The 268,590-nt window shown below is 42.3% G+C and overlaps 1 protein-coding gene across 6 annotated transcripts; it reads right to left on the reverse strand.

The window, feature by feature from the left end:
- Positions 1-65,125: 65,125 nt before the first annotated feature.
- PRKCQ (protein kinase C theta) lies at positions 65,126-224,446 on the reverse strand. Of its 6 annotated transcripts, none has more exons than XM_082649703.1 (18): positions 224,373-224,446; positions 175,279-175,405; positions 172,080-172,279; positions 168,510-168,570; positions 158,467-158,629; positions 156,720-156,751; positions 156,538-156,623; positions 153,435-153,564; positions 149,418-149,527; positions 148,525-148,642; positions 146,801-146,961; positions 143,027-143,200; positions 99,569-99,660; positions 97,636-97,698; positions 90,155-90,293; positions 84,452-84,640; positions 68,595-68,723; positions 65,126-66,399 (listed from the first exon to the last, which is right to left on the reverse strand). In XM_082649703.1, exons 2-18 carry the CDS (start codon positions 175,394-175,396, stop codon positions 66,244-66,246), a joined length of 2,121 nt encoding a protein of 706 aa, XP_082505829.1. In that variant the 5' UTR covers positions 175,397-175,405; positions 224,373-224,446; the 3' UTR covers positions 65,126-66,243. The 6 variants fall into 6 exon arrangements, with proteins under 6 accessions (XP_082505829.1, XP_082505831.1, XP_082505832.1 ...); XM_082649705.1 differs by lacking the exon at positions 224,373-224,446 and adding an exon at positions 223,387-223,457; XM_082649706.1 differs by lacking the exon at positions 224,373-224,446 and adding an exon at positions 208,385-208,481 and having other exon boundaries at positions 175,279-175,401.
- Positions 224,447-268,590: the final 44,144 nt, after the last annotated feature.

Consider the following 268,590-nt stretch of genomic DNA (forward strand, 5'->3'; position numbering starts at 1 on the left):
TTTGAAGAGCTATAGAGAACAGTGAGAAAGCTTTCCATGCTCACCTGTGAGAAAATCTAAGCTCTACCCAGGTTGTCTCTTTCCTTCAAGTCTGGCTGAGCCATTTATAGCTGGTACTATATTTAATACTTGCAAGACGGGACCTACCTTACATGGAAGTGAATGACATTTTAGTGACCAACCCTCCAAGTCCACATTTCCCAAACGGGATGGGCTTACATCTCCCAGATTTAGCATTCTGATCCTTGCTAACGACTCCTGAATCTCAGGGAGGTGAACTCCATTTCCTTGCTCTTTGCATCCCGTGTATCACATCCTGTCCTGTCCCTCCCACACGGCTCACATGCCTACTTTTGTGCCTCTGGTCCACGCAGCCCAGGCTTCTCGTTCTTGTTTTATCTGATCTTTGATTCTTCCTTTTTGGTTGTGATGTTTTTCTTATGGTGAGCTGATGGGCTGAACTAGCAGAATTCCAGATATTTTAAGATGAACACTTCATGGATACACATTTGAGGGGTAGCCCTCCCCGCCCCCAAGCCCCAGAGTCCCCCTGGGAGGTTTCAAAAGGCACCATTCCGCCTGTTTTTAGACAGACAACCTGATGCCCAGAAGGCAAGAGGATTCCTGTGTCTCTGTGGGAGAAGCCAGTCCAAGTAACCAGGCTTTGAGACTCTAATCGCACGGCTATAGGAGTCGTTAGAATCAAAGGAGACTCCATATTATGACTGCCAAGCCCCCTGGGCCCTGGTGAGAATGTTTTTTACTCTGTCGGAAAGAACAGAAGTGGTGGGCTCTATGCCTCTCAGTTTTGAACCCAAGGAGTCCTAGATTGTTGAAAGTCGGAGTCATAGCCCTTGAAAGTAAAGCGCTTTCTTTATCTCAGTCGTGGTAAAATACCCTCACAGGAGGCTGGCGCTGTGGGGTCTGTTCCTACTCCCTCCTCTATGCAGGAGGATGCTCACAGGTACCTGCCACATCACACAGACTGTTAGTGCCCAAGCGGGACTGGAAACCAATCACCCTAACTTCTTGTGGAAATTTCCCCACCACGCCACTCAGCACATCCTCATGCAACTTGATGCAACGAAGTGTACTGCGTGTTTTTTTTTTTGCGGTACGCGGGCCTCTCACTGTTGTGGCCTCTCCCGTTGCGGAGCACAGGCTCCGGATGCGCAGGCTCAGCGGCCATGGCTCACGGGCCCAGCCGCTCCGCGGCATGTGGGATCTTCCCGGACCGGGGCACGAACCCGTGTCCCCTGCATCGGCAGGCGGACTCCCAACCACTGCGCCACCAGGGAAGCCCTGTATTGCGTTTTATGTATCATTGCCCAAGCTGCGTACTTTGAAGTATTAAAAAAGTAAGCGCATACTATAGGCCGTGTAAACATCCCTCAACAACGATGTAAAGGTTCTGGGCTTGGGGAAATCCCTGCCTTTGGCAAACCATAGTACTATGGTGCCAGCCACCATATTTTCCAAATAAAATTATCGGGGCACATAGTCTCACCGTGAGTGCTCTGCCTCTGGATGGAATATTCGGTCTTTGGCTGTGGAAATGTTGGATTCAGGGAAGTGTTGGTGCTATAATAAGACGATTTGAACCCGGAAGGTGTGACGCTGTAATAGATTTCTACTTGAGCTGCTTTGGGAGGTGATTGTAGCTGGTGCCGAGGAGAGGAGGCGTGGGGAGGCTGATGCTAACACAGTGTAAATTTTGCCTTAGGCTTTTTTTAACCGTAAGAAAGGAAAACTCATGACTCCAAAGAGGATGCATTGGGCTGAATGCAGGCACTCACCTTCCCAGTTTCACCTGGTCCCACCTGCCTTCCCCGGGGCCCTCAGCTGCTTGATCAGTCGGGGGGCGCTGCAGCCGTTCTGGCCCCTAACCCCCTGTCCCAGCCCTGTGGTCTCGCGGTGGCCCTGGCTGCTCCCAACACATCCAGACCCAGATGGAGGGGCCAGACTGTGGGGTGTGAGATCTGGGTTCCCAGGGGCAACTGGACCGACTCAACTAGACGCGTAGGTGAGTTCACGCTCCACAGGGTGAAAACAGCCTGAAGGTGTCGGGGCGGGGGCGGGGGAGTGGGGTGGGAGGGGGTTGCTTAACGCCCCGTGTAATGAGCTCTGACCATTAGACAGGGGATGCGAAGCAGCTGGCACGTAAACTCCTCTCCCCTCCTCCTGCCTCGTGCACAAGATGTCCAGGGGCAGTGATGCTTGTTGACCTTCCCCGAAACGTCCCACGTGACTGAACCACCAGCTGCGTTTTCTTTTTTTTTTCTTTTTTTTTTTTTTTTTGCGGAGCACAGGCTCCGGACGCGCAGGCTTAGCGGCCATGGCTCATGGGCCCAGCCACTCCGCGGCATGTGGGATCTTTCCGGACTGGGGCACGAACCCGTGTCCCCTGCATCGGCGTGCGGACTCTCAACCACTGTGCCACCAGGGAAGCCCAGCTGCGTTTTGTTTTGAAGCCCTGACCACTGGGTAGCACACCCCTTGGGTGCATTTGCTTTTCCCACCTTCTCACTTCCCTTTTCACTCACTCTTGCTGCCCTGGGATTGCACCCACCTCTCCATAAAGCATTACAGGTAAGATTTGCCTCAGGTTGTGTTTTTGAGGGAGCACAGCTCATGTAGGTGTTTATTGTAAAGTTTCTCAAGGTTTGTAAGTGTAACCAGGAAGCTGACCATGCCACACTGAATTTCTCTTTCCAACTCAGTTTGCTTATGAATATCCAAAGCGGCCTAGAGAGGGAATACTCTGATTTTCTTTAATGTGATGTATCTGCTTCTCTATATGTGTTGGCTCTGGGCTCCTCTTCCTCCTGATTAGCCAATTATTCCCATATTATTCATTCTGATCTCATAAGGAGCCAGGCTAATTGGTTTAGCCAATGACTGTCATACTTACTGGACAAATATTTTGTACTGAGTCAAGTCAGTTCACGGGTTGCTGGGCAGCTGACAGCTAGGCGATCTTTGGGTTTGTGGCTCTCTCGACCACAAAGAACAGCTGGTCCTGCTTCCTGAAATCAGACTCAGATACAGAAAAAAACTAATGGTTACCAGTGGGGAGAGGGGAGGGGGAAGGGGCATTATAGGGGCAGGGGAGTAAGAAGTACAAACTATTAGGTATAAAATAAACTATAAGGATATACTGGACAACACAGGGAATATAGTCAACATTTTATAATAACTATAAATGGAGTATAACCTTTAAAATTGTGAATCACTATATTGTACACCTGTAACATATTGTACAGCAACTATACTTCAATTAAAAAATGCGTTTGACGGGGCTTCCCTGGTGGCGCGGTGGTTGAGAGTCCGCCTGCCGATGCGGGGGACACTGGTTCGTGCCCCGGTCCAGGAAGATCCCACATGCCGCGGAGCGGCTGGGCCCGTGAGCCGTGGCCGCTGAGCCTGTGCATCCGGAGCCTGTGCTCCGCAACGGGAGAGGCCACAACAGTGAGAGGCCCGCCTACTGCAAAGAAAAAAAAAATGCGTTTGACAATAAATGCTGGAGAGGGTGTGGAGAAAAGGGAACCCTCTTGCACTGTTGGTGGGAATGTAAATTGATACAGCCACTATGGAGAACAGTATGGAGGTTCCTTAAAAAACTAAAAATAGAGCTACCATAGGACGCAGCAATCCCACTACTGGGCATATACCCTGAGAAAACCATAATTCAAAAAGAGTCATGTACCAAAATGTTCATTGCAGCTGTATCTACAATAGCCATAACATGGAAGCCACCTAAGTGTCCATCGACAGATGAATGGATAAAGAAGATGTGGCACATATATACAATGGAATATTACTCAGCCATAAAAAGAAATGAAATTGAGTTATTTGTAGTGAGGTGGATGGACCTAGAGTCTGTCATACAGAGTGAAGTAAGTCAGAAAGAGAAAAACAAATACCGTATGCTAACGCATATATATGGAATCTAAAAAAAAAAAAAGGTTCTGAAGAACCTAGGGGCAGGATGGGAATAAAGATGCAGATGTAGAGAATGGACTTGAGGACACAGGGAGGAGGAAGGATAAGCTGGGACGAAGTGAGACATGGACATATATACACTACCTACCAAACGTAAAATAGATAGCTAGTGGGAAGCAGCCGCATAGCACAGGGAGATCAGCTCGGTGGTTTGTGACCACCTAGAGGGGTGGGATAGGGAGGGTGGGAGGGAGACGCAAGGGGGGGGATATATGTATACGTATAGTTGATTCATTCTGTTATACAGCAGAAACTAACACACCATTGTAAAGCAATTATACTCCAATAAAGATGTTAAAAAAATGTGTTTGAAAACAAGCTAGAGTCTATTGGAAGAACAGAGTCAGAGGAAAGGAGATGTTGGGTGCAGCTTGTTCAGTAGAAATTCCGGTGAAACAAAGGCGTGGTTTGTTACCATGGACGCGCTTTCTGGGTGCCTCTCACAGGCTGGTGATGTGTGTCCTTAGCTACCTGCCCTCTCACTTAGCTCCCTGTGGCTATTGTCCTGTGTGTGGTCTAGCCCCCCATCCCCAGGGACCATTTAGGCTCTTGCCCTGTGATGGGTGATGCACTTCAGTGATGTCTAAGGTGTGCTTTGTGTAGAGGAGAATAAGGACGCGGGTGGGAGAATGTCATCTGTCTTCTTCAAGAATTTGATAGCAAATCAAGGGAGAACTTACACTCTCTGGACGCTGAGCCATGATGTCTTTAGGCAGGTGGTGACATGGAGGTAGTTTGGGGGGTTACCTGGCTGGTGAAGGAGAAGTCTCAGAGCTAAGGAGCAAAGTGGAAAAGACAAAGGGGAAAAGATCACATGTTGGCAGGTCGAGCAATGAAGGAGGATGAAGAAAAGAGGAAGCGAATGCTGAGCAAACTGTTTAGGCGAGAGGCCCCGTGGCTGCGTTGCCCTGAAGTTCTAATTTGCAGCAGCGGGAAGGGGAGAGGTGATGCGGGGCCTTGGAGGACGCAGAGGAAGAAGCCAGGATGCTCACAGAGTGCCTGTTCTATGTCAGACCTTGCCCTAAGGGCTTCTTTTGGATCCTTTTTTTTAAAAAAGTGTAGTTAACTTACAATGTTGTGTTTCAGGTGTACAGCAAAATGATTCAGTTATACATACATATATATGGTTTTTTCAGATTCTTTTCCATTATAGTTTATTACAGGATATAATTTCCTGTGCTATTCAGTAGAACCTTGTTGTTTATCTGTTTTCTATATAGCCTTGTGTATCTGTGAATCCCAAACCCCTAACGTTTCGCCCTTCCCCACCCCCTTTCCCCTTTGGTAACTGAAAGTTTGTTTTCTATGTCTGTGAGTCTGTTTCTGTTTTGTAAGTAAGTTCATCTGTATCATATTTTAGGTTCCACATATAGGTGATATCAGCAACCTAATGAGGTTTTACAGATGAGGAAGCTGAGATGTAAAAAGATGAAGTCATTTACCTAAGGTCTCACAGCTGGAGGGAGACAGGGTTAGGGTTCAGACTTTCTGAAGTGTACCCCTGCCCTCCCCTCCCAAACCTCCAAAGATGGGAGAATTCGACGGGTATTGAAAAGAACCCAGGTCACGCTAGAACATGTTTTTGGCGAACACTTTTATTGTTTCCACCGTGCTGAAGCCTGTTACTTTTGTGTCTAGAAACACAATGATGACACAGTGATGACAACGACATTGCCCACTTACCAGATCTTGGTGAATCTGTTGGTCCATGCAGCCCATTTCACAGGTAGGACCTGAGGTTTAATGTTTTGTATCAGCTATGCATTTGGAATCCCATTCATTCGTTCATCCATCCAATCATCCAGTACATACTTATTAAGCTCCTTCTGTATACCAGGTTCTATAATGACCTTGTGCTGGGCCCTGAGGTTACAATGGTAAACAAGCCAGACAAGATTCCTGCCCTTTAGGGGCCCTTAGAGATGTGCTCTGGGGGCCACTGGCCACTTCTGGCTTTTGAGTGCTTGTTATGTGGTGAGTTCCTCTTGAGATGGACTGGAGGATAAAATATACACCGATTTCAAAGACTTAGTACTAACATAAAAGGTAAGATATCTCATCAATAATTTTTACATTGATTACATGTTGGACCAATAGTAGAGTGGACATAATTGGTTACATAGAATGTATTATGGAAATTAATATTACTTGTTCTTTTTACTTTTTTAAACATGGCTACTAGAAAATTTATGATTATAAATGTGCCTTGCATGATATTTCTATTGAACAACGCTGGTCTGGAGACAAAGCAAGGTCCCAGGCAAACAATCAGACCCCTGCCCCCTCGGGAGGAGCAAATCGTGTTTCTGGGGCAGGGGACACTGGCATGGAATCATCTACTCTAGGCAGTCAAGGAAGGACGTGTGGAAAGACATTTGACACTTGTGTCTCCGATAAATGCTGGGTTTTGTTATTTTCAGTGTCATGTCTAAGAGCAGCGATCTTAATCGTGCAGCTCATGTAAGGTATAAAGCGTTCATTTGTTTAACTGCTAGACTCGGTCATGGGTAGTGATTAGATTAGCCCAGCCCTTGTGTTAATCAGGGCCTGACTGCGTTTCGAGGGTAAGCTATGAATGGTGTTAACTCTGTGTGTGTGTGTGTGTGTGTGTGTGTGTGTGTGTGTGTGTGTGTGCGCGCGCACATGTGTGAAAGGGACAGCACCATTTTCAATAATGATATTAACATTTAGGGAGAAATTACTTTGTGCCTGAGATACTCATCTAAGTGCTATTTCTGTATTAGATCACCTCCTCCCAGGAATGACTCTCTGCACGGGTATCATGATTATCTTCTTCCGGCTGAGGAGTAAGAGTTGGGGAGGGTGAGTGGCTGATTTAGTTATATTACCAGTACGTGGTGGAATCCAGGATTCAAACCCAGAGGATCTGTCGGGAGTGTCACGTCTCTTCCCGTTTTGAATTCCAGTCCTGCCACCTACTGACTGAGATTTGGGTCAAACACTCAACTCCACTGAGCCTCAGTTCCATCCTTTATAAAACGAGGCGGATACCTTTCTTGCAGCGAGATTTAGAGATAACCCGTGTATGATACACACACCTAGCGCAGTACCTGGCATTTAGTATGTCCTCAGTAAATTGTGCTTCTTATTCCGTGAAGAGGCTCCTATTAGAGTGAATTGTTGCATTAAAATCTCCTATTTTTGTAAACCCCAGACTGGTTAGTTGGGTAACCACACAGAGCGTGACACACAGGGTCACGTCACAGTGTTGAAAGGAGGGGATGCGTCTACCTCCTATTCAGTCCCAAATGTGTACCAGGTGGACTGTCTCACAGGGTGATCAGCCGTTTGTTTACCAGCTTTTTTCTCTCCTGAGATCTCTCTCGGGGTCTGGCATCAAAAGAACTGGACCAGTTTTCTTTGGGGTGGGCAGCTCAGGCTGGTGAAAAACATAATTGGTTTAATAACAAATGGAGTACAGTTTCAGCCAACAGAGAGAAAACACGGAGGGATCTCCCCTGGGCTGGGGGGCACGACCGGGCCACCACCCAGGACACACCGAGGTTTCAGTGGGAGGTGGTCCAGGGTGGAGGGTGTCACACTTCCAGCCTGAGCCATCTCTCAACGTCGGATCCATGGGGGAGGAGTCAAGGAACGCCGGAGCAAGGGAAATGAGTGAGGTCTTACTCTCTTCCTGCCCCAAATTAAGAAGACAGTCTTCTCCAAAACTCAAAACATCCAGCCAGGATTCCTACCAACGAACACAGATCGGCTTTTTTTTTTTTTTTCAGGAAATTATTTTTTATTTTTTACTGGTATATAGTTGATTAACAATGTTGTGTTAGTTTCAGGTGTACAGCAAAGTGATTCAGTTATACATATACATGTATCTATGCTTTTTCAAATTCTTTTCCCATTTAGGTTGTTACAGAATATTGAGCAGAGTTCCCTGTGCTTTCAACAGGGACTTACTGTATAGCACGGGTCAGTGCTGTGTTTGACTAATTTCTCTGGATTCCGCAGAGAAACAGAACCAGTACATACACACACGTACATATATTTATATATACACAGACTGTTGGGGAGAGAGAGAGAGTTATTATGAGGAATTGGCTCACACAGTCGGGGAGGCTGAGAATTCCCACGATGGATGGATCTGTCAGTGGAGACCTGGGGAAGCCAGAGGTGTGATTCAGTCCAAGTCTGAAGGTCTGATGCCCAGGGGGCCTGATGGTGTAACGCCCAGTCTGAGGACCAGAGAGGATGAGATGAGAGGTCCCAGCTCAGCGAGGCAGGAAAATAAGGGTGAATTCCTCCTTCCTTCCCTTTTGTTCTATTCAGGCCCTCAATGGATTGGATGACGCTCCCCACATTGGGTCCACTGATTCAAATGCTAATTTCATCGAGAAAGAGCCTCCCAGACACATGCAGAAATAATGTTTGATCTGGGTGCGCTGTGGCCTGGCCAAGTGGACACATAAAATTAACCATCACACGGGCTTCCCTGGTGGCGCAGTGGTTGAGAGTCTGCCTGCCGATGCAGGGGACATGGGTTCGTGCCCCGGTCTGGGAAGATCCCACATGCCGCGGAGCGGCTGGGCCCGTGAGCCATGGCCGCTGAGCCTGCGCATCCGGAGCCTGTGCTCCGCAGTGGGAGAGGCCACAACAGTGAGAGGCCCGCGTACCGCAAGAAAAAAAAAAAAAAAAGATTAACCATCACAAGCTCTCAGGGATGCCATTCACTCATTCATTCATCCAATATCTACTGCTTATTATGTTCCAGACACCGAGTGTGATATTCAGGATTCGATGGGGGGCAAAAGCAGACCGGCCTCTGCACCCCTGGGGCTGGTGGCTCAGAGGGACCAGCAGACATTAATCAGATAATCTGGTTTCTAAAAGTAAATAGTTCTCTTCAGGCTCTGAACGTTGTAACTCATAAAGATGAGTCACCAGTTCTTGGTAGCCCAAGGGCCTGAGTCAACAGGAATCTGCCGAGCTTGCTGGGGGACTTTCCTTGGCCTGGCTTTGGTCAACAGCACCACCCCAAGCAGAAGTCAGGTCCCGTCGTGTGGGAGGCTCCTTCCTCCACACCATGGCTGCCCTCCCTCATCTTGATTAGCTCTGTGTTTGTTTTGGGGAGTGGGTTCCATCTTTAGTGACGAGCACTGCTCCCCTGTGACGCTGTGGAGCTGGTTACTGGCCTGTGTAGAACACGGCATCCCTTTGGGGGCAGCCTGGCTTCTCTTCTGCTCTTTCTGGTCATCAGCTTGCTGTAACCTTGCTGCTGCCTGGTGCTGCCACTGAGCCACGCTCTCGCGACCACAGCCCCGCACAGGGTGTGAGTGGGTTTCTGAGCCAAGGGCCTTCCCTCACCCCTTCTCTTTCAGCTCCACCAGTTCTTGCATTTTCCAGGCCTTTTTGGTGGATTTAATGCTCAATTTCGAGGCTCATTTATTTACATAACATGTACCGGGTGCCTTCTGTGTGCCAGGCACTGGCTAGATGCTGAGACTTTCTATTTCATTATGTAGAAGGGAAAAGTGGAAAGGACCCCTCACCCCTGACGTACTCATATACACACATACATATACATACACACATGTACACACACACACACATATACACATAGACATAATAGACATACATACACACATATACACACAGATGCATATATACACACATAACACATAACACATAATACACATAATACACGTGCGTGCGCACATATATACACACACACATAGACATAATATACATATACACACATATACAACATACGCACATACACACGTAACACATATACACACATATACACATAGTACAATATACACATGCATACACACAGATATACATATACATGCATACACACATAGACACAATACACACATAACACATTTACATGCACACATATAAATACACATACATACACACACATACACACATACACACATCATAAACACACAGACAAAGAAAAGAAAAAACAGCGAAAGGATTAGGGATTTAGGGAAATAGGGGCTTTGATACTGAGTGAAAATATTTGAGGTTGTAAAAACTAGAAAAGACTGAATGAAGGCTCATGGGTCAAAACGTAGTATTAAGGACTACTTATTAGAGGAGAGCTGCCCGAGGCTTTTCACTCTGTGAAGGACAGAAGGAGTTTAGATGAGACAAAAAGGAAAAAAAAAAGAATCGCATCTGAATCGTGTGATGAGGAAATCGTTAAGCTTAAATTTTTATCAAAGTTAGGCGTGCACCAAGTTTAGAAAGTCGAATAGTTATATAAGATTCACGATAAAACCAGCATTCCCCCATCCCACCCTTCCCTCCTTCGCAGAGGCAATCACTTTTATTGCTTTTACTACTTATTTCTGCTGCTCTGTGTTTTAGGCGTCAACGCCATTTTTTACTTCCTTCCTTAAAGCTGCGGCTTCAGCTGTCCTTCCCACCCATTCCCATCAGGCATTCACCACCTCTTTGTCCTGTATCCTCTCAAGTTCTGGATGGATTAACTTTTAGTGTTTACTAGGCTCGATACAGGTGACCCCGAATAACACAAGTTTGAATGGTACCAACTTGTACTCGGATCTCTTTCGCTAAATGCACAAAACAGTACTACACGATCCCTGATTGGTTGAATCCTTGGATAAGGAACCATAGATGCGGAGGGCGGACTGTAAAGTTATACTTGGTTTTTCCACTGTGAGGAGGGTGGGCATCACTAACCCCCAAGTTGTTTCCAGGGCAACTGTACATGCAGAGCCACGTAGTGTATCGATACTGTATCAGTTATCGATTTCCATGTAACCAGTCTCGCCTAAATTTAGCAGCTGAAGACAATAAACGTTTATCGTCTCACCATTTCAGTGGTCAGGAGGCCAGGGGTGGTTTAGCTGGGATCTTTGGCTCAGGGTCTCTCAAGGCCGTTGGCTGGAGCTGTGGTCATCTTGAGGATCAACTCAAGGTGAGAGGATCCCTTTCCAAACCCACTCATGTGGCTGTTGGCTGGAGACATCAACTCCCTGCCACCCGGGCCTTTCCATAGGGCAGCTCACAGCACGTAGCTGCTTTTCCTCAGAGAGCAAGGAGAGAGCGAGACCATTTTAGAGACCGTCTGTTAAATGCACCATGATTACTTTTTCTTCTAAATTGGTTTTAGATATATAAAGGAGTTGCAAAAATAGTACAGAACTCACATATACTCTTCCCCTAATGTTAAAACTTGGGTATTTCTCCTTTTGACGCAACTTTTTGTTTTCTTTGAAGTTAAATCAAGCTTGTTATTTGCTTGGCTTTCTATGCACCTGTCACTAATAAAACTCCAAGTTCTTTCCTCGAAATCTCCTCTTAGGACATTGAAAGACTTCAGGTGTTCTATCTATTTCATCTTCCTAAAGAGCTCTCTCCTGGGGCCTCTGATGACCTGCTCCACCCCCTTGACCAGCTGAACCCTATGCCTGGGGGACAGCAATCATCTTGGGATTTCTCTTCAACACTTCGGGGATTCTCTTACTCCCTTTAATGTAGGATCATCTGTTTCTTATTTTTCCTGATTTCCTCTCTTTCTCAGCTTTTCCTCTCAGTTTGGTGGAGTGTCTTCTGATACTTTCTTGAGAACGGTGCCTGGGAGGTACGTTTCTTTTTTCTTTTTGTAACCTTGCATGTCCAAAAGTGAATGTATTCTATCCTAATAATTTGAATGATGTTTTATGTGGATATACTGGTCTAGTTGGGAATCCTTTCCCGTCAGGAGTTTGAAGACATTGCTCTGTTGCTTTCTAGCTTCCAGGGATGTCATTGAGAGATGTGACGCCATTCTGATTCCTGAGCCTTTGAAAATAACCTGTTCCCCACCCCGCTTCAAAGGCTGTAGGATCTTCTCTTGTTCCTGGTGTTTCGCAATGATGGGATATTTCTTCGGCTGAGACTGTGTTCTTTCATCTTTCTGGATATTCAGTGATACCTTTTAATCTTCAAATTCATGTCCTTCAGTTCTGATAAATGTCCTGGAATTAATTACTAGACTGATGATTACCTCTGCTCTGTTTTTTCTGAGGTTGCTTTCTGTATTCCTGTTATTCAGGTGTGGGACACCCTGGACTGATCTTCTAATTGTTTTCTCTCTTCTTTCCTATTATCCATCTCTTTATTTTATTTGCTCTACTTTGTAGAATGTTTCCTCAATGTTATGTTCTAATTCTTCTCTTGTTTCTTTGTTTCTTTCTTTTTTTTTTTTTTTTGCGGTACACGGGCCTCTCACTGTTATGGCCTCTCCCGTTGCAGAGCACAGGCTTTGGACGCGCAGGCCCAGCGTCCATGGCTCACGGGGCCAGCCGATCTGCGGCATGTGGGATCTTCCCGGACCGGGGTACGAACCCGTGTCCCCTGCATCAGCAGGCGGACTCTCAACCACTGCGCCACCAGGGAAGCCCCTATTGTTTTTTAATTTCTGTACTCATGTTTTTAATTTTCAAGGATTCTTTTTTTTTTTTTTTGGTCATTCTTTAAGTGTATTTTTCACAGTACGTTTTCTTGTTTCTTCTTTTAGCTCTCCAAATCTACTAGGGATAGCTTCTCTTCTGGAAGTTTATTTCCCCTTCCTGTATAGGCTCTGTTTTCTCAGATTGCTTTCTTTCCCCATTTATTTGATATGGCCTCTTTCTCATCAGAGATTTTCTTCAGTTGTCTGGTAATCTGTGGTTGTTTCCTCATATTTTAGAGTGGGCATCCGTAATGCTGGAGGAGGTGAGTGCACGTGGATGCAGTGTGCTAAGTGAGCTTTTTAATTTATTTATTTTATTTATTTATTTTTGGCTGCGTTGGGTCTTCGTTGCTGTGCGCGGGCTTTCTCTAGTTGCAGCAAGCGGGGGCTACTCATTGCGGTGGCTTCTCTTGTTGTGGAGCACGGGCTCTAGGCCCGCAGGCTTCAGTAGTTGTGGCTCGTGGGCTTCAGTAGCTGAGGCTCGCAGGCTCTAGAGCGCAGGCTCAGTAGTTGTGGCGCACGGGCTTAGTTGCTCCACGGCATGTGGGGTCTTCCCGGACCAGGGATCGAACATGTGTCCCCTGCATTGGCAGGCAGATTCTTAACCACTGCGCCACCAGGGAAGCCTGGTGAGCTGTTGCTGTTGGCTGAGCTGTTGAGTTTGGGAAGCCCCCTTGGCCGTCCTGCTCTCGTGCCTCCTTGGCTGGAGCAGAGCCGGGAAAACTCAACCGATCTCTTGCCTATGCGGGGGACGGGTGGTTAAGGCCTGACTGTGAGTTCTGAGAGCCAAATAGGGAATGAGGGCTGGGATAGGGGCGGCAACGTGGCGCATGGGTATATATCCACTGAATCTCCTTCACCCACGCCTTTGGGTCCTCTACATACTAAGATGCAAGGAGAAGTGATTCCTTAGAATACAGGAGAAAGGAAGCTATTACCATGTATGTGGGACTGTTAAGTCTAATTAGTTCATCTGTGAAGTCTCCTTTCCCTCTGGTCCTTATCTTTGGTAGTAGGTGGGGTTTAGCACAGACCTGAGTGGTTTTGACTTTGACACTAGTCCTTCCCCCATCTGCCTCCTTGTCTTACGTTTGGAGACCTGATCTCCAGATAAGATGCACGGTGTCTCCACGCTCCAATTGCTGATTCACAAGGCAAACAGCATACCTTGGATGGCCTGGGGACTTCAACTAGACCAGTCATTTTTCTAACTTGCCATCTGTCTCCTGGAGTAGAGGGGGGAAGAATTATGACACACGTATGTAAAAATGCAGGAGGGACCTACCACGCCATCTGCATTCCGGTTGTCAGCTCCAATGAGCCGTACCGTTCCTCTTTCTGACTATGGACACAGCTTGGCGATGCTGATGGTTTGTACCAGGAAACTGCTTCCTCACACACGTTATAAATATACGCACCAGGTTGTTGCATCTGGAAAACACACTGGAGAGCGTTGAATTTGTTGAATTAAATGACTTTAGCTCAACAGCTGATTCAGAAAAGAGGAAATTACAACTGAAAATGCAACAGGAGAAGGAGAAGCCATGTTGCTTCCAAGAACATGGGCAATTTTATCATCTGTTTTCTCAAAAACAGGTGATGAGTATGTCAGGATAAGGCTGGTTGAATACTTGAGAATTTTTTTTCTCCAGAATATCTCCTGAAGGTCTTCCATGGGCCAGGTCAGTGCTGCTGTCAGTATTGTCAACGTCTCTGAGATCCTGGCTATCAGTACACTATGCTGAGTGTATTTTTCAGAAGTTGGCCTTTCGTTTCCCCTGCTCCTACTTTTTTTTAGCTATCGTGACAGGTCTGAATAAACCACTGTGATGTTTCTGTCATTTTCTCTATCAGTAAGATACATGCAGAGTTAATGGAATCCCCAAGGAGTAAGACCTTCCAGATCAAGGGACAAAAAATTTAGCAGATATTAAAACTGCCCAATATCGCATAGCCGTTGATAGTGATATCGTTTTTGCTCTGGGAACGTAAATGCTAATGTCACACTTCAATGGATAGTACATCTTAAAAATCACCTCTAAGCACTAGAGCTCCCAAATCAATCCCCCTTGTCATTTACTAGACTTTAACACCTTAGCTAAAAACAAGTCTATTGTCCGTAAAAGTTATTTTTAAACAACCTTTATTGAGCTATAATTCATATACCACACAGTGTACCATTTTAAAGTATAAAATTCAATTTTGGGGGTATATTCACAGAGTGGTGCAACCACAGCGATAATCTAATTTTAGGACATTTTCATCACCCTCAAAAGAATCTCTGAATCCACTTGCTGTCACTCCCCATTCCCCCAATCCCTAGCCCTAGGCAACTGTTAATCTACTACCTGTTGCTATAGAGTTGCTTAGGCTGGACATTTCCTAAGAATGGAATCATATAATAAGTGATCTTTTGTGACTGGCTTCTTCCACTTAGCTTAGTGTTTTTGAGTTTCATCCATATTGTAGCATGTATTAGCACGTCATTCCTTTTTATTGCTGAATGTTACTCTGTTGTACGGATAGACCACGTGGTATATCCATTCATCTGTGGATGAACATTTGGATTGTTTGCACTTTTTGGCTATTATGAACAATACTGTGTACAAATCTATGTGTGGACATATGTTTTCATTTCTTTTGGGTAGATACCTATGAGAGGGATTGAGTCATTTGGAAATTGTATGTTTAACATTTAACTGCCGATCTGTTTTACAAAGTCATTGCACCATCTTAAATTCATATCAACAGGGTATGGTGATTCTAATTTCTCCACATTCTTGTCAACATTTGTGATTGTCTATCTTTTTAATTTCAGCCATTCAAGTGAGTGTGAAGCAGCATCTCATTGTGGATGATTGAGCATCTTTTCATGTGCTTATTAACTATTTGTTTATATTTTTTTAGAGAACTGTCTATTCAAATCCTTCACCCATTTTATTTTTTAATTATTTATTTATTTTAATACATGTGTTTTTGGTTTTTTTTTTTTAAACATCTTTATTGGGGTATAATTGCTTTACAATGGTGTGTTCGTTTCTGCTTTATAACCAAGTGAATCAGTTATACATATACATATGTTCCAATATCTCTTCCCTCTTGCATATCCCTCCCTCCCACCCTCCCTATCCCACCCCTTCAGGCGGTCACAAAGCACCGAGCTGATATCCTTGTGCCATGTGGCTGCTTCCCACTAGCTATCTACCTTAAGTTTGTTAGTGTATATATGTCCATGACTCTCTCTCGCCCTGTCACAGCTCACCCTTCCCCCTTCCCATATCCTCAAGTCCGTTCTCCAGTAGGTCTGTGTCTTTATTCCTGTCTTACCCCTAGGTTCTTCATGACATTTTTTTCCCTTAAATTCCATATATATGTGTTAGCATACGGTATTTGTCTTTTTCTTTCTGACTTACTTCACTCTGAATGACAGACTCTAGGTCTGTCCTCCTCATTACAATTAGCTCAATTTTGGTTCTTTTTATGGCTGAGTAGTATTCCACTGTATATATGTGCCACATCTTCTTTATCCATTCATTCGATGATGGGCAATTAGGTTGTTTACATCTCCGGGCTATTGTAAATAGAGCTGCAATGAACATTTTGGTACATGACTCTTTTTGAGTTTTGTTTTTCTCAGGGTATATGCCCAGTAGTGGGAGGGCTGGGTCATATGGTAGTTCTATTTGTAGTTTTTTAAGGAACCTCCATACTGTTCTCCATAGTGGCTGTACCAATTCACATTCCCACCAGCAGTGAAAGAGTGTTCCCTTTTCTCCACACCCTCTCCAGCATTTATTGTTTCTAGATTTTTTGATGATGGCCATTCTGACTGTTGTGAGATGATATCTCATTGTAGTTTTGATTTGCATTTCTCTAATGATTAATGATGTTGAGCATTCTTTCATGTGTTTGTTGGCAGTCTGTATATCTTCTTTGGAGAAATGTCTATTTAGGTCTTCTGCCCGTTTTTGGATTGGGTTGTTTGTTTTTTTGTTATTGAGCTGCATGAGCTGATTGTAAATTTTGGAGATTAATCCTTTGTCAGTTGCTTCATTTGCAAATATTTTCTCCCATTCTGAGGGTTGTCTTTTGGTCTTCTTTATGGTTTCCTTTGCTGTGCAAAAGGTTTTAAGTTTCATTAGGTCCCATTTGTTTATTTTTGTTTTTATTTCCATTTCTCTAGGAGGTGGGTCAGAAAGGATCTTGCTGTGATTTGTGTCATAGAGTGTTCTGCCTATGTTTTCCTCTAAGAGTTTGATAGTTTCTGGCCTTACATTTAGGTCTTTAATCCATTTTGAGCTTATTTTTGTGTATGGTGTTAGGGAGTGATCTAATCTCATACTTTTACATGTATCTGTCCAGTTTTCCCAGCACCACTTATTGAAGAGGCTGTCCTTTTTCCACTGTACGTTCCTGCCACCTTTATCAAAGATAAGGTGTCCATATGTGTGTGGGTTTATCTCTGGGCTTTCTATCCTGTTCCATTGATCTATCTTTCTGGTGTTGGGTGTTCATTGCTGCCCACAGGCTTTCTCTAGTTGCTGAGAGCAGTGGCTGCTCTTCTTTGTGGTGCACGGGCTTCTCATTGTGGTGGCTTCTCGTTGCAGAGCACGGGCTCTAGGTGCACGGGCTTCAGTAGTTGTGGCACATGGGCTCAGTAGTTGTGGCGCATGGGCTTAGTTGCTCTGCGGCATGTAGGATCTTCCTGGACCAGGGCTTGAACCCGTGTTCCCTGCTTTGACAGGCGGATTCTTAACCACTGTGCCACCAGGGAAGTCCCCATCCATTTTAAAATTAGGTTATTTGTCTTTTTCTTGTTGAGTCATAACAGTTATTTATATATTCTGGATACTAGGCTCTTATTGGATATATGACTTGAAAATATTTTCTCCAAGTCTGCTTCTTGGTTTTTTTTTTTTTCACTTTCTTGATGATGTGGTTTGAAGTGCAAACATTTTTAATTTTGATGAAGTCCAGCTTATCAGTTTTTTTCTTTCATCATCTGTGTTTTGGTGTCATGTCTAAGAAATCATTCCTTAACTCAAGGTCATGAAGATTTACTCCCATGTTTCTTTCTGAGTTTTATAGTTTAATTTCTTTCATTTAGGTCTGTGATCATTTTGAGTTAATTTTTGTGTACAGTGTGAGGTGGGCGGGTTCAGATTCATTCTTTTGCATGTTGGTATCCAGTTGTTTCCAACACCAGTTATTGAAAAGACTGTTCTTTCTGCATTGAATTACCTTGACATCTTTGTTGAAAATCAGTGACCACTAATGAAAGGCTTATGTCTGAATTCTCTATTCTGTTCCTTTGATCTGTATGTCTGTCTGGATGCTAGTACCACACAGTTTGATGATTGTAGCCATGTAGTTAAGTTTTGAGATCGGGGAGTGTAAGTCCTCTAACTTAATAATTCTTCAAAACAATGATGCCTCTTTTTAAATAAAGGGTTGTTTGCCCTACAGTTGATTTTGAAGAGTTTGGAGAAATCAGTTGATATTCTTTAGTGGAAGTCAAGAGCTTTATGTGCCCAGCTGTCCAACAGTAAGGACCCTGTTGTATGACGTGTTTTCTCATACATCTGCGATCGCACATAAGTTAGCCTTTGGCTAGTCATGGAGACCTTCTTGAAGAGCCTTATTTCAGAAGTTTGATTTGTTCCACAGACATTTGCCCAGCATCTCCCACACGTCGTGGCCTGTGCTAGAAGCTGGGGAGAGAAAAGTAAACGGGGCTCAGTCCCTGCATTCAGAATGCTCGCAGTCTGGCAAAGAACTGGCCAGAATTTTCTTGTTGCCTTTCTGGAGACTGACAACTTAAACCCCTTCACTGTATAGGTATGAAAAGGAAGCCTAGAAAAGAGATTTGCATGAAAGCTACAGTGTCCACAAAAGTAAATAACTGTGAACACAGTAGGCTCTCAAAAAATATTTGCCATGATTTGCTTATTTGGTGTGAAGGCTGGTGGCTGGGACAGCTCACCATGGAGGGACAGACTCAGAAGGCTGAGAAAGTGCTCAAGCTCCTTCTGGGGTGCGGGGAACTTCACAGTTAAAGACTCCTTTGTGCTCACTGCCCGGCCTTGGGCTACTGACAGTACTCTTGGCAGCCAGCTTTGCCCTGGAGCCTGCACTTATCCTTTCTTTCTTTTTTGGCCCAGGGCATCTGGAGACAGGTTGAATAACCACCCTGGAGTTCTGCCAGAGTCACAAGATGAGGAAGGGCAAGAAGCACAGCAGGAGACAGAGAGCAGGGTGGCGAGGTGGGGGTGGGGATGCAGAGGAAGTTCAGCATCATGTGGCTTCAATGGCTCAACTCTGCTCAGGGGCCAGAATTAGTTCAAGCAATTGAGACTTTTGGAAAGCCTGACCCTTCCCCTCAGGGTTATTTGTTTCCTCCTGTCTGGTGGGTTTGTCTGGCTGTTTCCCCAAACCTACAAACACAGAGTTCTCTAGGCACAGCCTTCATTCAGGTAGGCAATTTCAGGGGCCCCATGTGCAATGTAAACTCAGCTGTGACCCAAACCAAGTCATCAGTCGTGGCCAATGTCTGGTTTGGATGGGGGCTACCTAGCTGAGTTCCAGAGAAGGAGGGCCAGGTTTTGTGCGCTCCTCTCCGCCACTTATGGAGGAAATAAATGTGAATGCAGAGCAAGGCTAGGGGCACATTAGAACTGAAAGAGAGAACAGCGCTGGGGTTGAAAGCAAGAACTGGAGATAGATTGCTTTCGGTGGAATTGTGGCTACTTGTGTGGTATTTCTGTACCCAAATGTTCTCATTTAAAACTCCCCAAATCTCTTTCTTTTATCCACACACTGTTACCTTCTAGTATGCATGTCATGTATTTATTTATTACATTTATTGTTTGCTGTCTTTCTCATCGCCCACCCATAAAGGACAGAAATCACTGCTTTTGTTGTGGTTGTCTTTTGATGTATCCTCAGAATCTAGAAGACTTGGGACATGTAGAAGGTACTCATTAAATATTTGTTGAATATGGTTAGTAATGGTACCAACCTCAATTGGATTGCTATGAAGTTAGATGAGAACATACTATAGTATGTTCAGGGCAGTGTCCACCTCATAGTAAGTGTCACATAAGTAGAGTGACTGTGTGTCCCATGTCCAGTTGGCCCAGGGCAGACCTGCTTTTGACCTGTTTCCTGGAGAAATTACTAACAGTGCTCCCTTTCATAAGAAGAAGAAAAAAGACTTGTTTTAGATGTTAAATTATATGGTTTTCCTACATGTAAGTGTTTTTACTCATTCATGCTAAGAGCAGTAGCCATAGTTCCTTTCTGTCTATTATAGAACTAACGGTCTGTGGACTCTCACGGGGGAACTTTAAGAACAGGATTAGGTAGACAACCTCATGGCTTGAACACACGGGTCATAATAATAATTGGATCTACAAGCCATGTAATTCTTTGCTGGTTTATGAAGAAGTTTTTCATTTATCAGTTTTTACAGCAACCCAACAAGGCAGAAATTATGACTCTTACCCTTTCACTGATGAAAATTTGGGGCTCTGAGAAGACATAACTTGGTGAAGTTTGCATAACTAGAGAGCGCTGGTCCCAGGCTCTGGTTCCTACACATTTTCCTGCTGCCTCGCATCAGGGGCTGAGAGGGTCGACAAGATGACCTGACAGCCCTTTTATGACATGGACTCAGTAATTCTGCATTGCTCTATGATATGTAGCTCTTTTCTTACTAATTCTTTAAAATTATATAGATTACACTGATTAAAGGTGGGATACACAGTTTCAAGGCAGAAGAACCTATTCTTCTGACTTCTAATCTTGCCTGGTCCATGAAGTACAGCCATTCTCTTACCACGTCTAAGACAGCCCTGTGTGTGGGGGCTCACTGCAGCTTTTCTCATGTTCCTCTGCCTCCCTCTAGAGACTCAAGTCCAGAATTACAATCATATATTTTATATATTATTATATATATATAAATAGTAATATGTAATAAAGTAATATATATTATATACATATATATAAAACAGTAATGTAAATATATATAATATATATATGTATATATTTTTTGCAGTAGGGAGTTATTGTAAGAACACAGAAGCTACAGAAAAAGCCAAGTCTTATCTACTCCTTCCTTCCTTGTCTCCCTCATGCCTAATGCATGGGAAACTCTAGTAACTACCAAGGACGTGAAGATAAAAGCCTGGCTCAGGTTTTTACCTTTGTGTTCTTTTTTTCCCATTTAGGACACTTTGGCAACCCCTCTTTGTACAAAAAAAAAAAAAAAAAATCAACCTCCCCCAAAAAAAACAACAAAAAAAGAGGATTTAAAACTTCAAAGGAAGAGTGGAAGTAAATTTCAAAGGAACGGGAATTCCCTGGTGGTTCAGTGGCTAGGACTCCGTACTTTTCAGTGCAGGGAGCATGGGTTTGATCCCTGGTCGGGGAACTAACATCCTGCAAGCTGTGCGGTGTGGCAAAAAAAAAAAAAAAAAATCAAAGGAAGTGTGGAAGTAACCACTCTTTCCATTTCCAATCTTTCTCATACGAGATTAAGCACAGTGTGGTTTTGCACTTGAGACTCCATTAAGGGGCTGGGACCACTTTTTGCTGTGTATCTGTACATTATATCCTGACCACTTTCACCCTTCTTTTCTTCCCTCCTTCCAGCTCCTTCCCTTCTCTCTCCTCCTCCACTCCTCTCTAATCCTTCACTATTGCTTTTGTATTTTATCTGCTCTGCTAACCAATATTCTAGGCAAGGAAGCCAGGGACACCATCAGTACGGCTCAACCCTGAGGGTTGCTCTCTCCTACGGAGATCACTCACCTCTTTGCTAGAACATTTTGTTTCTAGCAACTTGCAGACAGTAAACACTCAGAGGCAGGGTGGGGCGGGAGACAGGCTTCTCAGTGATACTCTCACCAAACAAACACTAAGGAATTTGCTACCAGCCAAAATAAGGCAAGACTCAGTCTAGGTGATGCCTTCCACTTGGAAACCAGGAAAGGTGGGAAGGGGTTCTAGCATGTTCTCTTTACAGCAGGATCCAAGTAGCTTGATTCTACCATCTACTACCCGGAGTCTAACTTAGCATCCAGGTCTCCATCACTGGCGTGTTTTCCCCCGGAGCTGCCCAGTGTCACTGCACTAAGAGTTCCTAGATCTTTCCCAGCTTACAGCTGACATTGGTGGGTCTCAGATGAGACGTTTGATAGCCACAGAAACAATACTTCTCCCCATGCTAGGGGCTTGAGGGAACTTGGGAAAGGTATTATATAGATGCTTCATATAGAATACGGGGTGATTTTTATCTGCGTACCTCTTGTGATTGTACCCAAGGACGCTGTACTGCAATTCAGTGTTTCTGACTATAGCTACAGGGCTTGAATTATGTGAATTTATTTTTTGTGCCCCCAGTGCCTGGGGCATGGTTAATGCTCAATAATTGCTTATTTCAAGAGTGAATGAATGTACTATAAAACTTTTACAGGAAAACACGGGCAGCACACTGACATAAATTGCAGCAATATTTCTTTGGATCTGTCTCGTCTCCTAGGGTAATGGAAAATAAAGCAAAAATAAACAAATGGGACCTAATTAAACTTGAGAGCTTTTGCACAGCAAAGGAAATCATAAATAAAATGAAAGGACAACCTGAGGACTGGAAGAAAATGTTTGCAAATGATGCAACCGATAAAGGCTTAATTTCCAAAATATACAGACAGCTCATATAGCTAAGTATCAAAGACAAACAAACTGATCAAAACATGGGCAGATCTAAATAGACATTTATCCAAAGAAGACATACAGATGGCCAAAAAGCACATGAAAAGATGTTCAACATCGCTAATTATCAGAGAAATGCAAATCCAAACTACAATGAGGTGTCACCTCACACTGGTCAGAATGGCCATCATCAAAAAATCTACAACAGTGCTGGAGAGGGTATGGAGAAAAGGGAACCCTCCTACGCTGTTGGTGGGAATATAAATTGGTGCAGCCACTATGGAAAACACTATGGAGGGTCCTTAAAAATGAAATATGGAACTACCAAATGATCCAGCAATCCCACTCCTGGGCATGTACCTGGAGAAAACTCTAATTTGAAAAGACACATGCACCCCAGTATTCACAGCAGCACTATTTACAATAACTAAGACATGGAAGCAACCTAAATGTCCATGGACAGATGAATGGATAAAGAAGATGTGGTACATATATACAATGGAATATTACTCAGCCATTAGAAAAGAATGAAATAATGCCATTTACAGCAACATGGATGGACATATAAGTTAGAAAAAGACAAATATCATATGATATCATTTATATGTGGAATCTAAAAATGAACTTATTTACAATATAGAAATAGACTCACAGATATAGAAAATGAACTTATGGTTACCAAAGGGGAGGGGGAAGGGGTAAATTAGGAATGAGATTAACAGATACACACTCCTATATATAAAATAGATAAACAACAAGGACTTATTGTATAGAACAGGAAACTATATTCAGTATCTTATAATAACCCATAATGGAAAAGAATCTGAAAAAGAAGAAAAAAATGTATAACTGAATCACTTTGCTGTATACCTGAAACATTGTAAATCAACTGTATACTTCAATAAAAATTTTAAAAAAGAATGAATGAATAATGATTAGCCTGAGCATTTCTTTGTTCTTAAAATCAGACACAAATATTTATTTTTTTCCTGAGTAGAATTCCTAGGCCAACAGCTATGTGTAATATGAAGGCTTTTGAGAAAGATCTTCATGATTTTATCATGCTCATGGTGAGAAATAAGACATTAAGGTACATACGAAGAAAAGGCAGAAGATACTAGGCTACAGGCAGGAAAAAAGAAAAAAACCCAAAAGTCAAACTTTCTAATAAAAAATACCCATGGATCTGATAGCCGAGAGACAGTTTTCAGCCGTTATGGTCACAGTTTTAGTAGTAAGAATAAAAAATAGAGAATTCGACTCTTTCTTTGCCAAGGTTAGTTAAAGGCAAAATCTTTACTATTATTAGGGAGAGAGAGCATGATATTTTAGGGAAACTGAGGCAGGAAATAGCTAGAGGACTTATACAAATTCCCACATAGTAGATTAAAAGTTCCCTTTAGTGCCAGACTCTTTGACAACGAATTCCATTTGCCATATTTATACCTGAGTAATGAGCAGATCTGCTTGTTCTGGGCAGTAGTTTTCCTTCTGGCAGCTCTGTGCGGTAGGCAATCCTGTGTTTGGCATTTTCTCAATTGGGCTTTCACGAGCTGTTCTTCTTGTTTGTGTACAGCTCACCCCACATCCCCTGGAGCCTGACCCAGGACTTTGCCTGTTCTCTTTTTGGCAGGTCTTCCAGTTACACGTGATTGGCATTTCAACCATGGGACTCCTGGGTGCTCAAATTCTTTCCAATCTAGGATGTTAACTAAACTCACTGTGGTGATCATTTTGCAGTATACACACATATCAAGTTGTTATGCTGTACAACTAACATGGATACGATGTTATATGTCCATTATATCTCAGTAGGAAAAACAAACAAAAAAGATTTTTAATAGTAAAATGTTAACCTGGGGTGGAAAGGCAGAAATTTTGGAGGAGGGAATTTGCCTGGTGTCTTCCAAACGGCTCCTCGTAGGTGACTCAGTTTCTCGTCCTGCTTTTTCCAAAAGGACATTTGCATGATTCTGGATAAGGGGTTGGGGGCGAGGCAGACCACTACTCCTGGGAGTACCAGGCTCTGAACTGAGTACCAGCTACTTCCCCAAACTGCGCATGTTCCCCATTGAGCCCACGGGCACGGTGACAGTCCCAACACCTAAGACATCTGTTGCCAAGGAGACCATCTGGCTGGAATGATGATTTAAGCTTGGTGGAGTTCTAGGTCAGGCATGTTGGCTGGCTGGAGCTCGCACAGCCAGGGTCCATCTCTGAGGGCAGCTTGGCCATTTGTTTTGGGCCTGTGTCGTAACCAACACTGTTCATATTTTATCAAAGTGGAGAAAAAGCGTAAAGGGAACCGTGCCCTTTGAAACTGAGACTGGTTTGTAAAAGAGCAAAGTCTAAAGCATGGTGTGGATTTAAAATGTGCAGCATTTCAGAAAATCCTTGGTTTAGAATTAATTTATGTTAGAACTGGAAAGACCTTAGAAGATACTTATATCAAGCATCGCCCTAAGATTATTCTTTTAAGACTCAGAATTGTGTTCTAGTTCAGTCTCCGCCACCCACTAAGCAGGTTATTATTATTACTATTTTGGCATCTCTAAAAGGAAAAGTTTGGGAGACAGTGCTTTGGGAAACATCCTTGTTCTCCTTACTTGCTGCAAGTAATAAATGCTTCCTTCTCCCAAGGGGGGAGAAAAAAGGGAAAAGTTTGCACAGTGGGGCCCCATGTTCTTTTCAGCACAAACCTGTGATTCCAGAATTTGGTTGTAAAATTAATGTTAATGTAAGTTGCCCCCTAGTGGCTAAAGTTAGAATTGCAGATTATATCAACGTGGAATTTCTGGAAGCAATAAGAAACCTAAATTCTACAGTAACACAGTGATTACCCTTTTAAATGAAATAATGCAGGTACAACAATTGGCACCCAAACTCTCAGTAAACGGTGGGGATTATTTCCATGTACAGCTCACGCTCACCGTGCTTCAGAGGAACTTTCACACGAGTGTAAAAAGAAACCTTGACCATTGTTGACTGCCATATCGTAATAGTAAAAATTAGAAACAGCCTAAATGCCTATCAGTAGGATGGTAGCATGCTTGCCCCATGAAATACTATACAAAGTGAAAATTAGTTATCAAGAGTTACATCTGACCACCTAAGTCACAGCATAAGTACACCTTTAATGCAAATTACCCTCCTCAATAATTTTACCCATTTATACTCTTTGGAACAGTGTATGAGGGTTCTCATTTCCTCATATACTCACCAATACTTGTATTTGTCTGATTTAATTCTTTGGACCAGTCTGATGTGAAATGATATTTTATTTTTTAAAATAAGTGTCCTCGTCCTTAGTAGAGAGGTTAAGCATGTTTTCATACTTCTGTCATCTGATTTTCCTCTCTGTGAATAGCTAGTTCAAATCATTGTTCTAGGTTTCTACTGATTTGAGAGTCTTTTTATTATTTATTTGTATGAGTTCTTTACAATAGATAAGAACTTTTCATTGGCTGTACACTTCCCTCCAGTGTATGGCTTGTCTTTTCACTTTTAATATACCCTTTTTTTCATATACAAGTTTTACATTTTAATGTAGTCAAATATGTATTACATATGTGTGTGTCTATATATATATATTCCCTTTATGGCTTGTTTTATCTTGTGGTGGTGTGTTTAAGCAATCCTTTTTCACTCTTAAGATAAATATTCTACTATATGTTCTTGAAAGTTAAAAAGTTTTTCAACTAAGTCTTTAATTTAACCTACAATTGATTTTTGTGTATAGTGTGAGGTAGGGAACTAATTACATTTTTATATGGATAATCAATTTTCCTAGCTCCATTTATTGAATAACAAATTCTTCCCTGTCTAAGGCAATGGACTGTGGGATCAGAGTGCCTGGGTTCAAATGACAGCTTCACTTTTGATTAGTGGTATGATCTTGAGACAGTTACTCAGTCTCTCTGGGTTTCGATTTCTTCATCTGTAAAATGGAAATAATAATACTAGCAGCTGTTATAGGATTATTGGAGGTATTAAGCAAATTAAGTCTAACAAAATTATTTTTTTATATTTGGTTGCATTGGGTCTTTGTTGCTGCGTGTGGGCTTTCTCTAGTTGCAATGAGTGGGGGCTACTCTTCAGTTTGGTACACGGGCTTCTCATTGTGGTGGCTTGTCTTTTTGTGGAGCACGGGCTCTAGGTGCGCAGGCTTCAGTAGTTGTGGCACACAGGCTCAGTAGTTGTGGTGCATGGGCTTAGTTGCTCCACGAAGTGTGGGATCTTCCCGCACTAGGGCTCAAACCTGTGTCCCCTGCTTTGGCAGGTGAATTCTTAACCACTGTGCCAAAAGAGAAGTCCCAAGTGAGTTAAATTTAAAATACTTAGGGCCTGTCACAAAGTTAAGACTCAATAAATGTGAGTTATTATTATTTTTATTGCAGCTATATTATGCTGCCTCTGTCATAGACCCTCTACACAGTTGAAAATCCACGTGTAACTTACCTCCATATACGTGAGTCCTCCATATTCGAGGTTCCTCCATATCTGTGGTTTGTCATCCATGTATTCCACCAACTGGGGTCATGTAGTACTCTAGTATTTACTATTGAAAAAAATCTGCTTATATGTGGTCTCGCGAAATTCAAACCTGTGTTGTTTGAGGGTCAACTGTACACGGGAGGCTTTCCTGCTCTTTTGCAGATTGTGCAACTTCTCAGCTTCTATAATCTCATGAGCCAATCTCTCATAATAAATCTCTTTCTGTATATCTGCACATATCCTATTGGTCCTGTTTCTCTGGAGAACCCTGGCTAGTACAAGTGCAATGACACTAATAGATAGCTCTGTGCAAGTCTAATAATAATATATTCACCCTGAAGACCAACCACCCCAGGCATCATTATTAGAAAGGCTATTCATTCATCACTGCCAAAGCGATGAGAAACTAGAGGGTTTTTTTTTAATAGCACTTTTTTAGTACGATATGCAAATCGTTGGTTGACTTAGTATAAGATTAATGAGGATGTCTCATGTGAGTGGGGAGATATTCATTTTAGGTTTGATGATTTAATCACAGTTAATTACTTAATTAACATGTAAAACCCTGATGCAACTAAAAGGTGGAATGAACAAGAAACTGGAATAATTGTTTTGCTGAGATGACAGTCATACAGTTGAAAGGGACTAATGCACATTGAACATGCAAAATGGTGTGACTTTTATTTTCTTGGAGGTAAAATAAAAGCCCTTTGAAAAGATAAATGAGCAAAGTTTAAAAACCACAGAAACCATTTCTTTGTTTCACAAGTCCAAAAAGAGTTATAATTTCTAGTAGATCGTTCTAAAGGATTTAAAATTCACCCATCCAACTGTTCATTCCACACATATTCACCGAGCACTCCATTGTATCAGGCATTCTGTTGATCCCCAGATGCATATGCATATTCAGGCCAAGAATGGCAAGACAAAATTAAAATGAGAAAAAAGGACAAGGTGGGGCAAGGGATGATATTTGTGAAGCTAGATATCAGGACACGTTTATAAAAGTGTGTGTGTTTGTGTGTGTGTGAAAGAGAGAGAGAGAGAGAGAGAAACAAGGAACAAAGAAGAGAACTAGGACGGATCTGTGTATGTATGGGAACTTGGTAAATGATAGAATGGCATTATAAAGCAGTAGGGAGAGGACCATCCATTCAATGAATTGTCCTGATTCAATTGGTTATCCAAATAGTAAAAAGAAGTAAAATTATATCACTGTATCACACAAAGTAAATTCCAGTTGGATAAGAATTTTGAAGTCAAAATAAAATGTAGAAGCATATCATCATATTCTCAGCCATAAAAGAAAAGACTGGTAAATTTGGCTACACTAATATTAAAAATTTTCCTAAACAAAAGAGATCAGACACATTTAAAAGCCAAGCTATAGGATAGTAGATAATGTTTGTAACATACATACTTGACATGGGTATTGCATCAGAAGTACTGATCAAGGAGGAAAATCAATTGCATGGGAATAAGAAAAGGCACCACATACAAACACTAGAGATTGGGGTGAGATATAAAGCAATGATAGAAAATAGGCAGAAGGATGGAAGAGCTTATTTACGTCAAGCCACAGAAATGAAAGGACACAAGAACACATAAGAATCTGATCAAAGGCATCTGCCCAAGTTGTCCTTGCCCACTCTGTTGCCCACTGTTCACGCAGTGAGTCTTTCATGGTAATAGTATTAAAATGAGGAGACCACACGCAAATGAGGCAAACAGTAGTTGAAGAAATATTGACCAACAATTTTCCCCAAATGGCAAAAAATATCAAATTACAGATTGAAGAAACTCAACAAACATCAAGTAGAATAAATTCAAAGAAAATCATAGGCACAGGTAAAATTGCTGAAAGCCAAAGGTAAAGTCTTAAATGTGGCCGGGAACCCCCCCCCCCCACAAAACACCCCAAAACAGAATACGTATAGGGGAAAAACAATGATAACAGATGATTTTTCATCTGAAACAATGCAAGCTAGGAGACCATGGAAGGACATCTTTAAAATGTTCAAAGAAAACACAATCCTTGCACTTAGCCTCTTCCCTCCAACACCTTCTCTATAGGTTATATTATCCTTCCTGATGACTTTAGACAGTTTCCATATGCTCAGACTCCCAATTTTAAAATTTTCACCCCAAATCTTTAATCTCCAGGATCATATGCTAACTATCTATTAACATCACCACCTGGACATCTTGCTTTTCACCCCAGACCTCTTTTTTTCCCTATTTAAGTAATGATCCCTAATAGCTGCTCATGCCAGAAACTTGGGACTTGTTCATGGTACCTCTCTGCCTTCGCATGTAATGTATCACCAAATTCTATTCTACATTGAAGACTTTATCCTTTGTCTTTGGCTTTCAGCAATTTTACCTGTTCCTTGGTAACAAATTTGTTTCTTTCTATTTTTAAAGTTACCTCCCCTCTTGTCTGGAAATTTGTAGCAGCTTCCTGTCTGATTTCCTAGTTTCACTCCTCTCCACTCCAGGCTATTCTCCCCATATCACATGGAGTGACCTTTTATATATAGATATAAATCTGATCACATTATTCCCATGTTTAAAACTTTCAGTAGCTTCCCATTGCAGTGAGAAACAATGTTAGCTTAATACCACCTACAAGCCTCTACGTGGTATGCCCTATCCATATCTCTTAACTCAAGCTCCAGCCACACTGACCCTCCTCCAGATTCGTCAATGTGCCAACCTTCTTCCTACTTCAGTAGCTTTACATTTATTCTTTCTTCTGCTGGACAAACTGTTATTCTCTTTTTTAAAAAAATCTGATAAATGCCTACTTATTCATCAAGTCTCAGTTTAAATATCACTGACTTGGAGAAAATTTACTTGACCTCCTATCTAAAAATTTGTTTCTCTTGTTATTGCTTCTCATAAATCCCTCTTTCTTCTCCTCTTTTTCCTCCTTCTTTACAAAGCCCTTAACATGATCACTCACTATACATTTGTCTGTTTACTTTATCAGACTGTAAGCTCCATACAGACAGAAACCGATGTCTGTTTTGTTTAAGGTGTGTCCCTAGCATAATGCCTCATTGTGGACCCTTGTATTAGTTAGTGCTAGCTGTTGTAAGAGAAGAACTCTTAGTGCCAACATAATAGGACTTCATTTTTTGCTCATGTTAAGTTCAAAATGTATGTTCTTTGTTTAAAATGGAAGTATAGTTGATTTACAATGTTGTGTTAATTTCTTCTGTACAGTAAAGTGATCCAGTTATACGTATATACGCATTCTTTTTTATATTCTTTTCCATTATGGTTTATCACAAAATATTGCAAATAGTTCCCTGTGCTATATAGTAGGACCTTTTGGTTTATCTATTCTACGTATAATAGTTTGCATCTGCTAACCCCAAACTCCCACTCCATCCCTCCCCCATCCCCCTCCTCTTTGGCAACCACAAGTCTGTTCTCTATGTCTGTGAATCTGTTTCTGTTTCATGGATAAGTTCATTTGTGTCATATTTTAGATTCCACATATAAGTGATGTCATATGGTATTTGTCTTTCTCTTCCTGACTTACTTCACTTAGTATGATAATCTCTCATTGCATCCATGTTGCTGCAAATGGCATTATTTCATTCTTATTTATTTTTAAAATTTTAGGCTTCATTGGGTGTTTGTTGCTGCTCGTGGGCTTTCTCTAGTTGCGTTGAGTGGGGACTACTCTTTGTTGTGGTGCATGGGCTTCTCATTGAGGTGGCTTCTCTTGTTGTGGAGCACGGGCTCTATGTGTGTGGGCTTCAGTAGTTGTGGCACGCGGGCTCAGTAGTTGTGGCACACAGGCTTAGTTGCTGAACAGCATGTGGGATCTTCCCAGACCAGGGATCGAACCTGTGTCCCCTGCATTGGCAGGTGGATTCTTTTTTTTTTTTTTTTTTTTTTTTTTGCAGTACGCGGGCCTCTCACTGTTGTGGCCTCTCCCGTTGCGGAGCGCAGGTTCCGGACGCACAGGCTCAGCGGCCATGGCTCACAGTCCCAGCCACTCCGCGGCATGTGGGATCTTCCTGGACCAGGGCATGAACCCGCGTCCCCTGCATTGGCAGGCGGACTCTCAACCACTGCGCCACCAGGGAAGTCCTTTCATTCTTTTTTTTATGGCTGAGTAGCCATAAAAACATTGTGTTTTTTATGTTTTAAAAGCCAAAAACACTGTGTGTTTGTGTGTGTGTGTGTGTGTGTGTGTGTACACCACATCTTCTTTATCCATTCATCTGTCAATGGACATTTAGGTTTTTTCCATGTCTTGGCTATTGTGAATAGTACTGCTATGAACATTAGGCTGCATGTATCTTTTTGAATTATAGTTCTGTCTATAAACTATGCCCAGGAGTGGGATTGCTGGATAATATGGTAACTATACAAAATGTATGTTCTTGATGGGTAGTTGAGTGGCTGGAGAATTCTGCTGCATGCAGCATCCAAAGAACCAGGCCAATAGAGGCACTGCCATGTTCAATATGTGACTTCCATAGTATCCCTAGATGTAAATATCCTGTTAGACAGAAAAAGGAGAGTGGAGAGTCTTATGGGTGGTTTTATGAGCCAGGCCTGGAAGAAACTTGCATTATCTTCTCCCACATTTTATTGGCGAGGACTTAGGCACATGGCCTCATCTAACTGCAAGGAGCGCTGTGAAATCCAGCCTAGTTGTGTGCTCAGGAGAAAGGATATTGAAGAATGGATAGCCAGCTCTGCCATGACACTCACTACATTTTGTTGAATAAATTAGTAATCAAAACTTCACACACAAACAGGGGATTTCTTTTCTTCTTTCGTTTTTTTAAATGAATTTGAGAACTACCATGGGAGGCAGTAGTCTTTCAGTCAGTAATCCTCAGTGTAGACATGACTTATAATTCCCTTGGAAGTATCTTCATTCTGATGCGTACCCTGAGTTGGTAAGACAAACTGAACCTTAATTTAGGGAACTTCACAGTACAACTTACAGATATTTCTGTCAAAAACAATTATAATGTTTCTGGTACTTGTATAATTAACTCTCAGGAATCAGTAGGGCTCTGTTTACTGGTGCGAATTATTCCCTGAAGGTTCTGAATAGGCTATGAATTGTAAACCATAAAGAAAAAACAACCCAAACCTAAGGATGCTAATCTTTAGGCAGTCTTATTTAAATTTGGCAAGCTATACACCTAGTTCTCAGTAAACATATGATGTTATAAGGCTACTAGGGTTGGTGGTAGAATATTTTCTTTACAAATTTTTTAAAAATAAGATATATACAACGAGGAGCATATAAACTGCAAATGTACAGTTCAGAGAAAAGTAACAAAATAAATATCCATATATCCACAAAAAAGACCAATAAGTGAGGTATAACTGTAACTAAGGAACCCTCCGTGTCCCTCCCTACTCTCCCAGAGGTGACCACTATCTGAGTTCTGTTTTCATTTCTTTCCTTTCCTTTTATTTTTTAAATGAACTTTTCATTTCTTTTCACTTTTGTTTATGAACTTTACATTTATGGAATCAAAGTGTATATATTCACCCACCCGTAACTTAGTTCTTTAACTCTTCTTTATGTCTTTGTGATTCAAACATGCTGTCATTTTAGGTGCTATATTTATATTTCATTGAATGAATATGCTATACATAATTGTCTGTTTCAAGCAACCTTTTATTACATGGAGAATTCCAACCATACACACATGCAGAATAGTAAAATGAATCTCCATGTACCCATCATCTAGATTCAATAATTACCATTTCATGGCCAATCCTGTTTCATCTATGTCCCCCCCAATCCATTCTCACCAGTATTATTTTGAAGCAAATCCCATATATCATATCATTGCACTGTATCTCTAAATACATAAAATATGGTATATGTATTTCTAAATTTCTGTAAAGAATTTAAAAAAATGATACCATGATCATGCCAAGATTAACAATAATTCTTAGTACCATCAGATCTTCAGTGTTCAAATTTCCAATGACTCAGGTCACTTTTGATTGTTTTTTATGGTTTAAAAAAAGTCAGGATCCAGATAAGATCCACACACTGTGATTAGTTGATGTCTTTTACATCTTCTTAAATCTACAGTTTTATCTCCACTCCGCCCCTTACAATTTATTTATTGAAGAGAAGCTTTGTCTTATAGAATTGCCCACTTTGGATCTTGCTGATGGTATCCATGGGGGTATACTTTGACACATTATTCTGTGTTCTGTATTTCCTATGAATTAGTACTTGGAGTTTCAACTAGACTCGGAATTTATTTATTTATTTTTGGCAAGGCTACTTTAGAGACACTGTTATGTTTTTCATGACACAAATAAAATCTGGTGGTCTTTCCTTTGTAGATGTTAGAAGCTATTGCTGCTCGACACTTAGGTGTATTCATTCATTAGTTATTACTATATGTTCATTCAAATGTTGATGTGTATCTAGGTTGTTTCTAGGTTTTTGCTATTATGAATAATTTTGCTATACTTACACTTTTTATAATATATATTACATATAATATATTGTTATATATTATATATATTCTTATAATATGAGATATATTCTTATTCTTTCTGGTTGATAACTTGAGCAAGAATTTCTCAAGAAATGGAATGGCTGAGTTGTAGGACATATTCAAGTTTAACTTTATAGCCCATGCTAAACTCTTTTCCAGAGCAATTGTTCTAATTTACACTCCCATCAAGAGTGAGTGAGAATTCTTGCACCTTCATTGCCTTGTCCAACTTAAGTTTTGTCCATCTGGTGGATATGTAACAGAATTTCATTGTGGTTTTCATTTTCACGGTAATGGAGGGGGGTGAAAGGAAATTTGGTGTAAGGGTTTTATGTGACCAAGGACATTTCTCATCACCCAGTCTGAGTTGGCTTGAAGAGGACTTATGGAAGAAAGATTAAATCCAGATGTTTGTTCCTTCTTAGAACCTCATAAAACAGGACTTAATACTGGTGTTCTCCACCCCTCCCCAGAAGCTAGAATATTTATTTCTTGTTCATTTTACATATGTTTTTGGTATTTCTAGTTGGAATTCCACTTTAGCTATTCCTGAAAGAACTTTCCAACACCACAGTTTTGATAGCTGTAATATATTCTCCTCCATTTAGGTTAAAGTGGGTAAACCTACAGAAGACTATTTCCAAGTTTGTAGCATGGAGGATATTATAGCAAGAATGTTGATCTACTGAAAAGCTATAATTTTCAAGGAAGGAGTGAAATAGCTAGGATTAAGGTAGCAGAACAAGATGGAAGTTTCTTTGTTCATGCAGTTCCTCCAATGGAAAAATTACTAGTCTTGTGATGTAGAAAGGTTAGTTCATCATGCCTTTGGTGAAATGTGTTAAAAAGACTGGGTGATGCCATGACAAACACAAAATTTGAGAGACCTCATTTAACTTTGGACTACTGTCCATTAGAAGAAGTCTGGCAGTAGCTCATTAACTATGGGAAAAGGTCGTGGGGACAGAGCACAGGCTGTCCCCTCAACACTTTTTGGGTACTCACTCCTCAATAAACGTCTTCATGTATGAGTTGGTTGATTTTAAGATGATTTGCAGTTTGTTCTTATGAAGGGATATTTATGGGTTTATTCCATAAATTGTTACCACTTTGGCAGGATATGCGCTTTTAAAGTGATGTAAACCCCTAAGTAAATGAACAAAGCTCCTAAATTGGAATTTCAAGTGCCAGAGACCACAGCCGGTTCTCTGTTTGGGACTCCTCAGCGTACTGGCTGAGTGAGGCCGACAAGAAAATACCTTTTTCTTCAATGCCTGTCGCCTTCTTGCGATGAAATCTAGGGCAGATGGTGGGGCTTTATTTCTAGGTCCACAGCTGCCAAGGTTGACCCCAAACAGCTTCACAACCAGGGCTTTAACTAGCAGTGGTATTTGGAAATGCATAAGGGCATTTCTGGTTTTTGAAAATGGCCCTAGGAATGGTGGTCTTGGGCATTATTGACACTTAGTGCTTGGGGGCCAGGGGGCAAAATGTCTTACAGTAAGTTGAGCTGTTCTACCCAGCAAATAATGGTCCTTCCGCAAAGGCCAATAACTCCTTTTGAGAAACATGACAGGCTTATTAGAGAGAGTAAGTGCTTTGGTCTTCGCGTTTTATGGGAAAATCCAAAGGTTTTTAGGCAATCAGTACTGTTTTTTGTCTCTAGCATAATGAGAGAGGAGTCTGGAGCTCATAGCCCAATTCTCTAACAGTGATGGCACCTTGACCTAGTTACTTAGCCTTTCTGTACTTCAATTTCTCATCAGTTAATTGAGGATAATCTTAGTACCTATCTTTTGTAGTTGTTGTGAAGATTAAATGAATTAACGCATTTAAAGCATGTAGAAGGTTCCCTAGCCCATAAGAAGCATTCAAAGATGTTAGCTGTGGTCATTCTTTCTCTCATTCCTCTTGGGAAAACTTGACATTGCCCAGAAGTTATTGCAGAAACATCTCTCTGACATGGGAAATCTCTAAGAGCAATATTTTCCTGAGGGTGAAACAAATTCCTGTGATGCAAAGTCGCTGCAAAAAAAAAAAGACAGGGCTTCCCTGGTGGCGCAGTGGTTGAGAGTCCGCCTGCCGATGCAGGGGACACAGGTTCATGCCCGGGTCCGGGAAGACCCCACATGCCACGGAGCGGCTGGGCCCGTGGGCCATGGCCACTGAGCCTGCGCATCCGGAGCCTGTGCTCCACAATGGGAGAGGCCCATGTACCGCAAAAAAAAAAAAAAAAAAAAAAAAAAGACAAAAGGGATCACTGTAAGACAATAGAGGGACATCATAAACAGACATGACTGACTTCCTGATTTTGTCTGGGGATTGGCAAATCTTTAGAGAAATTCTTTAGAGAAATTCTGTTTTGTAAATGAAGTTATAGCGGAACTCCTATTTGTCTTCATATTGGATGTGAGCGCTTTCCTACAGCGGAGTTGAGTAGCTGCCACAGAGACTCTATGGCCTGCAAAGACTAAGATATTTGCTATCTAGTCCTTTACAGAAAATGTTTCCTGACCTCCCTGGTCTAGCGCATCATTCATTTACCTTATGATATGGCTACTTTTCAGTGTCACCCAGTGGCCATTTCTTAACGTAGTGCAGAAAGATACAAGCAAAGGATTTATATAGTGATAATAATACCGATGATAATAGCTAACATGTATTTGCTTACTATGGCCACACATGCTTCTAAGTACTTTACAGGTATTAACACTTTTAACTAAGCACCTATAATAATGCCTGGCATCTCAGTACTTTCTTCAAGTGTATTCAGTTAGTCACTGGCAAAATTGGCCTATGAACCCAGGCAATAGCTGGATGTTGAGGAGAGGCTTTTAAATGAGGTAAATTTATGGTAAGAAGAATTTAAGAAGCCATGTTAGGTAAAGGAGAGGTTAGTCATCTTGGAATTTGCTTGACGATGTGAAAGAAATTCCTTATCCTCAAATCGGTTTATTTCAGTGCAATCCCCAAAAAAGTGGCAGTTTGAAAAGGGCAGTTGAAGCTAATTTTCAAGTTAATTTGTAGTGGAAAACGTGTGAGAATGGACAAGAAGTTTTTGAAAAAGAGTGATTGCCTTGCAAGATATCAGCATATTGTAAAGTGACAATAATCGAAACAATTGGTTTCTGGCAGAAGAATAAATAGCTCACTATACTACAACAGACAATATTCCAAGGTACGTGTGGCAAGATAATAGATGACATACATAGACTTTTAAGGCGGTGGGGAAAGGGCAAATTATCCATTAAGTAAACAGTATTGGGTCTCTTGGTTACCCATTTGAAAATCTTGTACTGGGATTGGTGGGGTCACAGTATGGGTGGAGCTACGCTGTTGACAATTGTCTAAGGTTTTTCTCTTTTGAAAAAGGATTGGACCAGTTTCTAGTCTATTTTATACTTTCATACTTTTTAGACAGTTTATAGTCTCCTGGCAAATATACCTTCTGGAGGAGTCAAATATTCACCATGATAAAGCAAGTTGGACTCTTGATATGGTTGACCAGACATATCATGAATGAAAAATATGAAAGATTCTTATTTTTATTCCACTCTGGAGTTCAGCCATTTTAGGATCAAATCCAGCTAGTAGAGTTAACTTTCCCCTTGATAAAATCACCACCACGAATGCCAACAGTGTAATTTATTTTTGGAAGAATTACAATCTGGGGACACCAGAGGCCTGCACCTTACCGTACAACAAATGACATCTCAGAGGAAAACCTTAAAAATCACAATTCCTGTGGCAACATTGAGTGGGTATCTTGTCCCTGGGGGGGCTTGGTGGGATGGGCAGTCTGTGTGACCCATGAGGGCAGTTCATAATGAGCAGTTTCTAGTTTCTCTTGGGTGGATATCATCTGTTGATGTTTTGAAATACTGACTGAAATCTGAGTAGGCTTTGCTGGACTTCGATTTTCCACTTGTTTTTCAGATTTATATCTTTGATTGGGCACGCAAAGTTTCTTAAAGGCTTCAGCACTGGAAAAAAACGTGTGGTCATTACTACGAATACTGGCAGAGAAATTCTCTCCCCCTTTGGATTTTGTGGGGTTTTTTTTGTTTTTTTTTTTTTGCGGTACGCGGGCCTCTCACTGCTGTGGCCTCTCCCGTTGTGGAGCACAGGCTCCGGACGCGCAGGCTCAGCGGCCACGGCTCACGGGCCCAGCCGCTCCACGGCACGTGGGATCCTCCCAGACCGGAGCACGAACCCGTGTCCCCTGCATCAGCAGGCGGACTCTCAACCACTGCGCCACCAGGGAAGCCTACCCCTTTGGATTTTAAACAGACTTTTTCCAAATAACAACATCCCTGTTTTGAAATTAATTACATGCTGCTGTTTGCCTTGTAAAGGACCACATGTGAATTCAGAGAAACTTTGGGTTTATTAAAAAGAAAGGAAAAGATGCAGCCCTAAAATCTGTGAGGCATAATCAGACTTCAAGTATGAAAAATTTTTAGATTGGTAAAATGTCTTGATATTTGTTTGTTGCTAGAGGATGCTGCGACCTAAAAGCTGACAGAGATGCTTAGAATACTGTCTGGTGTAGAGCCCCATGTACTCCCTCCTCTCAGAGATCAGTTGGGGTTTTGCTGACTCCCTCAAGGAGACAGGAAGAGAGCTACGCATGCTTCCTTCTTTGTTGCCACTGTCTCCTCCTCTTCTTTCCCCAGCCCCTGGGCTGCTACAGTCAGGGGGAAGGGAACCTGTCTGCTCCTCCTTACGGAACGCTCCCCACGGCTCACCCACGCTTGGCACTCAATCCAGGGACTGTCAATGGCCCTCTGCATCCAAACTCCGGTGACTCTTTGTAGAATCTTAGAGGTTAGAGGGAGACGTGGTGACTGATTCCATTATAACTAGAATCTAATGTTTGAAAACCCTCTCAGTGCCTCTGACAAAGTGGTTATATAATCTGTGCTTGATTAGTTCCAACTCCAGGGAACTTTCCTACCTATCAAGGAGCGTTCTTCCTCCCTTTCTCCCTTCCCTTCCCTTCCCTTCCCATCTTTTCTTCTTCCTTCTTTCTTTCATCTATCTGTGATCTATCTGTCTATCCATCCATTATCTATCTATCCATATCCATCATATCTATCTATCTATCTATCTGGCATCTTTATCTCTCCCCCTCCATCTGTGTGTGTGTATATGTGTGTTCAGTGTAATAAGTGCACATAATTTAAAAACTCTTCGGCTGTTTCTCCTTAATATATCTCAACTAGATTTGTATGTTGATCCCTCTTAATTTAAAGTTTTGAGATTGTTTTTTGGCTTCCCACTGATAAAGGTGAGAATTTATTTCACCTACTCCCACATTCACAGACCCTCCGCTGCTGTCCCCCGTTCTTCCAATTAGGTGATAACTCTCAGTTTGATTCATTTTAAATTTACATAATTATTGCCAAGTGACTATTAGTCACAGTGGATCTCTTTAATGTGTTATGATTACCTTTGCATTTTTGAACACATTTTTATTTTATCTAGAATCGGTAATTACCTCGTTTCTTGATAAGTTTCGTTTTCTCTGTATCCCTAATTCACCCTCAGATCGCGGACAGAACTGAATCTCTCTTTTTTTTGGACACACTGCATGGCATGTGGGATCTCAGTTCCCTGACCAGGGATCAGAACCCGCACCCCATGCAGTGGAAACATGGAGTCTTAACCACTGGACCACCAGGGAAGTCCCAGAACTGAATCTCTTTTTAATGCACTTCAACACACCAGGTATTCCACGTGTGTCCTTTGTTTTTTCCCTTCAGGATGAACCTTCCTGTAGCCCTCGTCGTCCTGCTGTGGTCAGAGCTGGCTGCTCTCTGGGCCTGCACTATAGCATAGCTATGTCTCACGATTCTTTCCAGAATTACTCTGGGATTTCCCTTTCCTTCACGCTCTCTTCGGCTGGGCCCTCTGTTCCAAGTTCCTCTGTCTTTGTCTTCCTTGCTCAAGTTCCCTCTCCTGGCATAAACCCCTCCCTACCCCCAATCCCCCACATACCTTTTTTGGGTGAGATAGGTCCTCTAGATAAAGGGTGCATGGGAGAGGAATTTTTTGAGAACTAAATTGTTGGGAAATTTTTTATTGTATCCTAACACCTGAATGATAGTTTGGTGAGTTATGGAATTTTATGTTCAAATTTGTTAATCTCCCACTTTTTGTTATAATGACTTATGTCTTAGGGTTTTGAAGACATTGTTCCATTGTCTTGTAGCTTTCAGTGTTACGATGGACAATTGGCTATTGTAGGTGGCCTCTTTCTTCTCTACGGAAGGTTTTTGGATCAGCTTCTCTCTCTCAGTCACCAGTTTTCTGAAATTTCTTTATTGTGTGCTTTGATGAGGATCTCTTTTTTCATTCATTTTGCTGGGTGTCAAAATAGTCTGTTCGAACTGAAAACAGTATTTCAGTTCTGAGTCGTTTTCTTGCACTGTTTCTTTCAGAACTTCCTCCCATTTGATCTCTTTATTTCTCCTGTATTTGTACATTGAACCTCAGGACGGAAACTTTTTTCTAACATTTTCTAAATTCTCCTTTTGACCTATTTTTCTAGGAGATTTAGCCTTATTTTTCAACCTGTTGAGCTTTTTTACTTTTTTTAAATCAATTTTAAATTTCCCAATTAGTTTTTTCTTCTCTGAATGCTCTCTGCATTTTTATAGCATCCATGTCTTGTTCATGGATATAATATTGATGCAATGCTTCCTTGTGTGTTTCTGAAGATAATAATTATTTTTATTATGATTTAGTTTTCTTCTGTTCCTCGTATTTTCTCTGTTGTTTTTGTTTCCTCTCAGGTTTTTTTCCCCCCACTGTGTTATTTTGGTTTCTGTGTTTTAGGTTAGAGCTTTTCTTCAAGTGCTTAGTGATTCTTGTTTATCTGTTTATATGTTGGTGAGACAGTAAGATGATGATTGGGAAGTCTGAGTTCTTGGAATGGGCTTATGTTGATACATTATTGGGACTCACTTAAGGCTAGAGAGATGGGAACCCAACCATTTCCATGGAGGCCCCTAAGTAACTGGGTCTCTTGGCCTTTTCTCTTGGGCTGACCAGCTTCCTTGGAAAGGAATCCTATAATCTCCAGCCATGGGAGAAATAATTATTCTGGAAGTGAAGGGAGGGAAGGAGACTGGGGTGGGGGAAGGTCTCCCCACTAAATACGGGGACTTTAACTTTATCTCCCACTTTTTGTTATAATGACTTATCTGCACCCTCCACGGGGGGCTCCTGAGTCCAGATCTTCTCAACCAAGGTTACCCTTTCTAGAGAGCAAATCTTCAGTTCTTTGCTGGCTATCAGGGTGGTATCTTGGCTGCATGGAGCAGCTCTCCAGAAAGTCTTACCTACCTCTAGAGAGTTTCAACCTGTCCCCCGCAGCTTCAGCTCAGCCCCACACCATTGCCTTCTAGGGTCTCTCATGCAGTTCACATTTCTGTTCCTTTCTGAGATTCTAGGAAATAAGTAGGTCTCAGGCTTAGGATTGCTCTTTCCACTGTGCCAAGTCTTCTTCAACTGCTTTCCAGCTTCCAGATTTGTAAACATCTCTCACCTCTGTTGTCTCGTTCCTAGTTCACTTTGTTCTTTTAAATAATATATTTTTCTCAAAAAAATTAAGTGAGGTTGGGAAGGCAGTGGATGAAAGGCTGTGTTCAATGCGCTGTTTCTTTATTCACTGAGACAACATGGTCGTTAGAAGAGTCTTTCTTTTTCATTTTGATTTAGATACAATTCACAGGCTCTGCACGTCCAGAGCCTGCGCGTCCAGAGCCTGCGCGTCCAGAGCCTGTGCTCCGCAACAGCAGAGGCCACGGCAGTGAGAGGCCCGTGTACTGAAAAACATAAATAAATTAAAAAAAATAAAGGGAAACTCAAACCTGTGTCCCCTGCATTGGCAGGTGGATTCTTAACCACTGCACCACCAGGGAAGCCTGAATGCCTGTATTTGAAAAGACAGGATGTGGAGGGAAGCATCCCTGAGCAGGGTCTCCTGACACGGCCACAAAGGCCTCACGCAGGAGGTTGGAGGTTCAGCTGGGCCTTGGGGGGGATTGGTTGGTTGGTTCTGGGGTTGTTTACAAGATATGGGAGGGCCTTTCAGGCTGGTAGGAGAACATGAGTCAAAGCTCTGGGACAGGGGCTTCCCTGGTGGCGCAGTGGTTGAGAGCCCACCTGCCGACGCAGGGGACACAGGTTCGTGCCCTGGTCCGGGAAGATCCCACATGCCGCGGGGCGTCTGGGCCCGTGAACCATGGCCGCTGAGCCTGCACGTCCGGAGGCTGTGCTCTGCAACGGGAGAGGCCACAACAGTGAGAGGCCTGTGAACCCCCTCCCCCCAAAAAATAGTTCTGGGACAGGAATACACATCAGGTATGCAGGGAACAATGAGTCGACCAGTCTGATGCCAATAGCTGTGTGGTATATTTTGTAATGATTTCGTTAATTTCTCTCTCTCTCTCTCTCTCTCTCTCTCTCTCTCTCTCTCTCTCACACACACACACACACACACACACACACACACACACACACACTCTCAAGACTCTTTGGGCTCAGGGCTTTGGGGGATCCACGGAGAAGCAAGGCAGCCAGGATTCTGCCTCATTGCCAACCTTCATGGAGATTAGACAGCATCATTGCAGGAAAGGCTGCATCCCGGAGACTTAAGTTCCTGGGCCCTCCTTCTGATCGGGGGGCTCCCACCTCTGTCAGGGTGGCTCCCTGACTGAATTGGCATGAGTTCTGTGAGTTAGACGACCGACACAGGGCTGACTTCAGGGTTGCCTACAAAACTCCCAGTAGCCTGTGGACCCCTCAGAAACTCCAGGATGTTAGAGCAACTCTAGGTACCCCCAGGACTGCTTAGCTCTTGGTCACTACTCTAGCGGTTCCTGGTTATAGTGACAGACTACGTACCCCATCACTGATTCATCAGCTCTCCTCTGCCTCCTGGCTTCCACTATTCATCCCTTTTGCTGCCTCATGGCCTCTGGTTTGATGCTGTCTCTCTTGGTCAACTTGTTTTTGCCTCTTCCTGAAACGCCCCAAGACAGAGAATCTGATACCATATTTTCGTCAATTGCTGTTGGACAAAATACTTCCCACGAGGCCTTCTTATCAATCAGCCCCACGCACTGACGGATGATCATAGTTGGGTTTCTTACCCACAGTCCAATGCGTGCATTCATTCAACAAATATCTATCAAGCACCTGCCAGGGTGGCAGGGTCAGTGATAGAAGGCAGGTGACGGATGCATCCGAAACCTCTCATGACTGCTGTGACACCAAGTGCAACGTAATCTTGGCTCCAATACATGTTTGTGTGTGAACAAGCGGAACTCTTAGGGAACAACAAAACCAAACGAAAATGGTTATTATTTTTTTACCTACTGTCCATTCAGACCTGCTCTGTGGGGCTAATTCTCCCAGCCTCTGAAATCTCATAGGTGCCGTGACTTTTCCGTTTATTTTTAGGTGATTGAAAATGTCCTCCTGTCACTCCCAGTCTTCCCCTCAAGTCTCATTTCAGCAACTTAAATGTGCGGTGCATTGGAATAATCCAAAATCCACGCAGAGCAAGTCTTCTCCCCGCTCTGGTTCAGATGGGCTGCGTGCTGGCTGCTTGGGTGAAAAGCAGAGAAACAGTCAGCCTTCCTCTGCAGGTTTCCTCACTTCCGCAGGCTCGAGTCTTCTTTTCCGGCTTGGTAACCGTGGTTTCTGCCCACTGCCCTCTCTCCCAAGTCAGGAGAGGAGAGGTGAAGAGGAAGGACAGGCAGGAGAAGTCTTCCTTGTCTTGGACTGTTTGAATGGATTCTGGCGTTTTCTGGGCCTGGTAGGTGATGAGAGCTGATGCTTCTCATGAGGGTCTTTGGTGAGTCAGCCGAAGACAGATGCTCTGAATGCTGCGATCTGTGTCTGTACTTTTTGGACACGTGCAAAGGCACCTGTCCTCTCGCTGGCTGTGTCTGGCTGCTTCCTCCACACCTTAACATCAGTGGGCAAAGCCCCAGCAGAGCAGCTGCGTCAGGTGGTCTTGCTAACAAGCGAGTTCAGAAACTGGCGCATCCCCAGCCCTGGACCAAGATTCTTAAAGCACTTAACAAAAAATACCAAAGCTCCACAACTTCTAAAACGAAGGACCGAACCTTAAACAGTAGCTTCTTTAAGAACCGTTTCTCTTGGTGTACCACAGGTGTAAAGCTTTTTAAACTGAATGTTAATAAAACTTTCCACACTTAAAAAAAACAACCCTTAATGGCCCACATCTTGTGCATAGGAAGTACTCATGCCTTCTCATTTGTCTGCACATACGGTGAAGGGTCTACTAGAACAGCCAAACTCTGAGTTCACATCTTCCTAAACGAAACCCCGATCTCTCTTTTCCCAGTACCTTCGACTGGGGCTTGAGGAAAGGCTCTCATTTCTTTTTTTTCGGTACGCGGGCCTCTCACTGTTGTGGCCTCTCCCGTTGTGGAGCACAGGCTCCGGATGCGCAGGCTCAGCGGCCATGGCTCACGGGCCCAGCCGCTCCGCGGCATGTGGGATCTTCCCAGACCGGGGCACAAACCCGTGTCCCCTGCATCGGCAGGCGGACTCTCAACCACTGCGCCACCAGGGAAGCCCGGCTCTCATTTCTGTTGGCAAGATTGAGTCCAGGCAGAAGTACAGTGTGGGAGAGAATTGGGGGTGGTGGTGAGAGGGCCAGGCTTCCATGAGACCGTCTCCCTGTGCTGATTTCCCTAGAGATGGGACAGGTAAGGCCAGGTGTGAACTTGAACGGGTGAGTCAGTGTAAAAGTCTTTCTAGCTCTGTTGGGTAGATGCACCAGGAATGCTGTAGATAGTCTGGAATGAAGCAGGATCTGATGCTGAGAGATCTGGGTTCAGGTCTCCACTTGGTGACTTTCTGTGTCCCTGAGTTTCAGCTTCCTCACCTATTAAATAGGTACATTTATAATCAAATTTCAGAAGGCCCCTGTAAGAATAGAGTTTGACGCGTAAGTACTTGGTACACTCTAAAATAGGAAGCTAACATTAATATTGTTAATCATCCAACAGATTCACATAGGCACCATTTATTAAAAGCCGATTACGAATTAAACATGATTTGGGGCACTGCGGAGGGGAAGGCGGATTTGGATGTCACTATTTCTAAGAGCCAGCTCTGAGGAGTATCTCCTGCTGGGGGTCCTGGTGGGGTCTCGGGGCAGCATGAGAACACTGAGTGTCTGGGTGGGGGGTGTGTAGGGGCCCAGGATGAGGAAGAGGGGAAAGAGGGGGCCCGCGGGTGCCCTCGGGTCTGCGAAGTATGGAATCGGCGAGTGCCTGTGTGTGTGGACAGTATTGCTCACCAAACTTTACAGCTGCTCAGGACTTTGATTCCGATTAGAACCGGAAAATGTTCAGGCTAAAAGGCCCTGAGATACCATCTTTGCCGACCCCTCCTTATTTTGTGGCCCCCAGAGGCTAAATGACTTGATCAGAGTTTCACAGTGAACCAGAGGCAGAGCCATTTCAGAACAAATGACCCGAACACTTCCGATCCTCTGTCTACAGCCCTTGCCTTCCCTCAGCTGTTCCCTGCAGGCCTCATCCACCCTCTTCCTCCTTCAAGTGAGTGCGTTTGGTAAACGTCTGTGAGCTTTTCATCAGGAGTCAGGGAAGGAGCAGTGCTGCCTTTCCATAATCTAGAGATCTGTAGTCAATATTATTTTCAGAACAAAGGACCCCAATGTCTGAATCAGTGCATCTGAGGATAGGCACCTATTTTTACCTTGGTAGATGAGGTTCTCAGTGTTCCTTACAGCAGTGTCTATTTTTAAAAAAATACCACAGTAGCCTCAATGTGGTCATGATAATTTCACAGCACACCTGTCAGACTGGCAACCTGCTTTTATTATTGCCTTAAGGTAACATGCATCCCTAGCCCCTTGGACCACTACAATATTCTATTTTCCTCATCAGACTTTTCATATCTGCCACAGTTCAGTTTCATGTGCATTTGTAGATTACCCTTTATGTAGGTCATTGTGGTACCAAAAATGAAAAAAATAAAGAAGCAAGCAAACCAACAGAGAAGCTCTACTGTAAGTTAATTTGAAGCTTGAGACACTGACTTTACCTGGTTTTTCTTTCATGCTAAACACTTTTTTAGGTTTTGACCTCCACTGCAAAATTAACATGGCTTTCTCTACTTATTTTTTCCCCGCCCAAGCTCAGACAGATTTCACACAGTTTCCCGCCTCACTCCACCTTCCTGGCCGAGGAGGGGTTAGAAGCATCCAAGTCAGGGATAAACAAATGTTTTCAATGTCCTCTTTACTATTCTGAAATGAAACCGTGAGTAAATAATTGATCCCCTGGAGACTTCCTCATTTCTTCCAATTTGATGGTCTGCCACTGTCTTGGCAAGTTGTTTCACTTTTAATTCAGTTTATTTCCTTCTTTGTTTCATCATATTCAAGACTGGTCTGATTTAGAAATGTAAGATGCTGGACTTTATTTATTTTATTTTATTTTTTTAATGTTTTTTGGGGGGGGATATAGTCGCTTTACAATGTTGTGTTAGTTTCTGCTGTACAGCGAAGTGAATCAGCTATACTTATACATATATCCCCTCTTTTTTGGATTTCCTTCCCATTTAGGTCACCACAGAGCATTGAGTAGAGTTCCCTGTGCTATACAGCAGGTTCTCATTAGTCATCTATTTTATACATAGTAGTGTACATGTGTCAATCCCAATCTCCCAATTCATCCCCCCTCCCCCTCCCCCTTTGGTGTCCATACGTTTGTTCTCTACATCTGTGTCTCTATTTCTGCTTTGCAGATAGGTTCATCTGTACCATTTTTCTAGATTCCACATATCCGCGTTAATATATGATATTTGTTTTTCTGACTTACTTCACTCCGTATGACAGTCTCTAGGTCTATCCTGGACCTTGTTTTAAATAGAGTGTCAGCAGAATTTACAGTTGCATGATGAGTTAGGGTAGCAACTAAGAATCATGGGAAACACATCCTGTATCACAAAATCCTACTGTGTATCTAGATGTACTTCACATTCTAAGACAACGTAATTGGCAGGAAATAGAGACTTGATTGGTGAAAGAGATAGTGGTATAATAATATCTAGACTCCAATAAAGATGTGAAAAAATGAAATAAAGATAATTTAAAAGTGAAAAAAATAATATCTAGAGAAATTGGGTGGTGGACTTCTGGTGGGAAAAATCTGAGTGGAAACCATGTATAGACTCCCCACCCCACACTTGTAATGGATAATTCGGTGGCATCGGTTTTTATTGTTGTGCTGCACAAATTTTTATAACAAGACATGGGGCATAATCATATGAAATATTTTTATAACAGCCGAGATAATGACATTGACGTCCTCCTCTACTGGTATATGTGTAAGCAGGTTCTTGTTTCCATGTGCCGCCCTTTTGATGTGGCCTGTGTTTGGCAGGGCAGTGCTGTACCCTCTGAGTGGCATAGCACAGTGGTTTTGGAGGAGAATGGTAGAGTAGATTCAAAACAGGATTAGTAAGTACAGGACTGCTGGTTCTATGCTCGTTTTTAAAAACAGCTATGTAATCTACTTTTACATGATTTGTTAGATGCTGAATTTTAATGGTGGGAGAAAGGGAACGTACAGGTCTTTATTGCCAAGTAGGTATCATATTTACCCACATTTGGGATTGAGGTTCAAAATATCTAAACACCCTGATAGCGTGGGCACTAGCCAACCAGAACGGATGCCAGTTTGCAAACAGCCCTTGTGGACTTATGGGTAATTATCGACTGAGAACCAACCCCACACTAGGTAATGCGCTCCCCTCTGTAATGGATAAGCTTGGGTGCAAAAACCCCAAAAGACATAAAAAGGGGGACTGTCTTATTAGGCTCAGTTGCTGCCCAGAGCCATCTGTGGGTATGCGATCGGATAAAAGTGAAAAACAGCAAAACTAGCTTTCAAAGAACGTTTAACAGTGTTATTGATCAGTCCTGCCCCTGGAGAGTTAGCTCTGACGGTGTATTGATGATTGTATTGTTGAATTTTTTGTTTTAGTGGGAGTAGCTGGTACTTCTCTCCTGCCTGGAGCACGTTTGGAGACCAGGACAAGCACCCCCATATTTCATAGGGTAGCAGATGGTTCCCCTGGAGCTGGGAGACACCTGGGCAGCATCTCTTCCCACTGCTCAGAGTTCAATTTGTGCATTTACAAGGAAGGCCAGGAGACTAAACCCATTTACAAAGCACAGATGGAGGTGTTAACACAGCCCAGCCACATGTGCCACTCAACCCAGGCCATTTGGCTTTTCAAAAGAGAGTATTTTAAGTCATCCGTCTGCACTCTTTCCTACAAGACCCTCCGCCAACACAGTCCCCCGACAATTGTTTTAGGTATCTGGGACTTCTTTTTCTTTTTTTAAAAAAAATTATTCTTTTTAAAATTGAAGTATAGTTGATTTACAATGCGTTAATTACCTCTGTACAGCAAAGTGACTCACTTATACATATATATACATTCTTTTTCACAGGATATTGAATATAGTTCCCTGTGCTATACAGGAGGACCTTGATGTTTATCCATCCTGTATATACCAGTTTGCAACTGCTAATCCCAAACTCCCGATCCATCACTCTCCCACCCCCTCTCCCTTGGCAACCACCAGTCTCTTCTCTGTGTGGGACTTCTTTTTCTTTTTTTTCTGGCCGCACCGTGCGGCATGATGCATCTTAGTTCCCCAATCAGGGATTGAACCTGTGCCCCCTGCAGTGGAAACTCAGAGTCTTAACCACTGGACTGCCGGGGAAGTCCCGGGACTTCTTTTTCTTAATTCCAGTTGTTGCAGGAGCCAAAGGACCGTGGCGGCTACCTTGTTGAACCTTTGGAGCAAGTGTCAATCACAAGTGTTTTTTTGTGTCCCCTTTGACTCTGAAAACTTTTAAAGGGATTAGCCAATATATAGCTCAAGGAGTTGAATTCTGATAAAGGTATAAAAGCTTTAAAATAAATAAGCTTCTGATCTCATGCTGGACCTGAGCTCAAAAGAAATACAGTGACTCTGAAACAGATGTCTTTTTCTTTTTAAGCCAGAAGGGAACAGCTAAGCCAGGCTCTGACTGCTTGCTGAACAGGGCACATGTGTCTAGGTTTTTTTTTTGCTGAATAAGTGCCGAGTGTCAAGAGATCTGGGTAAGTCCCCGAGGGCAGTAAGGATGGATCTCCCGTGTGCTGTGAAGGTATGATGGGCTGAGAAGGTGGGACGTAGGTTCAGGAAAGGAATGTTGATGGTGTAGCACAGAGGCAGAGGGGAAATGCCTCCATGTGGAAAGAATATGTATACGACTCAGCCAGAAAAAAGAGCAAAATAATGCCATTTGCAGCAACATGGATGCAACTAGAGATTATCCTATCAAGTGAAGTAAGCCAGAAAGAGAAAGACAAATACCATATGATATCACTTATATATGGAATCCAAAATATGACACAAACGAACTTATCTACGAAACAGAAACAGCCTCACAGACATAGAGAACAGAGTGGTGGTTGCCGAGGAGGAGTGGGGGAGGGATGGAGTGGGAGTTTGGGATGAGCAGATGTAAACTATTGTATATAGGATGGATAAACAACACGGTATTGCTGTATAGAACAGGGAACTATATTCAGTATCCTGTGATAAACCATAATGGAAAAGAATGTGAAAAAAGAATGTATATATATGTATAACTGAATTACTTTGCTGTACAGCAGTAATTAACACAACATTGTAAATCAACTAAACGTCAATTAAAGATATTAAAACAAAAAAGAAGGACTATGTACAGTTCAGCTTCAAAAGAGAGAGAATTGGGAAAAGCATATTGTCGGTAAAAGTTGGAGCTTTGGAATCAGAAAGACCTGGGTTCACGTTCTACCTTGCTGATTGCTAGCGGTGTGACTTTGAGCTGTAAATTGGGGCAGTGAGATGGAAGCATAACACCCAGCTGATGGGGTTGTTGAGTGTACCTACCTCCTTCTGGCACAAAAGGAGTTTGATAGGGGTTGGTTCTTTATTCAGCTTCCCATTTCTAGGGCAAAGCTCTGATATGGAACATTTGGAATCCTTAACTCACTCTTAGTTGTCAAGGAAGCAATGAATTGAGTCATGAAGACCCATTAGGAGGAGCTCAGGAACTGGTTTCCCCCTCAGTCACTCTCCAACTGTGACTTCAGACGAGCCACTTCTCAGAAGCTTCTATTTCCTCAAATGCAAACTGAGGGGTTTGGAAGTTAAGCATCTTCCAGGATAGAAACTTACAGGAGCATTACCTTTATTATTTCAGGAGACCAGGGCCACTTGCCTTCATGTCTTTCTTTTGGGGAAGGTGATGGAAGACCCAGAGAAGAAGTGAAGCGTAGGGGTTAAAGCTGGAAATTAGAATCTGTATAAAATTAGTAAAATACTTTCATCTCATTAAAAAATGAGATCATCATACACTGCTATAGACTATATACGTATATATGAATTTTTAAGTTAACTTTTATTGGAGTATAGTTGATTTACGATGTGTTAGTTTCTGCTGTACAGCCAAGTGAATCAGTTATACATATACATATATCCACTTTTTTAGATTCTTTTCCCATATGACAATATCTAGGTCCATCCATGTCACTGAAAATAGCATTATTTTGTTCTTTCTATGGCTGAGTAATATTCCATTGTATGTATGTGTGTGTGTGTGTATATATATATATATGTATATATATATATACACACACACACACATACACACCACATCTTCTTTATCCATTCCGCCATCGATGGACATTTAGTTTGCTTCCGTGTCTTGGCTATTGTAAATAGTGCTGCTGTGAACATAGGGGTGCACGTATCTTTTCGAATTATGATATTGTCTGGGTATAAGCCCAGGTGTCACTCCATCTTCTTGGTCTTAGCATCTTCCATCAGTAAAAGATGACTCGACCTTTCTAGCACTGCTGCCTCAGGGACCTGCTGGTGCAAAGAGTTCAGGAGATGGATGTGCTCCTTCATTCATTAAATAAAACTCGCTCACACAAAATAAGCAACCGTATGAAACATGTATAAGGCTAGCTTAATATATAGAGGTTATTTACCTTATTGTAATTATATTTTGAGTTCTTTTTTTCAGATAATAAAATTTCCCCCAGCTTTATTGAGGTATAATTGACAAATATTATATATCTCTTGTGTGTACAACTTGATGTTTTGATACACGTATACCTTGTGAAATTATCACCAGTTGAGCTAATTAACTTATCTGTTTCCTCCTTCTTTTTTTGTGGCAAGAACACTTAAGATCCACTGTCTTGGCAAGTTTCAAGTGTACAATATGGTATTGTTAACTATAGTCTCATTGCTGTACATTACATTTCCAGAGTGTATTCATCTTGCATGCCTGCAACTCTGTACCCCTTGACCTGTATCTCCCCATTCCCCGCCCCCCACCCCAGCCCCTGGCAACCATGCTACTCTCTGCTTCTATGAGTTTTGACTATTTTAGATTCCACAGCTCAGTGAGACCATGGAGTATTTGTCTTTGTCCGGCTTATTTCACTTATCATAATGTCCTCCAGCTTCATCCATGTTGTCTCAAATGGCAGGATTTCATGTTTTAAGGTTGACTAATATTCCCTTATATATTTACACCGTACTTTCTTCATCCACTATGGGCATTTAGGTTGTTTCCATATCTAGGCCATCATCAACAATGCTGCAATGAACACAGGAGTTCAAATACCTCTTCAAGATTCTGATTTCATTTCCTTTGGGTATATACCCAGAAGTGGAATTGCTGGATCACAGGGTAGTTCTATTTTTAATTTTTTGAGGAACCCCCATACTGTTTTCCGCAGTGGCTGCACCAGTTTACATTCCCACCACCAGTGCACAAGGGCTTCCTTTTCTCCACGTCCTTGCCAACATTTATTTGTTGTCTTTTTGATAATAGCCCTTCTCACAGGTGTGAGGTGGTATCTCATTGTGGTTTTGATTGGCATTTCCCTGATGACGAGTGATGTTGAGCATCTTTTCATGTACCTGTTGGCCATCTGCATGTCTTCTTTGGGGGAATGTCTACTTAGATACATTGCCCATTTAAAAATTGCTTTTGTTTGTCTTTTGGCTATTGACTTGTATGAGTTCCTTACATACGTTGGATATTAACTCCTTATCCACCCCTGCAGTGGTGGAGTGGGCTGCTAGGGCCCTCCTGCTCTCCTTTTCCCCCACAGGTAGAATTTGTAGCCAAGGTGATTCCTCTTGGTGCTGAACTGTACCAGTCTGAAGGATGGGAGACACAGTTAAACACTTTGTATAGCTTTCTATGAGGCCTTCTTTGTTTTTTCCCCTCTACTGGGTTGTTACAGCTTCTTAACTGTACCCTGAGACTCTCCCAGAGCTATTTTTCTCCATGACTAGTTGTTAAATTATTGTTTTGTGGGGTACAAAGGCTGAGACCTCTTAGTTCTCCATCTTACTAATGCTCTCCAACTCAGTCATATGATCTTTTTTAAAATATTTTTTATTATATTTATTTTTTAACGTTTTTATTGGAGTATAATTGCTTTACAATGGTGTGTTACTTTCTGCTTTATAACAAAGTGAATCAGTTATACATATACATATATCCCCATATCTCTTTCCTCTTGCGTCTCCCTCCCTCCCACCCTCCCTATCCCACCCTTCTAGCTGGTCACAGAGCACCGAGCTGATCTCCCTGTGCTATGCGACTGCTTCCCACTAGCTATCTATTTTACATTTGGTAGTGTATATATGTCCATATATACACTACCACTCTCACTGTGTCCCAGCTTACCCTTCCCCCTCCCCCATCCTCAAGTCCCTTCTCTAGTAGATCTGCATCTTTATTCCCATCTTGCCCCTAGGTTCTTCATGTCCTTTTTTTTTTTTTTTTTTTTTTTAGATTCCATATATGTGTTCGCTTACGGTATTAGTTTTTCTCTTTCTGACTTACTTCACTCTGCATGACAGACTCTAGGTCCATCCAACTCACTACAAATATCTCAGTTTCGTTTCTTTTTATGGCTGAGTAATATTCCATTGTATATATGTGCCACATCTTCTTTATCCATTCATCTGTCGATGGACACTTAGGTTGCTTCCATGTCCTGGCTATTGTAGATAGAGCTGCAATGAACATTGTGGTACGTGACTCTTTTTGAATTATGGTTTTCTCAGGGTATATGCCCAGTAGTGGTATTGCTGGGTCGTATGGTATTTCTACTTTTAGTTTTTAAAGGAACCTCCATACTGTTCTCCATAGTGCCTGTATCAATTTACATTCCCACCAACAGTGTATCAGGGTTCCCTTTTCTCCACACCCTCTCCGGCATTTATTGTTTGTAGATTTTTGATGATGGCCATTCTGACTGGTGTGAGATGATATCGCATTGTAGTTGTTTTTTTTTTTTGCGGTACGCAGGCCTCTCGCTGTTGTGGTCTCTCCCGTTGCGGAGCATAGGCTCCGGACGCGCAGGCTTGGCGGCCATGGCTCACGGGCCCAGCCGCTCTGCGGCATGTGGGATCTTCCCGGACCGGGGCACGAACCCGTGTCCCCTGCATCGGCAGGTGGACTCTCAACCACTGCGCCACCAGGGAAGCCCCGCATTGTAGTTTTGATTTGCATTTCTTTAATGATCAATGATGTTGAGCATCCTTTCATGTGTTTGTTGGCAGTCTGTATATCTTCTTTGGAGAAATGTCTATTTAGGTCTTCTGCCCATTTTTGGATTGGGTTTTTTGTTTTTTTCATATTGAGCTGCATGAGCTGCTTGTAAATTTTGGAGATTAATCCTTTGTCAGTTGCTTCATTTGAAAATAATTTCTCCCATTCTGAGGGTTGTCTTTTCGTCTTGTTTATGGTTTCCTTTGCTGTGCAAAAGGTTTTAAGTTTCATTAGGTCCCATTTGTTTATTTTTCTTTTTATTTCTGTTTCTCTAGGAGGTGGTCAAAAAGGATCTTGCTGTGATTTATGTCATAGAGTGTTCTGCCTTTGTTTTCCTCTAAGAGTTTGATAGTGTCTGGCCTTACATTTAGGTTTTTAATCCATTTTGAGTTTATTTTTGTGTATGGTGTTAGGGAGTGTTCTAATTTCATTCTTTTATATGTATCTGTCCAGTTTTCCCAGCACCACTTATTGAAGAGGCTGTCTTTTCTCCATTGTATATTCATGCCTCCTTTGTCAAAGATAAGGTGACCATATGTGCGTGGGTTTATCTCTGGGCTTTCTATCCTGTTCCATTGATCTATATTTCTGTTTTTGTGCCAGTACCATACTGTCTTGATTACAGTAGCTTTGTAGTATAGTCTGAAGTCAGGAAGCCTGATTCCTCCAGCTGTGTATTTCTTTCGCAAGATTGCTTTGGCTATTCGGGGTCTTTTGTGTTTCAATACAAATTGTGAAATTTTTTGTTCTAGTTCTGTGAAAAATGCCAGTGGTAGTTTGATAGGGATTGCATTGAATCTGTAGATTGCTTTGGGTAGTAGAGTCATTTTCACAATGTTGATTCTTCCAATCCAAGAACATGGTATAGCTCTCCATTTGTTTGTATCATCTTTAATTTCTTTCATCAGTGTCATAATTTTCTGCATACAGGTCTTTTGTCTCCTTAGGTAGGTTTATTCCTAGATATTTTATTCTTTTTGTTGCAATGGTAAATGTGAGTGTTTTCTTAATTTCACTTTCAGATTTTTCATCATTAGTGTAGAGGAATGCAAGAGATTTCTGTGCATTAATTTTGTATCCTGCTACTTTACCAGATTCATTGATTAACTCTAGTAGTTTTCTGGTAGCGTCTTTAGGATTCTCTATGTATAGTATCATGTCATCTGTAAACAGTGACAGCTTTACTTCTTCTTTTCTGATTTGGATTCCCTTTATTTCTTTTTCTTCTCTGATTGCTGTGGCTAAAACTTCCAAAGCTATGTTGAATAATACTGGTGAGAGTGGCAGCCTTGTCTTGTTCCTGATCTTAGTGGAAATGGTTTCAGTTTTTCACCACTGAGGACGATGTTGGCTGTGGGTTTGTCATATATGGCCTTTAACATGTTGAGGAAAATTCCCTCTATGCCTACTTTCTGGAGGGTTTTTATCATAAATGGGTGTTGAATTTTGTCGAAAGCTTTCTCTGCATCTATTGAGATGATCATATGGTTTTTCTCCTGCGATTTGTTAATATGGTGTATCACATTGATTGTTTTGCATATATTGAAGAATCCTTGCATTCCTGGGATAAATCCCACTTGATCATGGTGTATGATCCTTTTAATGTGCTGTTGGATTCTGTTTGCTAGTATTTTGTTGAGGATTTTTGCATCTATGTTCATCAGTGATATTGGTCTGTAGTTTTCTTTTTTTGTGACATCTTTGTCTGGTTTTGGTATCAGGGTGATGGTGGCCTCATAGAATAAGTTTGGGAGTGTTCCGCCCTCTGCTGTATTTTGGAAGAGTTTGAGAAGAATAGGTGTTAGCTCTTCTCTATATGTTTGAAAGAATTCGCCTGTGAAGCCATCTGGTTCTGGGCTTTTGTTTGTTGGAAGACTTTTAATCACAGTTTCAATTTCAGTGCTTGTGATTGGTCTGTTCATATTTTCTATTTCTTCCTGGTTCAGTCTCAGAACGTTGTGCATATCTAAGAATTTGTCCATTTCTTCCAGGTTGTCCATTTTATTGGCATAGAGTTGCTTGTAGTAATCTCTCATGATCCTTTGTATTTCTGCAGTGTCAGTTGTTACTTTCCCTTTTTCATTTCTAATTGTATTGATTTGAGTCTTCTCCCTTTTTTTTCTTAATGAGTCTGGCTAATGGTTTATCAATTTTGTTTATCTTCTCAAAGAACCGGCTTTTAGTTTTATTGATCTTTGCTATCATTTCCTTCATTTCTTTTTCATTTATTTCTGACCTGCTCTTTATGATTTCTTTCCGTCTGCTAACTTTGGGGTTGTTCTTCTTTCTCTGATTGCTTTAGGTGTAAGGTTAGGTTGTTTATTTGGGATGTTTCTTGTTTCTTAAGGTAGGATTGTATTGCTATAAACTTTCCTCTTACAACTGCTTTTGCTGCACCCCATAGGTTTTGGCTGGTCGTGTTTTCATTGTCATTTGTTTCTAGGTATTTTTTGATTTCCTCTTTGATTTCTTCAGTGATCTATGTGTTTGTATTTCTTATAGATTTTTTCCTGTTATTGATGTCTAGTCTCATAGTGTTGTGGTCGGAAAAGATACTTGATACTATTTCAATTTTCTTACATTTACCAAGGCTTGATTTGTGACCCAAGATATGATCTATCCTGGAGAATGTTCCATGAGCACTTGAGAAGAATGTGCATTCTGTTGTTTTTGGATGGAATGTCCTATAAATATCAATTAAGTCCATCTTGTTTAATGTATCATTTAAAGCTTGTGTTTCCTTATTTATTTTCATTTTGGATGATCTGTCCATTGGTGAAAGTGGGGTGTTAAAGTCCCCTACTATGTTGGTGTTACTGTCGATTTCCCCTTTTATGGCTGTTAGTATTTGCCTTATGTATTGAGGTGCTCCTATGTTGGGTGCATAAATATTTACAATTATTATATCTTCTTCTTGGATTGATCCTTTGATCATTATGTAGTGTCATTCTTTGTCTCTTGTAATAGTCTTTGTTTTAAAGTCTATTTTGTGTGATATAAGAATTGCTACTCCAGCTTTCTTTTGGTTTCCAAAAGATGGAACATCTTTTTCCATCCCCTCACTTTCAGTCTGTATGTGTCTCTAGGTCTGAAGTGGGTCTCTTGTAGACAGCATATATACGGGTCTTATTTTTGTATCCATTCAGCCAGTGAATGTCTTTTGGTTGGAGCACTTAATCCATTTACATTTAAGGTGATTATCGATATGTATGTTCCTATTCTCATTTTCTTAATTGTTTTGGGTTTGTTACTGTAGGTCTTTTCCTTCTCTTGTGTTTCCTGCCTAGAGAAGTTCCTTTAGCCTTTGTTGTAAAGCTGGTTTGGTGGTGCTGAATTCTCTTAGCTTTTGCTTGTCTGTAAAGGTTTTAATTTCTCTGTCAAATCTGAATGAGATCCTTGTGGATAGAGTAATCTTGGTTGCAGGTTTTTCCCTTTCATCACTTTAAATATGTCCTGCCACTCCCTTCTGGCTTGCAGAGTTTCTGCTGAAAGGTCAGCTGTTAACCTTATGGGGATTCCATTATATGTTGTTGTTTTTCCCTTGTTGCTTTTAATATTTTTCCTTTGTATTTAATTTTTGATAGTTTGATTAATATGTGTCTTGGCGTGTTTCTCCTTGGATTTATCCTGTATGGGACTCTCTGTGCTTCCTGGACTTGATTGACTATTTCCTTACCCATATTAGGGATGTTTTCAACTATAATCTGTTCAAATATGTTCTCAGTCCCTTTCTTTTTCTCTTCTTCTTCTGGGGCCCCTATAATTCAAATGTTGGTGAGTTTAATATTGTCCCAGAGGTCTCTGAGACTGTCCTCAATTCTTTTCATTCTTTTTTCTTTGTTCTGCTCTGCAGTAGTTATTTCCACTATTTTATCTTCCAGGTCACTTATCCGTTCTTCTGCCTCAGTTATTCTGCTATTGATCCCTTCTAGAGAATTTTTATTTTCATTTATTGTGTTGTTCATGATTGTTTGTTTGCTCTTTAGTTCTTCTAGGTCCTTGTTAAACGTTTCTTGTATTTTCTCCATTCTATTTCCAAGATTTTGGATCATCTTTACTATCGTTATTCTGAATTCTTTTTCAGGTAGACTGCCTATTTCCTTTTCATTTGTTAGGTCTGGTGGGTTTTTATGTTGCTCCTTCATCTGCTGTGTGTTTCCTTGTCTTCTCACTTTGCTTAACTTACTGTGTTTGGGGTCTCCTTTTCGCAGGCTGCAGGTTTGTAGTTACCGTTGTTTTCAGTGTCTGCCCCCAGTGGCTAAGGTTGGTTCAGTGGGTTGTGTAGGCTTCCTGGTGGAGGGGACTAGTGCCTGTGTTCTGGTGGATGAGGCTGGATCTTGTCTTTCTGGTGGGCAGGTCCACTTCTGGTGGTGTGTTTTGGGGTGTCTGGGACCTTATTATGATTTTAGGCAGCCTCTCTGCTAATGGGTGGGGTTGTGTTCCTGTCTTGCTAGTTGTTTAGCATAGAGTGTCCAGCACTGTAGCTTGCTGGTCGTTGAGTGAAGCTGGGTGCTGGTGTTGAGATGGAGATCTCTGGGAAATTTTCGTCATTTGATATTATATGGAGCTGGGAGGTCTCTTGTGGACCAGTGTCCTGAACTTGGCTCCCCCACCTCAGTGCACAGCCCTGACGCCTGGCCAGAGCACCAAGAGCCTGTCATCCACATGGCTCAGAATAAAGGGAGAAAGAAAGAAAGAAAGAAGAAGATAAAATAAATAAAATAAAAAATATTATTTAAAAAATTGCAAAAAGTTATAAAAAAAGAAAGAAGCGAACAACCAAACCAAAAAACCATTCCACCAATGATACCAACTGCTGAAAACTATACAAAACAAAAACAAAAACAAAAACAAAAACGGACAGACAGAACCCTAGGACAAATGGTAAATGCAAAGCTATACAGACAAAGTGACACACAGAAGCATACACATGCACACTCACAAAAAGAGAAAAAGGGAAATAAAAATATATATCGTTGCTTCCAAAGTCCACCTCCTCAATTTGGGATGATTCGTTGTCTATTCAGGTATTCCACACAGGCAGGGTACATCAAGTTCATTGTGGAGATTTAATCCTCTGCTCCTGAGGCTGCTGGGAGAGATTTCCCTTTCTCTTCTTTGTTCGCACAGCTCCCGGGGCTCTGCTTTGGATTTGGCCCCGCCTCTGCGTGTAGGTCGCCTGAGGGTGTCTGTTCTTCGCTCAGATAGGACGGGGTTAAAGGAGCCGCTGACTCGGGGGCTCTGGCTCACTCAGGCCGGGGGGAGGGAGGGGCAAGGAGTGCGGGGCGAGCCTGCAGCTGTAGAGGCAGCGTGACGTTGCACCAGCCTGAGGCGCACCGTGCGTTCTCCGGGTTAAGTTGTCCCTGGATCCCGGAACCCTGGCAGTAGCGGGCTGCACAGGCTCACCAGAAGGGGGGTGTGGATAGTGACCTGTGCTCGCACACAGGCTTGTTGGTTGCGGCAGCAGCAGCCTTAGCGTCTCATGCCCGTCTCTGGGGTCCGCGCTGTTAGCCGCGGCTCGCGCCCGTCTCTGGAGCTCCTTTAAGCGGCGCTCTGAATTCCCTCTCCTCGCACACCACGAAACAAAGAGGCAAGAAAAAGTCTCTTGCCTCTTCGGCAGGTCCAGACTTTTTCCCGGACTCCCTGCCGGCTAGCCGTGGTGCACTAACCCCCTGCAGGCTGTGTTCATGCCGCCAACCCCAGTCCTCTCCCTGTGCTCAGACCGAAGCCCGAGCCTCAGCTCCACGAGCAGACAAGCCTCTCGGGCTGGTGAGCACTGGTCATCACCGATCCTCTGTGCGGGAATCTCTCTGCTTTGCCCTCTGCACCGCTGTTGCTGCGCTCTCCTCCGTGGCTCCGAAGCTTCCCCGCTCCGCCACCTGCAGTCTCCGCCCGCGAAGGGGCTTCCTAGTGTGTGGAAACCTTTCCTCCTTCACGGCTCCCTCCCACTGGTGCAGGTCCCTTCCCTATTCTTGTCTCTGTTTTTTCTTTTGCCCTACCCAGGTACGTGGGGAGTTTCTTGCCTTTTGGGAGGTCTGAGGTCTTCTGCCAGCGTTCAGTAGGTGTCCTGGAGGAGTTGTTCTACATGTAGATGTATTTCTGATGTATCTGTGGGGAGGAAGGTGATCTCTGTGTCTTACTCTTCCGCCATCTTGAAGCTCCTCTGGTCATATGATCTTATATGTAGAAAACTCTGAGTGGGTCTTTGTTCCAGAAAATGCACTTCCCAGTTGGCATGAAACTCTTTTATTTCTTTTAATTAAAAAATTTGAAATGTATGCTTCTGGTGGTTAGGCTTTGAAGATTTTGTAGTACTTCACTGGCAGAGTTTGTGTCTTCACCTTGCCTATGGAATGACTTTCAAACTCTTTATCCAAATGTTTGCAGCACTGGACATTTGGCTCTAATGTATTTTCCTGTCTGGAAACTTCTGTTCTCTGTGTACTTCAGCTAGTCCATTGATTTGCTTACTTTCCCCAGAAGGCCCAGCCCCAGGTGTGCAGTCTTTGCAGGAGTGTGGGATCTTGTCTCCAGGAAAAGGACAGCTGATTCTGAGTACAAACTAATCCACCACCTTTCCTTGAAGTGTCTTAGTTAGAACTCAGAGCCAAGGGTGCTCTCTGGAAGGAAACAGCAAGACTAGCCCTAAAGACAGATTCAGGGAGATGCTCAAGGAATGCTGTCCCCATTTAAGAGAAAAGGTTTTAGTCTGTAGGAGAGAAATTTATGGGTGAAAAGAAATCAGTCACGTCTCATAACTGCAGTTACTAAATTTTGGCTGGTGTTTTGAGTAGCACACATCTTAGGTGAAATAGGGAGCAGAGAGGAAAATTCACAAAGTTCTTTGGGAGAATCCCAAAAGACAAGCCAGGTACTTCTAGGCACGTAGTAGGTGCACAATAAACACTGTTGAATGATTTTCTGATTGAGGAGCAAAAAAAGAAAAAAAATGTCGAATGAATAATACACTGAATGGTTTTCCAAGCTCTCATTACAGTGTTTTAGAAGGAAGCACAAAAGTGTGCCTTAAATAGAGTATTAGAGTTGTTTTATGCCCGGCTATCTTTAGGAGAAATTGGGCTGACCAAGGCAGGGGTCAAAATAATTCTTGTATTTTCCCAAATCCCTTCCTTCTGTTGAGAGCTAGGAGAAGCTGGTGTTGGAGAAACATAATTAAAAAAACCCAAATCTTCCCTCAATCCAGAAAACCTCTCCACAAAGGTAGCAGAGAAAGAAAACCATTGTATTACTGCGGGAGCACGGGGGCATTAAACCAGACTGTGATGTGCGTCACAGTCAACCCACTGGGAGTTTGCAAAGAGAGAAAGGAATTTCACCCCCTTAGATGGCCAAGCAGACACAACCTGTGATAGACCCGTTCTCAAGAGAAACAATCACTGGTCCTCAAGCGAGGCAACTTTACAGTGTCTTTTCCCACTCATAGTCTATCCTCACTTTCTCATGGTAATTGGGGCACCACCTGCACTGGCTTTATTTCCAAGGAGAAACAAAACTCTCATATATTTAGGACAGGAGGTAGTTTTGCAAATCGAAGCCAGGTGCCCATGAGGTCAAGCTCTTATGCTCCCAAGGGAACCGGGAGAGAGGCGCTCTATCTCCCTTGATGTGTGCACTTCAAAAAGGTGGCTCCCAGGTCCCTGAGAAAACATTCCTGAGTGGTGAGACCTCCAAAAAAAAAAAAAGGTATGTAAAGTTTAACATACATTTGAGAAAGACAGAGAAAGAAATTCTGGAAGAAAAGGGAGAGGAGAGGGAGAAGTTTCTTCTCTCATTTTCAACAGGGAGAATTAGCTCCTGTTTTCAGTTGGTGTTTGTCCTTACCCTGGCCAGGGCTGGAATCGTTCTGGACCAGACATAGTCTGTTTCCAAAAATCTTCTCTTGTCAGGTAGCAGGATGGGAAACAAAATAAATGGACTCTACCTAGAAGACATTCTGAACTTGAAGACCATATGTGAACTAGGAGATGTGCATTTAAAAAAGAATTCCCTGCCACTAATGGTGTTCAGTCTTCTTTTGTCCACACTGTAAAGGCCCAGGTGGCTGGACACAACACTCTCAGTTAATGTCAGAGAGGCTGTTTCTGAGCTGCTTCTCAGAGACAATCAAGAATTATTCCTCTTGTTGCTGATTTGACTTATAAGACACTCTAGACTACCTGTCTATCCACCCATCCATCTACCTACCTACCCATCCATCATTATCTATCTATCTATCATCTATCGATATATTGATATAGTTATATCAATAGCTAGAGATATAGATGATGGATGGGTGGATAGATAGATAGATAATCTTCCCTCAGGCTCATGATCAAATTGAAAATATTAAGCGACTCTCATTAGGAAGCATCCACTAATTCCCCGCACTGTGCAGGGGCATCTTTTATTCTCATAATGGACCATAAGCTCCATTTTATAGGTGGGAAAATCTCATCCAGGAAGGTAAGTGATGCTGCAAAGCTTATCATGGCTGAGCTGGGACTGGACCTCAGGTCTGTCTGGTTTCCAAACCCACAGTCTCTCCGCAGCTCCCCATGTCCCCAGCACATCTCGGCTTACACATGGGATCATAGGAAGTGATTTTTTTCAACCAGTGTGTTCACAGTAGGGGGGCCAACAAGCTCTCAAGATTGTGTGGAAGTAGTTCTGGCACCAAGAGGAAAGCTTCACTAGCTGTGACCCCAAAGCCCTCGCGATGCTGCAGCTGGGGTCTTTGTTCTAAATACCGTCAAAGATTCTCCCCTTGACCAAACTCCACTCAGCCTTCCTGAACTCTTTTTCAACTAAGGGTTTCTCTGTTTGTCTCTGCATTGTCCAAGTTTAGCAAGAATCTCGCTAAGTCAGTTTAACCAGAACCCTCACTCGGGGCACCTGATCGGTTTCCTCATCCCCCAGGTGAGGTCTGATCACCTGGCTTGCCTCAGCAAGATCCCGATAGGTCGGTTCAGCCAGAATCCACCTTCCCGCTGCTGTTTCCTCTTAGTAATCTTCCCTCCACTGCCCTGCCCCTCACCGCCACCCCGCACCCCGCCCCTTCTCTATAAACGCCCGCTTTCCCATGCAGTCTCGCCGCTACTGCAGTACCCATCGCTGCAGCCGCCTTGAATAGTCATCCTTCCTGCACTTTCACAAGTGTCACTGGGTATTTTCTTTAACCACATTGACACGTTTATAAACCGCGGTGTGGATGTCCCACCGGCAGGATGCCAACTCACGAAGCGCCGGAGAGAGGCTTTCTTCCTGTGTGTCCGGAAAAGCTGAGCTCTGCAGTCAAAGAGGATATTGAAGGCCGGTGAGGGAAAAAGCAGGCGAGGGAAGTGAGGTGACAGGACAAAAATGGAGAGAAGAGTAAGAACCGCGATGGGGAATTCACGTGGACAAGAAGCTGGGCGATGGTGGGAGGTTGTGCCGTGGGAGGAGGGAGGTGAAGACCTGGCAGGGATGGCATGGCCCGCCTGCACGTGTGGTGGCCGGATGGGCAGGATGGCACAAAGCTCACTGCCGCCTTCTCCTAACGCACTGCTGGCTTCATAGAATAGTGTGTATCAATTTCCCAAGGCTGCTGTCATAAATTACCATAAGCTGGGTGACTTGAAAACAACAGAAACGTATTTTCTCTCACTTTTGGAGGCCGGAAGTTCAAAGTCAAGGTGTTGGCAGGACCACGCTCTCTCTGCAGGCTCTAGGGGAGGACCCGTCCTGGCCTCTCCCAGCGTCTTGTGGCCCCAGGTGTTCCTGGGCTTGGGGCTGCTTCACTCCAATCTCTGTCTCCATCTTCACCTGGCCTTCTCTTCGCCCTGTTGTCTCTTGTAAGGACACTCGATGTTGGATTTAGGGTCCAGCCATAAAATCTAGGATGCTCTCACCTCTAGATCTTTAACTTAATGACACCTGCTGAGACCCATTTACCAAGTAAGGTCATATTCGCAGGTGCCAGGTGGACGTACCTTTGGAGGGGCCACCATTCAGACACCACACAGTGCATTCATTTACTTCCTCACCTGCCCAACAACTCATTTTGAGCCCGAATATACCAAGGAGGTGTGGCAAGGACAGAGACAAACCAGACAGAGATTCTGCCCTCAGGGGTGTACAGTCCAGAAAGAGGGGCAAAGCAGATGCTTGTAGAGCTTGATGAAAAAATGGTGAGTGCCTGGGAAATGGACAGAGAAATACAATAGGATGGGACCTTAACAAGGTGAGAGACACATCAGCTCAAGTCGGGAGTGTTTCATGGCAGTCTTGATACTTGAAGTGGATCTTGGGAGATAGGAAGACATGAACTTGTGGGAATGCGGCATTCGAGGCAGAAAAACTAGCTTCCCGAAGGCCTGGAGGCAGGAGACGATGGGGATTCACGGTCAGTGCTAAGAAATCCGGCTCAGTGGGTGCACAGGGGAGTGAAAGGCAGAGATGAAAGGTGATGGTAGAGAGGCTGTCTGGGGACAAGGTGGGGCGCCCTGGATGGGGTTCAGCCAGGGAAGATTACACAGCGTTTTGAACGTGAGGGTGTGGGATAATAACCTTGATTTCTGAAGATAATATTTTTATATTTCATAAATAGTAAAAATTATTTTAAGCTAGAGATATTTGAGATTCAGTAGATGCAGAGAGAGGCCTTCCTGGAGCTTTCTTTATCTAACTAAAAGCAGACACTTAAGAGAAATAAGGACCACCGTGAATTCCTTCTTTGGGGTGGGTCTGACCCCAGGAGTGAGGCTGAGTAAACCTACTTCCATGAATCTCCATCTGGGGGCAGTTTTTGGCCCTGAAGAGAATAAGACAGGAAGACCACTCATACCTATGCGGACAAACGTTATCACAAACGTTCTTGTCTCCTGAAACCCCTATTTGCTCTTTGCGTTGGAGGCTTTTCTTCTTCCTCTCTTTCCTCTGGTAAGCTAGCTATTTAAGCCCCAAATTCTGACCACTCCTTTGAGTGCCTCACCACGTGTACGCATGTTGCATGTGTAGATAAAAGCATGCTTCTCTTGCTCATCGGTATTTTGTTCATTTAATTCACAGGCCCTCAGGTACTGAACCTAAGAGGTAGAGGAAAAGTTATTCCCACTCTACAGTTTATATGTTGTCTATGTGAATTAAAATGGAGAAGGAGACTTAAGATGGGGACACTGGTTCATCTGCTATTAAATAATCCAGGCACGATTAGCAGGAGAGAAAGTAGAGATAAGTATATAGTTTGGAAAAGTTGCAGAGGCAGAATCATAAGAATTTGGTAAGAGAGAGAGGGAGGTTAGAAAGGGGGAGCGGATAGTCAACAAGGACTCTGTGGTTCTGAGCCTGGATGACCAGGTCCATGATGGTGCTGTTAATAGAATGAGGGACTACAAGAGATATAAAGGTCATAAGTGAACAGGATGAGTTAGTGGAACCTGTGTGAAGCCTGGCAGAGGCTGGAACTGGGGATGAGGATTGAGATTGTCTGCGCTGCACGTTCGTGAAGGCATGGCGTGGGAGGAGAAAACCAAGGAAAAGTGAAAGCAAGGAGGGAAGAGGGACTTGGAGGTGATTTGGGGAAGGAGGGAAAGGGGCCAGCCGAGGGTAGCAGGGGGTGGGTAATCAAAGGTGGAGGGAATGAAAGAGCAAAGGGCTGTGTCAGAACATCCGAGGGGCCAAGATCAAAGAGAGGGTCTTTCCTTGTATAAAAAGCTGCAGAGGGGTAGATGAGGAGCTAGAACATTTCACATGAACTGGCAAGAGGGCGTCCTTGGGGGAAGCAGTGTCAGGAGAGAAGTTGGAGGGCAGAGCTGAGTTCTGGGGTTGGAGATCACTCCTTCAAGAAGCTTGTGGGGGGAAGAGCATCCCAAGTACTGGGAGCAGGAAGTGCAAAGGCCCTGAGGCAGAACTGTGTCAGGGTGGTGGGGAAACCACTAGGACTGAAGCCAGTTGAGCAAAGTTGAGAGCAGGAGGCTAAAGACCTCATCCTGCAGGTCCTTTGAAGGCTGTGTAGGGAATCTGGAATAAAGTATGTTGGAAAGTGAGTGGAAAAAAAAAAAAAAGAAATCTTGTGGGGAAGGAAAGGAGGAATATAATACTAATAACTTAAAGGTTATCTGAGTTTCTCTCCTGTTGGGGATTTTTAATGATTCTCAAAATTTAAAACATTAATTCTAGCTGCATTTTGATGATAACTAAAACAGAATCAAGTTTGGAGCAGGGGGAGGGGCAAGTAGGGAATTAAACTATGAAGAGGCATCTTTCTTTCTTTTTTTTATTCCATTTTTACATATGCACCTCTTTGTCATTAAGTCACAACATTTTATCAAAATATACACACAGCACAGATATTTTAAACATGGATAGCTAGAATTCTTATTAAATAAGATCACGGCAGATAGCATGCATGGGTCTTTGTCTTGAAGGATGTCTCTCTCAAGAGACGTAGGAGTCATCAAATCATCAGTAATGGTATAATAAAGGGATGGGTTACCTTTTCTCTAGAAGAATTACGCACTTCATTTTTTTTTTTTCCTGTTCTATTGTGAGGATGGTGATGAGAAACTGCCACTGATACTGAAATCAACTGAAAATGGATGGATGGAAAGGTTTTATTGGCAGGAGTAAAATGACTCTATCTTTATTGGACTCTGAATTTAATTCTACGTTGACAAGATAACCAGAGTAGGGGTCTGGCACGTGGATGACACGAACTCTCCCCACTTTCCTCTTGCCTGTGAATTTCATGGCTAAATCAGAATGAATGAATGTGTAAATCTCAAGTTACAAGCATGTTTATTATGAAGAATTCCCATAAGAACCTATTCAGGGCTTCCCCTACTCCCTACCCTTGACACTCGCCCAGGTGTGAACAGAATAAAATGGGTTAGTGGTTACTTGTCTGCGGCCGAGTGGATGCCCGTGCTACGCCAGGCAATGTGCACTTTCAGTCTTGAGAAGTCTGGACTCTGCTCCTTGAGTCAACACGTATGTCACTGATCAGGAGTTGGTGCCCAGGTGAAGAGCCGTAACTTAGAGTGGAATTAAGTTTTCAAATCTTTCACAGTGCGGAGAACCATCTTCAAGTAAATAACTACAGTAAGGAAGGACCTAACTTCAAGAGTGGCTGTGAGAGATGACAGGGGAGAATCCAAAGGGCATCGTCATTAGTGAAGCAGAGCTGGTTTCTGCTACAGATGCAAAGTCGGTGAGGAGGTCAAAGGGCTCAGCCTTTATTGTTGGCTGCAGATGCAAAGTCCGTGAGGAGGTCAAAGAGCTCGGCCTTTATTGTTGAGTGTTTCTTTTCTTTTCCAAGTTGAAAAGGAACCCAAGAAGTGTCACTTGAACCGGTTCACAGAGAGAAAGCAAATCCCTTCGTGTGTCTGGAGAGGCGAGTTCAGGATATCAGCTTCTCCATCCCTGGATTCATGAAGGAAAAGTTCCGGAACATGTTCTGGTCCATGCTGTTGATCAGCGCTCTGTCTGCAAATGACAGCCGGGGCTTTTCATTCAAGAATTCTTTGTCGAAATTGCTGCAGTCGTACGGTGATTTCTTGACCAGCGTTTAAGGGGTGGGGAGAAAAAGAGAGGAAAATCAGCCACTGAATTCATGATTCATTCAAGACATGGCTTTTGTCATCTAGGCTCTAATCTGCATAAGAAAACGTTGGCACCTGCAAATCAACGAAAGTAATACTGATAGATGATTGTATAGGGCCTTTATTGAACATCTCTAAGATCCTGACTCATCAGCGTATCAGTAGTGTAATTAAATTCGTACACGGGAATTCCATGATGTGTACATTCAAATAACTTTACATGAAGCAGGACTGACAACCTTTGAAAAAGTGGTAAGCCCCAATTTGATCTCTGTCTTTTTAGTCTACAGGGGACAGTGGATGGGGGGAGTGGTAGGTTGGGGTGGGAGCAGAGGGGGCGCAGGATCGCAGGAGTTTTGCAGATTATATATCCCGGTGATCGATATCCTTCACTACCATTGGTTCCCCTACTCAAATTAATTTTATTCTTTTATTTTTAAAATTTTTACTGGAGTATAATTGATTTACAACGTTGCGTTAGTTTCAGGTGTACAGCAAAGTGAATCAGTCATACACATACATGCATCCACTCCGTTTTAGATTCCTAATAAGGACCTACTGTGTGGCACACAGAACTCTACTCATACTCTGTAATGGCCTATATGGGAAAAGAATCCCACATTAATTTTATTATTAAACATCTTGGACTGTCTTCCAGAGACAACACAGATTGGGGTGAGCTCCCTTCTGGTCACCTGGTCCACTGGTGCCCATGACAGAGAAAGAGACCTATTTATAAATACTGTTCAGGATGGTGTATACGTCAGCTTTCTAAGATTAAAAGCAACCGTAATCAAATGTCACCCTTACGTGAGTGTGACTAAGATCCAGGCCCATCCCACCCTCAAGGGGCCCCTGAGCTGCTGAGGCCAGTGGTCTGTGGTCTCTGCCTACAAACAGCCACTCAGACCACGGGTCAGGGAAATCCCTTCCTACGGGAGGAACTGGGAATTGTCGCATAGGGAAAGCAGAGCTGAAATGTCTGATTTTTATGTGGAAAATCTTGAGTCCATTGCAGTCTACCATGGAAGCTGAGACATGAATGACGTTGTCCTGATGAGCTGGAAAAAGGCAAAAATTCATCATATCATAAACAAATTATTAACCCATGTAGTAGCAATGGTGCTGTTACGAATAGTAAGAGTGCTAGAGGCCAGCCGGTAGGACCCTTGGAACATCTCCAGAGCTTAGGACAAATGTTGAGCACAAGTAACTCTTCCTGCCCTGGGGGCACAGGGCTGCTTCTGGCACGACTAATAACAGAAGATACTTTCTGGAGTGAACGCTCTGCTTTGAAATCCATGAGCCTGTGCCACCGCCATGCGAAGATGGTTCATGTCTACCCAGGTCGTTTGCTACCTTATTCCCAGAATCACCAGGAATGGGTAAAGATGGCAAATCCACCACTTTGCTGTCCTCCTTAAAAAATTATTATTTACTCTTTAAGTTGTGGTAAAATGTACATAACCTAAAAATGACCATTCTAACCATTTTAATGTACAGTTTAGGGGCGTGAAGCACATTCACGTTGGGCCATCCATCTCCGGAACTTTTTCATCTCATCTTTGCTTCATTTTATGGTGACCCAGGAAGTTCTGCCTTTTCTCGGGGAGGTTGGTGGCTCTTGCTGGTGGGTATATACATGGGAATTTAGAGACCAGTCTTTTTCTAAGTATCAGTTTACTTCTTAAATGAAGAAACACCTACCAGTTACCATTGGGGTCTGTAGTTATATGAACAGATGACAAATGTCCGAGAAACTTTCATAAATATCACAGAAAACATGGATCCAAAGCTCCCGTCAAAGGATGCAGGGTTTATACTGAGGTTTGGGTCATGCGGACTGTGACCCTGAAGCCTGGACACACCTGTGCAAAGCTCCACATGGCATCTGAGGGTCATCCCCACATATACATGTTCAGTCTAAGGCATGTACACGTGGTGATCCGTTCTTCACACAAATACATTTGATCACACAGGTTAAATTCTGCCAGTGAGTAACACCCCCTCCCACCCAGACCAACAGCCTGATTAAAGAAGACTTTCTTCCAAGAACTGCAGAGGGTGGGTGGGAAGTCGAGGCCCCGGCAGCCTGGGTGTGATGTGAGGACTGTGCTGGCAGGACCACAGGGCCCCAGAGGCTCCTTACCACCTTAGGCCTGAACGGAGGGTCAATCTCCTTCCTTTCCAGCTCTTCCCAATTGATCTCCCGAAACAAGGGGTGCTGGCGGATGTCTCCCCTCACCCCCAGGCGCTTTTCAGGTTCTCTTACGAAGAGCTGAAAGGGAGCAGAAGGGAAGCAGTTACTTCTCAAGGGATGAACCAGGCCCCTGGGAGGCAGGACAGCACGCACTTGACTCCACTAAGAGAAGGGCCCGGCTTTTGCCACCTGATTTCCGAACCTTGTTTTTCTACCAACCACCATAAACTATCGACTCAAGTCAAACCAGCGGCAACAAGTCTACTGAATATTCCAGAGTCTGGACTTTGCTCTAGAAGTGCAATGTTTTGAGTTATCTAGACCTGGGTTGAAATCAGCTTTGCCCTGTGTTGTTATTCATGGGACCTGGCAAGTTATAGAGTCAGTTCCCTCATCAGTAAGGTGAGGGAAGTATCCTCCTCACAGGGCTGTTTTGTGGGTTAAAACAACAACAACAATACACACACACACGCCCGCACGCACACACAGAGGTGTGTGCTAATTCCTGGTCTGTAGAAGCCAACAGCAGAAAGGAAGTGACCAGTGTGTGTGTTGTTTGGTTTACTGTCCATCGATCAAGTTTGATTTCTTTAAAAACTGCTTTCTTAGGATTACAGTCTTGCTCTAAAGAAAAGCTCACTTCAGGCGTGACATAAACTAGCCCCTGACAATCAGCTTTGTATTTTGTAAGGCATCTGAGTATCCGGAATCACTCTTCCTTCCTGCAAACCTGCTGGACACTAATACTTTATTCAAATCATCTTTAATCATCTCTGACCCATCACACATGTATTTCCTCTTTGTGCGCTCCCCTCTCCTATTACTTTCCCCCATGAGGTCAAAATGAACGTTGGCCAGCACAGGAAAGAAACCGGGAAACTCTTCAGACTTAAATAAAACATGTCACGGGCTTTAAGGAAGTAGAAGAGTCCTAGAATAGTCTTGGGTCCTGGGGGTCTGGAGTAGTTACCTCTTCTCTTACGTCAGCTAGATGTTTATGTATCAAATAACTGCTTATTACAGGGTATCATGGAGACTCTGAGTCTTGAAAACAGAATCCAAGTCAAGTGCAGTGATTTTTCATGAAGTTCTGGCGGGACTGGACCTCCATGTGCACCTACATTGCATGAACCTCTTGCTTATACCTCTCATAAGAAGAGTCAGTCTTATGTGTAGTCGGAATCTTCAAAAGCTCTAGTCTATAATCACTAACTAATTAACTACCATGCTGTAGCAAAGTGGAGATTTTTTTTCTTTCTTTTTTTTAATTAGGAGACTCCTCTAAAAGCCCAAGTGAGACCTCATGTGACCTCCTAGTATATCCAAGTGGTAAGTTGTTGGAATGGCCCCAGCTTCCTCTCCCCTTTTTCATATGGAGGCCACTGAGGCCTCTCTATGGAAACTTAGGGTTCCAGAGCACCCCATTAGAAAATCACTGCATAGTGGATATAACATGAGACTGTCATTCAGTCTCTTGGCCTGGGGCAAGTTTTCTGAGTCTCAGTTCCCTCACCTGTAAAATGAAGGGTCAGACAAGGTGGTCCTTATGTCCCGTGAGTCCTAACATCCCCTGAACCCCTAGGCCCGTCTTCCAGGCTCTCTGCAATGCTGACACTCGTCCTCTGATTTCACTGTGACCTTCTCTTCCATCCAGACACGTCTACTCATTGCATACGCATCTGCCTTTCCTACCTCTGCCCTTCACCAATGACATTTCCATCTTGCCAGGGTTGCCCTCTCCCCACATCCACTCCACATTTCTTCCTCTTCTTCTTTAAATCCTGACTCACCTGTCAGGATTCAGCTTATACCCCCTCTTCTCTGTGAAGCTTTCTTTGATTACCTCCACCCATGGTGAGCTCTCTCTCCTCAAGTCATATTCACATGGTTGGTTACATCACTCATCCCACCCAATGTCCCTTGAGAGTCAGGTCTTGTGCTAGAGGCCTCAACGAGACCATCTTGACTTTAAAGGCAGATTCTAAAAGCAGAAAGCTTTTAGAAACCGAGGCTCAGAGTAGCTAAGTAACTTGCTTAAGACCACGGGTCTAGCCAGCAGTAGAGCCTAAATGATGAGCAACCCCTTCCTACTTCTGGTTTTGGATGGTCTCTCCTCTGTGGTCCATAGAACACCTCCCTTCCACTAAAGGAAATTAGCACACTGTGTGTGTGTGTGTGTGTGTGTGTGTGTGTGTGTGTGTATTTAAACCCCCTTCCACGGGGGTTTAAAACCTCCCTAGAGCCTGCTGTAGTGTAAGCTCTGGCAGGCAGATATCATTTATGTTTATGTTTCTTACAGAATCCAGCCCAGTGCCATGTACAAAGCAGACACTCAATAAATGTTTGTTGAATGCATGAGTAAGCTGTCTTTCTACTTTTTTTCTAGATTACGTGTCTTAAAGTCTCTGTCTTCTGTTAGTCTCTTGGTTTCAGCATATAGAACAGCCTAGAGAAAAGTTCACAGTACAGCACACTTTCCTATAGACTCAGACACCAGCAAGAGTCAAGAGAGGGAAAAGCAGATTGATGCTTTCAGGAGAAGAGGGAATAAGTGACTTGCCCCCCATCCCTTGCCTTGAAATGATCCTGATAAATGTTCGACTTCCACTTCTTAAGGATATTTTGATGAAGCAAGGTTAGAGAGAAGGTGCGAGTGCCCCATGAACAAGCCGAAACCCAGCCTCGTGTTGTTATAATTAAATGCTTCAGGGAATCAGGTTAGAGGTGTGCACATGCTAGGTTTCCTGTTAGTTTTCCCCAGTAACATGCAGCATTTGTTCCAAGAGGATCGTGACAGAGAGCCTCCTGGGCCTGGTATATGTACCTGTGAAATTAAAAAAAGTTTTTTTTAAGATAAAATGTATAATGAGTAGATCGTATGATCTCCAGCCTCAAGACTCAAAATCCTTTCCCGTTTTGCACAGATGAGTGAATTATCTTCTCTGCCCTGCAGCCAATCACCCCCCACACCCTGGTCCTGAAGATGCCTGTTGACCTTATGGGAGGTCATCGTCTCTGCCACCGGGAGGCTGCACCGAAGGAATAAATGTTCATGAAAGAAAGACTTGATTTTTGTCCATAAAAGCTGTCAGAAGTGTGGTTTACACTTACAGGAAAAAGCCCATCTCTGACATAAATGGTCAGGATGCAGCTGGAGTTTGTTAAATTTATTCGGTTATCTGGGCAAGAAAGCAGTGCTGGGCTGCTGGGGATGGACCCCCGCTTCGCCCGGCTCAGCGCCTGCCACTGGAATCTCCCTCCCTCTTTAGTCCCTCTTCAGATGGCTCTTTCTACAAAAGGGAGAGGTATTTCTGTTTACGATCGTTCGTTTTCCATCATTTTCCAAACAAATGGACAGGACATCCTGGATGAATAAATGAGGAAGAAAGGGGCGTGTCTTTGACAATAGTCAACTGGACAGCAGTGTCCCAGCTGTAATTCTGTTTTTTTTTTCCTTTTTGCAGTATGTGGGCCTCTCACTGTTGTGGCCTCTCCCGTTGCGGAGCACAGGCTCCGGACACGCAGGCTCAACGGCCACGGCTCACAGGTCCAGCCGCTCCGCGGCATGTGGGATCTTCCCGGACCGGGGCACAAACCCATGTCCCCTGCTTTGGCAGGCGGACTCTCAACCACTGTACCACCAGGGAAGCCCCCAGCTGTAATTCTTTAAAAAAATTAAAAAAAAATTTTATACAATTTTTAAAGGTTACTTTCCATTTACAGTTATTACAAAATATTGGCCATATTCCCCGTGCTGTACAATACATCCTTGAGTCTATCTTACACCGATAGTTTGTGTCTCCCACTCCCTCACCCCCTCCCCACTGGTAATCAGTAGTTTGTTCTTTATATCTGTGACTCTGCTTCTTTTTTGTTATATTCAATAGTTTTTTGTAATTTTAAGATTCCAAATATAAATGATATCATACAGTATTTGTCTTTCTCTGTCTGACTTACTTCACTTAGCATAATGCCCTGCAAGTCCATCCATGTTGTTGCAAACGGCAAAATTTCATTCTTTTGCATGGCTGAGTAGTATTCCATTGTGCATGTGTGTGTGTGTGTATATATATATAAAATATATATATAATCTTGTTTATCATTCATCTATTGATGGACACTTAGGTTGCTTCCATGTCTTAGCTATTGTAAATAGTGCTGCTATGAACACTGGGGTGCATGTATCTTCTTGAATTCGTGTTTTTGGTTTTTTTCGGATATATACCCAGGAGTGGAACTGCTGGCTCATGTGGTAGTTCTATTTTTCGTTTTTTGAGAAACCTCCATACTGTTTTCCACAGTAGCTGCACCCATTTACGTTCCCACCAACAGTCTACTAGAGCTTCTTTTTCTCCATGTTCGCCAACATGTGTTATTTGTGTTCTTTTTGATGATGGCCATTCTGACAGGAGTGAGGCGATATCTCATTGTGGTTTTGATCTGCAGTTCCTTGATTAGTTTGATTTGTACTTCCTTGATTAGCACATTCTTTGAATGTGCTTGTTGGCCATCCTCATTTCCTCTTTGGAAAATGTCTTCTGCCCGTTTTTTTAACCGGGTTGGTTCTTTTTATTTGGTTTTATTTTGTTGTTTTTGATGTTAAGTTGTATGAGCTGTTTATACATGCTGGATATTAATCTCTCATGGGTCAAACAATTTGCAAATATCTTCCCCCATCTGGTAGGCCGTCGTTTCGTTTTGTCGACTGTTTCCTTTCCAGCTGTAATTCTGGACGGAGCACAGCCTCTCGTGATGTGCATGTGTTCAGCGCGCTACGTGCATCCATGCCCTTTGAGGGCTAAAGAGGTTGAAGTCTGGTACTGACAACACTGCTGTTACAGAGGCCGCTGAATACTCTTTGCTTAGCATTTCCAGAGGACCCGTTACTTCTGGCTTTCAGAACATTATGTAAAATTCCCTAGAGGAGGTTTCTCTAGAAATGATAGATCACCTTTGATTTTTGCAGAAAAGGGAGCTCAGGGCTGTGGGGGCTGTTGGATTAAAATCAGAGCACAAGAGGCACAGGGGCAACTAGAAGCCAGTCTCACAACCAGCACATTGCCGGGTGGCCACGAATTTTTATCAGCCCAGCTCCTGGAAAACAGACAGCTGTCTTCTTCATGGACAAGAACAGAGAATTTTTATTAACTCACAGGAGAAAGAATAGCCCAGACTCTTCCACGGGGGTTTAAAACCTCTTTCACCAGCGAGTCCTTTTTCTTCACCGTCTTTATCCTTAACTGTCTCGGTCTCTGCTCCAGTCACCAAACTCACTTTCTACTCTCACAGCAAATCTTCTTCCTGCCACTGAAACTGCAGCTGACTCTCTCTTTTTTTGTTGTTTTTTTCGTATTTGCTGGAATTTAGCCTTAGATGTAGTTTTGGTTTTCAACTTTTTATTTTGAAATAATTACAGTGTCTCAGTCTGCTTGGGCTGAGACTGGGAGGCTTACAGAGCACACATTTATTTCTCATGGCTCTGGGGGTGAGAAGTCCGGGATCTAGGTGCTGACGTGGTCGGTTTCTGGTGAGGCGTCTCTCCCCGGCTTGTAGATGGCCGTCTTCTTGCTCAGTGCTCACATGGCCTTTTCTTTTTTATTTATTTATTCTTATGTTTATTTATTTACTGATTTGTTTTCTTATTAGTCATACTTTTTTTTTTTTTTTTTTCAGTACGCGGGCCTCTCACTGTTGTGGCCTCTCCCGTTGCGGAGCACAGGCTCTGGACGCGCAGGCTCAGCGGCCATGGCTCACGGGCCCAGCCGCTCCGTGGCATGTGGGATCTTCCTGGACCAGGGCACAAACCCGTGTCCCCTGCATCGGCAGGCGGACTCTCAACCACTGCGCCACCAGGGAAGCCCTAGTCATACATTTTATACACTTCAGTGTATACATGTCAATCCCAATCTCCCAATTCATCACACCTCCCCACTGTGGCTTTCCCCCCTTGGTGTCCATGCGTTTGTTCTCTACATCTGTGTCTCTATTTCTGTTCTGCAAACCAGTTCATCTGTACCATTTTCTAGGTTCCACATATATGTGTTAAAATATGATATTTGTTTTTCTCTTTCTGACTTACTGCACTCTGTATGACAGTCTCTAGATCCATCCACGTCTCTACAAATGACCCAATTTCGTTCCTTTTGATGGCTGAGTAATATTCCATTGTATATATGTACCACATCTTCTTTATCCATTCATCTGTTGATGGGCATTTAAGTTGCTTCCATGTACTGGCTATTGTAAATAGTGCTGCAATGAACATTGGGGTGAATGTGTCTTTCTGAATTATGGTTTTCTCAGGGTTTATGCCCAGTAGTGGGATTGCTGGGTCGTATGGTAGTTCTAGTTTTAGTTCTTTAAGGAACCTCCATACGGCTCTCCATAGTGGCTGTACCAATTTACATCCCCACCAACAGTGCGAGAGGATTCCCTTTTCTCCACACCCTCTCCAGCATTTGTTGTATGTAGATTTTCTGATACCCATTCTAACTGGTGTGAGGTGATACCTCACTGTAGTTTTGATTTGCATTTCTCTAATAATTAGTGATGTTGAGCAGCTTTTCATGTGCTTCGTGGCCATCTGTATGTCTTCTTTGGAGAGATGTCTATTTAGGTCTTCTGCCCATTTTTGGATTGGGTTGTTTGTTTCTTCAATATTGAGCTGCATGAGCTGTTTATATATTTTGGAGATTAATCCTTTGTCCGATGATTCGTTTGCAAATATTTTCTCCCATTCTGAGGGTTGTCTTTTCGTCTTGTTTGTAGTTTCCTTTGCTGTGCAAAAGCTTTTAAGTTTCATTAGGTCCCACTTGTTTATTTTTGTTCTTATTTCCATTACTCTTAAGAGGTGGATCAAAAAACATCTTGCTGTGATTTATGTCAAAGAGTGTTCTTCCTATGTTTTCCTCTAAGAGCTTTATAGTGCCTGGTCTTACATTTAGGTCTCTAATCCATTTTGAGTTTATTTTTGTGTATGGTGTTAGGGAGTGTTCTAATTTCTTTCTTTTACATGTAGCTGTCCAGTTTTCCCAGCACCACTTATTGAAGAGGCTGTCTTTTCTCCATTGTATATCCTTGCCTCCTTTGTCATAGGTTAGTTGACCATAGGTGTGTGGGTTGATCTCTGGGCTTTCTATCCTGTTCCATTGATCTATGTTTGTGTTTTTGTGCCAGTACTATGTTGTCTTGATTACTGTAGCTTTGTAGTATAGTCTGAAGTCAGGGAGTCTAATTCCTCCAGCTCCGTTTTTTTTTCCCTCAAGACTGCTTTGGCTCTTCGGGGTCTTTTGTGTCTCCATACAAATTTTAAGACTTTTTGTTCTAGTTCTGTAAAAAACGCCATTGGTAATTTGATAGGGATGACATTGAATCTGTAGATTGCTTTGGGTAGTATAGTCATTTTCACAATATTGATTCTTCCAGTCCAAGAACATGGTATATCTCTCCATATGTTGGTATCATCTTTAATTTCTTTCATCAGTGTCTTATAGTTTGTGCATACAGGTCTTTGTCTCCCTAGGTAAGTTTATTCCTAGGTATTTTATTCTTTTTGTTGCAATGGTAAATGGGAGTGTTTCCTTAATTTCTCTTTCTGATTTTTCATCATCAGTGTATAGGAATGCCAGAGATTTCTGTGCATTAATTTTGTATCCTGCTACTTTACCAAATTCATTGATTAGCTCTAGTAGTTTTCTGGTAGCATCTTTAGGATTCTCTATGTATAGTATCATGTCATCTGCAAACAGTGACAGTTTTACTTCTTCTTTCCCAATCTGTATGCCTTTTATTTCTTTTTCTTCTCTGATTTCTGTGGCTAGGACTTCCAAAACTATGCTGAATAATAGTGGGAAGAGTGGACATCCTTGTCTTGTTCCTGATCTTAGAGGAAATGCTTTCAGTTTTTCACCACTGAGAATGACGTTTGCTGTGCGTTTGTCGTGTATGGCCTTTATTATGTTGAGGTAGGTTCCCTCTATGCCCACTTTCTGGAGAGTTTTTATCATACATGGGTGTTGAATTTTGTCAAAAGCTTTTTCTGCATCTATTGAGATGATCATATGGTTTTTATTCTTCAATTTTTTAATAGGGTGTATCACATTGATGGATTTGCATATATTGAAGAATCCTTGCATCTCTGGGATAAATCCCACTTGATCATGGTGTATGATCCTTTTAATGTGTTGTTGGATTCTGTTTGCTAGTATTTTGTTGAGGATTTTTGCATCTATATTCATCAGTGATACTGGTCTGTAATTTTCTTTTGTTGTAGTATCTTTGTCTGGTTTTGGTATCAGGGTGATGGTGGCCTCATAGAATGAGTTTGGGAGTGTTCCTTCCTCTGCAATTTTTTGGAAGAGTTTGAGAAGGATGGGTGTTAGCTCTTCTCTAAATGTTTGATAAAATTCACCTGTGAAGCCACCTGGTCCTGGACTTTTGTTTGGTGGAAGAATTTTTTTTTTTTTTCTTTTTTTTTGCCGTACACGGGCCTCTCACTGTTGTGGCTTCTCCTGTTGCGGAGCCCAGGCATCGGATGCACAGGCTCAGTGGCCATGGCTCACGGACCCAGCCGCTCCACGGCATGTGGGATCTCCCCAGTCCGGGGCATGAACCGACGTCCCCTGCATTGGCAGGCGGACTCTCAACCACTGCGCCACCAGGGAAGCCCTGTTGGAAGATTTTTAATCACAGTTTCAATTTCATTACTTGTGATTGGTCTGTTCCTATTTTCTATTTCTTCCTGGTTCACTCTTGGAAGTTTATACCTTTTCAAGAATTTGTCCATTTCTTTCAGGTTGTCCATTTTATTGGCATAGAGTTGCTTGTAGTAGTCTCTTTGGATGCTTTGTATTTCTACAGTGTCCGTTGTAAATTCTCCTTTTTCATTTCTAGTTTTATTGATTTGAGTCCTCTCCCTCTTTTTCTTGATGAGTCTGGCTAATGGTTTATCAATTTTGTTTATTGTCTCAAAGAACCAGCTTTTAGTTTTATTGATGTTTGCTATTGTTTTCTTTGTTTCTGTTTCATGTATTTCTGCTCTGATCTTTATGATTTCTTTCCTTCTGCTAACTTCGGGTTTTGTTTGCTCTTCTTTCTCTAGTTCCTTTGGGTGTAACGTTAGATTGTTCGTTTGAGATTTTTCTTGTTTCTTGCGGTAGGCTTGTATAGCTATAAACTTCCCTCTTATAACTGCTTTTGCTGCATCCCATAGGTTTTGGATCATCGTGTTTTCATTGTCATTTGTCTCTAGCTATTTTTTTATTTCCACTTTGATTTCTTCAGTGATCTCTTGGTTATTTAGTAACGTATTGTTTAGCCTCCTTGTGTTTGTGTTGTTTCCAGGTCTTTTCCCTGTAATTGATTTCTAATCTCATAGTGCTATGGTCAGAAAAGATGGTTGATATGATTTCAATTTTCTTAAATTTACTGAGGCTTGATTTGTGACCCAAGATGTGATCTATCCTGGAAAATGTTCTGTGTGCACTTGAGAAGAAAGTGTAATCTGCTGTTTTTGGATGGAATGTCCTATAAATATCAATTAAATCTATCTGTGATTGTGTCATTTAAAGCTTGTGTTTCCTTATTTATTTTCTGTTTGGATGATCTCTCCATTGGTGTAAGTGGGGTGTTAAAGTCCCCCACTATTATTGTGTTACTGTCGATTTCCTCTTTTAGAGCTGTTAGCAGTTGCCTTATGTATTGAGGTGTTCCTATGTTGGGTGCATATATATTTATAATTGTTATATCTTCCTCTTGGATTGATCCCTTGATAACTATGTAGTGTCCTTCCTTGTGTCTTGTAACATTCTTTATTTTAAAGTCTAGTTTATCTGATATGAGTATTGCTACTCCAGCTTTCTTTTGATTTCCATTTGCATGGAATATCTTTTTCCATCCCCTCACTTTCAGTCTGTATGTGTCCCTAGGTCTGAAGTGGGTCTCTTGTAGACAGCATATATATGGGTCTTGTTTTTGTATCCATTCAGTGAGCCTGTGTCTTTTGGTTGGAGCATTTAATCCATGCACGTTTAAGGTAATTATCGATATGTATGTTCCTATTATCATTTTCTTATTTACTACAGGTTTGTTTTTGTAGGTCCTTTTCTTCTCTTGTGTTTCCCACTTAGAGAAGTTCCTTTAGCACTTGTTGTAGAGCTGGTTTGGTGGTACTGGATTCTCTTAGCTTTTGCTTGTCTGTAAAGCTTTTGATTTCTCCATCGAATCTGAATGAGATCCTTGCCTGGTAGAGTAATCTTGGTTGTAGGTTCTTCCCTTTCATCACTTTAAGTATATCATGCCACTCCCTTCTGGCTTGTAGAGTTTCTGCTGTGAAATCCACTGTTAGCCTTATGGGAGTTCCCTTGTATGTTATTTGTCATTTTTCCCTTGCTGCTTTCAATAATTTTTCTGTCTTTAATTTTTGCCAATTTGATTACTATGTGTCTCGGTGTGTTTCTCCTTGGGTTTATCCTGTATGGGATTCTCTGCACTTCCTGGACTTGGGTGGCTATTTCCTTTCCCATGTTAGGGAAATTTTCGACTATAATCTCTTCAAATGTTTTCTCAGGTCCTTTCTCTCTCTCTTCTCCTTCTGGGATCGCTATAATGCAAATGCTGTTGCATTTAATGTTGTCCCAGAGGTCTCTTAGGCTGTCTTCATTTCTTTCCATTCTCTTTTCTTTATTCTGTTCTGCAGCAGTGAATTCCACCATTCTATCTTCCAGGTCACATATCCGTTCTTCTGCTTCAGTTATTCTGCTATTGATTCCTTCTAGTGTGTCTTTCAGTTATTGTATTGTTCATCTCTGTTTGTTTGTTCTGCAATTCTTCTAGATCTTTGTTAACCATTTCTTGCATCTTCTTGATCTTTGCCTCCATTCTTTTTCTGAGGTCCTGGATCATCTTCACTATAATTATTCTGAATTCTTTTTCTGGAAGATTGCCTATCTCCATTTCATTTAGTTGTTTTTCTGGGGTTTTATCTTGTTCCTTCATCTGGTACATAGCCCTCTGCCTTTTCATCTTGTCTATCTTTCTGTGAATGTAGTTTTTGTTCCACAGGCTGCAGGATTGTAGTTCTTCTTGCTTCTGTTGTCTGCCTTCTGGTGGATGAGGCTATCTAAGAGGCTTGTGGAAGTTTCCTGATTGGAGGGACTGGTGGTGGGTAGAGCTGGCTTTTGCTCTGGTGGGCAGAGGTTAGTAAAAACCTTTTCTTGGTGCATGTGTTTGGAGGGAGAGATCTCTCTCTCTCCCTCTTTTTATAAGGGCATTAATCCCATCATGGGGGCCCCACCCTCTTAACCTCATCTACACCTAATTACCACCAAAAGGCCTCACCTCCTATAACCATCACATTGGGGGTTAGAAGACTTCAACATATGATTTTCTGGGGGCGACACAAACATTCAGACCATACATATAGATTCACAGGAAGTTGAAAAGATAGTACAGAGATGCCCTGTGTACCTTTTACCTAGTTTCCCCTAATGCTTCCATCATATATGGTGATAGCACAATATCAAAACCAGTACACTGTGTGTGTCTTGTTCTGTGTCATTTTATCCCATGTGTAGGCCTGGATAATCACCAGGACAAAAAGAATACAGAAGAGTCTTAACACCACAAAGGTCTCCCTTGGGGTCCCCGTTACAGTCATTCCCCCGCCTCCATGACCCCTGACCCCTGACCCCCGGCAACCACTGATCTGCTTTCCATCTCCACAGTGTTGTCCTTTCAAGAGTGTTAATACATACGTGGACTCATACAGTATGTGACCTTTTGAGATTGGCTTTTTTTTTTTCCACTCTGCTTAATGCCCTTGTGATCCAAGTTGCTGTATGAGTCCATAGTTCCATCCTTTTAATGACTGCATAATATTCCACACACACCACTGTGCAACTTTTCTCCTCCAACTGGAAGAAATCCTTTCCTCCTCCCCAGTCTCCCTCTCCTTTGGAAACCACCACTCCCAGCGTCTTTCCCTGAACTTATTTCCATTACCTTCACCTGGACCCAGTTAAGCCTCCACCACATCCTTGCCAGGTGTTCTCCCTTTGCTGAGCTGGGAGGAGCCGGGTTTGGGAGGCACAGCTGTTCAGCATTACGGTAAAGGTCGGTTGCAATGGCGGCTGCAGGGCCTCCAGGCTCCCCAAGCTTTCTCCTCGTTTCCTTTTACCAGTGAGTTTTGATGGCCCAGGCCTTCTGAGTGCAGCCTTCATGCCACGGATTGAGCAGACGCCAGAGCTTTCACACCAGAAAGCAGCCGTATGCAAGCCAGGAGGACTCTCACCAGAAACCCACCCTGCTGGGCCTGGATCTTGGACTTCCAGCCTCCAGAACTGTGAGTAAACAAATTTCTGTTGTCCAAGCCGCCCAGTCTATGATATTTTGTGTTATGGCAGCTAGAGCCAACTAACATACCTCAATTAAATCCTTCCAAGAGCCAGTTAAAAGAAACATAGCAACTGTAACAATGCCTGAAGTTGCCCTTATGGAAAGCAAAATTGTTTTAAGTTCCCATCCTGCTAACTTATTTTTACTCTTGTCCTCTCTTTTTTAAAACTGGTTAATTATTAAATTAGCTTTCATTTTATAGATGTTTTGTCCAGTCACTAAAAGTGAATTTAATTGGCTGTTTGTGGAGTTTTCTAAGTTTATTGCTTGTTCGGATCAATTGGAAAGTGAAAGCTGAGGGGTACTGGCTCAGATTTTTAAATACCATCAGCCTTGGGCTGGGTCTCCTCCTGGGGCTTTGTCAGCACTTCAGATTCAAGATCTTGATTCTTTAGGGAGAAGTCCACAGTTGCTGCAACATTTCAGATAACCCTAGACAAGCTGATAGCTGTATGAGAGAGGGAGAAGTGTATTATGCCCTTTAAATTGAATTTTGAGTTCTTCATGAGAAAAAAGATGGGCTGGGTAATCTTATAAGTTTGGATTTAAAATTCATTGATAGCGTCTGATGTTGAAAGATCTTATCCTAGCCCCCTTTTCACTGTGAGAAGAGCAGGGCTAAAAATTATTTCCCTAAATGACTTTTTTTAGCCAGCTGATATGAGTTGCCACAAATCAAAACCCTGTTTTGTTCAAAACGCCTGCATTCTCGGTCCACTTTAGATTTTCTGGGCCTTGGTAACATTTGTAGGTCTTTTTGATCCACATAGTTGCTGGGACAGCTCAATAAATGTAGGTGCTTACTATGATATGTAATTAGCATGAGTTTTTTGGGGTTTTTTTTTTTTTTTACAACTTGTTACAATCACACTGTAGATGGCATTTTGCATCTTCAAAAAAGGTAAACTGGGACTTAAAGTGTAAATCGTTAATGATGGCTTTCAGGTGCTTCCTCTGAAATCTTTAATGATGGCTTTCAGGTGCTTCCTCTGTGTTAGTTCGCCCGGGGAGCTCCTGGTTTATGGCTAGTGATTCTTGGAGTCTGGTTTACATCTGTAGCTCTGGGTGCCAGTTCTTAATCGATCCTGGGTTATCATGGGCGGTGTGTGACTCCGGCTTTGCTGGTAAATTCTGGAGATTCCTGCTAAGATGGTAACAGTCAAGGATTCAGGATGAAAAATACATCAGTGTTTCCCATGGACGCAGGTAGGGAACACGGCAGGAGAGCTGGTCTGCGTCCATCTGAAGGACTGCCTGTGAGATTGCCCACTCAGCAGGCAGTGAGTCTCGGGGTGGAGTGCTGGTGGCTTAGAGTTTGGTACAGAAGCTGGGCTGTGGAATGGATTGAGCAGCCTCTACGTCAAAAGCTTCAGCTAAAAATGTTCCCAGTTATAGGTATTTCCAGAACACCTGCTAGAATCCCATACAAAGCCTTGGCTTTATTTTATTATTATTTTTTTGGCCATGCTGAGCAGCTTTCAGGATCTCAGTTCCCTGACCGGGGATTGAACCTGGGCCACGACAGTGAAAAGTGCTGAGTCATAACCACTGGACCACCAGGGAGGTCCCAAAGCCTTGGCTTTAAAACCCACCAGGTTCAAAGAGCAGGGAGCCCCTCAGCCATATAAGAGCAGTCCTTTCTCCTTATAATCCCTCCAGCCTCTCTGTGTGTTTGGTCTGAAACAGAAACCCAAGAGCTGGAGAGGAAGAGAACATACATGCGGTAGACACACTATGACCGTACTCCCTTCTCCAAGGCGAGTGGCTGCCAGCCATGAACTTGGCCAGAGGAAAGGGAGTGGGAGTCTTTTGAGTTAAGACTGATATGACGACTTATATCTTGGACTGAACAGCTTCAATTTCTCAGCTGAGACAGTGTTTCATGACTTAGGAGTGACAAGAAGTTTGTCTTTTCCCCAAGAGTGAGCAGAAAGTTACGCATCCTATCCAAGTCTTCATCCAGGGGCAGAGGAAGATTTTTAATGATAAGTTTCAGGTGTGCAGTGCTATAATCACTACAGCTAATCACCACTGAAGTCTGGTTACCATCCATCACCACAGCGTTGACCCCCTTCACCCATTCTTTGCCCAATCTTCCCCAACCCCTAGTCGTCTGGGAACCACTAATCTGTTCTCTGGATCTATGAGCTTGTTTTTATTTTACTGGGTTTGTTCCCTGTTTTTAGATTCCACATGAGTGAAATCACATGGTATTTGTCTCTGTCTGACTTATTTCATGAACTTTAACACCCTCTAGGCCATCCATGGTGTTGTAAATGGCAAGATTTCATTTTTATGGCTGAGTAATATTCCATTGTGTATATATACCACATTTTCGTCTATCCATCCATTGATAAACACTTAGGTGGTTTCCATATCTTGGCTATTGTAAATAATGCTGCAATGAACATAGGGGTCCATAGATCTTTTCCAACTAGTGTTTTCATGTTCTTCGAATAAATACCCAGAAGTGGAATACCATATGAGTGTGTGGCAGTTCTATTCTTAACTTTCTGAGCAATCTCCATACTGTTTTCCATAGTGGCTCTACTGATTTACATTCCCACCAACAGTGCAGGAGGGTTCCCTCTTCTCCACCTTCTCCTCAGCACTTATTATCTCTTCTTGATAAGAGCCCTTCTCACAGGTGTGAGGTGATAGCTCATTGTGGGTTTGATTTGCATTTCCCTGATGAGTGACGTTGAGCACATTTTCATGTGCCTATTAGCCATCTGTATGTCTCTGAGAATTGTTTATTCAGATCCTCTTTTGTCCATTTTAAAATTGGGTTGTTTTTATTGTTGAGTTGTATGAGCTCTTTATACATTTTGGATATTAATCCCTTATCAGATATATGATTTGCAAGTATCTTGTCCCGTACAGAGTTTTCATTCTGATGATTTCGCTTGCTGTGCAGAAGCTTTTTAGTTTGATGCAGTCCCATGTGTTTATCTTTGCTTTTGTTTCCCTTGCTTGTGGAGTCAGATCCCCGAAGACACTGCTAAGATGGATGCGGATGAAGTTACGGTCTATGTTTTCTTCTAGGAATTTTACAGTTTCAGGTGGACTGAATAGGTTGAATAGGGACTATGGGAAACAAATTTTAAGCCCAAAGTTGTTTGTTCAACAGACCAATTACATCTCAAAGCAAGGCCATTCAAGAGTCATGGAACTGGTTTCTGGGCATTTCTTTTGTAAATTTTGCATGTGAGGGTCTATCTTATGCTCGTTTTGATTTCTAAGGTTCATCCTATTGGTGCCTCAGTTAAAACAGATGGTGAGCAGCCTCTTTAAATCTTGTTTGACACAATTACTGTTTACAATGTATAAATCAGAATTTAGAAATGAATGGGAACACTGATCAGAAAACCTAATACTAATCATATGAAGGTCTCCTTGACTTCACGTCTTACCTGCACTAAAAGGTCCTTAGCCTCCTTCTCGAGCCATCGTGGGTAAAAGGGGCTGTCCATGCGGATGGAGTGGAAGAGCTCCTCTTCATCTTGCCCATGGAAAGGTGACTGACCTATTAGCATCTCATAGAGAAGGACGCCAAAGGACCACCAGTCCACAGAATGGTTGTACTTCTGACCCAGCAGGATCTGTGGGACCAAAAGGCAGAGACATAATTAATCGAAACGAGGTTGACTTGAAAACCCTGCATGGACTTTTCAGGGCCACTCAGGACATAACTGATGAAGAACAGTGCATGGTTTTAGCAAAGATTACACTGAAAACTGTAGCTTTTGTGAAGTTAATGATTGGATAGAAATAAGTGGGCAGTACCAAAGCTAAGCAACATTTTTGCATTTCAACATCTTTCTTCCCCCCTCTGGCCTTAAGCAAAACTAAATTGTACCATCAGCTCTTCATTTTCCTGTCTGTGATGGGAGCCCATGGGTGGTAGCTTCAGACCTAAGAGAGCTGATGTGTATCTAAGCCCTTCAGTGCCTCTGAGGTGAATATCTAAATCAAACCCATGTGTTTTATGGACTTCTGTGGTCTTGAGTCTTTGCATAAAGTTCTGTAGCTAATCAGGCAGCCAAAGGGGTCATCTGACCAAGTCCACCCCTTAAACCTAACTAGTCACGGTTACGAAGAGTCGAATTTTGTGACTATGCCAAGAGAGACTAGGATAACAAGCTGATAGATGTTTGTGAAAATAAAGATCAAGTTGCAAACAGAATTTTGCAGTCTGCTGCGGACTTCCAGTATAAAAATGCTATCTACCGGCCTTAACTCAATATTTGAACACTGAGGTTAATTCTAAAGTAAAAAAAAAATAAACTTAGCCTTAAGGAATAGTGTAAAAGTAGACCCCGGGAGAATGATAAAATAAAGATGCACACACTGCGCGATCTTAGTTCAGGTACGTTTGCCTTAAGTGGGGCCCGGTTCACACGCAATTCCCAGGATGTGCCACAAGAGGGAGCCCAAGGCAACCAGAAGCTGCCCTGAGCATCGCATCTTGGTAAGCAATTTCGTTCGGTGGATTAATGGAAAGAAATTTGGAAGGATAGGAGACAGCTGAGGTAGAAATTAAGTCTTCCAAGGCTAGGGGATGTTAGTAAAGAATTTCAGTCTTAAGTTAGGAGAAAGAAGCAAAATGCCGATTCACACTCAGTTATACACTGTATGAACAGAATGTCTGCAAATGCCTGCTGAGGTGTACTGGGTGTTTCCCATACTTTGTGTTTATTTGTAAGCACCTCTGGGGTAGGTGCCGTTATCCCTATTTAACAAAGGACGGTGACTGAGGTTATGTGTCTTCTTTAAGGTTGCCTGGTTAGTGGGTTGAAAGCTATGTTCTGGACCGTGGTCTCTTGGGATTTTACTACATAATGTTCCTTTTCTATTATAATGTTTCCAGGATTTAAACTTCGATCTAATTCATGCTCAAATTAGTCTGTATTTTAAAAGAAATTGGTGTAGAAACAATGGCTGGAGTGGCTCTTTTTCTATCTCAGCCCCTGGTGCCTTCTTATGGCCATGCTGTCTTTTGTCCTGTTCTCTCCCCATCTTTACTCAAATAATTCAGATGATAATGACGTTACCACTTCACGTCAGAGTCCCTCTTTCTCTCTTAGAGTAAGAGAAAGCTACAGTTCCATCCACCTCTTGGAGCCAGTGATCTGAGGTCTGTACATGGCTCACTACATGATGTGCACAGCGGGGAAAGCGTCCTTAGAAACCAAGTGACCACCAATGCCTCTATGGCTCTGGTTTCCGAGTGACTCCTGCTTTCTCCAGGGAGCTGCTTCTAGCTACTGAAATTCCACCTGGACTTACTAAGTGGCTAGTAGATGTTGGAAAGTAGGGTGTCTCCCTATTTAACTATTTTCTATTCTTTGTCAAAATGAGTGTGGACCTCCAATTATACGTTAGACCCTCGGTCCTATAACCGTGACATAGGGAACCACAGAGCTCTGGGGAAGGTCTCGGGAGACGTGGGCTGGTGAGGCTATTCCCTGGTTTGAGGGAGCACAGTCTGCTTTTTCATGCATCGTTCCTGAGGCTGCCCTGAATGCACTTGTTTTTTGTGTTTCGGGCCCTCCGCCCATATCATTGAGGTCCCCGGGGAGAGGGCAATGGGTCAGTGAGTGAGATAAAGGAAAAGCTTCGCAACGGAGATGATGTGAGTGGAGCTTTGGAAAATGGGTGGGATTTTGATGGGAAAGGGAGAGGCTAGAGACAAAAGGCCCCATCTCCAGCACATGTTCAGAGATGGGCATTTGGGGTGCATGTCTTGGTGTGGTCATTCACGGAACAGGTGATGGGTGCTCTGAGCTGTGGAGGAGGAGACTAGACACTAAGGTGGATAAATCATGGTCCTTAGCTGTGAGAAATTCAGTTTACTGGCAAATGGGATTACACATGGGCTGTGGTAGCACAGAGGAGGAAACAACTGATTATTCCAAGAAGCCAGAGGCACCTTCAGGGAGAAGATGACTTTGGAGGTGGGAGTAAATCAGACCAAGGATTCCGAGGGCACGGCTAAGGGATATGAGAGAGAAGGAAACGGATGTCTCAGGACATATTAAGGACCTTCTCTTGGGGTTTTGGCTTGTACCCAGCTGACAGTGGGGACTTCCTGAATATTTTTAAAGGCGTGGCGTGACAGGTCTTCCCGTTAGAGAGGTAGATCTGGTGACGTGGCGGAACAGCGGCCCTCAGAACAGGGCATGCACCCCAGGGAGCACCCAGACGGTGTAACGCCGAGATACGGGAAGAAAATATTAGAACTTGTATTTATTCGAGTTTAAAAACTTCCAGTAGTGGCACTGATGCCCTCATTTAGAAATTTGACCAGTGACTAGGTTTTCCAAGGGAGGAACGGGAAGCCTCATCTCGGGAGGAGTTGGTGGTGGATTGGCTAGAGCATTCGTCTTGGGCACATCGTAAGGTGCGTCACTATTACGATTACTTCTTATCCTAAGGTGCGTCATTTGCGTTGCATGCCCAGTTAAGGGGATCGGTGGGTTCTGTTTGAACTGAACTCATTTTCGCAAACTGGAACGTCCTTAAAAAGTGATCTGCAAAAGAGACTTGGATTGAAGACCATGCTAACAATGCAGAGTAGAAAACGGCAAGTGCAGAGATCTTCCGTCCTCCTAGTACCAGCTCTTTGTCACGTTATAACGAAGCTAAAAACAGTGACCGTCTCATTAGTTGTGACAGGAAGCTGGCTAAATCAGAAAACACTGTCGTGCATTCTGGACTTATATCCACTCTCTCCAGCCACGAACCTTGCCTTACGGACATACTGTAGCATCTGTCTTCCAGTGTGCCTTTGTGAGGGCTCTTTCTCGGCTATGAGCCAATAAAACCAGCAATTGAAAGAAACCAAGCAGACTTTTGAGTGGCAGAATCATAAAGGGTTAAACCAAGATTTTACAAAGTTATTTAGCCTCATTATTTTAATAAAGCATAAAATGTGCTATTAATAGAATACAACTTAGTTATTTAAAACTTTATTTCATCTTGAGTTCAGCCTGTTCCTTTTTCTGCATGTTTGATAACAGACTACATTAGTTGGTGATAATGTATAATAAATATACATGTGCCGGGGATGCTTTTTTAACTGATGAGGGAGCAAGATCAGAAAGTTTGAAAATATGTAAAGATGATGCATTGGCAGTTGGGTGGTCATAGAGAGGAAAGTCTGGGTCAAAAGGCATCACCAGGATCCAGACCAGAGGTGCTGAGGGCCTGGACCAGGGCAGCAACTGGAAGATGGGGCGGGATTGGAGAAGCTTGATTTAATCCCCAAAGGGAGGATCAAAAAAGAAGGGAGATTCTTAGCACAATCACAAGATTGGGGAGGCATGAAAACAGATGTGTGAACCCCTGAGGTCTATATTTAGAAGGTCTTGGTGTTTGGATTTGGGAGGGGTAAGAAGGAAGGAGAAGACTTGGAGGATTCCAGTTTTCTGGCTCTAGGGGACTGGACGGATGGATGTGTATGTCACTCATCCAGAAAGGGATAAAGGAGAAGGGTGTGTGCATGTGTGTGTGGGGGCAGTTTCAACAGAGAGTGGGTTTGGGATCTGTTACGATCGAATGGCCTGTGACAGTGAGTTGGAGATCTCTGCAGAAAAACAGACATACAGGTCTGAAGCAAGAAGTTTGGGCTGGTCATACTGATTTGGGAGTTGAAATCATAGTCATAGATATAGCTGTTCATGGAGAAGGCACAGGGAGAACAAAGGGCCAGGGGCGGAATTGTGTGAAGACAAGCAGGCTTGAAGATGAGAGAATGAGATTGGAGTTGCAGAGAGAAGCCAGTCTCTGAAGGTAAATTCTGGAAGATGCCAAAGGAAACAGAATTGGGAAGGAAGGATTGCCTGGGAAAGGGTTTGGCATAAGGCGTGTATAGACAGGACAGGTAAAAGCCATGATTTCTTGCTGACCAGAGGCCAAGCTTGAATTTAAACAAGGGGAAATCTAAACTAAGTACATACGTACAGGGCAGAGTCTCCTGTTTCTTAGACTGAGGAGGCTACGGTTACTTTGGCTATGACAGGGATCTGCTGCTGAATTTGTTTTGCCCAGGAAACCAGAGGCCCATCGCTGTCTATCCATCAGACAGCCGTCACCACTCACACACTTATCAGTAGTTGTTCATTCACTCTTTGAAAAGCTATCTATTAGCACCTTAATGTGCCGAGCCTTGAGCTCTGTCCTTGGATATAAAAGTGGATAAGATCACACTGATCTACACATACGATAAGTGGGGCAAAACTTTACACGCCTTGTAACAACATCCGTGTCCTGGTTCTGATACTGTACCATAGTTACGTAAGCTGGAACCAGTAGGGGAAGGGTAGATATGGGTGACATTTCTGTACTATTTTTGGCAACTTCTTGTGAATTTATAATTCTTTCAAAAGAAAGTTTTTAGAAAGCGAATAAGAAACAGCCTCTGACTTTAGAGCAATCACCCAGTAGTTCAGAGAGACCCAAAGATAGAAAAGCCGCGATAAGTTTGTGCTGCGGGAAGGACCAAGGGGGAAAGGCAGTGTCTCGTCTCCCTGGGGTGGGCAGCTGGCGTTGATGGAGGCCTTCTGAGCAAACTCTGATCTTCCAGGGGCTCAGAATATGAGCGCAACGGCTTATTTTGTTTTCTCTGTTGCTGTTTTTAAACTTTCATAGGCTCTCCCATGGGACCCAGGAACAGGAGAGAGAAGTGGGACCTCTCCAGGCTCACACAGTAGCAGCTTGGAAACCACAATTTAGGTTTTTCTGGCCCCACAATGAAACCCCTGGACTTAGGTAGATGCCTGTTCAGTGTCCGCCTGGCTCTTCACCAGTTGCTTCTTCTGCTTGGTCTGAGCAGAGTGACTATATTTTAAGGCTGGGGTGGGAGAGCCAGGATGGGAAGGGCCTGCTGGGTCCCTCACGCCTTGGCGAGGTGCAGGAGTTAGCGCGGGTACCGCGCCCAGTGCGACACTAGCGGCGCCTAGGTGCAGCTGCATTTGTCAAATACTCCGAAAAGCAAATACACATCCTGAACGAAAATAGTTTAAGGTCTTCTCATTTTCAGGGGAGAAGGAAGCAGTGGTGCTGGCCCCGGGGAGGCGGAGTTGTACGGGTGGGTGCAGAGCGGCGCGTCCTACCTCCGGGGCGATGTAGTCGGGGGTCCCGCAGAAGGTGTTGGTCCTGGCGTCCCCCAGCATGTTCTCCTTGCACATCCCAAAGTCCGCTATTTTGATGTGTCCATCTTTGTCTAACAGGATGTTATCAAGCTTCAGGTCCCTGAAAAACAAATCAGATTCGCACTTTAATAACACACGGTTTTGTTAACATGGACTTGCCCTGTGATGAGGGCTTGCACGTCCCGTCACAGCCTGAAGGGCAATGAGTAGGTACTTTGCTGGTCCTCCTGTCTCCTCCAGGGTCACTGCTTCTCGTCCTTGGTGTTTCCTCCTTGACCAGCGTCTCTTGCCCAGGACTGGACGTACAGTACAGCCCCTCGTGGTCCAGGTCGGCTTTCTCTGGGCCTGGCTCTGACCGAGTTCTGTATCTTCTGTATCAATACGTGGCCCATCTCCAGAGCTCCCTTCATAGTTCATGTATGATTGGCGGAGCAGGTGCCGAGATGGGGCCACATAAAGGTCATGCGCTATCTCTGCAGAGTAGCATCCCTCAGTGTTAAGAGGGGCCCTCAAGAAACAAAGCCTGGATGGAAAGGAATACGCTGGTGATGAAATGTCGTGGGGGCTGTGTTTGGTGACGTGTCTGGTGTAGGGTGGTATTCAGTACTACACAACACGTACACCCATCCACTTCCGTCCAAGGTAGGGGTGTAGATAAAACTGACTCTTCAAGGGAATGGCTGGCTGCTACCGATTCCCCTTTCTGACTTGCCAAGAAGTACAGCTAATATACCATGGACAAGACACAGACCTGAGGCTCTTAATCCCAGTACCTTTCCTGGGGGTAACGGAAAAGGAAGAAAGGCCTAGAAATATACTCATTTTATGCCATTCTCTAAGTATCTGTGTTTGTGGATAAATTATCCTGCACCTAATTCGAAGACCAATTAAGGAAAGATGTCCCTAACCCAGATTAATTCTAGAATCAGAATCCATCTGCTACCAGAACACCGTGTCAATGACTTCCTCTGTCCTCAGAGAACCAGTATCCTTGTAAGGCAGCCCACTTCATTTTTTAGGGATGTGTAAGTGGTGACACGATTTTAAAAACACGGGCCAAACTATGCCTCCCTGTGACTTTACCTGTTGGCCTGTTTACCACACGTGACCGCCTGGATATTTGGAAAGTGACACCAAGCTTTCTCTTGTCTTTCCTTGACCAAGTTGAGGACCTTTACTCCTCCACACAGCATGGTATTCAGACTCTGCAACATTCCGGCCCCTGCCCTGCACATATCTCGAATTTGTCCATTTTCTTCTTCAAAGATGGTTCTCAGAATGAAAGCGGTGTCTTCCGGGCACGTGATCTCACAGGTGCAGATGGCGGTGGCACCCTGAGCTTCTGGTCTAGTCCTCTTGCCTCTGAGCACCGTGGCTGCACTAGTTATTTTAGAAGCTCCCTCACAACGATGCTTAATATGGAACTCACTGTAAACTATAACCTCCAGGTGTCCTTCCCCGCCCCCCCCCCCCGCACAAACTACCATTATACCATTTTCCTGTCATCCTGTACCTGCGAAACGGATTTTTTAAAAAGATAATCCAGGAATGACACTTGACATGAGTTTCTTTAAACTTTTATCGACTTTAGTCAGTGGCATTTTATGAATTCTAGTCGGTTATATAACATCCAGCTTTCTCTTCCTTTATCTGCCGTGAATTTCTGAGCTTTGTGAAAACTCCTTTAAGTCTAGGATATGTGGTGGGCGGTGGCTACCACTGCCTTCCTTAATGAGCTAAGACGACTTGGGAGAGAAGAGCTATTGCTGTTGCCTTGTTCTGCACCTCCTCTAAGAGAAGATGCTCAGAATCTCCTTCTCAGAGATTCTGCTCCCAAAGGGCCTGGCAAGTAGCTCTGTCTCCTCCGCCCCTGTTGATTGAGCCACAGGTGGAGGCCTGACTCTGGATTCTTCTTGGGGAAAACTTGCTGAGGTTGCAGCATGACGGCACTCGTCCGTCTCGGCTGGGTGTCTGATGCATAGGGCTGCTGTGGCGCGCCCTCCACCATGCCCTTGGAGGGACAGAAAACCAGCCTGTAAAAGAAGAGACGGAAGTGGCTCGGCCAGGAGTAGAGACAGAGGCCGCATGAACCCGAAGAACAGCCCAGCCAATGAGAGAGCAGCCACTTCGGTTCTGATGGGTTTGCGTTCTCGGTTCTGCTTTGTCAGTGAGGCTTAGCTTCTGCTTAAGCAAAGGTTTCAGTGGTTGTATGATGCTTGTAATCGATACCCGTATCCTAAAGTCCCGTCACTATTTGTTTTATCTCCTTTGTTACACTCTAAGCTTCACGAGGGCGGAAAGCGTATTGCTTGGTACTTGCTGTGCTGTGATGCTCTGACGCGAGTGTAACACGTGTTGCTGTCATTCCATAACCATCTGAGTGAGTTCATCCCCAACCAGTGACCATCTCACCACCAGCGAGTATCAGCTACAACTAAGTCCCAAGTAATGGTTCCCTTTTGTTGCTTTCTCACCTTCTGTGAGTAAATTAGCCAGAGGACGTGAGCATGGGATGCAGTTCTGTTTTGGTGCAGAAATGCTGCTAGCAGGTGTTCCCCAGAGCTGACCTCTTGCATTGCTGACCTCTGTCACTAATGCATCAACGATGGTTTCTGTCTGACCAGGTGCATGGATACCTCCAGGATACATGTATGTGTGTCTCACATTCAGATCAGTTTCGGTTCTGTTTCTCCCATCCTAATTCAAATGCTGTCGCACTTTCATTATTAGGACTGAAAACTTCCAATATGTCTAAGTCTTCTCTGTAGGCAGGCCTTCTGCCTTGTTCCTTCATTTTAATTAAATCCACTTTCATTGTGACTTATGGATTATATTCCAATAAGTCCAATTATAGGTCATGTTTAACTCCTTATGCTAAAACTGCAGGTTCATTTCCTAATCCACACTCTATGCGATAGTGATATCATTTTGAGTTTCTGCTATATGAAACATATTTGCATCATTCGCAGCCACGTATGTACGTTCCTAGAAATCTGGCTGAAGGATGGTTTTAGGGTCATCACTAGGGAGCCAGATATCCAGCTGCAGTACTGTACATAGCTCAAAAGGATAATGAACATAATATCTAATATTGGAATTTCTTTCACATGCATTTTATCATTTGATTCTCACAATAGCCCTTTGATCTGGAATCACTATTTTTATTCGTATTTATCTAATGGAAAACAAAGGCTCTTAAAATTATACAATCTATCCCAGCAAAGCCAGGCTTTACCCTCTTTTACATCCCCTTAAACCATGCTCACCCGGTCTTTCGCATTGAACTGGTCTTGCTGAGATACCTAGAGTCTTCTGTGATTGCAAGGGTACATTTTAGTCAATTCTAAAAATGAATGTTCTCTAGGCCTCAAGCTAGGAAAGTTTCATGTTCAATTTTCAATCCACCCTCTAAAGTGGGCAGGGTGTCTACAGGGCTGGGAGAGAGGAGGTCATTGAAGCTTTGAGAGATCTAAGTCAGAAGGAGAAAGGTCTAGAAGGCCTGCCATGCAGAGCCAGACACCCTGAGGGGCAGGAAGGGGTGAAGGCAGAGGGAGACGAGCTGGAGAAGCCACAGGACCCAAAGGCCAGAGTGTTCACAGGTACCTCACAGGACACCAGGACCCAGAAGGGGCCTTCAGGGTCCAGGTCACCTGGCATGGCTCTTGGAAGCACCCGTCTGCCCAAAGGGCTGCACATCGGGGCATCAGGTACAACCGAGAATTCAGTGGAAGCCTTTCTTTCCATTGTGTTGTCAACATAAGCAAAGCTTCTCCATTTGGAAGAGGCAAAGTGGGAGCCAGAAGAAACAGCTTCCAAATCCAAGTTTTGTTCCTAAGTAGCTCGGCCAAGCCATGTCTCCTCTCTGATCCTTTAATGACTCATCCATAAAATGGGTCCAGTGGTGCCTGCCTTGCTTATCCCACAGAACTTGTGAGCATCCAGTGAGGTCATCCACATGAAGGCATTTGTAAGTGGTTTCAGATATAGGCGTTGGGTCCAGTGTCATCGATCAAAGATCATCTTAAGGTCCCTTTCAGTTCTAAGAGTTCTAAGACTTGAGACTCTAGATTCTGCTGCTTCTACGTCTGCGTATTTTCCGGCTCCTTGGTTTTACGTTTAACCTAAGCCAGGGCTGAGGCATCTTTTAAGATGCCACCGCTTTTACGATGCCACCAGTAATGGTAGATGATTGACGTTGCCACCTGCTTCTCTGCATCTCTTGGCCTCAATTCTTGCGACTGCCAACAACGGCCTTTCCAGAAAAGCTGGACACAATTTGTTTAATATTCCTCCACTCGACCTCCTTACTCCTATCTCTTTTTGTTGGCACACCCTCACCCATTTCTGATGATACCTTCATTATTCTTCCCTTTGGCAGTTACTTCTTCTTTTTTTAATAAACTTATTTATTTTATTTATTTATGTTTGGCTGCGTTGGGCCTTCATTGCTGCCTGTGAGTTTTTTCTAGCTGCGGTGAGCGGGGGCTATTCTTTGTTGTGGTGCACGGGCTTCTCATTGTGGGGCTTCTCTTGTTGCGGAGCATGGGCTCTAGGCATGTTGGCTTCAGTAGTTGTGGCTCGCGGGCTCTAGAGCGCAGGCTCAGTAGTTGTGGCACACAGGCTTAGTTGCTCCGTGGCATGTGGGATCTTCCCGGACCAGGGCTCGAACCTGTGTCCCCTGCACTGGCGGGCGGATTCTTAACCACGGTGCCACCAGGGAAGTCCCGACACTTACTTGTAATTAGAATCTCATTCACTTAGACTTTTTTTTAGAGTATGCTGTTTGTGTCTTTTCATGTACTTACATTTTACCTCCAAAAAAACCCAAAATAAAAATCCAGAAAGTGGCTTAATTATGGATCCAGAGGTTGGGACTTCTGTAGCTTTTGCATCCACCACAATGCTTAACCAAGGCTGTGTGTTTAGTGGCTGGTCCGTCTTCGTTACCAGTTGTAGTGGGTTTAGTGGGCTCCCCCCCCCAATAAAAAGATATTTATGTCCTAGTCCCTGGAATCTTGTGAGTGAGACCTTATTTGGAAAAAGGGTATTTGTAGATGTAATCAAGTTAAGGATCTTGAAATTAGATCATCTGAGATTATCTGGGTGATCCCTAAATCCAATGTCAGGTGGACTTGTAAGAGACCTACAGGGAAGACACAGGGAAAAGAAGGCCCTGTGAAAACTGAGGCAGAGACTGGAGTGACCCCAAGCCCAGGAACACCTGGGGCCACCAAAAACTGGAGGGGGCAAGGAAGGATCCTCCCCTAGAACCTGCAGAGGGAGCGTGGCCCTGCTGACACCTTGATTTTGGACCTCTGGACTCCAGAGCTCTGAGGGAATAAATTCCATTGGCTTAAGCCATCAGGTTTGTGCTAATTTCTTACGGCAACCCTTCAAAACTAATATGATGATCATGAGTGGTCAGAAAAAGGAAACTAATAGAATCCCCTTGTTAATTCAGTGGCCAATGCAAAGTTTAGGCCAGTAAAGTTACAATGGGCAGTTGAATAATTTCTTAAGGCCAATCTCGGTGTCAGTGTACCTGCCGGATGACCTCCCCCAGTTTTAATTATTCCATGTCTTTCAAGGATCTCCTACCGCCTCAGTGAGTACACTGCTAAATAAACCCAGGATGCTTTCTTTGTGGTGCATAAGAAGCCTTAGAAAATATTTCTCATGGATGTAGTAAGAGCTCTAAAATGGGTACAATTTATGATATTAAAGACACTTATGGACCCTCATTGGTCTTTGTCCTGAGTGTCAATAATTTACAAGATGAAATAATAGAAACATCGTGATGTGGAGAAAGAGACTATACTGGGGCATGTGGGGTTTGGTTGCATGAGGTCCCCTTCAGCCCTAAGATCTCTCTTCTCTCCAGTCTTCCTAACTCTTCCTCCCTCTTTCCTATCCATCCATCCCACACAATCTACTGAGTGTCTCAGTATAGGTATATCTTAGGGATATTGCAGGCATTACAGATATAAAGAGGAAAACAACCACGGAATGTGATCAGGGTTTTCAGTGTTCTGGTATTTCTCACTTTCCTGAAGATTAAAGAATGGTATAAAACAGATTTTTAATCTATCATTTTGGAGATAGCCCCTGCTCCCCCAAATACAAAAGTATATCCAAAGGATGCCAAAGAGACGGCTTAAGAAAAATGAGCTCCCAAACCTCCCCTACGTCTTTAGTTCTGGGCTCTAAATGGGGCAGCCCTCACTTGGCTGGACCCTCTGGAAACGGAGAGGTTTCCCTAAGTGAATTTTCAGCCTATTCTGTAAGCACCAAAGCCCAGTACTGGCCATCCCAGACGGAATGCTTCTGGACTGTATTATACACAGTTTGCCATCTTCAACAATCTGTGTGGAACATCACTTAGCCTGTACTGATGACTCCGGTCATTCCTGTGGGCATCTGCTGCAGAAAAGCACGTGATCCCACTGTCTCGGGGCCTTGAGGTTGTCCTGCATCTTCCCTTTATGTCGGTTCTCAGCTTCCCTTGTCACCAGTGGTCACTGTGTAGGCCTCCAGCTCCTCAGTCAGCATCCTGTCAAGCTCCTTCCTTCCTTTTTTATTTGTTTTCTTCAATATACCCCCCCACCCCGCCCAATCTGCGGGAAACGAGACAACTAAGCCTTTGAAGATCTGTATGCTAAGTGTCAACTGTGCTTTGAGAGAAGTAAGGAGACTGAAGTACATCAGCTTTCATCCAAGAAGGATGTGAAATGATGGTGTCCAATAGCTTCTGGACAGACATCCACTCAAGAAAGAGGGCACACATGGCATCCTGGGCATGCAGACAAGGTGTAGGCTTGTAGGTTTTCGCAGGTGTGTTTGTTCAAGGAAGGCCTCCCCTTCTCCCTCACCCAAAAGGAGGACATTCAATGTGCAAATACAGGCAAGAAGGAGAGACACAAAAGACAGAAGAAAGAAAGCAACAGTAAGAGGCCAAAGAGAAAGTAATGGAAGGAAATGAGACAAAAGGTAGGAGAGAGGGAGAACAAAATGAGATCAGAGCCTTATTGCTTTTTTTTTTTTTTTTTTGTGGTATGCGGGCCTCTCACTGTTGTGGCCTCTCCCGTCGCGGAGCACAGGCTCCGGACGCGCAGGCTCAGCGGCCATGGCTCACGGGCCCAGCCGCTCCACGGCATGTGGGATCTTCCCGGACTGGGGCACGAACCCGCGTCCCCTGCATCGGCAGGTGGACTCTCAACCACTGCGCCACCAGGGAAGCCCCCCTTATTGCTTTTGAGAGCGGAATTTCTTACTTGGTTGGTAAATCACCATCCGTGCTGTCACTCTGGGCAGGAAGCCCGGGTGTGGAACTTTCTGCCACAGAAGCACACTGACCACTTCACGTCCCTCAAGCACAGTGATGAAATCACCTGGACCAGGAAATCCAGTTATCCCAGTACTTGTTTCCAAAGAGTAAAATTTACCTGTAGACTATTCCTTTGGAATGAAGGAACTGCAGACCGAGAATGATTTCGGCAGCATAGAACCTGAGGGAAGGAAAAATCAAGGCTCAACATGAATGCTTACTAGGAAAAAAAAGTTCCCCTTTCTATAGAGTGAGTGTGCAGTGCTCTGCTAAACGTGCGCACGGAAGTTTGTTTCATCACAACAAAAGGAAGATATCATCCATCCTACACATCCAGTCTCAGACCTGAGAGAATGAAATGGAGCCGGTATATTTAGCCCTACCCGCATCTAGGGCTTATTCTTATATTATAAACTATAAGGTTCAAACTGTCATTTTTTTTTTTTGCTAATAGAACATTCAGAAACACTCAATGTAACGATAGGGAAATAATTTTCCCTTTTATTTTAAAATCTACTTGGACCCTTCAGACCTGTCTGCAGGTCATTCCACATAGCCTGAGAGGAGGAGAAACGCACACAGGCAGACCTCAGGGATCTCACGGCTTCGGTTCCAGACCACCGCAGTACAGCGAGTCACACGAGTTTTTTTGGTTTCCCAGTGCATATAAAATTATGTTGACACTACAGTGTCGCCTATGAAGCACGCAATAGTATTATGTCTAAAAAAAGCGTACATATCTTAATTAAATACTTGTGAACTATACTTCAGTTAAAAAAATATGGCTAAAAGATGCTAACCGTCATCTGGCAAGGCAGAGCTGCCACAAACCTTCCTTTATAAAAAAAACCAAGTATCTGCAAAGCACGATAAAGTGAAGTGCAATCAAACGAGATACGCCTGTATGAGAAGCTGGGAGGTGATACCTTGCTCTCCACCTTCCAAAATGACAGACTCAAAGGAGGTGAGTTTACAGGAGGATTAAAGTTAGAGATAAGGGAGAACTTCCCGCAAGTGAGGTCTGCTCGATCTTGGAGAAGAACGCAGAAACCCCTTCCTGGGGGAGGCAGTGAGGACAGATAGATAGCATGTGTCTGCGATGGCTTTCGTGCCTTACACACCTGGAAGGGACCCCGAGAATCCTTTCTAGCAGAAAAATACCCGATGATTTCTGGGCTGCAGGAATCTCATAAAATTATCTCCGCGCACTTGGCCGACGGTTCCTGGAAGCAACGAGATCAGTGGCGCGCTACCCACTGGATTCGACAAAACAGCCGCTTCAGCCGGGGTTTCTGTAGGAGCTCGTGGAAAAGTCTCTCTCTCAACGCAGCTCGACCTGAACCCCCCGGAGTGTTCACTAGGGGTGAGTGAGATTACTGAGCGTACAGCAAGCAAGGCTAGTGTGCACCCACCCTTTTCAGTGGAGCCAGGGGCACAGTTTTCTTGTGTTTGACCGTCTCAGTGGTTTGATGACTCAGGAAAGAGGGCCTGAGGGAGGAAGGGTGCGGGGCTTCTGTGGGACTCAGCTGCAGTCCCACCTAGTAAAGCCACCCTGCTCGATTTCGCCAGCGCCTGGAGTGGCCTGATGCCAAAGAAGGAGAACGTATTCTCGAGAGAGAGCAAATGTCTCTTCCTGTTTCCTGTTTCTCCTGCCCCCAGAGCTGGCTGACTGATGCCTTCACACTGAGCTTCCCTTGAGACGCCTCCGTGAAGCCCCTCTGTGCTCCATTTGACTTCCATTCAAGGGGCAAATATTGCTTCTGGGCTCGGATGATTTAGAAGCCTGATGAAGTGGGGCGGCTCCTTAAGAAACTAAGCAGTTGATCTCGCGGCAGAGAAGTGAAATAAAAGCGACTTGAATTTAAGTTTCGCAAGCTGGGAAAACAGTTGCCTCATTGGATGTGTTCCTGGGGTCACCTCACCCTGGGGTTTAGGCCCACTGAGTGAGAAACAGGAAACGTGCCACGTGGGGAAAAGCACGGTGCGGGCACAGTGGACCCCAGTCCCTGACAAGACCAGTGGGAACCCCCCAACCCTACCAGGGCTCTTACGTGGCTCTGCAAAGATCGAACTTGTGGCAGCTCTGGATGTGGTACATTAAGTCTCCTCCGTTGAGATACTCCATCACAAAAAAGAGGTTTTCCTGCGGAAAGACACAACCATCCCAACTGTGAGCTTCTTTAAAATAAGAAAACAAGGATTACTTTTTAAATGGATTTCATTATTTCAGAGGAACCGATTCTGTCTTGAAGTCCCTTATAAAAAGGCTGGCAAGACGATTTAGCGGATCTGTATAGCATTTCTGAACCCCAAGAAACCTGGGGAGTCCAGGAGGAGTATGTGGGATGTTTGCTAGGATGCCTGGATGCTAGCACGCAGCAGATGGGGCACAGCACGAGGGAGGGTCCACCCGGACTTGACCACCCGACGGTGGGATGGTCTTGGGCACTTCATGGATGCTGGCTGTATACCTACTGAAATTGACAGTGTGTAGGATGGTAAAAAGTACAAACCGGGGGCTCTGACTACAGGGGCAGGGCTTGAAAGCGTTCACTCGTTCAACACTCAGTAAGTAGTTCTGAATGTATTCTTCGGGTATGGCCAGAGCGAGAGTGGGTGTGCTCATGCGTGCCTCATCCACCCAGGATGGAGACAGCCCTGCCTTCAGGGAGCTCACAGTCAAGTCTGGGCTTACTTCCCTCCAGTCCTGACCTCACCTGTTGCAAGTCACGGCTTATAAGCTGTGCTGCTCCTAACAGGACGCCATGCATGTTGTTAGAGCCGCTGCCCCTGGACGGCAGCTGTCAAAAGCAAGGCTGAGTGGTCTTCGGACCGTGGTCGAAGCATCAGAGGTGGCTGATTCCAGGGAGCCTGAGCTCCTCCATGGTGTGAGACAAGAGTTCCTCAATATGTATATTTATGACCCTGGGAGCGCCCTGACTTTGAGAGTCCCCGTGAACCACAGAATTAGTGATCTGCTCAGTTGGCGTGGAGACAGTTGGGACAGACGGGACTCAAGGCAACTCTTAGGATAATGGGCTTTGCCCCTACTCGGACCCGAGTTCAGATTTCCTCTATTTGTGACCTTGAAGTTACTTAACCTCTCCTAAGCCTCATATTTTTCATCTGCAAAATGGAAGAAGTAATATTCCTACTTCATAGGGGCGTCGTGAGTGGTAAATGAGATGACCTATGTAGAAAGCTAGCCCAGCGTTGGCACTCAGCCTGCACTTCAGAACTGGTGGCTGTTGTCATAGTAAACAATTTAAAAGCCAGTCAAAAACACAGATCACAAGAACTAAACAAATGCAGAGAGATTCCACGTTCATAAATAGGAAGACAGTATTGCCAAGATGTCAGTGCTTCCGAACTTGACCTACAGATTCTCCACAATCCCAGTCAAAATCCCAGTGAGTTACCTGGTGGGTATCGACAAAACTGACTCTAAAGGTTACACGGAGGAGAGGCAGAAGATCCAGGATAGCCAACAACATGTTGAAGAAGAACAAAACTGGAGGACTGACCTTACCCGACTTCAAGACTTAATAAAAACTACAGTAATCAAGATGGTGGTATCAGTGAAAGACCAGACCAACAGATCAATGGAACAGAAAAACCTAGAAACAGACCCATGTAAATATAGTCAACTGATCGTTGACAAAGGAGAAAATGCAATACAATGGAGCAAAGACGGTCTCTTCAAGAAATTGTTCTGATCATCACTGTATATTATCGTATTTCCACATTTCTGAATTTTCATTTGCACAACGTCAGAAAAACAAAACACCCAGCAGATACTTCTCAGAGAAAGGAACCGCACAGTCCTGTGGATCTTGAAAGAAGGAGGAAAACAGGGAGTTAGATCTCCTCCAACAAGTTAAATCTCCTCCAGCGCTATCTTTCTGTTCCAGTCAGAGCTGGGAGAAAATGCAAAGTAGGCAAAGCGAGGGGAATGTGGGCTTGTGACATGTGTTATTCCAGCAAAGACCCTCTTCTTAATGCCGGTGATACGTTAACTGATGCAAATGATTCTTCCGGGTGGAGTGAGAGTTGAAGTTGTGATGCTGGTGGGGGGTGGGTAGGGTGGGGATGGGATGGTCCAAAACTGCCCTGGACTTAGGATTTGTCAACAGCTCCTGGCACAGCATCTGCAGAGAGGAAATTCTCATCTCTGTGTGTCTCTAACTAGCTGTGTGATCAGGTAAATCATACCATCCCTGGGCCTCAGTCTCAACCTCTGAAAAATGAGAAGTATTGGTGAGACAGAATTTCTCTTTACTAGCCTAAAGATGCCCTGATTTTCACCTTAATTTCTCTTCCTTTTTCTTGGAGGAAAATATGAAATCCACAAACTTTGGTTATTGAGCACATGACAAGACCTATGTAGTGCTTCCCAGATGATAAAACACATGTTGATAAGAAGGTGTTATGCTGTAAAATTCTTAAGAGAAATCTTTGTTCAGAAACTGTGTATTGGAAGTAAACTGAAAGGTATAGAGATGAGCCTTCTCTCTGAATCTTCTTCCACGGAGGTCAGTATTATGGCTGGGTTCATTATGACCTATCATGATGCCCCAGAGAAGTTCACGAAATAGAGGTCAGAGGGCTTCCTCCCGTCTCATTCGTCTCCTGATTATGCTAATAGAATTTGGCTAGTCGGGGGCAAATACCTCTGTGTGTCACGGTCCTGAATTCTTTAATGTCTAAATTAATCCCGCCATGCACCGAGGGCTGAAAAGCAGAATGGGTTAGGACCTAATGGGTTAGCGCTGTTGTGTAGACCAGAGTGTCAGGTGAATCACTTTTTGATTGGTCTTTGTATTGTTTCTGAATCATGTGTTTCTTGCTCTAAGAAAGATCTCGAGCGCCCCTGCTCAGAGAGGAGTATGTATTATTTCTGATTTCGGAAAAGAGTCCAAACAAAGGATTAAAACTCAATAACCTCCAGGATTTACCCTCCCAGTCCAAGCACTTGGTGAGTTTTTCACTTGGCCTACTTGGGCGGCAAAATCATAGCATTTTGTCAGGTAGCTCCGTGAAAAGTGAGTTTTAAAAGAGGAAGCTTGCCTTACTCAGGGTGTTCCCTCCTGCAGGGAAACGGCTAAGGTTCTTTTGAATGAAACAATAAGACACTGAGCTTATTTCCATCCTGTCCATGAAGTCAGTTTTACTTGGGGTTTGACAGTACAATGATGACAGCCACTGGAAGAGGTGATTCACTGAATAGTGCTGAAGAACCTCTCGCTAACAAGCAGGGATTTGCTACATCATTCAACAACACTGATTTCTCTCTCAGCTCTCCGGTTTGCAAATATACCTATGGCATACATACCGTCCTGTATGCCAGATTCATAAAAACAAGAGAGTCAGAGTTAGTTATTGCTTTGCTGTGATTTTCTGGTAACCGAAGGATATAATCAATGCTGACATTCTGGAGATAGATGGGTATTCAAAGCTCTGTGGCTCTTTTTTTTTTTTTTTGCCTTTAAAAAAGGTACTTATTCTTGCAAAGTCATTTAAATATATATACTGAGTACTTTCAAAAATTGAAAATAGCAAAGGATTCTGTGTGTTTGTGTACCAAGTACTGTATTTCCCAAAGCGTCTACAAATATCTTGCATCACTTGGTTGATAGAACGGTATATTTTATTCTCCTATGTACTTACAAAAATATGACAGACCACTTTAGGGGGCCTCTAACATCTAAATTGCTTTGTATTCATCTTCTTTGTAAAATCTCTATATCAAATTTAGCCATGAAAGCGATTTATACTGGTAAAAAGGAGGAAGCAGGTAAAAGCTATATACAGAAATACAAATACTTAGTTTGCCCATCTAAGAGCTGGAAAAAAAAATCATCTTTCAGATGACAGACATGTACTAATCTCAGTGGTTTTCAAGGCCAAATCCTTTAAATCATTATGGTCTAAATTCAACCAAGATACTGCCTTTGAATCTCTACCTTTGTGGATCCCACCCTTGTTACTGACACTACCGATGTCCTGAGTCTGCACTAGTGTCAGACTGGAGGTGAGTCTCCTTCAGATTGACGACTACCTCCAAGGAGGTTTACATCTTTACTTCTACTTATTGTTCCCCGCCAAGCAAAGGTTTAGTTTGGAATTGCAAGTTGTGAGAGCTGCATTCTTGACGTCCACAGCTCTGTGGTGGGGATGCATTACAGGGGCTTCCTGTGTCGAGGAAGAGCACAGAGCTGGGGTCCAGGCTGCCCAAGCCAGGAGCTTACAGAACCAGCCAGGGCCCCACGTGGGGACGGAGCCTGCACCCGGATGGCACACCTGCAGGGCACCTGGACACGGGCTCACCCAGACCGCCTGCTGCTACGTGCACACAGCCTGCGTCAGTGTGGTCATTGACACGCAATGTCTTAGGTATGCTTGTCATTTAGAAGGCTGGAGCCATTCCAAATGTGGAGTACTTGATCTATTCCTTCCTTGTTTAGTGAGCTATAAGCTAAAACACCCTAGAAAACAGGTTTATTTCCTTTTTCATAAAGAATAAGCCATCAGACTTGAGGACACGGGGAGGGGGAAGGGTAAGCTGGGACGAAGTGAGAGAGTGGCATGGACATGTATTTACTACCAAATGTAGAATAGATAGCTAGTGGGAAGCAGCCACATAGAGCAGGGAGATCAGCTCGGTGCTTTGTGACCACCTAGAGGGGTGGGATAGGGAGGGTGGGAGGGAGACGCAAGAGGGAGGAGATATGGGGATATATGTATGCATATAGCTGGTTCACTTTGTTATACAGCAGAAACTAAAAGCCATCAAAAAACAAAAAAACGAACAGATAATCACACGTATACTTTTGATATCTAAGCGTTGCATGTGTATGTGTGTGAAGGAAGGAGGGAGGAAAGGCTCTCTGCAGACCAGCAAACTCATTCATTACAGCCTGTTTATATTTCTACTGTAAGTCTAATTAGTAAAACTCACTGCCTTGGATAGATTCATTAGTACCTGTCAGAAATAACGTGCCTGAGTTTCTAGAGGTTTGTACCTGCACGGGGAGCTTGGGCTCAGTTGGTATTTTCTGGTTTAACCGTCCCATGGGGTTATCTTGCATTAACTAGCAAATTATTTTCTTCCATAACGGAAGTACAAACAATGATCCATTTCACGAATTTTAAAATTGTTTTCCCTGATACGATTGGGTCTCTACTAAGAGGCAATAGAGCTGTTAGGCTGATGGACTTTGCTACCAAACTGCCCAAGGGTGAATCCTGGCTCCCTTGCCTGACACCTGTGGTGCCTTTGGCCCCTGTAGGGGCCACCTCGATTTCCTTGTCTGTAAAATGGGGATAATAATAGTCTCTACTTCAGAAGGTTGCTATGAAGATTAAATGAGCTAAAATACACAACGTGCCTAGAACATGGACTGGCACATAGTAAATGCTTTATAAACATCATCTGTTATTATATTTATGACCACAGTTATTGTATACAATATACACACAATGCATGTTGAGAAATATATATTCCCAAACACAGAGGGGTCCCTGGAACAGACTAGGTTTTAACATAAAAGGCAAGTTTTAAGGAATACGGTTTTGATGTGAAAATGACCCTACTCTGCTGAAGATTTTACAGTTACTAAATTATCACTACGACAAAGAGAAAAAATATACACAAGAAAGATGAAATACTCAAAAATCCTACCTGTGGGTGCCTTGAATGATATAACTAGAAACGACCCTTTTCTTCTTATAATGCTTTTGTGTATTTTCCAATTTTTAAAGTATGTTTTGGTGTAATTACTTTTATAATTAGGGAAAATGTTAAAGAATTTTCCTTAAGAATTTATAAGTGAGTGAGTTTTCTATCACTGGATGTTTGTATGGTGTAGATTCTCAACATCTGCCATGGGGGTTTGCTATCTGGCATGGAAATGTCGATTCAGTGTCTGATGTAAAGTAAGATGCTATCTTTTTTAGTTCACCGAAATTGAAACTGGCAGGCTTAAGTATTATGAAGCAAGCATGACCAGGTACAGGGGAGTAGAGTCATGTGATAAAATACTTTCAAAATCACTTTTAATCACCAGAATACAAATAGAATAATTCTTCTTAAAAAGAATAACAAAAATCTAAAAATGGAAGCATCATTAAAGTAAAATTTTACATTTACAATATGAAAGATGATTAATACAAGATTAAAGTGATAGATTTAACAAAATCAGTGGTGTGATTCTCACAGGGCTGTGTTTGCATATATGAATGTCCTAGAGAAATTAAAAGCCCTAGGGCTGTCAAAATATATCAGTATTTAAAACATGAGATCATTCTTTAGGAGGACATTTTGTGAATGGATATTCTAGTAAAGGGGAAATGTCAAGAGGGCTCAGTTATTCTAATATGATGTAGCTTCTACCCTGATTTCTCCTTAGTATATGATTACATTTGCTTTTAATGAGAGAATGAAAATAAAGAACATGGAAAACTATTTAGTAACGATGACTGTTCAGTATAGCTAGTCAAGTACTGAACCACTAAGGGGACTGTTGCCGAGTGTGCATACATTACTGGGTAAGTGAGAACTTTGTAGCATTAAAGATGCTATCATTTTATCAAACCTGTAACAATTAATTTTGAAAATACATGGAGAACACAGTAAATATCATGCACATGAGGTCAGGAATATAGAGTCCCTCTCCAGAAAAAATAAGAAACGGAGGAAAAGAATAATTATAGTCATTTTTTCAGGTTTTTGCCCCAAGGCTAGTAAATTAATAAATTTTATGCGAGAAGATTTGCATGTCTGAGGAAATAAAATTAGAATACCAATATTTATTAAAAATATCCAAGTATACCAGTATCCTTTTCAGAGTACCATATGTTAAGCATATGTAATAAATGCTGTAACATCCAAGATGACAGTTATTGATATAACAGTATGGAAACCGGAGAGTACATGTCAACTCAACTTCGGGGTATATCCTATTTTAGCCAGTGGAAAGTGCGGGACGGTGTGCCCTGAAGAATGAAGGGGAGCTGGTCCAGATCTAAAATTAAAGGAAATAATCCACATTAGGTATTTAGCCCTGTGCCTGACATAGAGTAAGAACTCCATACATAGTAACCTTTATTATGTCTATTATTATTTTGTTAGAACAAGTTAAATACGTTCTATATTCCAATATGTTCTCTCTCTATATATATCTTGAGAAATATACCTTCATAATGACCAAAAAGGCATGTGATGAATTTAGAATTCTTCCAAATCTTGTACTAGTGAAGTTGCTGAATGGGGAAAGCATCCTACCCCCTCCAGCCCCTAGCCTCCACAACAGGGAAATGCACACGTTTTGAGCTATTGGGGCATGGAATTCTGGGGTCCTAGAGATGGAATGAGGGATGAGGGGCCATGGTCCCTGGCTCCATGGGGGAGATGCTTGGTTCTAAGGTTGAGGACATGCAGTAGATAACTGTCCAATTAAATGAGTTGGATTTGGTGTCTAGGTACCTTGAAATCTCAACTTTACTAAGTTTTGGATTGACAGTATGATCTAGAAAAGAGACTAGATTGTGATCAGCTAGGCTGATCATGATTGGATCTCAGTTTCCTTAGCTGCAGAATGAGAGTATCTGATGTGATAACCTCTACAACCCCTTCCTGCTCTTAAAAATTTCATATAGTCTGTCATTACAATAGAAAAAAAACAAAGAGTATAACAAATCAGATTAGTAGCTGTAAGCAAACAAGATGTCTCTCAATAGGTGAGGGATAAATTATAGCACATCCAGACAATGGAATGCTATTCAGTAATAAAAAAACCAACTATTAAGCCATGAAAAGACATGGAGGAATCCCAAATGCATGTCGCTTAGTGAAAGAAGCCAATGAGAAGGCTATATATACTGTGTGATTTTTAACTATATGACATGGAAAAGGCCAAACTATGGAGACAGAAATCAGTGGTTGCCACGGGCGGGGGGTAGGGGGTGGGAGGGATGAATAGGTAGAGCACAGAGGATTTTTAGGATAGTGAAACTGTTCTGTATGATGCTGTAATGGTGGATGCATGTCAGACATTTGTCAAAACCCATAGCATGTTCAATACAAAACCCCTAATGTAAACTGTGGACTTTAGGTAATAATAATATAGGTAATAATAATATATAAATATGACGCATCAGTTATAACAAACACACTAGACTAAAGCAAGATGTTAATGGGGATTCCCTGGTGGTCCAGCGGTTAGGACTCCGTGCTCTCACTGCCGAGGGCCAGGGTTCAATCCCTGGTCTGGGAACTAGGCTCCCACAAGCGGCACTGTGCGGCCAAAAATAAATAAATAAAGTGTTTAAAATAGGGGAATGTGCGAGGTGTGGAGAGAGGAAGGGGATGCATGAGAAGTCTCTGTTCTTTCCAGTTTTTCTGTGAACCTAAATCTGCTCTAAAAAATAGTCTATTAAAAAAACAAAAACAAAAAAACGCTAGTAGCTATAGACCAGCCAATGCATTAAAATACAACAAATGTACCAGAAAAAAACCTTCTTTAGAGTCTTCCTCATGTGGAGTTCATAAAAAATTAATAAGATAATGGCTGAAGAAGATGGAGACTATTAAGTTCTACTAAATTCTAATGTTTATTTACCCTGTCAAGGTAGAAATGACACAAAGAAGGTAGCACTGCAGTTTCTATCTAAAATCTGAAAAATATGACTTCTAAAAACATCTTTATTTTGGTCGATAGTGTCCACTTAAAATATTTGTAACTGCTCTTCTAGAAATATTTTTTTCATAGTTTCTTGGAGAATTTGCTTATTTCTTTTAACCTATTAAACACGTAGGATTTAAGAGCTCATTCACATTTCTGGATAAATACAAATCATTCTAAAATGGTGGTAGAAGTTGAAATAATAAGTTTTATTTCAACTTGTGTTGAAGGTTGTTTTCACTTTGCCAGTTTTCTGTCCCTGGGAAATTTTCATCACGAACTTTGTCTCCAAACTCTGGCTCTTAGATGGTCACTCGCAATTTGTGCTTCTGTGTGTTAGGCAGCCTTTACTGGAGCCCCTACTGCTGACGTGTCAAGCCCTGTCTTCTGTCTCCATGGTCCCGTTCCTGTCCCTCTCATTTCCAGCCTGGAGACACTTCCTACTTTATTTATTGTGGTGATCACCACCATGGTGAGCCCACCCGGATTTCCTCCTCTTCTTAGTCTCTCTTCCCCGCCTCTCCCTCACACGTCCTCTCTCAGAAGTGACCCCTCTCCTTGTGTTTGCCGTATCCTAACCCCTTCGTCTTCCAGAATCTTCCACCACAAATTCCTCCCTTTCTGGAGCATTCTCTATTACTCATAACCCTTGAACCCTGTGATCATAACAAGCTTCCACCTTCGGAAACACACTTTCTGAAAGACTGCCGTGTAACTGCCAAGTTCACCCGCCCGCCAGCTACCCCCCTGTCACCTGACATATGTCCTCAGCCTCCCAGTGGGATGCTTCCTTCTGTTCCCCCTAAGTGACAGTCAACAGGTGGGCTCCTCACCAGCCTGACCCCATGGGCCCCTCTTTCCTGACATCCTTCTCTCTCCTGGCTTCCAGTGACCCTACTCCCCTGGTCCCCCCCTCACCTCCCTGAGGGATCTGTGCTGTCACTTTCCCTCTTCTCCCCCCACCCTCCTTACGAGGGGACTGCGCTTTGGTTTGGTCCTTGAACCACTTCCGTGGGTTTATCCCAACTCTCATGTATTCCCACAGTGTCAACGACTGCCTGTTTGCAGAGTCCTGCATTTTTCCTTTCCTTGAGATGTGTGCCATGTCCCCTCCAACGCACGTGGTCTTTGGTTGAATTGGGGGATGCACCTCCAGGTGCCCTGTTGTAAGAACGCTGGGAATGACACGTATTAGGCTGCCGTTCGCTATTGATCATGTATTTTCTCTAAGACTGTCAGCTGAGAAAAGGACACATAAGTGACCTGAGTGTTAATGTGGAGAGACGAGAGGTGGATAAGAATGATTTTGAGGTCAAGGTAGAGAGTCCACAGGCTGCTAGGGGCACAAGATCAAGGGGACTTGGGTCGAGGGGGAGATAATGGACTTGAAGGGCACAGAGGGGTGGAAGAGTGGACACCAAGGGTGGACGTCCTCTCCTCTCGGCCAGCCTTTCTGGAACCTGAGGATGCTGGCAGACATGCCCCAGTCAGCCAATGTAATTTACCAGAAGACCATTTCTTTTTAGTTTTCTTCCCCTACAGCTCCCTATCCCAAGAACATTGTCTAGAATGCTGTGGGATCATTTTTTTAAAAAGAGAGAAAACATATTCTTGATATCAAGGGAAAATACTATTTAAATGGAGAAACCAAATAAATGCATCTGAAAGCGGTCACAGGAAGGGGCAAACCACAGGAATGAAACCACCTTTCTAGGTCTTGTCACCTGAGAAGCCTGAGGAGGTGAAAGATAACGGTCACTAAATAGGACCTGGTGAATCTGAAAGATATTTAGGGGGGAGATCCTCTTTGACCCTTCAAAGGAGGGCGACATAAAAGTGAGAAAATATCTGTAAGCTTAAAAGCAGGTGTGCAGAAAGGGCACGGCATCTCAGACGCAGCAGGCAACACGTGTAGTCACAGGATTCCTGCATACGTGTTCACTGATTGCCTATTATCACCAGGGTCTTGTGAGGGGTGTGTGTGTAAGGCAAGCTTTTTGAGTACAACAGGAATTTACCACGCGTCTACTGTAAATTGACTCTTTTTGGTACATTTACTGTGAATCTGACATCTGCTGAATCATACTTTAGTTGCACAGAAAGGACATCTGAAGCACAGCAAAGTGATGTGCTATTTGTGAAATAACAATTTTCAAGCAATCTTCGTATCAGAAAACTGCCAGGGTCCTGTAAAGAGAAGAGACACTTCTCCGTTACTTACAAATGGGGACACACAAAAAGTTAATTCTTGTCTTAGTTCATGGATAAGTGGTTTTGAGGATGTGGGTTTTCTTTTCCTCGTTAAAATTGTGATAGTTGCTAGCGCTCCTAACTCAGCTGGAGGGTTTGTGGATTAAAGTGTGTTTTGAACGCTTCAGACGAGGTAGTTTCTGAATAAAATGCTTGACCTGAAAAACCTTCTGGCGATCTCAGATGGATTTTACCTTCAAACTATGGGAATTCCAGAATGACACACTTTAAAAAAAACTGCCAAGCTGAAGTCATTTTTCTTCTATTTCAAAGAATAACAACTTGCAGTTCATATGGTACTTTCTCCATGAAGGATTCAAACTTCTCCGCAAATGCTATTTTCTTTTTTAAACGTTATCCCTTTGGAGGCTAAAAGGGGACGACCAAGGTTCCAAAGAAAGGTTCGGTGACTTGTTGAAAGTCACGTGAAGCGTCAGGCGTCAACTCCTGCTCTGAAGTCATGAGCAGAGGAGTGACCATGGTGAGGCCACCCTGGAAGTTAAGCCTCATGTGTTCTATAAAGGGAAAGTGAAACTCAGTTTTCTTTTCCATGAAAGAGACGTTGCACAGTAATGCTGACAAAAAAGGGTCACCTGGTTCAGACAGGGCGTGTGGAAGTCGAGGGCAGTGGTGTAAATACACGAATTAACACTAGCATCCTCACTCCTGACGTTCGGGAGCCTGCAAAGCCTTTGGGCCTTCGCTCACATTCAGCCTGGGGGGGAGAGGCCCGGAGATGTGCTCATATGATCTAAAACGTCTTGTAGGTGTGAAATTGTAAGGCTACTGAAACGACCTGAACACAGATGGGCCTTTCAGGATTCAAAGGAGACACAGATGAATGCAGACCACAGTCCACTTTTCATTTCTAAGGAAAAATTAGTTCCCTAAAAAAAAACCCCAAAGAAGTGTTAGATGTATCTTTTCCTTTTTTTTTTTTTAAGAGATAATAGTCCCCAGATGGAGTCACTTGTGTTAAGCCCACATCGCCAAACTGAGACTTAATACCTAACCTATTTGCAGTTCCAACCTTCCCCAGCGATGTAATCTTAAGCGGTCAGTGTGGATCTTTCTGGTCAGTGCGAGGCAGGTAATGCCCCCGCTAGAACCCTTCTTCCCTAAGGGAAGGTGGTCTTGCCTGAAACAGTCTGCTCTTTCTTTGTCCCTCCCCCATTTCTGCCAATAAAGTCTTCATTTCATGCAGCTCCTCAGAGCTCCCTGTTAATTGCTAGATGGGATGCTGCCCAATTCGTTAGTCACTGAATAAAGCCAATTAGAATTCTAAATTTACTCAGTTCAATTTTGTGTCTTAACAGATTTAGTGATGGTGACGGGATCCGAAGGAAACATCTGAGGACAACACGAGACGCAGGAAAGAACACTTCGAGTGCATCATCCTTCCCGCCGCTGCAAGGGCCGTGGGTAAGTTCCCCTCGGTTTTGAGCTCTGCTCTTTGCGTCGGGCCCCTGATCTAATTTAATTGGCTATCCAGTCCCCCATTTGATTGGAACCACTAGTTCCATGCTGGGAGCTGCTGGTGGTTTAGTCTGCGGTTCCCCATCTGTTTGGAATCCTCCTCCAGATTCCATGCTGGGAGTTGCTGGTGGCAGCTGTGCTTCCCCATTCTTTGGGGTTTGCTGGTTCAGTCCTTGCTGGTGGCAGTTGTGGTTCCCCATTCTTCGGGGTTTGCTGGTTCAGTTCTTCGCCCAGTCCCTGGTTCCATGTTGGGAACTGTTGGTGTGTAAGGTCTTTGCCTTGGCCGGGCTGCAGTGACATCTCTTGGTTACTGCTGGTGTGTTTAAGGTGCATGTTTGTCTTGTGTAGATAAAGGCTATTGTTGATGGGAATTGATGGGAATTTCAGAAGCAAGAAAAGCCACAAAATTGGTGGGCATGGATCAAGCATTTAAACTGTCAGAATGCTCACCACCTAACACAGAGACTCTTGTGTTAGGACAAGCTGGTCATGGAATGAGTTAGAGTGACACTAGGTCAGCTGCCAACCTCAAAATTTCCATGCAATGAGGCACACTATAAAACACCGCACAACCTCCCACCCCGCGGCATATCCCTCTTAGTTATTGACCTGGCTCTGAGAGACCCAAAGGCTTAGCCCGAAAAAATGAGACCTTTAAATTCTAAAGAGTTAAGTGTGCCACGTGCTTGTTTTATATCTAAGAACTATAATTCCGGAAGCTGCAGATAGCTACAAAAATGGCAAAAATCTTACTAAAAATAACTCAGGATTGTTGTTTGGGGTTCTGAGAACTTAGCTTGGTAACTGTCACGATGGGGACTCCAGAATACGGCTGGACAGAAACGTGGCTGAACTACCTTTGCGGCTAAGGGTCCTACCAAACACTGCCGGCCCTTGGAGACATTGCAACGGCCATTATGAGGAAAGTTCCAATTAGTTGAGATCATCTGAGAAGTGCCCTTGAAAGTAAGGGCTCCCAAAAACAGAATGGGGATACTTATTTTAACTGGCCTACAGAAGCCTTCAAAAGGCTTCAAGATGCCAGAATAGCTTCACTGAAAAATTTGTTGCAAAAGGCTAATGAAAAATTAAAGGCACAGGAGGTACCTAAAACAGATGGTAAAGTGAACGTTATATAACCTTTACTGCTCCCCTCTGTCCTCCTTTATTTGAATACTCATTCTAGTAATCCGGTCTAAATTGTCTTTCTACCCTAAAGAGGCAACAGGACCATAAAATCCACCAAGTTAGTGGCTTTACGGACAGCCCCATATCTACCCTTAAAGGAGGGCCCCCAAAGGGCGCTTCCCAGGATGGTCGAGACTCTGAGGGATTTTCTGGTAAACTGCTACATTATTCCCTTAAGCAGCTAAGGCAAACTAAAATTAAAATGAATGAAAAACAATTACCAAGTTATGGTAGATACCAGAGCTATACTGTCTACATTAAACCCCACGCAGAGCCTGCAGATGTGATCCCACGAAAACCGGCAGAAGCCAGCTAAGGTGAGGGTCAGCTCCTCTGGCTCTCTTGTAAACAGAGGAAAATATAACGACGTTTGTATCCCCTTTGGGGACATCAAGTACAAGGGGATGTTCAATACTGCAAGAAATATCTGCTGTTTGTCCCGATTGAAAACTGGCAAGATATTTATAAGGATTTCTTTAAAAAGTAGCTCAGTGGCAAGAAGTTGGTCAGAAATTGGAAGCTCATAGGAATTTTTTTTTTTTTAGGCCTCTTCCCCTAAGCCAAAATAAAACTATGTACCCCCCAGGGTAAGCAAAACCTTCTAAAGCCTTTGTGAAAGGATTTACTAAAACATTCCAAAGGCAAACAGCTCTAAATCCAGAACATAGGATTTCCATCTTAGTTAGAAATCTTCTCCCTGATATAAAAGAAAAAAAAAAAAGTGAATTAAGGATAATTTAGTTGGATGGGGTGGATCAATTTATGATGTCATTTAGGCTGCAACCCAATTCTTTGAGGAATTGAGAGCTACTGTCATGATCTTAAAAATTCTGCAAAACTAGAAAGTCAGCTCTAGAGGCAGTTCAAAAATCCAACTATTCCTATCACCCATCCCACGACCTCCCCTATTTATCTCAAAAGGCGTGTATGTATTGTAAAAATTCTGGCCTTAGGAAACCAAAGTCCTGCTTGGAGGAACTTACATTCTATCCCTGTGCCTTTGAGATGTAAACGTTATATAAACTTTAGGGAGGGAATTCGTATCAGAAGGAAAACGAAAGGGGGAAGGTCATTTGAAACTTAGGCGAATAAAAAATCTTCTAAGTGTCTTCCCCACAAACATTAGTGGAAAAGCTTTAGCCGTCTGAGCGGGTAACCTTAACTTACTCCCTCCACCAGGTAAACAACTTAGATATTCAGCTGCTTTTATAAGCAGTGAATTTTGTATTATTGTAGCTGATTCATGGTAGTAATTTTAAAATGAAAGCTATAAGGTCTCTGTACCTCTCTGTAAGCTTATGTGTCTGTGTATATGTGCTGTACGTGTATGGCATTTTTCACCTCCTAATGGTATTACTAAAATTGTAAAAGAAAAATTAAGCACTTATATGAATTAAATATTCCTAAAACTCCCAGAAATATACCTGCATCCCTCGGTGATATTGCAGGTTGAGTTCCAGACCCTCACAATAAGGCTAATATCATAATATACCAAGTCACACAAACTTTCTGATTTCTTAGTGCATATAAAGGTTATGTTTATACTGTAGGCTATTAAGTGTGCATAATAGCATTATGCCTTAAAAAATACATATATATATATATATACCTTAACTAAAAATACTTTATTGCTAAAAAATGTTAATCATCACCTGAGCCTTCATCAGATCATAATCTTTTTGCTGGTGGAGGGTCTTACCTCAGTGTTGGTGACTGCTGACTAATCAGAGTGGTGGTTGCTGAAGGTGGATGTAACCATGGTAATTTCTTAAAATAAGACAACAATGAGGTTTGCTCTATTGATTGACTCCTCCTTTCATGAATGGTTTCTCCAGAGCAGGCAATGCTGTTTGATAGCATTTTACCCATAGAACTTTCAGAACTGAAGTCAATCCTCTCAAACCCTGCCACTGCTCTATCAGCTAAGTTTATATAACGATCTTCACAGCATCTTTACCAGAGGTAGATTCTAAACCGAGAAACCACCTTCTTTGCTCATCCATAGAAGTAACTCATCCATTAAAATTTGATCATGGGATTGCATCAATTCAGTCACATCTTCGGCCTCCACTTCTAATTCTAGTTCTCCTGCTGTTTCCACCACATCTGCAGTTACTGCCTCCACTGAAGGCTTGGATGCCTAAAAGCCATGCATGAGGGTTGGAATCAGATTCTTTTAAACTCCTGTTAATGTTGATATTTTGATTTCTTCCCGTGAATCACAAATGTTCTTAACGGCATCTAGAATGGTGAATTCTTTCCACAAGGTTTTCGATTTACTTTGCCCGTATCCATCAGAGGAATCACCATTTATGGCAGATTTAGTCTTATAAAACGTATTTCTTAAATAATAAGACTTGGAAGTTGAATTCACACCTTGATCCAGGGGCTGCAGAATGGACGCTGTGCTAGCAAGCATGAAAACAATAGTAATCTCAGTTTATATCTTGATCAGGGCTCTCGGGGTGACCAGGCGCATTGCAAAGAGCAGTAATATTTTGAAAGGAACCTTTTTTTTTTTTTCCTGAGCAGATCTCAACAGTGAACTTAAAATATTCAGTAAACCATGTTGTAAACAGATGTACTGTCATCCAGGCTTCGTTGTTCCATTTATAGAGCCAGGCAGGGTAGACTTAGCATCATTCTTAAGGGCCCTAGGACTTTTGGAATGGTAAATGAGCATTGGCTTCTACTTAAAGTCACAGCTGCATTTGCCCCTAACAAGAGAGTCAGTCGGCCCTTTGAAGCTTTGAAACCAGGCACCGACTTCTCTCTAGCTATGGCGTTCTCTCTAGCTATGGCGGCATCTTCTTCCATCATAAGGCTCTATCATCTACATTGAAAATTTGTTGTTAGTGGAGCCACTTTGGTTAATTATCTTCACTGAATCTTGTAGGTAATTTGTAGCAGCTTCTACTTCAGCCCCTGCTGCTTCAGCTTGCACTTTTATGTATATGGCTTATGGCTTCTTTCCTTAAACCTCATGAACCAACCTCTGCTGGCTTCAGACTTCTCTTCTGCAGCTTCCTCACCTCTCTCAGCCTTCACAGAGTTGGAGAGTAGGGCCTTGCTCTGGGTTAGGCTTTGGCTTAAGGGAATATGTGGCTGATTTGAGCTATCCAGACTATATCATTTTCTTAGCTTTCCTGTGTTCACTGGAATAGCACTTTTAATTTCCTTCAGGAACTTTTCCTTTGCATTTACACCTTGGCTAATGGTTGGTGCAAGAGGCCTACCTTTCGATTTATCTTAGGTTTCAACATGCCTTCCTCACTAAGCCTAATAATTTCTAGCTTTTGACTTAAAGCGAGAGATGTGTGAGTCTTCCTTTCACTAAACACTTAGAGGCCATTGTAGGGTTATTCACTGGCCTTACTTTCAACATTGTGTCTCAGGGACTAGGGGGGAACCCAAAGAGAGGGAGAGAAACGGCTGGTCAGTGGAGCCGTTACAGTAGTAACATCAGAGATCACTAAGCACAGACCACCATAACAAATGTAACATTAAAAAGTCTGAAATACTGCAAGAATTAACAAAATGTGACACAGACATGAAGTAAGAAAACGCCGCTGGAAAAATGGCAGCGGCAGACTTGCTCAATGCAGGGTTGCCATAAAGCTTTGATGTATTAAAAATGCAGTATTTGTGAAGTGCAATAAAGCAAGGTATGCCGGTAATAGAAACTAACCCAAACGCTTCTCAAATTCACATGGTCTGAGATAATCTTTGGTAAATAAAAGCTAGTTGAAGTTTGTTCGATTTTAATTAAAATGTGTCTTAGCATTGAAAATAATGCAGACGTACGACTTTGTTTTACTGCTCAAATTATCTCTTACAAAGTTTTCAGCAAGAAAAATAGCTCGGGGGTGATGGTTGACTTTGTCTAATGTCTCACAAAGTTTTCGTGGGTGGTCTAAACATAATTATTGAGAACAAGTGAATTAAATAGATGTAAATGGGATAAAACATTTTTGTGATAAAAGGTTTTAGGTAACTTTTAAAATAGTTTCCTCAAAACTTTGTGGTAACCTGAAACAAAGTTTGCTAAGTTAGATTAAATGATGGATAGGCATTAAATATCTAGATAATTTCCAAATAAGATAAAATATTGAAACACTAATTACTGAACACGGGTTTATCTACTTTTGGCTTCCTACAGATCAACTAAAGATATTTGGGTCTATTAGTAAATATTTCGGTGTAGCACAAAAAAATATTTACTATCAGAAAGCATGTTTCAAGAAATTTTAAAAACTATATTAAGCTACAGAACGCCTATTTCACAATGTTCTATGTCCTATGTGACCAAGTGTTTTTAAACCTTTTGATGTTTTTGACAAACTTCCCACAAATCAAATTCTAAATGAAATCTTTTTGACCTCAAACCAACTTTGAGATTTTCCAGAGAGCCCCAGGAACATTTCAAAAGATTAGTTTAACATCTCTCTTTTTATGAGGAGAGAAACAAACTAAGTTTATTTGTTATGCTAAATTGCACGGGAAGCACTGTCAAAAAGTAACACTAAGCCTCCTTTATGTTGTATTTGTACAGATATATAAGTATTCCCAAAATTGATATGTCCTGGTATAATGTAATCAGACATCCTTCCAGTTATTATTTTAAAATGTATATCACAGAAATAACTACATTTCCTTATCAAATGAACTCTCATTAGATCTTTGACCATATTCTTTTTTAAGTCTTTGTCATTACAGACAGTTACTGTTTAACTCAGATGCTTTTGCAAAAGTATTTCTTCAAAAGTGCCTCATCTTTGGAGGAGCTTCAAGATGGTGGAAGAATAAGACGTGGAGATCACCTTCCTCCCCACAAATACATCAGAAATACATCTACATGTGGAACAACTCCTACAGAACACCCACTGAACGCTGGCAGAAGACCTCAGACCTCCCAAAAGGCAAGAAACTCCCCACGTACCTGGGTAGGGCAAAAGAAAAAAAATAAACAGAGACAGAAGAATAGGGAAGGGACCTGCACCAGTGGGAGGGAGCTGTGAAGCAGGAAAGGTTTCCACACACTAGAAGCCCCTTCGTGAGCGGAGACTGCGGGTGGCAGAGGGGGAAGCTTCGGCGCCGTGGAGGAGAGCGCAGGGCAAAGCGGAGAGATTCCCACACAGAGGACCAGTGCTGACTGGCACTCACCAGCCCGAGAGGCTTGTCTGCTCCCCCGCCGCAGCGGGCAGGACTGGGAGCTGAGGCTTGGGCTTCAGTCGGAGCGCAGGGAGAGGACTGGGGTTGGCGGCATGAACACAGCCTGAAGGGAGCTAGTGCACCACAGCTACCCAGGAGGGCGTCCGGGAAAAAGTCTGAACGTGCCAAAGAGGCAAGAGACTTTTTCTTCCCTCATTGTTTGTTGGTGCACGAGGAGAGGGGATTAAGAGCGCCACTTAAAGGAGCTCCAGAGACGGGCACGAGCCGCAGCTAAAAGTGCGGACCCCAGAGACGGGCACGAGATGCTAAGGCTGCTGCTGCCACCACCACGAAGCCTGTGTGTGAGCACAGGTCACTCTCCACACCTCCCCTCCCGGGAGCCTGTGCAGCCCGCCACTGCCAGGGTCCTGGGATCCAGGGACAACTTCCCTGGGAGAACGCACGGTGTGCCTCAGGCTGGTGCAACGTCACACCGGCCTCTGCCGCCGAAGGCTCACCCCACATCCGTATTCCTCCCTCCTCCCTGCCTGAGTGAGCCAGAGCCCCCGAATCAGCTGCTCCTTTAACCCTGTCCTGTCTGAGCAAAGAACAGATGCCCTCAGGCGACCTACTCGCACAGGCGGAGCCAAAGCCAAAGATGAACCCCAGGAGCTGTGCAAACAAAGAAGAGAAAGGGAAATCTCTCCCAGCAGCCTCAGGAGCAGCAGATTAAATCTCCACAATGAACTTGATGTACCTGCATCTGTGGAATACCTGAATAGACAACGAATCATCCCAAACTGAGAAGGTGGACTTTGGGAACAATGATATAAATGATATATATATATATCAATGATATATATATTTTTTCCCTTTTTCTCCTTTTGTGAGTGTGTATGTGTATGCTTCTGTGTGTTTTTGTCTGTATAGCTTTGCTTTTACCATTTGTCCTAGGGTTCTGTTTTTTATTACTTAAAATTTTTTTCTTAATAATTATTTTAATAACTTTATCATCTTCTATTCTGAGCCATGGGGAGGACAGGCTCTTGGTGCTCCAGCCAGGCATCAGGGCTGTGCCTCTGAGGTGGGAGAGCCAAGTTCAAGACACTGGTCCACAAGAGACCTCCCAGCTCCACAAAATATCAAATGGCAAACAGAGATCTCCATCTCAACACCGGCACCCAGCTCCACTCAACGACCAGCAAGCTACAGTGCTGGACACCCTATGCCAAACAACTAGCAAGACAGGAACACAACCCCACCCATTAGCAGAGAGGCTGCCTAAAATCATAATAAGGCCACAGACACCCCAGAACACACCACCAGACATGGACCTGCCCACTAGAAAGACAAGATCCAGCCTCATCCACCAGAACAGAGGCACTAGTCCCCTCAACCAAGAAGCCTACACAACCCACTGAACCAACCTTAGCCACTGGGAACAGACACCAGGAACTACGAACTGGCAGCCTGGGAAAAGGAGACACCAAACACAGTGAGTTAAGCAAAATGAGAAGACAGAGAAATACAGCAGATGAAGGAGCAAGGTAAAAACCCACCAGATGTAACAAATGAAGAGGAAATAGGCAGTCTACCTGAAAAAGAATTCAGAGTAATGATAGTAAAGATGATCCAAAATCTTGGAAATAAAATGGAGAAAATACAAGAAACGTTAAACAAGGACCTAGAAGAAATAAAGAGCAAACAAACAATGATGAACAGCACAATAAATGAAATTAAAAATTCTCTAGAAGGAATCAATAGCAGAATAACTAATGCAAAAGAACAGATAAGTGACTGGGAAGATAAAATAGTGGAAATAACTACTGCAGAGCAGAACAAAGAATAAAAAGAATTGAGGACAGTGTCAGAGACCTCTGGGAGAACATTAAATGCACCAACATTGGAATTATAGGGGACCCAGAAGAAGAAGAGAAAAAGAAAGGGACTGAGAAAATATTTGAAGAGATTATAGTTGAAAACTTCCCTAATAGGGGAAAGGAAATAAATAGTCAAATCCAGGAAGCAGAGAGAGTCCCATACAAGATAAATCCAAGGAAAAACACAGCAAGACACATATTAATCAAACTATCAAAAATTAAATACAAAGAACAAATATTAAAAGCAGCAAGGGAAAAATAACACATAAGGAAATCCCCGTAAGGTTAACAGTTGATCTTTCAGCAGAAACTCTGTGAGCCAGAAGGGAGTGGCAGGACATATTTAAAGTGATGAAAGGGAAAAACCTACAACCAAGATTACTCTATTCAGCAGGGATCTCATTCATATTTGACCAAGAAATTAAAACCTTAACAGACAAGCAAAAGCTAAAAGAATTCAGCACCACCAAACCAGCTTTACAACAAATGGTAAACGAACTTCTCTAGGCAGGAAACACAAGAGAAGTAAAAGACCCACAATAATAAACCCAAAACAATTAAGAAAATGGTAATAGGAACATACATATCAATAATTACCTTAAATGTAAATGGATTAAATGCTCCAACCAAAAGACATACACTGGCTGAATGGATACAAAAACAAGACCCATATATATGCTGTCTACAAGAGACCCACTTCAGACCTACAGACACATACAGACAATGTGAGAGGATGGAAAAAGATATTCCATTCAAATGGAAATCAAAAGAAAGCTGAAGTAGCAATTCTCATATCAGACAAGATAGACTTTAAAACAAAGACTATTACAAGAGGCAAGGACACTACATAATGATCAAGGGATCAATCCAAGAAGAAGATATAACAATTGTAAATATTTATGCAGCCAACATAGGAGCACCTCAATACATAAGCCGAATGCTAACAGCCATAAAAGGGGAAATCGACAGTAACACAATCATAGTAGGGGACTTCAACACCCCACTTTCACCAATGGACAGATCACCCAAAATGAAAATAAATAAGGAAACACAAGCTTTAAACAAGATGGACTTAATTGATATTTATAGGACATTCCATCCAAAAACAACAGAATACACATTCTTCTCAAGTGCTCGTGGAACATTCTCCAGGATAGATCATATCTTGGGTCACAAATCAAGCCTTGGTAAATTTAAGAAAATTAAAATCATATCAAGTATCTTTTCTGACCACAATGCTATGAGACTAGATATCAATTACAGGAAAAAATCTGTGAAAAATACAAACACATGGAGGCTAAACAATACACTACTTAATAACCAAGAGATCACTGAAGAAATCAAAGAGCAAATCAAAAAATACCTAGAAACAAATGACAATGAAAACACGACAACCCAAAACCTATGGGATGCAGCAAAAGCAGTTCTAAGAAGGAAGTTTATAGCACTACAATCCTACCTTAAGAAACAAGAAACATCTCAAATAAGAACCTAACCTTATACCTAAAGCAATTAGAGAAAGAAGGACAAAAACACTCCAAAGTTAGCAGAAGGAAAGAAATCATAAAGATCACATCAGAACTAAATGAAAAAGAAATGATAGCGAAGATCAATAAAACTAAAAGCTGGTTCTTTGAGAAGATAAACAAAATTGATAAACCATTAGCCAGACTCTTCAAGAAAAGAAGGGAGAAGACTCAAATCAACAGAATTAGAAATGAAAAAGGAGAAGTAACAACTGACACTGCAGAAATACAAAGGATCATGAGAGATTACTGCAAGCAACTATATGCCAATAAGATGGGCAACCTGGAAGAAATGGACAAATTCTTAGATATGCACAACCTTCCAAGACTGAACCAGGAAGAAATAGAAAATACGAACAGACCAATCAAAAGCACTGAAATTGAAACTGTGATTAAAAATCTTCCAACAAACAAAAGCCCAGGACCAGATGGCTTCACAGGCGAATTCTATCAAACATTTAGAGAAGAGCTAACACCTATCCTTCTCAAACTCTTTCAAAATACGCAGCAGGAGGAACACTCCCAAACTCATTCTATGAGGCCACCATCACTCTGATACCAAAACTAGACAAAGATGTCACAAAACAAAACTACAGACCAATAGCACTGATGAACATAGATGCAAAAATCCTCAACAAAATACTAGCAAACAGAATCCAATAGCACATTAAAAGGATCATACACCATGATCAAGTGGGGTTTATCCCAGGAATGCAAGGATTCTTCAATATACGCAAATCAATCAATGTGATAAACCATATTAACAAATTGCAGAAGAAAAACCATATGATCATCTCAAGAGATGCAGAGAAAGCTTTTGACAAAATTCAACACCCATTTATGATAAAAACCCTGCAGAAAGTAGGCATAGAGGGAACTTACCTCAACATGATAAAGGCCATATATGACAAACCCACAGCCAACATCATCCTCAATGGTGAAAAACTGAAACCATTTCCAATAAGATCAGGAACAAGACAAGGCTGCCCACTCTCACCACTATTATTCAATATAGTTTTGGAAGTTTTAGCCACAGCAATCAGAGAAGAAAAGGGAATAAAAGGAATCCAAATCGGAAAAGAAGAAATAAAGCTGTCACTCTTTGCAGATGACATGATACTATACATAGAGAATCCTAAAGATGCTACCAGAAAACTACTAGAGCTAATCAATGAATTTGGTAAAGTAGCAGGATATACAATTAATGCACAGAAATCTCTTGCATTCCTATACACTAATGATGAAAAATCTGAAAGTGAAATCAAGAAAACACTCGCATTTACCATTGCAACAAAAAGAATAAAATACCTAGGAATAAACCTACCTAAGGAGACAAAAGACCTGTATGCAGAAAATTATAAGACACTGATGAAAGAAATTAAAGATGATACAAACAGATGGAGAGATATACCATGTTCTTGGATTGGAAGAATCAACATTGTGAAAATGACTCTACTACCCAAAGCAATCTACAGATTCAATGCAATCCCTATCAAACTACCACTGACATTTTTCACAGAACTAGAACCAAAAATTTCACAAAAGACCCCGAATAGCCGAAGCAATCTTGAGAAAGAAAAACGGAGGTGGAGGTATCAGGCTCTCAGACTTCAGACTATACTACAAAGCTACAGTATCAAGACAGTATGGTACTGGCACAAAAATAGAAATATATATCAGTTGAACAGGATAGAAAGCCCAGAGATAAACCCATGCACATATGGTCACCTTATCTTTGATAAAGGAGGCAAAAATATACAGTGGAGAAAAGACAGCCTCTTCAGTAAGTGGTGCTGGGAAAACTGGACAGCTACATATAAAAGAATGAAATTAGAACACTCCCTAACACCATACATAAAAACAAACTCAAAATTGATTAAAGACCTAAATGTAAGGCCAGACACCATCAAACTTAGAGGAAAACATAGGCAGAACACTGTATGACACAAATCACAGCAAGATCCTTTTTGACCTACCTCCTAGAGAAGCCACAATAAAAAGAAAAATAAACAAATGGGACCTAATGAAACTTAAAAGTTTTTGCACAGCAAAGGAAACCATAAACAAGATGAAAAGACAATCCTCAGAATGGGAGAAAATATTTGCAAATGAAGCAACTGACAAAGGATTAATCTCCAAAATTTACAAGCAGCTCATGCAGCTCAATATCAAAAAAACAAAAAACCCAATCCAAAAATGGGCAGAAGACCTAAATCGACATTTCTCCAAAGAAGATATACAGATTGCCAACAAACACATGAAAGAATGCTCAACATCATTATTCATTAGAGAAATGCAAATCAAAACTACAATGAGATATCATCTCACACCAGTCAGAATGGCCATCATCAAAAAGTCTACAAACAATAAATGCTGGAGAGGGTGTGGAAAAAAGGGAACACTCTTGCACTGTTGGTGGGAATGTAAAATGATACAGCCACTATGGAAAACAGTATGGAGGTTCCTTACAAAACTAAAAATAGAACTACCATACAACCCAGGAATCCCACTACTGGGCATATACCCTGAGAAAATCATAATTTAAAAAGAGTCATGTACCAAAATGTTCATTGCAGCTCTATTTACAGTAGCTAAGACATGGAAGCAACCTAAGTGTCCATCAACAGATGAATGGATAAAGAAGATGTGACACATATATACAATGGAATATTACTCAGCCATAAAAAGGAATGAAACTGAGTTATTTGTAGTGAGGTGGATGGACCTAGAGACTGTCATACAGAGTAAAGTAAGTCAGAAAGACAAAAACAAATACCATATGCTAACACATATATATGGAATAATAAAAAAAAAATTGGTCAGAAGAACCTAGGGGCAAGTTGGGAATAATGATGCACACCTACTATGGAATGGACTTGAGGATATGGGGAGGGGGAAGGGTAAGCTGGGACAAAGTGAGAGAGTGGCATGGACACATATACACTACCAAACGTAAAACAGATAGCTAGTGGGAAGCAGCCGCGTAGCACAGGGAGATCAGCTTGGTGTTTTGTGACCACCTAGAGGGGTGGGATAGGGAGGGTGGGAGGGAGGGAGACGCAAGAGGGAAGAGATATGGGGACATATGTATATGTATAAGTGATTCACTTTGTTATAAAGCAGAAACTAACACACCATTGTAAAGCAATTATACTCCAATAAAGATGTTAAAAAAAAAAGTGCCTCATCTTTGAAGAGATTTATGGAGCAAACTATGGCAAACACAGGTTAATGATAACTTTACATCACAAAACTGAACTCGGTAAAAATTCCCAGAACTAATGGAAAAAACTGGATTCAAGCAGAACAAGAATTAATAACACAGGACTGAATGAACTGAGGACGATGATTAGAATTGTTATGACTTATTTGAAATATTGCTGGTACTTTAATGTTTTGTTTTTCCAGATTTGAGACCTCTTGAGTTATCATGACTTATAATTAGGTAAAGTATACTTTTGTAAACAAAGATGAAACACTTACTTTTTCTCTCATTCCTCCAGAATCCAGAAACTCTCAAGTATTCTTTTTATGGAAAAATAGTTATTTACGTTAAGTTCAGTGAGAGTCTGTTTTTGTAACAGGACACAATTGGATACACTGGTTATATTACCCAGACCTTGACTGGAACGTTATATGTGAGAGAGATGTGTATAGACTCAGATATGACCAGACAGATTTAAATAACTAAGGTTGACTTTAGGGAGTCAGTAAAGTCCCTTGGAAAATTTGGACTGGTATTCTGGTACCAAGGTTCCTGGGAGCTAACCAGGTGAGTAAGAAAGGTAATTTCCTGGTAGGTTCCAGGAAGCTCAAGGAGAGAGAAATTCACCCAAAGCTATAGGTATTGCAGGTAAAATCTTACTGTGAGACTTTGGCTTAGCTTAAAGCCTCAGAGGCTTTAAGAGTTCACGCTGAGATTCCTTTCTAGAAAACAGTTTTTAAAAGCGCTTAAATGGTCAGTCACTATTCTTGCTGCACTTACGTAATTAATCAGGCCAAGTTCAATGCAAACAAATTAGGTTTACTGTAATTATCTTTGGTTAAAAAAATGGTGATGATACAGAGGAAAACTGTATCTTTGTAGATATTAGATTCTAATCCTGGTCATGTTTTTGAGGTTTTGTTATATACCTGTAAACTGGATTGGATCTTGAATACTTCTAGTTCCCTCAATTAACTGGCTGTGACTCTCCAAACTCATGTTTCCAATTTTCTCCCACCCTTCTGATTTGGAGTCACTAAGAACAAAGACTGCCCTTGTGTCTCCTTGGAAGGGACTCTACCAGATCTTCCTCACTAACCTGATGGCAGCCAACCTGCAGGGGCTTGAACCTTGGGTACATATCTCACAACTGAAGAAGTCCCCACCGGATGTTGGGTACTGTACACCCACTGAAGACCTCAAAATCAAATTGAGAAGTAGCCGATGTTGAGGTAGACTGCTGGACAACTAAACTTGACACCCTCTCTTCTTCAGCGTTTACTCTGGCACTGGCCTGGAAAGATAACATCATCATCCGTATCTCCCAGGCCATTGCTTGGGTGTGTGGGGGGGTATCCTTTTAGATTGCTGGATTTATCATCAAAAACTCTGATCTATCCATGATGTTAGAGACCCTCTGGTCTGTTTCCCTCTCTCTGGCTAATAACCCCAAACCTGGGGAACTTTGTATCCAGGCTTTGTACACAAAGAAAGGGACACGAGGCTAAGGGGAAGCAAACCCTTTCTTTGTCAGGGCCCTACTTCACTCGGCCAAGGCAACCTGTTGCACCTGGATTAACACTTCTGAGGAAGTTGAGGCTCAGTTACATAAAAATACTGAACAAGCCACTTGCCTTAAACAGGTGACTCTTTCAATGGGGTCTTTCTTTGACTTATTTGATTTTGATTAGTTTGGGTCTTGGGGCTGAAGCGCACTCCAGATATTGGGAATTATCCTACTTTTCATAATCATAGTGATCTCCCTGGAATGCTATATTCTTTCAAAGGCTTTAAATTCATGTTTGCAGCCACTGACCACCAACTAAATGATCTCCCTAAGAGTGGAACTTCAAGAAAGGAATGAAGAGAATGACTGACTTAGAAATTGTGACCCTGAACTCTGTGGCCTGTGAATACCACCGATTAAGTAAAAACACATCCTGACCTATGAACACCACACAAAGGACCATCAAAAACCATGAGAACTTCAGAATGGTAGCTGGGAGTGGTGCTAATACCTTAAATTTTGATCACATCTCCCAGTTAAGTTGAGGGTCTGATCAAAAGAGGGGGTGTGATTGTTAGAAAAGAGACAACAGTCCCCAAATGGAATCACTTGTGCTAAGCCCACATCTCCAAACCGGCACTTAATACGTAAGCTAACTGCAATTCCAAACATCCCCAGGAATGTAATCTTAACCAGTCAGCCTGGAACTTCCTGATCAGCACCAGTGAGGACATCCATCTAAGGAAGGTGACCTTGACTGAAACAATCTGCTCTTTCCTTGTCACTCCCTACTTTCTGCCTTTAAGTCTTCCATTTCATACAGGTCCTCAGAGCTCCTTTCTGTTTGCTAGACGGATGCTGCTCAATTCATGAATTGTTGGAAGAAAGACAATTAGATCTCTAAATTTACTCAGTTGAATGTTGTGTTTTCTTTCCAAACCCTGTTATTTTCACCCAGGGTTATCAGAGATAGATCAGAGAAACTTTGTGTACTTGAGTTATTGAACTTTTAATCTAGCATAATTAAAAAGAGAGGAAAACTATTTTTCTGTGTTTTTTTCCCCTGTAGGTGAACGTTTAGATACTACAGAGAAAACATGTCACTAAGACATGGTATGAATATATAGGAGGCCCATATCTGGACAAAGACATATGGTAAGATTGATTGCTGTTTCCCGTTTCCAGCTGAGTGGCCTTAAGGCAAGGTTCATCTTTCTTAGCTTCAGTTTTCTCATAGGTAAAATAGAGTAATAATATCTACTTCATTGGGTTTATAGAATTAAATGAGATAATATATTTAAAGTTCCTAGGAAACTATCTGGCACAAAATAGGCTTCAGTAAACCTAGTTTTAATCATATTTTTATTTTAATATATATGTTGGAGCAGAAATGGCTGGTTGCCTCCCTTTCTTTCTTAGTAAAAAAAAAAAAAAATTATTCTGGATGACAACGTGCTTAAGATTCAACTTTCCAGCTTTCCTTACAGCTATAGAAGAGTCAGAGAGAGGTAAGCAGCAGTTTTTTGTGGGCCTTTTGGAAAAGTGACTTAAGAAAGAAGACTAAGCTGGCATGGGGTTGTTCTTTCTTCCCTAGAATGTGGCTGTGAGGGCTGGGCTCTAGCAGCCATATTGGACTGAGGAGTACCCTTGAGGATAGGAACTCAGTACAGTAGATGATGGAACAGGGAGCAGATGGTTCCTGGATCTCTGACACCATGGAACTGTCATACTTGCTTTGAACCATGTATGTAACTCCTTTTATATGAAGAGAAAAACACTTCTGTCTCATGTAAGTCATTGTTATTTTCTATCCCTGTTACTAGCAGCCAATGCAATTTCTAATTGACATACATGTTAATTCACATTTAGATAATTCTGAAATTGGGAGATGGCTTCTAGTTTTTAAAATAATTTTGTGTATCAAGTAAACAGGGCGGTGACTTCCGGGAAGATGGCGGAAGAGTAAGACACGGAGATCACCTTCCTCCCCACAGATACACCAGAAATACATCTACGTGTGGAACAACTCCTACGGAGCACCTACTGAACGCTGGCAGAAGACCTCAGACCTCCCAAAAGGCAAGGAACCCCCCACGTACCTGGTTAGGGCAAAAGAAAAAACTAAACAGAGACAAAAGGATAGGGACGGGTCCTGCACCAGCGGGAGAGAGCTGTGAAGGAGGAAACGTGTCCACACACTAGGAAGCTCCTTCGCGGGCGGAGACTTCAGGTGGCGGAGTGGGGGAGCTTGGGAGCCGCGGAGGAGAGCACAGCAACAGGGGTGGGGAGGGCAAAGCGGAGAGATTCCAGCGCAGAGGATCGGGCCGACTGGCAGTCACCAGCCGAGAGGTTTGTCTGCTTGCCCGCGGCGGGCGGGGCTGGGAGCTGAGGCTCGGGCTTCGGTCGGAGCGCCGGGAGAGGACTGAGGTTGGTGGCGTGAACACAGCCTGCAGGGCGTTAGTGCACCGCGGCTAGCCGGGAGGGAGTCTGGGGAAAAGTCTGGACCTGCCGAAGAGGCAAGAGACTTTTTCTTCCCTCTTTGTTTCCTGGTGCACGAGGAGAGGGGATTAAGAACGCTGCTTAAGAGAGCTCCAGAGACGGGCGCAAGCCGCGGCTAAAAGTGCGGAGCCCAGAGACAGACATGAGACGCTAAGGCCGCTGCTGCCACCACCAAGAAGCCTGTGTGAACACAGGTCACTATCCACACCCCCTTCCGGGGAGCCTGTGCAGCCCGCCACTGCCAGGGTCCCGGGATCCAGGGACAACTCCCCCAGGAGAACGCACGGCGCGCCTCAGGCTAGCAACATCACGCTGGCCTCTGCCGCCGCAGGCCCGCCCCACACTCCGTGACCCTCCCTACCCCCCGGCCTGAGTGAGCCAGAGCCTCCGAATCAGCAGCTCCTTTAACCCTGTCCTGTCTGAGCGAAGAACAGACGCCCTCCGGCGACCTACACGCACAGGCGGGGCCAAATCCAAAGCTGAGCCCCTGGGAGCTGTAAGAACAAAGAAGAGAAAGGGATCTCTCCCAGCAGCCTCAGAGGCAGCGGATTAAAGCTCCACAATAAACTTGATGTACCCTGCATCTGTGGAATACATGAATAGACAACGAATCATCCCAAATTAAGGAGCCCTGTGGATGAAAGGCTCTTGGTGCTGCAGCCAGGAGTCAGTGCTGTTCCTCTGAGGTGGGAGAGCCAACTTCAGGACACTGGTCCACAAGAGGCCTCCCAGCTGCACATAATATCAAACAGCGAAAATCTCCCAGAGATCTCCATCTCAACGCCAGCACCCAGCTTCACTCAACGACCAGCAAGCTACAGTGCTGGACATCCTATGCCAAACAACTAGCAAGACAGGAACACAACCCCACCCATTAGCAGAGAGGCTGCCTAAAATCATAATAAGTCCACAGACACCCGAAAACACACCACCAGACGTGGACCTGCCCACCAGAAAGACAAGATCCGGCCTCATCCACCAGAACACAGGCACTAGTCCCCTCCACCAGGAAGCCTACACAACCCACTGAACCAACCTTAGCCACTGGGACAGATACAAAAAACAACAGGAACTACGAACCTTCAGCCTGCAATAAAGGAGACCCCAAACACAGTAAGATAAGCAAAATGAAAAGACAGAAAAACACACAGCAGATGAAGGAAAAGATAAAAACCCACCAGACCTAACAAATGAAGAGGAAATAGGCAGTCTACCTGAAAAAGAATTCAGAATAATGATAGTAAAGATGATCCAAAATCTTGGAAATAGAATAGACAAAATGCAAGAATCAGTTAACAAGGATCTAGAAGAACTAAAGATGAAACAAACAATGATGAACAGCACAATAAATGAAATGAAAAATACTCTAGATGGGATCAATAGCAGAATAACTGAGGCAGAAAAACGGATAAGTGACCTGGAAGATAAAATAGTGGAAATAACTACTGCAGAGCAGAATAAAGAAAAAAGAATGAAAAGAACTGAGGACAGTCTCAGAGACCTCTGGGACAACGTTAAACACACCAACATTCGAATTATAGGGGTTCCAGAAGAAGAAGAGAAAAAGAAAGGGACTGAGAAAATATTTGAAGAGATTATAGTTGAAAACTTCCCTAATACGGGAAAGGAAATAGTTAATCAAGTCCAGGAGCACAGAGAGTCCCATACAGGATAAATCCAAAGAGAAATACACCAAGACACATATTAATCAAACTGTCAAAAATTAAATACAAAGAAAACATATTAAAAGCAGCAAGGGAAAAACAACAAATAACACACAAGGGAATCCCCATAAGGTTAACAGCTGATCTTTCAGCAGAAACTCTGCAAGCCAGAAGGGAGTGGCAGGACATATTGAAAGTGTTGAAGGAGAAAAACCTGCAACCAAGATTATTCTACCCAGCAAGGATCTCATTCAGATTTGATGGAGAAATTAAAACCTTTACAGACAAGCAAAAGATGAGAGAGTTCAGCACCACCAAACCAGCTCTACAACAACTGCTAAAGGAACTTCTCTAGGCAAGAAACACAAAAGAAGGAAAAGACCTACAATAACGAACCCAAAACAATTAAGAAAATGGGAATGGGAACACACATATCGATAATTACCTTAAATGTAAATGGACTAAATGCTCCCACCAAAAGACACAGATTGGCTGAATGGATACAAAAACAAGACGCATATATTTGCTGTCTACAAGAGACCCACTTCAGACCTAGAGACACATACAGACTGAAAGTAAGGGGATGGAAAAAGGTATTTCACGCAAATGGAAACCAAAAGAATGCTGGAGTAGCAATTCTCATATCAGACAAAATAGACTTTAAAACAAAGACTATTAAAAGAGACAAAGAAGGACACTACATAATGATCAAGGGATCGATCCAAGAAGAAGATATAACAATTGTAAATATTTATGCACCCAACATAGGAGCACCTCAATACATAAGGCAAATACTACAGCCATAAAAGGGGAAATCGACAGTAACACAATCATAGTAGGGGACTTTAACACCCCACTTTCACCAATGGACAGATCATCCAAAATGAAAATAAATAAGGAAACACAAGCTTTAAATGATACATGAAACGAGATGGAGTTAATTGATATTTATAGGACATTCCATCCAAAAACAACAGAATACACATTCTTCTCAAGTGCTCATGGAACATTCTCCAGGATAGATCATATCTTGGGTCACAAATCAAGCCTTGGTAAATTTAAGAAAATTGAAATTGTATCAAGTATCTTTTCCGACCACAACGCTATGAGACTCGATATCAATTACAGGAAAAGATCTGTAAAAAATACAAACACATGGAGGCTAAACAATACACTACTTAATAACGAAGTGATCACTGAAGAAATCAAAGAGCAAATCAAAAAATACCTAGAAACAAATGACAATGAAAACACAACCACCCAAAACCTATGGGATGCGGCAAAAGCAATTCTAAGAGGGAAGTTTATAGCAATACAATCCTACCTTAAGAAACAGGAAACATCTCAAATAAACAACCTAACCTTGCACCTAAAGCAATTAGAGAAAGAAGAACAAAAAAACCCGAAAGTTAGCAGAAGGAAAGAAATCATAAAAATCAGATCAGAAATAAATGAAAAAGAAATGAAGGAAATGATAGCAAAGATCAATAAAACTAAAAGCTGGTTCTTTGAAAGGATAAACAAAATTGATAAACCATTAGCCAGACTCATCAAGAAAAGGAGAAGACTCAAAAAAATAGAATTAGAAATGAAAAAGGAGAAGTAACAACTGACACTGCAGAAATACAAAAGATCATGAGAGATTACTACAAGCAACTCTATGCCAATAAAATGGACAACCTGGAAGAAATGGAGAAATTCTTAGAAAGGCACAACCTGCCAAGACTGAATCAGGAAGAAATAGAAAATATGAACAGACCAATCACAAGCACTGAAATTGAAACTGTGATTAAAAATCTTCCAACAAGCAAAAGCCCAGCCAACAAGCAAAAGCCCAGGACCAGATGGCTTCACAGGCGAATTCTATCAAACATTTAAAGAAGAGCTATCACCTATCCTTCTCAAACTCTTCCAAAATATAGCAGAGGGAGGAACACTCCCCAACTCATTCTACGAGACCACCATCACCCTGATACCAAAACCAGACAAGGATGTCACAAAGAAAGAAAACTACAGGCCAATATCACTGATGAACATAGATGCAAAAATCCTCAACAAAATACTAGCAAACAGAATCCAACAGCACATTAAAAGGATCATACACCATGATCAAGTGGGGTTTATTCCAGGAATGTAAGGATTCTTCAATATATGCAAATCAATCAACGCGATACACCATATTAACAGATTGCAGGAGAAAAACCATATGATCATCTCAACAGATGCAGAGAAAGCTTTCGACAAAATTCAACACCCATTTATGATAAAAACCCTGCAGAAAGTAGGCATAGAGGGAACTTTCCTCAACATAATAAAGGCCATATATGACAAACCCACAGCCAACATCGTCCTCAATGGTGAAAAACTGAAAGCATTTCCACTAAGATCAGGAACAAGACAAGGTTGCCCACTCTCACCACTCTTATTCAACATAGTTTTGGAAATTTTAGCCACAGCAATCAGAGAAGAAAAGGAAATAAAAGGAATCCAAATCGGAAAAGAAGAAGTAAAGCTGTCACTGTTTGCAGATGACATGCTACTATACATAGAGAATCCTAAAGATGCTACCAGAAAACTACTAGAGCTAATCAATGAATTTGGTAATGTGGCAGGATACAAAATTAATGCACAGAAATCTCTGGCATTCCTATACACTAAGGATGAAAAATCTGAAAGTGAAATCAAGAAAACACTCCCATTTACCATTGCCACAAAAAGAATAAAATATCTAGGAATAAACCTACCTAAGGAGACAAAAGACCTGTATGCAAAAAATTATAAGACACTGATGAAAGAAATTAAAGATGATACAAATAGATGGAGAGATATACCATGTTCTTGGATTGGAAGAATCAACATTGTGAAAATGACTCTACTACCCAAAGCAATCTACAGATTCAATGCAATCCCTATCAAACTACCACTGGTATTTTCCACAGAACTAGAACAAAAAATTTCACAATTTGTATGGAAACACAAAAGACCCCGAATAGCCAAAGCAATCTTGAGAACAAAAAACGGAGCTGGAGGAATCAGGCTCCCTGACTTCACACTATACTACAAAGCTACAGTAATCAAGACAGTATGGTACTGGCACAAAAACAGAAAGATAGATCAATGGAACAGGATAGAAAGCCCAGAGATAAACCCACGCACATATGGTCACCTTATCTTTGACAAAGGAGGCAGGAATGTACAGTGGAGAAAGGACAGCCTATTCAATAAGTGGTGCTGGGAAAACTGGACAGCTACATGTAAAAGTATGAGATTAGAACACTCCCTAACACCATACACAAAAATAAGCTCAAAATGGATTAAATACCTAAATATAAGGCCAGAAACTATCAAACTCTTAGAGGAAAACATAGGCAGGACGCTCTATGACATAAATCACAGCAAGGTCCTTTTTGACCCACCTCCTAGAGAAATGGAAATAAAAACGAAAGTAAACAAATGGGACCTAATGAAACTTAAAAGCTTTTGTGCAGCAAAGGAAACCATAAAGAAGACCAAAAGACAACCCTCAGAATGGGAGAAAATATTTGCAAATGAAGCAACTGACAAAGGATTAATCTCCAAAATTTATAAGCAGCTCATGCAGCTTAATAACAAAAAAACAAACAACCCAATCCAAAAATGGGCAGAACACCTAAATAGACATTTCTCCAAAGAAGATATACAGACTGCCAACAAACACATGAAAGAATGCTCAACATCACTAATCATTAGAGAAATGCAAATCAAAACTACAATGAGATATCATCTCACACCAGTCAGAATGGCCATATCAAAAAATCTAGAAACAATAAATGCTGGAGAGGGTGTGGAGAAAAGGGAACACTCTTACACTGTTGGTGGGAATGTAAATTGATACAGCCACTGTGGAGAACAGTATGGAGGTTCCTTAAAAAGCTACAAATAGAACTACCATATGACCCAGGAATCCCACTACTGGGCATATACCCTGAGAAAACCATAATTCAAAAAGAGTCATGTACCACAATGTTCACTGCAGCTCTGTTTACAATAGCCAGGACATGGAAGCAACCTAAGTGTCCACTGACAGATGAATGGATAAAGAAGTGGCACATATATACAATGGAATATTACTCAGCCATAAAAAGAAACGAAATTGACCTATTTGTAATGAGGTGGATAGACCTAGAGTCTGTCATACAGAGTGAAGTAAGTCAGAAAGAGAGAGACAAATATCGTATGCTAACACATATGTATGGAATTTAAGAAAAAAAAAATGTCATGAAAAACCTAGGGGTGAAACAGGAAGAAAGACACAGAGTTACTAGAGAATGGACTTGAGGCTATGGGGAGGGAGAAGGGTAAACGGTGACAAAGCAAGAGAGAGTCATGGACATACATACACTACCAAACGTTAAGGTAGATAGCTAGTGGGAAGCAGCCGCATAGCACAGGGAGATCAGCTCGGTGCTTTGTGACCGCCTGGAGGGGTGGGATAGGGAGGGTGGGAGGGAGGGAGATGCAAGCGGGAAGAGATATGGGAACATATGTATATATATAACTGATTCATTTTGTTGTGAAGCTGAAACTAACATACCACTGTAAAGCAATTATACTCCAATAAAGATGTTAAAATGAAAAAAAAAAAGAAGAAAACAGGGCATCTAATTATTGATGGTATCTTAAAATCAAGAAAGCAGAATACTACTCTTCCAAGCTAGAACTTGTATTTTTCTATTTACTACTTAGAATTAGGTAGCAAAAGGAAATAGTTTTCTAATTTAATCCCCATATAGTTTGAGTCTTGCCTCTGTTGGGGAAACATAGAACTTAGCAGGTCAACAAGAAACATTTGTTAACATGAGTTTCTAAAGTAATTTATGACATGTATTTTCAAGGTTTTATGATTGTTTCTAATAGATTTTAGTTTGTTAGTGAGTACAGTTAAAAGATTCCTCCCATGGACACACTGATGTACACCTACACAGAAAGCAATTTCTCCGGAAGAACAAAGAGCTGATTGAACAGCTTCTGCACAAGAAATGACGGAGGGACCAAGACCCAGCATCAACAGGAAACACCCCTGACACAGCGATCTGCAGTAGAGAGGGATACCACTGAGAGGCCTGTGCACAGACTTGCCCACCTTGGTGCACAGTGAGAAAAAAACCCCCAGCAATTTAAAGGACACTTTAGACCATATTTGAAGGAAATCCATTTACTAACCTTAGAGCATCTGCCAAACACATGGGGAACTGCTGGAACTCTCTCCAGGGTTGGAGGTGCTGTGCATGGATGGAAAAACAGTCCAGACACTGTAGCCAGCCTGCCAAGGCCACCGTAGCATGCCCAGGCCTGCACTAGCTACAGCCATGCTACCGGGGTGGCTTTGGTGTGGTATATATCCTAGGCCACTCTGGCTCATGTTGCTCCAGCCATCCTGCCAGGGTGGCCACAGGACACCCTGCCCAGAGACAGCCCCCGCCCCCTGGCCCATACCTGCTCCAGTTCCAGCCCCCCTCACCCCTAGGCTGAGCCTGACCCAACCAGACTGCCAAAGCTGCCCAGCCCACACAGGGGATGCTCCTTACACAAGGCCACCTTTAAAACCAGGAGACGTAGCTGTCTTACCTAATTCATAGAAACAAACCAGAAAGTCAAACTAAATGAGGAGACAGAGGAATATGTTCCAAGTGAAAGAACAAGATAAAACCCTGGGGAAAACACCCTAATGAAATAGAGATAAGTAAATTACCTGGATTTAAGAGTTCAAAGTAAATGGTCATAAAGATATTCACTGAACTCAAAAGAAGAATAAAGGAACACAATGAGAACTTCAACAATGAGTCAGAAAATATAAGAAAGAACCAATCAGAACCGAAGACTACAATAACAAATGAAAAACACACTACAGGGAATCAATAGCAGATTAGACGATACAGAAGAATGGATCAGCAATCTGGAAGACAGAAGAGTGGAAATCACCCAAACAGAACAGCAAAAAGAAAAAAAATTTAAAAATGATAGTTTGAGGTACCTCTGGCACAACATCAAGCCTACTCACGTTCACATTATAGGGGTCCCAGGAGGAGAAAAGAAAATGGCTGAAAGCCTCCCTAACTTGGTGAAGGAAACAGATATCCAGGCCCAGGAAGCAGAGAGTCCCAAACAACATGAACCCAAACAGATATACCCCAATACACATTGCAATGAAAATGGCAAAAATTAAAGATAAGAAAAAGCAGCAAGAGGAAAGCAACTAGTCACCTACAAGTGAACCCTTATAAGACTGACAGCTGACTTTTCATCAAAAACTTTGCAGGCCAGAGGCAGTGGCATGATAAAGTGCTGAAAGGAAAAAATTTAAAAGGAAGAAAACTTATAACCAAGAGTACTCTACCTGGGAAAGTTATCATTCAGAATTGAAGACAAGATCAAGAGTTTCCCAGACGAGTGAAAACTAACGTAGTTCATCACTGCTAAACTGGCCTTAAAGAAGACCCTTTAACATTTTTTTGTAAGTGAAACGAAAAGGCCATAAACAGAAATATGAAAATATATGAAAGAAAAAATCTCACTGGTAAAGGAAAATATATAGGAAAGGCTGTGGAACAGCCACTTAAACTAGCATGAAGGCTAAAAGTAGTAAAATCAAAAGTAGTAAAATCAACTATAACTACAAAAGAAGTGAAGGGATACACAAAAAGACATAAAATATGACATAAAAACCAAAATGTTGGCAAGGAGAGTACAAATGTAGTGCTTTTAGAATGCATTCTAACTTAAGTGACTTTGAGCTTAAAATAAACTCATATACATATACGAGAGAGAGAGAGAGATGAACTTCATGGTAGCTGCAAATCAAAAACCTATGATGGGGCTTCCCTGGTGGCGCAGTGGTTGAGAGTCCGCCTGCCAATGCAGGGGACGTGGGTTCGCGCCCCGGTCCGGGAAGATCCCACGTGCCGCGGAGCGGCTGGGCCCGTGAGCCCTGGCCACTGAGCCTGCGCGTCTGGAGCCTGTGCTCCACAACGGGAGAGACCACAACAGTGAGAGGCCCGCATACCGCAAAAAAAACAAACAAAAAAACAAACAAAAAACAAAAAAACAAACCTATCATGTACAAAAAATAAAGAGAAAGGAACACAAACATTACATTAGAGAAAATGATTAAACCACAAGGAAAGAGGCAAAGAGAATAAGAAAGGAACAGAGAAGGGCTATAAAAACAACCAGAAAACAATTAACAAAATGGCACTAAGTACATATCTATCAATAACCACTTTAAATGTAAATGGACTAAATGCTCCAATCAAAACACAGTGGCTGAATGGATTAAAAACAAAAAACAAGACCCAACTATATGCTGCCTCCAAGAGACTCACTTCAGACCTAAAGACACACACAGAGTGAAAGTAAGGGGACAGAAAAAGATACTCCATGCAAATGGAAATGAAAAGAAAGCTGGGGTAGCAATATTCATAGCCAACAAAATAGGCTTTAAAACAATACTGTAACAAATGACCAAGAAGGACATTACATAATAATAAAGGGGTCAATCTAAGAACAGGATTCAACATTTGTAAATATTTATGCACCCAACATAGAAGCACCTAACTATTAACAGACATAACGGGAGAAACTGAAAGTAATACAATAATAATAGGGGACTTTAATGCCACTTTCAACAATGGATAGATCATCCAACCAGAAAAATCAATAAAGAAACACTGGCCTTAAATGACCTACAGAACATTCCATCCAAAAACAGAATATAGATTCTTTTTCAAGTGCACATGGAACATTCTCCAGGTAGGTTATGTTAGGCCACCAAACAAGTCTCAATAAATTTAACAAGACTGACATCATACCAAGCATCTTTTCTGACCACAATGGTATGAAACTAGAAATCAAAAGAAGAAAATTGCAAAAAACACAAACAAATGGAGGCCAAACAACATACTACTAAATAACCAATAGGTCACTGAAGAAATCAAAGAGGAAATAAAAAATACCTTGAGACAAATGGAAATGCAACTTTCCAAAGTCTACAGGACACAGCAAAAGCGTTCTAAGAGGAAAATTCATAGAAATACAGGCCTACCTCAAGAAATAAAAATCTCAAACAACCGAACTTGACACCTAAATGAACTATAAAAAGAAATAAAGCCTGAAGTTAATAGGAGGGAAATAATTAAGATCAGAGTGGAAATAAATGAAATGGAGACAAAAAATAACAGTAGAAATGATCACTTAAACTTAAGAGCTGGTTCTTTGAAAAGATAAAGAAAACTGGTAAACCTTTAGCCACATTCATCAAGAAAGATGGCCCAGATAAAATCAGAAATGAAAGAGAAACTATAACTGACACCACAGAAATACAAAGAATCATAAGAGGCAACTATAAACAATTATATGCCAGCAAATTGCACAACCTAAAAGAAATGGATAAATTCCTAGTAACATTCAATCTTTCAAGACTGAATCAGGAAGAAACAGAAAATCTAACAGACTGATAATCAGTAATGAAATTGAATAAGTGGGAAAAAAAAAAAAAACTCCCAACAAACAGAAGTCCAGAACAAGATTGCTTCACAGGGGAATTCTACCAAATATATAAAAAGAGTTAATACCTATCCTTCTCAAAATATTCCAAAAAAATTAAAGAGGAAGGAATACTTTTGAACTCATTCTATGAGATCAGCATTACCATGATGCTAAAACTAGACAAAGGCACCACACAAAAATTACAGGCCAATATCCCAGATGAATACAGATGTAAAAATCCTCAACAAAATATAAACAAACCAAATTGAACAATATATTAGAAGAGTCATACACCATGATCAAGTGGGATTTATCCCAGAGATGCAAGGATGGTTCAATATCTACAGATCAGTCAACATGATACACCATATTAACAAAACGAAGGACAAAAACCATATCATCTCAATAGATAACAGAAAAAGCATTTAAAAAAATTTAACATCCATTCATGATAAAAACTCTTATCAAAGTGGGTATAGAAGGAATACACTTCAACATATTTAGTGAAGGCCATATATGACAAACCCACAGCTAACAACTTATTCCATAGTGAAGAGCTGAAAGCTCTTCTTCTAATATCAGGAAAAAGACAAGGATTCCAACTCTCACCACTTATATTCAAGATAGTATTGGCAGTCCTAGCCATAGCAATCAGACAAGAAAACGAAAGATATCCAAATTGGAAAAAAGAAAGTAAAACTGTCACTATTTGCAGATGACATGATAACTATACATAGAAAACCATAAAGAAACTGTGAAAAAACTAATATTAGACCTTATAAATAAAGTTGCAGGATACAAAATTTATATGCAGAATGTGTTGCATTTCTGTATACTGCGTAAAGAGAAGGTACGAAAACAATCCCATTTACAGTTGCATCAGAAAAGAATAAAATACCTAGGAATTAATTTAACTAAAGACGTGAAAGACCTGTAGTCTGAAAACTAAAAGATACTGATGTAGAAGATTCAAGATGATACAAAGAAATGGGGAAAGATATCCTGTGTTCATGGATTAGAATACTTAATATTGTTAAAATGTCCATACTACGGAAAACAATCTACAGATTTAATGCAATACCTATCACAATACCCATGGCATTTTTCACAGAACTAGAACAAATAATCCTAAAATTTGTATGGAACCACAAAAGACCCCAAAGAGCCAAAGCAATCTTTGCTTTGTTAAGCAAGTCACATATGCTTGGAATCCTCGTTATTATATAAGTTAAACCAAATTCTAAAAAATAAGCAAGCAGACAAAATAATCCAGAAGTAAGGCCCTTTCCCAACTGACTACATTAAAAAATTACCCAGAGGAAATCATGATTCATATCGACTGCTGCTGTTTACACTCACTTGTGTGTAACTCACTTGTGGTTATTTTGTTTGACATACAAGGTTTGAAGAACAAATCAGTACTATTAAGTATAAAATAAGTTACAAGGATATATTGTACAACACAGGGAATCTAGCCAATGTTTTATAATAAGTATAAATGGAGTATAACCTTTAAAAATTATGAATCACTATATTGTACACCTATAACATAATATTGTACAGCAACTGTACTTCAATAAAAAATGAATAAAATTAAAAAATCAGGACATCTCAAATCAGGGTCCTTCAGAAAGTATAATGTAAGCTTTGCCTCTCCCTGCCCCCCCCACATCTCTTATTTCTAAAAGGACTCAATTCCTTGAAATCTAAGTAGTGAGACAGTCATTTTTACATTTGATATGTACATTCTCTGACACTTTTTCTCATGCATTTACTTTTCTGGTTTTGGTAAAGCATTACATAGGCTTGAAATCTTAAGAGCATTTCCTGTAACGGGGAAAGAAGCAAACTCTGCCTGAGGCTCTAACTGACAATCAGAGAAGGAAACATACCTATTTTCTGCAAAGTGGGATTCACAACAGCCTTCCCTACACAGTACGAAAACAATGATACAAACAAATATATAAAAACAGCAGGGAAAGGTGCCCAGTGAAACTTGATTACATAATGCCCCTAGAAGCCTGGTCTGAGGTGTATTTAGTATTTTGATAAAAGTCCCACAATATTTCAAGAGGAAAAAATGAGATTGTAAGTAACCACAGCAAATCTAGAACACAGCCCAGGAGAGTGGGACAGTTGCTTACTTTGTCTTCCAGTAAAATATCTGCACCATCCCAGACCAGCAGATATTTACGATCTCCAGGAGGAAATTTCTAGCAGGAAATCTTTCTAACCCTCCTTATCAGAAATTCCAAACTCCTTCCTGCTGGAAAACATAAGCCTACTTTTAAAGAGCTTATCATAATCCCTTTATTCCTTCATGCCTTCTTATAGCCCCTACACCTCTGCTGTCCAAGACCCTTTCTGCCTATTCTAATTTCTATTCAAATTCTACTTTCTAGTTTTCTCAGCTCTGGTGCTTAGAGTCTGCATTCTGCAATTAATATTACTCACCACTGTTAGAAGTGTCATTCTTGCCTCTTTAATTTTTTTATAGTATGAAATTCTCCAGGTCAGGAACTGTATTCGTTCTATATCCTTCACAATGCTTTGAATACAGTATATGATCATTGAGTGCTTTTTCATGGTCTGGTTTCTCTTTATTTTAGCCAAGTATATTTATTCATTTATTCCCTAATTAAACACTTGCTGAGAAGCTACTGGGAGCTGGAGAAGTGGTGATGAAACCCCTAGTGACTGCCCACATTTTCTGGCTGACTCCGTTTCCCCACTAATGCCTCCTGTGGCTGGAGGCATCTTGAGGTCCTCAGTTACTTGTCCTAAGGTAGGACATTCTCATCAAGGCTTGAAAGAGAACAAGAGAAAAACTCCTCATGTTCTTTGGACCTTAACCATATGGCTCCACATGGGTCTGCTTATTATTCTAGGCTCTCATACATAGGGATATAGGGTCAAGTAGGGTAGAAAAATAAAAAGAGAAAATCATTATGTCTGTGCAGGAAGACTGAACTACAAGGATGTTCATTTCAGTGTGATTCGAATCAGAACAAAATTTAGAAGTAGCCTAATTAGATAAATTGTAGAATACCACCCACAGATGTGAGGAAATGTAGAGAGTGTTGAAAATGCAAGTTACAGAACAGGAGGTATTTCCAGTAGGTCATTATTTTTACCTTTAAAAATCTAATGGGGGAAAAATCTAGAAGGATAAACTTAGAAGTATTAACGGTGAGTATACCCAAGTGATGGGATTACATATGATTTGCTTCTCTGAGCATATAAGCACTTTCCAAATTTTCTAAAATGATCTCTGAGCATATAAACACTTTCCAAATTTTCTAAAATCAATTTTCTAAAAATGATTTCTTCTCTGAGCATATAAGCACTTTCCAAATTTTCTAAAATCAATTTTCTAAAATGATTTCTTCTCTGAGCATATACGCACTTTCCAAATTTTCTAAAATGAGTCAAACGAAAATCTTTTTTTAATTTTAAGGAAAAAGGAGATCAGGAGGAGAATTCTCCCAGAAGAGACACTTCTGACAAAATTCACCCTTTTACCACAATGCTCAGGGCCTCACTGATGAAGCCCGCTCTAAAGGGTGATCTTCTACTGGCCTTATAAAGGAAAATAACAGTGCACACAGGTTTTGATCTATTTTTCCAACTTTCATCTCTTCAAATACACATATGGTAGATAAATAAACAGATGTCACTTTTTCCCTCTCACAAAGCACTGCCTTGTTAAGCAAGTCACATACTGCTTATATAAGTTAAACCAAGTTCTAAAAAACAAACAAATCCAGAAGTAAGGCCCTTTCCCGATCAACTACATTAAAAAATTCTAAGTAATATTTCAATGGTGTTTAGCACAGAAGAAACTTATTTGGATGGATGGAAGAAATAAACGGAGAGAGTATCCCATGTCTCCAGATGAGGGCTGCCAGGAGCACCCAGATTTACTGGGGTGAGAGGCAGAGATGAAGGATAGCCTTACCTTGGTCTGGAACGTACAGAACATGTGCGTTAAGAACGGATGCTCCCAGGCCAAGGAGAGAACTCTCTTCTCTACCATTGTACACTCCACGTCGTCATCCATCAAAACCACATCTTTCTTTAAGGCTTTTATTGCGAAAAATTGATTGGTTTTCTTGAACTCCGCTAGGAAGACCTAGAGGGAAGGGGAAGACACTTTATTTTAGAATTTGGATTCACGCTCATTGAAGAAGAGTCACGAAGTCCTGAGAGAGATGTATTGGGTGAGAAAAGACGACTTCTCCAATCCTCCTCCACCCTCTTTATGGAGACAAATAGAGCTTCACAGGTGTGGGATGATACAGAACAGTTTCATCCTCTCTCTACCTTTCAAAGGGTTTCACAAAACTATGGTGCAATTGGATGGGTTATTCTCAGCCACTGAGAAATTCTATTTAAAAAAGTGTGCCCTGTCTACCCAGGGACCTGAGTAAGTTTATAAAACCATTCAGAGGCAAATATGTATTGAAGGAAGCAGCAGCAAGTAGTGGAAGGAGGACTTGATTGTTCTTGAAGTATCACTGAAAATGAGCATAAAACCTTACTCTAAGTTTTAGCCACTTTTTCAAGGCAAAAAAAGAATATGTGAGGAATTGAGCTTTCCTGATGTGCTTATAGAATGCACAGCATTTCCTCTGATGGCACAGACACTAATATTATCTTCAAGACCTACTATGTGTCAGGCATTCTGCTATGTGCTTCACATGTGCTATCTAATTTTAGTATCTATTTAATTCTTAGCTCAGAACACTCTGCAACACAGATAGATAGTAATAATTTTAAAAAAACTAGGCTCAAAGGGTAACTTTCTCAAATTCATGGAGCTACTCAGTGGGAAATCTAGCTCCAAAGTTTACTTTTTCCACTTGATTTCATGAATCTTATAAGAAAGGACACCAGATGGCATGTAATGGAGAGTTTCACCAACTTTCACTTTTGCAAATGATGCAGCCACAGACGATTGACAGGAGTGAGGACGTGACATTTGGAGACAGAAAACCCCAGCTCAGGCCTCATTTCACAGATACTTACTAGCTGTGGGAATGTGGGCAAATTAACCTCCCTGGGCTGCTTCAGTTCCCGAATGTGTAAAAGCGGTAACTATCAACACACTGCTGACTTACGGGACTGTTGTGAAAATCAAATACCAGGTGGTAAAGTGATTTGTGAACTGTAAAATGCTTTCTAAATGACAGTTACTGGAATCTAAGAAACAAAACAAATGGATGTATATAACAAAACAGAAAGCGACTCACAGATATAGAGAACAAACTAGTGGTTACCAGTGGGAAGAGGGGAAGGGGGAGGGGCAATATAGGGGTATAGGATTAAGAGATACAAACTACTATGCATAAAATAAGCAACAGGGATATATTGTATAGCACAGGGAAATACAGCCACTATTTTGTAATAACTTTAAATGGAGTATAATCTATAAAACTACTGAATCATTATGTTATACATCTGACACTAATATTGTAAATCAACTATACTTAAAAAAAAAAACCACTTGCCATTTGCTTCTTTTAGTGACTTTTAGGGATTGTTGACGTTAATGATGTTACACCAATAGTGAAAATGCACGTGTCTGTGTTTAAAATAATACAGTGCAGACACATAACTGTGGGGTAGCTGGCTTGATAGAGGGGGTAGAGCTTAGATGAGAATTCAGGCAAATGAATGATGTACATACATATCCCCAGAAAACATGCAGTTTGTTCTCCTGGGCCTAAAATCGATGGAGAACCAGAATACAGAGGCTACCATTTTGATGAGGAACCATACTTCCCATATAGAGTGAAAAGAAAGAAGAGAAACAAGCTTGAGTATTCTTAGTGTTGGAAGAAAAGGAGATATGGCTGCCCCTTTTTGCTCTGGTGCTCCGTCCCCCTCTCCTTGGGTCCCAAGGTGCAGCCCCCTCAGAGTGCAGGGATCCGGGGTCCTGATGGTGAGGGGCTTACTGCTTTGGACACAGAGCAGAGGATACCTGAAGCTCTCAGCTGTCCCTTGGGTTATTTACTAAGGCATCTAGGTTTAACTTAATGTCTTCTTAACTTTGTTGAAAAGTAAAATCCACACGGGAACAAAGAAAAGCTTTCCTTTAACAATTAAAAGTCCCCTTTTGGTAATTGCTTCTTTCAATAAAACATCCCCAAATCAGCCATAAACTAAGAAGCTGGGAAAAAAAGCCATTTCCATCTCTATAATGTGCTTTCAGTTTTTGGAAACAGGTTATAAACTGCACATTAATTGATGCTAAATTTTAATGAAGACTGGCTGTAAAATTGCCTCTTACACTCAGATTAACACCAGACGAGCCTGCTACGGTTCATGTTATTGTGGAAACAAGATAAACGAATTAATGGATATCAGCTACAGTTTGTAGGGCAGAGTGGATTTTGCCAAAGGCAATGCCTTGGTGTTATATAGAAACCCCAACTGCAGCACAATGTCCTTCAGCTACGGCAATACCCAGTTACATTATTATTAAATAAACTGGGTGAGTTTTGCAGCCAAAGTCTAGTGAGCAGGTGCTGAGCACAATGCTGGTCTTGGCTGCACAAATTCACGGAACAGTAGTCTTTGGCTAAAACTTTCCTAGACGTTGCATCCAATATAAATATAAAACAACTGAGAGTTCCATTAATACACGTGATATCCTTAATATCCAAAATAACCTAAAAGCCTATATTCCATGACATCCCTCTTTACAATCACTGGCTTGAAAATCTCCTCTTGTCACTGAGAGTTGATTATAATTTCTTCCATTATGTCTCCTTCCTCCTCTCCTTGCCCTCTGTGACTGACTAATGGCCCATAACCTGAGTGAGTGGCAGGAAGAATTTAGAGGAGGGACTTCCTCTGTGGAACTCTTCCTAAGACGCTCAAGCTAGGGCCGTGTTCTGGGCTGAATTGTGTCCCTTCCAAAGAACTGATATGTTGGAGTCCTAAACCCCAGCAGCTCAGAGTGAGACCATATTTGGAGACAGGGTGCTTACAGAGATAATTATGTTAAAATGAGGTCATTAGGGTGGGTCCTAATCCAATATGACTGGTGTCCTTATAAGCAGAGGGTGTTAGGACACAGACATGCACACAGGAATGGCCATGTGAGGACAAAGGGAGAAGACAGCGTGGACACCCAGAAGAGAGGCCTCAGGAGAAACAGCCCTGTCCACACCTTGATCTTGGACTTCCAGCCTCTAGAACTAGAAGAAATAAATTTCCGTTGTTGAAGTCTCCCCATCTGTGGTATTTTGTTACAGCAGCCCTAGCAAACTAAAACAAGGCTGAGGACGTTTGGTAGAGAAGAAATCACACAGAAGGTAAAAACCACACTCCAGGTTTGAGAAAGGAACAAAACAACAACAAAAAAACCACCAATGAAACAAACATATCTGTGAAACAGGAACCGGCTGAGGCACCTTCTCATTTCTTTGGTGTCCAAGGATACCAAACACACAAGCTCGTGGGATGGACACCTTCCAAGTGAAATGGCTTGAATCGTTGTTCCCAGGAAGCAGAGGCTGCTATTCCCCAGAGCTCCCCGGGTCCCTATTAATTCAGATGTCTCTCTGCCCTCTAACATACATCACATCACATGACAGTTCCTGACCAGGAATGCGCTCTCTGCACACCCATGTATGGTTCAGTTCCACCAGTTCAGTTCCACTGGCCAGATCTGCTCTTCAATTTCTGGAAGTTGGGCCACAGAATTCTACATACAATATCATACCTTGCCAAAACTTCCTTTCCCCAACATTTTGTGCAAGGTAAAATCCTCGATTTTTAATTTCATACGTAGAGATGGTCTTTCTACGTTAAGTTCAGGTTCTGGACGATGGCCTACTTTCTCCATCTCATCCAAGGGAGACTCCCAGGAGATCCCCTGAGGCTCTGAAAATGGCAAATCAGTGGTTAAAAGGAAATAAGGAACAGCGGAAGGTCGTCCTAGCTACTTTGAGAACACGCTTTCTTTTCCACATCCCATTCTGAAGCTCCATTCAGAGCGATGCAGAAAGGGGTGCCTGCAGGGCAAAAGCAGCACCTCCTGCCTGGGAGCCTGGGATCTGGGGGATGGACTGTGTCTCTTTATGCAACAGACTGGGGAAAATATCAAGTTAAGAAACATTCCAATCAGCAAAAGACCATCTATGCAACAGGATTGAGCACTTTTGATAACGCCGAATCGCAGACAAATAGGGATTTTAACCAAATTGGAGGGAAAATGGTTCTCCGTTGCTTGCGTGGCTCACAGGCACAGTGGCGTCAGTTTCTGTGACCGACCACGTGGGGACGAAGAAATGGAGAGCAGATCGTTAAAGATCTGAAATGCATCGTTCGCCACAGTCTTCGAGTCAAGATACTACCTACCTTGATCATGTCTGAGACACAAGGTCTACTCCTCTGCCCGGAGACCCTTCCCAAATGTAATCCAAACCCTTCTTTAAAAAATTTTCAGGACAATTTATTCCTCACCTCCTGCCAGAGAAGGTGTAGAAAAACATTTTTGGAGCCTTCCTCCGACCCCCTTATCACATTCCTTTCTTTTAAATTGAAATACATTGACATATCACATTGTGCTAATTTAAGGTGCATAACATGTTGATTGACACATTTATCTACTGTGATATCACGAGATAGTTAGCACCTGTATCACATCACATAATTATGTCTTTTTTTGTGGTTGGAATAATGACATTTATTTTCCGATCTCTAGGTTTATCTTTCGTATTCTAAGTCCAAGGAAAATATTTTATAATGTATGCTGAAAACTATTCAGAATCACATGGTCATATCCTCTCATGAAGGACCTTCAAAGAGGAGGCTGGATAAACTTCCATAACATCAGAAATGTTAAGGACGTTAGGCTATTCTTCCCCTTTCTAATCTTTTTTTTTTGAGTTTATTTATTTATTTTATATAGCAAGTTCTTATTAGTTATCTACTTCATACATATTAGTGTATAGATGTCAATCCCAATCTCCCAATGCATCCCACCATGCCCCCGCTTTCCCCCCTTGGTGTCCATAATCCCCTTTCTAATCTTAAAACTTTCCAGAAAAGTCTCAAAGGTACAGAATAAGATGGTCTGTGGCATTCCTAGTCTAGAGCTCTATGGAGGATTTATTTCTGTAAAACTGTTTAACCACGGCAGGGAGTAATGTTCTAAAATTCTAAGAAAAAGTTTGCAATTGTTTCCTCCAGAGATGCCGCATTTTCTTCTCCCACCTCAACCTCTCACCACCACCACCTGCTTATGAAGGTTTTCTAGTGGGGTATATTTCGGTTTTATAATACTTCTAAGAAGTAGGAGACTCTCTGTTGGTGGCTAGGTCTGTAATCTCGAACTAGAAAAGAATCGTTTATCAGGCCAGGTACGTGGAGAATTTAAATCCAGAGGACTCAGGTTAATCAAGGTGAATTACTGACGATTCTACAGTGGATCAGGGTAGCTACCTTTTTTCCCCGGTGCTGGTCCATACGGCAGCTTTGCTTCACCTTTTATGGAGCATGGGAGACCAATTTCAACTGGACCTTCTCTGAAGATGTGTTCAGAGTCTCTTAAGCAGCGAGCCTGGGTTACAAACAAAGAGTCAGACTACCCACCTACCCACCCACCATTAACGGGACAGTGCAGCCTGCTGTCCACGGGCGTGAAAGCCATTTCAGATCCCTAAATGTGTAAGATAACCGAATCTCTCCCTCCCCCTGGCACTCTCTCAGGGATCCCATATCCTGCGGACGTCTATCATATTTTACGTAGCAGCAGAACGTATTCGCTTCCTGCATACTTTTCTGGGGGCCAACTGGTTTATCCCATGCTATCCACATTATTCGGTCACAAATAAGAATCAAAGGCCAATGGATGGAAAAATAGCTTACGTGGGCAATGCCAAGTCTTAAAGAGGGTTCGTCCCTGGATGTGAGGATTCGGCATGCTAGTAAGTAGCAAGGCAAAAGTTGCCTTGGACTCAGTGTTTTGAAGGCATTCTAGGGATGATTCTAGCAAATATGTTTTTTCCCCCAGGCTATTATATAGTCGTCATATATAGGTATAAAACTGGCAATGAGTCCTCAATAATTTTAATGAATTTATTTGTTTCTTCCCCTGCTCATTCCATGAAGAATTTAAGATCTTATAAAGATCCACACGATGCAAATGCATTAAATAAATAAGTATCTCAAGCGGGGGATGTGGACACGAAGATGAAAGTCAGTGTCAAGGCAAGTACTCAGAAATAGAGTCCACGTCGCCCTGTAGAGCTGCTACAGAGCACAGGGCAAAGGGACTGGAATAGTCCTAGTTGAGCTGAAATTGTGGGAACTTGTCCCCTAAAAGCCGTTCCTACCTGTTGAGCGCTCTCAATCATTGCCAGTGCTTCAGCCATTAGCTTCTGGTTTATGCCACAAAGGTTGGCGACCTTTGTCTGGCATCTGTGATGTACGTTCATGCCACATGCTGAAAGGAAGAAAGCGACACCTTGAACAAGGGCAACAGAACCAACTTCCACGGACTCTGCCCGTGATCTGTTTTAGGTGCATGTATGCCCAAGGAATCACTGGCAAATCCCCGGCGCCATCTTCCCAGCAGAGGGAGACACTGAAGGCAAACAGACCAGGGCAGGGCTTTTATGCCACCGCACATTCACCTCTGATTCCCTGAGACCTTCACCCACACACCAGATGCTCCTCAGCGTGCTGCTGGGAAGTGACTTCCGCTCAAGGCAGAACCAGAGCCTGTGGATGGGGAGGAAGGCTGCTCCCAGAATGCATGTCCACTGTGCCATCGCTGAGAGTGAAAAACTGAGGTTGGCTCTTATTCCAGGGATGATCCCAGCAAATAAGTTGGTGGTAATGTGGAATGCTGGGTGGAAGGTCATTCACTGCCACTTAGACTGGGGTCCAAGCATCCCCTTTCCCACATGGGCTGCGAGAGGCTTCTCCACCCTCTAGGCTGAAGCCTAGGGTACAGCCTCCATCGAAATGGAAATTGAGATAGTGGGGTGGTCTGTGCATATGTGAGAGGCGGGGGTGAAAGGAAGGAAAGTGTCCAGAGACCGTGTTCTCACCACATGGGAGAGTTGGGCTACTTGAACTAAGTGATCTGTATAGGCTTCTAGCTCTGAGACCTACGATGCTGGAGGAGTATCCTGATCCATTAGTCCTAAAAACAGCACGACCGTGCTGTGACTGTGGGAGCCTTCTTGTACTGGGGGTCGGGCACCTGTGTGTCTGTGTAAAGACAATATCGCTTCATGTCATTAGTCTTAGAAAAATACAAATTCTGCTTATGAAACATCACCGTTATGCCAAAAAACAAGGTACCAAAGATTTCCCAACACCAGCAGATAGAACTCTGATCTCATGTCCTGCTAGGTTCTATAAAGGTATATCAACAGGGATTGTTACAGTGGAATTAGGCAGGAGAAGATATAAAATCATGCCATTTTAATCTTCTTACCTTATTACTTGCCCATTTGTGTGCAAAAACTTAGCACAGTGATTGGCCTCCAACAGGTGTTCACGAAAGACAACTTTTCTTTCATCTTTATTATTTACTACAATAAAATATTCTTGAAATACTTAGGTGAAATTTTAGCCATCTTCACCTTTAGTTTTCACTAAACAGTTCATAACAAGACAAAATAAAACAGCATTTTCTAGTAGGTAAGCATAAACTATTACTCATCCCAGTATGAAGTCATAAAAATCCACCTGAAGTGGAACCTTTAATATAGTAGAGGTGCTGCTCATAATGGCTTCTGCCCTCTGAATTCTGCCTTGTTAGCTTGACTCCTCCTGGGCTCCCGGATGCAGGTGTTACGCTGGGCGGCCCCATTTACTACTTATTTACTGCAAGGTAGAGGGAGGCATGTAGCGAGCATCGAGCACCTTGTTTTTTTTTTTTTTTTTAAACATCTTTATTGGGATATAATTGCTTTACAATGGTGTGTTAGTTTCTGCTTTACAACAAAGTGAATCAGTTATACATACACATATGTTCCCATATCTCTTCCCTCTTGCGTCTCCCTCCCTCCCACCCTCCCTATCTGTAATGAGGTGGATAGACCTAGAGTCTGTCACACAGAGTGAAGTCAGTCAGAAAGAGAAAGACAAATACCGTATGCTAACACATATATATGGAATTCAAGAAAAAAAAAAGTCATGAAGAACCTAGGGGTAAGACGGGAATAAAGACACAGACCTACTGGAGAACGGACTTGAGGATATGGGGAGGGGCACCTTGCTCTTTAAAACTGTAGCGGATCTAAGCTCCTCTCTGATGTGCCGTGAAGAGAGGCCCCGTGCCCACTAGGATCACAACGTCCTAAGTCTGTTACTAACCTAGTTGGTGATAACTGGACCTCGGTGAGTGCAAACAGTCCCTCCAGATGACTACTTTCATGGTAATTCAGTGGTGAGAGAAAGGAGACAGGGTCAGGAGGAGTGGGGGCCCTACTTAGGAAGGAAGCTTACAGGAGAGTAAGAAGAAGAGTGAGTGAGGAAGAGGCGGGGAGAGACCCAGGGGAGAGAGTGAGAGGCGGAGATGCAGATGAGGGTAAGGGGGGGGCAGACAGCGCCCAGCCTCTCGGGGTTCCAGGGAGTGACTTGGGGAAGGAGAGGGGGGAGGAGAGGGGAGAGGAAGGGGAGAAGAGAAGAGAGGGAGTAGGGTTAAGGAAGCACAGGAGGACAGGGAATGAGGAAAGAGAATGGAATGAAGAAGGAATGTTCGAAAAGGACAGAACCCAGCAGGTCGTGGTGGAACAATGCCAAGTAATCCTGGAAGTTCTGAGCTCAGAGGCACAACCGTGCTGTTGGGACCAGCTCGGCCTCTGCAGGTGGGGCGCCTGGGCTCCAGGGAAAGAAAACCCGACGAGTGAGAGTATCACAGGAACAGGGGTGCCAGCAGACGGGGATCTGATTATTCCTGTCCGTTTGTCCCCGCAGAACACTCCAATATTACCTGTTGCCTACGACTCTTAACGACACTCTATACAACGCCCAGCCCACCCACCCACGGACTCTTAAACAGGTGTAGAGAGGAAAGTGCGTGGTGGTACTTTGGGTGATGGAGGGACTGTTCAGGTGAATTTTGACTACCTGTGGGTTTGCCTTCAGTAATGATTTGGAGACCTAACCCCTCCCGCCTCCATTAAGATGTCACTCCAGGCTCCACCAGACACGTGGATGCAACTGGGATGAGGACAGGCAGGCAGCTAAGGGTGATCTTCCTCCTTAGGTCAGCGCCCTTTATCACTTAAAAGATACAACACGCATTAGCCAGTGGCATAAGTTAAAATGGGGCTGCCCAGAAAAAATAAAGTGGCTTCTGTGTTTAATCAATATCCTATGATAAACCATAATGAAAAAGAATATATAGTAAGAAATGTATATATATGTATATAATATATATATACACACACATATATAATGTATATATATATGTGTATAACTGAATCACTTTGTTGTACAGCAGTAATTAACACAGCATTGTAAATCAACTATACTTCATTAAAAAAATTTTTTAAAATAAAACAAAATACAAAGGTCCCTGCTGAGCGAGGCATCTCTGTTTTGAATGTTATCTGGGCTCTGTCCTCCCCTCAGCTGCACTCCAAGGGCAGAAGTACTTTGTTAGTTCTTGTTGGACTTTTTCCTCCCTACCCCCTAATCCTGGCATAACAGCATCTCAGTTTCTAAAGGTTTTTGCCTTCGCAGCCTGGACTTTCAGAGAGAGAGAGCTCTTGTGCTTTTTCTCAGGGTCCGGCTGAATAACTCCACGGTGGAGGGCAGCAGGCTCGGGCTCTGCTCTCAGGCCGTCAGCATCAGAGCTGGGCGTCTTCCCGTGCACGTGGAGTTCACAGCACGCTTTGGGGACAGGCTCGCCAGCTTAAGTCAGGCAGTTTTCTGCGCAGGACTAACCAGCAGCGAAACAGACATGCCAGGCTCGCTCCCTGATGGAGCCACAGACAGAATCGCACTCGCTGGTGCTAAGGAGAGCAGCAGGGGCAGGGCTGGGGCTGCGGAGGTCAGGAAGGGGCAGCTCCAGGGGAGGGAGCCAGTCAGAGGAGAATCAGGCAGGTACCACAGAAGGCATGGGGCCAGGGGCTGTGACATTTGACCTGGAAGACTGGGCACTTCTCTGGGAAACAAGGCATGGGGTGGGGACAGGTGGAAGGAAAAGAACAGCAGTGGCTTGTTATCGGGGAACTGCTCATTCAGGATCACGGGGCTTTTCCGGGCTGGACGGAGAAGCCAGTCATCTCCATCCTCCCCCCCGCCCCGCCCCGCTCCCTGGTTCTCTCCATCAAAGCTGCAAATCCAGCCGCAGGGGGTTCCAGGGGGGCCCCGCTCATTAAACTCACCGTCACACTTGAGGCCTTGCCTCGCCAGGCCCCAGAGCAGGGTCCCACAGTGCTCACAGAAGGTGGGGCTCTTGTAATTGTAGACCTTAAATCTGTGTGGCATGTCGATTTTGAACCTCTCCTTGTGGAACTGAAAGGGAAAAAGAATGCGTGATGGTCGGTGTGTCCCCACTTCCCCGCTTTTCACGTCTTAGCAGATACTTCAGCACAGTGAACAGAATAATAAAAACACTGCAGTGCTGTTTATTAGAACCCATAATTTTTACTTGTCAAGCCTTATAGTCATGGCCAAAGAAGACACGAAGCCGTTAGCTCTTCTAGGTCAAGGGCAAGGGGGCAAGTCTGCGGCCTTCCCACAGACGGGCTAAGATTTCAGGAAGAGGAGACCAGGGTTATTTATTTAAATGGGAGCTAAGTAAACGTACTTCCCTTCTTTTTTTTTGCGGTATGCGGGCCTCTCACTATTGTGGCCTCTCCCATTGTGGAGCACAGGCTCCGGACACGCAGGCTCAGCGGCCATGGCTCACGGGCCCAGCCGCTCCACGGCATGTGGGATCTTCCCGGACCGGGGCACGAACCCGTGTCCCCTGCATCGGCAGGCAGACTCTCAACCACTGTGCCACCAGGGAAGCCCCTCCCTTCCTATTTTAATATAAATATTTCCTTTTCTCTTTTAACCTAGCGCTAGTGCTTTAACCTTTGGAAGATGTTACATAATGCCTCCTCTAGAGAGATCGGTTTATTAGTGTGGGAGCCCAAGGTGGGAAGGCTTTTCACACTGCTTATACATGAACTGAAGAGACAAGAGGTAGATAACAGTTCTGCCAGGTGCTGTGATAGACACGTTAGACACGTCACGTGTTATCTTTTACATGTGTGATATCTCATACAACCCTCAAAATACCTCTTTTGAAGCAGGCTCTGTTAGTATCCTGCTTTGATAGGTGGGGAGATTCAGCACAGATAGGGCCAGACACTTGTCTAGGACACACAGCCATCAACTGAGCTGGGATATCTATGAGCCTGACAGTCCGAATCTGAGCCCATCCCCTCTTTCACCATTACTCTTCGCTCTCTCAAAATAAATGTGATGGTTTAAGGGATGGAGAGAAGGGAGATGACAGAGGGATGCTGATAGTAGATACAGTGAAGATTTTCTTTTTTAAAGTGTTCTAGAGTTTAAATTCTCCCCTTTAATCAAACTTATTACATTAACAACAACAAAAAATCAGGCACTTTGATTCCTGGCAAGAATACCAATATTCTTGTGCAGTATAAAAAGTTTTATTTACTTGAGACTTAAAGTCTCTACAAAAGTTTTTAATTAAACAATGTCTTTGAGAACATGTACAGTAAAGTGGCCTTATTTGTTAAAGGAATACATATTCTCATGGTGGCTTCCGGTCAGCATTTAGTCTTTAGAATGGCTACTTAGAATGGCTTAAAAGCTGCCCAGCACTTACTCGAGATATTTTCAACCAAGAAAAAGTGCCTTTCAGAACTCCTATTTCGTAGAAACTTTTCCACATAAATATGAACAAGTGATGTCAAGGTCCAGGCTAGGAGACTTCTACTTCAAATCCTGAACCCAAGTCCAAATGCTTCAAGATGTGTCTGCGAAAGACTACACATCTGTACTTTCCAACACGACAGTCACTCACCCACGTGGGCCAACACTTACAAGGTGTTGAAAAGATGTGCTGTAAGTGTAAAATACATACTGGATTATGACAACTTTGTATGAAAAAAAAAGTAAAATATCTCAATTTTGTATATTGAGTCTATCCTGAAATGATAATATTGGAGCAGATTGGGTTACATAAAGTATATCGTTAAGATGAATTCCACCTGTTGCTTTTTCCGGTCTTTCATGTGGCTACTTGAAAGTTTAAAATTTGACCTGTGGCTCTCATTCTAGTCCTACTGGACGTTAGCCATTGAAGTTCACAGTCATGCTTACAATTTGTGATTTTGCCAGGAAAGCTGAAGGCATCAGATAAAGGGAGCAGGCGGGCGGGATGAAAAGAGGCACTGTGATTTCAACAACAAAAGCCTTAGTCTGGGAGACTGAGATCCGAATTCTAGTCTGCCAGGTGAAAGTGGCTGACCTTGGACAAACTACTTCAACCTCTTTGAGCCTTGGCAGAGTCACTCATAACAGGAGATTATCCCCTTCTGGCTCTAAATTTTAAAAGACATTCTACTCTGGAAAAACCCAACCGATCTGCTGTCTCTTTGCCTACCCCTTTGCTGGAGAAAATCACACACCCGGGAGATGGCTGCCCTCAAACTCAAATGGACTTGCAACTGTGCTTGGCAATCCTGCTGCTTTTCTTGAATCCCCTTGCCCTGCCATCTATGAGAGAATTATTTTAGAGCTCCTTCTTCCTCCTCAAAGACACTTGCTGCCTTCTTTCTTCCCCTAGTCCTCAGACTTCATCGAGGACCTAAGTCATCTAAGGGAAGCTCCCTCATCTGTCCTTCCCCAAATCTGCAAACCTACCTTCATCTACAACCATCTCTCCAACTCCTTCCTGTCCGTCAGAGTTTCACGTCCATGTGGCTTTGGACCTCTTCCCTTCTTGCCAAGACTGACTGCTTTGGTTGCCTCTCTCTCTCTGCAGCTCCATCTGCCTCCCTCTCCCACAGAGTAAAGTCTGACTTGCCCCCAGATGATACATCTCAAAGTTCATTCTGAGAGAAATACTTGCCTCTCAATATAAGCATTACATATCTGTTACCCTCCCTTGTCAATGCTCACATCTGCATTTTATAACCATTGCCTCTACTCTTTAACTGTCACTTCTAGCTGTAGATGCCACAGGAGTCGTTCTCACATAATTGATCAGAACTATGCTTTCTGGCCACCTTTCTGTGATGTTTTTCTGGAAAAGATAGAATCATTAAAATTCTTCTTGTGCTCTCTTATTCATCCCCTAGTTCTGGATCTCAGTAACCATCACCACTGGAGAGGAAAGGGTTTTAGGGTGTGCAAGGAAAAATATAAGCATTCAAATTCAGGCATTAGGAACAAGAAATAGCGGGCTGTAAAAATCAGGATAAAATCATCGTATTTCAGACAGAGAGGAATCTAGATCCGTACCATGGTTTCTCGGCTGTTGATAGCTGATCCGGTGCACTTCGCTATAACCTTATCGATACACTTCTTGTGAATCGCTGCATTACATTCTGAAAAGAAATGACTACAGCTTGAGATTTTCAGAAGTTAAGGGACAACTAAACGAAAAGAATGACGATAATACAAAAGAAATCCTTCTGACTTACGTCGACACTGGTAGCCCTGTTTGTTCAGACCCCTGCAATAAAGCACATGTTTGAACATTTATATGGACCTTTGAGTCAACAGTAGTAGCAAAAACATTTAAAAGATGAACAAGAAAGATCCCATAGCTTTCTGCCATCACAGAGCATTTTCTGATCTGAAGCACTAGTCTATTATTAGCCAAGAGTGTTAACATGTGCTTTTATTTATTTATTTATTTATTTTTTGCGGTACGCGGGCCTCTCACTGTTGTGGCCTCTCCCGTTGCGGAGCACAGGCTCCGGACGCGCAGGCTCAGCGGCCATGGCTCACGGGCCCAGCTGCTCCGCGGCATGTGGGATCTTCCCAGACCAGGGCACGAACCCACGTCCCCTGCATCGGCAGGCGGACTCTCAACCACTGCGCCACCAGGGAAGCCCTGTGCTTTTATTTTAACCTGCTTTGTGAAAAGTCTGATAATTAGATAAATAAGGAGTTGTTGATTTCCCTCCCGTTTGCATATTTTCCAAACAAACATGTAGAGATAAAAATGCCTGACCAAAAATGGATAAAGCGGGGGCGGGGGGGGGGGACTTCCCTGGTGGTCCAGTGATAAAGAATCCACCTTCCCATACAGGGGACGCGAGTTCGATCCCTGGTTGGGGAACTAAGATCCCACATGCCGCAGGGCAACTAAGCCCGCGCGCCACAACTACAGAAGAGAAAACCCGCATGCCACAGCTACTGAGAAACCCGCACACTGCCGCAACTAGAGAAGCCCGTGTGCCGCAACGGAAGACCCTGCGTGCCTCAACAAAAGACCCCGCATGCCACAACTAAGACCCGATGTAGCCAAAAAAAGAAAAAAATTTTTAAATTAATATTTAAAAAAATGGATCACGGGATCATGGTAGCAAATTTCCACGTCTACGCTTAAAAATTCAATGTCTCGCTAAGCTCAGTACAGATAAGCAAAGATATCTACATTTATAACATTTTATTTTATAACATTTTATTTCCTCTTTCTGAGTATCTGAGAATATGTGCGACTAATGAATTCTCAAGCTTAAGACCGAAGCCTGAGTAACATTCACTCTTAGAAAGGAAGGAGGTTCAAGTCATTAGATGAAGACAGTTGATGGAAATCCACCAAAAGTCTACTTGACCTCTGGATACCCTGGTTACACAGGGGTTAAGGAGAGAACACCCCAGAAGAGGCGAGGAGGCTGAGGCCAGAGATAGGAGTCATTTCAAGTCTCCACTCCCCCATAGCCTTCGCTGTGTGTTTACTGAGGGTTGAACCAATCTCTCTGTTTGAGGGCTCTTAAGACACCCAAGAGCCCTGTAAACATTGAAACCCATTAGCTCCAACGGGCAAGTGTTGCCTTTTGCAGACATTAGTAGCAGCACGGTTGGGCTGTTGAGCTGGTGGCGGTTTTGGCTGTAAAACTGTGCTTACGATAAAGCTCTCTCCTTCTTCTTTCCCTTCCCGCTCACCCCCATAAGCCTCCCATTTAATTGGAAACTGAAGTCCTTAGAACCTTTCCTAAGGAGGCTGGTTTCCTGGCTCTACAAGAGTTATATTATGAAAATGTTCTAGAGAGTCACACCCTTTGAACCTTCTCCATCCAGGTGAGGCCACTGGAAACTCTCAGGTGGTTCCTATTCCGGCACACTTCCCCAAGGTGGGGCATGCCAGACCTGGTGGATTGAGAAGATGCGACAGAATGCATAACTTGAAGCTTGGAGTGCAATGCTGAGTTACCATACCAGACAAACTCATGGCAGACGGAGCAAAACGTGGGTTGTGGGAAAAAGGTGGCCGTGAACTCATGGCACTTGACGTGGTGGACCTTGGCCTGTTTGATGGCTCCTCGGCGCTGGTGCAGAGCAAAGAAGCCTTCGTTCTCGAATTCACTCATGTCCTTTGTGTCTGCAGGAAGAGGACAGGGGCAGAGTGACATTCTGCCATACGACTGTCAGAGCTTGGGGGAGCGGGGCTGGGGGAGATGGGGAACGGAAGAGACTGACGAGGAATGAGACAAGCATTGAGACCAGCAAACCCCAAGTGCTTTTTTTTTTTGAATTTTATTTATTTTTTACACAGCACATTCTTATTAGTTATCTATTTTATACATATTAGTGTATATATGTCAATACCAATCTCCCAATTCATCCCACCCCACCCCTCACTTTCCCCACTTGGTGTCCATACGTTTGTTCTCTACATCTGTGTCTCTATTTCTGCTTTGCAGATAGGTTCATCTGTACCATTTTTCTAGATTCCACATATATACGTTAATATACGATATTTGTTTTCCTCTGACTTACTTCACTCTGTATGACAGTCTCTAGGTCCATACGTGTCTCTACAAATGACCCAATTTCGTTCCTTTTTATCGCAGAGTAATATTCCATTGTATATCTTTATCCATTCATCCGTTGATGGGCATTTAGGTTGCTTCCATGACCTGGCTATTGTAAGTAGTGCTGCAATGAACACTGGGGTGCATGTGTTTTTTTGAATTATGGTTTCCTCAGGGTATATGCCCAGTAGTGGGATTGCTGGGTCATATGGTAGCTCTATTTTTAGTTTTTTAAGGAACCTCCATAGTGTTCTCCATAGTGGCTGTATCAATTTACATTCCCACCATAGCACAAGAGGGTTCCCTTTTCTCCACACCCTCTCCAGCGTTTGTTGTTTGTAGATTTTCTTTTTTTTTAATTTTTTTGCTGATTTTTTTAACATCTTTATTGGAGTATAATTGCTTTACAATTGAGTGTCAGTTTCTGCTTTATAACAAAGTGAATCAGCTATATATATACATATATCCCCATATCTCTTCCCTCTTGCGTCTCCCTCCCTCCACCCTCCCTATCCCACCCCTCTTGGTGGTCACAAAGCACCGGGCTGATCTCCCTGTGCTATGCGGCTGCTTCCCACTAGCTATCTATTTTACATTTGGTAGCGTATATATGTCCATGCCACTCTCTCACTTTGTCCCAGCTTACCGTTCCCCCTCCCTGTGTCGTCAAGTCCATTCTCTAGTAGGTCTGCGTCTTTATTCGTCATCCTTGCGCAGAGGCCATGCTAATCTTCTCTGTATTGTTCCAATTTTAGTATACGTGCTGCCGAAGTGAGCACTGTTGTTTGTAGAATGATGGCCATTCTAAGTGGTGTGAGGTGATACCTCATTATAGTTTTGATTTCCATTTCCTAATAATTAGTGATGTTGAGCAGCTTTTCATGTGCTTCTTGGCCATCTGCATGTCTTCTTTGGAGAGATGCCTATTTAGGTCTTCTGCCCATTTTTGGATTGTGTAGTTTGTTGTTTTAATATTGAGCTGCATGAGCTGTTTATATATTTTGGAGATTAATCCTGTGTCCTCTGATTTGTTTGCAAATATTTTCTCCCATTCTGAGGGTTGTCTATTCATTTTGTTTACAGTTTCCTTTGCTATGCAAAAGCTTTTAAGTTCCATTAGGTACCATTTTCTTTATTTTTGTTTTTTATTTCCATTACTCTAGGAGGTGGATCAAAAAAGATCTTACTGTGATTTATGTCACAGAGCGTTCTTTGTATGCTTTTCTTTAAGAGTTTTATAGTGTCTGGTCTTACATTTAGGTCTTTAATCTATTTTGAGTTTATTTTTGTGTATGGTGTCAGGAAGTGTTCTAATTTCATTCTTTTACATGTAGCTGTCCAGTTTTCCCAGCACCACTTATTGAGGAGATTGTCTTTTCTCCATTGTATATCTTTGCCTCCTTTGTCACAGATTAGTTGACCACAGGTGCATGGCTTTATCTCTGGGCTTTCCATCCTGTTCCATTGATCTATTTCTGTTTTTGTGCCAGCACCATACTGTCTTGATTACTGTAGCTTTGTGGTATAGTCTGAAGTCAGGGAGTCTGATTCCTCCAGCTCCGTTTTTTTCCCCTCAGGACTGCTTTGGCTATTCGGGGTCTTTTGTGTCTCTATACAAATTTTAAGTTTTTTTTCTAGTTCTGTAAAAAATGCCACTGGTAATTTGCCACTGGGATTGCATTGAATCTGTAGATTGCTCTTGGTAGTATAGTCATTTTCACAATATTGATTCTTCCAATCCAAGAACATGGTATATCTCTTCAACTGTTTGTGTCATCTTTGATTTCTTTCATCAGTGTCTTATAGTTTTCTGAGTATAGGTCATTTACCTCCTTAGGTAGGTTTATTCCTAGGTATTTTATTCTTTTTGTTGCAATGGTGAATGGGATTGTTTCCTTAATTTCTTTCTGATCTTTTGTTGCTAGTGTTTAGGAATGCAAGAAATTTCTGTGCATTAATTTTGTATCCTGCAACTTTACCAAATTCATTGATTAGCTCTAGTAGTTTTCTGGTGGCATCTTTAGGATTCTCTATGTATAGTATCATGTCATCTGCAAACAGTGACAGTTTACTTCTTCTTTCCCAATTTGTAATCCTTTTATTTCTTTTTCTTCTCTGATTGCTGTGGCTAGGACTTCCAAAACTATGTTGAATAACAGTGGTGAGAGTGGACATCCTTGTCTTGTTCCTGATCTTAGAGGAAATACTTTCAGTTTTTCGCCATCAAGAATGATGCTGGGTGTGGGTTTGTCATATATGGCCTTCATTATGCTGAGGTAGGTTCCCTCTATGCCCACTTTCTGGAGAGTTTTATCATAAATCGGTGTTGAATTTTGTCAAAAGCTTTTTCTGCATCTATTGAGATGATCATATGGTTTTTATTCTTCAGTTTGTTAATATGGTGTATCTGATGAATTTGTGTATATTAAAGAATCCTTACATCCCTGGGATAAATCCCACTTGATCATGGTGTATGATCCTTCTAATGTGTTGCTGGATTCTGTTTGCTAATATTTTGTTGAGGATTTTTGCATCTAAATTCATCAGTGATATGGGTCTGTAATTTTCTGTTTTTGTAGTATCTCTGTCTGGTTTTGGTAACAGGGTGATGGTGGCCTTGTAGAATGAGTTTGGGAGTGTTCCTTCCTCTGCAATTTTTTGGAAGAGTTTGAGAAGGATGGGTGTTAGCTCTTCTCTAAATCGTTGACAGAATTCACCTGTGAAGCCATCTGTTCCTGGACCTTTGTTGGAAAATTTTTAATCACAGTTTCAATTTCATTACTTGTGATTGGTCTGTTCATATTTTCTATTTCTTCCTGGTTCAGTCTTGGAAGGTTATACCTTTCGAAGAATTTGTCCATTTTTTCTAGGTCGTCCATTATATTGGCATAGTGTTGCTTGTAGTAGTCTTTTATGATGTTTTGTATTTCTGCAGTGTCTGTTGTAACTGCTTTTTCATTTCTAATTTTATTAATTTGAGTCCTCTCCCTCTTTTTCTTGATGAGTCTGGCTAAAGGTTTATCAATTTTGTTTATCTTCTCAGAGAATCAGCTTTCAGTTTTATTGATCTTTTCTATTGTTTTCTTTGTTTCTATTTCATTTATTTCTGCTCTGATCTTTATTTCTTTCCTTCTGCTACCTTTGGGTTTTGTTCTTCTTTCTCTAGTTCCTTTAGGTGTAAGGTTAGATTGAGATTTTTCTTGTTTCTTGAGGTAGGCTTGTATAACTAAAAACTTCCCTCTTAGAACTGCTTTTGCTGCATACCATAGGTTTTGGATTGTCGTGTTTTCATTGTCATTTGTCTCTAGGTATTTTTTGATTTCCTTTTTGATGTCTTCAGTGATCTCTTGAGTATTTACTAATGTATTGTTTAGCCTCCATGAGTGTGTGTTTTTTACCTTTTTTTCCCTGTAATTAATTTATAATCTCATAGCATTGTGGTCAGAAAAGATGGCTGATATGATTTCAATTTTCTTAAATTTACTGAGGCTTGATTTGTGACCCAAGATGTGATCTAAGCTGGAGAATGTTCCATGCACACCTGAGAAGAAAGTGTAATCTGTTGTTTTTGGATAGAATGTCCTATTAATATCAATTAAATCTATCTGGTCTGTTGTATCATTTAAAGCTTGTGTTTCCTTATTAATTTTCTGTTTGGATGATCTGTCCGTTGGTGTGAGTGAGGTGTTATAAAGTCCCCCACTATTATTGTGTTTCTGTCGATTTCCTCTTTTACAGCAGTTAGCAGTTGCCTTATGTATTGAGGAGCTCTTATGTTGGGTGCATATATATTTATAATTGTTATGTCTTCTTCTTGGATTGATCCCTTGGTCATTATGTAGTGTCCTTCCTTGTCTCTTGTAACATTCTTTATTTTAAAGTCTATTTTATCTGATATGAGTATTGCTACTCCAGCTTTCTTTGATTTCCATTTGCATGGAATATCTTTTTCCATCCCCTCACTTTCAGTCTGTATGTGTCCCTAAGTCTGAAGTGGGTCTCTTGTAGACAGCATATATATGGGTCTTGTTTTTGTATCAATTCAGTGAGCCTGTGTCTTTTGGTTGGAGCATTTAATCCATTCACGTTTAAGGTAATTATCAATATGTATGTCCCTAACCATTTTCTTAATTGTTATGGGTTTGTTTTTGTAGGTCCTTTTCTTCTCTTGTGTTTCCCACTTAGAGAAGTTCCTTTAGCATTTGTTGTAGAGATGGTTTGGTGGTGCTGAATTCTCTTAGCTTTTGCTTGTCTGTAAAGCTTTTGAGTTCTGCATCGAATCTGAATGAGATCCTTGCTGGGTAGAGTAATCTTGGTTGTAGGTTCTTCCCTTTCATCACTTCAAATATATCGTGCCACTCCCTTCTGGTTTGTAGAGTTTCCACTGAGAAATCAGCTGTTAACCTTATGGGAGTTCCCTTGTATGTTATTTGTCATTTTTCCCTTGTTGCTTTCAATAATTTTTGTCTTTAATTTTTGTCAATTTGATTACTGTGTGTCTTGGTGTGTTTCTCCTTGAGTTTATCCAGCCTGGGACTCTGTGCTTCCTGCACTTGGGTGGCTATTTCCTTTCCCATGTTAGGGAAATTTTTGACTATAATCTCTTCAAATATTTTCTCGGGTCCTGTCTGTCTTCTCGTTCTGGGACCCCTATAATGCAAATGCTGTTGCGTTTAACGTTGTCCCAGAGGTCTGTTAGGCTGTATTCATTTCTTTTCATTTTTTCTTTATTCTGTTCCATGGCAGTGAATTCTCCCATTCTGTCTTCCAGGTCACTTATCTGTTCTTATGCCTCAGTTATTCCACTATTGATTCCTGCTAGTTTATTTTTCATTTCAGTTATTGTATTGTTCATCTGTTTGTTTGCTCTTTAATTCTTCTAGGTGTTTGTTCCTTAATTTTTCTAGGTCTTTGTTAAACATCTCTTGCATTCTCTCGATCTTTGCCTCCATTCTTTTTCCAAGGTCCTGGATTATCTTCTCTATGATTATTCTGAATTCCTTTTCTGGAAGGTTGGTTACCTCCACTTCATTTAGTTGTTTTCCTGGGGTTTTATCTTGTTCCTTCATCTGGTACATAGTCCTCTGCCTTTTCATTTTGTCTATCTTTCTGTGAATGTGGTTTTCATTCCACAGGCTGCAGAATTGTAGTTATTCTTGCTTCTGCTGTCTGCCCTCTCCTAAGTACTTCTTAAGGTTGGTACAATACAAAGCATCTTGCCTTAATTCCATAACAGGATTATCAGGGGGTGTATTGTTATAGGATTGGAACCATGAGGCTGGATTACTGGCTTGACCCTTCACTCCTCTTTCATGACACTGAGCTATATCCTCTTTCAATTTTTAAAAACAAAAGTCAGAACATTCAAGGTATTTACCAGCCTCTCCTATTCACTGTCAATGATGATTCAGCCAGAAAAGGCAGGAAGCGGCAAATACTTTACCTGTAATTCTAGAGAATAACGTGGTTACTGACAGTAAGTTGGAAACGACATTTTTTTTTAAGGTCCCAGGATGCTTTGTATCTGGTTGTTTATGGACAAGAAAAAGTAGGAGGGAGCTAGCCAGACTTCTGAAGACAAAAGAACTTTGGGAAGTTGTTCATGCTCTGGTTCCTGAGGTCCACAGTAATCAGAGGCACCAGCCATAGATTACACAGGTCAATGTGGAAAGGGCCAGAGATGAACAGATCACTGCAATTAAAAAAATAAAAATGTAATCCTGGATGTTACCTAGTCACCTACATCAAATCATCACATTCACATTTCTTCAGTTCACCCTGGGCTCTGGATATTGGTGAAGGTACTTTGGGTAGTAACTGTCCACAGTGCCCAATACCCAAATGACATCTTCCCAAAAGGCTGGTAGAATTCCGAGAATACCAGTGAGAGTATCAGCCCTGGCTGAAGCCCAGGCCCAAAGAAAACACACAACAGCAAGGCAGTCGTGGTTTAATAGCACGATGGAAACTCTAGCATGTGAGAGAGTGTGACATGGCGAACAAGAAAGAAATAACAAAAATAATCATCATCACTAAAACAAGGGTAATGAACTTAATGATTATAGTTCCTACAACCACGATTTTAAGTAGCTTGAAGATTCTTGGATGACTTATTCTATTTATTTTTTCCAAATACAAAAAATGGAGGTTTAGCGAGAATAAGGGGCTCATGTTTCACAAATGAAAAGAGTTCACAATATTTAAACTAAATTATTTCCATCCTGGCTAAGCCATGGCAGAGACTGGACAACACACTTGAGGCAAATGTTCCTGCCAAAGTACTTTAATTTCCCCACCCCTTAGAGTGGCCAGACTAGAAACACACTGGGTGGACAAAGGTGGGGCATGGAGGTGGAGACCTCTCCCCCAGGATGCAGCCTAGTCTCAGGACTCATTTTAGGACAAAAGTCTTCTCCACAGGGCTCCACAGGTCTGTTTTACGGAAACTCCAAACTTCCAGATAAAAAGCCTTCCTAATAAAGAGCTCCTTAGATAGGGCTGAATATTTTGCCTAATACTTCATTAGGCAATTTAAGTCTTTTTATTAGGAACTGGGTCAGAAATAAACTAGGCTTGGTGAATAAGGGATTAAATTTAGGGTCACTAAGGCAACTGCCTTCTTCTTCAAGTTCTGGTTTAAGTGTAGAGATCAATTTACAACTTGGGACTGGCATGGTAGGCCATTTGTCAGTAAGATTTGACTCATTTTTATTTTGATCCAGATGTAATAAAATAAAATAAAGCATAAAATTACTTTTAAATTCAGGGATGGAAGTGGATTATTCTGGGAACCCTATCTGTATTACTGTAAAAAAATTATATATATATATACATATAATTATGTAAAAATTATATATAGTCTAATACATAAACTATTATATAATAGTACAGACTACATATAACTATATATTTATAAATATAGTCTGTATTAGAATATAACATTGTACATTTAAAAAATGCCAGAGTATTAAAAAGGAATTCATTCCCTTGCTCCTTCCTGTGATTTCCTTTATCCTCTGACCATTTCAATCATTACAAGAAAGTAAATGTATAAAAAACTCAGAATTTTAAACATTCTCCTTGTATTTACTGTTTATTTCTGAAGTAATTTGGTCTTCTGTTTGTTTATTGCCTTGAATAAGTGCATTGGTTTTTGTATGTTTGGTTATTTCTTTTATAGTAATGGCGCCCAATCTATTTATTTAATCTGTCACTTGTTTGTAGTCAGTTAAATCACAAATATTTCCTGGCCAGCTATGAGCAAATTGTTGTGCTGAATGGTCTAAAGAACTACGAGACATCACCCCTAATTCTGAATGGCTAATAGCCCAGTCAGGAAGACACGGCACTCACACAAAGAATAGACTTGGAGATAAGTACACACCCATATTTTTTAGGAGGTAGGAAAAGGAATTACAAAAGAGGCCATGAACAGGCAGCTGAAAAATTAAGAGGAAAACTTGAATAATATTACATCAAGCAATCCGAGAAAGAATGGGTTTCTCAGCGTTGACTGAAACAGAGGTGTCAAGGGAATTGAAGGTTAAGACACATGCATTTGTTTTGAGGATTTGTTCTCTTGGAGAAAGCCATTTAGCAGATTGGTTGAAATATAAGCCAGACTCTTAGGGTTTAAGAATTGACAGAGTAGTGAAGAAACAGGGACTGATACATTAAACTACTTTCTCAAGAAATGTGTCAGGGAAGGAAAGGAAAGAAAAACTCATGGAGGTTAAAACATTTAAAAAATTTTTCTTTTCAGGTTGGAGAAGATGGCTTAATTACGTATGTCTTGGCAATGAGGCAGAAACCAAAGAAAGACAGAAAAGTTGAAGGTGCCAGAGTGGAAGTGTGACTGATGTTACAGAACTGCTAGGGGTGAGAGCCAGGAGACCAAGAAAGGGAGGGACTTTCTCCGAGGCAGAAGAGCAGGAAGAGATGCAGGACGAAGCAGCTGAATCCTAAAGTGCAGAGACACACAGAAGACGTAGTCTCTCCCAACTACCCTGGAGGTAAAGCCAACCTTCAAGAGTAAGAGAAGATCAAGACACCTTCAGCAACCAAAGAGTATGGGCAGGTTTGGAATAGCCACTGCGTGGGAACCAAAAGAAAATAAAAGGAATTTCTAAATGCCAGAGTGAGTCCAACTGAACAGTTCAACAAACATTCATCGAGTACCTCCTACATACTCAATGAAATAGGAATATGAATGAAATCATGCCATTTGCAGCAACATGGCCAGACCTAGAGATGATCATACTAAGAGAAGTAAGCCAGACAGAGAAAAGACAAATATCACATGACATCGCTTATATGTGGAATCTAAAGAAAAAGAAAGACACAAATGAACTTATTTACAAAACAGAAATAGACCCACAGACATAGAAAACAAACTTACGGGTTACCAAAAGGGAAGGGGGTGGAGGGATGAAAATAGGAATTTGGGCTTAACATATTCACACTATTATATATAAAACAGATAACCCACAAGGACCTACTGTATAATACAGGGAACTATACCCAATATTTTGTAATAACCTGTAAGGGAAAAAGATCTGAAAAAGAAAGTATATATTGGGTTGGTCAAAAAGTTCGTTTGGGTTTTTGTGCAACTCCTTACGGAAAAACGTGAATAAACTTTTTGCCCAACCATACATATATACACGTGTGTGTGTGTGTGTGTGTGTGTGTGTGTGAGAGTGATGTATATAAAATAGATATATATATCTGAATAACTTTAATGTACACCTGAAACTAACACAACATCGCAAATCAACTATACTTTAATAAAAAAAGATTTTAGGAGTAGTAGCATTTGATCCATTGACACAGCACTTTGACAACAGGATATAAACGCAACAGGAAGAACTGACGGGCTATCACAGGCACCAAGCACACTGCCTGTGAATGTAACTTCTGTGAACGGCATCTGTGTGTGAGATGGAAGTGAAACTCTTTAGTGATGCGTTTTTTCCCTGCTTGTTCCTAAAAGGATTTGAGGTGACTAATTTGAAGCATTAGTATTTTGCTACTATAGTGTTATAGAAAATATTTATTGGTTTCTTATTTATTTTGTATTCTACTGATGGTGTGACAACTTGTTATATCACATCATTTACACACAGTGTGTACACACAGAGCAACACATTAGCAGAGCCTTTGGTGTTTACATTAAATTCCCAAATGAAAATACAGACAGACTAGAAAAGCACTGGGCATACGAATTCACACCATTTAAAAACGAATGCTATAAATGTTTTCTATTTCTATGTGGATCTGGCCCCACAGAGTGTATATTCAACTCATGCTTGAGCACCACTGGGAATTTTAAGAAAATCCCTTGTGCTTCTATCTTCTTTGCTCTCAGAAAAGCAAAGTGAAATAAGCTGCAAAGGAGAGGAGACATGCCCGCCACACCCCCAAACAGGAATAAGAAATGCCACTTGCCACTCATTTCCAGAAAGTATCTTGCGTTCATTAGCATTCGGCCTTGAGGTTTCAGCTCTAACTGGTGTAAGGAAGGAAAGAAACAAGGGTCAGAATGTGACACAAGTGCTGAGTTGAATGACATCACAACTGGCGGGTTTGGTGATGGCAGGAGATCCCCAGCGCAGGGCCCACCCCTGTTCCCTTTCACTTAACTTACCCATATTATCATCAGACTAGCACAGCATCCGTGAACATAGGCTTTCTTTGATTAAAACACCTCAGCAACTACCTAATTTGACTTGGAGACCAAAACATCCTTAAGGAAGAAACCAAATTCTAAAACAGATTCTATGTGACTTCCTTGCCCTGCGCTACAGCTTATCTTAAGAGTTGTAATAGGGTAGATTCATATCTTGATGGTGACAAAAGAATCATGGAGGCTGGGGACTAGCTCACTTGGAGAACAAGTAGGTTCCCTTTGGAAGGAAAGAGAAATCCTGCTTTGAGGATGCCTGAATACACTTGCCCCTAGGTTAATCGGGTATTAAATGGGAGTGGCCTTTTTCTTTCACACAGAGAGCCTGTTTCCTTTGGAAAGTGCTGGAAGTTTTCACACTACTAAGGGAAATTTTAATTAGATTGGTCGAGGAAGGGATTTAAAAAAACATACTTCAGGACTTCCCTGGTGGCGCTGAGGTTAAGAATCCACCTGCCAATGAAGCAGACACGAGTTTGAGCCCTGATCCGGGAAGATCTCACATGCCGCGGAGCAACAAAGCCCGTGCGCCACAACTACTGAGCCTGCGCTCTAGAGCCCACGAGCCACAACTACTGAAGCCCACGCGCCTAGAGCCCGTGCTCCGCAACAAGAGAAGCCACCTCAACGAGAAGCCCACGCGCCGCAACGAAGAGTAGCCCCTGCTCACTGCAACTAGAGAAAGCCCACGCACGGCAACGAAGACCCAACACAGCCAAAAAGAAAATATAAACAAATAAATAAATTTAAAAATATATATACACACATATATATTTCAGTATCATTATGTAGAAGGGATGATGCAGGAAATCATGTGATGTGACATAAGGGGGAAAATGGCAAATCTGACACAACCTGACCACTACTGATTATACAGTAAACTGTAACACTGTACTATAAATATGCTAAAAAGAATACGAAGGTGAACTGCAGGGCACTGCCGATCATTACATCCAGGGGTAACTAGAATAACTGAAAAATAGTAAGAAGGGTCTGGTCAAAGTCAGGACTGAATATGAATCATGGCTAAATAATTCAAGGTCATGGTGACCTTGTGCCTGTCACCAGACCTTTAAAGATCTCGGAGAACTGACATAATAGTGATGTTGATGTTACAGCATCACTACTATTAGAATTTTATGATGTGACAAGCCTGTACTGCTTGGTTACCTACACATTCTCATGCAAGCTTAAACAGATTAATGAAAAGAGAAGTGCTTTTGGCAACAAGTATATACACCATTATTTTCTGGTTTATGGAATAATAAATAAGGAGGCAAAAATAAAGCTAGAAGAGCAAGGGAACAGGGGGTCAGTCCCAAAGGAAGTGGCAAAAATTGGTACCAGGTGACTGCAACCAATATTACCAATATTCAGTACCGATATTCAGGAATTAGTGGTGATGGAGGAAATTAAACCAGTTAGCTGCTGGAAGAACAACATTCACAGAAAGTGACAGTGCATTATGTTTTTGAGAGTGAACAGGAGATAACCGCACCAACAGGGAAAATCTTGGGACAGCAGAAGGAAAAATCTTAATGTTTGGAAACTGGATGGTGTTTATGGAAGTGAGAGGCAATTCTGAGAAAATCGTTTTTGGTTTTTTTTTAAATAGAGAAGCTAACTTTAAGAAAGCAGACTGCAATAGAAGCAAGGGAAACTATAAGTCCAAAGCAACCTGTTGACCTTTAAACATTATAAATAAAAGTGAACTAACAAATAACCCTGAAAACAGCAAAGGTGGAAAATGTAAGAAGGTTGCTAGTAGTTAAATGAGGATCCAAGGGCTTAGGTCTCAAAAATCCCAATATGCAAAAAGTGTAAGAAGTCTGATAAGGATAAAAATCAGAGAAAGTCGAGGCAAGAAATCAAATGCAACTTTAAGAAATACAAATAGAAAAGCAACTTGTCAGTGATGCTTAACAAAAGAATTTTTAAAATAGTTATCCTCTCATTAATTGAAAAGGAAATCAAATAGCCTGCTACTTAAAAAATTAGAGATTTGGTGACTCTTCCCTTTTTTTAAAAAAAATGGGGCAGAAAGTGGAAAATAAATGGGAATGGGGGAAAAAACTGAGGAAAACTTTCTCCAGTTTCTCACTTCTTTCTCTGAGCCTAGCCAAATGCTCCCATGATTCAGTTGTACCTACAGCCTCACCCCCTCACCTACCGGGTTTGTATAAACCTTTAACACTAAGCCACATACCTGTGACATTATCCACTTATTTAAACTCTTCCTACTTGTATAACTAGCTACCCAAGAGGAATTCTGCTGAATGCGGAAGTTCTCAACAGACACACTGAACTAAGTTATCTAAACACATCTGAGCATAGGGAACTTTAAGAAAAAATCTTGATATATCTTTATCTTTAAAGATTACTTTAGTGATACAAGCAAAGATACATGTACTTTCCTAAAAAGTACCCTTTTTTTTTTCAGATCAAAAATACGTAATTGACACAAAAATCTAGGTTTTAGGCTTGTATCATTCCCATTTTGAAACCTGTGACCTGAAGATCTTTTGGCTGGAGTTCTTAAGAACCTGCACAAAGCAGAAAGGTAAGAATCTCCTTTGCATAAATGATACAGACATGTGAAAACACTCTGTGGGTTTCAGACCATGTAAAAGCAGTTTTTACTAGTATATTTTCTTCAATTTTTGTACCCCAGAAATTTTCATTACAATTTGTTATGCTTTCATATTTTACTTCTCCCTTTAACTTTCTAAACATTTGCTACCAAAGTAGTTATAATCTAAGTTTTCAAAAACTTGGTGTGGTAACACGGATTGTGTATAATGTACTTTTTAGAGTAAAGTAAGCTAAGTGAACAAATTACGGCTAAAAAAAAAATTATAGGGATTGAGATATCAAACATTAAACGGATCTTTGCTCTCACTTATCCACCCATCATCTTATCTAAAATATTTTATCAAGGTATCACATAGGTTCCTAGATATCTTGATATCTACGTGACGCCTTGATAAATAGGCCACAGGTAGGTTCCCAAGTTATGGAAAATTTGTGATATTTCCAAGCTTACTTTAACAGTTATAAATAAGGCAATAACAGTTCTTCATAGCCTAAGAGACCTTCTTCCCCTTACATAAGAATCAAAGAGATCTGAGTAAACCAGTACGTTCTAAGACTGCAATGAATCATCATTATCATTATCAAGCCACCCGTGAGTCCGTGGTAGGGAGTCAGTTTACTTAAGGCCAGTGTATCATACCTTCAGGATGACACTGAAATCTTGAGCTAGTCTTCAACTATGGTTCTTAGCACTTAATGGAATATACACTTAAAATAAAGCTCACAGCTTGGCTATTTACCCATATTTCTGTCTTCCCATTGTTTTTCCTACATCTCTCGGCCAGGGAGTAGAGCTCCACAGTTGTTTCGGATATTAGGTCCACATTTTTGCCCTTTACGATGATCTGCATTACTCTTCCCTTGTTGATATGGGCGTCAAAAGTGCTGTCCCAGGGAGGGTACATGGTTGGCTTTTTCTGGATGTACATCTGCCCATTCTCTAGGAACAGAAAGATATGTTCTCATTACTCCCTTAACCAGCCCTGGGAAATAATTCAACTCAACAGTGACACCTATTCCCTCTGCTCTCCGGGATATATCAGTCTGTTGGGAGAACAAAAACAACACGTAAAGGAATTAGAGATTGATCTGAAAGATACAGGGGCATAATTTCAGGCTTACAATGAGTGCTCCTTTAAAAAGATATTTAAAACTTTTCCATTTGACATAAATACACTAAGAGGCAAAACCTTTAAAACATCATGAGCCGTTATTTCCTTCCCTCATTTGCAAATGAGGATATATTTTACATAAGCCATGCACCCTAAGCAAAAATTAACAAGTATTCCGGAGGGGCGGTGGTCCCCATCCCCAGAGCCAGTGAAGCCGGCTGTAGACCTGCAGGCTGGTGGGGGTCCTGGAAATGGTTAGTAACAGGAGCCAAGGTCAGGATGATATAGTTTAAGGGAACTTCCCCAGAACCACCAGGCGACTGGACTTACTCGTGGGATTAAGCAGTGTTGTCCTATCTCTCATCCATATTGGATTTTCCATAGTATTTGTTCTTTAATCATTTCAGGAGCGGAAAACTGCAGCTGTATTTCAGTGTGTGTTTCTTGTGGTCATAAGCACACAAAGTGGCAGATTTAGCAACGCAGAGATGTTGATAAAGCAAAAGGAAAAATTCACTTAAAACAGGGCAACAAAGCAGTTCTGAATCCTGATTCTCTCCGGCGCATGATGCTAAAAGCAGAACGGGCATTTAGCATTTGCTAAATTATTCTTCGGGAGGTATACAAGGATTTGAAGAAGCTGAGACTTCAAATTTTAGGTAAACCTGGCTATTAGCGGTATAAACTCTGACAGTGTAGAGCGTGGAATAGGAAGGGGAAGATTTTTATGTCTTGTTTAAAAGAAATTTAACTCAGGATCGGACTATAAGAAAAAGCAACGGCAATATTACTGATCGGAGTAACGTTTTACTTCCACAGGCTTGAAGCCACCCCTCATAATTCCTTTAATTCGTCCCAACCACAACCATTCTCCACACCCCGAAAAAGGACAGAAATTCCCACGGCAAGGCATTTTTTACACCTTCATTCAGTAATGTTTGCAATCACTTAAAAAGGGAACCAGAACTCAGGCTCCTATCTATTTAAAGTGGGTTTTGCCATTTTCAAAGGCTCCCAGACGGACAGCACTGTGTCCTGTTTGTCCCTGTTCTACTGCTTTACGTAAAATGCAGCCTCACACCCCCAAGACTGAAATGTGCTTAAACTCTAGAGAAGTAATATTTGAATGATCATGTTCAGAGTGATTTCTTTTCCGAACAAAACTAAAACAAAATCGACACCCCAAACCTCTAAACTCCACAGCCTAACCTTTTGGAAAAACAGTCTTTTTCGACACGTTCTCTGGATCCATACGGCTGATTAGACTAAGTTCAAAGGCAAGGCCAAAAGAAGAAGAAATTTTAGAAAGGCTCTCCAGAGGCAAATGTCAGTGAGAGCTGTGGTTGTAAAGGGAACTGGATCCCGGGGACATTAAGTCGAAAGCAGCTTTGAAAAACTCAGACATTGCACACTTCAAAGATTTTGGTGACCTTTGAAAGGTCTTAGATTGGGAGCAAATGCCATTCTCACTTTTAACTAAACAGGAGAGAAACCTGGGCAGAAGGGAAATCGAGATCATCAGACAGTCTTCCCCGCTTTCATGTGCTCACAGGGTCTGGAAGGCTGAAGTCAGTCAACCACAGAGCAGAAGTCTTAGAAGGGAGAGAAAAGCCAACACACCAGGATCTGAAACCCCAGGGTTCTGAGCTGGAAACATCTAGCTGGAGGTTCTCAACTGCAAAATCAGGTTCCTCTTGCACCTGTGAATGTCACCCCCTTAAAGGACTATTTTTTTGAGGACTTCTGTCTCTCTCCACCTGTCTCTCCAGCCCCAATCCTTCTCTCTCCCCACTACCCTGCTTTAATGTCTTCATTTCACATGACTTACTACATGATATTTTTCTTTCTTGCCTATCTTCCTCTGCTAGGAAAGAAGCTCTAGAGGAAAGGCACGTATTCTGACCCAGTATACAGTAGGTGCTCCATAAATGCTTTCTCTGTAAACGAACTATAATGGCTCCTATTGTTACTGGGACTCTGCATTGGTGGCAATCAGACTTCCCTACGAAGTCTCTGTGGAAACCAGAATGTGTGTAGGAAGGCAGTGAAGCTGGAAAAATCATGGGATGTAAACTTCCTCCCGCCTTTTTTTTTATTAAGAAAGTCCATGAGAATCTTAAAATACAGAGACAGGGATCAGGGAGGGTGGGAACAGTTGAAGTGATCATGGAGAGACTCCAGACAGAATAATTATTTTAATGGAATGATTTAAACCCACAAAGGAATCCGGGAAGACTGTCACTCTCTCCCCCTCACCATGAACTTCTCATAAATATTTAAATTTGACAAAATATGAGTATTCTTTCACTCAACCAGGGTTTTAGTAAACACAGAAGTTAAGTTTTCTGTAATTTGGACTCTAAGCGCTAATCATATATTCTTTGTACTATTCATCTGAGCTTGGCCAAAGAAGCAGTAAACCATCTTTGGGGTTAATTCTAAGATTATGCAGACTTTATCTATAATCACTGACAACAACCAGACTTAACACCACCATGTTTTACTTCAGCTCATTAGATTTTTTTTTCCCCCGTAACTCTTCACAATAATGTCCTCAACTCATTTCTCCTTTCCTTTGTTTATGTGGAAAATGGGACCATGAAATATTGTAGAACATGAGGCAGGAGACCAGGTCTAGTTCAGAGGCTGTTACTAAGCCCATATGCCTTTGAGAAAGCACTTGGCTTCCCCGGGTATCAGTTTCCTGAGCTGGAAAATTAGGCTGTGCCAGATGACCTTGAAGATCCCGGAAGACCTTGCTTCCCGGTTCATAGCAGGGTCTTCCTCCTCCTCTCCCACCCCACCTACACCACCCACTCAAGCTTACCTGATTCAACATATTCTTTGACAAGCACAGCACAGTAAGGGTTAACGGCCTCTCCCTGGCACGGCTGGCAGGACCCACAGTCAAAGTTGGATAAACCAATTCGAAGAAACGGTGACATGGCCGCTCCCTGAAAAGCGACAAAAGACAGAAGCTGTTTGGGGGCTGTGAAATATATTATTGTGGGTGTCCCACCCCCACTTAACCAGTGCTTTATCTCTGACAGCCAGAGCCTGAAATGGCTCAACTATCCATTCAAACAAATGTTTTACTTCCCCTTCTGCACAGTACACTATTGGGCTCACCCCAAACCACAGACTGACTAGCCAGAGAAAGTGGCGTTCAGGACTTCAGCGTTATTGAACCTTGTCCGTTAGACCTAAGTTCCACTCTTAATCGAATGGAGTTTTATTTAATAGTTGCAGAGAGAAGCAGAGGCTTTCCAACATTTTACTTCTTCTATCAATATTATTCAAGAAGGTACCCAGGAAACAACACGCAGTAATAAGAAAATGAGTTTACAAACAGTGCGTCTATTTTAGTCACACCAGTTGAACATGACACCACGAAATTCTTACATGGGCTATTTATGTGTGTGATGGAATTGGCTCTAGATATCTATTCAGCAGCTGATCTCTGTTTAGTTTAGACACACATACACACATATACATATAGATATAGATAAATTAAGCTCTTGAATATTACAAACCACTTAAAAACCCTAAATCACTGACCACCGTAAAATACCACTTCATTGTGGAAGGAGAAACAAAGTCCTTCGTAAAAGCCAAAGAACTAATAATTACACTTTCCCGGAGATATCGGTGAAAATCATTGTAGTGTTGGCTACAAATTCCAGAATTTTCCAGTCTGATTCTTCACCTGTTGTTCCTTCCTTGTCTTTGTTTTGTCCATTTACTTCAACCCTTTTTTGAACCTACTTTTCCAGGAGGTTCCATGAATCTGAAACTATTGCCTGGTATTCAGTGATAGAGTTACGTCTTTGCTTCCTCTTTCTCTTCAAACAATTTTGCCTCACGAATTTTCCCCTTCTTACGCAAGCCAAAGATATCAAGAAGAAAGCATTAGTCATCTTTTCTACCTTTTTGTGAAGGAAGAAAACTACTCAGAGTAACAGGATCCCAGGTGTGAGAATCAACGACACAACTGGAAATCTTGGGCCCATAACCCTGAATCCGACAGAGCCATAGAAGATTGCCAGTCCTCTGGAATGCCGGCAGCCTGGGTATTTTTTGAACAAACAGAGAGACAAATTAGGGGGTCTTGATCACCGCTGTTAATTTCATGGAGGTTAAGAGAGTCCCAATTTCCTGCAATTCAGCAGGTTTAACTAAAGGAGATGGTTATGGAATCACCATGATTTGTCAGGAGTTCTTAGCCTTGGAAACACATTCTGTATATGTCACTCTGCTGAATTAGCAGCTAGATGACTTCCAGATTTGTCTTTAGGGGGCCCCCTTCCCCCTCTGAGCTTAGAACTCTTGGGCAGAAGCCTGGCTAAGAACAGAGAATTCTCCAGAGAAAACTTTGAGACCCCCATTCCTGGACCACGTAGATCTTTCAGACAAATCTATATTCCTCCACTAATCAGGAACAATCACCAAGAACCAGCATCATTTATGCGAGTATTTACCACGTGTGGACGTTTTGAAGATTTCCTTAACACAAGTGAAGGTAAGTAATTAATTCTGACTTGAGCCTCGAGGGATCACTGACTCATAAAGTCCGAGTTACAACCACTCTGACCTTTACTGATGGATGTGTCACTCTGCTATTTCCAGGCTGGGTTCAGAATTAGGCAACAGCAGCTCAACATGCACCTGGGAGAATCTGTCTGGGGAACAGACTGAAAGGTCTAGTGTCCCCAGGGGTTCTATCACAGTAAGGAACAGAGTTACTGCAAAACCCCCTCCCCCAACAGGGCTGGCTTAGACATCAACTGACTTCCTATCCACAGCCATCCTGATTCCCTTGCCAGTTCACCAGACTCGCCTTCCCTATCCCCTCACCCAATAGCATTTTGATGATCTGCCCAATGCATGCATCTGTCTGGTAGCCAAGCCACTGTCTTTCTAAAGGTCTAGTCACAGCGACATTCTGACATTTAGAAAGCAGAACTGGCATCTGTGTGCTTAACCTCACACGTTGTTCAATAAAGCCTCAAGCTCAGGGGGTGCCTTTTAAAGGCAAAAGGTAGCATTTTATTGCTGAGCTGCCCAGAATCTTTTCCCCTTCTGTAACAGTAATAGGCAATCATCATGAAATGAAGAAAATACACAAAATTGGTAAAAGACTTCTCATAGTTCCACTGACAGAAGCAGATCACGGTTACTATTTTAATGGATTTTCTCTAGTCTACGGTTTTGTTTTATATGCTGTGCTCATACTGTGTGTATGAGATTGTATCTGACTTTTAACTTTTACCAAAAAAATTGTCCAAGCTACTATGTCATCTCTGTAAGCATCCTTTGAATTCTTACATGACAGCCCACTGAGGGACAGCTCCATCATCTGCTTTACTGAAGTCTTATAGTTCCACATTTAGATTGTGTCCAGTTTTTCCATAATAGAAATAATGCTGTGATGAGCTCCTTTTACATTTTTTTTTAATTTAGGAAGAACGCATCAAACTAGATCACCAGAGAATTCCAGTATTACTACATCAAACAATATCACTATGTGTAAGGTCATACACACTTAAAGAAAATAACAAAATGCAAAGGCAAAGACTTAAGGAAAATATCTACGGTAAATGCAACAGAAAATAAGTTAGCATCATTCTTATATAATAAGCATACACAAATGTGTAGGAAAAAAAAAACCCCAAACCACTACCCATGACCCAACTAAATAACTGGCAATGACACAAACTACACAAAATACAAAAAACATACTTGTAACTAGTTTGTAGGAAAATGTTCAGCCTTGTGAGCAATTTAAGATGTACAAAACAAAGCAGGATACTATATAATTGCATTTATATGACATTCTTGAAAAGACAAAACTATATGGAGAAAAGAAGCAGTGGTTACCAGTGGTTTGGGTAGGGAACAGGGTATGATTATAAAAGGGTGACACGAGCAGGTTCTGGGGGAAGATCCAACTGTTCTAGAGCCGGATTGTGGTGGTAGTCACAGAAATCTAGACTTAAATTCACAGAAGGATGCACCCAAAACAAAGGTCAATTTTGCCATACGATAATTTAAAAGCCAAAATTAAGAAATATGCCACTGGCATTTCAAGGCATAGATTATAAATTCAGAGGTTATATAAAGAATATACATTAGGAAACTGAGAATTCATATAATAAAATATTAAACTAAAATCTGAAGTAAGCCAGCATAGTTTCAGTTTACTAAAGGGAAATGGTTAGAGCCTTAAGAAAACATCTTTTACTCTGTAGTATTTAAGGTTTCCTGAAATTTTGCATTTTGGTGCAAATAGCTGAGAAAAAAATAACATTGGAACCTGATAATGCATTTTCTTTGAGGATCCATTAATATTCAATTCAATTTAATAATATCATTTTATAATAATAAAATATTATAAAAATAATTTTATTATATTTTATATTAATAATATCAATATAATTAATATTAATATAATAATATTATTATTTTAAAACAATAATATTATTTTACCTGTGCAATTAGCAAATATTTTAGAAATGCTCTTACCTAACAATGGCAAGGACAACATGCATCATACACTTCCATACAATACTGTGTGAGCGTAAATTTGTTGAACACTCGTGTGTATGTACCAATATATGTATATGTATGTATATACATGCAAATCTCAAGAGCCTAGAAGATGCGTAACACGCACATGAGGATGAAATTAACATAACAGATTTTTGTGGGCTGGTTTTTTGTGCGCAGAGCTGATGGTAAAGGAGAAGGGGTGCTAAAATAGAAAGGAAAATTACTTGTGTACAGAAATGCACGCACTGGAATCGCATCTCTCAGGACTGTCTTCCCCCAGTCTCTCTGTGGAGTGTGGATTTCATAATCTCTTTCTTGCCCATCACAGTAGCCTCGCCCTCTACAGCAAACAATGTGTGCAGTAAGACTGACTGGCCAGCTCAGGCTGTTCTGGCAACACACGGGTCCCTCTACGGACCGCTCGTCCGAGGAATAAAAGCACACACCCAGTCTCTCCTGGACAGCTCCCGGGGACCCCCCAACCTGCCAGGTGCGAAAGGAACTCACTGTCTTGCCTTTGGAATCCTCCTCTTCTTCTGTTTTATCAGCTCAGTGACTGGGACCATGACTCCCAGCCTAGCACCCTGCTTAGACATCACCCTTTCTCTCATCCACCGCAACCAACCTGTCCTTCTCCTTCCCCATCTCCTCTCCTCCTTCCCTGGGGTCTTGGCGGGATTCTGCATCATCCCTCGTTGGACCCATCATAGCAGCTTCCCTGTCTCTCTCCCCAGTCCTGTCACCTCTCACTCCCAGTCCCAAAGGATCTTCCCTAGGATCACGCAGAGCCCCTGCCATTTCTCCAACTTGTCATGCTGTTTCGGAGCTCTAGGCTCTTAGCCATACTGCCTCCTCTCCCTGGACCGCCTTCCTATCTCACTCCAGCCTCCATCTGCCCCACCCCCGCTTCCTCATCTTCCAAGCTCCCGCTCAGTCTGTACCTCCTCTGTGAAGCTCTTCTTCCCTCACCTCCATCAGCCTCCCTCGACACATCTTGGTGGAATTTACTCAGCGCTCGCCCAGCCCCCCATAGCTCCCCGGGTACCCTGCGAGACAGCACCTGTCATATTTGTTCACCTCACCTTTGCCATTTCAAAAGTCTGAGTGGGGTAGATCCTGTACCTCCCATTCTCTGTCTTTGTCTTCAGCTCTTAGCCCCCAAATTTGGGGGACACAGTAAGGTCCCACCAGGATTTCTCCTACATAATCCTTGAAGAGGGTGGGATCTACTCATATCCCCAGAAGACGGGTGGGACTCAACCTATAGAAGTCCCTCTGGTTTCATCTGCAGCATATCTAGCAAAAACCCTCCAGAGTGAGTGCAGGCAGGTGCCTTACTTACTGGACTCTAGCTGTGATGAGGGGTCTCCTCTATTACCACGTTCCTCTGGGGAATGTGGGGCTGGGGAGGAAACCAAATGCTCACACAGCCGTATTTCCCTATAATGCTTTATTCAATGCATTAGTTCCTGTTGGTCTTCCCAAACAAGACTTTGGGCTCTGAGAGCAGAGACCATATCTTAATCATCTATGTACCTCCTGGGTCAATCCCTCTGTCTGATATCGAGCTGATGCTCAATGCCTTTTTGCTAAGAAACTTAATTTTCAAAAGCAACGTTTTACATCATCTTTTAATCTTCATGCATTTCTTTTACCTGAAAGGGTATTCTATGGTCCGATTAGGTAGCAGACAGTTACAGAGGAAATCAATACAAAGGAAACATCCCAGGCATTGTTACTGGCAGAGAATCGATGCCATTATGAGCTCAACTGCAGGAATTATTTAACCTCTCTGCTTTCTCATTTGGAAAATGGTGATAATACTATTACTCGTCTCAAAGGGCTATGAGGATGAAATGGGAAAACACATGGAGGTGCTTAGAACAGGGCTGTCACACAGTAAACTCTCAAAGTAATGTTAGTTATTATTATTATTACAACTGATATACTTTTTAGTGTACTTTATGGTCATTATTAGTATATACCAAAAAAGGGTAGGAAGAGAATGGAAAGAGTCTTTTAGGAGCATATCTGGGCTGAATTAAGTGACCTTCCTCTGTGCTCTGCCACCGAGCTCCCATAAAACCCCTCACGTGTCTCTCCTATAGCACTTATTTTCCCCTAATGGAGTCATCACGATGCTGGCACTCATCACGATGAACTATCAGTGTGTCCATCCAATCTTCTGCGCTTCTGCCATCCCAACTGCGAAATACCATCCTAATGTGTACTTTAAATTTGTGGAGGACCTTTACTCTTACAGCTCAATGTTTTCACCTTTAAGTGTGATCTCATTTCTCTTCGGCAGGTAGTGACAATGCAGGGAGATGATCAAGAATCGCTGCTCAGGGGCACGCTTGAGGTCATATGCCAGTAAGTACTGAATGGAGAATTCTGGTCTCTTGCCTCCCTGATGCTGACTGACCTACTTATCCAGATGGACTCACCTGCCACAATTCAAAGCCACCAAATACTTTCACGGTGACCTGAAGGGTTGCCACCACCTAACAAAAGCGGATGGGGGAAATTCCATAGAAACAGAAAGCAAGAGAAGAAGTTCTCTATACTCTCATCAGCTAAAACGTATCACGACTCCTCTCCTCTGCAGCAAGTGAACTAAGAATGAGCATACTTCTTTATTTTAAAAAAATCTGGATGTCACTTTTATTGCTATAATTTAGCTGGCGGTGTCTTAGGGACACAGGGAGAGTCTCAAAGAAATATCAAATCTTTACCATATAGAAAACACAAATGAATCAACAGTAAGCTTGGGGATGAGGGGAAAAAACATTCAATGAGTTCCAAACACATCAGCTTAGCCAAAATTTGGTCAATTAAACATCAGGCAAATTTTGGCAAATTAAGTTTATAGCTTTCAATTTAAGAGATAGAAAGGTTTCTCAGGTAAAAGTGGCAACTGAATAAAATGGCTTACTGCTGTAGAAAAAAGCTATAATAAAAAAATTAATTTGCCTTGCAATGTGCATGGAAGAAAGACTAACTAGTTGGGAAGTGTTTTATCCCCTTGCTAAGATGTCTACAAAGTAGTACCATAAAAAGAGTCAGACTAAATATTAGCCTCTCGCCCCTAAATATGGTCTCAAAAGTGAATTAAAATAATAAGTGTGAAATGAAGATAATATTCTAAAATAACTCTGACCATACATGCTACATGACAAAAGGAAAGAGGCCTAACCTTCAACGAGTAAGGAAGGGGGATTTGTGACAGAGCTAGTCATGCCCTCCTACCTGCGAACGTTAACAAGACTCCCCCCAACCCCAGTTATGGACTGAATTGTGTCCCCAGCAATTCATATGTTCAGGCCGTAAGCCCCCGTGGGACTGTATTTGGAGGTGGAGCCTTTAGGGAGATAATTACGGTTAAATGAGGTCATAAGGGTGGGGCCCTGATCCATTAGGACAGTGTCCTTATAAGAAGAGAAAGAGACACCAGAGCTCTCTTTCTTTCTTTGCCACATGAAGACACAGTGGGAAGATGCCATCGACACACCTGGAAGAGGGCTTTCATCAGAAGCCAGCCTTGAAGGCACCTTGATCTCAGCCTTCCAGCCTCCAGAACAGGGAGAAAACAAACTCCTGTCATTTAAACCCCTCAGTCTGTGGTACTCTGTTCTGGCAGCCTGAGCAGACTAATAGAACATAGCCCTTCTCCCACCAAAAAAAAGAAAAAAAGTGTAGAAATAAAACAAATATTGAAATATAGGAAAGAAGGAACCTGGGATGGCATTATTAATATTCTGACACTAATTTTAATGGGTGACATGAATAGACAGTCCCACGAAAACACAGCTCTGATCACATTACACAAATACTCAACTGTCCACATCCTTGCTGAATTAAATCATGATTCAATCTGTTAGTTAAAAGCCCCCATGTGTTGGCATCAACGTACTGACCGCACACCACACAACTCAGCCTGTTTTCTGAATACACCCCAGTAGTCCACCTCGACGGCTCTGTTTACACCTTCCTTCTGCTTGGATGCTCTACCAGCTCCAGGCGTACACGGTTGCCACCCCTCAATCTTTCTCATCTTTCAAGGACTTCATTTCTGTACTACTTCATCCAGAAATCCTTTCCTGCTCCCCGTGAGAAGAGGAGCGATTTATCTGACAGATGAGTTTTAGAAGAATAAACTATGCTTGCCCAGTCCAGCCCCCTCCTCTCTTTTGGGGGGATCTACCGACTTTCAGAGACCATGTTTCTCCACTCCCCTCTGCCACGCCATAAGCAGGGCGGGGCTCATCTGCCAGTCCTGGGAGGCCAGGCTTTGTGCAGTACTGCCTATGACACTGTGAACAACGACCAATGGATTTGCTTGGACACTTTGGCCATACCCACCAATCCAGCCTTTATCACTAGTCAAGTTGAGTTTTTTCTTCTCCATCTCCCTGACTCCTGATCTATCTGTCCATTTGTTCCAAGCACACGCATAGCCTAGACAGTTATTTATTAGGTCTCCGACAGTTCACAAAACTTTGCAAAAAGCTTTCCATAGCTTGTGTTATTCAACCTTCTCACCAAGCCTGTGAGATAGGTATAATGAGCTCCATTCTACAGATAAGAAAGCTGAGGCCTAAGTGGGTAAGCAGCTCGCTGAAGGTCACACAGCTAGTAAGCAACTGAACCTGTATTCCAGCCTTGGTTGCTAAGTACCTCCACTCAAACTAGTCAATGATTCCTTGTTAGAAAATGGCTTTTAAGGTTAGGCCAGGGAGGAAGCGAAAGCATGGAGAGTTCCCCATAGATTGTTTCCATCTGTTCAACCAGTTCCTAATTAGCAAGGACCCATGACAGCTGTCAGACAGGCTTTCCCAGCAGCCTCTGTACTGCCTACTTGCCCAGTTACCCTGGGTACCAATTTGACGTTTCTTTTTGTCAGAACCTGTGGTTTAATGATCTTTCTACTGCATGGCTATAATTTGAAGAGTTAAAGAATGGGTAATATAAACGGAGTTAAAGTTTCTTGGAAGAGCTTAAGCTCTCTTTCAGAAGTGAAGTCAAAGCTGCTGACCTGGGTAGTTCTCCCAGGTGGTCCTAAGTGTGCACTGTCTACCTCTGCGCCTTCTCCATTCATGCCTTTACTGGTGGCTGGCTGGTATCAGTTAGGACTCCCGGGGCCAAAGTCTAGAGCAGACAGAGCTCACTGCTTGGTACAAAGTCGGTCTCCTCGGCACTACTTTCTACCCAGGGTAGGGTAACCACGTACCGAGGCCAAAGATGCTGCCTGGTACAGGAAGCAAATTTAATGATGGGTCTGTTCACTGCGTCAAATTTTACTCTTAAAAGACACTCTTCACCACACAAAAGAAGGAGACTATGTGAAATGATGGATACGTTAACGTTTGATTGTGGTGATTATTTCAGTGTATACGTTTATCAAGTCATCCGATCGTACACCTTAAATATATATCCAACTTTTAATTGTCAATTATATCTCAATAAAGTTGGGGGGAAAGAGACAATTTTCTCAGTGACTCTACCATCATATTAACTCAGTAGCTCTAATGAGACACAGGATACTCTGGACTCTTCCTAATGCATCAGAGGAAGAGGTCTGCCTGTCAGGTGCTCAGGTAGGAAAAACACCCCACCTGAATGGATGTGGGACGTCCAATCAGAGGCAGGGCCCAGTGTGCCCCGGTCAAAGGACATCTTTTTTTTTTTGCGGTACGCGGGCCTCTCACTGCTGCGGCCTCTCCCGTTGCGGAGCACAGGCTCCGGACGCGCAGGCTCAGCGGCCATGGCTCACGGGCCCAGCCGCTCCGCGGCATGTGGGATCTTCCCGGACCGGGGCACGAACCCGTGTCCCCTGCATCGGCAGGCGGACTCTCAACCACTGCGCCACCAGGGAAGCCCCCAAAGGACATCTTGACTGAGACGGTCAAGTTGAAGTCCCTGGCCACATGGTCCCTTTTCCCTGGCCTGGCATGGCAGTATACCATCAGGAAGGAGAGGACACAGGCAGGAGCTCACACGTGTGTCAACGAGAGGGCCACGGTACAAACGCCAGCTTTCCCCAACTGCATAGTCATAGACCAGTGACCTAATCTCTGTACGACTATGTTTCTATTTCTGCAACATGGGGAAAATAACAGACCCACTTCACAGAGTTGTCGGGAGGATTAAATGAATTAACCATTGAATGAAACGCTTACAACAGTGTTTGGTGGAAAAGGTAGCTATAACATTATAGGACTTTTCCAAAGTAACCGCGGAAATTCTCCCTGATGAAATTAACTACCGATGATGATGATGATGATGATGATGGTGATGATGGTGATGATGATGGTGATGATGATGGTGATGATGATGACGAAGACGACGACAACTGACTCAGTGGATTATCTGACATGGCCTAGAACTCACCTAAACTATTAGCTAAGGAAATGAAGTGACATGTACATTTGTTTTTTGCCATCGCTCACTAAGTATCTGCTAAACCTGCCTCCTAGGTATAAAGCCTGGTGCTGGATGCAAAAATGTGACAGGGTCCCTGTTCTAAATCAGCCTTGGGACGTCAGAATGAAGTAGACCCCTGCCTAGAGGGGGACAGAGAGGAGGTTCTGACAGCCTGGACTCCACTTTCTCGCTGTTCATCCTGCGAGTAAAATGACGTGGCCAGGCAGTGTGGACTCAACATTAAGAGACAGAGAAAACAAGAACTGCAAAGCGGGCTGTCACTTGTGGGTACGGCGGGAGCGAAACACCCCTGTCCCCCCAGTGGTGTTCAAACACCACACCCCACTTCCTCCCGAGGGTGTGTGACACTTTTCAAAGAAAATACAGTATTTGGTGGTATCGTCATAGCAAGAGGAAATAGCAATGTTCAGTCCAAAGATGAACTAACAGTTTTGTGAAGAATAATAACACACACACAGCCCTGCGTGTGCCAGCGCGACACGCACTGCTGTCGAAGTTACTGCTGGAGATAAAGGGAAAGGGAGACCGGGGCGGAGACCAGGAGGAGGAGAAGGCCGAGCGGGGCTCAGACGCTCCAGGATGGACGTGTGCATGCAGGTCTAGGCGAACCACCCATGTCTCTCGTTGCCCACGGATGTCCCCACCTTAGAAATGAGTGGTTTGTAAAAGCCTGTTTGTGTTCAGAGCTTAGAATCCACGGAAACTGAAATTAGATACTATTTAGGTACCTGGACAAGCCCATGAACAACCCATTCATCTGTTAATACAGAATGAAATCAAAAGGATGAAACTAAGCACCTTTTCGTCACTGTTCCAGCTTAGGAGGTCCTCCCCTGGTTTTATTTCCTGTGACCTTTCAGGTTTATTGTGGGTTTAGGAGCCCATCTGGGGTCTAATTTCTCAATTTAAAGACCACAGATTACTCTGAATCTCAGCAAACACTGGTCGAACGGGTGAGGCGAGAACACGTATATTCTCGGCCACAGCTGCCGTGGACACCCGTCACCTGCGAGATGGGAACCCCCGAGCCCAGCGGTTCTCAAAGTGTCATCCTGAGGGACCAGCAGCGTCGCACCAGCACCGCTTTAGACATGCAAACCCGCCAGCCCCACCCGGACCCGCTGAATTAGAAATGATGGAAGCGGGCGTCTGCAGTCTGGGTTCCAACAGGCCCTCCGCTGACTCGCTGCACATCTAAGTTCTAGAAGCACTGGCCTGGAATCAAGGCCTCAAGACAAGGCTGTGTATTTCTCTCCTTTATTTTCCTGGCATCCAGCACAGTACCTGGCACTGAGGTGATTCTAAATCACTGGTTCTCAACCAGGGCAACCTTGCCTCTAGGGGCCATTTGGCAACGCCTGGAGACACGGCTGGTCGTCACAAACGGGTGGAGAGGGTGGGACCGGCATCGGGTAGATTGAGACCAGAGATACTGCAGACAACCTACAATGCACAGGACAGCTGCCCACCATGAACACATCAATGGTGCTGAGGCTGAGAAGCTCTGTTCTCCACAAATACATGAAATGTGGTGCTGCCAAGATGATTCCCCCCATTCATTCCTCCCTGTCTCTCATCATTTCCCCATGCTTAGTGAATTCTAGCGCCACAACAAGAAGGGAATTCGGAGACTTGGGGGAACGCATCTCTCTCTTCCATACTGCCTTCGCATTCGGCCGCCACGATTAGCACAGTAACTGACACGTAATATGTTCACTGCAAGTGTCTTTTGAATACGTACACGGATACATCGGTTATGAATGAACCAATCTGTGAACAAATCAGTTAGTTGATCTGTTCATTTTTCTTTTTGAGAGCTGAAAGTGCCTTTAGTGATCCAACTGTCTGCTGTCTCTTGTAACAGCTGAGGAAACTGAGGGTCAGAGAAATTAAAGCAAGTGATCAAATCTACCTAATTGGTGGAAGAAATGTTACTAGGACTCAGGTCTCCTAGGTCCTTATTTATTCATCTTTCCACTGCGCTCTTATTTTATTGTAGATATCACTCAGTGAGGAATATGATTTGAACAGATGACTAGATTTTCTCCTACACAAAATATGAGTACTGCCTACACCCCCCGATGCCAGACCCTCGGCCCAATCGCACTTAATATTTGTGACGGGTCCTAATTTTGGACACTGCAGCATCCTCACATGCAGTAGCAAGCATTCAGTGAGTGAGTGCAACTAGCTAACTGCTGATTATTCATATTCCAAGGGGGGCTTTTCTGTGTTCATCACACACACATAAAATATGAAGACATTAAAAACTTTGTGTCTTCGAAGATAAAGAATGGTAAAAAGAAAAAGAAGTACTTGATTATGTGGCAGACCTCTTGAAAATGCCAAGCTTTGAGCTTCCCTGGTGTCGCAGTGGTTAAGAATCCGCCTGCCAAGGCAGGGGACAAGGGTTCAAGCCCTCTTAAGAGGAGAGCACAGTATTTCACAAATACGCTTCCACCGTTCTGCAGAGTAGAAGGTAGGTGGACTGAATAAATATCTTCATTTCGACAAAGAATCCACTACAGATTAGTGGCAAATAACTAATAGGCATAGAGCATTGACAGTTTACACACAGCTTTTCAAAGATGAGGTTAAGAAAGAGGTTGCTAGTCTTAAAAGATATTGGAAATTGTTTTTTTTTTAAATTGGTCCTTCATCACAGTTTTTTTTAATGTAAATTTATTTATTTATTTATTTTTGGCTGCGTAGGGTCATCGTTGCTGCGCAGGGGCTTTCTCTAGTTGCGGCGAGCAGGGGCTACTCTGCGTTGCGGTGTGCGGGCTTCTCTTTGCAGTGGCTTCTCTTGTTGCGGAGCACGGGCTCTAGGCGTGCAGGCTTCATTAGTTGTGGGTCGCAGGCTCCAGAGCACAGGCTCAGTAGTTGTGGCGCACGGGCTTAGCTGCTCCACAGCATGTGGGATCTTCCCAGACCAGGACTCGAAACCATGTCCCCCTGCACTGGCAGGTGGATTCTTACCCACTGCGCCACCAGGGAAGCCCCCTTCATCACAGTTTGAGAAGCACTGTTCTCTGGTGCCTATTTGTAACACAGTATTTGAGAAATGCAATTTCTTCTAGTTTTCTATTTAGCTTTTTATACTCTCCCCTTGGAGGTAAGCTCTGCGATTTCAGGAGTAATGTCTAGTTTTTGTTTTTTTAATAGACTTCATTTTTTTAAACAGCAGTCTTAGAGTCACAACAAAATTCAGCAGACGGGACAGAGATCTCCCATATATTTGCTGTCCCACCCGTGCACAACATCCCCCATCATCAACAGCCCCAACGAGACGGTACGTTTGTTTCCTACACTGACACGTCACCATCACCCAGAGTCTACAGTTTACACAAGGGTTCACTCTTGGTACTGTCATTCTATGAGTTTGGACAAATACATAATGACATATATCCACCACTCTTGTATCAGACTAAATATAGTTTCACTGCTCTAAAAATCCTGTGCTCCACCTTTCATCCTTCCCCCACCCCAGCCCTAATAGATATGAAAATAAAGATGTAATAATGGAAATAGTGTGGTGCTGGCAGCAGCAGACTTGGAGAGATCACCAGAACAAAACCAAATGTTTTGAAACAGGTCCAAATACTTATGAAAGCTTATGTACAACGATGACAGTAAAGTTCTGGGAAAAGGAAAGATTGTTTAATAAATGGACTGTGCCCATCGGCTAAAACTTACATTAAAGCTGACATCAAAATACAATTCAGAGAGATTGATGATATTAACATAGAAATAAAACCCTCTAAACTACTAAAGATACTAGATATGTAGATTAATGATTATATCCTTTTGGAATTAGGAAAGATTTCTCAAATATACCATAGACAAGCTCCATAAAGGAACAAATTTCTATCCTATTTTACTAAAAACTTATACGTGTTACAGTCAACATCATCCTCAATGGTGAAAAACTGAAAGCATTTCCACTAAGATCAGGAAGAAGACAAGGTTGCCCATTCTCACCACTCTTATTCAACATAGTTTTGGAAGTTTTAGCCACAGCAATCAGAGAAGGAAAAGAAATAAAAGGAATCCAAATCGGAAAAGAAGAAGTAAAGCTGTCACTGTCTGCAGATGATATGATACTATACATAGAGAATCCTAAAGATGCTACCAGAAAACTACTAGAGCTAATCAATGAATCTGGTAAAGTTGCAGGATACAAAATTAATGCACAGAAATCTCTTGCATTCCTATACACTAATGATGAAAAATCTGAAAGTGAAATCAAGAAAACACTCCCATTTACCATTGCAACAAAAAGAATAAAATATCTAGGAATAAACCTACCTAAGGAGACAAAAGACCTGTATGCAGAAAATTATACGACACTGATGAAAGAAATTAAAGATGATACAAATAGATGGAGAGATATACCATGTTCTTGGATTGGAAGAATCAATATTGTGAAAATGACTCTACTACCCAAAGCAATCTACAGATTCAATGCAATCCCTATCAAACTACCACTGGCATTTTTCATAGAACTAGAACAAAAAATTTCACAATTTGTATGCAATCACAAAAGACCCCGAATAGCCAAAGCAATCTTGAGAACAAAAAACGGAGCTGGAGGAATCAGGCTCCCTGACTTCACACTATACTACAAAGCTACAGTAATCAAGACAGTACGGTACTGGCACAAAAACAGAAAGATAGATCAATGGAACAGGATAGAAAGCCCAGAGATAAACCCACGCACATATGGTTACATTATCTTTGATAAAGGAGGCAGGAATGTACAGTGGAGAAAGGACAGCCTCTTCAATAAGTGGTGCTGAGAAAACTGGACAGCTACATGTAAAAGTATGAGATTAGATCACTCCCTAACACCATACACAAAAATAAGCTCAAAATGGATTAAAGACCTAAATGTAAGGCCAGAAACTATCAAACTCTTAGAGGAAAACATAGGCAGAACACTCTATGACATAAATCACAGTAAGATCCTTTTTGACCCAACTCCTAGAGAAATGGAAATATAAACAAAAATAAACAAATGGGAACTAATGAAACTTAAAACCTTTTGCACAGCAAAGGAAACCATAAACAAGACCAAAAGACAGCCCTCAGAATGGAAGAAAATATTTGCAAATGAAGCAACTGACAAAGGATTAATCTCCAAAATTTACAAGCAGCTCATGCAGCTCAATAACAAAAAACCAAACAACCCAATCCAAAAATGGGCAGAACACCTAAATAGACATTTCTCCATAGAAGATATACAGACTGCCAACAAACACATGAAAGAATGCTCAACATCACTAATCATTAGAGAAATGCAAATCAAAACTACAATGAGATATCATCTCACACCAGTCAGAACGGCCATCATCAAAAAATCTAGAAACAATAAATGCTGGAGAGGGTGTGGAGAAAAGGGAACACTCCTGCACTGCTGGTGGGAATGTGAATTGGTACAGCCACTATGGAGAACAGTATGAAGGTTCCTTAAAAAACTACAAATAGAACTACCATATGACCCAGCAATCCCACTACTGGGCATATACCCTGAGAAAACCATAATTCAAAAAGACTCATGTACCAAAATGTTCATTGCAGCTCTATTTACAATAGCCCGGAGATGGAAACAACCTAAGTGCCCATCATCGGATGAATGGATAAAGAAGACATGGCACATATATACAATGGAATATTACTCAGCCATAAAAAGAAACGAAATTGAGCTATTTGTAATGAGGTGGATAGACCTAGAGTCTGTCATACAGAGTGAAGTAAGTCAGAAAGAGAAAGGCAAATACCGTATGCTAACACATATATATGGAATTTAAGAAAAAAAAATGTCATGAAGAACCTAGGGGTAAGACAGGAATAAAGACACAGACCTACTGGAGAACGGACTTGAGGATATGGGGAGGGGGAAGGGTGAGCTGTGACAAAGTGAGAGAGAGGCATGGACATATATACACTACCAAACGTAATGTAGATAGCTAGTGGGAAGCAGCCGCATAGCACAGGGAGATCAGCTCGGTGCTTTGTGACCGCCTGGAGGGGTGGGATAGGGAGGGTGGGAGGGAGGGAGATGCAAGAGGGAAGAGATATGGGAACATATGTATAACTGATTCACTTTGTTATAAAGCAGAAACTAACACACCATTGTAAAGCAATTATACCCCAATAAAGATGTTAAAAAAAACATACGTGTTAAACATTATCAAAGTATAAGACAAATGACAAACTAGGAGACATGATTTAAAGTATGTGGCAAAATGTTTGACAAATATGTGAAAAGCTCTTAAATATCAATAAGAAGATCAAGCCTAATAGTTAAATATTATTTGCCCAATTAAAAAACAGGCAAAGGCTAAGACCATACCTTTTACAAAATGAATATTATAAAGGCAAAATAAAACCATGAAAAAGTTCAATTTCACTAGAACCTAAAGAAATGTAAATTAGCCAGTTTCATAATCCCTTTTCTGCAATTCCAAAATCCAAAAGCTCTGAAAATAGGAAAAAAAATGGTTCTGTAGTGCAAACTAATTTTGTAGCAAAATCTGATGTGGGCTATTTATGGTCTATTTAATCCCACTGAACATAACTGTTAATACCTTACCCCCCAATGCATAGCTTACTAGGAATATTTTGTACTATACAGTGTATAACTTTATTACCTTTATAAAATATGAATTATAAAATAGATTTGGCTATAATAGTTTGGATAAGGGACCTATACAGTCTTTATGGAAGAAAATATGTATTAAATGACTTTAAAATAATAAGGCAAGTATATGAAGGTATATAAACAAGAATGCCCACTGCAGCACTGGTTAATAATAGCAAAATTGGAAACAGCCTCAATGTCCCCAAATAAGGTATTATTTAAATATATTATGACATATAACTACAGTGGAGTATTTTACAACCAGCAGATTATTATTCACTCAATTTACAGGATACAGTTAAAAAGAGATACTAACCATAGTGTATATAATAGGCGCTCATTTAAAAAGATAAATTTACATGCATAAATTTTAATGGGAAAAACTTTGGATCAAAAGTGCTATCTCTGGATGGATTGGATTTTAGGCGATTCTATTTTATTAAAAATTTTTTTATTATTTATTTCTATTTTTTATTTATTTTTGGCTGCGTTGGGTCTTCGTTGCTGCACATGGGCTTCCTCTAGTTGCGGTGAGCGGGGCTACTCTTCTTGCGGTGCGCGGGCTTCTCATTGCGGTGGCTTCTCTTGTTGCGGAGCATGGGCTCTAGGCACGCGGGCTTCAGTAGTTGTGGCACATGGGCTTCAGTTGTTGTGGCTCATGGGCTCTAGAGTACAGGCTCCGTAGTTGTTGTGCACAGGCTTATTTACTCCACAGCATGTGGGATCTTCCCGGACCAGGGCTCGAACACATGTCCCCTGCATTGGCAGGCGGATTCTTAACCACTGCACTACCAGGGAAGCCCTTAGGTGATTTTAAATGGTTATTTTTTCAGAGGTTTACAATACTAATTTTTTAAAAAATGATCCTAGGTAACAAAAAGGAGAAAATGCTTTTCCTATATCAATTCATTTTTCACACCTAACAGTTTTGGGCAGTAGGATGGACAGTTCCCATTATAGTGAAAGGAGAAATGGATGCCTGCAGCAGTGGGGACTTTTTTCAAGGCTATAGAACTTGTAAGTGACACAGCCTAAGGCTCCTGATTCCAAATCTAGTCCCTTTCTACTGCAAGGTCACTGGGCACCAGGCCCCAGGGTACCACCTAGCACACATTCAGATGCCTTGCTCTGATAACATTTGGTAATTTAACAAGTCACTCTTAATATCAATTCCTGGGAGATTAGTATGTGGAAAGTACTGGGGGGGCGCGGTTCTTAGACATCGAACCCACAGTTCTTGATTTCAAGAATCCTCCAATCCTTGTCATAGGAGATTCCGATTTAGGAAACAGCAGCGGTCCACAACTTCACTAATAGGTAGTTTAGATCAGAGCATATTTTTTTTCCCATAGAAATGTTACCCATGATGTTGAATCGACATATGCACATTTGGAGAAGAACTGAATGGTACTATGAAACCACCTACAATGGATTTATAATAGATTTACTAGGAACTGCTTCCCAAAGTCCCATTTGGGACACACCCTGGGAGAGTAGAGTCAGAAATTCCTCTTCCTATGGAGTCGTGGGATCAGATCAGGTCCTCCACCAGCTCCAGGTCATGCGAGGGGCTTCCACGGCCAAGGGTAGTGGGAAGTAAGGGCCTGGGGGAAAGGGCTCTGGGGAGGGAGGCAGGAGTGGGGGAGATACGCCCACCGGTGATGCTGAGCATGGAGTGCAGAGGTGAAGCAGGAAAAGGTGACAGAGGGCAACAGAGACTGGGGTGGGTGGGGCAGTGGAGAGACAGGTGTGGCTGGAGAGTGATGCCAGGGAAGGTGAACCAGGAGAGCAAGGAGGATGAGGGGGAGAAGAAGAAGCGTGCAGCTGGTGGTCTCCAACAGAGGGCATCTGAAGGTCGCGGCAGCCTATGGCAGACACCTCACCACTGGCACAATTTCCTGCAGGAGGGTGTGGCCAATGGCCGGTGAGCCCAGCTGATGAGTAACCTCCAGGTTGGGCCCACCTGCCTCCTGCTACCGGCTAGAACTTGGAGGTGGTGGTGGCACTGAATCACCTTGCCGATGCCCTGGACCACCTGAGCCTGGATGTGCAGGCAGAAGAGGACTGGAGGCCAGTGACCGCAGCCGAACACATAGACTAACGGGTACCACACTTCACAAGACTAGTAAGAAACAAATAAGAATATAACTGATGAAGTTTTCTGAATGATAGAAGGACTGTCCTAATAACAAAACAGAATTTTTTATTCTACTCTAAAAAGTCTTCCTCCTCCCGTCCCCCTTCTTCCGGCCCCTGCCCCTGCCCCCCAGACTGAGCAGCCAATTCTCCCTGTCCTGTTCACAGGAAGAAAGAAAAAAGAGGATGTGACAATGGGGCATCTGGTGTCAATGTCCTGCTCTCATCCCGCATCTGACAGCACAAAACAAACCCGAACCATCTTCTGAACACAGGTATTTTCCTGAGGTTTAAAAATCTGAAATTCAAATTTGTCCAGGTAGAAGCTCTGGGAGAGAAAGAGGCAGGAAACGTGCAGTGGCCCTAAGTCCCTCTGTCATGCTCTTGGGCTGCAAGAAGGAAAAGGCTGAACTCAGGCACCAGCTTGCCCTCCTTGAAACAAAACCTACAATATCTTGGAAAAATATGCCCGCTCCTAATTCTCAACATCTCCCAACCACTCCGAGGGGAGTGAGCCCTGGTCAGGCTGCTGCTGGAAAAAGCTTGTGATGCTTAAGAGACAGAGAGAAGCAGGGGCTGAAGTTTCTGGGCGTGGACCAGGGGATATGGGAGAAGAGGACCACGTGCTCTCCCTGGATCTTCACTGTGGACATTTGTGATTGGCTGGACGGAAGTGGGAGATCCCCTTTCTTACTTTTGTTTGTGTCTAAAAGTAACATTTCATCTTGTTCTAAAAAGAATGGAGAGCAATAAGCTATTCTGTTAGTCTTTGCCTCAGTTTACCTCTTAGGGAAATCAATGAGAAGAAGGAATAGCAAACTCTGACATTAATTAGAAGTCCTTTTTACATATGTTTCCTCCATTTTCATGCCATGGTCTTGTGACATATCCAAGGTGATACTCTCATCCATATTTTACAGGTAGGGAAACAGGCTCAGAGAGGTGAGGACATGAATCCAAGGTTGCACAGCTAATGGTGGTGGAGCGGGGACCGGACTCCAGTGCCACAGATACCAACCTGTGGGTTATCTGCTGTAACATTCTCTTCCTTTCTGGGGTCTGGAGTCTATTCTGAAAGCACGCAGAGCACTTTGATCTCCTGTACGGCAAGTTCTGTCCTGCAAGTAATTATTTTTAATTATGTCTGACTGGGTGAATTATACTGACATCTTTGTCAAGAACACTTTGGGTTCCCACTGAGTTCCTTGCAGCTATTCTTTACTGCAGAGACGAGATGATGAAAAGGTACTATTCATCCCATGCTTCTCTAGGGCTCTCAAAAGACACTTGTACCCCAGTTGCTCCCAACAATGAAGCTACACTTCTTGTCTTTGCAAACTTGGGTCAGGGAAGGGCTGGAGGAACACTGCCTTTTTCTGGTTCCTCATCCACAGTGCCACCCTGCCCCACATTTCCTCCTCTGGGACTGCTGCAGTTCAGGGCTTCCTCCCTGGTGATGGAACAGGAATAAAAGCCAAGTGATGGTCTCCAGGCAAAGAGGAAAGATGAAGAGGAAGGAGTGGGGGTGGTTTCTTCCCTGTACCATCTCTCACACATCATCTCCAGGAGCAAAGAGAATGGAACCATGGCTCCCACCAGGATCTACCTCCAGTTCCTGCCTGAAACGCCCTTCATCTTGCTCACCTGCTTAGACTCTGAAGCAAGAGTTGCTTCTCTAGGGTGTAGGTCCACTGCACTATGCTCTGGGGCTGCCATGACTGGGGCCTGGGGATGGTTGACTCTGGGGCAGCAGAAGATGGATATGCACATCTAGCCCGACCTGTCTCCACTGATTCCAGGTATTTCCTTGCTGGGCTTTCGGTAAATTAAGGAAGCCAGGCTGGTTCTGATCGGAGGTAGAAAGCATTCTAACAGGAATGACCTCTCAGCAGAGAGAGAAGAAACATCTTATAAAAGCTGCTCCACTGGGAAACGTTAAACAAAGTTCTGGGTTTCCAGTCTACAGTTGGCAGGACTGGGTTTGAAGGAAACATGGAATGGCTCTACAGAACCAAAGCTCCCCTCACTGGTTCCTTTTGCTTTCAGGAAATCTAGGCAGCACTAAAGCAGCTAGGAATTTCCTTGCTTAGCAGTAATGCCACGGTGATGTCACCAAGGTGACACAGGTCCGGCATTACAGTTCTCTCCCCACAACTCTGGAGAGGCTGAGTTGGAGTCAGACTAAACCTCCTAGTTGAGGTTCTAGGCTGCCAACTTTTAACTCTATTTCCAAATGACTTGAAAAGGAAGTACTTTCAGATTATTTTTAGTGATTGAAAGTGACGTGGCTAAGTATCAAGTTATGGTTCTCTAGGACTGGGGAAGAAATATTAGTGAATTTAATCATGAGAGCCCCAGTCTCCTTTCTGTTGATCCAAATTATTTTGTCTTGCTATAACTTCAGGGCTCATCGGTGAATGAAAGTAACATATGTTAGAACTTAGAGGAAGTTGCGTTTTCTAAAATTACATATATTGATCCTTTGTCCATTTGGCCTGACTTCTAAGCCGTCACTAAGGTCATTTATTTCTATAAATACTGATGACTAGGATAGACGACTTCTATGACCCGCCACTAAAGACGCCTCTTTCTCGAATACGAAATGAATTGTTGTTCCCTAGGTGTTTTTCATATTTTTAACAGGAGTGTTATGAGACATCCTATTAAATGTCTTACTGACATAAAAATGTTCTCTCAACTTTTCTAGTATTTCACCCATGTGGTAACTCTATAAAAATGGAATTAGGTGAGTTTGGCACAAAGCCTAGGAAGTTTATGCTGTCCTTCTGATTACCAATTTTTTTTTTTAACAACTAAACAGAAAATGTCCTGCTCTATTACAAGCCTATTTCTCTCTTTTAAGTGAAGATGAGAAATTGCTAGTTAGGACTCTTTTTTCAATGATCCCTCTTATATTGATCGACATATTAAAATCACCTTCAAGCCTTGTCTCTTCCATGTGAAGTAACAGCTTCTCTTCATTCTTTCCCCCAAAAGTATTTATATTCAAATTTCAAATGCTTCTCGCCTTGCTCTTTAAAGAGTCTCTGATTTCTATATGAAATGCTGAACTCAAGGGCATTTCTGTACAATGAAGTTTAAGTTCCAGGGAAGAAACTACATCTTTTCAACGTGTTCCTGACTCCCCATCAGAGACAGGAGCTGGGACCATGCAAGGGGACCACAGCTCTAACTGTGGCCAGCTCTTGGGTTCTCACTAAGAATGAAAAGGCCAGGGCAAAGCTCGATGGGGTAAACTTGGGGAAATCTCTTCCACTCTGTGGGTCTCAGCTTCTTTGTCTATAAAATGAGGGAGCAGAGATTCAGCTCTCTGGTCTGAGTCCCCAGCACGCCACAGGGCACGATGGCTTCCCGGCTTGCTTGCTGTGCTCACCACTTTGCTGAGGCGAATGCGTTTACAGGCAGAAACCTGCCGTCTGGAGAAATATCCTTGCATTCTGATATTATGGGAATAACAATAAATTATCTATTCAGTAATAACATTCATACAATGAATACTCATGGAGCATGGATGATAGGTACTTCATCCGCGAAATACTGGCATTTTAGTGGAAGCAATAAAACATGAATACAACAGCCCTGATAGACACCATGGGTATCGATAACCTGGCACCTCTAACTTCAGGGTTAACAGCTCTCACTCTAAGACAAAAGCAGCATTTGAGTGTAATTCAACAACAGGACTGTCTGGTGTACTGTCCTCCCCATTTTTAGACGTTCGATTGTAGCACATAAGAGCATATATGAGAAAGTTGCCATGTGAGCCAGCAATCCCACTCCTGGGCATATACCCAGACGCAACTAGACTTTGAAAAGATACGTGCACCACTATGTTCACAGCAGCACTGTTTACAATAGCCAAGATGTGGAAGCAACCTAAATGTCCATCAACAGATGAATGGATAAAGAAGATGTGGTACATAGATGCATACGTGGAATATTACTCCGCCATTAAAAGAATGAAATAATGCCATTTGCAGCAACACAAACCTAGAGATTATCATACTAAGTGAAGTAAGTCAGAAAGAGAAAGACGAATACCATATGATATCACTTATATGTGGAATCTAAACTACAATACAAATCAACATATCTACAAAACAAAAACGGACTCCCAGCTATAGAGAACAGACTGTGGTTCCCAAGGGGGAGGACAGGTAGAGGAGGGAAGGAATAGGAGTTTGGGAGGCAAACTATTGTATACAGGATGGATAAACAGCAAGGTCCTACTATATAGCACAGGGAACTATATTCAATATCCAGTGACCAACCATAATGGAAAAGAATATGAAAAAGAATGTATATATGTATATATATGTGTGTATATATATGCATAACTGAGTCGCTTTGCTGTACAGAGGAAATTAACACATTGTAAATCAACTATATTTCAATAAAAATTTTTTTAAAAAGAGAAAGAAGATCAGCTTAACGTTGAAGCATTTGATGTTACAAGGTCACCTGCCTGCTTTGTGCTTCAAAGTGCTTATCTAAAAAGAATGGAGGTAATAAAGGCTACGCTACCTACATCATAGCTTCCTTAGGTATTCCTAGGAATACACTGGAAAAATGTGTAACCCACAGGTGTGAGGTATTCAAAGTCAAGTTCACATTCTTTTCATTGTTTTTGCCAAGTACAATAAAATAAAACTTTAAGGTTTCTTTCTTTTTTTTGCTTGGGTGCAGAAGGTCCCAAAGTTAGTGGGAAAACCCATAGCCAACATGTCCTTTCCCTACGTAGAGCTCCTTCTGCAAGGCTCTGAGAAAAGTCCCAGGTTAGGAAGTCAGCTCTTCTCCCCGGGAGAGCACAGCCCTTTAAATGCCGGGCAGGGGGGCAGCCAGCTCCTGCCACAGTCCTTTGAAAGCTCTTCCTTCAATAGAGCGGTGCCCGGGTTTCTGTGTGCTCGGTAATTGGTGTGCACACATCCTGCTGTGTTTAGTTTTAAAAAGAAAAGAGGAAAAAGTCACACGGGTGGAGCCCAGGCATCCAGAACTGCTGCCAGCCTGGCGTGCGCTTCCCTGCTCTGCTTTCTTTCTATCCCCAAACGGAGGAGTAAAACGACATGGGGAAGGGTGGTGCTGGGAAAAGGTGAGAGAGGAAGAAGTAAGAACCAGGTCTGTCGTGACTACACTCACCAAGTTTACTCTCAGAATAAGATGGCATGCATCATCTTAAAGGCAACAGCAACTCCTGTCACTCTTATCTGTTAGAGAGAAACTAACCGCTGTTTTGTGGTCACATAAGAAAAGCAAACACACACCTCCAGACACTTAAAACACTGTCATTGATGATGAAATAAACTCACTCCTAACGGAGAAGGTTTCTGACCAGGCCACCCTCTGGCCGGTGGGGCTGTTCTCCAGAGAAAACCACGCCTGTGTTGGAACGAAGACCAGCCTGGCCAAATCTGGGAAGCACCATACTCTCTCCTCTGATGGTCCTCCTGCCCTTTATTCTTTCTTTCTTTCTTTTTTTTTTTTTCTGTTTTGTTTTTGGAGTAGAGTTGACTTACAATGTTGTGTTAGTTTCAGGTGTAAAGCAAAGTGAATCAGTTATACATATATACAATCTTTCTTAGATTCTTGTCCAATATAGGTTATTACAGAGTATTGAGTAGAGTTCCCTATGCTATGCAGTAGGTCCTTATTAGTTATCTTCAAGGGCATCCTTCCTGGTTGAGACGACAGACCTTGTTTGTCTTATGCGTTGTGTAGGCAGCTGTCAAGACTGGAAGGCAGAGTGCCAATCCTCCCCATTATGGGAAGGGGAAAAGTCATCTCTAGTCCCATAATGCTAAGAGGGTTACCATGTTTTCAGGTGGTTTGCATGTAGCTTCAAAGCAAGTTTCCCTTAACTGAGTAAAATTGATTATACCATTTATTACTTTATCTTCCTACAGTGAACCAAACACCTCATTGATACAGTCTGTCCCTCATCCCTGACTAATTTGGGATGTGTGTAAAATTCCACAAGGAAGTGAGAGATTGAAATTTACCTTTGGGAAACATATTTTGGTGAATGTTTGCTATATGTCGAGACTATTTTAAGTCTTAAATGGGTGTGTTTAAGTGTGTGACAGATTTTTACAATGAAAATATGAGTTAGACATATTAGGATCAGTTACTATTGATTGAGCACCTACTGTGTGCTAGACTGAGTGCTTCACACTCATCTAAAAGAATGCCCACGGCAGCTCTGCAAGGTAGAAATCGTCATCCCTACTTTACAGATGAAGAAACTGGGCATAAAGGTTAAACAACTCACACAAGGATTTGCAGCTAAAAAGGAAAAGAGCCATGATTCAGCATCTGAGTGCCCTTCCCACTATACCAGGCGGCCAGAGTTTCTAGCTTTAAAGGTGAATGCCCTCAGACAACCTATTTTTAACTTTTTTTTTTTTTTTTGCGGTACGCGGGCCGCTCACTGTTGCGGCCTCTCCCGTCATGGACCGGGCGCGCAGGCTCAGCGGCCATGGCTCACGGGCCCAGCCGCTCCGCGACATGTGGGATCTTCCCGGACCGGGGCACCAACCCGTGTCCCCTGCATCGGCAGGCGGACTCTCAACCACTGCGCCACCAGGGAAGCCCTATTTTTAACTATTTAAATTATTTTACATACCCCCCAATTAATCAAATGTAATTAAAACTATTTATTCTGACATTTCACTACTTCACATTTCCCTTTCGATTCGAAGTACAAAGGAGTCACAATGTATATCTTGGAAGAAACGCAAGGCAGCAAATGTCAGTATCAGATTAATTTCTATTTTTATCATCATGTGCAGGACAGATCTAAAGATCTGAGGCACCCGCCTCACCCATGGCCAGAGCACCCAGCACCGCGTATCTGTCTCCAAAGCACCTGTGCCAACTTGCTAACCTGCTCTGTCCTTCAGGAAGGCCCTTTGTAACCGTTAAGGATGAGATCCTGGGAAAAAAACGAATATATTTGTTTGCATAATACTGTGTTTCACCTTTTATTTTTAGACAGACTCCCAAGTCTGCAAGTCCTACAAATTATTTTGCTCTCTGGGTTCAGTGTCGCATAAAGAATGCATTCGTGGGCTTCCCTGGTGGCGCAGTGGTTGAGAGTCCGCCTGCCGATGCAGGGGACACGGGGTCCTGCCACGGTCCGGGAAGATCCCACGTGCCGCGGAGCGGTTGGGCCCGTGAGCCACGGCCGCTGAGCCTGCGCGTCCGGAGCCTGTGCTCCGCAACGGGAGAGGCCACAACAGTGAGAGGCCCGCGTACCACAAAAAAAAAAAGAATGCATTCGTTTATTTTCCAATCAATCATGGGGTTGGCCTCCCTGAACTATGTTGTGTTTGTTTCTAAAACATGCAGAAGCCTATTCTGTAACACACATGACACGTTTACTTTCAGAAAATTGGGAGAGTTATATTATTTCAGGTGCCTAATAAAATATTCACAAACTTTTACCATTTATCTAATTTCTCTTGAGACAATAAAATAAATAGACATTTTCTATGTAATAAACTTATACTCATGGCTTTCTCAGTCTAGATAGGCAAGATTCTTTTAAGAAAATGAAGGATTTCAAAAAACTTTGAGTTTTCTCCCTGAGTATACTTCTATTATGAATTGGGGGTAGAGTCATTAATTCATATTAAAGAAAAAAGAAATTCTCAGAACAGACAATTTATGTATTAAGTTACCCTTTGGGGAGAGCTTCAGAGAGAGAGAGGTTTGGAGAAAAGAGTGGGGGGAAAATAATCTGAAAGGAGTTAAACTGTCATAGTTGCAGTTTTGAGTTTAATTCCTGCATCTATTTGACATCTATTCCAGAAAATTGGTGGATGGCTGGATGTTTCCACGGAAATCAACCCCACTCAATGTTCTTCTTCAGATTTGCCTTTTTAATGACCCAATCATACTGTCAACTTAAGTACCAATTTGCCCATCTAATCATGCAATGACCACAGAATACACTGGTAACAGCAAGGAGTGACAGTATAATTAACTCCACACTGATTTAACTTTTATTGATTCAGGCAAAGGAGGATACAAATTAAGATAACTGGAAACTGGGTCCTGACTTGTGATTTGATGCTTTCAGCTTGTCCTCAACACCTGCATTTATCAGACAACTGTTCAACATTCTCTCCTACGTAAGAGAGATCCAATCCCACAAACGTATTACATCAGCTTTGTTTTCCTGAGTGACAGGTCTGCTATTATTTTCCTCACGTTATTGATGTATAGGTGGCGGGGGCTGTGGGGAGAGCAGCAGGAAAGGGTGAGACAATCACTATTACAATGCTGGGGGCAGATCTCTAACTTACTATGTAAGGAGATTCTCTAATTCAAGCAAACATGATAATCATTACTGCGCTATCACTCATGTGTCACACAAGGAACTAGGGAAATGAAAAAGGCATATTTCTTGTACCTGGTTCTCAATGAAATTTATAATTTAGCAAGGGGAGACTTTCCTGGTGGCAGAGTGGTTAAGAGTCCACCTGCCAACGCAGGGGACATGGGTTCAATCCCTGGTCCAGGAGGATCCCGTGTGCCACGGAGCAACTAAGCCCACAACTACTGAGCCTGCGAGCCACAGTTACTGAGCCTGCGTGCTGCAACTACTGAAGCCCGCATGCCTAGAGCCCGTGCTTTGCCACAAGAGAAGCCACCGCAATTAGAAGCCTGTGCACCGCAATGAAGAGTAGTCCCCACTCGCCGCAACTAGAGAAAGCCCGCGTGCAGCAACGAAGACCCAAAGCAGCCAAAGATAAAAAAGATTAAATTTTAAAAAAAAATTAGCAAAGGAAGAGAAGGAAACAAACATATATCATGGGCCGAAGCACTGTGCGAGGCACTGGCCATCATTTCTCATGTTCTCGTTAAATCCTCACATCAACCTTTGAAGAATGGGCTACTGATCCCATTTTACAGAGGAGACAACTCAAGTCTAAAAAGATTAAAGTAGAGTATTATTCAACCCCATGTTATAGCATACGTCAGAATATCCTTCCTTTTTTATTGGAGCATTGCCTTCCTTTTTAAGGCTGACTAATCCTCCATTTTTTGTACATGCCACGTTACATTTATCCATTCATCCGTCAGTAGATATTTGGGTTGTTTCCACCTATTGGCTATTGTGAATAACGCTGCTATGAACACGGGTGTGCAAATACCTTTTTGAGATGCTGCTTTCAATTCTTTTGGATGAATACCCACAAGGGGGACTACTGGATTGTACAGTAACTCTATTAATTTTTGTGAGGACCTGCCATATTGTTTTCCATAGTGGCTGTACCATTTTGCATTCCCAACAGTGTAGAAGGGTTCCAGTTTCGCCACATCCTCACCAAAACGTGTTAGTTTTTTTGATAGCGGCCATCCTAATGGGTGTGAGGTGATATCTCATTGTGGTATTAATTTGCAATGATGCTGAGCATCTTTTCACATACTCCTTGGCCATTTGTGTATCATCCTTGGAAAAATGTCTACTCAAGTCCTTTGTCCATTTTTTAAGTTGGACTCTTTTTTGTTGTTGAGTTGTATATAGCTATTAGTTTTTAAATTGTATTATAAAACATTTCAGGCATACAAAATATAAAAAATAACTTGATGAATACCTTATACCTAGAATCCAACCTAAAATAGAAAATCTAACTGATATATCTGAAGTTTCCAATGCCCTTCTCTGGATTGAATTCCCTTTCATACTTTCACTACCCACCAAGAGAACTACCATCCAGACTCCGGAATTTATTATTTCCACCATTTTTTATACATGTAACAAATATCTGTATATCTATATCTATTCTAATATAGCATATTTTACTGGCTTTAAAACTCAATTGTTGTTTATAATATTCTTCTGCAGCTCCATTTATCAGGTTTGTGAGATACATTCTTCTTGATACATGTAATCTCAATTTATTCATTTTCATTGCTCTATAGCTGTAGCTCTCAAATTTTTGGTCTTAGGACTCCTTTACCTTCTTAAAAATCACTGAGGATGCCGAAGAGGTTTAAGTGGATTAATCAATATTTGTTATATCAGAAAATAACAATGAGAAGATTTTTAAACACATATATTAATTTTAGATAATAAAAACCCATTACCTATCACATGTTAGCATAAGCAACATATTTTACGATTAAATAATATTTTTCAATGCAAAAAAGCAATGAGAAAAGTGGCACTGTTTTACATTTTTGCAAGTCTTTTTAATGTCTGGCTTAATAGAAGACATTTGGCCTCTTACACCTGTTTCTGCATTTAGTCTATTGACACCTGTTTCTGCGTTTAGTCTGTTGCTATCGTAACACACAGCCTCTGGAAAACTCAGAGTATGAGACTGAAAATGTGAAAAAGGTCTTAGTCATGCTGTGAAATGAGTTTTGACCTGGGAACACCCTCAAAGTCTACAGGATCTCCAGGGGTCTCTGGACCATACTTGGAGAATCATTGCTCCTTAGAATTTCATTGAAATAAATATATTACAATTTCTTTATCCGTTCTTCTGTCAATGCTTTTTTTTTTTGCTTTTATTAATCATACAATTATGAACATTCTTGCAGATATCTCCTCGGGTGCATGTTTCTACAGAATATGGGCAAAGTAGTGAACTACAGGGTTCTGGTGTATACACATCTTCAACTACAGTAGTTATTGTCAAACTGTTCTCTAAAATTCAAAATCTGTAAATGTGTCACTAGTCTCCAACACCTAAAACTTTAATCAAGGTTATCTCTGGGAGGCAGGAAATGTGAGGATAATTTTTTACAACTTGAAATATAACTAATAGTATGGAATTGTATCTTATATCTGGAGGAAGGCCTCCAGAACAAAAAGGTGCTTGTTAGCAACAGAAATAGCAAAAACAAAAAAAAAACCAGCCTCAAAAACAAACTCTGGCAGAGCTCATTCAAGTAATTCTAGGGAAGAAACACACCCATCTTTCTCTCCATCCTTTTCAACGCCCAATTCAACCATCGGTTGTTGAATTCAGCTGTGTGACCTTAGGCCAAGTTATATCACCTCCCTGGGTCCAATGTCCTCATGTGTGAAATGGTGATATTTCATGATTCTATGGATTAAAACACATTAACTTCAAGAAGATGATAGTGTCCCTGGGATACATGACTCACACACAAAGCAACAAAGGCCAGTAGGTGAAGTCCACACAGATTTCTGAAGACAGAAAACTCCACAGTGGCAGCTTTAGGAGAGAAATGGGGCTCAGAGCTGGGAATTAAAGGGCTGGAACTGGAATGAGGGGAGGTAAGATTGGAGTAGGCACGCATATGAAAACAGTTCCCCTTTATGACAGCTTGCTCAGTGATATTTAGAGGCGGTGGCTAGATTCAGGGCCCGGGGAAATGCTGTGGCTGATGACACTTCTCTAGAGAGCCCTAAATTTAGAAGGAACCTGGTAAGGCCACGCCCACGCTGTGACTTGGCTTCTCCTGCAGATATGGCTCCGCCTCCCCTCCTCCACCAGCAAGCTTCCCTTCTCCACCTTCCATCAGCGGCTCTACCCTCTGCCCTTTGGCTTCTGCCGCCTACCACTCTGCTGACCTTGCTCTCCCTAAGGGCACCAGTGATGTCAATTTCCAGATCCACCAGCTCATCCTGGGTCTTCTTCCGCGATATTGAACAACACTGCTGACTCCCCTCCTTCCCTCCTTCTGTCTTTCCACCTCTTCAGGCTACTCTATTGGTTCAACTTCCTTTACCTAAACTTCTGAAATATGTCCAGGTTTTGACTTGACTCCTTTCTGGCTTATCTCACCCACGTTGCTGGCTTCACTGATTCTCTACTTAGTGGTAACTTCGAAAAGGACATTTCTTCTTAAACTACACTTGCACGCCCTTCAGTCCTATACTTTTAACTACAAACTGGACACCTCCACCAGCTCAAGCACAGACAAAATAAATACTAATTCTACCTTTTCTTCAATGCCCAAGACTCTCCTCTCTCTCCTCTCTTGATCAATGGAATTACCATCCACTGAATCGTCCAACCTGGAAATACTGGAATTAACTGTGAGTACTCTTCTTTTCATCTCTTACATCCAACTGTGCAACAAGACCTACCAATTTTATCTGGTTATTTCTTTTGTATTTGATCCTTACTCTTTAATCTTTTAGCTTGAGAACTTCAGCCGTTTTCCTTAGATTATTACAATAGATTCCTAATTAGTACCAACCCCTTGTCTTTGCATGCTGTCTGTTCCTCCTCCATCTTAGCCATAAGATCTGCCTTTCCAAATCTCTTCCACGTTGAGAATCATGGAACACCTTCTCTTTGCCTAAAGTATAAAGTCCAGACCCAAAAGCCACACGATTTCTTCATTATGGACAAACTTCCAAACTTTAAGGAAATTCAACTTGGGCTAAAGATATCGATTAAACAAGACATTTAAAAGTATTTTGGTTTCTTAAAAATGTGTTCTTCTAAATAGTTCTGAATGTTTCAAAGAACCTTCAGCAAAGCAAATCTTCCCTCACACAACTAGTAAGATGGAAACAGACATATAATGTGAGTTAAAAAAAAAAAGCTTAGTAGACACAGGGAGGGGATATATGCAGAAACCCACAGCTGATTTAATTTGCAAAACCACAGCTTTAGCTCAACTAAAGTAAAGATGACTTAGATAAAATACAACCAGAAAACTGAGATAAAAGATATGGGGTAAATAAGTTAAGCTGATGATTTAGCAAGCAAATGTCATGGATGTACAGCATGAAAGTCTGAGAAAGCGCTTTGGACAAGAAAGCTGATGGACTGACTCCAGGGAGCCCCTGGGAGCATGAAGTTCCTAGGGGACTCCCTGCCTGCTGGAAGAGCATCATTTCCTGGACCACGTCCCTTCCCTTGTGAGGATACGGTCACTTAGTTTCAGGAGGAGAAAGAAGATTGTTTAGGTTAGAGTTGAATTTTGAGATTGGCGTGGGAGACCACTGGTATTTATTAAGGCGTTTTTGGAGCCAGAGTTATATAGTGGAAGTCCCGAGGGCTTCAGTGTGGTCTTGACTCCACCACCAACCAGCTGCGACACCCTGAATATCTCATCTGAGCCCCATTTCCTCGCCTTTAAAATGAGAGGTCTAGAAAGAAAAACTCATATTTGTACTTGCTAAAATTCTACACTTATTTTTACCTCAATATTATGAAGATCAGAAAATGCTAAGAGACAGTGTTTATCCTTAGGATGAAACAACAGGGGAAAGACTGTTTAAAATTGACTAGTGGTATTCCTTCTTCAGTAAACTATTTAGACAGTACCAAGTGCATTCTCAAGCACCGCGAGGCATGTTTCCTCCGATGTGGCATGTGTGGAGGTTAAAAGGAGGAAAGGGAGTGACAGCTTGGGGGCCTGGGCTGCAGGGGTGGGAAGTAATTAGATAGCCCTTTAGTTTCCTTCTACTCATTTGCCCACCTGCTGAAACTGCAGCAAGAAGCAATGAAAAGTTGTGCATTTTTTTTTAAAGGTACAGCCCCTCAGTACTCATCAGAATCGGAATAGTCAGATTCCATATATCTATTTAGACAACAAATACAACGACCACCTACGAAGTCCCAGGCATTTACCAGTAAAGAAACCCAGTGGTGACAAAGGAGCCAGTGATGACAAAGGGCCTCACGGAGAAACAAAGACGACAAGGGTTATGTATCACTTGGGACCAGGGAGGGACAGAACATGCTTTTTCCGTATCTCCCGACGACTTGTCAGCACCCTTTTTTACTTTTTTTTTTTCTAACCATGATTTTATGGCACTGAGTGCGTATCAGATGCTTTTCCTGTCCCTCCCTCTCCATAGAAAGAAAGCACTTGGTAATCTAAGCACAGGCCAGGTTCCGGAAATTCGTCTCTTTAGTTCTTCACTCTCTTTACTGATTTCACAGCACTGCCAGGATCTAATTATCTTATTTACATCCTGTTTATTTATCTTACTCCTCCGTGAGGGCTGAGACCTTGGCCCTCTTTTCTCCGCTGTATTCCCAACACCTGCATCAATCGCTGATAACGATCAGTGAAGGGCTTGACCAATGAATACTTGTGGACTGAATAAATCCCCGCCTGCTCCATCTTGTAAGAGTTCCCGTTTTCTCTAAGTTACTGATTAAGCCACTCTAACGTGTGAAGGAAATCTCAGCAGTACTTGCATTTTTAAGAGGATCTGTGTTTCTTAAACTTCTAGTTGGCAGAATTTCAGGTACTGGAATAAAGGGAAGTGAGGACTTTCAGGCGGTGTACTGGAGGGTATTTTGAGATCAGGTGGGAAGTAGCATTCCAAAGGCGGTCACCCTTTGATGTGCTGGGACGTCTGTTCCAAGAAAAAACAAATTCCTCTGTTTTGGTCACAGCTTTCTCCCTCCCTCTATGGCCAAACCCATAAATCCTCTAAAAGTGCTGGCTGGGGAGGGCTGCGCAGCAGGGGCCCACGGAGGTCAGAAGGATAAGGTTAAAACAGAAGCCACAGAAAGCACAGATACGCTATATTTCTACCCCCAAGACGGTGCATCGTGGGTGTTATGTGCCTCGGTGGCTACTATAATTTTCCTACTTACTCATTTTCAGGACTAATATTTATATTCAACCTCTGAAAATTGTCCATTTGCTCAAATATGAAATATCTATTATATTTCTAGTTGTTATTTTGCAAACCAACCAGAAAAATAATAAAGTACAGAGTTCTTAAAATTTTTTAAAATTATTCTTTGGAAAATATTGGCAAAAGAAATGTTTTCTTTTTTCTTCGGTACGCGGGCCTCCCACTGTTGTGGCCTCTCCCGTTGCGGAGCACAGGCTCCGGATGCGCAGGCTCAGCGGCTATGGCTCACGGGCCCAGCCGCTCCGCGGCATGTGGGATCTTCCCGGACCGGGGCACGAACCCGTGTCCCCTGCATCGGCAGGCGGACTCTCAACCACTGCGCCACCTGGGAAGCCCATGTTTTCTTGAATAAGGATATCACTTTCAACGTTTTGGGATCCTGTGCTTCAGGAACTTGTCAAATAACAACAATTAATAAGTAATAGACATAAAAGGGATCAGAAAATTAATTTGAATCTTACCAGTAATTTCATAGATATACTGACTAAAGAGCAAATTACAAAGTTACCTCAGGTATATACTGAGAAACAATTTAAGTATATCTCACAGCATAAGAATATGTCATTCTTCTCATTTCCAGAACTGCCTTATAAAGTCGAAGTTCAAACTTCAAAGTTATCACCAAAGAAGTTTAACCTGGCTGCATTTCGCACTCAGTTTTAATTAAACACACTTTCTTCTCAACAGCTCTTTGCAAATTACAGCAGTCAGTGTGTGTGTGTGTGTGTGTGTGTCTGTGTGTGTGTCTGTGTGTGTGTGTCTGTGTGTGTGTGTGTCTGTGTGTGTGTGTGTGTGCGCGCGCCCAGAGCTGATAGAATTTGCCATTTTAAAATGTGCCCCAAACCGTAATTGAGATATGAAGAGGGAAAGAAGTCTCAAAACTCATTTCTTAGAATTAATACCACTGTCAGGTAGTATTTTTAAAAAGTGAGTCCGTAGATACAGTATATTGCCACATTCAGCCTAAACCAAGTAGAGCATTAGGAACATGGACTACGGCGTCCAACTGCCTGCGTTCAAATCCCGGCTCTGCGGTTTAGCAGCTCGGCGACTCTGAACAAGCTGTTTAACTGGTTTCCTCGTCTGTAAAATGGGGACAATAACAGGACCCACCTCCAGTGAGTTAATAGATGTAAACGGATCGCAGCAGCTCCTGGATGCAGAAAAAGCTCAATCCAAGTTAGTTATAAGTATTAGTACTGAGTCTGATACACTCAACAGAGTCAAAGGAAAGATGGTCATATTTTCTTCCTCCACCATCTAGCAGAAAACATTTTCTCACGATGATTACTTCCTTTAGAGTTGTTTTGTCAAAAGGCGGCTCCTGCTCTTTCAAAGTGGGTCTTCCTCGCTGGGGATTAGCTACATCCTCCCTCCCCTGAGTCACACCACTTCCCCTGAACCTTGTCACCAGCGTCAAGTACAACAGTTTCACTTTGATGTTATTGAGTCAATTTGGCCCAGGAGGAAAGCTATTCAGACCAGCGAAATAAGCACCACCGTGGACTGAGGAGTGATGGTCCCACAGGTTTTCCCGGAAGCAGCAACTCTTCTTCCCTTTGCCCAACTTCTCTCCCGCCCTCTTGGTCGGGCAGTCACCTGTTGAGAAGGTGTGCAGTGGAGTGAGGCTGTGTTATTGTTTGGCATCGGGGTGCCCCGCCTTTTAACTGCACGTCCGGGATGCCCCGACAGGGTGCGGTTCCCGCATCTCTGTGGATGCACATGGCTGGGTCCGATGTCAGCCTTCTGTTTCTTCCTTCTTACCCATGACACTACGCTCTCACTGAATACTGTTTCAGCTCGTCTCTCGTCCTCTGTGCGTCTAGCGTGTTCCCTTTCTCTCTCTGCACGTTGGCGGTTCTGCATCCACCTTTGGTTCCGTCGCTCGGCTCACTCTTCACGGCTCTGACCTCCTCACACCGCCTTCTTCCTGTTTGGGGTTTTCTGGTCTTCCCTCCAGGCACCCCGCCACTCTACCCTGTGCGTAGACTATGCTGACTGTAATGCCTGAGCGCTTGCTCTGTGGGGGACAAGGCCAGGGCTGGAGAGAGAGACTCGGACCCCTGCCCTCAAGGAGCTCACGGTGTGGTCGGGGAGGAGGGGGTGTTATTACTGCTGCGGTGGCTTCCTCACAGGGCACTTCACCGGGGGAAGGATGCTTTCATACAGCAGGGGGTGGGGGAGCCTTTGCAGAGGCAGTGATGTCTGAGGGGCCAGCCAAGTGAGGATGCAATGGGAAGAGGTGCATCCCAAGCACATGGTCCCACGTGGAGCTGTGCTAACCAAGTGGCGGTTGAAGAACGACTGGTGCTCAGGGCCTGGTGAGAGCGAGGCTGAGAGGCAGGCAGGGGACAGATAGGGAAGGACCTGGCAAGCCATGTGAAGGGTCTGGATCTTATTTTGTAGGTGACACAGAGCAAGGCGGAGAACGGCAATCAGATTTTTGTTTTCGTCAGGTCCTTCTGTCAGAGTGAAGAGGCTCTATCTCAGAAAATAAACGTGAGGTCACTTTTATGAAACGTTATCCTATAACAGCCTAAATATTTGTGCTAGGCTGTGTTTCCACAGACGGCTGCAAGAGCATCTCCCATTCCAAAGCTCTTCTGCAATGCCACTTGGCCGGGCCCCTCCCTGTGATCTTGGCTGGCCTGGGATTTGCTTGGACCAGTAGAACTCCGTGACGCTCTGCGTCTTCTTAGTTTGGCCCTTAAGAGATGTGAGCCTTTGTGTGTTGGGAACACTCACTCTGAGAATCTAATTACCATGAAAGGAAGCCCAAGGTAGCCGCACAGAGAGAAAGAGAGGGAGCGGGATGTCCCAGTCTTCGAGCCATACCTACCCAGTGCCATATAATATATGAGTGGTCCCATCTCAGATCTGTGCACAACCTCACGAGAGACGCCAGGTGAATCCCCTCAGGCGCAGAACCAGCCCACATTCCTGAGCCACAGAATCATGAGCAAAGAAAACGGTGTTGTTTTAAGCCACTAAGTGTCAGGGAAGTTTGTTACACAGTGACTGATACCCAAAGCAGTAGTCTAGGTCAAATAAATAGGACACCACAGCCTTGACAAGTTCAGGACAATCGCATTGGTCCACCGTCAACATGCGCTAAGTCTGTACTTCACTTAATTACTTATCACCAACTCTTATTTCAAGCCTATGTCACACTTAACGGATGAGCGCTCAAGCTTTTACAAAAAATGGTTCTTAGAAAATGTAATCCTCTGATTCCATCTTGCAAAAAGGCTAAGAAAATGCAGTGTGTGGATTAAAATTCCCTGGAATTCAGTCTGAACTTTCCTAATGGTAGTTTTCAGACAAAGAGCCAAACAAACACGTGTCTCACTTTTTGGACCTGCAGAATGTCTGTTGGTTCTTTATAATTTGCTTTCTTAGCTATATTGCTAAATGTCTTGAGATAGGCCAGTACTTGAATAAACGGTGTGATCTCTCTCTGGGTCTAGATGTTTAGACCTAGAGATCTTGACTATTTTTCCATGAGAAGATATCTACAATATTTTTTCAGGAGAAAACTGATTTTGTATATTTAAAGGAAGATATATTCTCTCTGTTCTGAATACCTCTAGTCTGTTCTCGAAAGAGAAAGGCTTGCCCTTCTTCCTTTCATTTCAACTGAAATAATAAAATTCAAATATGATGTTATGTGATGACATTTCTCACTACCAGCTCCGCCTGTGGGAAACTGTTAACGGATAACTTTGCCTTCATTAATTTCTAAAATTATGTGCTAGTTTATGCTTGGCAATATTGGCAATTTGGGGTCAAGTAAGTTGCATTTTATTTTAATAAGTAATGCAAAGCCTTTCCTACTGCTCACGTGGCTTTCTTTCCTAAAGCACTTTTCATCAAAGTTCCCAAGTGCACTATAAATAATAACAAATCTCAATGCCCAGGAACTAGGAAAGAATCCCTGTTGTCAAATCCTTCGTTTTATTGGAATGGAGGAAGGTTAAGGTATTTTGTGCTGAACCTTTGGCAAATATTCAGGCTGCCCCTGCTCCAGAACTTGGAATTATGCAATTTATTTCTCCCTGAATTATTTCAACATTAAAAGGAGTTTTACAAAACTATCTAGGACTGGCTCAGCTGCATGTAAGAATTACTCTGATGAAAGAGTTTATTTATGGCTACTGTGAATATCACTCCATCTGTACAGCCTAAATATGTCCTTAAAAATGCATGCTAATTTATTTTTCTTTTCCAATGACTGATGCAGAAGAATGAAGAGAGTTCCCATTCTGAGAGGGGAGAAGATGCTATTCACCACGATCCTATCTTCCAGAAACAAAGTCCACTGAGGAAATCAAGTTGTTCTTTTTGGAGAAGCGGCATTTTGAGAAAACCTGGTTGTTATTAGATTTCTTGTGCCACTGTCATCACTGACACAGTAGAAGAAAAAAATGTGTTATCATGTGAAGTTTTAATTTGCAAAATCTAAATGACAGTGGAATGATTTCAGTGTTTGGGTGACTGCACTCTCATTTACTGGCGAAGGGTTACGCTACTGGTTATATTCTCTGTTCTGCACCTGTGCTTACGAGCGGGCTAACTACAGACTGGGAGCCATGAAATGTATCCACTACTGCGCCACACCAGGTGCCTGGGTGAAATCCCGGTGTGACTAGAATGTGTAGATATCAAAAGAACCCCCGCCCCTCAAACAGCTGCAAAATATTAGGACCAGGAGGGATCCTACAGACTCCTCATCCGACTCACTCGTCTTATGGTCAATATGACAAAGCAGGAATGAGAACGTGGGTCTCCTCGCCCCCATTTCTGTGACCTTTCCATCTGCCTTCACTGTTAGATGGCTTGGGAAGACTGGCAAGGCCATGGGAAAGCTGGACAAAGGCAGGGGGAAGGATGCCCCAAGATCCTATAGCCTCTCTCCAGTCTCTGCTACTGAAAAAGACAATCTAATCTGGATTAATACCCTTGGGTGCCAACTCCCGTATGTCTTCATTTATTGCAAGAGAAATAAATGAAGCAAGGAAAGCAAGGTGGAGGGACTGGCACAATGGAACTGGGCAGGGGAGGGGAGGAGGGCAACAGGTGACAGGGTATAGAGTCTGGCCAAACAGACGTCAATGCGCCAAACTGTAACGACGTACTTGGCCCTATGCACCACTTCTGAGCCAGACCCTTAACATTCACCTTAAGCAGACAGGCCAACATTGCAGTGCTTAGGGCTCTTAGCACTAATGATTAGGCCCTGAAAAATGTGACATTCAAAGTCAGAATCCTTCTTGTTAGCGATGAGAGAAAAATAAAATCTATTCCCAGACTAGGAGAGGCTTCATGACTTCCGCAAATCAAAATGCGGTCTGAGCTCTGTGCCGAGAGTTTAAGAAAGAGAAGGAAATAGAAGACCTGGAATAGGTGAGCTTCCTCAGGAAATACTAATTGAATTCGAATATCATTGTTGAGCTCTGCTTATGAGCTAGACAGAATCTCAAGTCCCCAGAGACATGAGGAAGCATAAGAGGGAGGGTAACACGTTACAAGCTACACAGAAAAGGTACAACACACAAAGACACTTGCTTGGGTGACTGCTAAAGGGACTCTGGTTGAGAAGAGGCTCCATGAACACGGTGAGGAATGCACTTGGGGGGCCACCTGATTTTCTTATTTCCCAAAGGAAAGCAGGATACATGGGATGGAGAAACCATTAGGCTCTGGAAGGAAGGGGTGCTGAGTCTCACACAGGGAGAAATGTCTCCCTTGTTCTGCAGTCAAAGATGAGCATAACTCTTTGGTTGCCCTTGTGTGATTCCCCCACCCACCCCCGGGGGGGGGAATGTCACAGTGGAACTCACAGAGCTTTTCCCCTGAAACATGATGGCATTCACACAGCAAGTATACTACGAACTGCCTCTGAAATCCCACTGGGGTGACACAGGCTTTTGAGGTTAAAACCCTAAGCTCCAGTTTTAACATTGTTTTAGCTGTGCCTTACTTGCCATTAGAAGCCCAGGCTGGTGCTCGTTTTATTACTGCTGGGATTTATCTTTAATCTTCTTTAAATATTATGTTATTTTCCTCCGCTGGTTCCATATTTCTGGTTACACTTTCAGTGAGTCCCCTAAATTATTACTCTTTAAGCTATTTTTCTTTGAATACTCTCAATTATTGAATCTTTGGCATGCCTTTATTGTCCTAATTCTCAAATTTAGTCTTTTACTTTTTACCTTAATGAAGTGTAAGATCATGATGATTTTGTTCTGAAGAATCCTTAAAATCTTTTATCGTTTCATTAAATTTTTTAACCTTTTACCCTTTGATAATTTCTTTTTATTAAAATAATTTTGCGTTTGCTGTATATTTGCATTTAATGTTTACCTACTGCCTCAACCTTGTAGGATATTTCAGAATATTTCAATATTACTTTTTATTTCCTGATCATTCCTAATCTTTTTGCCTTTTATTATTGGCATCTCCCAGCAAAGTGAGAAACTATGAGGATGACAGAGGGAGAAAATCATACCACAGAGATGGGGAGATGGAGTTTTTCCCTTGTAGCAAGATGCGTTTTCCCATTTTTTTTTTTTTTTTTTTTTTTTTGCGTCTTCCCATTTTTAAATGTTTCCCATCACCTTCAACTCTGACTCTGTGGTAGAATGTATCTAGATAATTCCAGAGACCCACAGGCAAAAACTGCTGAAGATGATAATGATTCTATTTGTGTAGACATTTAAACTACTAGATTGGGATTAGCACACAGCCCCTTAGACAATAAAGGTTCTAAAATGTTTGGCTCATTTATTTATTCCACTAATATTTATTGAGCACCTACGATGCATCAGAAACAGTGCTAGATACCAGGGATTCAATCAAGAATAAGAGAACGTGCCTTCTGCCCTCAGAGAGTTTACAATCTATTTGGAACATCTAAAGGTAAAGAAACCAGTATATGCTAAGTGCCGTGCCAGCTAACGTGTACTGACTGGTTGCCACACATGGGGCTAAGTGCTGTATATAGATGATCTCGTACATGCTTTAAGGACATGTGGGAGGAAACAACATCCTAATTTGGAGGAAGAGTTTTCCAGAGGAAAACTATCTAAGTGAGGCACTGAAAATGTAGAGAATAGCCAAAGGAAGGAGGGATTAGAGGTAGGGCAGAAATTTCCATGAGGCAGTAGGATGCACAGAACCACTACGGAACCCAAAGAGGCTTGGACTTGGAGGAAAGTGATGTGTGTGGTGCTGGAGAGATGAGGCTGGAGAGGACGGGGGAGTGCAGACCAACTAGAACCTTCTAATTCATGTTACAGGGTCCAGCTTTCATTCCAAGTACACTGGGTAGCCACTGGAGAGTTTAAAGCAAGGAGTGACAAGCTCAGATCTGGGTTCTAGAAGGATCCTCCCAGCTGCAGCACGGAGGACAGTCCACAGTAACAGAGACCAGTGAGGAGGTTCTGGCAGTGATCCAGAAGAGAAATGGTGTGACCTGCAAATAGCGTGGGGGCTGGAGAAGGCGGATGGAGTAAAAAGATAAGCAGGGGGTGCAGGTAACAGAACTTGGTTTGGGCTGAGCTGCGGAGGTGACGAGTCAAGGAAGACATCCAGGTTTCTGCTTGTGCAAGGACAGCTGATGCCAGCACCAGACACAGAAAAGAACGGGAGGCGGGTCTGTGGAAAGAGAAAGGGGAAGACGACACCTGCAGTTTGGGGCATGGGGTGCTGGATGTGCCCGTCAAGCAGCAGCAAAAGAGGACTCTGGATAGGTCATGGATGGGCAGTGGTCAGCCAGGAGGTGGCTGTTAAGGTCAGTGAGCGGTGAGGTTACCCATGGGGTGAGAACACTGAGGAACATCAACCTTCCAGGGGACAGAAAGGAGAGCAGTAGCTTGAAAAGCACAAGAGAGGAAGGAAGGAGAACGGGAAGGGGGGATGGGAGGAAGACGTTGCTCAGAGAATCCAGAGGTGCTCAGTAGCTGTCTGCCACAGAGAAGTCAAGGAAGACGGGAGAGGAATTATAGCAAGAATCAGCAAAAGGGAACAGGAGTGGGATCCATTCCCAGAGGCAATGCCAGATGTCTGTGGCCAAGACACGGAGGGAGAACACAGAGCAGCAGGTGCAGAGGACAATTTAAGGAGTCTGGCTGTGAAGAGGAGGAAAGAGAGAAGTAGCTGGAGGGAGGCACAGAAGGATGGCCTTTTTCTTCAAAGAAGGGAGGGATTTCAGCATGTCTGTACAGTGAGAATGGGGCCAGGCATGAGGGAGGGAAGGAAAATACAGGTGCAAGAGGACATAATCAAGAGAATGAGATTCTCAAGGAGGAAGAATGGATTCCAGAGCTTCAATGGAGGATGAACATTAGACAGGTGAGGCTTTTTTTCTTTTTTCTTCATTGTAAAAGACGGGAAGGATGGGAGGGTGGATCCAGACAGAGTTGGGCTTGTAGCCCTGTGATCTCAGGGTAAGGTGGTTTTCATCAGGAAAACTTCCATTTTCTCAGCGAAGCAGGCTGAGGGGGTGACGGTGGCAGGAGACGGTCTGAAATAGCTGCTTTAGAGAGTTGACCAGGCAAAGTCTGAAAGCCTGGCAGGTGCTGGAGATCATGGAATCACGCACCAGGAATTTGCATAATTGCATCACTTTGTCCAGTAGAAACTCATTAGCCTCTGGATACACACTGCGAAAAGGAGACAGTGGGACTCAGCTATGGCCCCAGGGATCCCAGCTTTAGAAAGGAAAGCGCGGCGCCTCACATGGCTCCACGGAGGCTGCTTCGCCCAGCGGCAGGGAGAAAGCTTCAGGGGGGAGGAAAGAGTGGCCCTTTTCATCTTTGTCAACAGCCCTGGTCTGTTTAATCAATACTACTTCTTCCTATGTGACTTAGTTCCTTAAGAAGCAGATGGGGTATATCCCAAAGTCCATATTCCTCTTAACTAACGTGGAATCTGGTTATAACACATTCCCTGAGAAGATGTCTTCAAATTGCGGGAATACAATCTATGGAGGCCTGAAAGCAAGATTAAATTGTGAGCCAAGAGATCAGGGTTCACAGCTAGTCATTTGTCAGGTAACCCTCGGTCAAGTTTCTTAAGCTCTGCAAGCCTCAGCGTCTCCTCTGTAAACTGCAGATGCCACCCAATGAGCAGTACCGTAGGAGTAGATAATTCCATGTATCCAGGCACCTGCATGGTGATCGCCCAACTAATGTCACTTTCTCCTGCCCTCCCTCCAGGCCTGCGCCTGTGTGATTCTATAACTTAAAAGGAACATTATAGAAAACTAAATGTCATGGGTCTATCATTTTCAAGCTTTTGGGTAAGACACATGTCCCAAACTCCAGGACCCAAACTTTCATGAATTACTCTTGCTACATGAAATGCCTGCTGGTCTTTTCTGTTCCATTCGACTTCATATTTAAAGATATGCTTGTTCCAACACAGTAAGTTAACTTCATAATCCAATAATGGATTGTGTCTTGCAGTTTAAAAAACACTGGGTGAGAGGCCTGTTTTTCTATCACTGAAAACATTCACGGACCACAGAACGGAAAATGCTGAAGACTACTGCTCTAAAAGCGCTACACACGCAGCTGACGTGAATTTCTCCCCAAACTGAAAGAAAGGTCAGCTGACTTTCATGAAAGACTTGGCTTCTTGCTCACCTGGGCTGAGAAGAGTTGTCTTATCTGACCATGAACTCACAGCACTTGGCTTGCTTTGGAAACTCCCCCGTATCTTGGCAACACGCTACTTGCTACATGCTTATTTTAGCATCTACTCAGTGTGAACTGAGTAGAGGGCTGAGACGGGAAAGAGGGTAAGATAGCCAAGGGCATCTAAGGGTCTGCTCTTTGTACTTTCAACTAAAGAGTGTAGTTGATGCCAGTAGCACACTTTGAGGGGGAACTCTGGGCTCAGCCCCTCTACTCACTCACCAGCTGTGCTCTAACCAGACTGTCTTCCTTTCCCTCACTAGGATGTCATGCTCCCAGCAATCCTAAAATGCCATTCCCACCTTCCAGAACATCCTCATCTACCCCTCAGGTCTCAGCTGAGCCGTTGCTTTCTCTGGGACGTCTTCTCAGACACCCCAGATCTAGTGCTCCCATGACACCACGTATGTCCCTAGTACAGCGCTTACACACTCATTCTGCACTCATTTACTCACTACGTGCCAGCACTACTGTAGGAGCTGGGAATACGGCTACAGACAAACGCCAGCCCTCAGGGAGTTTATACTCTAGAGAAAGAAACAGACAAACTACACATATAACGTTGTCATATAAACTGACATATAACAATACAAATATTGGGCTGGCCAAAAAAGTTCATTGGGTTTTTCCATAAGACGTTATAAAAAAAACCCAAATGAACTCTTTGGCCAACCCAATACATGATGAAAGCATCACACTTATAATTTCCCCTTCATCTGTCTGCATCTCCGCCCCGGGTGGGTTACACAGCACAGCGTGCGGCTCTGCGCCTCCCAACAACAGTTTGACGGATGAAACCACAGCCATCAACTTTTTGGTTCTCTCCACTGTCCTAAGAATTTGTCCTGGGCTTCCCTGGTGGCGCAGTGGTTGAGAGTCCGCTTGCCGATGCAGGGGACACGGGTTCGTGCCCCGGTCTGGGAAGATCCCACATGCCGCGGAGCGGCTGGGTCCGTGAGCCATGGCCGCTGAGCCTGCGCGTCCGGAGCCTGTGCTCCGCAACGGGAGAGGCCACAACAGTGAGAGGCCCACGCATCGCAAAAAAAAAAAAAAAAAAAGAATTTGTCTTGTTTTGGTCACATATGAGAGATAACTCAACCTTTACCTAATCTTCTGCAAAGGGTCTGTTCTGAACATTTAGTGTCATTAATACTAACGCCACGCTTACTTGATTCTCAACAATTATTCATTGCTAAACCACGAGGTCCTTCACATAAGCAGGGGCAGCCCTCCCTACAGAGACGCGGTGTTTATCTGTCAGGAGCCCTCCTGCCCATGGGTTCCCTAGTCCTCCAGGAGGTGCTGGAGTAATAAGTCCTCCAGTTATTCTTCGCTAGAAAAAGGGACATAAACACAAGGTGAGATAGGTAAAAACTAATTCAGGAGCAGCATCGGCCCAGAGAACCCGCACGTCGGGCACCAAATGATTTGGTAAAAAGCTAACTGGTTAATTGGTTAACCTCACACCCATTAGGATGCCAACTGTCAAAAAACAGAAAATAATGGGTGTCGAGTATTGCAGAGGACGGGAGACGCTGACACCCTCGTGTGCTGTTGGTGGGAGCGTAACATGGTGCAGCCGCCACAGAAAACAGTGTGATGGCTCCTCAAAAAACTAAACCCGAAATTATCATCTAATCCAGCAATTCCACTTCTGGGTATACAGCCAAAAGAATCTAAAGCAGAAATTTGAAGAGATACACCCATATTCACAGCAGCACTACTCGTAAGCCAAAATGTGGAAGCAGCCCAAGCGTCCATGAACAGATGAATGGATAAACAAAATGTGGTGGATACATACAATGGAATCTTCTTCAGCCTTAAAAAAGGAAGGAAATTCTGACACGGGCTACAACACAGACGAACCTGAAGGACATTAAGCTAAGTGAAATAAGCAATTCACAAAAAGACAAATACTGTCTGATTCCATTTATATGAGGTCCCTAGAGTAATCAAATTCAGAGACAGAAAGTAGAAGGGAGGTTTTTAAGGGGCTGTTGGAAGGGATGGATGGGGAGTTATTGTTTAATGGGTACATAGTGTCAGTTTTGCAAGATGAAAGAGCTCTGTAGATGGACAGTGGTGGTAGTTGCATGACAACGTGAATGTACTTAATGCCGCTGAACTGCACATTTAAAAATGAGGAAGATGGGAAATTTTGCTACGTGTATTTTATCACAATTTAAAATATTTAATTGGTAGGTCGTCTAGCTCTGTGGTTTATGGCAATGCTTGGTGATCACACACACCTGATTCTAACAGTTACCAGCTGGAAGAGCTGGGCAAGCGACTCAACCTCCCTGAGCCTCCGTTTCCCCATCTGCAGAATTCGGATGGTGATGGTGGTGGTGATGGTGATATCAAATTTATATAAGCTTCGCGAAGATTAAACATTACAGACAGTAATGTCTGTCAAATACAAATAAAACTGAGTATAATGTCTGGCACATAAATTATAAATAATAATACATCAATAAAACCATGCCTTATTGCTTTTATTGGCTCTGATTACCATCAATATTATTAGCTTAATTCAAAAGTTAACATAATTTTTTTAAAAAAATGATATAAATGAACTCACTTATGAAACAGACTCACAGATTTTGAAAACAAACCTATGGTTACCAAAGGGGAAATGTGTGTGGAAGGGGGATAAATTAGGAGCTTGGGATTAACATACACACACTACTAAATATAAAATAGAAAACCAACAAGGACCTACTGTATAGCACAGGGAACTCTACTCAATATTCTGTAATAATCTATATGGGGAAAGAATCTGAAAAAGGATATATGTGTATGTATAACTGAACCACTTTTGCTGTACACCTGAAACTAACATTGTAAATCAACTACGCTCCAATAAAACTGAAAAAACAAAAGTTAACATCAATCTGTAGAAGTATGTGCTGCCAGAGTGAGTGGCTTTGAACATCCGCTAATTTAATCCCAGAGCAGAAATCTATGATTGCAGGCTTAGGATGTGCTATTCCTAATTTCAGAAACCTCTGGTTCTCATTTTGCACCAAGGATATCTTTAGATGACAGAGCAATGTGTCTAAGTACTTGACAGGTTAAAATTATGAAAGATGTTTCCATTATTGCAAGGAAACACCTTATATCTTTTTTGCCTCGACATCATGTTTTCCTATGAGTTTCTCCTAATTTCTGCCTTAACAGTTAAAATACATAGTAGAAAGCAAACCTGAATGATTTGCTGCTTGAAAACGAGACACTTAACGTTTTAAAATAGACAGAAACAGAAAGAATGAGTTTAATGCTATGTCATGTCACCACAAGACTAATTTCCCTACTTTTTAATTACAATCTGATTTTGGGCAACAAAATTACGTAAATATGAAACCACATTATACATCGGTATTCTCTGGGACTTACAACCATTTTTTATTTTTATGAAATGATTTGTGAAAATTACTTGAAAAACAGATAAAAGATTGAACCCTCTAAAATGGAAGCCACCTGAAATCAAAAATACCCTTAACAGTCACATTTGATTACTATATCAGCAATACTTTCAAAGGCCAACAACATAATCAGTAACTCTAAAACATGAAATGCACTAAGAACAGGAAGTACTAATTCCAATTCCTATTTTAAAGGAAGGCAAATGTCCTATCGTCAAATTCTGCATTATAAGGAGATCTGTGGAGCTTTACTCCTGAATCTCCTGGTAGATTTCTACCAGAAGCCCACACTCTCAAAAGAAAATCCTGAACCCAGTCCACATGGAATTTTAGATAAAACACCAAATTCATGACACAAAAGAATTTCGTCTTTTCCACAGAAGAGAGACAATATATTACAATGGCATGAGGGACCTTTATAGAAATGGCCAAAGACAAATGGGCTATTCGAGGGAGCCTCCAGGACCTGCTGTGAACAAGAGAAATCTCATCTCGGTGTTGAGATTTGAAGAAGGACCACAGTGTGACTTACTGAACAATATCCCTGCATACCCGAAAGACAAGTGACACAAAAGAAAGTTCCAGTGTTGACCTATGTATCTTCCAAACAGACTCAATAGGGAGTGTCTGTTGCAGGGAGGAGGGTCTGGGAGAAGGAAAGCAGCTCAAGCTCGTCTGAGAGCCACCTGCCATCCTGAGCAACCATCACACAAGACAGTGGCGGAAGCGAACAAGTGATAAGGCGGAGGAGGTGACAAGAGTCCTCCCTGGAAGTTTACATTTTAAAAGCTTACAAGAAAAATCACAGGGGCTGAAACAAAGGCTGGTGATGCCGACAGGTTACTCTTGAAATCAGAGAGGAAAGTTATGGGGGGGAACCCCCCAAAAAAACAACTTAATTTTGACTTAATTGCTAACTTGGAGGAGTTCCACAGCTGGGGCTTTGAAGGTTTTAGAAGCTCTTCCCATGTTGCCTCTTTAAATATATATACAGTTCAATCAGCACAAGACTAACCAGATCAGTCTGTGGCAGACACCTGCCTCAAACAATGGCACTGATCTCCGAGGGATTTCAAACAGCTGTGCATAAACTTCAAAAGTAATTTGCAACCAAATTAGTAAATGTCACCCTCCTTCCCACCAGACACAGCATTTTTTAAAAGACATTAAGTATCCGCGGTGAGACAGCCATTTTACAAGAGTTAACAAAGATAAGTTATGGGGGAAATGAAGATGGTGATTCACAAGTTTGGGTGTGGGGTAGGAGTTGGGGGGGGACCTTATGAACAGGGCTTGTCTATCAAGTATCCCCAACAGGAAAGGACGGTGGTGATCACAGCTTCTAGAGAACAATGTAAGGAGAGCAACAACCAGACTCGTGTTCAGAAAGGGCAGGGCACCTGCAGGACCCGCATGTTACCGCTACCTAGGGATGGATCATCCTTGGTCTGGGTCATTCTCTCCACGGACACAGAGCAGTGTCCTCTCCTTCTTCTCCCCGTGTCACCACCTCCTTCCTTGTCAGCTTGGTCCATCACGGAATCATCTTTTCTTAGCACCACTCTGATCAGGACAACCCCGAAGGACGAGGCAGCTCAGCAGTGCTGATCCTGCAGAAATCCCAGCATCTCCCAGGTGAGGCCGCCTCGGGCCTCTCTTCATTGACCCCGTGGGGAGTGCCGAGCCGTTAGCATGAAAGGTCCATTTCACACTGATAACCGGGGCCCTTAAAAACCCAATAAAATAAAGACACTGACTCTACTTTCTTAACGTGTGGCCCTCAAAGCTGAAAAACATTCTTACCAAGGTTACAGGATTGAGCACCGGGAAAAAAAACGCTCTCACCCACAATTACGGCCTGAAGCACCACTTTTTTTTCTTTGTATCTATCAAAACCCGCCTCGCCCCGACGACGGCCCCTGGAAACAAACCAAGTTTGTTTAGAAGCGAGTGTTAGCAGCCCTATCCGATCCTCTAACAAATGCCAAGAAAACTGGTTATTTTCCTCTGCGGACAGGTTGCCACCGCATCAAACACCTCGCCTTCCCAATACGTGCCGAGAACACAAAACTTTCCGCCGCCCTCCTCCCTCCCTCCCACCCAAGCCGTTCGTTCAGGTGAGAGAAAACCCCAGAAGCAAGAGGAGGCGGCCCGGCCCCTTCCCCAATGGCCTCCGCCCGGCCAAGGTCCGCGCATCCCGGGCACCCCGCGCGCGAGAAACCACGGAAACTAGACCCAAAGTTTGCGGCTCGAGTGGCCGTTTCCGAGTTCGCCATCAGCCTACTCGCCCCTTCCTGGACCGGCTGGGAGCCAGAGCCCGAGCTGGGTGGCCACCCCCCACCCCTCGCAGGGCGCACGGCCCCGGCCCCGCGGCTCCTGCCCTCCCGGTCGGCGCCCGGCGCAGGGACCTACCTGCGGGCGACAGCGGCCCGAGCTCGCGGCTGGGCGGCGGCGGCGGCGGCGGCGGCGGTGGCTGCGCGGGAGCGGGGTGCCGGCGCGGTGGGTGCGCCCGCGGGCGGCGCCGGCCAGAGGGCGCTAGTCACCCCGCGGCCCCACCGCCGAGCCTGCTCCCCCGACACCCTCCCCGGAGTCGCGGCCCGCGCACCACCCGCCGCGCGCAGCTCTCCTCTAGGGCCCGCCCAGCGCTCCTCCCCGCGCTTCCGCTCGCGGCGGCTTCGGCCCTGAGACCAGGACCCATCCCCGCGCTGGGGATACTGAGCCAGGCGCCGCGCGCGGGCAGAGGGGCCCCGAGTCCACGTGACTCTCCATCCAACCAAACCGAAAAGCGAAACGAGCCTTCCCACGGGAAGGCTCGAGGTCATTAGGTAAAATGAACTTCAGCTGTTTTGCCAGCTTTTTCCACTAGAAAGGACTAGAACCCTGTTCTTTTAAAACGACCCACCTGAGAAGGATTTGGTGCCGTTCTGTCCGCTAGATAATCTTTCCTCGGTTGTGGCCTACCTCTGACTGTTCCTGCTCAGTCGTTTTATATATCATTTCCAAGTTGCATTGCTTTGAACTTGACAGCCCTTGAAGCTGCAGTGCAATGTCTTATCAGTGCATTTGTCATTGGAAGATTTTACGCCTGGTTTGTGGTACTGATGATCGTGATGAGGATAGTTGGGGTGCTTTTTCCTGTGCTCTGAAGAATTAACTTTTCATTCAGGTTAGAAAATCTATATACTGGTTACCAGTACTGCAGGGCCGTTCCCTCTCAATTAGGCCACGAAATGATTAAAATGTACTTGCTGTAGGCTTTTGTTGCTATAATATACTAAGCCCAGGTTAGTTTAAGAAATAAAACAATAGTCTTTTGTTTTGTCTTTTTTTTTCTTTTTTCTTTTTTTTTTTTAAGAGAGGGAGATTAAAAATGTATGGAAGAGCCTAACCTTGGATCAGCGCGCTTCCGATCATGCAAGTATAGACCGTCAGCTGGCTACAGCTCAGACTACAGCTAGTCCCAAACTTCTAAAGATGAAAAACTGAGGCCCAGAAGGGTTTACTGACTTAATTCACATAGCTGCCTTGTGGCAGGCCTGTGCTGGGAAGCCAGATATGCTGACTTTACCCCCTAATCTGTATAAATTCAGCAAAGCAAACGCACACACCTTTTACAGATAAAAATATATTCCCTGAAAAGTTTGCTGTCTCTCACACTTATCAATATGTAACAGCACTGCATGGACCCTGGGGCCAGGATCATCCAACAGAGAGGCTGCCACCTCTTGGAAGATAGTAGCCAGGAGGTGTGAGTGTGGACAGACATTGGCTGTGTGGGCTCACTGTGATGTCACCAGAGCCTGGCACACAGTAGGCGCCCATTGTATATATGCTATTGAGATTTGGTGGGAAGATGCATCTATGGCTGAGAACAAGGTGGCAGAGCTGGAGAAACGACCCCCACTGAGAGGCCCAGCTTCTCTCTGGGAAACCTCCTGGTTCAAGATGCCTTCCTCCTGGCTCTCCACAACCATCCTTAAGCAGAGCCTGTCACACGGAAGAGAGATGGCAGACTGCCAGAGGCTGCAGGGCCTGGGAGACAGCAAACCCACTCATTCCTCCTTGCTGGGGTTTTCAATGACTATTTGAGAAATGACTATTTGAGAAGGTTAAATATTAATCACATGTAGGGGCTCAAGGGAAAGTCATATGTCCTTTTAATTTAGTCAGTAGTCTGTGGCTTTTAAAAAGTTTCAAATGATGATGATGATGATCATATACTGAGTATCTACCAGTGGCTGTAATGAGCACTTTTCATTTTTTTAATTAGTAATTTTTGTGATGAGCACTTTTTTTTTTTGCGGTACGCGGGCCTCTCACTGTTGTGGCCTCTCCCGTCACGGAGCACAGGCTCTGGACGCTCAGGCTCAGCGGCCATGGCTCACAGGCCCAGCCGCTCCGCGGCATGTGGGTTCCTCCTGGACTGGGGCACGAACCCGTGTCCCCTGCATCGGCAGGCGGACTCTCAACCACTGCGCCACCAGGGAAGCCCTGTGATGAGCACCTTTGATGCACTATTCATTTAATCCTCACAACAATCTTAAGAGGTGGATATTATATCCTCATTATCATCACTATCATCATCTCTATTTTAGAGACGAGAATAATGCAGCTTAGAAGGATTATGCAGCTTGCCCACAATCATGTAGTTAATAAAGTACCACAACCAGGGGCTTCCCTGGTGGCGCAGTGGTTGAGAGTCCGCCTGCCGATGGAGGGACACTGGTTCGTGCCCCGGTCCGGGAAGATCCCACATGCCGCGGAGCGGCTGGGCCCGTGAGCCATGGTCGCTGAGCCTGCGCGTCCGGGGCCTGTGCTCCGCAACGGGAGAGGCCACAACAGTGAGAGGCCCGCATACAGCAAAAAAAAAAAAAAAAAAAGTACCACAACCAGTATTCAAACTCAAGCCAGTCTGAAACGGCTCCCTTAGGCACTGTTGAATACTGCCTCCATTCTATAGCCATACCCTCCTTCTTCTGCTTCTCTCTCTTTTGGACAATGGTCCCTGGAGACCCGTGCTACTCTACTATATAACCATATAGTCCTACGATTGGAAACCCATGAATCTGAAGACTGGATCTTTTAAAACAATAGTCAACAAATGTCTAGAAAGGCGTTGTTGTTGTTGTTGTGTTGAATCTCGTCTAAAAGAAAAAAAAATCCCGACTTGTTCTTGTTACATGTAGGCGTTAGGGATACCTGTAGACCTTTCTGACCCCAGCATCCTGTATAGCCAGCCTTCCCTTCCCCAGATTACAAGGCATTTCTGTTTTGTGTCAGACTTTGTCTCATTGTTTTATAAACATGGCTGCTGCTCAGAAGTTCTCCACACCTTTATTTCCTGGAAGAGGAAATTGCATTTCCGGGAGAGGCTTACACGTGGGTGGTGAGGTTCCACTCATTACGTTAAACACACCCGAACTTTCAGTTCTGTACTTCTTTCCCCGCTTCACCTTCTGCCCTGAACTTTCCTGGAATCGCGCTGAGAATAAGACTGTGGGGCAGCTTTTTCAGTTTCCTTTAGCTGGGAAAGACATGATTTCTCCTCTGGATCCAGAGCTAAGGAATAAATGACTCTCTGGAATCTTATCTCTGGGGACATCTCAATCCATCTTCCTTCTACTTGGGATTTGCAAAAGGGAGCTGAAGACATCTCTTTGCTTTTAATTTGGACCTGTTGGATGATTAAGCTCTATCTCCCAAACAGGCCAGCTCTGACACCCTTCTGTGAAACTGACCTTGGGATTGAAATTAAAAAGAAAAGATTCTTATTATGGGCCTCAATTTGGAGAAAGACGGTATTAGGGAGAAGTAGGATATGATCCCACAGACAGTTTGAACAGAGGATAATTTCACAAGGACCCTTCTGTCTGTGCAGAAAGTCACCACTCGGAGGAAACCAGTCCGGACAATTTCATGAGGAGTTTATAAAGTGGTCCACCTCAACACCCAGAAGAATCAGCATGGAATTGGAAGACAATGACCTACCCTGACTGAAGATTTGATAAACATGTTGTGTCTGGTGTAAGTTTATTCAGAAAATGTCAAAATTATTCTAGGAGCTACGGGTGAAAGAGGCACAGACAAAAAACAGATATTTTCTTGTAAAACACAGGGAATATAGCCATTATTCTATAATAATTATAAATAGAGTATAACCTATAAAAATTTAGAATCACTGTGTTGTACACCTGAAAATAACATATTATCAATCAACTATACCTCAATAAAAATACCACTGCCTCTAATAAAAACAGGTATTTTAAATCCACAGCTTGGACAAGGGAAAGGGAGATTTTTTTTCCCCTTTCCCTCCAACTTTATAGACATTCAAGTGGGAAAAAAGGATAACAATTAGAAATTTTTATTGCCAGAGGAGAGCTCTAAACCGGGAAGCAAAAATTGGTCCTCCCCTTAGGGAGTAAGTAAACCTTGATTACTGTTGATAGTAAGATTGATATCAACTCTTCCAAACCATGAGGGGGAATGGTGAAAGGTGAATGCAAATTTTATCCTGAAATAAAAAAGGAACAATGTTCATAATCTGGTATGTTTGAGAGTTCTGCTGTTATTATACATGCTTAGTAATGTTAAACTAATTTTAAAATCTTAGACAACGTAGGGGAGGTAGGTGTTTTGTCTCCATTTAAGAAAGAGATGATGAGTGCACCTAACATAAGCTAAAACTTATTGTGCATTTATGGCGGGTGTCCAGGCATGGTGCCCAGCGCTTTGTTTAAGTTAGTTAATTTGATTCTTACAACAAGTCCCTTGAGATGAGTAATATCCTCTTCATTTTCCAGATAGGACAGCTGAGCTTCAGAGGTCAAATAAATGATTTGCCAGGTTCATTGAGCCAATAAGTGTGGGGTATGGCTTGACTCCCAGTCTGTTGACCCCCAAAGCCATGATTTTTGCCATCATGCACAGAGACAAGAGCTGAAATTATAGCCTTATTCTCGAAACACTAAATGAATCGTGTATGTTTACAGATGTCCTGATGAATACAGTATTCTAAGAAGAATTAACACATGTGTAGATGGCCAGTTGTAAATTAGAAGGTATCAAAATGCCCACTTAATACAGCCATAGGAAATAAAACAAATAAAAATTTTAATCTTTAATGATGCAGGACGCTTAGAGTAAATCATTTTTCCTGAGCATCAAATATTGTTACATCATAAAGAAATTGAGCATGAAAGTGTTTCTTTTTTTTTTTAAGGTAGAGAGTTATAAAAACACAATATTGCTGTCTTTTTTTTAATTTAACATCTTTATTGGAGTATAATTGCTTTATAATGGTGTGTTAGTTTCTTCTTTATAACAAAGTGAATCAGCTATACATATACATACATCCCCATATCTCCTCCCTCTTGCATCTCCCTCCCACCCTCCCAATCCCACCCCTCTAGGTGGTCACAAAGCACCAAGCTGATCTCCCTGTGCTATGCAGCTGCTTCCCACTAGCTATCTATTTTATATTTGGTAGTGTATATATGTCCATGCCACTCTCTCACTTTGTCCCAGCTTACCCTTCCCCCTCCCAGTGTCCTCACGTCCATTCTCTACGTCTGTGTCTTTATTCCTGTCCTGCCCCTAGGTTCTTCATAACCTTTTTTTTTTTTTAGATTCCGTATATATGTGTTAGCATACGGTATTTGTTTTTCTCTTTCTGACTTACTTCACTCTGTATGTGCTATCTTGTTTTAGTTGTGGCTTCTGAAGTCCTTAGGCACCATTTTTTAAAAGTCATCCCTGCCCCTAAAGAGACTCCAATTGTAACGTAAGTATCTGAATCAGATAGTGAATGGTAACGTTTTCAATGTTTTAATATGGATACAAGTTAACACAATAAACTTCTGGTGTGTTTGTAAGGTCTAAGGATAGAATCAGGGAGAAAGGAAAGGTCCAGAATCTCTGAGGATCCACAGATACGTTTTGGATTTGGTGAGTCCAGGTATATCAGCAAAATGAGTATGGCCCCAATGGGTATAAAACTTTGTCTGAAATTAAAGGGAGACTGACTAGATAGAATCATCTATACAGAGCACGTTTTTTAGTGATTCTCTTCCACCAGTGGAAAAACAACAGCAAACTGAAAGTGCAAAAGACCGTACATTTTGATGAGAAATCCTCCCCAGGGAGGATTAATAAATCTGAGAATTAATCTGTGAATTCTGGAGGGAGAAATTAGATGAAACTTTGGTCATCTTTATAAATTTGATTATTGCAATTCTACGATTTGACACCGCACAATTACCCTTAGATCTGGAAATCAGTGAAGGCAGGTTAGAGTAAAGTGCTTTGTTTCTCAGTCTCCTTTTTGAAAAAGCAAATAACACACCTGCCCCTCATTACTCCCTTTTTCTTCAATCCACACCTCTCAAACACATGTTGTTTATGGTTTTATTCTGCCATTAAAACACACACACACACACACACACACACACACACACACACACACAGATGGAGGGAGGGGATTTATGTTGGACTACATGGGGTTGTTCTGTCAGGTTTCTTTGAGCTATAAAAGGCCAAGAATAAATGCCAATTAAAAGGTAGTTCTAATTGTTAGTGATGGGGAATGTAATATAATTTGCTTCTAGTGCTCGTTGCTGATTTAATAGAGTCATTGGTATAAAAAATTCAAATATTCTCGAGGAAGTCATACACTGATGGCACAGGAAAACGCTGACAGTCAAGAATTTCTTCTTTGTGTTCAGCTTTCCTGACTACACAATAGTTTCAACCATTCAGTTTAAAGTAAATATTTTGCGAAATGAAAATATAAGTAATTTCTTTTTTTCCTCAATGGTTAGAATAGTGGCCTAATGAGGCTAAATTGACGATATTTGGCTGTGCTGTGAGTCAGAGGTGCTCTGTTGCAGGCTCCCACTTCATCCCCCAACCCCAGCATCTCATCCCTGAAATGTTTGTTTTTAGCCCCAAATGGTGACGCTCAAGACTGGTTATTTCTTTTCTTTTTTTTTTTACATCTTTATTGGAGTATAATTGCTTTACAATGGTGCGTTAGTTTCTGCTTTATAACAAAGTGAATCAGTTATACATATACATATGTTCCCATATCTCTTCCCTCTTGCGTCTCCCTCCCTCCTACCCTCCCTATCCCACCCCTCTAAGTGAAGACCGGTTATTTCTTTAAACTTACATTGGCTCATATGTTGTAAGTAGATCCAAGCTGATATTTCCTTCCTTCCTTCCTTCCTTCCTTCCTTTCCTTCTTTCCTTTCTTTCCTTTCCTTCCTTCCTCCCTTCTTTCCTTCTTTCTATCCTTCTCTCTTTCTTTCTTTTGCTCTTTCTCTTTCTTTCCCCACTCTCCCTCCCTCCCTTCCTTCCTTTCTTTTTCTTTTGTTTTTTCCTGTCTTTTCTTTTTCTGCTTGTATACTAGGCAGAGTCAGCAAGCAAAAGAAGTAAAGCCCTACCTTTGGGATTCAACATATCACTCAGAGAGCAGATGCTTTATCTCCATTTTACACATAAAACACACATACACACATATACCACACACACAAACCATAAACCTGAACTGCCCAAGACTTGAATAAAATGTGCTCTGATGATAAAAGAAAAATCTGTAATATTTAAGTAATCATATCAATAGGTTATATTTGTACATTTATGCAACATTAAAAATAATGAAAAATAAATTAATCTTTCTACACCTCATACTAGAACTTGATGGAGATATGCCCCCAAATCAAATATATGCAGTATCTTAAGTTGGAAGATAAGCTTTTTTTCTAAATAGATTACAAATATCATGCATTATTTCACAAATACTTCTGTTTGTTTTAAAATTAAATAAAGGAGAGGTATGCAGATTACATCTTGCCAATTTCATAAGGAAGACTGAGTAGGTCAAACCTCTAAAGCACTTTGGTCCCTATAAACCTTAAGAAGAGAATGTTGTACTTTGAATGATCAGCTACTCTTTATAAAGCATTTGTACCATGGTATTTTACATGTATTATCTTGTTTAGCCCGCATAACAAACCTATAATATGGGTGGTGTTATTTACAATTTACCGATGAGACCACTAAGGCTCAGAGAGGGTAAGGAACTTATCCAAGATCACACAGCAAGTGAGTGGCAAAGCCAGACTCAGAACACAGGAAGGGATCATTTGGACCTATGCCAAACTGTGTCTAGAGAATTCTAGCCACCAACTAAAGAGACTAAAAATAGGGGTCATAGTCTGCCTGCAGATTTTGAAAAATAATGTTTATTATTTTTCCCATGATAAAAGTTATGCATTTATTTGCATACACACACATCTAGAAATTAGAGAAAAGAAAAAAGAGAAAAAAGATTACCCATAGTTGCACAACCAAAGACAATAAACATTTTGATATATTTCCTTACATGCTTTTATCTATAATTTTGGGGATTATTTTATTTTAAAAATAACTTTTACGTGTTGCCTAATTGTAAAGTAATGAATATTAGTTATAGAAAATTTGAAAAATATTAAAATATATATAAAAGAAGTTGTAAAACCCTCGTATACTCAAAGTATAAAGATGACTGTTAATCCTTTGGTATCTTATCTTAATCACAGCTGAGAGCACACATCTTGAGACTGAAGCTGAAACTGTCTGCATCACACAATTTGTAGTTTATGGTTCACAATACCTTTTTAAAATTTCGTTTGTTTGATTTTTACTTGATTTGTTAATGTTTTATTTGTCAAGAAATTGCAAATGTGATTTTTAGCCAGATGATTGGAATGCTTTGGTTGCTCTAAACAGGACCGGCTAGTTGGCTTTTTCCTAAACAACAAAAATTACTCTCCCCACACACAAATATCTTAAAGAATGAATAATGATACTGTTTAAACCTGTCCTTATAACTCCACAGAATGGCTTAAATTGTTTTCCTCAAATGTCACTTGTTTTAAGTAGTTTCTACTGTGCGGGAAAGAAAACCAGCAACTCCCTGTTTACTAATTAGATCATGCACTTTTAACCAGAGGGAAAAGCTTCTGGTCAGGCGAAAGCAATTCATACTGAATTTCCAGATTAAGTAAATCACTTTGAGTGTTACATAAATTGGGAAGGGCTGCAGAAATTCAGATTAAATTGTAATCACACTAAGAAAGTTTCTCTCCAAGCAAAAAACAAGACAGCTGTTGCTTGAGAACCTGTCATGTGACCTGATGTGCCAAGCAAACTTAAAAAGACTTAAAAACTTAAGAACTTAAAAAGGGTTCTGAGTGAAACAGCAAAAGGTGCCCCACATTCCAGCTGCTACAATATTATTACCAAGTTTTCACTTCTCCTGGGAAGGTAGTGAGGACCAGCGCAAAGGAAACCAAATAATTAATCAACGGAAAGTCTTTAAACATAGGTTCTTGAGGTTATTATGGTCTTTTTTCACGTTCCATAGAGTATCAAAGCATTGAAAAGAGTTTTTTTTTTTTTTTTTTTTCCTTTACGGTACGCGGGCCTCTCACTGTCGTGGTCTCCCCCGCTGCGGAGCACAGGCTCCGGACGCTCAGGCTCAGCGGCCATGGCCCGCGGGCCCAGCCGCTCCGCGGCATGCGGGATCCTCCCGGACCGGGCACGAACCCACGTCCACTGCATCGGCAGGCGGACTCCCAACCACTGCGCCACCAGGGAAGCCCTGAAAAGAGTTTTGAAATAACTATTGTACATGTATTTGTTTTTCCAAACCTCTATTTACTTACCTTTTGCAGATTCATAGTTTCTCTTTTCCTTGTGATTTCATTCAGATAGAATGGAGACCTCTTCCATGGTTCCAAACTTACATTCTTCCTTTTATTTCTCAGCTAAGAAAGAAAATTCCAAAAATTCCATGATCTACTTTGTAACTCTGGACATAGTGACTCCATTATGTACATTATGGGGAAGATGTGGAGAAAGTGGAATTCTCATGCAAATTAGTACAACTAGGGGAAACTGTTTGGCAGTATTACCCAAAGCTGAGCATATGCAGACTCCGTGACCCAGGCATTTCTTGAGTATAGACACGTATACATACACGCACTAAAAGATGTGAACAACATATTTGCATCATGTGTGCAATTATGATGTACCACATTTCATGAGGCAGCAATGAAGTTTAACAAACTACTGCTATAGCATGAACAACTCTCAGAAATTGTCATGCTGAGTGAAAGAAGCCAGGCCTAAAAGAATATACACTGTGTGATTTCATTTACATAAAGCTCAAAAATGGGTATAATGAATTTATTCCATGAAAAGTCAAGATATTAGTTATTACATTTAGGGATGTGGATGATGTAGTTTCTGGAAACGGGCATTACAATGGCTTATGCTCTTAGAATGGCTTATGGCTTGGTTTATCACTTGATGTGGGAGGTATTTACATAGATATGTCCACTTTGCATAAATTCATCTCATGGCACATATATGGCTTATGTACTTTTCTCTACGTGTCAACCCCAATAAAAAGGTTACTATCTGAAAGAGACTAGAAATAAGTGTTCGCAAGGATGTGGAGAAAAGGGAACACTTGCACGCTCTGGTGGGAACGTAAGTTGGTGCTATGGAAAACAGAAGTCCTCAAAAAAATTAAAAATAGAATTACCATACGATCCAGCAGTTCCACTACTGGATACTTATCCAAAGAAAATGAAAACACTAATTCAAAAAGATACATGTACCTGCATGTTCACTGCAGCATTATTTACAATAGCCAAGATATGGGAACAACCTAAGTGCCCATCAATGGATAAATGAATAAAGAAATTGTGATAGATATAATGTTATATATATGTATATATATATATATAATGGAATAATATGAACTATTATTCAGCCATAAAAAAGAATGAAGTCTTGCCATTTGTGACAACATGGATGGACTTCAAAGGCATTAAGCTAAGTGAAATAAGTCAAAGACAAATACTATATGATCTCTCATATATGGAACCTAAAAAACAAAAAATACTAAGCCCCAAAATAGAGAGCAGATTGACATTTGCAGGGGGTGGAAGGAGAAATGGGTAAACTGTTTTTTTGTTTGTTTCAGTTTAGAAAAACTGACTTAAAAAGGGTTATTTGCGAGTGGAATATAATATTATCATATTCATAAAGCCCTTTCTCTGTAGCCTGAAACAGGATTGGTGTCCCAGGTAAAGGTGAGTTCACAAACTCAGCGAGTGCGACTGCAGGGCAGATGTGTGAGTTCTCTCCTTGATCTATCTCTGCCTCTGTCTCTGTTTTTCTTTGTCTCTCTCTATTTCTCTGGGTCTGTCACTCTGTCTCTCTCCCTATCCCTCTCTGTCCCCACCTATCTTTCTCTCTCTCTCTCTCTGTGTTACTCAATATGCCACAAGTTAAGCTCAATGAGAGCGTGACCTCAAACAAGTCACTGCTACCTTCTGAGTCCTTTTTCCTTGTTTGATGACGAGGGAGTTAGACAAGATGGTGCTTCCAGTCCTTTTGGACCCTCACTGCTGTGATTCTAGGCTCCTTTTCCTCTGTGAGGCTTCCCTGACCTCTTATTTCACAGTAGTCTCTCTCTCTCCCTCTCTCTCTCTGAAATCCACCTGCCGCCCCTCTCCAGGGTAGCATACTGACATCTCAGCCTCAGATTTGTGCTTGTGTCTTTGTCTCTGTTCCCACCACCGCCCCTGACCAGTTTCCTACCACTGCACCTTGTACAGAGTAAATAATACACAATGTTTGTCCTATAAAGGCAAAAATTCAGTAAAAAATAGTTTGAAGTCCACACTATAGTCAGCGGGTAAATGCCTAAAAATGTTTTAAAAATTAGAATATTTCCCAACTTGGGTGAAAGGCAGCTTGTGCCAATTTCTAAATGGACTTTAATCACGAATGTGAAGTACAAATGAGAGTCGTTATGACCCATCAATGTTGCTTTTTGGGCGGTAACGTGTCTATGAGATTAAAGCATCATGAAATAACTGGCATAAAATATAAATACAGACAAAAATATAAAGACAATAAAGAATCATCTGGAAGATTTTTACTTGAGGTAATTAAAGATAAGGTTTATAATGATAGAGATCCTGAGAGTTGATAAAGAATATGAAAAAGGAGGGCTGGTTGATAAAAATTTGTGTGTCTTCTGAATTGTTCAATTGTACTTAATCATACACTTAAGGAGCTGAAAACGTTTATTTCAAAAGATAATGTTGCTAAACTCCGGAAGGATAAGTTTTATATCCTTTTGAAAACAGCTACTTTCCTATATTATCGTTTTTTTGAATATTTCTTTGCTCGTGAAGAACTGATTTGATCTGTGGTTTAATCTCCTGATTAACTGAGTACCAGTTATCTCGTGGGGGGGATGCTCCATGATGGTTAGTGCACGCTCTCTCATCAGGTATGGATTACAAGGTTGTTTCTGCAACTGTCAAATCCAGGACCAGGTGTGGGAATGGAATCTTTTAAGGCGCAGCCGCACTGAGGCACCATCTGGGCTGAGAGGCAGAGAGGGGTGTGGTATGAAAAAGGTCCATGTGGTCCAGGTTCAAATGGACTGCATGCTCCCGGCCAACCAGCCTACCCTCAGCCTTTATCCCTCATGAAAACCTGTGAGCGTTAGGATGCATCTTGTGACAGAGGGTCAGCATGGTCCTGTGGGTGTTTCTGGTGTTGCTGAGGAAGCCAGAGAAATAGGTGGAATTTTCAAGCCATGCATTTAGAAAAGAATAAATGTCAATATATTTGGTTTCTGACTCTCAGCCTTAAAGAAGCATCATCGCCTTTTTCTTTACCTTCAATAGCAGCTAAATCCTGATGATCAAAGTCTTTCTAGGACACGGAAAGTTCCTGCTCATATAGTAGGTATTCAATACATTTTCAACACTTCTCTGCTTCCACTTGCCTACCTTGTAGGGATGAGTTCATTTCAATAAAACATGTGGAAATTCCACTGTAAGCACTCAATATAGTCCCAAACCTTTCTAATAGTATCTGCTATATTATGAAGAGAGACAGGGTGGTGTGTGTAAAGCTTATGGATTTCAGAGAAATAAACCTCCAGATTCACGCCTGGGCTTCACTGTTGGCAAGCCAGTGGATAAGGGGGAGTCTCACCATCTCTCTGGGCCTCAGTTTCCCCAGTTGTAAAATGCAGTGATGGACTAGATAACGCTCCTTTCAATTTAAAAAATCTATAAGGTACAAAATAACCTAATTCTGACAAGTAATAGTACTTGTTTTTTACTCTGGATAATCAAATGTAATTTGTATTCAGCTGAGATTGATGGACTCAAAGCTCCATTTTCAACTTACTAGGATTTCTTGCAGCAGAGGAAGCCGTCAGTGAAAAGACATTTTCATTTTCAGCGACAGGTACCTAGTATTTTAAAGTCTTCCATTTCATTATTCACCTTCATGTTTTCACCCAAACACATGTGGTTTTCAAACACAGGAAAGAAAACATGGTAACCTGTGGTTATAATTTCCACTAGAAAATAGAAAAAGTGTAGCTCAGTAAGAGTGTTTAACCGTGAAAAGCTGTGTTATAAGTTTTTTTCTTGAGATGAACACTGTTAGTTATTGCACATTTCAAAAGTTGTTGGAAAATGGAGCCTGACTGCATCTGTTGTCACCATGAGAATACAGTTGTGGACACACAACTGCAGAGGTGTCAGCGTCTTGGACATTTTCCATCCTCCAGTATGTTTTCAAACAGCCACTCTTTTAATTCAAATTCTGGGAAATTTGGAGAACATGTCTTTCTAGGTGACCCTTCCCATTTCCCAAGTAGCTCTAAGTGTCCATTATCAGAGCCCATCTTGAAGCAAGTTGGCCTCACAGTAGCTCTTCCTCTATCCAGCATTTTATCTTCAGGGTTATTTTCAACAAGGGTTCTGTCTTCCACTGTGATCGGTTGAGTTTACTCTATACCTGAAATTAATGAATTCTTTAGTAAACATGTAAAAAGCACCAGCTAAGTTCATGATGTGAGCCCATGTCTGAATTTCACAGTGAATCAGAAGGAAATGCAAGCAACAAACCAAATCAAACAGAAACAAACAAAAAAACCCAAAAAAACCCAAAAACCAAACTCTGAAGTTTCTGAAATGGAACCATCAGAAACTCTTAGAGATGCCAAGTAAGTTTTATGTAGATTCTATTTTCATAAGACACTGTTATTTTGAACTTGGAAATCCTCTTTTCAGATGTTTGGGTTACCTAGCAGTGAGGGGAAAACCACCCTTGACTAAACCTTATGCACTGGTTCAAGAAGCCATCTGCTAAATCTGCCAGGGAACGCTGTATAAGTGGAGAAAGAAGTACACGGTAGTTTAAATGGTTTCTTCTGGTTGCCTTACCCATCACAGTCAAATAAGAATATGGTACGTAAAACTCTGTAGTGTATCGAGAGGAACAGGTACAATTGATTTTCACATGTGGGTTTAAGCCTTGGAGGGAACAGCAACGTAGTATAGAACAAGAAAGGCAGAGTGGGCTGTTCTACATCTGTCAGGCTCTTATCTGCCACCGAGCAAGATGGTATCAGCGTGTTCATGTTTATACACAAGCACAGATGTCTGTGGCATCTGTGTCAATGCAGGACAGCATTGGGGAGACCCTCCCCTGCAGCCTGTCCTCTGCATGCAGCCCGAGGACCCTGTTAATGCCCACGTCACATGCAATGCTCCTGTGTCCCGGCCCTCCAGGGGTTCCCTTCTCTGACATCTGCCCCGGCCCCGCTCCCCAGCATCACTCTGAGTCATCTTCCTCACTCGGCACCAGCCACACCGCGGCTTCCTCACGCTCCCTTGCACGCCACACAAGCCTCTGTGCCGGACACTTGCACAAGACCTCCTTCGGCTCTGGGTCTCGACAGCAGTCTCTCAGTGAGTATTTCCCTGATCACTCTATTTAAAATCGCAGCCCCTAAGAGCACCCCCCCCGCCATCCATCCATACCCACTCTTCCCTGTGTCCCCCTGCCCCGCACCCCTCCCTATCCTCCTTCCCAGTTAGTTTCATTTTTCTGGAACATAAAGTCCATGGCAGCAGGGATCCTTTTTTTCCTGTTTTGTGTTCTATCACATCCCCAACAAAATGGTACATAGAAATCACTCAAACAAGATTTGTATCTAGATGAATTAGTTAAAAGTAGCTAGGGCTCCCCTGGTGGGGCAGTGGTTGAGAGTCCGCCTGCCGATGCAGGGGACACCGGTTCGTGCCCCGGTCCAAGAAGATCCCACATGCTGCGGAGCGGCTGGGCCCGTGAGCCATGGCCACTGAGCCTGCGCGTCCGGAGCCTGTGCTCTGCAACGGGAGGCCACAACAGTGAGAGGCCCGCGTACCGCAAAAAAAAAAAAAAAAAAAGTAGCTAATCACAATACGTTTACACATGTGAAATACATTCGCTTAAATATTTATATGAAAGAATTGAATGGCTGATTTAATGAATCCTTTCATATCATAAGAAGTGGTTAATCCACTTACAAAAAAAACAAAGAGCAAATGTTTTATTTATTTATGTATTTTCTTTTCCCCCCGACTTTATTGAGGTAGCGCTGACAATTAAAAACTGTGTGTAAACTACTGAGCCTGTGCTCTAGAGCTCGCGAGCCACAGCTACTGAAGCCCACGCGCCTAGAGCCCGTGCTCCACAACAAGAGAAGCCATGGCAATGAGAAGCCCACACACAGCAATAGAGTAGAGAAAGCCTGCACAGCAACGGAGACCCAACGCACCAAAAATAAATTAATTAATTTAAAAAAAAAACAGAAAACAAAACTGTGTGTATGTAAGGTATACAATATGATGGTTTGATATATGTATACAATACCATATTGTTAACTATAGTCACATTGTTGATTACACCAGATATTGAAATACTGGATTTAATTAGTCCTCTCACATCATAAGAAGTGTTTAATATGTTTACAAATAAAAACAAAGAGCAACTTCTTTACTTTAAAGGGATCATCTGCCCTCAGAAAATTGCAATCCAATCACCTCCATAAAAACGAGTAATAAGTCAATGTGGGGATATGAGGGGAAGAAGGACAGTAAAGATGGTGATATGACAGGTGGACTGAAGGCCCAGTGTTGGCAGGGTTTGAAAGGTTGGTTGGAGCAAGAATACTAGAAGGAGTGATTTAGAAAGACAGAAGATGGTGGTCAAGACATACAAGGTTTGCAGTTATTTGTAATGACAAGGTCAAGGGAAGGACCATGGCAGTGAGTTCATTTAAAGGACGAGAAAATAGGAGGAGAAGATCAAGGAACTGAGGGCATATTAGAAGGATCACTTATGTGTATCTGGAATTATGATGGAAATAATGTCACAGAAATGACCGCAAGAGAGGAGATAAAAAATCCAAGGGGTTTGGGAGAGTGTCCCTGGGAAAATGGATAAAGGCAACAAGGAGGAGAAATTGGGTCAGTAATCTGCTGCCATAAAATTCAAATGGAGGGAGTTTCAGGAAGGCAGACGTTTCAGGAAGCAAACGTGAGGAGTAAGAGAGCACGCCACAGCCTCCAGACCCCGTGGCGTGAAGGGTATCAAAGGTAACGCAGCAACGGCTCAAGAAGGCTTCCAGTAAGGCAGGTCCTCGGAAGAGAGCCAGGGAGGTGAAAAACGCATGCCCAGAAGTGGTCAAAGAGTGAAGGGAATTTTCGCATGACTGACTGGAGTTCCAGTGGACACAACTAGGCAAGCCTTGGCATGGGGGAGGTTTAAAAATAATCTTGGAAAAAGAAAAACATTCCAAAGTAAGACTCAAACCCACACATGGGGCTGATGCATTTCATGTAGGGAATGAGTGAACGAGAGGACCAAGGTGAGTCTTGTAGGCTTTGTTCTGCAACTGGATGAATGATGGTGCTCCCTGACTGTGATGGGAATGAAATTCAGAGCTCTGTTGTGGTCACGTTACATTGGAGAAGCCTTAGATGTACATTTGTAGTTGTCAAGTGGGCAGTTGCATAGATTTATTCCTTAATATCAAGGCAAAGTTTAAGAATATAAACTTACTCTGGGAAATATTATTGCCAAAACCATTAGGATTAGGGTCATTAGCTGGTTATCTCATCCTCTTACCAGTAGGAAAGTTTCTTGGGAAATGCACAAGGTCAGCTATTTACTCAGTGAATGGAGGTGAGAGTAAATTCAGCACAGCCATACAATTCCTTAACCACAGCTTAAAAAGCCCCTGATGCCGAAAGCTCAGCTTGTCTGTACACCAGCGCCGAATCAAATCCTGGAGACAGAGTTTTGGGTGAAGTAGAAAAGGATATCTTTATGACTTGCCATTCAAAGGGGGGACACAGCGGGCTCCTGCCTTGAAAAACTATGTGCCCCCAGTTGGAGAAGGTAGTGAGACGTTCTATAGTAATGGTTCAAAGAGGGCGTGATCAGCTGGTGGACATTCTTTTGATTGGTTGGTGGGGAGGTAAGTGGGAGTCAGTATCATCGACCTTCTGGTTCCAACCGGTCTGGGGTCTACGCGCTTGTGGGCAGTACACAGTTAACCTCTCCCACCTGGTTGGGGATTCAGTATCTGCAAAACAGCTCAAAGACACTTGTTGTGTGTATCTGTTGATGGGGAACCAGGACCGTGCCCTAAGGATGCGCTATTGTTTCTCTTGACCGTTTGTTTCTCCCTGGCCTCACATTCCCTCCCTTCCCTCATTAGCAACTGCTTGAATCTGTCCATTAGAACTCAGGGAAGGTCACGGAGGTTGAATGAAGCCTATTTCCTGTAATCACAGAAAGGCTTTGTGTCAGGAGCCCCACAGGGCCCTGCTCGGTATCATCCCCAAACCTCAGAAAACTGCAAGTACTTTTCATCAGTTTGATGCCGACACTCATTTAGTAAACAGACATGAGTCTATTTGTAATCTTGATTCCATTTAGTGTGAATATTCAGTTATAGAGTTTTGCCCCAGACCTCACGGTAGGCACAGTGTATGTGGCATATGCACCACACTAGCTTTCTAAAATAAACGAAGAAAATGTGGGTTCTGAAGTATCCGTCTGAACAGTGTCGACTACAAATTGGCATTTTCCATGGTACTCGCCGTTTCCCTCTACAAGGATTAAGTCACGAGCCTCTGCAGCTGCTGACTTCCAACACCCCCTGAAAGGAGTTCAGGTGGAGATCAGGAATGAGGCACTCTGTGCTCTGGGAAAAACTGGCAGAACAGGTCTACGGATAATTAGATTTTTTCAGGAGCCAATTTTATGAGCCCAATTCTTGTATCTGCTCATATCTAGAAAAGCACTAAAATCCTTCATGGTGACGACTGCTTCTCGTGACTAGCAGTAACCTTCTGCAAAAAAAAATATGTGCTCAATTTTATGTAATCCCCCTTCACCAAAATCACATATATACTGACCTTCCCTCTTACCTCTTTGGAGCAGTTTCTCAGAGCTATCTGGGATGCTGTCTCCCAGGCTTCAGGCCTCATTTTGCCCCGAATAAAATTTAACTCAGAACTCTCACGTTGTGCATTTTTTTAAGCCGACAAGAGCTTTGGAAAAGAATTCATAAAACTGTACCACAATGATGGTAACTGCTATACCCCTTCTTTACAAACACATGTGCCTCTCAAGATTACTGGAAGATTTCTATCGTTATTGCAGGCACTCTCTCCCTAAGACAAGATACTTGACTACTCTTGAGCTCTGTCTTTTCCCCCTGAAATCCTCCATGATTTTTTCTAGAATCAGTGTAACTCACCATTCATCTGTTCTAGCTAGAGTGACCATACTTTTGCAACTCCAAATCATCATATCATCTTACTCACAGGGTATTGGTGAGGGCTCTCAATTACAAAACTAACTAGAGCTAATTTAAGCAGAAAAGACATTTGTTGAAGGATATTTTTTAGCTCACGTGTTTTCCAGGAAGGCCATGGAATCAAGCATGGAGACCATGCAGCCAGGAACATATGCACATTATCCTTCACGACTGGAGACCCTGGTATTGTTACTCCTGGTATACAAACCCACAGCTTACCCTGTGCCCAGGATTCTGCTCAGGGAGTCTTAAGGTGGCCTGATAAATATTATTGCCTTTCCCCGTCTGAGTTCTGAACAAATAAGACAAATTAGTGTTGAGAAATGGAATGTTTCCTGCCATATCAGTAAACAAAGGATGTCACAGTCATCAGCGATTGCGGCCACAGCCTATGGTGAGCTGGTGAGCCCTGAGGGAACTCAGGGAGGAAACAGAATACCTGCCATCTAGCAGCCATCAGACTGCAGCCACTCCATAAGGTGAGCCCTGAGGAAACTCAGGATGTGAAAACACAGGACACTGGCTCCTGGTAGCTAAGGTGCATAGCAAAGGAGTGATTTCAGTGAGCCCAGACTCTTGCATCTTCCCACACATAGAAAAGCACTAAATTCCTTAACTTGAGATATCTGGTTTTCTTTAATAACAAAAATCTTTTGACATTCAGAGTACCTGCCCTTTGTTGTAAAACTCATATATCCTAGCTCGCCCGGCCCTACGCCTGTCTCCTCCGAGCAGTTTTCTCAGTTACTTGAGATGCTGTCTCCCGGGCTTGAAGTCCTAAAAATTTCCACCGAATAAAACACAACTCACAACTTTTAGGTTGTGAATAATTTTTTTAGTCGGCAGTGGCAACTGGAGAACAAATATCTTTATTCCTAATGACTGCTAAGTTAAAATACTAAGGTTAGTATTAGAGTCAAATGAGCTTGCTAATTAAACCTCAGAATTGGGAAGATTTACCCACCTCATAGCCAGTCCTTGAACCAGGGCAGACCTCCCCTACAGGGGTAGTCTCCCCAAGGTGATACCCACAGAACTCACGGGACCTGTGGACAGGCTCAGTTCCAAGAGGGAAGGAGGAACTCAGTCAACTTGCCTACTTTATCCTTCACCAATTTAATAGTCAGAATAGACATTCCACCTCCCTAGGATAGAGGCAGTGAAGGACCAGAGAGAAGCCAGAAGTGTGATATTAATCACACTTGGAAAGATACATGAGGAGCGGGAAATACATGTCCCCACCCCCGCATCAATTATATGCACCGTACAACTGGTACGACCACACTTTTTTTTTTGGTCAGTTTTTTTTGTTTTGGCTGCACTGTGAGGCATGAGGGATCTTAGCTCCCTGACCAGGGATCAAACCCATGTTCCCTGCAGTGGATGCAGTGGAAGTGCGGAGTCTTAACCACTGGACCACCAGGGAAGTCCTGGAGCTACCACTCCTGCCAGAACAGATTCTGCGAGGTGCTTTCTTTTCTTCTCTTTCTTGAAAATCTAAGTGTCCTGCAGGAGCATCTGATGCACAGCTTTTTAAAAAATTTTTTAACATCTTTATTGGAGTATAATTGCTTTACAATGGTGTGTTAGTTTCTGCTGTATAACAAAGTGAAACAGCTATACGTATACATATATCCCCATATCCCCTCCCTCTTGAGTCTCCCTCCCACCCTCCCTATCCCACCCTCTAGGTGGACACAAAGCACCGAGCTGATTTCTCTGATGCATAGCTTCTTGTCCTCTAGATGCTATAGAGTTTGCAAAAGCACATTATTGGTTTCTAAATGTCTAGCTCTTACCTGGACTAGCCCATCTGAACACCTGTAGGCACCTGAAATCTAACGCACTTACGTAGATCTCAGTGTCCTCGTACCTCCTGCCTGCAAGTCTGACTCTCCTCCTGTATGTCTATCTTGATTAGTTGACTCACCACCCACCCAGGCTTCCAAGCTGGAAACCTCAGAGTACTTTTTGGTTCCCCTGTTTCTTTTTCTCTCCTTCACTCCTTCTATTCAAGGGGTGGAGTTCTGTGGGTTCTGCCTCTGGTTGTCTTTCACACGCACATGCGTTCCTTCTTTTCCTTTCCCTTTGTGCTGCCCCCGCTCAGCCTCTTCATCCTTTGACCAGACAATGGCAAAAACCTCCCAGCTCTTTGGCTCCACCCTTAATTTTGCCCTTAAGTGACTTATTGGTCTAAACCAAAATCTGATCATATCTCAGATAAAGCCTCCTGTGATTCCCTCAGCAATTAGTAGCCTTCACAATCCATGCCTAACTTCCCATCCAACCATACCACCTGTCATTTTTCGCTATAATGAACTTTAACTAAAATTCCCAATACTTATAGAGTATATACTGTGGGGATGAGGCATAGTCCCTGATCTTGGGAACTTAAATTCTAGCTGGGCATATTAAAGTATCACACATGGGGCACCTTAAACTACAGAAATGTATTTGTCACAGTTCTGGAGACTGAAAGTCCAAGATCATGGTGCCAGTAGGGCTGGTTTCTCTCCTTGGCTTGCAGACAGCCACTTTCTCCGTGTTTCTTCACATGGTCTGTGCGTGTCTATCCTAATCCCCTCTTTTTATAAGGACACCAGTCATATGGGAGTATACCCTACTTCATTGACCTCATTTAACCTGAATCACCTTTTTTTTTTTTTTTTTTTTTTTTTTGCGGTACGCGGGCCTCTCACTATTGTGGCCTCTCCCGCTGCGGAGCACAGGCTCCGGATGCGCAGCCCCAGCGGCCATGGCTCACGGGCCCAGCCGCTCCACGGCATGTGGGATCTTCCCGGACTGGGACACGAACCCGTGTCCCCTGCATCGGCAGGCGGACTCTCAACCACTGCGCCACAAGGGAAGCCCCTGAATCACCTTTTTAAAGACTGTCTCCAAATGCAATTACATTCTGAGGCACTGGGGGTTAGGATTTCAGCATATGAATTATGGAGAGGGGAGACACAATTAAGCCTATAACACAAGGTAAATTACTGTTCTATAACGTGCCTCTGGGAGAAAGGCTGAGTAGAAAGCCTTCCGAGGGGAGGTGATAATGCTATGAACGAGATCTTGGAGAATAAGTAGGCTTTCTCCAAGGGGAGAAATAAACACAAGTCATTCCAGGAAGAGGTAATGGCGCGAGCAAAGATACAAAGCTGGGAAAGTTTATAATGTGCTTGGGAAACGTGGAGATGTTCTCTTTGAATGCAGTAGCAGATGGGTGGTTGGAAGTAGGGGACATGCAGACCCAGGGGGTAATAGCGGCAGCCACAATACTTGGCACTACATTTGGGGAAGAAACTGCAAACTCAGTGGGACAGCCTGAGCGATTTGATCGCATCAGCATCCACAGCCCATCCTATACAACGGAGTTCTCTGTAGAGTCATTCACTTTGTTTATTTGGTTGTTAAATTACCGCCTGTCTCCTGCTGATGGGTTTGCAGAGAAATTCACAGATGTTGCTGTTATTTTCAACCTAGCCATGTTGGTTTTGAATAGTGACTGCTTTCATCTTTGTGAAGAAAATACCTGCTTGCACAGCATCCTTGGAAGGAGACTCTATGAGGCCAAAATCTTTTTGCTGGATGACTCAAGCTACTGACTGAAATCACATTTTGCTATGTACCTTGCCCTCGTTTCTAACTGATGGAGACATGTCAACTATGGGTAAATATGGTAGAATTTCTTCCATCTCCAGACGGAAACAGCTCTTGAAACTAAGGCTATCATGTTTCTGATGCGCTTTCTTGTTTTTCTGGGGGTTTTTTTTTGGTTAAAAAAATGACACCTGATAATGTCACTTTTAAGTATTTTTCCAACTTGCACAAAGCTTTTTACTCAATAGATATATCACCACAATACTATCAAAGATAACAGGCTTATTAATAAGTATTGGGGATTTTACTAATTTCTGGAATTTTTATCAATTGCATTATCTCTGCCTAAGGAAATCTAAGTATTAAAATGCTTTTTTCAATGATTAGTTGTAGAAAATTTTAGGATGAGCTGTTGATGTAATAGAATCATAACGATCATTTACTAAAAGCTTAAATAACTGAATCTCAAAGAATGGGAAGGGCAAGATAAAAGTTACTGTATATTTCAGGGACTTCCCTTGTGGTCCAGTGGTAAAGAATCTGCCTTCCAATGCAGGGGATGTGGGTTCGATCCCTGGTCGGGGAACTAAGAGCCTACACGCTACGGGGCAACTAACCCCGCGTGCCACAAACTACAGAGCCCACGCACCCTGGAGCCTGTGTGCCACAACTAGAGAAGAGATAACCCACACGCCACAACTAGAGAGTAGCCTGCGCGCCTGCGTGCCGCAACTAAGACCCGACGCAGCCAAAAAATAAAAAATAAATAAAATTTTAAAAATCATGTAAAAAGTTATCGTATATTCCAAAATGCTTGAAAGAATTTTTAAATCATTGAGAAACTGGAAAGCAGACGTCCCAAGTGATTTGAGTAGAACCACATGAAACAAATAACTTTCAGCTTATTTTCTTTTAGAGTCAGAAGGGAGAAGTGAAACTAAATCCATGGAGATTGATTTGGCCATCCCTAAATGAGTTACAAGTTAGAATTTATGTTTCCTACAGAAGTTTAAAGATTTAAGGGAGACATTTAAATTATAACCAGTTACTTCTATAGGCAGAGCCCATCACAATTGCTGAAATTATAGCTAGGAGATTAGCTAATGTCCTATCATATGGTACTAATCCTTTAATATTTTTTGGATAATATGGAAAGTGAAACTTCAAAAATTTTAAGCTGCCTTTAATTGTTCAATTACTATAGGCATTTTATAAATGTAATTCTTATAATAGACTATTAGGTGGGTATTATTTCTCCCATTTTACATAAAGAAAAATTGAGGGCCAGAAATTAGACACAATTTGCCAAAATCCCATGGTCAGAAAATGAGTTTAGATGCAGCTTTGACACCAAGCCTGTGTTCTGATAACCTTCCAGGGTACATAATAAGCAAAGAATATTTGTTGAGTGAATGAATTTTTAGTAGAATTAAAAATATAAAATAAATAATAAGATAAAATAAATAAAATTAAATTTACAAGGAGGCAGCTGAGTCCATCCTCTCACTGCGGATTTGAAAGCCTTTTTCCTGCTCCATCCTGCCTGCCTAATTATTTTATCATTTAAAGTCTTTGAGTATATTTGGTGGTTAAAATTTTAATGCCTGGTAAACATTCTTTCTTAGAAGCATCTTCTAAGTCTTAGAATCTGGAGGTGATGATTTCTGTAAAAATCAGTGACTTTGTTCAGAAAAACCACTGGAATTGAGGTTGGAAGCTTCAGGTTCAAACTCTAAGGTCTTGCCTCTTGCCTCCCCTGTGTTCAAGCATTATTCAAAATTGTCACATTCACTTCTTACTCTTCCCAAGATTTGGGGGGAGCAGCTGTGTGGTTCACGAGCAGACTGTGGTCTCCTTTGTGTTCTACCATGTGGCCCGAGATATTTTCTTATTGCTCCTGGTCTGAAAGGTTCAAGCATAATTGGCAGCCGTCTGAATCAACAAATCGTCAAAAAGACTCTAGTGCTTGTGGAATAAGCAACCAGATTTCTTATTCTGTTCTTTATGCTTCTCCATAGTCTAGTACCAACTTAACTCTCCAGATTTCATCATTTCCATAAGTGTCCTCTCCCCTATACTAGTTGACTAATTGTTTCTTGACCATGCCATGGACATCCCATGCTGCACACTTGCTCAAACCAGTCCTCAGCCTGCAATTCTCCATCTACTCCTCTGCCTGTTCAGACCTTTGGACGTCCAACTCAATCAAGTTCCACCTCTTACCCGAGGAGTCACTCTAAAGCTAACAATCTTTTCTTTGTGCCATTTATTTAGTTTTTAGAACATGCTATTTCATGGTATTAACTTTTGCCCTTGGGTCTTTTCTTTCTTGCTTACATTTTAGTCTTGCAAGCTTGATTCCCCACCAACACTTAGATCATATTTTTAAAATGTACACACGTAGAAGAAACACTCAGATAAGGTTGATGTGGATGACGATGAGAATGAGCAATTTGTCTTGATTTTTAGAGATAATGAACCAAAGATTGAACTTCAAGGTAAAATACAAGGTTGGTTTCAAAGTTTACATGATGACAACAGTTTTCAACTGACCAATCATCTCAGTGGAGTTGCTCTGTTATTAATTAGAGTTTAAATCATTATAAAGGGCGGAAGAGACGAGGTGTGGCAACTATGTGGCTTAGAGCTTAGCTCCCTAAGAACCCTTTACTCAGGGCTAACCCCAATAATTTAGCATGGCATTTTTCCTCAGCTTGGATTTCCCCCCAAAAGCAGAACTAGAAATAAGAATTCTTATGGAAATAATTTACTTTGAGAAGTGGTTTCAGAGGATAGCAGTGGGGAGTTGAGGAGAAAGCGAGAGGGAAGGCGGGGAAGCCAACCTATGGATGCCCCACGGTGCTGGTTACTGCTGTGGGCAACTAAGGCTCAGCCCTAAGGACCACCTGAGCAATGGTGTAGAATTCTCCTCGGAGTTGCCTGTCCAAGACAGAAATGGAGTACTTAGTCACTGGCTACCAGCCCAAGGTCAAGGGTCGTCCCAGCAATTTGCCCACTGGCAGAAGGGCCAACCCAGTCCCTGCGGACATCCCTCACGATACGGGCAAAGGTGTCCCTGGACAAAAGACAAAAGGTGCACAAGGCGGCTGAAGTGAGGTCCTATCAGCCGTCACCTGTGCACAGGTGCTGCTGAGGCATCGGCCAGAGCAAAAGACGTGAGCAAGATGAGGCCGAGATGATGTCTGACACACAGGTTCTTTCCTAGTGAGCTCATATACGACCTCAGAATCCTCTCAACCCAGTGCTCCAGGGAGCTCCTGTGAGTTCATTGGAGATGGCATATGAAATAAACCATCGTGCCCTCTCCAGAATAGGTGATCAAAAACAGCGGAGGAGCAAGTTTTCCCATGTGCCTCTATGAAAGCTACCAAACATGGTTGATTAATCTGGTCCTTAAGAACGTGTAGATTTCCTACGTGTGTTCTCACTGGAGTCGGTTCTTATTCTGGGAAGATAGAGAAACACTGCCCTCCTTACCTGGCACTGCCTTCCTGCCAGGTAAGGAAGCCAGGCCAAGGAAGGTGTTCTTGTTATGGAGATAGATGCTATTTGCAACTGAAGGTGTTGATGCCCCCAGGAGCCCCTTGGTACATTTTCAGGGAGGCACTGAATGATAACCGTCTGAGAACACGAACCATCTGAATGAGTTTGAATAGTTTTTAAGAATCAATAAAATATTTAGTTTAGTCAGTTACAATATATATCAACTCCCCTTAGGAAATTTTTCCCCCCAATTACATACTACAAGTATATGTGACTAATTCCTTGATCATATAAGAGAAATTATCCAGTTGATAAATATTGTATGTGAAAGATATGAGAAGAGAGAAGCAGATAAATAATAAAACTGATTATTCAGCATCACATCTGTTCTCCAAAAAACAGTTAAGATGTACCACTGTACTTTAAATGATCATCGACGAGGTGCTTCACGGAGCATTCCTCCCCGGGACTGTGTCTTAGGTAGTAAACATAAGAAAATATGCTGGCAGATTACAAATTAATCAATAGCACAGCACTGAAGAAGAAAGCCTTTAATTGGAGACAGTTACATATTCAGCCACAGATGCTAATCTTGTAATTCTCAGAAAGCCTCAGGTCAATCACCCATTGTTTAAGACCCAGAGGAACAATGTGGTTTGTGGCTGGACCTGCGTAATTGAGAGAAAAGTTGGATACATTTTTGTTTAACAGAATTATCCATGTTGGATTTCTACCAATGCCCAAGTTTACTTCCAGAGCATTTTTGGCTTCCAGACCGACTAATTGGGTAAAAAAGGGAGATGGTTTCTTACCATGGATTTGGGTTCGGAGGCTTAGAGCCAGTTTCTCTTTTAAGATGTGCAAATCTCCAATATACATTCAAATAAATGACAGCAAACCAGTCTTGGTGTGAGCTGAGAAAAACTTGCAAGTGGAGCCAATGGTTTCTGGTGGCAGAGTGTAGGAGATGTTAAAACAGCTTAGGCAGCTGTGATTAAATAATGGCCTTTCTCTGACTTTATTGCAAAATTCTGAGGTAATTTGATGACTTCAGTGTAGAAAAACAGTACAGTTTAAAAATGCTTATGAGAAACTGGAAAAAGGTGCAGAGAAAACAAGGACAGTCTTATTCACGGAGGAGACTGTTGCCAATGTGAGCTGCTCGGGGTTCTCAGGGATTATTGCTCTTATATAAATCAAAAGGCTCCATAAACCCCATTTATTAGAAGCACACACATTCTCAAGCTCGTTCACATACGTGCATCCCAGTTTAAATGTTTTATTATTTCATTCCCCATTAAATGATTATTCTTCATAAGACCTCTTAAGGATTAACTGGGCAATTCTAGGAGTTAAAGGTAGACATAAATGAAAGTCAGATCTCTTCATTTGCAGATGCTAATCAATTCTGCATAACTAAGCATTATCATGTGAAGATTGACGGAAACTTCATAAAGCAGACATTTTTCATGCAGCTGTGATCAGTGAGTTTCTCGGAGTGCAGAAAAACACCATTTGCATATGCAAACCAGTACAGCTTGAACAATGTCTTAACTGTTGTTATTTAAATGAGGAGTAATTAATTAGCATTCATACAACATGCTAGCTTTCACTTAGTTAATTGTATAGATCCAAATTTCAAAATAAAAACCACACATCTTTGGGTCCCGTTTGCCAAATTCAACATAAGCTGAGAAGTGTTAAAGAGAGAAGCTTGTCAGAGGGAATTCCCCTCTGGCAGGAACCATTCCTCTCTCACTATTGCTCTGGCTGTATATCTTGAATAATCTTTTTTCTCTTTCTTTCTGAAATAAAACTGGAGACCTTAAAAAGATAAGATAAAAGTAACTATGAAGAGAAATCCAAAACACAAAAAGATAGCAATGGAACACAATTCAGAGTTCAAATTTCTGAACCAAGATTACTTGCACTGAGGCTGAATTGCCTTCCTCACTTGCAAGGCAACTGGTTCTCCTTCCTTTGCTCTGACTCCCTGCTCCTTTGCCAAGAAGAGATTCTTGGCATGTCCCCAACTCAGTGCAGCCACTTGCCTCAGGTTACTGGCATCGCACAATTTTCCTTGCTGGTTCTTTTTTTTTAAGATTTTTTTTTTATGTGGACCATTTTTAAAGTCTTTATTGAATTTGTTACAATATTGTTTCTGTTATACGCTTTGGTTGTTTTGGCCGTGGGGCATGTGGGATCTTAGCTCCCCGACTAGACCAGGGACCAGGGATCAAACCCGCACCCCCTGCACTGGAAGGCAAAGTCTTAATCACTGGACCGTCAGGGAAGTCCCTCTTTGATGGTCCTTGATGGGACTTCACCTAGGGATCCTCAAGGGACGTGAGCAGACGCTATGGATTGGTTTCTTCACCTGCCTTCCTAGAGCGGAGGCTGGGATGCTAAAGATTACATCTCCTAGGACTCCCGTGCACTTAGGTTTTCTGGATGTGTTGTAGGTCTGCTGAGCATAAACATTTGCTTGGGACTTGAATGCGATATGGACAATGAGCCCCCTTTCTGTCTGTTTGGGTCCTAGCAGAGCTAGTGTGGTTCTGGGACCAGTGAGCGTGCAGGCAGCCTTCAACCCTGGGCTGGCAGCCTCCTGACATCGGGTTGTGGCAGAGGCAAGAGCTGCCAGATACTGCACTGTAATTTAAAAGTCGTTCTTAGAAGTACAGCCCGGAGTTTGTTTCCGCAGCTTTCCTAATGATTCTGGAATGTGTTTAATAGCCCGTGAGAAAGGTCTTTTCTTACTTAAAAACCAGCTAGCGTGTTCTTACCTTTTCCACCGCATTCCTTGATTTACGGCTCCTTCCTCCACCTTAAGAGTCAGCAGGGTTGCATCTTCCCATCTGCCTCACACACAACCACATCTCTGCTCTCATCCTCACGGCTCCTTTCCTAACGCTGACTAGTCTGTTTTCCGCTTACAAGGACTCTTGTGATTACATTGGGCCCACCTGACAATTCAGAATCATCTCCCCATCTCAAAATCCTTAACTTGATTACCCCTGCAAAGTCCCTTTTGCCAGGTGAGGTAACAGGTTCACAGTCTGGGGATTCGGATGTGGACATCTTTGTTGGCAAAGATTCTGTCTGCCATACTCCCTAACTATGTCCCCTAAGAGGGGCCAGAGGGTTTGTCCTTCCCCAAGGCATTGAGTAGTACGTACATGAGGGAAAGGTAAGTGTCTTTAAAAAGCGCTGAAGGTCAGGCCTCTGTAGGCTGGAGGTGCAAATGCTCTTCTGAAAAGGGCTCCCTGGCATCTGGAGCAGCAGATAGAGGCTAGAGGCAGCTCCTAACTGCCCAGAGCCAAGGTGGGCGTGGCTACCAGGTTTTCTGAGGGACCCAACAGCTTCCTGGGAAATAACTCATCTTAAGAGTTGAGAGCAAGGAACATAACATCTAGAAACAAAACTAACCTTTGCTGGGAGATGGAGGGGCAGAGTTCTGTCACTCCAGCTCGTTGCCTAGCTCGACTTCCGTGAGAGCTCAGAAAAAAAGGCGTTGAAAATAAACATCAACAATTGATTGAAAAGCCAAAAGGAAACGATAAGGTCTGGGAGAGGTTTTTGTTTGTTTGTTTGTTTTTAATTCAGGGAAATGTGATAAGAAAAGTGGTGCATACACTGCTGGTGGTCCAGGCACTGAGGGCTGCCTGTCCATGGTGTCAGAACCAGCAGAGCTCCAGCTGTGGCAGATGGAGGTCTCAGTGCCATCATGGTCACATTGATGGACTCAGGTGCTTAATCTGTAGCAGGAGATGGAAGACATCCTCTGAAGGTTCACAGAAGTAGGTACGGGGCAGACTTTCAGAAGGACTGAGATTACATTAAAGAATGAGAAAAGGTCATCCCCAGAGAAATATTACTAACACTATGTGACATTGATCACTCTTCGCGTGCCAGCCTAGACTAAGCCCTTTACATGCATCGTATAATTGAATCGTTATTTTCTCAATTTGTGGGGAGGAGGTAAATGAGGCTTAGAAAAGTTAAGTGCTTTGCCCGATTACCCCCAATTGGGAAGTGACTATCACTTTGTCCTTCTGTACAAAGTTCAACCATTTCACCGCATTTTACCTTATAAACGTTTCCCCCAGACCTGTACAGCTTACGGAAATCGAGTTATGCTCTACGTGGGAACTGAGGTTTGGGAAGGTGAGTAACTTGCCAGGGGTCCTATGGGCTTTTATGGCAGAACAGGGACCAGAATCGAGGTTTCTGACTGCTAGCCTACTGTTCTTCTGGCAATAATAGACTATTGGATTATAGACTCACATGTGAACAAAGCTTAGGAAATGAGATCAGCTCGTCTACATGTGATAAAACAGACCACAGATACCCCCAGCCCTGTGACATCCGGTTACAAGTTTACCGTGAAATGAGAAGCAGCAAAGACCTGTGTGTGATGTGTCCTCTGCTTTCCCATCCACCAGGCTCACACGTGTGCACCAGCAGCTGTGCCATGTGATACTCACCTGAGGGAGCTGACGCTCGCTCAGAGCTGCAAATATCCATGTGCGTAAGTTTGACAATATCATATTGAAAAGACACAGGGAGGTTAAAGATGAATCCATACAACATGATATAACATATAAAGTTGAAAAATGTAAAGCAACACTACATAGCTCTAAGAATCTGTGCATCTATAATTTAAGTATAAAGAAATGCCTAGAGATGAAAACCCTCAACTCGAAGAGAGGGTGGTTCTCTTGGGTGGAAGCTGATTTGGAGGAATGGGAGCATAAAGGGGCAAGATGGATATAACAGTGCCTTGAAATCATAGCTGCAAATCTGATGAAGAGTTTGACTTTTTCTGGACAATCTTATCCAGGGTTCCAAGAGCCATTTTCAATGTTGGAGCCAGTAGGGGTGGGGAGAGGGGAGGAAAACCTTGGCCGTGACCCAGCTATGTCTAGAAAAATGGGAAATTTGCCCTGACAGTTTTTTCCTCTATTGTGCAAAGCAGGGCCAAGTGATGTCATTGGGACACGCAGATGTCTCTGACCTCTTCTTTGACTAGTGCCAAGAAAAATGGTCTTTGCAATCGAGTGATGCTCCTTCCTCCAACCCAGATTCAGCCCTCTACCATTTCTATACCTGTGGCCACAGGCCAGATTCCTGGAAACTCAAGAAACCTTTTTATTTAGAGAAATTGTGTCCTGTTGATTTCAGTGTTAAAATGGAATGCTGGAATATCTCCAGGATATTATAAAGGCTGGTTTGCATCTCACTTCTGTTACCAGGGGGCACATACACACACATAGCAAATTAATTAATTCCTCCTTACCTTTTTAAACTCATTTGTTTATTCATTCATTTAAGGAGCAAATATTTGTGGAGTAACTACTCAGAGACCACAGAAACAGAGATTAAAGACACAGCTCCTGCCCTATAGGTCAGTATAGACAACAGAGATGACAAAGTAGGGACCAGACAGCTATAGCTCAACATTGTGCAACCATAGAGATAAGAAGAGAGGAAGATGGGAGCCCAAGAAGGATCACCTGACATAGAAGGGCTGTTCTGGGAAAGTTTCAGAAAAAGGGCCACATGAGATGAGTCTGCAGGAGAAGTGGGAGTTAGCCAGATGGAACAGAGCAGCAGCAATTTTTGATAGAGCAGCAGGTGGGAAGCCAAAGGGCTGGGAGAGACTAAGGTGCATTCTGGGAACTGCCAGAGCCAGGTCTCAGCCAGGATGGTGTGAGATGGGTCCTAGTGAGGACCATGCTTGTCCTTAATTCCCCCAGGGAAGCATGCATACAACAAAAGCTCCCATCCTGTATATGTACCATAATATGTATGTTACGTGCCGGGCACTGTACTTGCAGTTTACACATATTCATGTTAAATTTCTACAAAACTCCATTTTATAGACAAGGAAGTGGTTTAGACGAGATTTGACCCTGATTTGCCTGCCTTCCCGTATCTGCTCTTTACACTGTTGCCGCACGGATTATAAGGTCCACCCCGCCTACCGCACAGATATTGTGACGATCAGATGATACACGGTGGGTGAAAACGCTTGGAGAACTAGAACTCTACAAACCTTTAAGAAGAAAACTAGGATTGGTAATAATCACTGGTAATTCACAGTGCTTGCAGCTAGTTTGAGGCCAGGGGTCTGAGGTAATAGAGAAAGGCAAGAGGCAGCTTCCATTAAAGTACATCTTCTTAAGTGCCCCCAAAGCAGAGGCTGCCTCTGCCCTCATTTACTTACATGCAAAATCACCTCTAGAGGATTTATTAGTTTGTGAGCTTTATCCTGGGGCATTCAAGCTAGTGTGATCTCCCATCTCTGCTTATTGTGTAGCAGTACTGACATCACCCGCAGTGAGGGGCAGAAATCTCAGGAATTGGAAGGGTGATTGGACCCAGCACCTTCTGAATTCATATTAATAAAAGGAGGTTTTCAGATGAAACCCAGGGTTGGGAAGAAATGGATATTGTTTCAGCATAACATGGCCCGGAACTTATACTGGGAGCAAGACTGGCTTCATAATTTGCAGGGTCTAATGCAAAATAAAAATGCAGGATCCCTGGGGCTTCCCTGGTGGCGCAGTGGTTGAGAGTCCGCCTGCCGATGCAGGGGACACGGGTTCGTGCCCCCGTCCGAGATGATCCCACATACCGTGGGGCGCCGGGAGGATCCCACATGCTGCGGAGCCGCTGAGCCTGCGCGTCCGGAGCCTGTGCTCCGCAACGGGAGAGGCCACAACAGTGAGAGGCCCACGTACTGCAAAAAAAAATAAATAAATAATAATAATAAATGCAGGATCCCTTGTTCAAAAATTATTTGAATTTCAAGATAGAGACAGAAGAACATTCCATCACGTGTGTTGTCCTTCTGAGCCTGGGGTCCATGAAGCCATTCCCACTATAAATTATCAATTTCCCGCGTAATCTGGTGAAGGATGTTGGTAGACACTAATCCTTGTAGTGAAAATGACTTGTTTGGAGGCAGTTAGGATGGGCTAGTGAAAAACAAGAAGAAAAGGGGCAACCTGTATGGGAATTTGAGAAACCTCACTCCCTCATTCCTCTTCTTTACTTTCAGGTTGCAAATTTTCCCTTCCCTCTACTAAGTAGCTATGTTACCAGCCCCTTTGTTAATCCATTCCAATGACACACAGCTTTTATTGGAAGAACCTCCTAATGGCTAAACTAGACTAGTGCCATTGCAACAGAAGGTGAATCCGTTTTGCCTGGTTCTTAGGGGAAATCAAATAGCTACGTATACTGTGCTTGGCTTTCAAAGTGTTCGTAATCTGAACGTACCTTTCCCAATTTCCAGTTCTTCCCGGTGTGCATTTTGTCCCCCTGCCCAGGGGATTATGACTCTGTTTCTTGAATTTGTTTTTTTAATGCAACTTTGGTTTTGGTGCCCTATGCTTACCATGGGGGTGAGAAAACCATCCTCCCCACTAGGCTTCTCACACCCACCCACCCTCTTTACTGACCCAACCCCAAATTTATTATTTTCTGGGTGAATATGATTGCTCTGGTAACACAGCGAATTGGTTCAGTATGGTATCCATCCAACCCGTAGTGATTCGGCATCATTAAATGTCAGGAGCTGTGCTAGGTGTTATCTAAGAAGTGATGAACAAAGGGAGTTTGAAACTTACATTCTATTGATGGCGACAGACGTAAAACAAATAGTCACAGGAATAAACATATAATGAAAATATACAGTAAGTGCAATGAGAGAAAAGAACAAAGCTCTGTGAACAAAGGTCAGTTGCTATTTTGACTGCATGGTCTAGGAAGCCCATTATTTAGAGGAGATAATTTAGCCAAGACTTAAAAATAAGAAGGAACTAGCTAGGCAAAAATCTGGCATGGGAATAAAGAGTAGTCCGGGCAAAGTGTGATGATCCCAAGACACAAATTTATTTTGTGAATCTGAGCATCTGATAGAAAGTTAGAATGGTCAAAGCACTGAGAATTGGGGGTCAAATTTAGAGAGGCAAGTAGGGTCCAGAGAACATAGGTGGAAACAATAGGATGTTTGGGTGCCGAGTAATCAAAATAGTGGACTGTGCCGGTTATTAAGCTATTGTTTCTTAGCTCCAAAGCCACCCTTACACACTTGATTTTTTTTTTTTTTTGATGCTAAGATGGAGACTCTTCAAAACCATATTTCTGCTTTGTCAGCTCCCAACATGCTAGGCTCTGGCAAAAGGAGACATTAAAGGAATATTGGAGAGCTGGAGGGTAAGAAGAGACCTGCTCCTTCTTGATCCTGCCAGCGTTAATTTAGCAAAGGCTCTACATCTAGTTTGCGACAGTGAATTTCAGTTTGCGGTTTTCCTAACAATCTCAGATTCAGCTTCATTTCCACCTCACCCCCAGCCTGAGATACCAGCAACAGCTAGCTGGGGACTCCTCCTTAGAGGACTCTGCTCCATGGAGTATCCCATCCAAGCTTCTCATAACCTGAAACTTCTAGTAATTCCAACCATATCCCTGTACTTAGTCCTAGAGCAGTAGCTGTTTCCCTCACTTACAATCTTTGTGATATCTCTATGTTTCCTTTCCAGATTATCTAACATTTGGTTAATATTTTTTATATAAAATTCTTTCTGTTCAAATAACTAATGTGGTTTCTGTCTTTTGACTAGATCCTAACTGACACAGATGCAGTTAGGAAAAGGAGACAAGAATGATTTTCATCTTTCTAACTTAAGCTGGGTGAATGAAAATGCCATTTATTATGATAGGAAGACTTGCATAAGAAAACTTTGATACCTGGGAAAAGCAAAGGTGCAGTTTTGGACATATGAAGTGTGAAATGCCTCGGAGACATCTAAGTGAACATGTCACATTAGCAGGTGAATAGACAAATTTGAATCCTGGATGTATGGCTGGTAGAAGCAGATGAACCTACGTGGGAGACAGAAAGTTTGGAGAAAAACCAGGAAATTGTTATGGTCTGGAAGCCAAGAGAACAAGGTGTTATGAGAAAAAGATTAACAGAATAGATTTGGGAACCCAGAAATAAACTCTCACATTTATGGTCCATTGGTTTTTAACAAGATTGCCAAAACTATTAACTCAATGGGGAATAATAGGGTTTTCAACAAATAATGATGGGACTACTGGATATTTACCTGCAGAAAAATGGAGTTGGACCTCTCTCTCACTCCATATATAATAATTAACTCAAAATGGACCTAAATACAAGAGTTAAGACTGAAAACTCTTAGAAGAAAACACAGGAGTAAATCTTTGTGACTTTGGAGTAGGCAATGGTTTCTTAAATATGACACCAAAAGTAGAGGCAACAAAAGAAAAAAATAAATCGAACTTCATCAGAATTAACAACTTTTGTATTTGAAAGGACACCATGAAGAACGTGAGAAAATAACCCACATACTGGAAGAAAATATTTGCAAGTCATATATCTATTAAGGGCTTGTATCTAGAATATATAAATAACACAACTCAATCATAAAAAGACAAGTAACTCACTTTAAAAAATGGGCAAGGGATTTCAATAGACATTTCTCCAAAGTAGATCTAAACTTGACCTATAAAGGCATGAAAAATGCTTATTCGTCATCATGGAAATGTCAATCAAAACCACAATGACATATAACTCCATAGCCACGAGGATTGCTATAACCAAAATGATGGAAAATGACAAGTGCTGGTGGGGACGTGGGGAAACTGGAACCTTTATTCATTGCCAGTGGGGACGTAAAATGGTACAACCACTTTGGAAAACAGTCTGGCAGTTCCTCAAAAGGTAAAACATAGAGTTAGCATTTGACCCAGTAATTTCACACTTAGGTATATACCCAATAGAAATGAAAAGATAAATAAAAATGGTATGTCCACTCAATGGAATATTATTTGGCAATTAAAAAGGAATGAAATACTGATATAAGCTACAGCATGGATAAACTTTGAAATCATGCTATGCAAAAGAAGCTAGTCACAAAAGATCACATATTGTATAATTTTATTTAAATGACCTGTCTGGAATAGATAAATCTATGGAGACAGGAAGTAGATTATTGGCTGCCTCAGGTTGGGAGGAGGGCTGGGGAGATTAGGGAGTGATGGCTAGAGTATAGGATTTCTTTTTGGGGTGACAAAAATGTTTTAAAACTTGTGGTGATGGTTGCACAGCTCTGTAAATATTCTAAAGAACATTGAATTATATGCTTTAAATGAACTATTTGTATGGTTTGTAAATTGTATCTCAATAAAGCTGTTACAAAAATCAATATTCTCGCGGCAAAAAATAAATAAAAGATGGGATGGTGAATTGCAGAAAATGCTGCTCAAAGGGTAGAAAAGAGTCAACATCTTTGGCAACCTGGAAGACAGTGGCCACTTGGACAACAGCAGGCTCAGTGAAGTGACAGACATGAAAATCAGTTTGGGGTAAACTGAAGAGTGAGGAAGTGCAAACAGTTTGTGGAAAGAGATTATTTCAAGTGGTTTTTCTGTGAAAAGGGTCAAAGAGGTGCTTAACATCTGGAAGGAGCTCTAAGGTCAAGAGTTTATTTTTCATTTTGTCTTTAAGATGAGAGATACTAGAACATGTTTTCATACTGATGGAAGTCACCTGGTTGAGAGAGAAGTTGATGATGCAAGAGAAAGGGAATAAAGGACATAAAGGATTGAAGTCTGTAAGGGATAAGCCTAGAGGGATCCAGGCCACAAGCAAAGAGGTTGCCAGGGATAAAAGGAGGGTGCTTCTTTCATGTTAACAGAAGGCAAGAAAGGAAAGTTCAGTTCAATTGCAAATAGGTTTATAGATTTGGCGATGGGGATGTGAGGGAGTTCCTGAAGTACGAGGGGAGTCATCCAAAAGTGAGAGCATTAGGGAAAAGGCATGGAGGGATGGTCACTGTATGGTTTGAGGAGAGAGGAAAGGTAGAGCAAGCTCACAAGAGACGCCTCTTAGGGTTCCCACGCCATGATGAGCGTTTATTTGAGATTGTGATCATGAGTTCAAAATGAGGCCAGTTGAAGTTGGCCAGACCCCAAATGTCGGTCTGGGTTGAAAAGTTGGTGAAAGTAATGATTTGGACTTGCCTAAGGTCATTTTCACTTCGTTTTATTATTTCCTCACCAAAAAAGAAAAGTAAAGGAGACTTTTTAAAAGATAAACATTTTATAATGGGGAAAGTGATCATAGCTCCCTGGGGTTTCACTTGCTCTTCACAGAGAGGAACTCAAGATTCAGGGGGTACCCAGGAATCAAGATCCTCCAGGAAAGAGAATTCTTTCTCCCTTCTTTGGACTTGGAGAGGCAGGTGGGGAGCGGTGGTGATGTCAGCCCATGTCACTGGGACCCAGATTCTGGTTCTGAGCTCATAATTCCTTGCTGGGTCCAGTTACAAAACCAACTTCTCCCATGTTTTATTTCTTGCCTCACCTTTGGGTCTACTTAATGTTTCATGGCATTAGACATGTCCCTGCTGAAGTCCGGTCATGTGAATTTCTTCAGAAACACTCAGATGCCTAAGGACGGCAGTGAGGGGAGAGGATGTTCACCAGGCTGATCTCTGTTGTTTTACATTAAAAACACTTTAGCATAAACAGTAAGATACATGTGTGTGTTCGTTGAAGCTACACCCTAGGACCGAGTTTCTCAAATGGAATCCTGTGGGCGTGTTTTGCTGGTGATTTTGTGAGAGATGGTGAATGCAGAAGTAACCACCATTCTCTGCACTTGGCATGCCATTGAATGCTGGTGTTCCTAGTGACCTAGCAGCCCTGGAAGAATTTCCTTCAGCCCTACTGTATGGCAGTAACAGTGGGGTTGTGTTTATTCGCTTGCGTCCATTCTTATTTTCTATGCAAATTGGAGAGGCTGTTGCTAATTGGTTAGTGCCATATTGCATGTAGTGGAGGACCCTGTACTGGAGATATCAGCCTCTTGCTCAGGAATCACCTCTCCTACTCCCGATTGATGTACTGGAGCAAACAAATTGTACCCAGTGTAGAAACAGGAAATTGGATGGACTTTTCACTGCAAAGAAGGAATTGTTATGTGTTGCCACCCAGCTTCCCCTCCTGCCATCTTGCTGTTGTAAACACTGTGAGATGTGGATTATGCGGGTTAGAAGAGAATTTTACTGTGACATTTTTGTATTTTTTGCAACTTTTGTTCAGCTTTGCATCATGCACCCTGTGTTATAATTTATTGCATGTATATTTTCAAACACATCTGAGGTATCATGTGGTAATTTTTGAAAATGACAGGTGAAATGGAAGAGATTTCCAGATCTAGACCAAGACAATTCCGATAAAGTGATGAAGTGATGAATTACAATCTTCTGAGTCATTTCATCGCATCAAAGGGCACAGGGAAGTCTGTCTGTTCGTGTGTACAATGAAAACTGCTTATCAATGGATTTTACGGGTCATCCAAGGTGTCCCGGCCCATTTTGTGTTCTCTGTGGCAAAGAACTAATGAAGGCAGAAATGACTCCAGCAAAATTGAAAAATACTTTATGTGAAATCTGAAAAATGAAGGTACTATTTAAACAGCCTTCAGAATCTCAAAACAAGCAGTGTAAAACATTCAAGAAGAGTCTCTTTCAGTAAGATGGCTCAGGAAGCAGTTTTTTAGAAGCAGAACTTAATGTCCCCAAAAGGATGAATTATGCCTTTGGTGAGAACCAGCACATAAAATTATACTGAGTTAAATGCTAGGACAATTTACAGTGTAAGAAATGGAAAAGCTTCCAATCTCAGACAGTATGAGTGGTTGACATATTGGTGACAAGCTACTGGATGCTGAAAATGTCTTGTATAATAAACTGATGAAAACAGCATCTTCATCTAGCTTGACACCAATTGTGTCATTCATAAGGTTTGTAAATAATGACGAAATTCAGGAAACCTTGTCAGCTACAAAAACCTGCTCAAAACAAGCCAAGGCCAGGATATATTTTCTGTTTTGTCTTCATATCTTGAAGCAAAGCATCTAATTTGGAAGAATTGTGTTAGAGTCTGTACTGAAAGTGCCTTATTCATGGTTCACCCTGTGAGAGGCTTCCCTCTTTAGGAAAACAAGAATACCCTGACATCGTCATAACACATTGATTTGTTGGTAAACAGGTGCTTGGGTCAAAAACTACTGGAGGGGAAATGGAAAAAGTTTTGGATGATGATACAAATATGATTAGTTTGATTAAGCAAAGATCAATTCAATTGGAGATCTCTTTTTAAAAATGAGTGAAAACTCCAATAAAAAATGTATCTCCTACAAACAGAAATTTCACTAGTGTGTTTTAGGGGTAACCTGAAGAATACAGAAGACCAGATTTTGCAGAATGCTTCGAAGATGAAGGATGGTTACTGACACTAGCCGAGTTGGAAGATGTTTTTCGTCATGTGAATCAGCTGAACAAGTCTTTGAAAAACCCTGGAGGTAATGTTTTCACCCCAAATTTTGGGAGTTAGAAGAAAACTGAATTTTTGGAAAAATAATGTTGTAAAAGAGAATCTTGAGATGTTTTCCTTGCTCCTTGGGCCTAAGGCTATCAACAAATGTCAATCTTGCTGAAAAGGACCTGGAAGAATGAAGAAGAAAATTGAACCCTATTTTCCCCGTCTTAAATACAAGTGCATGACCAGGTGAGGGAGCATTTCTCTCTTGCTGAGGTGAGGACACAGTTCTGAGGGAAGAAAGAATTTTGTGCACTGCAGCCCGATTGCCTATTCTAGGCGAGGTTTCCTGATCTCTCCTTTTCTGTGTAAGAAGCGTGTCACAGGGGAACAATGGATATTTCGCTGCAGTTTTCAACTCCTCACATAGAAGAGCAAGCTTTGCTTTGTATCACAAGCACCAAGGGCAAAAAATCATTGCATTTCAGTTGAAAATGAAATCTGATTCGGCTCAGAATTGAATTTTCATGCAGCACCAAATAGACACAGGTTTCACTTTAAAGAAGTAAATTTCATTCTTTATTTTCAGTTTCAAAAATAACACTTTGTAAATGCGTGTATAGGCCTAACAGAGAGACGAAAGAATCAACACGTAACTTTGTAACTGCTGGGTCTGTATTTGAGCCTGACTGTATCACTCAGTAAGAAAGTCTTTTTTGCAAAGTGTTACCTCAAATCATTTCTTGAGCTATACTTCTTATTCCTATTGCTTTGGTTTGTGGTTTCAGAAGCTTTGCTATTTATTGTTTGTCAATAAATGTTCATGCTATAGATAACCTTTACTAAAGTAAATTGATAATCTTGGAATAAAATCTATCAAACCATCAAATTTAGAAAAATTCAATTCTATTTTGGATTAATTCATTAGATTTGCTTTATGAGGGTTTAATTTTTTTTGGAAAGGAAAGGAAGAGCTTCATTTTGAGAAAGGTTAAAAACTAAGTATAACTTGCCTGTCTTGCCTTTTTTTCCAGCAAAGATTGGTTAAAAAGTCATTTTTAGTTTTAAACAAGGGAAACAAATTTCCATGTGCATGTACCATCTGACACATATATCATACCTCTTTCACATCTTGTATCCTGGAAATCATTTAAAGGGTTCCTCCAGATTCTAAAGATTGACAAAGTCTGCTCGTGGGGGGTAATCAGTTGTCATCTTAGACATTCACCTTTCAGGGGTGTCAGAAAGGCCACATTTCATAACATTAATACCACAAGGAATTTCACCCTTTTTAATCCCTGATCAACACTAGGCTTTTTCTCTAATTAGCATAATAAATGTTAAGGACACATTTTTATTTGTAAATTTAGAGGCTTATGAATTAACATCATGGTTGGAAATGGGCTCTCAGTGGTGAGATCAGTGGTATTCAAGATATATGGTTGGCCTAAAATATTTTGGAGACATCACTAACACTTACAAGGGCGGAATATATCTCTAAGTGGACCTGGGCCTAGACATTGGTCAAAGGTTTTCGGATTATCTGACAAACATAAGGGTGGCAGAATCCTGTTTCTGCAGTGTTTTGTCTGCATCAAGTTAGTTTCATGCAAGATGTGGACAGACCTTTAAAAGGTCAGAGAGCTGAACTTACAGAACTCTTCCCACCTGCTTGCTAATAAGTGATAGTATACAAAATGTCCACATGTGCCGAGGTCTTCGATCTGTGACCTGATTTTATTATAACCAAGTGGTAGGTTTGAGAGGAAGTAGCCAACACTCACCCACTTCAAACTTTCCCTACTACTGTTATCTATCAAAAATAACCAACAATTTTGCACAGTTAAGTTTAGGTGGACATGGATCTCTATTTGCAAGAGTTGAGTTCATCAACGGATGGTGTTTTGCAAGGTCAGTGTGGTGTAGGTGGTTGATAAGGAGAAAAAATTTGTGCCATGTTCTCTTTAATGCTTTTCCCATTCGGAAAAAAAAAAAAAAAGAATTTCAGTAGTGTGACCCCAGATTAAACCTCAAGAATGTCCTAAATAAAGGGACCCGACCTTTGATGTAATCCTTTCTTGTTCATTATGGTAACTTGCTTATCCATCCTGCAAATAGGGATTCTCTGAAAAGAAATTGTAGTCTAAGACCAATTTTTTTTTTTTTTTTCGGTACGCAGGCCACTCACTGCTGTGGCCTCTCCCGTTGCGGAGCACAGGCTCCGGACGCGCAGGCTCAGCGGCCATGGCTCACGGGCTCAGCCGCTCCGCGGCATATGGATCTTCCCGGACCAGGGCACGAACCCGTGTCCCCTGCATCGGCAAGCGGACTCTCAACCACTGCACCACCAGGGAAGCCCTAAGGCCAATTTTTTCCCTTCATGGTTCCTTTTCTTCCATGCATAGATGGGAAGTACTAAGTGAATACAAAGATGTTTTGCAGAACCTTTTAGAAAATAAAATTTGAAATTTGAGATTTGCTATAAAAATTAATCATAGGAAAGTTTCCATGGAAATGAATTTTGGGTTAACTATTTTATTTTACATTGAAAATGGAAATCCACACAGTTATCATCCACATTAATGTGACTTTATTATTCCAATCTTTTCATTTACATAATTTTGCTATTCCGGGAAACTCTCAGAGAAATAAAAGTTGAAATAAACTTATTGCTCATTTCAAGAATTTCCATAGATTACTCTTAGAAAACATCGGACTACAGTTTATACCCCAAGACTATTTGAACCTCTTGCCTGGAAATTCTTGCATTGCTATAATCTCCAATCCTGGACTATCATATCTTGGTTTTGGCCTGCTCCTAATTAAGCCCCACATTGAAAGATCTACCTTCATTCAGACTTCAAAATCTCAGAAATGTCCCAAGTACCTCTTCTGAGATGCTAAGACTGTAGTAAGAATAAATATAAGTATAAACATTTATACTAATGTTCACTTTTTTACATCAGATTATCATTTTCCTCTTTGTAAAACCATAAGCTTTTATTGGCCATTAGTAACCATTGCGGCTGAGCACTTTATAAGCACTGAGTTCTCAAAACATTGTATGATAGATACTATTACTATACCCATTTTACAGAATGGGAAGATGAGGCTTAAAAGGGTCAAATATGTAAAATAGATAACCAACAAGGACCTACTGTATAGCACAGGGAATGCTGCTCAATATTCTGTATTAACTTAAATGGAAAAAGAATTTGAAAAAGAATAGATACATGTATATATATATAACTGAATCACTTTGCTGTACACCTGAAACTAACACGACAATGAAAATCAACTATACTCCAATATAAAATAAAAGGTAAAGAAAAGAGGATCAAATATCCATTCATCTGGTGATGGGCACTTAGGTTGCTTCCATATTTTGGCTATTGTGAATAATGCTGCTGTGAACATTGGGGTACCAGCATCTTTTTTGAATTAGTGTTTTCATTTTCTTTGGCTATATACCCAGGAGTGGAATTGCTGGGTCATATGGTAGTTTTATTTTTTAGTTTTCTGAGGAACCTCCATACTGTTTTCCATAGTGGCTGCACCAATTTACATCCCCACCAACAGTGTAGGAGGGTTTCCTTTTCTCCACATCCTCTCCAGCATTCGTTATTTGTAGCCGTTTGGATGGTGGCCATTCTGGCAGGTGTGAGGCAATGTCTCACAGCAGTTTTGATTTGTATTTCTCTGATGATTAGTGATGCTGAAACATTTTTTCATATGCCTGTTGGCCATCTATATATCTTCTTTGGAAAAATGTCTATTCACCCTCTATTTTTAAATTGGGTTTATCATGCACGGCGCGCCTCAGGCTGGTGCAACGTCTCGCCGGCCTCTGCCGCCGCAGGCTCGCCCCGCACTCCGTACCCCTCCCTCCCCGCGCCTGAGTGAGCCAGAGCCCCCGAATCAGCGGCTCCTTTAACCCTGTCCTGTCTGAGAGAAGAACAGATGCCCTCAGGTGACCTACACGCAGAGGCAGGGCCAAATCCAAAGCTGAACCCCGGGAGCTGTGCGAACAAAGAAGAGAAAGGGAAATCTCTCCCAGCAGCCTCAGGAGCAGCGGATTAAAGCTCCACAATCAACTTGATGTACCTGCATCTGTGGAATACCTGAATAGACAACAAATCATCCCAAATTGAGGAGGTGGACTTTGGGAGCAAGATAGATTATTTTTTTCCCCTTCTCCTCTTTTTGTGAGTGTGTATGTGTATGCTTCTGTGTGAGATTTTTTCTGTATAGCTTTGCTTTCACCATTTGTCCTAGGGTTCTGTCCGTCCGTATTTTTTTTTTTTACTTAAAAAACTTCTTTTTTCTTAATAATTATTTTTTTAATAACTTTTTTAATCTTATTTTATTTTATCCTCTTTCTTTCTTTCTTTCTACTTTTTCTTTTATTCTGAGCTGTGTGGATGAAAGTCTCTTGGTGCTCCAGCCAGGAGTCAGTGCTGTGCCTCTGAGGTGGGAGAGCCAACTTCAGGACACTGGTCCACAAGAGACCTCCCAGCTCCACGTAATATCAAACGGTGAAAATCTCCCAGAGATCTCCATCTCAACACCAAGACCCAGCTTCACTCAACGACCAGCAAGCTACAGTGCTGGACATCCTATGCCAAACAACTAGCAAGACAGGAACACAACCCCACCTATTAGCAGAGAGGCTGCCTAAAATCATAATAAGTCCACAGACACCCGAAAACACACCACCAGACGTTGACCTGCCCACCAGAAAGACAAGATCCAGCCTCATCCACCAGAACACAGGCACTAGTCCCCTCCACCAGGAAGCCTACACAATCCACTGAACCAACCTTAGCCACTGGGGGCAGACACCAAAAACAACGGGAACTACGAACCTGCAGCCTGCAAAAAGGAGACCCCAAACACAGTAAGATAAGCAAAAGGAGAAGACAGAAAAACACACAGCAGATAAAGGAGCAAGATAAAAACCCACCAGGCCTAAAAAATGAAGAGGAAATAAGCAGTCTACCTGAAAAAGAATTCAGAATAATGATAGTAAAGATGATCCAAAATCTTGGAAAGAGAATAGAGAAAATGCAAGAAACATTTAACAAGGACCTAAATTGGGTGCTTTGTTTTTTTGATACTGAGTTGTATGAGCTATTTATAAAATTTAGCTATTAACCCCTTATTGGTCATATCATTTGAAAATATCTTTTCCCGTTCAGTAGGTAGTCTTTTCCTTTTGTTGATAGTTTCCCTTTGATGCAGATAAATGGATAAAGAAGATGTGATACAATGGAATATTACTCAGCCATCACAAAGAATGAAATGGCGGAATAATATTTGCAAAAACGTAGATGAACCTAGAGAGTATTATACTTAGTGAAATAAATCAAACAGAGAAAGACAAATACTCTAAGTTATCACTTATATGTG

This window comes from Grampus griseus, assembly GCF_964374135.1.
Source record: "Grampus griseus genome assembly, chromosome: 2".
Classification (NCBI taxonomy): Eukaryota; Metazoa; Chordata; class Mammalia; order Artiodactyla; family Delphinidae; genus Grampus; species Grampus griseus.

Coding starts and splice junctions, on each gene's coding strand:
- PRKCQ (XM_082649703.1), bottom strand. CDS start 175,396: ATGTCACCGTTTCTTCGAATTGGTTTATCCAACTTTGACTGTGGGTCC. Junction 156,752..158,466: donor GTCTGCCATGAGTTTGTCTG/GTATGGTAACTC, acceptor GCTTTATTGCAG/GGGTCTGAACAAACAGGGCT. Junction 146,962..148,524: donor ACCAGCACCGGGGAAAAAAG/GTAGCTACCCTG, acceptor TGCCATTTTCAG/AGCCTCAGGGGATCTCCTGG.